This window comes from Echiichthys vipera (genome assembly GCF_963691815.1).
Source record: "Echiichthys vipera genome assembly, chromosome: 9".
NCBI lineage: Eukaryota > Metazoa > Chordata > Actinopteri > Perciformes > Trachinidae > Echiichthys > Echiichthys vipera.
Window position 1 is genome coordinate 7,263,176 of NC_139834.1, and position 288,358 is coordinate 7,551,533.

Sequence of the window (288,358 nt, forward strand, 5' to 3'; positions counted from 1 at the left end):
AATATATTGCTCCCTCTGACTTCTGCTGACACACACAAAAATGTGTTCATTGTTCTCCAGCCGCTCTTTTTTCAATAGTTGCGTATAACAATGCTTTCTGGGCCAGTGTGCGTCACATGATGAACGCGGAAGTTGCAAAACCCCTTAACATACCAAGACTTAAGACATTCTTCAAGTTTAAATGGTCCAACCCGATTTAGTAAATCATTAGCTTTAAAATGAGCTAGTTAGCTAATTACAACTTAGGAAGGGTGATACACAAAAACTTAGTAATGTATAGTATAGTATAGTAATGGATTTATTCACAGCTAGTGCAACCCGATCCTGAGGACTTGCTCTTAGAATCAGAGAGAAAAGAGTTCTGTCACGCTCACAGCTCATTTACCGCAAGTGCCTAACAAAGGTTTAAAGTTGGCAGAAAATGTAGATTTGTTCACTGCAGTTTAAACAGTGTGGGTAACGATTGTTGCTTTTTCTTAAATATACATGTACAGCAGGCAGGTAAACCTACCCTTCTTTCTTTTTGAATATGTGTGTGGCCTATATAGGCATCTTTCTGTATTGATTTCCCTCTTTCTTATTCCATCAGTGTTGCTTTACTCAGGTATTTATTCTTTTTTTTTTCACTCAGGCTGAGTTGCATAAATCCTTCTGCATGAACACAGGTGTTTATGTTACGCTGTTTAATGACTGAATTGCCACATTGGAGCCAGTAGTGCAGTATTTTGCTCTCTAAAATGACAAATAGAGTAAATGTCATATAGTCATATTTTTGTGCTGTAATTGCAGTAGTAAGTGCAGCTGTAATTGGTATAAATTGTATTTTTTATGTACTGGGTCAGTTGTATAGTGCAGTATCTTTCAACTTGCTGTGTGTGCCTTTATAAATGATTGTTGACTGTTTGAGACTGTTGAAAGCTTCTGTAGTGTCTTTATAACTGTTGATGTTATGATCAGCTCTGCAGGTGCATGAAATAAAATATGTCCACCACCAAAGTTACAGGTTCTGTAGCTATTATTGTCCAACGTCTATCAACAAGGGGAGTAACTCAAGGTTCAATGCTTGGACCCTTCTGTTCTTAATATACCCCATCTTTTGGTGCCATTATCTGCCCACATGGTTTTTGCTACTGTTGCTATGCTGATGATACACAGCTCTACCTTTGCGCCAGATGACCCCACCGTCTCGAAGATGATCTCACCCTGCCTTACCGGGATCTCAAAATTGATGATGAAGCACCACCATCACACCAGCATTAAAAACAGCATAATCAACTTATTTCAGTTGAAATTAAATGAAAAGTGCATCAAATTCGGTGAACTTCAACACTTGAATTGACCAACAGCAAGCTGGATTTGACAATGTAACCCTGTCTCCTAAAAAATGGGGAAAAGTTAGGCTTTAGGACTTCCTGTCATAAAGCTCTTTCTGACTGCATTGTGAATAAAAAAAAACTACTACAATCCAAAGTTACCCTGACTTCTTTCCTACTCAGACTTTCACAGACCTTGGTTAGAGATGTATTTGATACATCAAAGACAAACTTAATCCGGGACAAAATATATTTCCCAACCTCAGAACATAATTTTTAGGAGACACGGTGTGATGAGATGAGATGGGATGTCAAGATGACATGCACGTGTTACATGGTTGTGACTCGGAACATATCTCATTGACAACAAAAGCTGCCATACTATGGCTCCTGGAAATCAAAGACATATCATTTACACCATCCAGCCTATTACAAGGTAAAACAGAAATGGTGTGAGAGGAAGAGAGCAGAGGGGGGGTGACAGAAAAGAGAAAGAAATGAAGGGCCCATTACTGTGGTGCTAATAGCCACATTCACCCCTGCTACATAGATCAAACAAGACTCAGTCTAACATACAGTGCTTTGAAGAGCACACATACAGATACAGTTCATCTGTAAATCTATTGAAGTGCATTGTGTTGTAGTCCCAGCCTGGTCAGTTGCATACATGAACTGATGAAGCCTCTTGGATGAGAGGTGAAGCGTCTTCCTAGACAAATAACCAAGTCCAGTTGCTTTTGACTGAAATAGCTTTGGGGATAACGATGACCTGGACAAATGAGAACATTCACAGGCTTAATTCGGAAAAGGAGTGCCCGATAATTTTCTCAATACACAGAGGTAGGAAAATCCCCTTATAAGAACTTTAAACCACGTACTGTTGCTAGGCTACTGACTATAAGACAAAGCATGAGAAAATGTATTTTCTGAAGTAATATAATTTCAATATTCAGTCGAATACCATATACTTTGAATAAGTGAGAAGATGCACCAGAGTGTTTAGTTCTAGATATTTCAAACCTCTTATTTAGTGCCACTCACACAATCGCCATCATGCTTTTATATTTTTTCCACACTGCTCTGTTTAACGGTGACTTTTCAGTGACAATTATTCTCTTACACTTACAGCTACTTAAACTCCCTCCGGCTGCAGAATGGAGGCTCATGTCTGATTTAATCCAGGCCTCTATATCAGAGCAGTTTAATTTGCACATAAATAGCCCAAAGAACAAACATAAGTAATTACACTGTCTGGTTGAAAGCTGGGTTGTGGGATAGAATAAATGATTCTTGTCTTAACTTTGGGTGATGGTTACCAGTTCCCATGGAAACCATGTGTTTCTTCAACATGTACTGCAAGGAAAATGATCTCAATGATGTTTAGTTTGCTTTGGTCCAAAGTGTCTCCAAATACTTACTTATTTACTGCATCTATTGGTTTATACCATACATGTTAGTTCCCCTTGAGTATACAATTAAGTCTATATCAGCCACATGCCACAAGCAATTATGGTATGGTGCCTGCAAGCAATATTTAATTAAGCAATGAGCAATTAGCCTGTAATTATCTAACCACCCAAATACTGTAAGTTAACTTTGTTTGACTGTTTTAAATGGAAATGACAGTGTAATAACCATGATTGGCTGATTTAATGATTGCCTATCTGTATGTCACAATGTCAAGGCAATCAGGGTGATTATCAGTGAGACTAAAGACTTAGACTTCTCTTTACATCACAACAAAAGTTATCCCAGAACACTTTACAGAGTAGGATAAGACCAAACTCTATGACTTATTTATGATTTACACAGACCCAACAATTCCCCCGTAGAGTACGGTGACAACGAATACCTTCTCTATAACAGACAGGAGCGTGGGACAGACCCAGCTCTGTGGAGGACGGACATCTGTCTGCACCGTTTGGGGAGGAAGAAAAGGAGAGAGAAAGTAAGAAGAGACGGACAGATGGACAGAGAGAGACACAGACACAAAGACAGACAGACAGACACACTTCCAGAGATGCAAGCAACCACAAAGTAACAGTGACTATAGTGATAGCTAAAGCAATGTGAATATGACTTATATGTTATGGCAGTTAATACAGCAGAACAGCAAGAAACAGGCACAGCGAGAGTGACACAACATGGCAATGATAATAATTACGGCGGCAAACATGGAGTTGCATTAGTTACATGCATTGATGAGACATGAGTGATTCAGATAGACAGGATAAAAGCTCAGATTACCAGCTTCCTCCCAAAGACATGCAGGTGTTAGGTTAATTGACTCTAAAGTGCCCGTAGGTGTGAGTATGAGTGTGAATGGTTGTCTGTCTCTGTTCGCCTCTATGTGCCCTGTGATAGACTGGCGTCCTGTCCGTCCAAGGTGTTCCCCGCCTCACGCCCGATGTCAGCTGGGATCGGATTTTTTTACACTGTCGGATTGCAATTTTTAAGTATTTTTTATTTATTTAATTTGAATACCTCTTCCACCACTGCATACAGTACATGTCTTCAAAACTGAAACCTAGAGTCTGATGCTTAGAGTCAAGGTCCCAGGAGCTTCAGCTTCATCTTGAAATCTATGAAACAGGATAGGACTCCACTCAACTTCCCAGGGACTGATTAGAAAATCCGTCTGAAGTGGTGTGGCTTTTAAACTAGCATTTTATTCACAAAAACACAGTTGTACTGAGAGCATGGATGAATGCAAACACTTCATTTCAACAAGGTTCACAAAGTTGCTGCCACGACTGGAGCCTAATTGAATTGAAAAATCAATCCCCCGGCTTGACAATGAACAGCTCCTTTCAGATGAAAGAAGAGTAAAAGTGTTGTGATAAGGCAGCCTTGATAGTGCCATATTAACTTTTATGAGCTTTGAGTGCAGTGAAAACGACAATACAATATGAATGAATTAGTCAGGATTAAGGATTAGTTTGATCCGTATAAGACCTCTGATGCTGATGATTTTATGTCAATTAATTAAATAACAGTGCTAAAGGGTGGTGAATTATGCATTTAAATCGGTGCATTTTAACCAACACTGTGTACATTCTTCGATTTACAATAATTGAAGATTTAGCAGCCAGTCTCTACGGTTTAACGGATTAGTTTACACAGTAATCCCATGTGCTATTTAGATTCATGTCTTGTCTCAGGTGTTATTTGCTCATTTACATTTACTGTTTCATCTTTGTTTGAAATATCATTACGTTGGGTGTCAGATCAGACTGCTGTGAGGATATGAATCAGGGTTTAAAGGTGCATGTACAGGACAATGTCGTCTTTTTGTATACTGTAAATGGAGATAATCTGAAAATAAATGCTGTAAACATCTCCTTCATTGAGCCCGTGGAGCCTCTAATAGTGCCGTTCTTGCACGGCCCTCGTGTGGCATTGAAATTCAAAACTCTCAAGTGGGAAATAATAGAGGGAATGTCTTTGATGGTGTGCTCACTGGCGGTGCAGTGGCGGCTCCTGCTACTAAAAGCTCTGCAGGACTTGATTGAAGGGTTTCCATGGTGTTAGAACCAGAGCTGCTGCTTTCATGTTTGTAGTACAATGAAAATGAGTATTTTAGGACTAGTGGCTCAACAAGTGATGTTTTCTCAAGTGAGATTTTCTGGTAACGTTGCTAAACCTTAAAGCCAGAGTGTATAGGTTAAGAGTAGACTTAAAACCTTCCTCTTTGATAAAGCTTCTAGTTAGGGATAGCTCAGGTTTGCCTGGGACCAGCCCCTTAGTTCTGCTGTTATAGGACTGGTCTGCTGGGGGGACTTCCATGACATTCTGAGCTTCTCTCTCCATCTGCATCAGTCATGGTCAATTAAAGCATGTTACTTACTTAACTTTTCCCCCAGAGACTGTGCGCTTTCTTGTCTTGCAGGTTTGGATTGTGGTTAACAGGTTAAAAGGAAGGCTTGGGTGTGCGGTCTAGACCTACTCCATATCAGAATCAGAATCAGAAATACTTTAATAATCCCAGGGGGAAATTAGTTATTTATATGGGAAGTTTCTTGAGATAACTTTTGTTATGTGCACTATAAATAGAATTTAATCAAATGACAGTAAAAACCTGGCGACAAAGATTTTAAAGCTGATGCTACAGTGCATTCATAAATATACATCTGACAGAAAATGTTAATGAGTGTACAGCCATGCTAGCAGCTCTGTGTGGATGTACTTGCTACATTAACATCATAATAGGATTGGATGAGATGGAAAGATTCTCATTTTAATGACTAGCAGGCAAGTGTTCTCGTCATCAAGATGGTTGTTTGGTTAATGGGGTTGGTTGTGCGAGAATTAAAATATTGGGCATTGACAATATAATTCCATATCTAATCTCTGGTGTCAGAAGCATTCTGCTTTCAGTTTGCAGTCTGAGTAGTATTGACCAAGCACAATGCATACAGTAGAATCACATCGGCTTAAATGCAATCTTGCAACCCGTCTGCTATCGTCTGACAATGATGTGGCTTCTTATCACATCTGTTTATAGAGACTGTGAAACAAGCCGGGTGTCTCTCAACTCAAACTCCATTCTCGCATCTCAAGTTGATTAGTCTGTAAACAAAGACCAGTGCACGGAAGAGGAAGTCTTGGTCCGGCTACAGGGGGAATCCCTCAACTCAACTCAAACTTTATTTATACATTTTAAACGACTAACGGTCGAGCAAAGTGCTGTTCAGTTCAGTAAACAGTACAATACAATTCCCTGAAATACTGCCCGTTGCCCCCAAGAGGCTACATCTACGTCAGGGTTGTGAGATAGTGCTTTATACATCTCATCTAATCTTTTTTTCAAAAAATATGTTTTTTGGCTGTTTTTACAAACATAATTTCCTATAAACATCACATTCTTTTAGCTGACACTGTCATCTAAAGTGACTTACAATAAGTGGATTCTGTGTTTTTTGTCTACATTTAAAAAAAAAAGTTTTTGTCCTGGATGTAGGGTGGGCCTGAGCCATTTACAGCATGGTATGCAAGTCCCAGTGCCTTTGAATGGGATTTGAGCCACCACTGGGAGCCAGTACTGGGTGCAGAGAAGTGGTGTAGTGAAGGAAAACTGCATTCTGTATGAGCTGCAGAGGTCGGATGGCACATACAACTCAGGGATCCTCAAAGGCTGGATGTCACTGCTCAACAGGTCAAAGACAACTGAACAGTCTTTACTGTTTGAGATAACAGAGATTACATGTAGAAAGTTGACAATACAAGAGGACAGTGATTAATCTGTTCAGAAAAAGCAGTGACAGAAAGGCTGAGAGATGGCATTGTGCTACAGAAGCTAGTGGTATGGAGGTTATTCTGGGCGTGTTATCTGGACTTCTGCTCTCTATTAAGCTACTGCAGAAGAAGAAGATACAACAAGACGTAATTAAAAGAGTCACAGCTCAAGCAGTGGGAAAAGATGTAGATGTAAGACGCTTGAGGAAGATCACAGGCTCCTCATCAGCCCACACAGATCAAATGTTTTCTTCTCCCTAGCAGGAAGCTTCAGTGGACATTTAGGTCGCATGCCTCATGTACGTCATTTATTTGACTATTTACACAAGCAAAAATTGAAAAATGTGCATTACAAACAGGTTTATGGAGTTCCACTCATTACCATCCCCGCGGAGGAAAAGCACACTATCAAGGCAAGAACAGAAATAATTTAGAAGAAAGCAAGAAAATGATCAGCATGAATATTTCTAGTAGCTCAGGGTCGGTTATGGTCCTGATGGTAAAGTGGGCATGATGAGGCTTTTAGTGTCATCAATACAGTACTTCCAACAGGAGGGAGTGCATAACGCTCTTCCTGCTTGATTACACTGCATATCTGACATTTAGCTCAGGTTCCTTCAGAGACCAGCCGGCATCAGCTCACTCCTGGATAATCTGTGGGCAAGCTGCTGAATACTAATAAACGCCAATGTCCCAATGTAATGCTAAGTAATACATGTGAGAATTCTCGGCATGATGTGGCATGATAAAATGGGATTTCTGTGAATGATACAGAGTCATTTGAAAGTACAAATGGCATTCTTCTGCGCCAACGCTGCCTTAAGAAGACCTCCTCTTGAGCTCCATATGCATCACTGCTCGACTGGATTTGAATCGTGCTGAAGCATATTCCTCTGTCTGTCTACGTCCTTTTTTCTCACTAAAAGTGGGCTTGAACAATTTTCTAAATAATAAAGAGTAGATTTGTTTACATTTTTATTTGCCCACTGACTTAAAATTAATAAATGTGGCTGTATCACAGTGAAACAGCAACTTTCAATTATTAATTGATTCAATTAATGCCTACAAAACAAAGCCAAACTGAAAATTTCATACAGGACCCAACACTTATACATTGCTTTTTTGATAAATGTAAAAAACAAAACAACAACAACTGCTTGCATTTTTGTGTCTATTCATACTCTCTGATTCTGAATCCCTGTTTTTGCTCACAGGCAGACATCCCCCTCTCCTGGCAGAAATATCCATCTTCTTCAAAAAAGCTTTCACCATGTGTCTTTATTTTACACAATGATTAATTAACAACAGCTATTTGGTTTACATTGCATTTGTCTTTAATAAGGTGTGAGCTGCAAAATAGACAATGAGGTTTTTTGCCAATGTTCAAGAAAAGTCCAACAATCAAGGGGCTGTGATGGTACAGAGGTCACCTTTGTACAGTACCGTTTAACAACTTTTACTGTACATGTGCTGCCACTAGCTCAGTGCTATCTGAGCTCAATGTCTGTAGAGTGTGTGCAGCTGCTGCATGTCTTTATAAGAGCAAAATAAATAAATAGGAACAGGGTAAGGGCCTGCGCCCATTGTCCTGAGTACCAAAGCAACCATACAGAAACATGTACAATTATCGCCCCTATCAGTACGCAAAACAGTGCAACTAAATTAACTGATTACCTTTTTACAAATCTGAACAGACATCTTTTGAATGACATGATTTCAGTATTATGAGTGTAAAATGCTGAGTAGACACATTACACGTCCGTGTATTTCCACATTAGCTGTTGAAAAGAGGCACCACCCTGTCTATTGTCGCCCTGCAGATGGGGCATTTCTTTGGCTCTGGCAGGACGCTGTAGCACTGGGTACATGCACACACATGACCACACTCTAGAAACACACAGGAACGTTCCCGGGTCAGGCAGACAGTACAGCTGGTGGGCGACACACTGCTTTCCTCAATGTTGAGTTCATGCATACGTTTCTTCTGCTGCTCCTTGAACTCCTCGAGCATTCTCCTCTCCTTCTTGCTCTCTCTGTGGTGTACGTATCGCTTCCACAGGATGAACAGGAGCGTGGAACAAGCGGTGATGCCAAACACAACGGTTAGAATCCTCCACAGTCGGACGCTGTTCCCCTTCTTCCTGAGAAATGACTCGTAGTCCAGCCGAGTGAGGAAATATTGGAAGCCCTGTCTGGGAGGCTGGAGCTTAATTAGGTTGTTATCCAGGACCAGCTCTCCTACACCTGTGACGCTTTCTCCCAGCCGCAGCATCTCCTCAGTTTCGTGGATGCCCTTGGGTCGTTCCCCGCTGATGAAGTGGCCAATAACGTTGGAAAAGGACTGGACCGTAGGGTGGAAGTTCTCGTATGTGATCTCCAGGTCCAAATCTGCAGCGTCTAATGGACGTATGACCCGTATCATGGCAGAGATATCGTCATCATGAGAACCGAGGGCAAATGGAACCGTGTTGGTGCGCTGGTGGATGACTTTCTTCGTGTTGTTCCTGTTCACAAATATCACAGTTATTAATGTGTTGTTTAGGACTGCAACTAATAAGAATTTTCAATCAATATGATGATTATTTATTCGATTAATTGAGTAGTCGCTTGGTCTAAAAATGTTAGAAAACGGCAAAAAATGCCCAACACAGTTTTCCCAAAGTCCAAGATATTCAAATGTTTTGTTTTTGACTTAGACTTCTCTTTATTGATCCCTTTGGGATGAACTCCCACAAGGAAATGGAGTTTCCAGCAGCTTACAAAAACACAAGGGAGGTATAAAAAAATACAGTATAGGATAACCAATAAACTCTTAGCTAAATAAATACAGAAAGTATACAGTAAACAATAAACTCTTAGTCAAATATATATGAGGTAGATGTAAGAATACAAGTCACATAAAATTCACAGAAAGTTAAATCAGATAAGTTAAAGGAAGGAAATGTACATGATATAATATGTTTAACTGTATATGAAAGAAATGAGCAGTCAGATTAAATGATTGCACTTAAGTGGTGGATAAAGTTATTGCACAAAGAAAAGATAAGTGTCCAGGTATGCAAGTCTGTAGATTATTAACTGCACAGTGAGTGGCTCCCATTCCTTCCCTTCTGTCCTCTTTTTGTCTAAATCCCAAAGATAGTCACTTAGTCATGATCTAAAACTGAGAAACAAAAAAAGGGAAACACATCTTGAAAGGGAGCAGGAACATTGTTTGATTTTTGTTTGTTTAAAAACAACTCATCTCAAAAGGATTAAAAGATTATCAAAGTGGTTGCAGATCAATTTTCTGTCGATCGACTGGTCGTTTTGGCTCCACAGTAGTTTTTGTTATATTATAAAAGTAACTTTTAAGTCCAACTGAAACTTTATTATTTAGTCATCTCATCAAAAAAACATTGACATGTTTTTAAATGTATTGTTAATTGTTTTAATAGCAATCATCAGTAATGTGCGTGTCAGTGTCTTGGTTCAGAGAGAGGACGTAACCAACATTTAAATGGGCCAAAGTGACATTTGCAGGTGGGTTAACATGCTGTTCATTTGATGCAGCTGAGCAGCTAATTAGCTATCCATCTTGCCTGCAGACTGATGTAAGCAGTGAACTTTTCCACCGTGAATGTTTGTTTGGCGGCTCGTTCAGGAAACTACGACAGTCCAGTTGGTTTCAAAGGATCGAGAAAATAGCGCTCTCAATGTTGTTGTTGAAATTGGTTAAAGAAATAATGGCTATTTAAGTATTAGGTGGGTTTCTTTTTATTGCATTTAACTGGGTATTAAGCTCACTCATTTGCAGTGTTTGACCGTTGTATATTTCTGTTGTATTGTTTATATTTATTGTAACCATGTTAATGTAGGAAGGTCACTCCTAAAAAGGAGATTCTAATCTCAATGAAACCTGGTTAAATAAAGGATATATATATAATATGTGTGTTCATGTCTGTAAGTTAGATGAGAACGTACAGAACAGATATGTATGCTGTATTGACGATGGTTCAAAAATGTTATTTCATTTCCCTCCCTTAAAAAAACTGCCGTATAAGCTTCATCATGCCTTCTCACAGTGTTCACTTTACTCAGAATACTTTTAACAATATTTCAATCTTCTCACTGACTTACCAGAGATGAGTGGTGCGATTCCATACCATCTTCTCCTCCTTCAAGGTCAGTCTTTCAATAACACCTTTGCAGTTATCAACAAACTGGCTGTTTAGAGTTTCCTTCACAGATCTCACTACACCTGCAGTGTGAAAGAAACATGGCACAGTGTAAAACTATTGCAACAATCATACATGCTAATTTAAATCTACATGAATAAGAACAAGTTAGTATTTTACAAAATACAAAACACAACACAGTAGCTTCATTTAGGCTTTCATGGTGACCGAACACACCTTCTATGACAGCATATGGGACACATCGTCCAGGAGTTTCAGACAGGAAGTTTTGCAGATTCTGGTCTATGGAGACTTTCTTGGCTTCCTGTGGAGACAAATGTTTAAGATTGACAAATGGAACGTAACAGGCAATAAATTAACTAAATTACACCGCTGACATTCACGTGACAGAGACAGAGCGTGTTGAAATGTGGCTGACCTTTAATCTGGCAACTGTTGTAGCTCGGCTCTTGTAAATGGAATAGAAGACGGCAGTCAGGGCTGAGCTGGTGGCTAAAACCACAATCTGTGCAGTCGAAGGTTTCCCACTGGACTCCATCCTGTGATTCGCAGCATTCAGTGCTGCTGGGAAAGAGATGACGAGCAGAGATTAAAAAGTTAGTCTTTCACTTAAAAAATACATGTTTGTTGTTGCACAAAAAACAGCGGTGGAAAATAAGTACAATTTGCAGCTTTTCTCTTCTACTCCAGGGCTGCAACAAATAATTATTTTCATTATTTTCTTTCCACAGCCCAAGATAACATCTTCAGATGCTTTATTTCTTCAACACAAAGTTTAAAACACAATACAAAACAGAGAAAAGCAGCAAAAACTCTCACATTTGAGATGCTGGAACCAGAAATGTTTGATTTTTCCCCCCAGTTTTTGCTTGAAAAATGGCCACAAAGATTTGAGTATTATCTCTGCTGTTTTCTCTGCTACATTAATTTGAAAGCATGTTATTTTAAAATTGAAGATTTTACATAAGATCAGCTCATTGTTATGTATTTTTCCTTAAAAATGTATTTTCATTTCAATGTCGAGAAAATGTTACAGCAACATTAACATAATTTGGACAGGGTTTTACATTTCGATCTCTAAATTCACACAGGGTATACAAAACTAGGCCATGTGATTATTAATTCCTAATCACATTTACGTACTGAATTACCAGAACACATGCTATATCATGTTATATATCATCAAGATATGACATTACCTACATCAGGATAGAAGGTTCTGGTCATATTGCCAAGCCCTAAAGATAAGTACTTAAAATGACCTAATTATCCATCAGCTACTATATAAAATGCTCCAATAAATAATAATCCTATTATAACATATACATAATATGGTGCTTCCAAAGTGTAATTTCGGCATTGGGAACTTTTACTTATGATGCTATATGTCTATTTTGCTGAAACTTCTCTACTTTTACCAATGTAAGTATTTGATTCCCGGAGTCTTGATGTTTATGAATTGTAATGTTAGCACTTTGATTTAAGTAAAGGGTGTGAGTAAGCTGACTGACTTGTGACGGTGTCTGAATATGGCCTGCGTCTCACTATGCTTGCATGGGTTGCACGTATTTTATGCCTCTACATGCGGACGATTTTAATGTTTTATCACAAAGTGTTGAATGAATGAATGAATACGTTTTCTCAACCCTTCTTGTGTGTTTGATTTTTAGGGAGCCTTTGGTAACGTTTGGCCACGTTTGATGAAAATTAGCCTTCTGGATAAATATGGCATATTTACAGAATAAAAGTAATGATAAACATAAATAGAGATAATAGTAGAAAGCGACCACACTTAAAAAAACACTGACACAATGCTACAATAACCATCATTATGCTGGCCAAAGCTTCTTTCCTGTCAGCCATGATTTACTTGATTTGTACACCTTCGGTCACTGGAGTAACAGTTTACTATGAAGTGACACGAGCTAAAGCTAAAGTTAACACTAGATAACGTAATGCTATCGCTAACTAAATCACGACCTTGGTAAATGATACTGCCCTCTGTTTAATAATAAGTGTCTGAAGCCTCTAAACCCCTTTAACACCTTAAAAATAGCACACATTTCTAAACACTTCCTGAACTGAGCTCACTAGCTAACTAGCTACATTAGCATTAGTGTGCTACCTAGCGACGCTCTCCGGCAACATTACCGTCATTTAACCGCCCGTATAAATAGATGGTGTAGCTGTCACGTTACAAACAACACATTTTAATCAGTACAAGCTCTGTGAAAAATAGTTTGTCTCACCTTGTATTCATTCACAGTCGCCCCAACTGTCAACAGAGGTTCGACAACAGCTGCAGGTCTCAACACTTCAAAATAAAAGCTCCTGGAGTGTAATACGCAACCCGGCCAGCAGGCGGCAGTGTCGAATCATTCATTGTTAAAGAAAGGAACAAAAGACAGGTGTAAATGATCAAATCCATGATGTTATGGCTTACTGGGACACTTGAATTTAGTGGCAACTTTGCTTTTCCCAGTGGTGGTTTAAAAGTAGAAATAACCTGCCATAAAAACACCCCGAGTGGGAGAAGTACTCAGAGCATGCACCTAAGTAATGGAGCCTTCACGTCTCATGGCAAATATGGAAAATACCAAAAGTTATGTAAAAAATAGCACATGAATACCCCCTCACGTGCTAATTTCCACTGGGGAAGCTGGTAGATAACCTTTGACCTTTTCAACATGGCGGAGCGCAAAGCAAGAGTCGTGAGTGGTAAGGATTTCACGCTATCAATTTTTCTGCTGCTGTTAGCCGATAGTTTTTGTAGCCTATACAATGTTGTGGCATAGACAATTTCGATATCATGTGTTAAGACTTGTGTCATTTAAAAAAAAATACAGTTATTGTTCGGTTTACCTACCCAGAGCAGACGCTAGCAGTCAAGAAGGATCTGTGGGTACGCCATGTTTCATTTTACAAAAGCACTTGAACACAACGCACTTAACCACCATAACCAGTTCACAGTTGGAAAGGACCATCTTTTCCATAGCACGTGAAAGCAGCATAAGTAGCTCTACCCCAGTACATAATCATAGACTTCATATAAATATATACTACATTGTTAATGATATCTTTATATACAGTCTATGGTAGAAATACTCTGTTATTAGTGATAATTCAGTTCAGTTCAATTCAATTTTATTTAAAGTGCCGAATCATAACAAAAGTTAACTCAGGACACTTTACAGAGTAGGTAAAGACCACACTCTATGACTTATTTATGATTTACATAGACCCAACAATTCCCCCGTAGAGTACGGTGGCAACGAAAAGACTTCCCTTTAACAGGCAGGAACGTCAGACAGACCCAGCTCTGTGGAGGACGGACATCTGTCTGCACCGGTTGGGGAGGAAGAAAAGGAGAGAGAAAGAGAGATAAGAGGGACAGCTGGACAGACAGAGACAGAGAACTTCCAGAGATGCAAGCAACCAAAGAGTAACAGTAACTATAATAATATCTATAGTAATGTGAATATGACTTATATGTTATGGCAGTTAATACAGCAGAATAAGAAACAAGCACAGCTAAGGTGATAGAATATGAAAATGATAATAATTATGGTGGCAAACATGATCAGTGAGGAGTACCACTAATAACAGCTAAGAGTGTATTTGACACCATAGCTGGAGGGAAATTGTGGGACTGGATTGTGCAAAATGTTGTTGTAATGATGAGCACACAAATTTATTGCAGGTTGTCCAACAGCTGAGAATGATGGTGGCCTATATACTTGATCTGTGTGGCGATAGTCTGATTATTTTATTCATAAAGAATTAAGTAACTTGCAAAAGGTTTATTTCAACTTCATTATTATGTCTATACACTAATGACGAAGGTGATTTAGAGAGTTTCCGTCCCACATTTCCTTTAATTTCTCCTGCACCATTTACTAATTCTCCCTGTGTCACTGCAGAGGACATAAAGTCAGTAGTACACGGAAATTAATACATATTTCAACCCATAAAAATAGGAGGGGGCACCAGCACCAACAGGCTATCTGGAAGGTATGAACATTCCTTGACCCTCTCAGTTAGTGTTCACCTGTTCAGGCTGCATACAGATGATCCTTTCTTCACTGGTATTAATGGCAGACTCCAACCTTTTCCATGACTTTGGGTCCACTTAAAATCCCCACACACGTGCACACAGTTTCATTTGGATAAAAAAAGAAAGACAAACCAACACGGGTAGATTGTATGCTGTCAGACAACATAAAGCAGAGTGTGAGTCAGTAGATTTATAACAGTGAGTGCAGTAAGCCTTTTGTTTTGATGAATTTCATCCCATCACCATATTTCAACTGGAATAACTGAATTTGCCTTTTCATATATTGCTTCTTTGCACATTTCCATTGCATCATGCGCATGGTGTATTTCTTCAGAGTTTTTAAGGATCTCAACTCTGAACAATGCTTTTATCTTGAAAAAATCATGCACTTCTTAGTCTGAAACTGTCCACGTCATGTGAAGAAAACATCTCCATTAAAACATGGCTCATAACTTTGGAATGCACCGATTTGTGGAGTTTTAATTAAGTGCAATTGATCCATATATGGAGAAACTATATGCTTTTGCAGCAGTTTTATTATTTATGATCAATTAATAGATTTGAATTGACTACATAGAAAACTAGGGACATCCAAATGATGGATCATATTTTCTATCAGCCCATACTGTATGTCCCCAAATCACTTCTGATGCTTTACCTGCTCCAGTTTCTCCACCTGTCCAAAAAAGCTCTATTGCAATCCATTAAAACACTGGTAGTGCACACAGTGTTCTGAGCCAATTACCCCGAAAGTGAACTGTGGAGCAAATCAGCAGCCTGTTTCAGTCAGTGAGCAAGCAGAACTGCTCTGGGTTAAAAACATAATGTCTCTGTATTAGTGGCATTTGGCAGGGGCACAACACAAATCTGGATTTCGGCTGCTGGTTGAATTTCTAGACTGTCGGAATCCTGTCCTACTTAATTCATTACCATTCTTCAGTCTGACACAACCTTCACCGTGCAGCTCTGGTGAGGATTTCAATCCATGCGTCGAACATCAATGATCACAACCAACAATTTGATGTTTATCAGGGCAACAGGACAACACCTCAAAGGCATGTATTACAGTTTAAATTTGACATTTCAACCCAATAAAGACCGGATTAACATCACAGGGAGAGATGGGAAATACACGACACCCTCCTCTGTAATTTAACTCGGTGTCATTTTAACACATTTAACCATCACAAAATTACAGGATCCATCCATCCATCTTCAACCGCTTGTCCCTGTCGGGGTCGCGGGGGGGCTGGAACCGATCCCAGCTGACATCGGGCGTAAGGCGGGGAACACCCTGGACAGGATGCCAGTCTATCACAGGGCAATTTAGAGTCATCAATTAACCTAACACGTGCGTGTCTGTCATGTTGTTGTGTTTACTCTGATTTTCCACGCACAATTTGAAAATGTGCATATAAAAGGCCAAAAACCTACTTAGAGGCCTGTCCAGAATAAGAAGTAAGTAAGGCTGACACTGAACCAATCGAAAGCTTGACTGCATCCCCTTTATGGAGGACTATGTCTGCTGTCTCTACACAATTTAAAGTAACTACATGGAACTTAGATTTTGCGGCCCCTGTGGACAGAAGTGGTGGGGCTTTAATGCCTCCTGTCGTAAAGATCTGCAGCTGGAAAACCTCTCACTCACTGCACCAGGGTCTGACAGTCTGTCCTGCTCAGTCCTGGTTCTGGAGACGGTGAGTGCGTGAGTCGTAGCTGAAGGAGTTTCTGAACCTGCATGTTGTAAATCGTTTTAATTCTCCCTCATAGTCTCGTTTGTAGCTCATATAGAGGCATCAGTATTAAACTGCGACTGTTTCACGACCAGTTAAAAACTCCTTGTAGTCACTTCAATTTTAACTTTAAGTTCAAAGGCCTCTTCTCTGAACTACCCTTTAAAAACTTTCAGTGATAACAGGAATTGCTGCCACACAAAAGTCCTCTGGCTGAATCAGTCTGACATAATCAACCTGACATGTGAATGATTAGCCTACGAGAATTTTGTGCCTTGCTTTGGACCGGAAAAAGGTGCAACCTTGTTTTCAACCTCAGCGAAAGAACACAAATGTCCTCTGGGCTTCTGTTCTACATTAGTCACCTTGTGCTGCTGCGGACAGTCTACCTTGCAGATGCACTGCTCCCTCTGCCCACATAAAATAAACAAAAAACATGCTTCCGGAGTGTAGGTGTCACATAATGATTATTGTTCAAATGCCAGTGTGACACACATTCACGTGGATTACAGACAGACAGAAATAGCGACAGCAGATGGATGCAACAGCTTTCCGGGAGGAGTACAAGAAGCGAGAAGAACATCACATGTGTCCTCTTGATGCTGAATATACTGAAAGGACGGCAGTTGGAATTTGCTGCAACTGGTTCAGACAAGCCTGGCACCTTCTGCGACATCCGGACACACACCCCTCGCTGTACAGTCTATCCAATTATACTCTAAGAACCAAATCACATAGCAGTCACTTATTTCAGGTGTTGGACACAAATGTGACAAATGACAAAACCTTTTTTTTTTTTTTTAAATGCCAGAATAATTTGGTGAAGCTGTTGAACTTCTGAAATGTCAGACTTTAACACGCAACAGCTAAGCAGTGTAGGTTGGCATTAACAGTCTCATCGTTTCAGCACACTCTTCACTTTGATGTCATTCTGACTTGAAAAATATCATTGTGCACATAAAGATATAGCATCAACTGCAAGTCTTTTAGAACCTTATTGATGTGCCTTTAATGGACTCAAATGTTCAATATCGAGGATGCGATCAAAAGTTTTGGGGGCACTAGGACGAAAACTTCAAAGGCAGAGTCTCTTTTGTAAAAACCCATCTACCCTGGCACACAATCTGCTCATTCTCCCACTTAAAAGCACACTATTTGGAAACATCTCAGTTCCTGGAGATATTGAAATCAGCTGGCGTTCTGAGCCCGGAGGACTGCCTCTGAGGATTACTCAAAAAAAGAGCAGTGGTTGTATAATGAAGCTTTTTGGCAAAGACTTTATTGTGGCTCGCCTCATATTCTGTACTTCAAACCTTCAAAAAGTGGAACACATTTACCTGCAGTACATGACGAAAGCCTATTGATGAAAATGATGCTAAATAATAGAGATATCAGTTCGGTCCAATTAGCAAAGGGATGAATGCTGTAAAATGCTGTGTTTCTATTGATAGAGAGACATCATCTTACTCTGCATTTCCAAATATATCAAAGTAATCCTTTAAAATGTTCTATAGCTGACTAAATCAAAAAGTAGCAAAAGAAAATCCAAAACTCAGTAATGCTAACTAATTACACACTATATCTTATTTATATAATCTGCACAAATATTTTTTCAGATTTTAATCCAGCAGGCAGAATTAAGACATCCGGGATGAATGAAAAAGCCAGCCTTGAACTAGTCTGGTCTGGTCATCCTGGCTTAATCGGTTGCACTTACGCTAAGCCAGGATGAGAAGCGGCGGCTATGTCAAGCCAGCTGTAAGTAATTCTGTTGAGTGCGCGCTCACGGATTCCAAAGGAAGACCGCGAGGTCAAGCATAGATTTACTGATGCAGACACGGAAAAGAAGCGTGCAGCGTTCTTCTCTGCGTCCAAACAGCAAAAACTAATGCAAATTTATGAGGAAGTGAAGCATGTCATTGGTAAAAAAGGAAATTCTGCCGCTACTGAATCAATGAGAAAAGGGGTGACGGGATATATCAGGCTGACTGAATGCGCAGTTTTTAAAAAATATACACCTGTCATTTGTGTCACGTAATTTTTATAAATGAACAGATGAACACGTTACCCTTAAAAATGAGCAGTGGAATTTAATGTTATTCTGGAAAGTAAAACTCTCAATTCAATTCAAACGGGCTTTATTGGCATCTACGTTTTAGAGACAAACAATATTGCCAAAGCAAAGCTTTAAAATACAATGGCCCTCATTTATCAAACAAACGTACGGCAGAAAAACGTGCGTAAGACCATTTCCAGGCAAACTTCGGCATTTATCAATTTGGACGTGAGCAGGAGCTACAGTCAAAACCCACGTCTGGTCTGAGATTGTGTACGCACATTTGAGCCTGTGGATTTGCGGTGCAGCACAGCAAAATCTGACTGAAAATAATGAACAAACCTCAGCTGTCATTAAGCATAAGCAGTCACATATTAAGAACAGATCAAAACGGATTCTTAAAACGAATAAAACAAATAAAAATTGTGGTTGGAGCAATTGATTGTACTCATGTGCGTCTGAGGCACCATCCATGAATGATTACGCTTCATCAATCGCCAAAACTACCACTCGATAAATGTACAGGTGATTTGTGATGCCAAGCTATCGCTTTTAAACGTGGTGGCCAGGTGGCCAGGGGACACACACGATTCTTTTATATGTCTAAACAGCTCGGCTCCAGCCCCCCGCGACCCCGACAGGGACAAGCGGTTGAAGATGAATAAATGAAAAGGAAAGCGCACTGCAGAGCCAAAGTCATCTCCTCGGTAAGTGGCTACCCTCGATAAATTGCATTAAATCAAACAAGGTATCAGATGATCTGATGAACATCTTGGTATGGTTCTTCTAGGGGACAAAGGTTATCCTCTTACGGAATACCTAATAACCCCACTGGCAAACCCCGCTACAGAGCAGGAGCGCAGGTTCAGCAGTGTGCACACACGCACAGGCGCACGCGGGTCACAGTGGAGCGCTGCTTCGGGTTGACTGCCTCCGTTATACTTTTCCATACAGCGTTTTTACGGGCCCCTTTTATTCCACTCTTAAGACTGCCATAAAACACATCTTTATTTTGCTCCATCTCGGATGTCAGGATGCCGATCTGTGTATCGGAAAAGTTTCTTTTCTTATCAGTGTTTCATGTTTGACCTCAGTGGGCCAGGCCTCCGAACCAGGAATATTTAAGGGTGTAACATGTTAATGACGATTGAATTCAGCCGCCGCATTTATCAAGGCCCACTCATTCCTACGCTGAGATTGGTCCGATACGAATGTTTCATAAATCACAGGTGGGTCCTGTCCTACAACCAATTCTGCGCTCAGATCTGCGCCCGTTTTCGCGCAAGATTGATAAATGAGGGCCAATAAGTCCAACATAATGTTTCCCTGGTGCTTTCATGGCTGATAAAAATTCAATTAGGCTAAATGATCATGGAATAATTGTGAAACATGTTAGATTTGTGATCGCAGTGACAGCTGAGTGAACAGATAAAGCAGCAGGATTAATCAAGCCTGGATATTAGCATGGTCTGGATCTGGCTAACAGCCAGAATAAATCTCCATGGTAACTTAGGTGCCTGTACTCTCATGCAATCGGATCATGGATAAAGTAAACCAGGATAACCAGAATATCCCGGCTTAATCCCTTATCTAGGTTTCGTTTAAAAGCCCCCATGTCTGTGTCCGGACTCCTGGCAATGTGGGCATTGTGCTCAGGTGAACAGTGTTTGGTCTGCCTCAGATCTGCGTTCTGCGTGACAGCCACAGAGACAGTCCAAACACTGTTCATATGAACACGAGGCCCACAGTGCCAATACCCGGAGGAGTTATTTATGTAACACAAATGTCCGAATCCGCTGAATCGGTCAACAGACCTTATCCTTCCAGCTCCAGAACAGGAAGAAAACAAATACCCATGGGTGAAGCAGAAGGCTCATTTACATGACCTCCTGCATGCTTTACCCCTGCGCCACCCCTCGCTAAACCAAACAGAGTATTTACAGTGATTGAGACATGGACTTGAACAAACGCCTGTTTCTGCACCAGACAATGTCTGCACCTTATTTGTTGGATGTTGTGTGGGGTTCATATGAGACAGCAGTTTTAGAGCTGCTGGTGCAGAAGGATTTGTTACCTTTTGACAGAGCCAGGTTAGCTGTTTCTACCCGTTTCTGTATTTATGCTAAGCTAAGTTAGCTGGCTGCAGGCTGTACTGTAGCTATCCATTGACTGTCATCAGTCTTCTCTACGTCTAACTCTCAGCAGTACATGAAAAAAAACTATTTTCAAACATGGTGAACTAACACTTCAAAGTGCTTCCAATTCCGATCCTCATCTAACACTGAAGCTATGTATAATTGAGATTAACATGCACTAATTGGCACTCATTTCTCATTTCTCTTAGTTTGTAGCTCTTGACCTTACATGCAAACTAATAAATCACTTCATCACTCATTACTGTAGTGCACCACTTCCCGTGTGGTAAATGTAAAAGAGGGGGAGTCGACCAGGGCCGTTCTTCTGTGACTGTATTGTTCTCCTGATTAAAGGCCGGAATGAGCCTCCTGTATCTAGTGCCTTGCACTCTCCCTGTTCATTAAATCATGATTCACCTCAAGCGCAATATATTCAGGCCAGGCCGATGGGAATCTATAGTGTGGGAATGAGATGATATTGATTTCCATCCCTTGAGGTTTATGCTTCCCCTTTATGTAAACAAAGAAATCCCCTCAGCTTTGGTGTTAATGACACTCTCTCATCATTGTTGTGGGACTTGAATCTTTTTTTTTCTATTTGGATTAGATGTAGGCGTATTATCTATGGCAGGCGTCTGATATATGAAATAGCCCTCTGTCTTGTTATTCACTGTGTCCTGGCCTCACGTACAGCCATAAATCAGCCATCTGAGAGCCTGAACCCTCTCTGCCAGACCCCTCTAATTGATTACACCACATCAGGTAACTGTAGCGTGATGAAGAGAGAGCCCAATTCAATTAGGCAGCCTTTCTAGACAGAAATATGTAGCTGCATACGCTGCTGCCCTCGATAAAAAGGGTGTCTTCCAGAGCAACGAAAAGGAACTGAGTGTTAGGAAGGACGATTTGGGAGGTGAGGGAGGGGTGTCACTCTGATAAAGGTAATTGGATTGCTGTGATAACATTCTGCACCCTGGGTTGCTTGTGTGAGTGGATAACAGATGTGTATGCTCAACTGAAGGAGATCAAACGGGAAAGAGGAAGCTAGTGTTACAGGAAATGAGAACGTCTCAGGAGGCAGGGTTGAGCTGAAGATCAGTTTGAGGCCATTTTCTTTTTTAAATGTGAAGCTCAACTGTGAAATAAACTGTCTTTTAGTCAGAAATAGTTCGACTACCGTTGGATGGATTCATATTCATTTTTGAACAAACATTCACGGTCCCCAGAGGATGAAGCCGCATAATTTAGCCTTTTAGCATTGTTTTACATGTGTGTGGTTTTATTGAAATTTCACCACAACTATTGGATTTATTGGAATTCACATTCAGTGCAGATATTCATGTTGCCCAGAGAATGGATCCCTTGATTTTTCATCTATTACCACCAGCAAAAGTTTTCACTCAACCAGTAAAATATCTCAAAAAGCTCTCAATGGACTGGCACAAAATTTTGTATTGAAATTCTTGGTTCCTGGATGATGTGCTTATGATGACGTTGGTGATCCCATTAGTGGTTTTGAGTGAAAAGTCTCAAAAACTATTGGATGGATTTCAATGAAATGTTGTAAAGACATTAATGTTGTACTATAATTTAACTATGTTGTAACTACTCCCCAACTGACTATCGCTCTAGCATCATCATCAGGTTATAATTGGAGTTTGTCCTGTACTTTGGTTCATGACCAAATCATCTAAGTCTAAAGTAACTCATTTGCCAGAATAAAATGTTGGCATTGTACGTTTCTGCAAATCCCAAATAGGTAAAATTGTTATGTTTCTGAATCGCTGCAACCTGTTCTCATTCCTTCTCATCAAATACCAAAGCTTGGAGGAGTAGTAGTGGCGCTCCACAGTCGCATACATGGTTAACGTTGTGAATTCAAACAAATCAACACATCTCTCTCTTGTTAAATTGAGGCAGCAAAGCTACTTGGTGAGGTGTAAGAAAAGTGGTCTCCTGGGTGAAAGTCAGGTGTGTGTAGGGCCAACCCATCCTCCCTGACTGCCTCTCTATAAAGTTTTACGCCTGTTAGAAAGCCTGGTGCGTCTCATACGCTTAAGCCTTTGAGGATGCCAAAACGTATCGACTGGCCAAAATAAAGACAATCCCATCAGCCTTAGCTGTCCTCTGTTTTTAGTGCTAATTAGCCAATATTAGCATGCTAACATGATAAACTAATATGGTGAACATGGACAAACTATGAACACATCAGCATGCACATTGTCATTGTGAGCGTGTTAGCATGCTGACCTTAGCAATTAGCTCAAAGCATGGCTGTGCTTACTGTAAGTAATAGTGAAGCACTGATGCATTCTCTGTGTTTTAAATTAACATTAGTTCCAGTGGAAAAGGCTAATGAACAAGAGCCAGAAATAATTCACCACATTGGACTGTATAATGAGTTTTTTAACCATGCCAAAGGAACTGCTAGTCTTCCAACAAGAAGAAATATGATACATTCAGTGTCAAGTGCAAGACTACATAAGAAAGTGGCTTGCTCTTTCAAAACATTCACCTTGAATTCGAACAGTTGTATTTAAATGCAGCACTGAGAGAACAAATGCACTCACTGCTTACAGAGTGCACAGCCAGATCATTATATGCTTTTAACCACAGTTACAACATTTCTCACCCTCTCACAGGCAAAGACACACTGGACATGTAAGAGCGGAGAGGCGGGACATTTCCCAATTCCAATCGAACACATCTCTTCTACAGGAAGGTAACTCGGATGGCAGATTAGTCAATACTGAATATGTGCGTCCATTTCTTTAAAGGCCAAACCATGATGGATTTTTTCAATTTAGCATATCAGGGTCTGTGTTAATCTTCTGTGATTAGAGATGAGCTATCTCACATCACAGAGGTGATTTATGGGAGCACAGCTGTTTGCATACTGCTTCTTAATATCACTGTAGTTTGGAGACTCAAGAAGCTACCAGCTGACTCTTCATTCACTGAACATCCACCTTAAATCCAGAGCAACAGCCTAATCATCTCGACAGAATAGTGTCTCCTTAATGGTGACTGTCCAAACCATTAAATCTGTTTACACTATTTCCAAACTAGTCTTAAGTTTGGCCACATACCCTGAGGCTATGCGTGTGGTTTACAAAGAAGCTCTTTTCAGTGTGCATCCCGAGCCACTGAGAATAACAAGGACTTTTTTTTAAAGAGAAGTGAATAGATGGAAACAGACATTACATTCTAGGGAGCTCTGCACTAAAATGTGCTCTCTAAATTGCATCTACATATGAGATAGTGCCTCTAAAGCCATTCAATTTATTTTCCTATTAATGGTTTTCTTTTTTTTCAGCGGTAGAGAAAGAGAATTTTTTTTGTGTGTTGCCACAGTAACCTCTTAGCAGAGAACTTCATCTACCATCTACATTTGACAGTTCAGTCTGTGCTGCCTGGCACAGCTCGGTGGCAGACACAGATGATACTTTTTTTGATTCATTGCACCAGAGTCCTCCACTAAGAGAGCAGCCGCCTTTTTATCTGCCCTCATATGGAAAGATACCCTCGCTGCACAGAGTCAGCCAGACGCACAAATATTTGGGGACACAACATTAATGTTGGGCTGATGTTTAACCATGTTCTGTATCACATGTTTATTCAAATCTTCATAGAAATGACATATTTATACTACTAATTTGCAACAACAGGGAAACAAAATGCCATTAGGATTTTTTATGAGCAGATTAAGGAAATATTTTGAATGAATGTATCAGCAAAATGTCCACTCACAACATATTTTATTTATTTATATACTGTAGCTGCTCATAATTTAAGCATGAGTTCCCTTTTTTATGGTTATTTTTAAACACTCACAGCACTTGGTTATGTTTTGAGAAAGACGGGCAGTTTGCATACTTACACTTGTTACACTTGAATGCATAGTGCATTCAAACTGAGAATCATGGAAAAATGCAGTGAATACCCAGATGGTGCACTTATAACGGTCACCGTTTTTGACTTGAGACTTGACTCGGACCTCCCCTCAAAGACTTGAGACTTGACTCGGACTTCCCCTCAGAGACTTGAGACTTGACTCGGACTTCCCCTCAGAGACTTGAGACTTGACTCGGACCTCCCCTCAAAGACTTGAGACTTGACTCGGACTTCCCCTCAGAGACTTGAGACTTGACTCGGACTTCCTCTCAAAGACTTGAGACTTGACTCGGACTTCCCCTCAGAGACTTGAGACTTGACTCGGACCTCCCCTCAAAGACTTGAGACTTGACTCTGACTTCCCCTCAGAGACTTGAGACTTGACTCGGACTTCCCCTCAAAGACTTGAGACTTGACTCGGACTTCCCCTCAAAGAATTGAGACTTGACTTGGACTTGCAAAAAGTGACTTGTGACCATCTCTGCTAAGTACCACGATATTGTAGTCCGATAGTGAGAAAACAAGTAGTCTGATATTTTGGCACGCGACAACAGGTGGCGGTAATGCTCCTTCCATTTTCAATTCACCATTAAAAAGAAGAAGTAATCGAATGTATGCGATTTGAGACAAAACTACCCTGTTGAAATGTCTAGGCAAATCAGTAGCCTGCATAGTGTACACCGTGAACTACATGGAAGTGTATCAACAGAAGTATTCAAATTAAGACACAGCACAGCCCTTTGACCACCATTCATTCAAAACGTAATCAGCAAAACTAATTAGTATAAACCGTTTATAGCAGACAGAGTTGACAATTTAATATTTTGCTTTATCGCCACATTTCTACAGGTGACATGCAATTAGTAATACATTGCACCTTGTAGAATATAAATCACATTTTCAGACACAAATACACTGGGACTCCTTATTTTAAATGCATCATTTATGTTCCATCCCCTGAATCTTTAGATGCAAGTGCTTGCAAACTATTTTTTAATTCCAGAAACTTACTCTTCCTTCGAGGCACTCTTAAATTAATTAGTAATTCCTCTCTAATGGGTGTCCAACTCATAATATTTTTATACAGTATTCATGTACATATTCATAGGGTTTGTATTAAAGATGGAAATTGTGTTTCTCAAGTAAGCAACGTTACTTTCAAGCAAGTAGAGGACGGTACAGACTTCAATGCAGCTGTAATACGACATGTTTGTCTCACTCTAGTCATTTTGTGTTTCTTTGTAGTCACCTTGTGTCACTCTGTAGTGTCATGGTCATGCCAAAAGCCTCTTTGCATTGAATTGAACTGATTATTATTATGGCTGTGATTAATATAGCGCCTTTCTCAGTGCTTAAGGCGCTTTGCAGAGTCCAGGTTCCATTCATTCACACAGACATGCATGGTGGTGGTAAACTACGTGGTAGTCACAGCTGCCATGGGGCAGACTGAAGGAAGCGTGGCAGCTAATCAGCGCCACGGCCCCTCCGACCACCTCCTCAAACATACAGCAGTCATACACATTCACACGAGGCAAGGTGGGTGAAGTGTCTTGCCCAAGGACACAACGACCATGACACAAGTAGGGCAGGGCTGGGATTGAACCGACGACCCTTCGGACATTGGCCTACTCGCTCTACCAACTGATTGGATGGATGGATTTTATGAGGAATGATTTTGTGTTGGGATTTTATGAGGAATGATTTTGTGTTAGGGTTCCAAACTTATTTTATCCTCATGCTGGACAGGATCAATCGGTTTACCTTCTCATTTAAACATTATACCAAACATGAAGAATTCATTACATTCTGTGGACTTAAATGACTTTTACAGCAGAATTAACCAGTCACAAAAGTCCTCTGAGAGAGAGTGACTAGGCGGTGTACCGTCTTCCTCAGGTCTACATAAACATAAATAAAGTGATACCTCAGTGCAAGATTGGACGGATAAGTGATGCTTTGGTAGGGAGCCATTTGGAAGCAAAACAACGAAGCAGGGAGGGGGTAGAGGGTGGCTGAGCGCCGGGCTGAGGCTCCTGCACTGATCAGCGCTGCATGATGCAGACAACAGAGGAGGAGAGGAAGGAGGAGCGAGCGACGGAGCAGACTGGCTGAGGCTCGCAGCTCTCAGTCTCTCCTCTGTGCTTCGTGAAGCAGCCTCTCTTTGCTTTTGCTCTCTCTCTCGCACACACAGGCTTTCCTGCTCTTTCGGCTGAGCGGACAGAGCAAACGCAGCGACAGAGGGGCTCACTCGCTCCTCAACTCCTCCCGCGCCATGCTGCCCTGGAGAAGGAATAAGTTTGTTCTGGTGGAAGATGAAGCCAAGAGTAAGCCCAAGAGCCTGGGGACCGGGCTGACCTACCACTCCATCCTCTCCTCTCTTCTGCGCTCCTGTCCGGACTTGCTGCCCGAATGCCCCTTCGATTGGGTGGGCAACATCTTCCATACCAAACGACAAAAGGTGGAACTGAACAAAGAGGAGCCTGTTTACAATGTGCGTTACCTGGGGAGTGTGGTCACCATCACGGGAAAAGGAGACGGCTGCACCCAGGAGGCAGTGGCCAAAATCTGGGCGAGGAGCAACTACGGGGAGCAAAGTGTCAAGATGAGGTTAACAGTGGGACCGCAAGGGATCCGGATGAGTGCTGACAAATCTGGGAAAAAGAAACCCATCCATCTTTACTCTCTGAACAGAATCACCTACTGCAGTGCTGACCCGTGCCGGCCCAAGATCCTGGCTTGGATCTACAGGCACCAGGTCAAGAACATGGCCGTGGTGCTCCGGTGTCACGCCGTCCTGGTTAGCAAGTCGGAGAAAGCCCAGGCGATCGCCCACAGCCTCTACCAGAACGTCACCTCCGCCTTCAGCGAGTTCAAGCGGCTGAAGCGTCAGAGCGATTTCCGGCACTGCCAGCAGCAGTTGCTGGGTGAGGAAGCGGTGCCCCTGATGCCACTGAGGAGGCTGCTGAACGGGCAGTGCCACTACAGACCGCCTGCCGACAACCCCGGGAGCGCCACCCGCCTCTGCTCCATCACAGAGGAAGAAGAGGAGGAGGAGGAGGAGGACGATGAGAAAAAGGAGCTGGAGGAACCAGGGGAGGATGCAGAGGAGCAGCGGGAGAAGCAGGTTTTCACCACAAACACAGACCCAACTCAGTTATTATCAGAGCTTGACATTGGGGATATTGCCAGACTGGAGCAGTGCCAAATCAACTTTGTCAGTGACAGCAACAACAACACGTTTACATTTATAACCTCTCTGGTGTGACGGTAACGCAGTTTTAAAGAATCTGCAACACCACAGTAACACATTCCTCTCTTTGCCCTTCACTGGTACCCCACTCAGGCTCCCTCCTGCCCCGTCCATTTAATGCAAAGTGTTTACCAGAAACTTCTCCTACTACCGGGCGGTGGAGAAAAGTGGGAAGGATCGTTCCGTGGGAGGAATTTTCAATGCTGGCCAGATGGCTCAGATGCTGGTTTGACTATAGCAGTTTGTGAAACTGCGTGTTTACAAAGAGGGCTGGCGTTGCACAGACTAACGATAGCACAATGACGAATGAGGACTGGTGGTTTGAGAAAAACAGGAGAGCGCCGACGCTGAGATCACTGGGTCACAAATTGATCACAGCACCAAGCAGGATGCGTTTATTAGTCCTCTGTCTTCTTATTTTTGTGAGTATAATTAACGCCCGTGTTTGCCAGCGTTTTTCGGATCGACTTGTAATATTTTTTCAGGGAGGTTCTTTGTAAATTGTTGTAATTTTTCTAATATGACAATCCTCACTGAAATTGTTCTGACCTTTCTGAGTGCTTCAATCACGAGAAGAAGTTTATTACGGTTTTATTAATGACCACGGCAGATTAATGAATAAGGCTGTAATTTAGGAAGCAAGCCATTGAGCTGACGTATTTATTGCTGTCATTCGTTATAGTCCGTTATCATTTATGCATGACATGTCAGCAGTAACCTTTTCAGTGTTTTTTTATGTGACATCTTTGATCTTTCAGCTTTTTCAAATGAACACTGTGATAAATGTGTGGCCTGGGATAAAATACACAACAGTTCATGCAGCAGTTTTCATACGCCTATTGTAGTGTCACCTGGTTTGCCAAAACAATAACAAGAACCGATCACAATTTTTCCATCGTTTTGATCTTTTTAACCAAGTTTTGCTAACGCAGTTTTTCCACATGAGCCCTTGCAAAAATGCAGATGGACCCTTAGAAATCTAACACAAACTGTTTTGAATATGACTTTAGCTAATTTTCCTGTTGATGATATCTGTACTACCTTCTAAAGATGCATTGTGATTATTACGAGATGAAGCTATTTATTTTCCACATATGATGAATAAAAATTACCCTCACTTGGGGTTTCCTTCTTGAATCACGCAGGGAGGATATTTCTAGACGTTTCCAGAGAGATTATTCAAATGAATCCAACAACTTGCATTCCACTCGTGTGCATTTGCATATTTCTGACCGACTCCTCAAAGAGGAAAAAAACAATGTATTAACTGCACACTAATTTGCCTCCTGAGCTTTAAAACTGTATGGAAAAAAAGAGTATTTTGCAAATAGTAAAGATACAACTTTAAACGGTCGGCCTCATTAGATGTTAATGTGGTTTGATACATTTCTGCAGGCCTTACTGGCTTCTCAGCCTCTTTTACTCTGAGGGGAGCAATTAATCAGCGGATTGAATTGTCCAGGAAATGAACATAAAGCACCTGGCTCGGCAGGACGGCTGTCAGGCTCTGACAGAGGCGAGCAATCCAAACGGGGGGGCCGGGAAGTTGACTCCCCCATCAACCATTTTACTGCAAACATCAGCCATTTTGGTGATGACAGAGTCTTTAAAATCTTTTACTGGAATCACACACTCACATCATCGAATGATGACAATGAAATAAATATAAGGGCATGTTTGAGTTCAACAGCATCTGCGTGTTTGAACAACAATGCATTCATTTAATACATCCATATTTTATCATAACATTGCAGCGCGATAAATATATCAAGGCAAAACTGTTTGTCTTACATAACAACACTAAAAGCAGTTTGATTTGACAGTGGGGAGTGATCATCAAGAATTGTGCTCTTAATAGGGCCGCTCTGTTAATGTATCAGAAAAAAGAATAATTTTGAGTTGGTTTATATCACTGAGATGGATTGCTCTGAAAGGGAATCTTTCAGCTAGAAGCAAGATCAATATTTTTCTTTTCCAGGGATATGCTACCTCTGAACAACAACAGGATCTAATGTCAGAAGATAGATAATAAAGGATCTCCCTCGCCCTTGCCACAAACCTTCTCATAGCAAGGATAACTCCACATTGTGAATACAAAGAGAAACCATCTTTTTATTGCTTTATCATATTCTCCCTGCATTTTAATCTGAAGCCAGTTAGAGAGGCTTCTGTTCTGCATATGTAAAGTCTCTCTCATACACACACACACACACACACACACACACACACACACACACACACACACACACAGTGTACAAGGTGATAAAGTCACTGTTTGCTCAGTGACATTCATGCAGAAATGCCTTGTGTCCGACATGGAGTGGTTAACAGAGGAACCACAGTGCTTTTATGTAAACATAACTCTTGTCAGCCAAGAAAAACAGAGGGAGCAGATGGCTGCAGCAAGGTGCACGCTGGGCTTTATCACAGTCATCTTCCAGTAACCAAGGTCTTTAGCCCAGATCCAAAAGCTTGTTGTGTTTTTTTGTCACACCGTCGGCCACAAAAGAGGCTCTTTAAGAATACGAGATCTAATCAAACGTGGCACACACACGCTAGCGTGTCAAGTATCACATATAACCAGGCTGTACCATTTCACAACAGGGTGTCTTTGGAGACCCAAAAAGCTGCTTCTGCCTGCACACAGCTGTTCAAAGGCTTCCTCATCACCCAACAGAGGGAGATGAGTGACGGCGCCGTGGGCAGGCTCGTCTCCATCACGACGAGGAGGAGCGGAGGAACAAAATGTTGTGGCCGAGAGCAGCTGGCAGCAGGTGGCAGTTTGTTTTGTTCCAGTGATAATTGTACAAAAACAAAGTGTTAAGCAGCTTCTGTGTGTGGATTGCAGAGGAGGACACAAAGGATCAGTACAGAGAGAGATGAACAGTCATGACTGAGACTTTGGGACAAAAAAGTGGTTGTGCGTGCGTCTGAGTGTTTTTAGACTCTTATGGCTGACTGCACATTTTATTCCACACATCATTAACCTCCTTCCTCTCAAAATGTCAAAATAAACAGCAAAATATGTTTTTCCCGTCCTCTAGAATGACAAATACCAGTGACTTCTGTTGTGATGTCCCTATTGACAGGAAAATATCATTTGTCTGAGCTGCCGAAATCACCGTTAAAAAATAAATAAATTATAATGTAAGCCACATGACTGGTTAAGGTGTGGTTAGGTTTACGAACATGACTCGGTTAGGGAAAGATTATGGTTTGGTTACTAAGTTGAAGGTCCCATATCATGCTCATTTTCAGGTTCACTGTTATTTTGGGTTTCTACTAGAACATATTTACATGCTTTAATGTTCCAAAAACACATTATTTCTCTCTCACTGTCTATCTGAATATATCTGTAGTCTACTTCTCTCTGAAATGCCCTGTCTCTTTAAAACTCCCCTGAAAACCCAGTCTTGATTATTAGCCATTATATCTTAACTATTAATGGTAGACTGACCACAAGCTACGAGACTGTGAAACTATTATCTTGTAGAAGACACAAGTCTGCATGATATTAAACTTGCTTTAAGAAAAACATGTTTTATCCACAATGTCATAGAGAAGTACTACATCACCCACAGTCCATACAACATTTCTGACTGGTGGAGCCAGCTGTTACCATGGAAATTTGGACTGCACCTGCGAATGGCTAGTGAGTTGCTACCACTGAACTCTTGCACCATTACCTTTACCGTACCTTTTGATTTTTCATCCATGTTGTACATGTAACTACAAAAAATAATGCATAACGTAATTGTGTATTCCATGGGTATTCCATGTATTAAAAGCAGAGGACGTAGTATAAGACCGCTGAGTTCATATAAGGAGATAGGTTGGGGTGGTGGATGGGTCCTGAAACAGAGGACTTTCACCCGGGCGACCGGGGTTCATCTCCTGTAGGGGTTAGTTCCCCGAAGTACTAAGCCAAACCACGTCCTTTTATCTAATTATCTTATTTTCTCTTTATCTAATATCATTTTTGTCTAAATTTTACCGGCCACTTAATGGTAGTTGTGGTGCCTAACCTAACCGACACCTATGTTAACCATTGCAGCCCACTTCTGGTCGCCGTTTCGTAAGATATGTGAATTTTTGTGGCAAAATCTTTTTTCGTAACATTTCATACAAACCTGTGGATGAGAATACAAGTATCACAAGTGTACAGAAGTCTTGGCGGCTCATTTAAAGGCTCAGTGTCTGTAATTCGGGCTGTGCGCATATCTGTTCAGCATTTACGTAGCACCTTTACCTGCTTTATAATCACAAAAGACATGGTAATTTTTAAGGTTTTGGGACCTGCGATCTCATGGTTACAGTAGTAAATACTTTAAGGGTTAGGATGAACCTTTGCAAATGGGAAACCATCAGCTCAACAGAGCCACGTCCCAGAGGCAGTCTCTCAAAGTGGATGAGACAATCTTGAACAGGGCTATATAATACCATCTCCTGACATGACATATTCTATTTCGAGGAAGAATTTAAGTTAGAGTTACAAGTTCAAATGATCAGACTATCAAAGCTAACAAGATTTGCAATTTGCAAATGAGATTTCCTATGTCAACAGAGGATACTCTCTTGTGTTGTTTCTTGGTACAAACAACAAAACTGTGCGCTCTCAATGCACATTCATGATTTTTTTCAGTTTGACTGAAAAACTGCACGGAAGAAAATATGCGGAGAATGAAAACTCATTAGACTAAGTTTTTAAATAATCTCCTGAAGCCACAACTGTTCCTGTTGAGTGCAAAGACTCCTGCATAAAAAATAAAAATAAAATCTTGAGTGCCAGTGAGCGTAACTACACAGCTAACTAATTCATGAGAATCAGGGATTAGTTACCGCCATAAAATATTGATGGTTTTATCCCATAAAAACATAATAAGTAACGGCTAAATTGTCAGGGAAGAAGTCTGAGATGAAAAATCATGCCTCAGGAAATGTGCGATTGCCTTTTGCTTAATAATGATGTCCAGAAAAGTGAATAATATCTCCGTCCTCTGTTTTTTGGAACAGTGCGTGATGTTTCTAGCAAGGAAAAAGCTGCAGATAAATGTATGGTGGTGAAACGACTACAGCCTTGTGTTTCAGTCAGCTTCACTGCTCTTCCATGCTGAGTTTACTGAAAATGTGCCAGCCTTTTCTACTGCAATTCCAATATTACACTTATTTAAATGATTCTTTGCCAAATGAAAAAAAAAGCTTCTTTCAAGATTTTTTTGAATAATGTTACGCAAATCTGGGCAGGTGGTTTAATAAAACTTACAAGAGGAAATGTAATAACCCTGTCACACGCCATCTGATGTCTTTCTCCCCCAGGCTACAGAACAGGAGGATTGCAGGAAGGTTACACACGTATCTCTTGTCCCCTGACGTCACCGGAGAGCCATTAAACAGACTAATTATGAAATCAATAACCTGAGAGCACAGTAGTGTTATTTTTATGGCACCCAATTGGAGACGGTGCTGCTCATGTCCTTGCGGGGTCTGCTTAAATTGTTATGGGTTTGTTGTGCGTCAGCCGCTTCACCCGTCTAAATGGTGAGATCTGGTTACATGCTGCATCGACCTTATATGACACCTGCGATATACGCTGACTGCTGTGATTGCATACCGACTACAGCAGTGCTCACAGAAAAACACAGATTTGGATTGATCAGTTGAGTAAAATATAATGAGATTTTGTCGTTTCTTTGTATGATTACATGTGAATACTTTGATATATTGGGAAGAATGCTCATCCGCTTTCCTGCCAAGAGTTAGACGAGAAGATCAATACTTGTAACAAGCTCAACAAGTGGACCAAGCAGCAGACGAGAGTGATTCAGATGAGCAGTCTTTACTTGCGTCCGGTGGTGAGTCAGGGCAAACTACACAACTACAGCCCTGTTTAGTCTGCTTTAAAATGAGTTTTGGTGAGCCGAACACAAATGGACAGCCAAGACGTTCAGTCGTTCATGCCTGTTTTGTCATCTACCTTCAACGGAGTACTTGTGGTCAGATTTCGGTGCTGCTTATATAATTTCTGCTAAAAGGGCCCCGTGTTGGTACAGCTGGAGACAAAACAATTGAGGGTCATAAAATGAACAAGTTACAGGGCGTTTGCATGACGTTACCAAAACAACCACATCCTGCATTGATGATGTGCATTGATCGGACCATAATGCATTGTTTACCTTTATATTTAGCGCTGTCCAGTTGTGAGCTGATTACCCAGAATGTGTAAACAGGGTCTAAGAGATCAGCTTCAAAGGTCCAAAAACAAGCTAGGGGTCACAAAGGTAGACGAGTAGATTAGTCTTAAAAGCCACAAAGGCGGATTAGACAGACTGATTAAGGGAATGAGCGACAGGTGTGCCGGCAAATGAAGATCAGGTGGTGACTGTGTCCAAATTTGAAAGACTTGGTCCAGTCTGGCACTCATGTTACTTTAGTGAGTAGATTGACATTTTGGGAAATAAGTGTACTCATTTACATGCCAAGAATATTAATAATATGAAGTTTGATACCACTCTTGCTGCAGCCAGAAAACAGTCATCTCAGGGTTAGAAAATACGCCTACCCGTAACTCTAGACCTAACTTACCCTTTCCCCTAGATCAAATGTTCAGTGTGCGTTTCCCTGCATCAGTTCTATTGAAGTTGTAGCTTACAGGCTACTGATGTTATGATGTTAAGTTTAGGAAAATATTGTGGTTTGGGTTACAATATGTTGTGGTGATAGTTAAGAAAGTTGACTTATGTAGCCTACGTAATTTAAAAAAAAAAGTCAATGGTTACTTTGAGTTTCGCACGGGACACAAACTCCCTGATGTTTGTTTTTACCCATCCACCACCCCAGCGTTCTCTGTTGTCACTCTTCATACTATCTGTCTCTTCATACACTGTCGAGCAGCTGAATGACGTGAATGGATGGACCAATAGATGACAACGGCTTACTGAGCCAACTAGGAGGTAGAGTAGCGCTACATCGCCTCATATCTAGTAGTGATAAATTGATGAAATCATATTATTGCCCCTCTTCATCTTCAATGGTTTGATGGCACCCCACTGGAGAATTATCTCTAACTCCTAATATTCACGTCAAAGTAGTGGATGGAAACACATTAGTTTGCATTATCTTAAGCTGATTTTAGTTTGATGTGGCAAGGGTTTTCTCTACACATGCCTTACCTTTGACTTGCCTCTTTGTAACACAGCTTTCTCAGATTAATAACACCCACTGGGTTGCAATGAAGACAATGTACCCTTTAGATGTCTTCTTTGTCTTTAAGCCACTGCTGCGGATGGAGAGAGGACTAACATTACAGCCATGTGATTCACCTCCTTTGCTCAAGGCGCCATATATTTAGCTCTTACAAAACAGTGGGGGGGGGGGGGCAGCAGGAAAGTAATTGGCTGCAATTATCATCCCATGTGCTGCTATTTGCAACAACAGTGGAGGTGTTCTTGTCATTATACCTGTGGGGCTCGGGGTTCAGTCTGATGCAGCCTTAGCTCTCTGATGGCTTAAAGGCATGACTAATATCATGAGGAGACTGAGCCACTTTGCAGAAAGTTTTGTGAAGTAGAAGAAAACTCCATCACAAAGAGAAAAATATCCCGATCTACCCCTGAAGCCTTTATTGGACAGCATAGAGGCAATCAGTCGAGCATCTGCTTGTCTCCAAGTTTCCTATTACCTGGGGAACAGCGAAACAAGGTACAAGAGAGCAATCACTTAAGCACACACATACACACACACACACACACACACACACACACACACACACACACATACAAACAAGTCATAAAAGAAACTGGGCCAGGACACACACAAACATGCACGTGCAAAGCTGGGGGCATTTCATTTAGGTAGATAGTGTTCGAGGAAAAGATAAGGCTTTTTTTAAGGCCTTTGATGAACTACAGAGAATGGCGGGTGGATAAAGAGGCCAGTGGAGTGGGTGGACTTGGCCGGCATGTGAGTGTGTTGGCACATGCCACGGAGGAGGCCGTGTGTGTGTGGATGTGAGCCATGGTCACAGTACCTGAATAAACAAAGGATTCACAAAAACAAACAGGCTGGACCTCTGCAGCCTATTAGAGGGGACACGCCAGTGTGCATTTCGAGCTGCGGCAGCTTTATTTTAGACATCACTTCATGCACTGCTGACCATCGGTGTCTGTAAATTATGGCTTATTTAAAGTCCCCTCCATTCTAAAATATCTCTTTCTGTTCCTCCAGTTGGATGTTTGAGCTTTACTATGCAGAAAGATGTCCATGCAGAGTTTGACACGAGAAGGATCTTTTCACATTCATCTGCTGAAAGTGGAAAGCTCCTGTGTGCTCACTGAAATGAAGATGTGGGTCTATGAGTGTGATTTGTGAAATCACAACTACTTAAATCCTGGTCCAATTTGCGATTCATACAAATGTGATTTATAGCTTAACCAATGCACTACAGCAAGAAGTGTGCAAGAAATGTTCGGGGGAGATCATGTAGCGCTTTCTCGTCCGCAAATTATATAATAATAATAATAATATATATATTGATTTATGTATATATATATATATATATATACACCGTATGTTATTCACGGTAGTTTGACTGACTTTTTCCTCGTGAAATGAAGCTTCATGAAGCATTTTATTTATTTTATGAAGCCACTAGATGGAGCTCTTGGTTTAGAGCAGTGCTTGTCAATTATTTTCTGTTGGGGTATAATGTCTTTAAGTGACACCTCAATTTATTTGGCTTCATGCTGTCCTCTGCCAACATTATTAGACACAGTGAACACATCGGCCTTTCCTCGTCTCCCACCGTAGTCACAGTGAAGGCAAGCGCTACATACGCTCCATCATAGTTCCTCGTCTTAGCTTTCGGGTGACTTTCGACCGTCTCATCATCTCCGTCTCTCCACCTTTCTTTCCCCGGGGTCACAACAGTGAGCACCATCTAGTGGGCTCCAAAAAATAATACTTCATATAGCTTCATGAAGCTTTGTTTGGACATCACTTCTTTTCCCCCTACTAAATTCACGAAGACCCGCCTCTGATTGGGTAGCAATAATTGCCCTTTTCACAGAATGTGACGCAGGTGGGGGGATAATAATGTTCCCAGAGCGGGCTCCATCGACATTGATATGGCACACTGATTTACAAGAAGCTGTAAAAATGGCACTTCATATCAAAAAGGTTGCCGACCCCTGGGTTAACCCTTCTGATAATTTCATTAGGTACGTTTTGATTTTTTTCCCCAGCTAAATTCAATTAAAACTGTTAAAAAAAGAATACAAACATTTAATAAACAGCTTCTCATGAGAGGATTAAGGAACTGTCTATTTTCTTGGGTCATTTCATTAGTCTAATGTTTCCCTATCCAGAGGTATTGTGTTCCACTTAGATAACCCCATTTGGCGATTTCCATGCATGACAAATCCCTCATGCTCTCTCTCAGACAGTACCCGCATTCATTCGGGATCAGGGGGCAGTCATTATAAAACCTGCCAATCTCAACAGGATGCAACCTCACAACTGGGATTAACTGCAAGACGTTTCATCACATGGAGGTTTTTGTCAGACATACAACATTTAGCCTTGTTTATTTTCAACAGCAGTGTATGACACATAACTGCTGGAACGTTCAAGCATCTATAAATGTAGCTGCTCTCTTGGCTCACACGCTCATTTATTCACAGCCAAGTTTTCTTCATCCTTTCAGTTTAGGTGAGTGTCCTTGTATCCATTTTGACAGTTATCTCACCACCACTGCATGACACGCCAATTCTGAAAATGTCGACAAGAGCCTGAGGGGAATATTGATGCAGTCTCACAAGCACACACACACACACACTGACACACACACACACACTGTAATGCTTATTAATTTTAAAACTTCTCTTGTGTCTGAATTAGTAAAACAGACAGCCGTCGCTACAGATCACTCAAAGAATGCTCCCTAGATACCCTGCCTCCTGTTCACGCTGTGCCTGATTTCTTTCATCAAGAGTCTTCATTACCGTTCACAGGTAGAGACCGAACATGTGATGTTGCCTTGATGAGCTACCTAAAGTTGAACTGAAATCTCCTCACTTTGTGCGACGGGAAACACTGTATGATGCAGCATGTTTGTTGACCGTATCTTTCCCATTTTTCAGAAGAGGCTAAAACGGTTATTGGACTTATTTGTGTCTAACTGTGCGCTCAGACAGAACGCTGCAAACAAAAGTCAATGGAAAGAGGCGATTAGACGTGAATTCGCCTGGGGCGGCAATTGTTGTGAATATGTGTCCTTTCGAGTTTAAAATGTTTCAACTTTTTTTCTAAACTCGTCCCGGGGCTCAAAGGATCTATAAATGTACAAAGATGGGAGGAAAATGGAGAGACTGGAGGGAGGGATGAAGAACTTGCGTTTCAGAGTTCAGTCAGAGTCTGAGCTGCCACACACACACACACACACACAAAGGCACATACCAGGCTGTGCTCATGAATTTTCCATACAATGAAAAGTAATGCACAGTAATTTGCAATTTGCAAATGTGTATTTTCACACATTTATTTTGTGAGTATTAAACATATTAAAATCAGGGGATTTAGCACAAGACAGCAAATCTCCATTGACGGAAGCAGGTTGGGGTGGTTGATGGGACCTAAAACACAAAACTTTCACCCGGCTGGGTGGGGTTTGCCTCTTGTTGCCGTTCATGACCTGTATGCTCTAAGCCAACATTTTTTCGAATCCTTACCAAGTCATTTTTATGCCTAACCCTAACCATTACCTGTCCGTCATAGGTTTGGTGCCTAAACCTAACCGACACCAAAAGCAGCCACTGCGGTCCAAGTCTAGCCGCCTACTCACAACCTCTTTTCACCACTTTGTAACATATCATACAAATGTTTGTGCAGAACTTTCCGTACGATATCATACAAGCCTGTATGTTCATAAGAATACGTAGCACAAACACGCGGTCGTTACGTGCATTAGTAACTAGCTTAAAGCTAATACCTGTACAGTTTGTATATTAGCATAGTCACTGCAACAACCATAATGTTGGTTTTAATGTATACAGCAATTCAAGAGGTCTGTATTCTATCATTTATATTTTTTGCCGCTATTTTCAAGTCTTCTTCTATAAAGCATGTGTAAATTATGGTCCCATTTAGCATAAATACAGATACATTCAGTCATGAATTAGTTCAAAGTTCAGTTCACATATTTTAAAATGAACTAGTTCAGTTCAAAGTTCACAGTTCCAGCAATAAACTAATTCATAGTTGTTGTTTTTTCCAATATGTTGCTGCAAGCTATTCTCTCTCTTTTTTTTTTATTATTGCCACAGCCCATGTAGAATCACAGACAGCAATTATTTAAACAATTTTAACTATTTAACTGATGGCACCTTTTTGGATGGCTGCAACCTCTTAATGAAGTTTATGAAAACTGGGCTTTCCACTTTACTCAAAGGCTGCAGGTCTCTGTCAGTATACTGCACCGCCAGGTCGTCCAGCTGTGGCTGGGAGATGACAGCGGAGCCGCTACTGTATGCAGTTAATGGGATCTGGGTCGAGGATCTGTCTTGACTGTCTTTTGATTTTTTATTTGCTTGCACATACCTTGAAATGCCGGGTGCTTCAGTTCAATGTGCCCTTTCAGGTTTGCTGTTGATGTGACTGAAGTACAGATTTTCTATTTGAATGTCGGCGGGCAAAGTTTGCACAGATGTGTAAGGTTTTTCCTATCTTCACCGAACGTGTCATAAAACCTGTTTAAATTATCATACGACGCGTCCTCTGCTCGTGTTGCCAGATGGGGTGTTTTTTTAAGCCTGTTTACAATATGTTTTAGCCTGGGTTTCACCTAGAAGGCTCTATAGAATTCTGGCACCCTACTGAATGAAGTTAAACTGAGGGAGCACGTCGTTGACAGACTCTAGAATGAACGCGTTCACAGAAACGTTCATCAGGCAGAATACAGTACGTTCAGCTCACGTTCGCCCAAAATATGAACGAGTTCATGAACTATCGTTCAATGAACGCAAAAATGAATTTTAACGTCAGTTCAACTGGAACTTCTTCTGTCGAACTTTAACATCAGACAGCATTAGTATTGCAGAAAGCTGTAATCCCTGCAGAGGTGGAATTCTTGAGATGTATGAATAAATGGAGGCTGCCATTTTGTGAGAAGACTGCCTAAGTGGAGCCTCCAGGTGACCCCGGTAACGATGTTTCATCTTCTTCACAGGTAAAGGAGGATGCATCAACTCAAAAGGCTGGGCTCGACGTTTGCTTTGAAACATTATAAATAGGGGAATGGCAACTGAGAGAGCTGCTGCTAACATTTCAAACAGTTAGGGGTAAAAAAATATTTCTTGGTTATTTAGCAGGGAGGAAAAGTATTAAAACTCTACTGAAATGAACACCACAAGATAGAACTGTGGCTTTTGTGGTACACCTACAGTATACTGTAAGTGCAAAGGATATCAGGGAACAGCTTAGAGGGATAGCCATCTTGTCTATAGCAGTGCTAACACAGGTTTTTCTGATTTTTTAAAACAAGTTTTCCCTTTATCCCCCTTCTTAATTTTACTTTGCTATTCTCCCTTTCTCTGAGCATGGTCATTACAGTTAATGGCTGCAGCTCATCTGAGCAAACATTCAATTTCGTATCATTTAAATCACATTTCTGTTTAATTCAAAGCCCACATACTTCTCCCCAGTTATCAGAGTCTGTCCTCAGGCTCTGCTTTCTCTCTAGCAGACTGGTTCTGGCCTTTGATCTGAAAGTGCTGAACTACCGTACATGCACACTCTTCCCGGCTGCAACAGCCCTGTCCTTGCACACAAGCTGTATGGTAAACAGACTGATGAAAGGGATTTTATGGTGATTTATCACGGCTAATCAAATCAAAAGAAATAGCCAGGTCACTTACATAACATTCATCACGGGCAAGCGTGTGCGTGTGCGTGTGCGTGTGCGTGTGCGTGTGCGTGTGTGTGTGTGTGCGTGCGTGTACCATGAACAACACGTCTCCTCATGATGGATTTATTTGTGTTTTAATTCTGCTTCGCAAGAAAATAAATCATATATATGGAATATCTGGTAGAGATAGAGTGCTTTGCACACATAATAACGTTTAGCTGAAAAAGAAGTCTGTACTTTAGGGTGTGGGAAAGTTTTGCAGGTTCAGACCTCTCTCTGTTTCAGTCTTCGTCAGTTTCAATAATTATACAAGGTCCATGATGCAGGTCAATGATATAAACATCCATGGCAATCTTGGTTTCTGTATATCTCCCACGTGTCGTAGATCTTGATTATGTCTTGATTCTCTCATTCTGGCCCAGTCCTTTTTGCTCCCAGTGGATCCAGATAAAAGTATATATGAGGTCAGCATGAAACGTTGTAGATCAGGCAGATTTGTTAGGAAGTGTAGCATGGCCAGGGATCATCTCCATGCAGCCATGAAGCAGGCTTTGCTCCGCAGGATCCTTTTAGCTTCCCAGGGACTCTCCAACACCTGCAGAGCTCACAGCCTGTACCACGTACATATACAGTATCATTCTCGAAAGACAAAAAGACACATTTAGACTCTCATTTAAAGGGAAAACTTGATTTTTAGAAATAAAAAAACTGTTCTAATTAACTAAACTACTCACCCATGCAGAAAAGGCTCTTACTGACTCGTACTTAATGTGGACACAGTGGTGCTACGAGATAATGCTGATATTCAGAATGCTAACATGTTGAAATTTAAGACCGTCTTCACACAAAAAAGGCTCTATAGGTCAATTGTGCAAGCTTTCAACGACCCATATTTACTTATATTGTTAGGCGACCTTTAGTGGGTGTACTAATTATCGTCGGAGCAAACGAGGCAGTAATGTGACACCATTATAAGAGCTCCAAACTCTGGCTATGGAGGAAGTTTGGGGTTGTGGTTGGGTCAAACAAACCCAGGAGACAGTTGTTCGTGTCCCGTGTGAAACCAAAAGTAAACGATTCAAGTTAATCAACTGCAATTTGTGACGTCGTTCCATCCATGATGCATTGTTGTTGTCAAAACTTAACAAAGTATCCCAAGTTGCATAGTTCTCTTTTTTAAGACTGCTACTGTGTGTCTGTTTTACAACATTAAATAGAACAGTATTATGTTGTTTTTGGAGTCATTGGCAGCCTGTCATTCTGTCATTTAGGTATGAAGAAGTGTTGGATGTTCAGCAGGTTGAAGGGCTGGGTCACACGAGGAAGTAAGTGTCACACTCGAAGGCAGGGAGAACTTGCTATGCGTTTGAGAGAATGTTCTGCTTGATCCCACAGACATCCATTTTAGCACGATTCAATCAATTTAAATCTCACCTGACTATGAATATGTAGAAAATAGGGTAAAATGGCTAAAATACTTAAAGCATAGAGTTGTTATGCAGAGTTTTTTGGAAAGGTTATGGAAACTTGTAATGAGAAAAACCTTAATCTGCAACTGAAAACTTAATGCCAAAAAAACATCTGTTCATGCCGTATTCAATAGCAGCTCTTGCCTGGAGGAAAATCTGAATTGCTGCCCACATCTCACCGCCATCCTCCTTCCACTGATAACGAGGTTGGAAAGTCAGCCACACGCACCATACAGTGAGTGAAAACACTCGCGATAAAATGTCTTCACAATGTATACAGAACGAGAAAAAAAAAACAACCCCGCTAATTGTTAGAGCAACAAATCTGGCAGAGAGAGATGAGACTGAGACGCTGTTGTCTGCTGCAGTTTTTTCCGGCGGTTTATTGCTTTCTGGGAGTATTTCAATGATGCGTACCGAAGACAATTGCCTCCAATCATGCTAGGGAGAGAGAGAGTAGCTGGATGTGCCACTAACAAGGCATTTAACAGCAGGGAATGAATGTTGTAGTGAACACACAAAGCCACCTCGAGTTTTTATTACTCATTCATGTACAGTGTTTGCCAAAAAATGGAGGAAATAGTAGGTTACGGTGCATTCTCTGTAATGACCTGAGAATAACAACTCATTTGGACCACTGTGGATAAGTGTGAGCTGTACTCATTAAATAGGTACATATATTAACATATGAATTTCGCATTGGTTTCGAACACAGGCTCAATGTTTTTAAATCTTATTTGAATGGAGACCAACGAGCCGAAGCCTCCATCTGTGAACTCATCAAGAGACCAAACTTGGAGCTGTTCCACTTATAATTGATGGTGAGAAGGAGTTTTGGGGGACTTGAGCTGAGTACATCCAAATTTAATTATTTTTTTTTTTTTAGTGCCAGAGGCTTTGAACTCAATGAAAAACATTGTTATCTCCACCAGATTTGCATTCCTTGTCAGTGAAGCAGCTGTAGGATTTGAGTGTTTGCTTCTTTTTTTTCACCAGGGCAGTCTGGGCTCCCTTGTCTCTTGCTTGGAAGAACTTTTCATGTTAAAAAAACACAAATCCTTACCCTTAGGACGAGTCCAAGAATCTGAAATAATAAAACACACTCTACCTAAATTATATAGATTTTTTTTTTCAGTTTAATTTCAATTTTTCTACTAAAAAACACATTAACATTACTCATCAGGCAGACGACATGGCTCTGGGCACCATATGTTGAGCTCTCTGTGCACATGGTGTGACGTTTTAGGGGCTTCTAGGGTGAGATTAGTTTCTAATCTGAGTTAGAGGTTAGACTCTTCCCACAAGGAAACAGCAAAGAAGGCAGTCTCTCTCTCTCTCTCTCCTTGAACTTGATTGGCTTTGAAATATGTGAGGAGAAGTCGGAGAGAGCCGCAGGTATCAAATCAAGAAACTGCTCCAGCTTTTCCATTAGTGCCAACACTAATGTCAGCTGAGAGATAGAAACAAAAAGAGCCAAACGCAGGAATACTGTAGATGTGAACCCATAACACTGATCATTTAACACTGATCACCTTTTTATAGACAATGACAAATCAGAGGATCAATCAATCAATCAATCAATCAATTTATCAATCAATTAATTAATTTACCAACCAACCAGTCAATCTGTGTAGCACCTTTCATACAGGCTAGTGCAGGTTTAAGTGACAAACCAATAATGTGACAGATACGATGCAGACGTTTAAAAAAAAATAAAAAAAACAATTGTATGACAATAATTAAATTGATTTAAAAGCTTTAATACGAGTAATAGTAAAACGGCGTGCAATAAGAACTAGATAAAAAGACAATGTAAGGATGACAAGTTGTTATAATAATAAAAAAAAACTGATACAAGCTAGATTAATTCAAAACTAAATAAAAAGAGAATGATAAAAAGAAAAAAGAGTAACCAACAAATACAATAAAATACATGAATAAAATAATGTAAATAATGTCTATAAACCATTCCTAATCAAATACCTGGCTGAATAGGTAGGTTTTAAGTTTGAATATAAAATAGAAATCGCAGCAGAAGATGTGACTTGGTGCTTTAGTGGAGATGTGATGAATTAATTTGCCCTTGTCAGCTGTTCTAATCAGTGGATTAGCCCTGTGTGTACTAGTCTAGAGGATGGAAGTCCTGGAAAGCTATTAGTTGGTGTGGAGGCTCCGTGTCAGACCACTCCGGAATAAATTGGATCCGAAGGATTTACAGCATACCACATTGCAGCGACTTGGGGGTAATGAGAACCTTTTAAAAATGAGATTGCCTTTGGGTGGGGGCATTGCCCCAGGGCCCTAACCTCTGCCCCAATACCTCACACAGCTCTAACAACACTGCAGATGTTTTCAGTCTCTGCCACCTTCTCCTACTCTTCAACTGGAATTAGCACACCCGCCTGTCAGGGCCACCCACAGAGTCTACCCCAGACCCAACTTCCATTCAGCAGGCCTGCTGTAAATTCGGCAGCAGTCATATCAGTGCCTGGCAGTCGCTGTGGCTCAGCTAATCTCCTGAAGCTCTAAACAATGTGGTTGTCAGAGGCGATGCCCACCAAGCCCCTCAGCTAAGCTCAGAGTCTCAGAGTGGCAAATGATCCCCAACAACACTTGCTGTGCTTCTGCTGCAGCCATATGTGGAGTGCAGAAATGTGCATGAATGCATCTGAGTGCTAGAAGCAAGTCGACTGCTGCAAAGGAACCCCATTCCTTCAGTTTTCAGCCAGAGCTGCGTGCCTCAAGGGATGGCCTGACGGTCAGTCCACCACTGTGGTGTGAGATATCTCAACAGCTGTTGGATGGATTGGCCTGAGTCATGGTTCCCAGAGGATGTGTCCTAATGAGTTTTCCTTTAACAGCATAACTTTGAGTGAAACTATTGAGTGATAGCCATTACATTTAGTACAGTTGTCCATGCTCCCCAATGGATGGATCCTGATGACTTAGGGGATCCGTTGACTGTTCATTTAGTACCATCATCAAAGTTCTCACTTATTTAGTGAAACATCCAAATGGTTGCCAGAAAGATTGGCACAACATTCATGGGTCCAAGATGATGTCTCCTGATCATTTTAATACCCCCCTGACCTTTCCTCTATTTCCACCAGCAGGTTGATATTTGGGTTTTGAGTGAAGTATCTGAACAACTCTTGGATGGATACATGCATTGTGGTACAGACAGGTATGTTTCCCTCAGGATTATTTGTTAGAACTTTGGTGATCGCTTAACCTTTCGTCTAGTGTCATCACTATATCACAAAAATCTGCATCACCCTCAGCAGTACTTTGTATTTTGGGTTTTTTAGCAAAAAACACTGAACTAAGGCCTAGTGCACATGTGCATAGGTTCAAGCATAGACAAAGAAGATGTTTGCCAATCAGAAGCCTGAAGAAAAGCTATTAACAGAGGACTACCTGGCTGCATCGGTGCATCGACTGCTCCGTTGTGCATTTGGACACCTCTGTTCCTCAATATAATGGAAGAGTGACTGTAAATATATGTGTAAACATGTAAAAATGTCTAATAGCAAGGGTAGAACCAGCACTATACACTACAAAATGTTGCCTCATTTGTGACGCCTCACAAAGGAGAGAACATCCCCCACTCTGATGCTACGAAAATTCAGCTTCTAAAAGGTTTTCCAAAAAAGATCCATTTTCAGTTATCTAAAACACAGTTTGCCTGCGGACAAGGGGCTAAAATGCACATAAAAAGCTACGTTTATGAAAAAAAATATTCTTATACGTGTGGACTAGGCCTAAGAAAGGGAACATGTTAAACAGTATAACTAAGCATTGACACTGTGAGCTTGTAGCATCACTGTGCTTCAGTACAGCCTCACAGAACTGCTACCATGGCTATGGTTGTGTGTCAAAATGTATGCATGTGTCAATCAGGCCACATTGTAATTCATGTGCTTCTCCCTCCTTAAACATGGAGCATATGTTTCTCTTCCTCCTTCTCCCTCTGCAGCGGAGGGCATCTGGGAGGCAGGCTGCAGATGAGATACCAAAACCATTAGATAAATCAGGATCAGTGGAGATGAAGGATACAGTGTAAATTTTCCAGAGTGTGAAAGCATTGCCTCCCACACTTGACACAGTTAATCAGGAAGCTCTCACTGACGGCCATAAATAGCCCCACATTAGTCAGTTCACACCGCCACAGTGTTCTGCGTGAGATGCATGGATGACACCACTGTGACTCCGTGATAAAATGTAGGAGTGGTAATGTCCACACGCTGAGGCCATGCACTGGCAAAGTCTATTTCACTGAAGTCATTAGACTTGTGCTATTTATGAATGCTGTTATCGAGGGCTGCCTCCCATTCTCATCCTCTGTGAAGGAAAAGAAATCTGGCTGATGGGATGAAAAGTAAGGCTCTGGCTGAAGTCCTCGGGGAGATTATTTGGAGGTGACACTGTTTTCATTCAACAATATCTGTTCACTCACCCAGCCTACAGCTGAACGTAACACATTTAAAGGGGAACTTTACCTATTTTACAAATCAAAGCCTGTTTACAAGTTACAAGTTTGAAAATTAAATAAATCGGAGGAGTTCCCGGACCTTTGAAGCGGGCTCGTCATCTCTGCTTGCGGCTAAAAGCTCATGGCTAAGTTAGCTGCTACTAGCAAAACACACCTGAATCCTTGTTGGTGGTTGTGGGCAATGTAGGTGCCACATTTTGATGAATAAGGACAATTAACAGAATAAAAAATAAATCTTGATCTTGATAATCCAATAGCCTTAGAGTCATGAGAGTACTTTTTTTTTTTAAACTAAGTGTCAAATCTTTATCAAAGATTACCTTTATTATTTTAGAAAAAAAAGTAGAGTGACACACACACACACACACACACACATACTGTATATATGCATATATTCTTTGCATGTGATCTTCTTGGGGTCATCCTTGTTCTTTTCAAAGTGATCCCATATTTTAGACATCCTGGCTGCCATGTTAAACAAGAAAAGTGTCACAACTTCCTGTATCCGGCCCTTCAAATTAAAAGACCTCCAGCCTTTGAGACCATTCATTCATCATCAACCGCTTGTCCCTGTCGGGGTCACAGGGGGCTGGAGCCGATCCCAGCAGACATCGGGCGTGAGGCGGGGAACCCCCTAGAAAGGACGCTAGGCTATCACAGGGCACATAGAGACAAACAGCCATTCACACTCACACCTAGGGGCAATTTAGAGTCATCAATGACCGGAAACCGGAGAACCTGGAGAAAACCCAGGCAGACACGGGGAGAACATGCAAACTCCACACAGAAGGGCCCCAGCCGGGATTTGAACCAGGAACCCTCTTGCTGTGAGGCAACAGTGCTAACCACCAGACCACCATGTCGCCCCCTTTTAGACCAGCCAACACATACATAGATCTTCACTTATTTTGCCAAGACATGGCTCTAAATGTTTGTTTTTTTCCTGTGACCAATAGACTAAGGAAATTTTGGTCGGCTAATGATCTTTTGGTTGACCAGTGCTTGGTCGACAATTTGGTGGCAGCCCCTCTATATTTTCACTGTATGGGAATCCAGAAACAACCTCAGATACGACTGATGAAGGCACGACGGTCTTAATTGTTTCATGACTCAACATAGGATGTACTGGAAAAGAGTTGTGCGATGTGCTCTAATTTTGATAGATTTTAATTCACACATATTCCACAGATTTATGTTTATTGTTTGATCACAAGTGCTCTCTTCAAAAACAGATATTGAACCCTCTGTAAGCAGCATCATTTGATGCAGCAAGACCTTGGTCTTTCCCCTGTATCTGTTTGAAACACGTGCTTTATTACTGTTTTCTGATTTCAGAGTTTTAATCGGTTGTGAGGTCCTTCAGTTTCCTCTGGGCATTATGGTGATTCACATCTCGGTGCTGATGTACAATAATCACCTGAGAGAGGACGGACTGCGGTTGTGCAAATGTCAAGTGGATATTGCCTGTCAGAGCTGCAGCTGAACATCCTCCTCACAGTTGAGTCCTCATGGGGCAGTGTGGACTGGAAAATAATAAGTAACAAAGCTCTAATTGTTTCATACACAGTCAGGTTTTTATGAACCCTTCCTACCTCAGAGACGCTCAAACCCCAATGCGTGCTGTTCATTAAAAATCCGCCTCAACAAAACGCATCTCAGAATGACTCGAGCTCAGATACACAGCTTCAGCAGGCAGTGTTTTTCATCCACTGAGAGTACCAAGGCTTTGAATAATATATGGCAGAATGTTTCTTGACTTCATATATTACAATAAAGCTCTGTACACTTCACTTTAACCTCAAGATTTACACACAGCCTCTGCAGTACTTTAAGGTCCGGAAAACCTACTCTCTCAATTGGCTTCTTGGTGTGAGCATTAAGAGTCTATAAACTTAGAGCACTTTTGGTTATTACGATTGAGCCAGTTCCGTCTCTGAACTCTTTTCACTGATTTGAGGGAGTAACACTTTGGAAATAGGTGATTTAATCCTTGTTTTAATTGAGGAGAAAGTTCTCAGGTTTTAATTTTAAAAGGTTTGTTATCCATTAAAATATGATTATATTTTAATGGATTAGAAACTGATTGGAAAATGGGGATTTCAAGGGGGAACCATCAGTCTATCCAACTCTCGCTAAAGTCAAGGAAACATCTTTTCCATCAAGAAAGGCCTTGTTCTTTTCTCAATGAAGAAATACCCTCCAGTTCTGATAAAACCGATGCTATTGCAGCATCTAAACTAACCCCTTTATGAGCCACCGTTGTTGTTTTGAACGTACAGTCGCCTCTCGTGTCATCGTCACCACCCTCTTCCCCCTCAACTGCCAGTAAATGACTTCACAATGCAATACTTGGAACCTTACAAAATGGATTTTCGTGAGACATGAACACAATTCTTGTGTGACAACATGTTATTGCGATATTTCGGCCGCTGTGCAAAGTAAGGTCATGTGATCAGCTCCTCTATCACCTGCAGAGTCAGCCTGCAAACTAAAACTCTGCAGATAATGTAAATGTCTTGCTCCACTGCGCTTCAAGTTTTTTCTGTTATAAGTGTGTTTCCTGTTTGTATAGTCACCTTGTCTCTCATTTCAGCCAAAACTCCTGTCCTTGTGTGATTGTCTGCCCGGTCCTGATGTGTTTCACCTGCTCCTCCTCAGCCCTCATGTTAGCTGTCCCTCATTATCAGCTTCCTTTCACTGTGGATTCAGTCTTTGGCCGAGTCCACACGAACACTGGTATTTTTCAAACCAAACTTTTATGGCCCCCGGTAAAAAAAAAAAAGACACCACCTGTGCGGTTAAAAAATATCTCCATCCACATGAATTGCAAATCCGCCTCTGTCAGCTGGTCACATCTAGAGTGATCCAGAAGTCTCCATGGTCTCTATGGATACGACTTACTGTTTACCGTGACATCAAACAATGTCAACAAGAAATTGAGGTTTTCATTAGTTTTCCTGTTCACACATGACTGCTGAAACCAGACTTTTCGAAAAAAGTTCACCCTGGACTCCGGTTACAAAAAACTCCAGTTTCAGGCCAGACCGTGCAGACAAACACACAGTTTCAAACATACCCGTTCGTGAGGACGGCCCCTGAGTTTCCTCTTCTGTTGTCTTCTTTCTCTCAGGGATTTTTAGTGTCTTAGCTATAGTTCCTGAGGTTTTCCAGTGTTCATTATTCCCAGTGGGTTTTTTTTTGTTTTCCTTCTGCCTGTATTTAGATGTTATAAGTTTATATTTTTTACATTGGATTTCACCTGCTGCCATCAGGGGTGGCCGGTGGCTGAGTGGTTAGAGCAGTCGCCCCATGTAAAGAGGCCGAAGGTCCTCAAGGCAGCGGCTGCAAGTCAAAGTCAAACCCGTGGTCCTTTGCTGCATGCCTCCTCCTCTCTCTCTCACCCCATTTCCTGTCTATCCTATAAAATAAAGGCTTGCCAAAACTGCCAAAAAAAATTATCTTTAGAAAAAAAAAAATTGCCCATCAAGTCAGTTAGCTCAACACACCTGGGTCTAGTTTCACAAAGACAGACTTTGACCATGTCTTAGATCTAACTGCTAGTCAGACTTTAGGTAGATGTCTAAATTAATGTAGTAACAAAGCCCTTAGTCAGTTAGTCTGGGGTCAGGGTCGATAATTGTTTAGGCTCGAATAGTCTAAAATGTCTTGTCTAATCTGGCAGCAAAATGAATGTAAGACTGGTTTAACACTAAAGACCAGTCAAATATGGTTTTGAAACCAGTCTGGCCTTCTCTATTCCTTCCTCTTTGGTAAAAATGTACAAGTTGAAATTGACGCGGATCCTGGACGAACAGTTTTTTTTATTACAATGACTGAACGTTCTTAAATTCTGTGTTTTGAGCAGAGAAATGTAACCACCGACAAACTTGAATTCTTGTGAGTCCTGACAGCTCAAGTGGAAAAGAGAGAGAACTTTATAGCCTGAATATTGTGGGTTTGAATCCCACCTGGACTGATGTTTTTTTTCCTTATGTAAACCCTCACAGGGCTGTTTTATAAAAGGTGTCTCTTATTGTGAAAAGCCTGTCTTGACTGAGCGTAACAAACTCAACCAGGATCAGTCCATTTCATAAAGAAAATGAACATTTTTGGTTCTTCTTTTAGGACAAAAGCTGAAATAATTGTATCAATTTACCTAACTTGTGAAGTGACTCATATCTCAGCGGGATTGTATCAGGAGTGCAGAGGAGTTTTACACAGTAATGGTTTAGGAATGCTCAATATTAACATTATACTTATTCAAAGATCTTTTGAACAAAAAGCAGAATAATTATGTCTTTTTGTCCCGAAATACAACGTTCTTCAAGACTCCTGATAACTCAGCAGGTCGGGAAAGAGCTTTATGTATAATCTGCAGGTAGTGGGTTCAAGTTCCACCTGGATTGATAATGTTTTCAATTAATTTAATAAAGATCTCTTTAAGTCATTGTTACCCCTTGAAAAGCATCATATGTTAAGAAAATAAATATAATAGGAAAGGTAGGTTTATCTCAAATTAAAAGCCAGAAAAAAACTAAATATAAAAATGAAAAACAGAGAAGTAAACCAATTAAAAAGCCTTTTGTATATTGTAATCCATTTATTTATCCATTAATTAACCTGCAATCTGGAGTGCCTCGTGTAAATGCTTAGCAACATCCTGAATTTGCACCATAAATTAAGAATGTAGGTCCCTTTTATAGTACAAATTAAGGCTGACAGTTTAACATAACTTTCCCGACCATCATGACTCTGTGACTCATTACTATTAAAAAGAAGAAGAATTTCAATATTCTTTTTATTTCGTGGGGGGAAATGTTTTATCGTTGCTTTGTAATAACAGTGCAACTCATGTTGAAAGCATCTCTGTGGGAAACTCAGCTGACTTATTAACATTTCATCCAGCAAATATTTATACAACTACTGCGATGCATGAAGCCCAGATCCCTGCAGAGACGCTCCCCTGATGGAAGAGCAAATAATGAAAGAATAAGCATTTGGGGATAAGCTTCCTTTCCTCTCCTCTATTTGACTGAATGGGGTCTCAATCTCACTGATGGTATGAAAGAAAACAATAATAGCACTCATCTGCAGAATAATGCCAACGGTGGAGAGGACGGGAAGAGACAAGAGAGCAGATTTGGAAAAGGGGCTTAAACAGCAATATAAAAAAGGAAATAGGTCGGGAATCAGTAGTGGGAATCTCTCCCCACAGCATTCAAATATCAAAAAGAAGATTCCCAGAGCAGAATTATGAATTCATGAACCCCATGTATGTTTTGACAAAGCAGAACAAACCAACTGACTAAAATATTCTGCGATAACTGCACCACATCCACAGATAATAACTGTGGGCATTGCAAGAACAAAGCCAGAAGCACGGAGCAGACCTTTAATTACATTAAATATTCAAATGTAGTCGCATCCGTCTTCTTCAGCCAAACTAAGGCAGAAAGATCTGCTTTTTTTCACTGGGTAATTGCATGCTGATAAACCTTGTTTATCTTCAGTGTTGTATGAGCTGATGAATGCGGGCATCTTATTATATTGCTATGATTTAAAGTATTGCTTTGTATTCTGCATCTCATTGTGGCTGTGCTCCCAATGTGACATTACACCCATGAAGTTGGTTTGAGAAAGCGTTTCTCTTAATTTTTTGCTTGCACTGCAAACTGTTGAAGTGCTGTGCCTCAGTAGGAAGAAGAGCAAATTTACATTTCAATTTAACAGCTGGTAATTAAGTTACGCAGCAAAGATCCTCTGTAAAGTCTGACTCAAGTTAATTGTAGATTAAAAATATAAGCGCTCACATTAATGGACCACAAAACTCCCACCCCCATATTGAGTCATGCCAAAAAGTGGGGAAAGATGATGTTCTAATAATAATGCCGGATTGTGTGTTCAGAAAGCATCATCCTCCTCCTCCTGGTGTTGTTGTTTTGACAGTTCAGTAAGCTGTGACCCTGAAGTCATAAGGGACATCAGCTGCATGATGAAGGCCAGTCTAAGAAAGTGAATACCAGCAGCTTGTTGGTGAATCTAGTGTGGATCCAATCATTTCTCTCCAACACTGCGCTTCATGCTGGTTAACGATGGTTATGTATATATGCGTATAGTGTGAAAATGATGGCTTATTAATCTAATTTTCATAAACTTTAGTCCTCTAAACACTGTGTGGAATGCACGTAGAAAGTTTTCTAGCATGGCAGGGGCGGATTAAGGTGATCATAGGCCCCTACGCTACTGCTTGTTTGGGCCCCCCACATTATTAATCATGCTTTATCAGAAGAAAACCACGCTAGAACAGAAGAGGAGTCTGCAACCTTGAAAAATCCTGTTAATTTAGTAATTTTCTTTAGTAGATCTTGGTCCTGCTGTTCTTTCAGTCCTTGTGCTTCACTTTTTCATGCTCCACTATCAGTTTTCCTTTCTGACATTTTCCGCTGTACTGTCTAGTAACAGTGAGTGACGTATCATGTGACAACAAAACTGACCTTATGAACCCGGACACATGATGGCAGCTCATTGGGTAAACGTGTCCCATATTGATCCAATCAGTGACTTAATGCTTCCAAGGGCCTTTAAACGGAGGCATTTTTTTCCCAGTGAGGTAAATAAAATAAAAATTAGTCTGGCCAATCCAGAGCCCCTGCACACCTGGGGCCTAGACCAGCCTGTGCATTAATCCACCTCTGCATGTAGGGCAGCACATATGACACTATATCAATCGTTCTCATGTGGTGTGAAAAGGTTATGTCTGCCCCGAATACCATTTTTTGAGCTTCCAATCTTCAGTACTAATCAACAGTGAATATTCAAATATTTGTTGTCAGGGGTGGGATCGGGGGTGGTGCTTTGGCATTTTGCACATGACTTCAAACTATGTTTATCTTCAAATCTATCCATCTATGAAATCATTAATAATATCCTGCACAGCTTTGGGCCCGAATGTATGGAGATTAGGATTGATTTGCATGAAAAATAGACCATGAATAAACCATAATCTTACATAGATGTGTCAAATATTCATTTGTTGGGACAGTAAACAAACTTTAAAGCCATTTTTTATTGTTTGAATACTTTTGTAGTTTCTGTACTTTACACGTGCTTCTGACTTAATTAAAGGCATTATTTTTAAAGGATTCTGTTATTTTACAGTTTTTGAAATAAAAAACAAATAGCCGAATCCCAAAACTGAAAAACCAATACCTACACAAAGAACGAACATATGTATAGCCCTATAAAAGTGTTTTTGATTTATATACTTTCCCGCTGGGTGACAGCTTGTACTGGTCGTGTGTGTCATTGTTTCAATGATGCTTTGTGTGTCAGCAGGATGTAGGACACTCACCTGTAACTAGGTTAAAGAGATGAGGTGTCTCATACAAGTCTTGTTCCAGCGGGATGACTTGCATCTTACACAAGCATGATGTAGCTTAGCATATGGCATATGTAACTATGTCATATGTAACTATGTCACATGTAACGATAACCTCTGGCCACTAAAAACTGGAACTCGGAGAGACAGTATTTTATCTTTACTGGCCAATGTGCATTATATTTCTCAATAATATCATTGCTCCAAACTCAAATGTTTTGTTGTTGATGTATTTATAGATATGTTTCCACGAGGAAGGGCATGCTGGAAGGCACTTTCTCATATTTTATCTATATCCAGCAAGGCACTTTAGCGGCATTGGGGCAGAGATAATGTAAAGTAATAAAAAAAGAGCTCAAAATGCCCATCAAGCTAGTTGGTCCAGTGCTGATCACCACAACGAACCAGAGAGAAAAAAAAGCTCAGACTGAAGCTGCAGAAACCTCACCTTCATCTCCACCTGCAGAGAAACAAAGTTTACAGATTTCACATTGCATCGTACACAGAGAAGAACCAGACTTTGTTGGTGTGAATGTGTTTTAGTTCACGGGCAGACTCAGAGGGGGCAGATGTTGAATCATGTTTATAGTATCACTAACAGGAGGCTGTGCAGTGTTCTGGTGTCTCATAAGCCTTCAAACTGGCCGTCCTGGGCCCTTTTTCATCGTCTTAGGCCAGGTATTTGTTTTGACAGTGATTTTGGTGACGGCTTCTCAGATGGTTCTGTGTAATAAATCACCTGTCGAGCCAGTTTAACTAAATCACGCGTTAGGGTGAAAATGGCAGTTCTCCAGTCATTTGAAGTGTTATTGCTTAAAGAAAAAAGCAGCAAACCTGCGATGAAAGGTTGAAACAGACTCAACTTTCGGAGAAACACAACCTGACACCTCACAAAGGGAAACACAGTGGAGACACAAATGGGCCTTTTATTTGACTCTTACACCGCTGCACAACCCTGCGTAAATCCCCGCAATGCCTGATTTGTTGTAAATACAACCTTTATCTTTGTCTCATCCTTTTCCAGGTTTGATTTTGGCACAGTTGTCACATGTCAACAAATTCTAATCAACAGGTTTGTACGATCACAATTCATATGATATCTTACGAAATATGTCATTAAATTTAACACTGTGAAACGGCGACCAGTATGTGTCCATTACGGTTAAGTTTAGGCCCCAAATCAACAAACACCCGTCATCAGGGTCAGTGTTTTAGGACCTATCGACCAACCCGACCCTCCTCCCTACGCAGATTTTGGCGCTCACATACTGATTTCCTTATTCGCTCCATAATTTCTACACTAAAAAGACGTACATGAGATTTATACTGCATTACTTTTTATATGTATATGTACGAACAGTGAATGAGGACAGCATTAAAACACTGGAAGAATTTTATTTGATATTATCTTTATATGATATAGATGGTTTAATAACACAACAGTGTGTAAAAAAAGCGTTACTTTCTGTATGCCACACTTGTTCACTTTCATGATGTACAAGCCCAAATGAAGCAATGATCCTTTTGTTAAATGACCCTCTGTGGATTTCCACCAATTGTCCAGTTTCACAGGATAGACTTCCTATTAAAAAGCAGCAGCTGGAAAATGAGCAATCTGAGTGAGGGAGCCCAAGTGAGACATTAATGTGGAGGGTGGGGAAGAGAAATGGCTTGCAATTTACCTCTCCCACCTAAGACATGCACACATGCACATACACAAGCAAACACACACACCACAATCTCTCTGTACGCCCATAACCTGGGTTTCAATCTTCAGCAGTTGAACCATAGAGACGGCACATAAATACAAAACAACTATTAAACCAGAGGGTGCAAGAAACAGCTCCTTCACAAACTTTCTAACGTGTGTTTTATTCCGCTGATGATAAAATGATCAGAACATAGGGCTTATCTGGGATGAACAAGATGGAGTTGTTGTATTGGCTAATGCTGACAGTGAAGCGATTACAAACAACAATGCCAGATACCCCTCAGACTTTCCCTCCTTTCCCTATCACCTGACTCATCCACACACCTGTTCCTCCTTTCCTCGTCAGTGCTGCAGTTACCTGATATTCTGCTCACCTGCATCTCATTCCCTCATCAGCCTCTCGGTTCATGTTAATTCCCTGCCAGACCATCAAAGTTGCCATGTGCTTTGCTCTTTTCCTTTCCAATTAAGGCACAGTATCTGAACCCGCCTGTCTGCAAACTCGTCAAAGCTGCAACCCATTCACATACTGCTGGTCTGTCAGGATCCTTTGGCGCCACTTGTCAACGCCCTGGGTAGCTGTGTGCATCAAACACATGGCGCTCGACTACGATCGCTGTTTTAAACACAGGGAACATGTGGTTAACGTTGAGAATACACCTGAAACTATATGCATAGGTGTAGGCAACAAAATCTCTTGGTCAGAAAAAGATCATGGGTGGGATGCACATGGGCCGTGATTGACCCATCTACCGTACGCTGAGTTTGGTGCTCTTAATCTTGGTGCACTCGCTCTGAGTGTCTAATGTCACCATGGACGGGTTTACAGTTGAAAGACTGATGCATTTGGCATTGACAGAACGGCGGTATTTGACACCATGGGAATGAGCCAGTGGCGATTGCTCTAAGACTGCAAGGGAAACTCAGCTTCCCCTAAAATGTCACCAAAAAAAAGGTGGTGAAATATGCAGGACCTGAATGTGTGTACATTTCAGTGACTAAATACGTGCTAGAAAGCCTTCATCTTTTGTTCAGAATCAGCTCCTTATCACAGGTAACAGGCACAACTTCCTTCTCATTCATCCCCACAGCGCTTCACAGTCGGACGCTCAGCTTCTACTGACTTCAATGGGAAAGCGTAGAGTGGGTTGTTCCACTGCAGAGAAACTAGATGGTCATTGTATAAATGCTGGGCTTTGTCCCGCCCATCGGAATCTCAGCGTCTCTGCGGGTCTATGGGGCAGTGGGCTGGCCCGGACACTTGGCTTCTGCATGATGATTGGATGAGCTGTCTGAGGTGGAATCCTTTTTGATTGACAGCTAAATGAGGGAATCAGCGATCTTGAAGAATAAACAGCCAACAGAGCATTTTCCAAGTTTTTCATTCCGTTGTTCTGAACTGATCCGGAGACTTTACTGATCCCCAGAGACTTTGTCTTTGTTAAACACGACTAGCGTTGTGTTTGGCGACTCTCTTCTGTCACTCTGCGGTTTCTTTCCCCAACAAGCAGCGGCAGCGGAAGCGGTCACACTTCACAGCAGCCTGGCGCAGCAGCTCCAGCTGGGCCAAGGCTGTTTAAGCAGCCTAGCTGTGCTGCCATTGAGAGGACACTGGCCAAGTCCCTGGAAAAGACGCCTAGTTGGTACGACAAGGTCACAGATCATTTTCTTGAAAAGGAACGAAGGGTAGAATTTACATATAAATAAACAAACATTTATGATGTAGGCCGGGTGCTTACCCTCCTTAAAAGACCAGCAGCAGCCACTGGAATGAGCACAAAACACACTTTAGCATCTGTATGAGACACACCGGGCTTTAACCTTGGCGCTGTGGGATGACGTAGTATAGAGAGTGACGTCCATGGGGATAAAGAGTGACAAATTCATACATACTAATGTCACATAAGTTACATGAAAAATATACTTATTTTAACCAAAACCATGTTCTTTTTCTAAACCTAGCCTTACCCTGCACGTTGTAAATGATGCCAAAGAGGAGTATTTACACTGTGCTGCTAAGGGGTCCTGAACAAACCTATATGATGCACTGGGAGTGACAATGTATTGCCTGTACCTTCACCTGTACCTCTAAGCCCATCCATACTCTTGCTTCAACAATAAACCGCTGAAATCATCCGGCTGCGTCTGCATATGGCTCCTTCCTAGAAAAAAAATCTAATAGTTACATCAAAGAGACGTGTGTGTGTGTGTGTGTGTGTGTGTGTGTGTGTGTGTGTGTGTGTGTGTGTGTGTGTGTGTGTGTGTGTGTGTGTGTGTGTGTGTGTGTGTGTGTGTGTGTGTGTGTGTGTGTGTGTGTGTGTGTGTGTGTGTGTGTGTCACAGTTCATAAAGGTGAATCAGCAATCTTGAAAAAGAGGTAGATCTTTTGTTAAGAGTTGAAAGCGATTTCTCAAGAGAACGGATCATTTTTTATCAGCCTACAGCAGCCTTTCACTTTCTCATTCTGCATCATAACAAAGCAGCAGTGAGCTTCCTCTGTCTTGTTCGCACACTGGACTTCACTTTGACAGTGTTTTGATGTTTAATGCTGTGCTCTTTAGCAACAGCTGTCTTGAGAAAATGTCTCCAACATGCCAAATTGGTTTGATTGTTGAAGCCCATCAGATATCTGATCTCATATCAGGCAATATCATATCAACAAAAATGACTTAAATAAAATAGATTATACATAAATACAAAAATAGTAAGTATGTTTAGCATACATACACTTTGTAAATTAAAGTAAATCAGCGCTGAGTTTTGGTTTCACACGCAGGGTGACAGTCCTGTGTTTGACCCATCCATCCACCCACGCAGACTTTGTCACTCTTTCTACACCACTTGACTTCCTCTTTCAATCCCGTCATAGTTATTCTGCCCACTGACGGTCGCTGTTTAACAAAAACTTAAACGTTAATATAAGTCATAAGGCTGCTTGCATAGACCAATAAAGGTTGAGGACGGTGTGAATTTAAGTAATAACTATTCTAATTATTTGGAATCTGGTGATGGAGGGGCTTAAGTCCATCAGCACCCAATAAAAAAAAGGAGAAAAACAGTTTTTTCATTGCGCCTTTGTAATGGACTTAAAGTTGCTGTGATGATGTCTCGTCTCCCTGACCCAAATGATTAAAGGATAATCATAATGTAGAAAAGGAACATGGGCAGGCGAGACTGCTGCCTTTATATTTCCAAGGCTTATATTTCTGTGGATTTGTCTGAAAAGAGGTCACGCACACAAAAAAAAGAAAAACTTTTAAAAGAATTGGAAAGAGAAAGAAAGAGACAACGATCTTCATTGAGTGTTAAGGACATGAACTGCCAGAAAACATCCAATTTATGAAATGAAACATCGATCTGGGAGTTTTGGACAATACGACTCGAGCTCTTTTTGAGCTGGCACAACAGACGGTTCATTAATAGAACTCAGTGTATATGTCCAGGTTGTTTCTGTGTGGGACATCTGCTGCCAAAAGGAATCACTGTCCCATTTCACTATATATAGACAATACATTCTGAACAGTAAGCATTTTATTTAATATACACTCAATCCATACCCTTTGTCCTGTTTCAGCACATTTACACTACAGCAGATTAAGAAAGTATCAAGGCTTTCGAGCTTATTCACCGGGGACTTTAAGCTGAACCAGCAATATTCAACCAACTAACTTCAGATAGCTGTGCAGTGTGCAGCATTTAAAAAAGACTACTGTAGCTCTGGCCTATCAAGACAGCTTTTCAAATGAAAAAGACTGAGACCAGCACGAGTGGGTATGCTTCAAGCTTGGATAAATTAAGTTGTCAGTGGTTGCTCCGTGTGATTCATAGGTTTACAGGCCATTTGTTTGTAGTAACAGATGCTGCCTTTCTCACGGAGCACAGGACATGTGAAGAAAGACATTATAGTACACACAGCATCTTCACAGCTACCACAGAGTATGATGAAAGGATATGATGGATTCGTGGATGCTTCCCGAGGGGGCCACAGTTTTCCACTTAATGATGGTATTATAGCAGCTGGTGGTAAAGCCTCAGCAGGAATCACAGCATCCACAGCAGATAAAACGGAGGCTATATTGTACCCAGAGACGCACTGAGCTTGTGTGGCACCAGTCCCTATAAACATATGGATTCAAAATCTATAGGCAACGGGGAAATATTTTGGTATTGGAAGCTTTCTGGTTTCTGTTTATAGTGCATTTGTAGTCCGAGGAGTGGTGGTACAAATCAGGTTTGCTCTCTGATTGCATGCAGGAAAACAGTCTGTGTTGAGTGCAAAGATAAGTTAAGATAAACTTTATTGATCCCACACTCGGGACATTCACATTAAAGCAGCTCAAGTTTGGAAAAAGCAAAGGAAAATGACTGTACGAGATAAAAATACAAATAAGATCAAATAAGTTAAAAATAAAATACAATACAGCTTCATGCATATGTAAAGTAGAATAAGAGATATATACACCTTTGACCTACGTATATTTTAAATTAAAAAAACATCAACTTTGGTCTGATGCCGATTTCTCTTTTTATTAGCTTTTTTAAAAAAGGTTTGTGCATCCATGGATGGATTACTGAACGGGCCTACCAGGCACAGGCCCAGGGTCCCATAAAGTCAGTTCTGTTACTGGAAATAAAAACAAAATTATCTAAATTACCACAAGTATACCCAAAACTATATGGTATACCAAAAATGACCACAAAGAGACGAAAATGAGATGCAAAACAACCAAGAAGAGATGCTAAATGACTGAAACCGGACACAAAACGACCACAGAGAGTAAAAAATTGCCGACATAGAAATGTAAGATGTCTACACATAGATGCAAAACCACCACAAAAAGATTGAAACCAATCACAGAGATGCAAAACTATTACAAAGACAGAGAATCAATATGACTTGTAGAAGAACAATGCACAATGAGGACAGAGAGACGTAAAATCTGTACAAAACGACTAAGAGTAGACCCCTTGAATTTTGGGTGTCTTTTTCCTGGACAAAGGTGGTGTGGTGGTTAGTACTGTCCACTGTTGCTGGTTCGAATCCCAGCTAGGGCCCTTCTGTGTGGAATTTGCATGTTCTCCTCGTGTCTGCTTGGGTTTTCTCCGGGTTCTCCGGCTTCCTCTCACAGTCCTAAGACATACACGTGTTAGGTTAATTAATTAAAATTACTCTAAATTGCCGTAGGTGCGAATGCGAGTGTGAATGGTTGTTTGTCTCTATGTGCCCTGCGTCCGGTCCAGGGTGTACCCCGCCTCACGCCCAATATCAGCTGGTCCAGCCCTCCGCGACCCCGTTTGGCACAAATGGTTGAAGATGGATGGTGTCTTGTTTCTACGTAGACAGAGTGTGTGTGTGTGTGTGTGTGTGTGTGTGTGTGTGTGTGTGTGTGTGTGTGTGTGTGTGTGTGTGTGTGTGTGTGTGTGTGTGTGTGTGTGTGTGTGTGTGTGTGTGTGTGTGTGTGTGTGTCTGTGTCTGTGTCTGTGTCTGTGTGTGTGTGTGTGTGTGTGTGTGTGTGTAAGGGGGGGACTCTTACATGCCATCCTCCCACGAGGCCTGAGGTAGATATTTCGTCTTACTTTGCAAGAAAGCAAATTAGTATATTTCCCAAAAGATCTAACTGTTCCTTTTGTGAATAAACAGACTAACCTTCATTAAGCAGTCTGTAAGTGATTTCACTTCCAACTCGTCACAAATGAGAATGTATTCCAGTCATACGCACCAGCCTTTATCAAGGGCACCACATGAAGTCCACTTCACGGAACAAATCCAGAGAACATGCTGAAAGCTGACACACACGGGGGTTTAAGTGCAGGGATGTCGACTTGTTGTGGCGAAGGCTCGTTAATCCTAATTAGTGCCCTTTCGCTAATGAAGCCATTAGCGCAACTGTTGTGTAGCCAGAGGGCCATGCTCCTCCTGCTGCTGCTACAGATGCACTTGTTCTCATCTTCTTCTGTTTTACCTTCACGAGTATAAGTTTACCTTATTCGACAATAAATCTCACTACCATGATGCACTTTAATCCGACAAAAAAGGCTTGTTTATTAAACAGCTGTTATGGATTCTATTTACATTCAGATGTATATCAGTCACAAGTGTTTAGCCTTATTACACTACAACACTTCAATGGATCAGATTTCACATACATCTGCAGTTTGAAAGTTGCATACCAAAGTCACTGATTGAGTATTGAATTACATTAATTGCAACCTTTGTAGCTGCGGTTTGCAAAGACATTTGTTTTGTACTAGTGGGGATGGGCGACAGTTGGCCGGAAGGCTGAATATTATTCTATGGGGAGCTGAAAATGCTAATGAATAACAGACTTATCTTGGCAGTGAATCTGCCCATACTGCATGTAGCCGGTAAGTCACTGAATTAATCATTTGTTAATCAGGCGTCATCATGAAGTGCCAGAGAGTGCTGCTGAATTAAACAGATGCCACAGCACAACAACAAAGTCAAATAATTCATCTGTGTACATTATTAAATAATCTTTATATAAGCTTCTTTTATGGTGTTCCAACTGCTCTTCAATAAATCATTTAAAATACTTGTGTGTAGCAAAAGAAGGATCTCTGTTATAAATGTTCCTTACTGCATTTGCGCTGTACAAACTTTCAGGGAAGTTTTCAGGACTGTATTTTCTAACAGCACTGACAGATGTCGACAGGGCTGTAGTTCCTACACTTTTTACACTTGAACGCTTTCGTGAATTGGTCAACTTGTTCCTGGTTACTTGTTTGGGATCACTTGGACAGAACGTTGCCTAAATTGTCTGCACCAAATAGTTTGATGTTATAGGAGACAGATGGATCCATCCTAAATCACTATATGAGCATTGGAAAGACACTATTGCCTATTAAGGGGCGATTATACTCCAATGTCAACTTCCAAAAACGTAGTCTGCAAACCTGGTTGACTCACAAACTATTCCATTGTAATTAATTGAGGTCCACTAGGGTAAGGGTAGAGTAGATACTGTGGCCTTTGTATTCCCTAATATGTGCTGTGCTCAAACTGTCTTTTGAACTTTGTAAAGTTGTGCCTGTACTCTCCTTATGCCCCTTTTTTTCTTTCCTCTTCCTTCTTTTTGGTAGTCCTTCTTCTTCTCCTATTTGGCAAACCAGTTAGAGGTGCATACCAGTGCACTGACAGTCTGCCCAGACCCTCGCAGGCATTGGCTGATGAGGACAAGATGATGATATTTACGTCACGCAGATCCTCACGGACACACAGAAGCGGTTAGTATGAATTCCGCTTTGTGGTGTGGTATTCATTGCGTATATTCACGGCCCGGGCACCGCTGACAGCGTCGGCCAGGCAAAGGCCCAATTGGATTTGCTCCATTTCTTCTTCTTCTTCCTTTTCTTCTTGCCTTTTGGGGGGCTTTGTCATATTCAAGAACACACCAGACAAATAATTCAGGAGTGGTGAAAATGAACTTATTTCATTGGTTTCAGAATTGGGGTTTGGAAAATTGGATCGCTAGCACTCCCAAGAATACAGCCCCTACTCCAAGACTGACGTAAATTATTCAATTCATAAGAGTCCTCCCTACTGGCAACAGGAAGTCACATGTTTTTATACTTTAACGAACTCCTCCAATTTCACCTGATCTACTTCAAAATCCGTAATTGGCTGTTGGCTGCATTTTTATGGAACATTAAGGCTGGACAGGAAGTTGTTGTAACTTGACCATAGATTGTCCAATGTGCACGAAATTTTTAATGCATATCAAGAGGCCTGAACCATAGACTGTATAAAGAACAGACCACCCGTCGTGGTCTGTTCTCTCAACTTGATCCAATCGTACTCGCCTACGGGAGTCGCCATCTTGTCAGACTTTGACTCCGCCTCATTTCCTCTTACCAAAAAAGGGCATTGATGTGACGTTGGGGGGAGGGACATACGTCCATCTGGCTGATGTTTACCTCCAAGGAGAAGTGAGGGATAGCGGCTAGCTGTCACTCAAGAAGCCACGCCCCTGATTATTAATAAACTTTAACCTCCAATAAAATAAAAACTAGCCTGGTACAAACAAATTCACTCCCCTCAGTGTTGTCATGGAGATATGACCTAAACATACAGACTAGAATGTTTTTTGTACCAGGTCTTAAACAGGTTTAATTATTGTGTGAAAATGGTCTGTTTAACATGGGGGTCAATGAGAAACTGCTCTATTGTGCAAACTGCTCCTAGTGGAAACTCGGAGAACTGCAGTTTTGGGCACTTCCTTATAGGATCAACCAGGAAGTCGCTATGATGGGGGCTTGGCCTGAAAACACCTACAGCTCAATATTGACTCACAGTTAAAGTGCCCCCTGCTGGCATCCCCTTAATTTGCACCCCCTACTCCAAGATTGAGATTCTATTTTCTGCAGTTTTTAGTCTGATACAAAATATATCTCCTCTCTGAAACTCATGGATGATTTCCTATTATCAAGTGTTTAATTTTGCACATATTTCAGATCATAACTAGTTACTTTGGTAAATATGGAGAAGTTTCTTCTTTTCTAGCAAAAGTTTTAGGAGGATACAAATTATTTCAGACTGTTTTTTCTGTGATTTTCAGTCTGTAACAAAAATGTATCCCCTCTCTAAAACACACAGATGATGTCCTACCAGCAAGTGTTTAAACTTGCACTTATTTCAGATTATACCTAGTTACTTTGGTAAATATGTAAAAAACAACGCCTGTGGTCCAGGGTCTGACCAGCTCCCCTGACACGTACCAGGTGCGCAGGCCCATTCATTACTGATTTCAGCGTTAATTATGTTTGGTTCTGTATTTTCAGCAGGTTTAACTATACAGCATGCAGTATTATCATATTTGTGAAAATGCTTTCTTCAGTTGCTTTAGTTTTTCAACTAAAAATGATGATCCCATACCGATAAACTGCTCCTCAGTTACGTTTCAAGGAAATCTTGACAAAAAATAATATTTAAAAAAAAAAAAAGAACAAATGTTGTGCCGTTTAGTTGTATGGAAATGTAATTTTTAGGAGACAGGGCTGCTTTTAAGCTTAATTTGAGAGCACTCATAGGTCACCATAGACACCGTTCACTCATCAAATCAGATCATCCCAAATCCAGTTTGACAACTCCTTTCAATTATTTTGATGCTCAGGTCTCAGCCTGACTTCAGTTGCTGTCTTGAAGAAATATATATCTTCCTGCCCCCGGTGCTCATAAAGACTCCATCAAATAAGAGCTTCTGCATCGGATGGGCCTCATAACACCTGTCTCGGTTTGGAAATTGGCCAGGTAGTAACGTGGATCTCTTTAGATCAGGCCTGTGTCCTCTGATACCCCATCAGTGTCTCTTTCTCCGTATTGATCGTCACCCCTCCTTCTTCTCTGGGAGTAATCGGTGGCCGGCAGCGAAGGTGGAATGACAGCCGTTCGTGCATTCTGCATACGGATGAGATGTTATCTGTCTGCCAACTCCAGCTGGAAGTGCTATCTGGAGACTGCGGTGCACAGGAGCGGAAATGACTCTGTTCTGTTCAATCATCGTTCTCTCTTGAACTGGATGTGTTGGACATAGCTGAGAGCTAAAAGATTTAGCTTTCACACACACACCCGCACACACACACACACACGCACACACACAAACACACTCTCACACACGGAGGGGGCTGTCCCTTTGATGAGCGGTATCCACTTAGAGCGTATAGTTTCCAGGAGACAGTCTGCGAGTGCTGACCTTTTGGTGTGCGTCTCTCGTCCTGCTTTATTTTCTCAAACGACAGAGATAATTTTTTAAGTTGCTGGATCACCCCTGACATTGCAGTTCTGCAGAGAGTGAGCTTGACGTCCTTACTCAGATTGGTATTCTGCAGAGAGTCGCATGATGAAAGCAGCTCAGACTCAGACGTGACACCGCGTGTGCACGGGACACGGGATCCAATGTGTCTCTTCCTAAAGAAGCTTGTTAAAGTAGCTTTTTCCAAGGGGGGATCCATTGAAGATTCAGGCTGTATGCCAAGTACATTTAAGATTCTGTCTGAGTGGTTCAACTTCAAAAAGAAATTCAGAACCAGTCCACAGCAGCACACCCACCAATCACCGCCAAAGCCTCTCTTGCTTTTCTTTGCACGACAGCTTTGGAGATCTCTCTCCTGCTCGATTTGGATAGAAGTTTGATTATGGTCTCTTCTGATTGGCAGCATCAATTCTGCACAGTTAAGCTACGCAGCACATGAAAATTAATATCTCCACTTGGCCCTTTTGCTATCTTTTGCCTTAGACAATTTCAACTTTGTCTTGTTTCATATATGTCAAAACAAGAGTCTCTGGGCACTGTTAGCACAGGACATTTCTCTCTTCTGTCTCTCCACAGCGTCGCCGCTGGTTTAAAAAATTGTTATGTGATCAAAACATTTCCATAGCTGTCTGAACATTTAACTGTGGTGCATTATTCAGTGCGGACGGGTGTTCTTGTTTTCCGTACTATGTGGCGTGTACACTGGAGGCACGCAGAGTACACGCTGAGAGCACCATGTACATCCATGATGTTGCCTCTGTAGTTTGTTGTTGCATAAAACGGCATCTTATTACAAGATTAGACAGGAGACAGTGAGTGTGCATTATAAAAGTAAAGGGAGTGACAGTTATTCATAAACAAACACAATGCGCCTCATGGCTTGAAACATTCTGTCAACTCTGATGGGATCACATATTTTGTTCCACCCACTCACATCGCCCCCTCTGTCACTAACTTGCGTATTCTTCCTCACAAATCCTCCATTTGCACCCCAAATGTTCTCTTTCCCACCATCTGGCAATGACACAAGCCAGACATGAGCGCCAGTTCTGCTTCGTCAAGTTTTAAATTAGCACAGTTGCTTACTTATACGGTCTTCCACTGTCGGGACCAACAATCAGGTAAACTGCACATTAGTTATCAGATCCCTAAAGTAAAAGAATCAATGCCACAGCCCTGCATAAGGATTATCAGCAAAATGTTCTTAAATGATCAAAAAATCAAAGTACTCATTATGCAAAAATGGGCCCATTCACAGTGTTTTACTGTAACAACAAAAATGACATCTCTGGATTATTGTTACACATGCACTGACATCTACGCAGCATCTTACTGAATTCAAATTTCCAATTCAGAGCTGGCATCAAAGTTTACCCTCCCAGCTCCCTACTCGAAAGATCGTTTAAGAGTGTAGAGAAAACGGGTGATTTACACAAAGACGGCAACAAAAATGTCTAACTGGAGAGATGACGGGATTCAGGAGCTTCTGTCAGTAAGGACGGACACCAAAACCATCAGACAAATTCAAAGGACAGCGAGAGACTATTGCTTTTTGACCAAATTAAGAACTGGCTCCGTTGGTGAGGTATAATCCACGTCATGTCCTCCCTCCTGCTGCTCTACCCTCTTTGGCTGTGTTTTCTGTATTTGTAGCTCATATTTGTATTTGGTTGTATTTTCTGTTATACCACGTGTCTGTTTATACATTAGAAGTGCAATCTTGCATAAACTGAGGTCAAGCACAAGTATACTTACAATACTGCAGTAGGCTAAATGTACTTCATTACTTTCCTCCAGAAGATGCTTTAGAAAACATTTACAATCAAAGCGGCCGTGAAGACACGGTTAGTTGTTTTTCACATCCCGTCTGTCTTGTTATTAGCTGGTAAAGGGTTGGGAGAATAATGTCAGGGGGCTCTGATCTGAGGCTTCGAGGGGGTTATCAGCAATATCTTTGCAACAGAACAAAGCACTGCCTCCCTTTGATGGCAGCCCTAAGTTAGGAAACATGATTAAAGTGCTCTACTTTCTGCTAATCCTCTGAGGGGAAACTTGATAAATCTACCGTACAGAGAAGAGGACATGGAAAGCAGCTGAGGCAAAAACGGGGGGAGGGAAGCAGCATTTCAAAACGTGTCCTGTCATTCGGTCTTTACGAGTTAAATACCAAAACTAAAGATGCCTTTCACGCCTGCATTTAGCAATTAATGAACAAATAAGTTCAGTGAAATGTTTTCAACTGTGCCTCAAAAGAATTTTCTTTCTGTGTAGAGAGATGAAAAGAGAGATGAGACATTTCCTCTTCTGTACTCAATGTCTTTTATGGAAACTGAAGTGCTGTTGTTTGCAATTATCATCTCCCATCCTGTTTCTCAATACTAATCACTCTCTATTTCAGGATGTCTCAGTCTGACATGTTTTACATTGTACCAAAGCCTCACACTCTTTTTCTACTTGTTCTTGTCACTTCTTTTGCGGAATCAAAAAAATCATCAAATCATTATGAATCAGATCCAGTATCAGATTACAGTGTGAACTGGTCACGGCACTGACCTGACTAATCAGTTACCTGACCATTATGACTGTAAAACATAGATGTGTCTCACACGCAGCACGCAAAAATGGACGCCAATGAAGTCAGCAGCTGTGTTTCTTTTCAACTGTCAAGCTAATTTTAAGTGAAAAAAGAAATTAGGTGAGTTTCCTCCCACTGGTTTGGAGCGAAAAAACTTGACAGCGTAATTAGTGAGACGTTGGTGCTGTAGGCTACGCATGGATGTAATCCATCTGCTAGAGAGAAATGCAGAGAGGTCTTTCTTCCTCTAAGATGTTGCCAACTTTTACGCACCGCATATCTAAAATGGAAAAACAAAAGCGTATTAACGGAAAACACAAATGCGAAAGCCACAACACAAATTTGTGTTTTCTGTTTATGCGCTTTTGTTTTTCCACTTTGCAAAGCATTTTGGATATGCAGTTTGGATATGCAGTTTGGATATGCAGTTTGGATATGCAGTTTGGATATGCAGTTTGTTTGACATTGCTGTATATTGAGGATAAGGACAGACAACTTTTTAATGGTTTAACTTTCTTGGCTTTTTGTGGAGCAACGGCTGCTACTTCTGTACGGAGTAGTGTGGATGCAGAGTCAAGGCCAGGAGTGATGGGATCGGGATGTGAGTCACCCCCCGACAGCGCAGAATTTTGACGGTTATAAACAGTAACATAGTGACGTAAATTTCACAGGAATTTCTTAATGTTCAAACTGAGGTCGCAATGCGAACAAAATCACGCCTGTATCTGATTTGGGATCACATGTGAAAGTTTCCCAAATCAGAACTGAAAAGATCAAACTCCATATGTTACGAGATGTCACATATGAATGAAAAATCTGATTTAGGCCACCGTTAACTGCAGCCTGAACGTAGCGTAAGTGAACTCATCATTTGTGTTGCTGAGCAGATGTCTTTTCTGTTATGTAACAAAGTTAATCTCCCACATCTGGGCGATGGGCAACGTGATTAGATACACCTGCAGTGCTTCTTCCAAATCACAAATGTGCCCAGTACTGAAGTGATTCAACACGCTCGCTCACACGCTCGTCCAATTCTGTGTAGCAGGAATGTATTGCACCATTTTGGGGACAGAGGATGTATTCCCTGCTTTTGTCGTCCAGATCAATTCCATCCTGCTGACTCCAGAAACGTTTTTAATATTCAGCGGTGCTCTCCCAGGTCTGTTCCGCCAAAACTGTCAGGACGTAACTTGAACCATTCATCTCCATTTAAACCCTTCTCAGTGAAGAGAGGAAACAAATGGCTCTATTTTAGACATAATGGAGTCGAGGGCTGACTGGCTGTTAAACCTCACAGTGTCGGCCAAATTATGAGATAACGATTAAACTCAGGCTCCTGTCATCTACAAATAGCATCAATGACTTATTTCTGTATTAGCTAATGGCTCGTTCTGTCTCAGGTTTGAAGCTCGCCATGACAAGTGACTCTCTTGCTGTATTTAGTGGGATGGAAGTAGTCTGAACTCGAGTGGCTGATTCAGTCACTCAGACGGCTCATTATCCATGGGTCGAAACCAGCATCTATTTTTGGGTGTCTAATACAGCCATCAAGAAGGCTTTTACCATTAAAATAAAGCTTGGCTGCATAGTTACAGTGCAACACTAGACGTTTCTTTCAGCCCCTCTCCTCTTTTAAATTAAATCAATTGCAGGATGTAGTAAAGATTAATCTTTTTTTTTAAATTCAGCCTTTGCCTCTCAGCCAATTATTCCATCTTCTGCATATTTAACACATGCCTGTTGTCCCAGATTTCATGAAAAAAGCCTCCTGGCTCGAGCCACGTTAAAGAATTAAGAAGAAGAAGAAGAAGAAAAGAAAAAGATAAAGTGCGTCTGCAGGGTCAGAAGAGAAAGAAATGAAAGGAGGGGAGAAAAAGCGACAAAGACGCCGTCTGTGAAGTCGAATGGCTCTTTGGTTTCGAAGCGAGGACGGCACAATAATCCGGTCACGTTTTCATCTCAGCTTCGGTCATGCCTCGGAGCTTCCTGGCAGTGGCGTCCCACTGAACTCCAACACTTTGTCTGGCCTCCAAAACTATAACAAGTGCAGAGGAGGACGAGGGCACATTGAGTCTTCTCATAATTCCCTCTTTCCCACTTTGCCTCTAATGAAGCCTCTCCAGCTGGTTAAAAACTCTCTCAGGACTGTTATTTTTTCACAGTCATAATTGTAATCCTAAAGCATGATGTAATGTTCTCATGTGCAGCCACAACACTTCTGAAGAAGGGCTTACAACAATCAAAGAGGAGGCGAAGAGGAGGAAGTGCCAGTAGGGCTGCACCTCTTCTGTTGTTTTCCTCTTCCTGCTGCTTTAATGACCAAATGCCCCCTGGTGGTTCAAATAAGTCATGCATTTATATCCTCTTTTATCTGCCACTACTTTTTGTTGTGACATCCTTGGAACTTTTTTTTTTTTCTTTGTATCTGTTAACAAATCCTTCATCTTCAAAAAGTTGCCTGAACATTGAAACAGGTGATTCAGAGCAGTGCAGTGGTGGAAAGTAACTAAGTACTTTTTCTCAAGCACTTGGACTTACCCCAACTAGATTTCTAAGGTAAATATTTGATGTAATTTTTACTATACTTTATCTCACCTCTGTAGACCCTTTTTATGTCAAGATTTGACATAAAACACACAAGATAAGCCTCTAAAATAAAATAAAATGTATTGTTATTAAACCATATTAAACTTGTAGTTACCAACCTTTTTTGTTGTTGACCTCGTCGTGTTTAAGATGTCTGAGGGCGCACTCACACTGTCTGTCTGTACCGTGCCCCGGGCTTTAGGGTCCTTGTCCCCCCTCCAGGCCCGTTTGTACTCACACTACCTGGGCCTCGCCGAATTCTTCTTGCTGTCTATACGTCATCACGCCGTAACACGTCACACGCCACACGCATTGATTGACGTCATCGTGATGCGTCGCTTTGTTTACAAATCTTTCCATAGACCTCAGAGTTTTTGTGCGTCTTGTCGACTGTTTTTGAATATTTTCATCGACCAAATCTGCAGTAAACACTCCACCGCATCACACCAACGTACGAACCTTTCACTGCCATTGTTTTAAATGTGCGCGCATGGTCCCTCCTTTTTTCTATGTCCCAACAGGCGCACATAAATGACGCCAGAACAGCCGTAGACCTCGTGCTCGTGCTCGTACATGTGCGCACGCTTGTGTTTGTACATGTGGAAACGTGCTTTACAAAAGCACACCTCTCCCAAACGGGCCGTGAGCGGCAAGCATCCCGCTCCTAGGCGTGGTATGGTTGCACTCACACTGGTCAAACGAACTAGACTTTAGCCGTTGGGCACGGTACGGATGGACAGTGTGTGTGCGCCCTAAGTTCATTTGATGAGACATTTCCCCTTTAAACTTTTAAAATGGTTTTATTTTGATAACTGTTCGCGGCAGCGTTCAAATTATATAGACTTTATGTCACATCTGATATATAATAATCAGTTAACGACCACATCAAACCTCCACATGGGTAAGTTTGATACAACACAGCCAACTGAAGCAGGCAGTACAGTATACGCCGCAGTGATGTGCTACATTTTATGGTTTATTGGCACAAAGAAGACACAGATGGGTCAGTCCCCATAAATGCAGTGGAGTAAAAAATACATCATATATATCCCAGGGAACAGACACTGACTGTTTACAATCACTATCATCTGCACTATAAGTTACATTTCAATGCACCTTTGTATTTATTTATGTACATATAAAAACAGATGTTATAACTGCACCTTAGCATATCCCTTTGATTCTCAACAGTATTACCTTTACATAGAGCCACTATGACCCTGCAACTTGCAATATCCAAAGTGTAATATTTCCATTTATCTACTGTTGTAGCCACAGTAAATGCATACGTTCTTAGCTTTAACATATATTTATTTTTCATACAGTTTTTATACTCTTATTTTAGACTTTTTATTCTTCTCTATTTCTAATTTCTGTTGTGTAAATATATGTGTATGCACCATCAGGATTGCTTCTCTAGTTTATTGCTATGAGAATAAAGGTATTCTGTTATGTAATGCTAAAACTGCCTATGAACACTTACATGTACGAGCATAAAATCTAAAACAGAGCACTCCAGGCTGCCTACAAGAGATCGAGTCCTCATCAACAACTGTTCCTGTTACCCATCAAATATGGATGAACACAAAAATTACAGTCTGGTGGCACAGAGGTTAGAGCAGTCGCCCCATGTAAAGAGGTTGAAGGTCCTCGAGGCAGCGACCGCGGGTTCGACTCCTCGACACCTGCGCACCTTTGCTGCGTGTCTTCCCCTCTCTCTCTCTCACCCCATTTCCTATCTGTCCTATATAATAAAGACTTGCCAAAGCTGCCAAAAAAATAATTCTTCAAAAAAAAAAAATACAACCGGAATGCATGAATCATACATTCATTATATATTCAAAATCATGATGATGAAGATACAGAAAAAAATAAATGCATATTGTCAATATTTTAGAGACCCCGCCCTAATTTCTCAAATCATGTTTTCAGGGGAGCACATGTCTAATTAAGAGGAGCAAAGTATTACTTTTATCTAATATCTCACAAAAACAACAGTTTGAGAAAGGTTTAATAATGGAATACATGATTGTACTTGTTTGTCCTCTTTCCTCTCATATTAATCATTCAACAACCCCTCAGATTTGGATCTTCATATGAATACCACATGTTGGAAAAATAATAGGTGTTTTTTATTAACGTTTTTGGTCAGACATTGAAATAACAGTTACATTATTACAATTACATGAACATGTACTACATAATATATTTTCCTTCATGGTCTGTCCAGTCTTTCCTGTATCTTTTTAAACCACTGGAGGCGGCCTAGTTCGGGGAACAGCAGCCATTATGACTGTAAAGCATGTTTTGTTCTCCCAGCAGCCACAAAGCAGAGTCCGCTGGGAGAAGCTGGTCCCAATCTGTACGCCTCAATCGATACTTTTTCCACATGAAACATGCAAACCCAGAGAGGGAAAACTTCCCATTGTGAGCCAGCGAGCATATAGGGAACTCTGGATCCACCATGTTAGGTGATATACTCTCTCAGTCCCTAGAGAGGCCTTTGCATGCAAAGAAGAAAAGGGAATCAGCCTTTATGTATCCAAGAAAAAAAAACAGAGGCATAAAAGCCCCGAAACCCATCAATCACACGGGGCAGTGACACACCCATCATCACAGAAGCAAACGGGGCCGTGCAGTGAAACCAGAGACACCTCTAAAGTAGGCCATCAACTATTCATTCTGTTGTGATACACAAACACCTATCGGGTGTGATGCAGTCTGTACTGATTTCACCTGGCTTTAGCCTCTGCTCGTCTTTACAGGAATCAGTGTTGTTGCCGAGGCGTCGCCATTACACAGATTGCTCAGAGGGAAGACTGGCTCCATGCATATTTCATGATGGTAGTCCACTTTTGGGATAATTCGTCAGCAGTTTTTAGAGAGGTTGGTGACAAGCAACCAAGACTTACACTCTATACCCAAAGGGATGGCTGTAGTTTTAAAAGATTAATCAGTGTAGTCACTTATTAAGTGTCCCCCTGTAATGGCTTTACTGAGCTGTAGGAGTGACACAGAACCAAGAGGACTTTTACGGGTTATCTATCCGTACAAGCTTGGGTAATCCGTTGTTAAAACACAAGCAAGGAGCTAAATACAAATACAGAAGTCAGCCAGGCAGTGGGAGGATCAGTCATTTAATAAAGTGTATAAAACAAGAAAACAATCCATGTCTTTTGTAACACACTCAAAATTTCAATCTCTCCTTCTTTTTTGTTTGTTTACCTAACTTCCGTGCATTTGCTCAACTCTCACACTTAAAGGTGCTTTACGCGTAGTGCCAGGTTTAATCACACCCTGTCTCCATAATGAAACCCAATGGAATTGGCAGAAATCACTGAGTTACTAAAGGCAGCTGCTTTGTCTTCCTCCACCAGACACAGACACGCACGCACGCACGCACGCACGCACGCACGCACGCACGAACCCACACACACACACACACACACACACACACACACACACACACACACACACACACACACACACACACACACACACACACACACACACACACACACACACACACACACACACACACACACACACACACACACACACACACACATTTATTCAGGTCACTTTGGGCACATAAAAACACACCAAACAGTGGTGAAGTACAATAATTAAGATGTGTTTGCTGATTGGCTGTAGGTATTCTCTGGCCGAACTCTCCCAAACTTTTTGCTTGGCTGCACTCCGCCACAGCTCCGAATGTCTGCTGCAGCTCTTCCCAGACATTGGCAGCTCGCCGCAGGCCGCACTTCACCGCTGCTTGCTGTGTTTTTGACGTTACATTCCTTTGCTGGAGACTTTCCCTAACCCTAACTCTTACCCTCAACCACTGAGCCAAAAATAATCTTTTTCTTAACGGGGGACACAGCTTTTGTCCCAATTTGGACCTGTCCCTGAAGGTAACTAAGTTAAGTCACACGCACACAAACACAAACACACACACACACACACACACATACAGTATGGATTCTTAATCGTTAAAACAGAGTTAGTTCAAATCCAGTTTGACAGAAAAGCTGTAGGCAGTAATGGTCTTACATTGATTTAGTGTGACTGTAAAGAGTTGTTCAAAAGCTTTAATTTCACCATTTGATTCGTTTGTTTCTGCAATCCAGTACAACAAACCAAAAAAACACAGGTGCAAAAATCGACCCTATAGTGTAATAAACAATTTCCTGCAACTAATTCCTGAATCAATTATGAATATTGAAAAATGCCGGCCACGATTTCCTCCAAAAAACAACTTCAAATTGCTTTTTTTGTGCCACCAACAGAAACCTAATGTAAGACAAGGAATCCTCTTATTTGAGAAGCTGTAACCATGAAATGTTTGGCAATTTTTCTTGAACAATTACACGGATGAATTGTTGAATTAAAGGGGGGGGGGGGTTGCAGGGCTCCTGTATTGGATTGCATTATATTGTACAGCTGTCAATCACCAAAGTGATCACTGATATTGATCCATATAAGCATTGATATGGCACCTCACTCGAAATGTGTTCAGTATGTCCATTTTTCTTTTTAACTAGAGGGGTTTTGGTGGATTACCCTTTGATTTTTTTTTAAACAGATCAACAACAAACATGATAAATAATCAAGCTTGAAAACTTAATGGAATACTTTGACATTTTGAGAAATGAACATATTCACTTTTATTCAGCGAGATCTTCTGTTCCCGCAGTGAAGAAAACAAATAAGTGTAAAATGTCAAACTATTCTTTTAACACGAATAACTAAAGGTGCACAAATGGTAAAAAGAACATATCATTCATCAAATAACTGAAATAAAAAAAATCTTTAAGTCTCCACTGAGGGTGTTTTTTTTGTTATATCTTGGTAACATTGTGTTTTAAACCTTGTGACACCTGCTGTAGTAGCTAAATATGGTGTTGTCTATCCACCTGCGGAACTTGGACACAGCAGCGTAGACTCCAGGAAACTGGGCTTCAGCACATCCTCTCCCCCAGGACACCACACCATAGACCCGGCCATCACATACAAGTGGACCCCCAGAGTCCCCCTGAAAGAGCAGGAAAGAAAGGGAACATCAGGGATGACATGATTTTCATCCAGGCTTCCTACTTTTTTACATTACATACATTTTTTTTTTTATAACTAAACAAGAAACTTAAAGGATAGGTCTGGTGATATTCTGTGTTGTTCCACATATCTGTGGAAAGACAGAAATGAACACTTTCCAGCTCACAAGTATTGTCTTTGTAGCAGCAGCCTGGAATACTTTATTCCTCATGGGAACATTGGCACTGTAGGTTATTTGGCACTTCTTTTCTGTAGCCGTTTTCAGTGATAGTGGAGCATTTCACTTGCTGCTTTTGTGTTGCCTTTTGCGCCCTGAATGCCCTGAGTTAAAAAAAAAAAGCGCCCCATGTCATTTAGCTTCACAGCAGAAGAACAGCTGAGGATGGGTGATTCTGTCGTTGTCTCCTTGCAGCAGTAACAAAAAGAAACAGCTGCTATTGTTCTGTCTAAACAGGGCAATGCATTCAAAATGTTACAAAAGTAAAAGTAGGCTTCATGCAGTATGTATTTGCAGTGAAATGTCCTTAAAGTATCTAACTAAAACGGAAGGAGCCTCTGTCTGTCTGTCTGTCTCTGTCTGTCTGATTTTCTGGACAAATGTTCATCAGATAGACTTCAGACTTGGCGGATGTATTACTGAAGAACCAAGGCAGTGCAGTGTCGAGTGTGAGCTCTTGTACAGTACATTCAAGAACAGATGAAGAAAGAGACACCAAAGATGTTACACTGCAGCAAACTCAGACATTTCAAGCATCACTGACGTAACTTTCAGAATGAAGGCTTTTGTTCCTGGAAATAGCCTGGTCCCAAACAAAATAGCTAGCTGTTTGCAAATGAAGCGTATTACTCTAGCATTGCCAGGGGATGCAGCTATGTCCTATATATTCCTCAGGACCCAAGGAAGTGCTGCGGAGAGTGTGGAGTGGTTTGGAGGAGTTTTGAGAAAGCAGCAGTACGGGAGGTCAGGCTAACAGCTCAGCATATTTTAGGACACTGCAAAAGTTAAAGTACTTATTATGCAGGAAAATGGCTGCTGTCAATGCTGTTTAATCAATTTATAACATTGCAGTTAGTGATTAGTAGTAGTGCATTAATGTAAAGCAGCATCTTATGTTGCAGCTGGTTAAGGTGGAAATAACGTATTATTAATATACTAAAGAGAAGATGCAATGAAGTAAACTGTAACCTCAAAACAATCCTATCTGCACATGAGAAACACTACAGAGGTCCTCTTACCTGACAGGCATCCTTTCCACCAGCACTGAACCCAGCGCAGAGCATGTTTTCTGTGATGCTGCCGTTGAAGGACTCACTGCTGTTGCATTTTTCTGTGGAGACGATGGGCAGCTTGACAGTGCGGAGGGTGGAGGGGATCTGGCCTCCACTGGGGCTGGTGTAACCCCACCCTGACACTCGACACATTCGGCCCTCTGCTATGGAGGCGCCATGCCGGGGCAGCAGAGCGATCGAGACGTAGATGTTCAGATAGACCGGGGCCAACAGCTGGAGAGATGGTGGACAGTGTAATCAGCAAACAGATCTCCTGAGAGTAACAGCTGCTGGAAAATCGACCAATAGTTTGCACCTTTATAAGCATGATGTCATTGTTGGTGGTAGTGCTGTTGTACTCGGGGTGGGGAACCAAAAATTGGGGCAGGATTTCTTGCTCCGTGCCCTCATAGATGGTCAGAGAGTAGTCCCCTGCTACTACCATCATGTTTTCAACCCTGCAGAGATAAAAAAAAAAACAGATTAGATTCACAATATTGTAATGCAGAAATACTACAGTATGTCAGACAGCCTGATGGTTCTCTTAATAAGATTGTGATCTATCTGTGACCCATATCAGCCAATTATGTCTGCCAGCTGATATATCTATTTGTCTCTAGTCAGGATAGCTCTTTAAGGGGACAGGACCTGAATGTACAAACATGGGTGCTGGGTCAATCCTAACGCTCGAATACTAAGCAGGGCATGTCTCGCAGAGAAAAGCAGTGGGGTTCATAATAACGCCTCTCTTTATAAGACTGTCCAGAACAAACTGAATTTCAAGCCCTAGTTACAAGCAAATTGAGACATACAGAGCAGAAAACAGTTGAATCAAATGATGTTTGCTGTTGCAAATTAGTAATATATGAACATATTTTTGGAGAGTTGAATTTCAGAGTTGAACTGTAGCATTTCACCTCTCTACAGCATAAACAGACAGCTTTTACTTCTACTTACTGAACAAACTTCCCGAACACCAGAGGTCTGTTCCATCTGTCAGCTCATTTAAATCAGCGATTATAACATTATTGTTTGCTGTGACTTTTAATTCAATTAGATCATACATAACTTCTTTGTTATCTGTAAATATTTGCTTCTATTGTCTTTTGAATGCAATTTCAATGTTTTCTTAACGTCTCAAGCAATTGTGTCTGAAGGTTTCTGTATAAATTAATTTGCCTTCTGATTGTTTTTGAGGATAGAAGCCGTTGTGTGTTGACTAATAGGAAACACTGACATTTGGGAACTTGACAGCACTGAAGATCCAGTTATCTGTCATTTAATATAAGGCCAATATGATTTTGCTGGTGTACCGTTGTAACCCTTGAATCTGTATTGAGCACCAAACATTGTCTAAAATAATTGTTTCCTTACAAGCCAAGCTGTTTGTAACCTAAAAGAAAGTGTGCAGTAGAGGGCTGTACAGTAAATATGATTCTTGTGTCACATTCCCACCCCACAGGGCCCCATTGTTAGTGGTGCACTCGTATCACTGTCATGTCTCCATATCTGGATATCTCTGATATGGCTCAAAATGACTTGATCCTTTAACCAATATACACACAAAGAAGTCAAGTTGAGGTCATGAGTTGTCAATAGGCCTTTTATTGTCATGTAGAACTTCTTTACAAAAAGCTAAATCAAAACACAAAGGTGTTTTATTTGTTATTATCCTGAGGTATTGTAGCTTTTATACTCCATGGAGGTAAATCAAAAAGAAGAGAAGTGAGCTCACCCAATGTTACAGTGTGCTGCTGAGAGTACCCAGTACTTATTTATCAAAGAGCCCCCGCAAATGTGCTGGCGCTGTGTTGTCTGTATGGACACGATGTACTTGATCGAATATGGAACTGGTGCGTATCCTCCCACTATACGTGGGATACCTATACCTGCGACATACACACAGAGAGGGAAATACAGACGGGCTGAGATCAGATTTAGAGAGAGAGACAACAAGGTTATTACTGCAATTGCAACATCAGCAAGAACAATAGCAGTCATAAAGAAAACAACAGTGCACAGATGCTTCTGTCTTAGAGGGTCAATGGAAAACAATCTCATCTCTGAGGTACATTGACTCACAGTGAGTCCGACCATCATCACAGTATCTGATGTTAACACAGAAGTGGGTTTGAATCTTAAATAGCAGTGCTACTTGACTTCTTAGTGACACATTAAAGGTCCCGTATCATGCCAATCTTTAGAGTCATACTTGTTTTTGGGGTTTCTGCTGGAACATGTTTAGCCTACATGTTTTAATGTTTAAAAAACAGTATTATAAATGACAGGTCGGGGTGGTGGATGGGTCAAACGAACACTGGACTTTCCCCGCAGGAGGCCGCGGTTCATGTCTCGTTCATGTCCCGTGCATCGCTGTTACGTTGTTTTAACAAAAAAGTATTTTTCCTAACCCTAACTGTTTTATTATTTGTTTTTTTGCCTTAATGGAACTCAATAGTTCTATGTGAGTTCACAACGTAAACAACATGTTCCCGTGTTTGAAACAGGGCATTGACAAGAAAGGTGAGACAAAATGGCTGTATGTGACAAGTTGGGATGAGGATGGGTTGCCCAGTCTGCTCTGAATGGTCAACATTTCCAGAGCTTCTCCGCATCTGCGCCCTCTGCATCTGTGCACCGTCAATGCAGCCGGGGACGGACTGTGACGGCACTGTAGAGGCACTTTCTACCTGAATGTAGGCACAGTTTCTGAAAACGGTAGTGTGTATTTCTTTGTGGATCGATATCGATACTACGTATTTCTAAAGCACCTCAACCTTCTTTGTAATCAAAAGAAGAAATTAAAATCACAGTTTTTACAATATGGGACCTTTAACAATCCAATAATATGATGTATAATTATCTTTACTGTTGCTAATAAGACCTACATGCATACCTTGAATGACATTTTCAATGCTATTTCTTTTATACTGAAGTACGGGTTCTGAATACTTCTTTAGAGATTCTCACGCTGAATACACACCGAGCACTTTATGTTCTACTATTTAAAATGTGTTTTATAGGCTGAGTCCAGTACTTTGAGACTCTGTTAGTTTAATTTTTAATTACTTTTAGGTCAAGAATTTAGTGTTAGCCCCATCAAAATATGACTTGGACGGCTTTTGGGCATTTTGACTCAGTATTTCTACACTGTAAATGTGTAAAAGTGTCTGTCTAAACCTCAACATCATCATCATCATCATCATCATCATCATCATCATCATCATCATCATCATCATCACTGAGAGCCTCTTCAGACATAGAAATGCCTGAAAACAATACCCTCTCATCACTGTCCTAGATTTTGACCTTGAGCTATAATTAGCAGCAGTGGGTGTCAAAAGCAAAATGGTAACTCTATCTATACAGTATACGTGGCATGGATTGGGTGTGTGTGAGAAAAAGGCACACATACAGGTACATTAGAAAGCGTTATGTAAGGACCTTGAAACTTGAACAATGCAGGCTGAATTGAATAGAATAAAACATAACAACGTGTTCTTTCTGGTTACTGCACACACTGCTAAACTGTGCATAGTGGCAAATCAATTCTATGTAATCCACTTAGCTGCCATTGATGCAGACAAATCTCCTTTTTTTCATGTTTTCAGAAGCTTAAACTGGCTAAAAAGTTTATCAGTCCCAGACCCTAGACCTGTCCGAGATGCTTATCGGACTCACCTTTCACGTTTTTATCTTTGTGATATAATTGCCAGACACAAAAGGGGGTGTTGGCCATAATGACTTATTGTTATTTTATTGTTCGTCTTCATCTGTTGTTCCTGAGGTTATAAATTCTATCCAGCACACTTTTACTGACCTTTCATTTCAAAAGCTCCTTATCTCAGTGAGATATATTTAAGTAACAATGTGCACATGATTATGATTAGGTTTTTAAATGAAACTTTAAAATGTGAAAAAGAATTCTGTATTTCAATTTCATGCAGATTCATACTTCTACTCCACTACATCTCAAAAGTAATTATTGTATTTCTTTTACTGCACTACATTTGTCTGACAGCTTTAGTTACTTTTCAGATGACAGTATTTATTATCCTCTTCCTGTCCAGTGAAAACCATAATCTCCAGATATGTGTATATGTTGAATGTCTGTGATAAAGGATGAAGTGTTACTTTATGTGTTGAGAAGATTCTCCTATGTTTTACTCTGAAAATGAACAGGAAACATGATGATCGTATAAAATGAATGGTATGATGTTTAGCTGTAGATTAAACTCCCCAACAGGATATCAAGTTAAAATGAGCACAACCTTAAACATCTGCAGCAGGTAAATGACACATACACGTTAACGCAGCAGGAATATTTATCCAGGAACATCGACTGTAAAAGCAAAACACTGCACTTTTACTGCAAAATCAATACATTTACTTTGAGTACTTCAAGTAAATTTTGCTGATACATACGTTTACTGAAGTAAGGTTTTGAATGCAGCCATTTTACTTGGAATGAGTACTTTCACAGTGTGGTATTTTACTTAAGAGAAGGATCTGGATACTTCTAACTTTTTATCACAATTGTGTCATTACAAAGTACTTTACATAGGTGAGCCGAATTAAATCTTACAAATTTCACCAAAAAGAATGATGCTGTAACCATTTAAATACTGAAACATTCTCATCTTTTCATTCTAAATACACTGCTAATATGATTTATGACTTATACCTGAGTCATGCATGTATCAGATGAAAATGGCTGAGTAACACTTTTCTTTGTCTAGACTGTCTCAAGCGAGCATCAGGACTGAAAGTGCCACAGCTAAAAGACTACTTTTAACACATTGATAGAAGGGATACACATACAGCACATGTAAAATCCATTTATGAACCAAAATTGTCAGTATGCAGGCTCTCAGGATGTCAGACAACATCATGAGAACAGTAGGATATGCATCCCAACTGTCCTGTAATTTTAAGCCAGAGGTTAAACTTCACTTCAAGCCCTTTGGTGCATAAACAATGTGTAAAATCAAGATAAAGACGCTTACTTACACTTTACAGCCAACACTTCTAACAGTATACAAAGCAATAGAGATGGCAGCTCCATAGTGAGACAATGGGAAAAGCAGTGTGCACGCAGAGTGAGGCTTCACCTGTACTTGTCTAATCTTAGCGGGAAGACATCGCACCTGTACTCTCAGGTTTCTTATCCTATTTCCGTTTCCATGGTCACCTCCTTGTCCTGAACAGATATATAATTGAAGCGTCCACACAACGCAGCCTCTTGTCTCACACCTTTGACATAAAGTTGTCCTATACCACTTCATCATTGTTTATATAATCACCCAGTTTCCCGAAGGGCCCTTTAACTGTCACACCAAAGGCGAAGCATATATCAGTTGTGTTGCCAGTTTCTGATGCTATAGTCCAGTCAGATATGTCCAGTCTTTGGCACATTACAGTTTGTGATTGATCAAATGCTGTTGTCCCAAATGAAAGGAGAAGATATCTCTGCAGTCCTTCATCTCTGCACCGTCACCCCTCACTGGTTTTCCCAGGAAAGGAATTAATGAGGGTTTTGAGTGATGACAAGCAGGGAAAGCATTTGTATCTGACCAGGTCGAGCCAGAGCTGCTGCTCCACTTCTATTCTAGTGGTGTAGGTGTCATTAAAAATGGAGCACAGCTCAAGCAGGTCTCATCACTGCTATAATAATCTCTCTTTGGAGTTCCTGACCTCAGCAGGCTAATGGCCCTCTCTGTTGCCCTCTCTTCTACTGATAGCCGTGCTCTCACATCCCCAGAGTGCTGACCACTGCCTTTCTTCCGTGCGACCCGCTCCTCAGTCCAAGTGCTGTCATCATGGCATATTGCTGCCAGCTCCCTGTTCTCACATTCATCTGTCTGGGCCGGGAATGAAAAAGTAATCTGCATGTCACCAATGATAATGCTCTGATCCCTTAAACTCTCCTCTTTGTATAATTCTCGTCTCATTATCAATGCAGGCTTTGCTTGAGTTTTTTAATGTCTATGAGAACAGGAAAACAAAACTAGAAGTGATTTAAAAGTGACTAATTCATGACTTTAACTAAATGTTTTCACTGGAGAGTAGATTTGTAGATCTAGAGATAATCTTGGTTTACCTTCTTTAGACTGGAATGACACTGATCAGGTGTTATCAGTGCCAGTATCACTGTCATCACATCTCAAACGGCACCAATGACTCAGCACTGGCTTCCTGATGTGTTTCCTACTTGGCGAAAAGTCATAAATTACAAATGTATTCATTTAGTCAAAGGGGAATTCCTAGATAAACAGATGATCTTACTCTCAAAATATTACAGTAGGTGTTATACATACAGCCTCCTGAGACTCCTGAGCAATTCATATTTACTAGCTGTGACATCGATGCACGTATTATTGTTTTCACCTTGTGAGTGTGTGTGTGTGTGTGTGCGTGTGTGTGTGTGTGTGTGTGTGTGTCATCTTGGCAAAATGTGGTCCTGGAGACATCCCAACTAGTGAGAATTACCACAGAGGCTGTTATTTTGCCAACAAACACATTTTATGGCAGTAAGAGAGGAGTACGTGATCAAATTTCTGAACATATAATTTGTCTGTTCTTCAAAGGGATGTTGTTGTTTTTATTAATGAGAGTCTTAAGATTTTAGAAGTGTATGTTGATTTTAAAGCCATCCCAAATTTTGAATCAGCTAAATTAGCTGATCAGATGATTATCATTTTTCTTATTGTGACACGGACATCACATTAGGCTTTCCCTGACTATTGTAGGAATAAAAACCAGAAAACAAATGACATATGATATTGACCTATTAGAGCTTTTCAAAGTTGTAAAAATAAACATTATACATGTGTCCAAGTTTATTTCCTGTTGCAGTGAATGTGAATCAGCTGACAGGAAGTTAACAAGGAACAAGGCTGTGGATGTCATTCACATTCAATGCAACAGGATATAAACTAGGGCACATTTAGGTTGTTTATGTTTACATCTTTGAATTTGTTCAACAAATGTGGTCAGATCAGGTTCAATGTTATGTGAGCTTTAGAATTATGAGATGACTTGACTCTTACCTTAGTAATAAAAACAAATAGCTTTTTTTTTTTAAATTAGCTAGTTCTGTCACATGCTGACCCGGCACACAGCAGTCTTGTAAATGTTGTCATGGAAACACAAATTCACAAACTGTCACATAACTGTACCAGTTCCATCAGTGTCACTCGGGGACTGTGACAATCAGAGATAAAACTGTATGAGGAACTTTCCAGAACATTTAAAGGGTGTGTGACACCTGCGTGTAGGTTAAATACGTCACGTAATCAACGTGGACCTTTGATTAGCCGCCTCCTGGGTGAAAATCCTGTGTTTGTTTGACGTATCCATAAATCTGCACTGATACAAAACCAGGGCGAGTAATACAGGAGAACCACACCTGTTCACCTATTGTTACGGAGACAACAGATTGTCTACGACCAGAGAGTAATCTGAGTTATGACGCAGAGATATTCTTCTACCTGGTTCTGACAAGTGCAATGTGGCATCATGGGAGGAAATATTAATGCTGAAGTTATGTGAACGGCCTTAGATTTCTTTCGTTCTTTGTGCATGCAAGTGAGGAAACTGGGTGTCTCAAGGTTAGGATGAGAACCTTGTCGATGTTCCAAACCGCTTGAACCAAGCATTGCATACAGCGTTGTTATGGCAACACGTAATACTGTTGTGGCGTGGGACACACTGTGTAAAGCTCCAATGACTTCAGGTTTTTGGGTTTAAATGTGTGAGTCTGTGTAAGCTGTACCAAGATCTTCCTCGGACAGATCTGTGTTGTGCTTCAAGTAAGAACGACTGAGGTTTGTCGAGTTATTATTCTATTCATCAAGTGAGGACCGTTCAGTGTTAAAGGCAGACACTATCATTATCACAGCCACATTTAAGGTGTTTTTCATTACACAGACATACGTGCAAATCAATCATGACAACAGTTCTCATCACATCACTAAGGTCATAAGTGTATTTTGTTGTTAACCTGGCGGTGGTGCTAAGTGGAGGCGTTCCCATTAAAAATACCTTTATATTTCCCAGGGTGCAAGCGGGAAAACTAGAGCTCAGAAAACAGAAATAATACACAAGAACTCTTTAGCTTTGTCAGATAGTAGGTCAGTTCCATTGTTGCAGCGTGAGATGGTCACGCCACAAAACAAGACGAAAAGATAATTTAAACAAAAGGTTTGAACAAGGATACGGTTACACTATAAAAGGCAACAGGAGAGCATCGGCCCCACCAGTTGGAGATACTCTGAAGTTTGCTGTTTTGGCGCGTTCACGTAAGTAGAAGGTAATTATAACTCTTTTTCGTTCAAAATGAATGGTTTCAGGGTAAGATGGTGTTTTAAACCAAACCAACCCCTCTATTACCAGTTTATTTTGTGATATATATTTATTAGAATATTACTAATACTCTCAGGAGATATGTAATGAGATTTAGCCAATGTTTTCAGAAGCAGGTTGAAATCTTTTTGTTATTAATTAGTGGCACTTCAGTAACATAGAGCTGAGTATTTAAACATTTCATCTACAAAATGCCTTTAGCTGTCATTGTGAGGGTTCAACTGAGAAGAAAATAGGCCTAAAAGTTAAGACTCTAACATAATTAACAATAATTTGGGATAAAGCGTTCATTTTCTTTTGTTTGACATAAAAAATGTATTTAATCAGGACATTTACTGTTTACAGAAGCTGCTAAAAGTCCTGCTTCTGCATTACAGATGATAAGTCGAAATATGGCGCTGCTTCAAAGCTCTGCTGTGCTGTTGCTTTGGGCGTTTTCAGTATCAGGTAAGTTCCTCAATCACAACATTTGTTTTTATTTAGTCAAGTTATTGAACACGTTAAATAATACAAATACAAAATATAACTTAAAAAACAAAGGGAAAACAAACAAACACATAAACAACTCAAATAGAAGAAGTTAAAGAAACTTTTCTGGTCCTAGCCCATCTTATTTTTTATACATTTTCATGGAAAATAAGAATTTAATGCACAGCCATAAGTGTTTATGCAATTTAACTTGATTGGCTAAAACAAATCAAACAAAGAACAAAATAAGAACTAATTAAATCTAATTAAATTCCTGGATGCATAATAAAAGGTGTGAAATCCTAGTCAAGACTTAGAACTATACTTCGGAAGGGACTTTCCCCGAGCACCGGCTGACATGAGGGTGAAAGCAAGCACATATAAACCAGTATATATATATATATATATATATATATATATATATATATATATATATATATATATATATCTTATGTCTTAGGACTTTAAGACTGCCTCCAACCTCTCTTTAAGATTATAAAGATCATAGAGCATTAAAACTTAAAACATTTTCTGTAAGCAAAAGAGCTGACATGGTTCCTATTCTCACTGTCTGTCTACAGGGGCGCTTCCACCAAGGATAATCGGAGGTCAGGAGGTCAAGCCGTACTCCATCAAATATCAGGCATCCCTGCAGTTAAAAAAAAATGGGCAACACTACTGCGGAGGAACCTTAGTGGACGCTCAGTGGGTGGTGTCTGCTGCCCACTGCTGGAGACCGTAAGACACTAGACACAGTTACCACAACAAACACTGATATGTAGACCGGATTACGATTACCAAGATGTGAAAAAAGGGTACATTTTGAAGCACTTTCTGTCTGTTTTTGGCCATCAGGAGCAGTGTAATGCAGGTGGTGTTATGTGAACACAGCCTGGCCAAGGAAGAAGGATTTGAACAGGTCTTTAATGTCTCAAAGATATTTGTCCACAGTTATAACTACAAGACGTTCAACAACGACATCATGCTCATCAAGGTAAGCGGAAAAGTCTGAAATAAAATAGATATGCTATAGGGAGCTCTTGAGACGTGCACACACACTCTTGTTCTTCATGGTCAAACTTGCCTTCACTTTGGGTTGTTACAGCTGAGTAGGCCTGCACAGCTGAATGCCAACGTGCAGCCAGCCACTCTGCCCAATGCAAACACTCCTCCGCTTTATAAAGACGACTGCACGGTGAGCGGCTGGGGTGTGACACAGATTTACAGTTACTACCTCTCTCCCGTGCTACGTTCTGTGGGCGTGAAGATAATGCCTTACTGCACTTATTACTACTGGGGGAGGATCACTTCAAACATGTTGTGTGCTGGATCTCCATTTGGTGGCAAAGATTCCTGCCAGGTACAGAAGTTTTTTTCTTTTATTTTATGCATGTGTTGAATTCTTTGATTCGTACCTGATAATGCTGCATAGTTCTGTCTTTTATATTACATATTATTATATCCTAATTAATATTTACATTTGTATTGCTATGCATGCTGTGTATTGTGTATTACTGTACTTAGGCACAGTTTTGGGGTATGTGTACTTTACTTGAGTAATTACATTTTGTGTAACTTTATACCTCTACTCTGTTACATTAATTACTTTGCAAATTTACATTATCAATACAAAACATAATCAATCTAATAATTATTTAGCCAATACATTATCATCCAAACAAGGCAAAGTGCTTTAATTAAGGTGAAATTCCACCATAAAATCATCCCAGGCTCTTTTTAGGCAAAAACATTGAGCCATTGAGACAATTTTTTCCATGTAACAACTATAAACGGAGAAATCCCGGACAGTCGCTAACAGTCGCTAACAGTAATTCATTTAATGTAATGTGGCTAGCAGTGATTAGCTCAGGGCAGCACGGTGAAGACATTAAAACAGCTTTTTTAACCACTAATACTACTAAGGATAACACCAAACCTCTGCAGTAGCATGATAAGAGTCCTTAGCACCAACAACGTAAACAATGTAGTTAGAGAACCCAGAGTTTATTAAAAGAGTGTTTTAAAGACTTACTTACTGGCCCCTGTACCAGCTCCTCTCATAGTAAAGTCCATTCAAGTTCATTCATTACCAAAAGTCAATCCAAAAGGAAGGAGCCCATTGGTGCTTCGGTTAAGGTGTAGGGACTCTTATCATGCTAATAAGTGTTAGCCGCATTCAGCTGTTAGCGACCCTATCTGATTTCTCCGTAAATAGCTGTTACATGAAAAAAATTGTCTTGGCTTTTTTGATGAGTGTATTTACCGAAAAAGACCGTGGGATGATTTTACTTTAACTGAACAAATGCAGCATCTATGAACTCTGTTAGTACTTGAAGGCACCTTTAAAGTTGGGTATAATAATTTAATCTGATTTCTTCTGTAAAATGCACTTTAAAAGCCAAAGTATCGTGTGAAGTTTTTTTATGTACTTTACTAGAAAAAAGAGAAATGAATGTTTGAAGAGTCCCTATATGATATCATATATTTCTTATAATTCAGTATAAATAATACTTAAAACTAGAGACCATCTTGCGATGGGATCACACTAGACATCATGCCAATTTGGGCCAAGGGTATAAAGTGCGGCGCCCACAGCCCTTCCTTACTTCCTCCACCCCTACTTTGAGAGCCACACTTGAACCACACCCATTTTCAAACTCAGCCTTCATTTTGATCTCAGCTCCACACCTGTAAAGATTCGTAACTCTATCTTGGATGGTTGCAGTGCTATCATGGTGACAAACCTGGCTGCAGACAGACATATAAACACCTGACAAAGTACTTAAAACCGTCTCTGTGGCAGTTCATCTTATATTCACCTTTTGCCATGATGACACACACACACACACACATGCACACACACTCCCAAGGTGAAAACAATACCAGGCTGGTTATCAGTCACACATTTACCAGCTGCAAGATTAAAGTGATGAACACATTAATGCAGAAGAGATCTTCAACAGGGGGTTTTACTTTTGTACTTTTATTATAATATCATTAAGTATTTCTACACTGTGTTATTATTGCTACGTTTAAGTAAAATAAGAGTTTTTCCTCCACCACTGCTGTGTAGTGCAACATTAACATCCCCATTATTTATTATTGCTCTCCATGTGTGTTTATCCTATTTCAGTAACCATTTTAATTTGGTCATCATCTCTAATTTTTCTTGATGATCCACAGGGTGACTCCGGTGGTCCCCTTATCTGCAATGGCAACTTTGAGGGCATTGTGTCCTGGGGTATCAGCTGTGCGAACCCGTACTTCCCTGGAGTCTACGCCAAAGTGAGGAACTACGTCAGCTGGATCAACTGGATCATCAGTAACAATACACCATGAGCAGCCTGCAGAGACACAAGCTTCTAGATTGATTCACTTTGACGACCAATAGCTGACGTTTTTTTAATGGTCCATTTCATTACTAAGGGCTTTCTTTGTGTTTTCATAGTACTAATTGTCAACGTCACACATTGAGTTTAACTGCAATTGATAATGTTTGGATAGACCCAGAATTATCAGTCATTTCTAGATATAAGATTTCCTGTAAATGTGTTGATATGCATACAATTCAGTGATTTTCATTTTTCATTGTTTTGATACAGGAATAAACCCATTATATGATCATTTTATTTTTATTATTATTAGAAGTATTGTTATTATTATTATTATTATTATTATTATTAGTAGTAGTAGTAGTAGTAGCAGCAAAGACGTTAAAGTTGCATTAATCAGTTGGGCAATATGGTTAAAATAATGACAATATTAAATCGTCACCCAGACATATTTATTGATATATATATATTTTAAGACATCAAGCCAAAGTATTGGGTCTATGTTTCTACAAGCAATGCATGAATGAATAAACCATCCACAGTGACATTAAAGATGAGTTGTTTCTCTTATGATGTGTGATTCTAGGAACCTCTTGCTTTATTATTCACAAGAATAAAGCAACAACTTTAACTCTGGAGCTGTAAAGCAGTCTCCCCGGTCTGTAGCAACATGTTCAACTGTCATATATGTGTTAAAAAAATTCTGTTTCCACATACTCTGACACATACAGTGTGTGTTGAAGGAAAGGCGGACGACAAACCCCTGGAATCAGCCATTGGTAGTAACCATAGATAGTATACAAAATGGATAAAGTCTCTACGTTGATGTCAATTATTCCAAGTTGATCCAAATGTCCTCGCCTATGGACGTCACCATCTTGTCAGACTTTGACTCCACCTCATTTGTTCTTACCAAAAAAGGGCATTGGTGTGACAATCTAGATAAACAGAAGTGGGCGGGAGTGGGAGTCAATTGTGTATTTTGTAACGGGAACAGGCAGGAGCAGGATTTATTAGAGACTAGAGACTGACACCGGAGTAAAAATCTAACCCGTGTCAGTTTCTAGTGGAGAACACACCGCCTCTGGGAGTCAAGTGCGGGCAGCCAGCGTTTAATATAAATGATTTAAAACTATATTCAGCACAGTAGCCTACCGCGCACATCAACTGTCAAACACCAATCCTCGCGGCCCAAATACGGTCCGAATCCTCCCGGTGCTCCAGATTAGCATCTAGTGTATGTGACATAGATAGCAGGCTATATTGCAAGTCAAGTGCCGCTATTAGCATAACAGAGGTAGTATGTTGTGACACCCGCGACACCAAGACCTTTTAATTTGTTCTATTAAAAAAATAATACTTGGTTGTTACCGACATCTTGACACAAATGACTGCAGTCGAGGTCAAGATGACGGAGTTAGCATGTTAATCCTGACAACATGACAGTGAGGGCCAGTGGCTAGCTGTCACTCAACAGGCCGCCCACCTAATTATCATAAACTTAAACCTCCAATCAAATAAAAACTAGCCTGGTACAAAAAAAATCATTCCCCTCAGTGTTGTCATGGAGATATGACCTAGACATACAGACTAGAATGTTTTCTTTGTACCATGGGGGTCAATGAGAAATTGCTTCATTATGAAACCTGCCCCTTGTGGCCACTCGGCAAACTAAAATTTTTGGCACTTCCTTATTGGATGAACTTAGAATTTGCTGAGGTTGGGGTTTGTTAATAACTTATTTAAAGGTCACATATTGTAAAAAAAAAAAAAAAAAAAGAAAAAAAAGAAGAAGAAGTGAGATTTACATATCTTATTGGATTATAAAGCAGGCGGAGGTGATATACTGTAAAAGATTCAAGATTCTTTATTGTAATTCAAACATTATGTTGAATCTGGCTCAAGGCGCTAAAAACTGAGTAAAAAAAATGTGTTCATATTAATCTATATACATATTTAAATAAAGGTTTGATAAATAAATAACATATTTTGAGTTGAAAAAGTAGCGAGTATGAGAGGAAATGTGCAAATATAAATAATACAATACATACTGAATATACGAAATACAATATAAAACAAAACACTGGAGATATGGCGTGGGAGGATGACTAATAAATAAAAAGAATATGTTATATAGAATATAGGTGTCATTGTTGTTTAATGAATTGTATTGTATTTAATTGATTACAGCCCATTGATCCTGTATTACATAAACCGGAGCGGTAGGTGGCGGTAAGCACCTAAAGTTGGTATTGCAAACCGCCCAAAACAAAACACACAAAGAAGAAGAGGGAGGTCGGTCGCATACATAGACATATAAAGAGTAGATGCCGCATCGAACGTTGGGCCGCGAGAAATGCGGCCGCCATCTTGGATCGGTCATTCTCCCAGATCAGTTCTATGAGTGACTCGTTGAGCCTCTGAGTTGAGCAGCAGAAGGAACAAGATGCCAGAGCCCTGTGCAGCGTATTCCTGCTCTAATCTAATATTACAATATTACAATTCATAATCAGTACGGTACAGTACAATTTTAAACAATTAGACATAAATCCATGCATTTTTGAATGTTATAGTGAGTCCCTCAGGCTGTGGCTGGTAGATAAATATTTAGCTGCCAGAGGAGCTGCTGTCCCTCATTATATTATTATTATCTCGTCACAGTAGAGGCGAGGAGATTAGCCTCTGTGGGAATCTTAGTTAATTTACCCCCGTCCAGATGTGTGTGTGTGTGCATGCCTGTGTAGATATGAAAGGAGAAGCAGGGAGGAGAGGGGTTGTCGTACATGTGGTCTAGTGTAAATGGATTGCACATTTCCAGCAGTAGGTCAGCGGAGGATGTGCTGGGGTTTCATGAGAGGAAGACACTTCAGAGACAGTTCATCTCAGGTCACCTCAGATATTCTCAGTTTTGTTTTTTTAAATATTGAACATGACATTGAGATGAATTATGAGATAATGTTTCATGTCATGTCACTTTTTTTTTTAAAGTTTAGACTATCAAAGGAGAAGTGACAGAATCTGACCAATATCCTTTGCTGTTAAACTGTTTCATCAAACAGGAGCAACATGATGTGGGGTTTATTATAAAGAATGAATTAGAGATTTACGAGGCAAGCGTGAACATGTATTTCCACTCTGTGCCCGATATTCTCACAGCTGAACAAAATGTTCCACACATTTTTACTTGGTTCTCCACATCTCCACTTAAAGCAGGACGAACGTCACATGTTTGTAAACCAGAGCTGATGAGTCCAGGCTTTTTTAGTTCAGTTGTACCACAGAAGTTGAAACAGTCTGAAAAGAAAAAATCATACATTTATTTAACTAAGGAAAAATCTTAAATGGTTTGTATAATTTAAAATGGATATTACTGAACTATGCCCCGTGTTTTTGTTTGCACATTAAATACAATTACTACATCATTAAAATATGTAATAAAGAAGACATTCACATAATTAGACCTTGCCTAAAAACAAAGGACACAGTCATTTTAGATACTATACAAAGTACTCCTCCAACATCACTGTCTTTTAGAATGAGAGCTACACTCTACACTTGGTAACTGTGCAAGAACAAAACAGTGTGAAAATGATCGATTTAACAAAATGTTATATATATTTGTATACCACACACACTCGCTCAAATGTGGACCCTCCCTCTCCTCTCCACTACCACGACTATGCGACTGGCAGAGCATGGATCATTTCTGAATATTTATTAACATATAGGGTTCGGCTCTTGTTTTTGTTTTTTAGTGCTTTAAATGAAAGTGTGTCTGTTTGACTTGTATTTAGATGTGTCCAAAATGTCATCTCTCTCTCTGACCTAATTGTATTGATACTCTTGATTTATATGTATTTTAATTTTCTCTGAGTGTGTGTGTGTGTGTGTGTGTGTGCGTGCGTGTGTTTGTGTGTGTGAGAGAGAGAGAGAGAAAGAGAGAGAGAGTGAGTGAGAGAGAGATTTATGTATTCATGTATGAAATATAGCCTATTAATACTCTATAAATGATTTATCTTGTTGTGTTTATATTTATAGTGTTTGCAAAACACCTATCATACATCACATATATCATATATCAGAATATTCTATTACTGTTAATCCCACTGTGAATATTAAAATACGCTGAACCGTGTCCTGTCCTTACACTGAGTGGAGCGGGCGACCGGGCCAAGATGGCGGCTCCACCGCTCGTCAGCGCCAATAGGCCCAACGTTCGATGAGGCGTCTACTCTTTATGTCTATGGTCGCATAGACATATAAAGAGTCGACGTCTGTCATTCCCGCGCATGCTCAGTAGCAACTGTTTTGTTTACATAACACTGTCCTTGCCTAGATACTAACGACAGAGGAGTGCAAGCGGCCTCAATAAACAGCTTAAGTTACCTTTTCAGGGTAAATTATGTCTGTGAAGCATGCCATCAGCCGGGGGCTCGAGTTGGGCCGGTCGGTCCTTCAGCTGGGTCTCCTTAAACCGGCTGGCCGAGTCGCAGCAAAGCTCCGAGCTGATCGTTTCCGTTTGGGCCCGTCGGTCCGCACCGTTCAGCCTCAGGCTTTCCTGCCGTCTCGGTACCGCTATTATCGCACCTCTCTGAAGGGCATGGCAGCCCAGCTTCAGTCCGCCGGCTTCAGGAGAAGGTTTGGCGGCGGCTCCCCTCGAAACAGGGCCGTGTTTTTGGCTTTTGGTCTCGGTGTGGGGCTCATCGAACAACAGCTGGAAGATGACAGAAAGAGTGCGGCGACATGTGAGGAGATCCAGGTACGATACCCCAGATACACCTGTTCCTAAGTATGGAGGACTAAACATGACTCAAGACTCAATAAATAAACAAATGCATAAATAAATACAGGAAAAAGTAAATACATGCTGAAATCAATTCTGAACTAAGTAAATAACTAAATGTACAAATAAATGGGACCTCCTACCTCATTGACATATTTACACATAAATAAATAAATGCAGGTGAAAATAAATGTAAAGCGTTTATTTATTTATTCAAACATGTATTTATGCATTTACATTTTTATTTTATTTATTTATTTATACATTTATTCACGCATTTATTTATTCATTCCTGTATTTATTTACGCATTTATTTAAATGTATTTATTTATGCATTTATTTATTTATTCCTGTATTCATGTATACACTTATTTATGATTTGTTTATTGAGAAACTTAGTACTTAGGTCCTCCATACCTAAGTACTGTCAGTTACTAAAGTACTTTTTGATTAGTGTACTTGTACTTTACTTTGGAATTTGCATGGTAAGCTTACTTCTATAACCTTGCATTTAACTAGCAGCCATAGTAGTTAGTTGCTGATTAGGATTTTACAGACAAAACATATAATACATTTATAAACAAAGGAGATAAAATTAACTTTTTTATAGTTTTACCAATTATAACATGTCATGTCAACACTTCAGTAATAATAATCCAACAATATAATGTATTCCGTTAAATAACATAACATTGTGCATACTTAAGTATATTTGGCTGGACATAGCTCTGTAATATTACATAAATCCAAATTAATATAATCCAAAACACTACATGTTTACTGTGTTGTATAACCAGTTTTACTTTACTTAAGGATTTGGGTCATTTTTCAACCATTAGTGGTTTTATTATTGTGTATTATCATGGATTTTATTGAGATGTAATACTAGATAAAGGTTGCCCACCTTTTTGTATTTTGAAAAACTATTATTATTGCAGAAAAGGATGATGCATTGCCACTTGATGTGGTTAAATAACATAAATATAATGACAGTACAGAAATGACAGCCAGAACTTTTGTCTTTTGGAACACTTGTTTTGCATTAAACTAAACATAGTTTAAAATATTATTTTTGCTTGTATTTAGCTTTAGAGCTTTAATCCACTGTGTGAATCCGCTGTCTTTTTTCTTGACTGAATCTGTTCGTACCCTGGCCTAAAGACGTGATCTTCAAAAATAATATTTATACCAATTTGCAGGCAGTGTTTAGAAAGAAAAGATTCCAGAGCCCACTCAAACCTTTTACCTCTGGATATAAACTGGAGGATTATATTATTGGGAACCAGATTGGGAAAGGCTCCAACGCTGCTGTATACGAGGCTGCAGCTCAATTCGCCCCTCCGAAGAAGAGTAACTGCTCCCTGGTGCAGCCGACTGAAGATGAAGATGAAGAGAAAGGGGCAACGGTTCGATCTCTGACATGTTGCTCCCTAAGATCCTTCCCCATGGCTATCAAAATGATGTGGAACTTTGGGGTGGGTACTCTGCACTACTACAAACCACACTTTTAGGTATTAGTCCTATTATCAGTACTGACAGATCTTTTTTGATGCCATTTGTCAGGAGGCAGGGTCGTCAAGTGAGGCGATACTAAAATCCATGTCGCAGGAGTTGGTGCCAGCAGGTCCCCTGGCCTTAAAGCAGGAAAAAGAAGAAATCACTCTGGATGGGTATGTATTTCACTTTCATTGCGTTAATATGTTATTATGAGTCCTGCAGCTCTGAACAGCGTGTAGGAAAGATGCTTATGTACTATGATCTCTCTACATGCAGACATTTTGGAATCCCACCCAAAAGGATGTCGGCACACCCTAATGTGATCAGAGTGTACCGGGCTTTCACAGCAGACGTCCCGTTGCTTCCAGGTGCCCAAGAAGAGTATCCAGATGTGTTGCCAGCCCGACTTAACCCTAATGGTCTGGGCAACAATCGCACTCTTTTCCTCGTCATGAAGAAGTAAGACCTGCCGTCTTCATCCTCAATGATTTAAAAACAAACATCACCAGCTTCATCTTAAAGTCATAGTCTTTAAATCCTGGCTGATTTAGTGACACCTGTGGTTAATTGTGGTAACAGCAAGTGCAGTTAAATGCTCCAGCAAATCATTAAGCAGCTTTTGTATCCATTTACAGCACAAGCTGTGGTGATTTAATTTCATGCTTCACATGGTGCGAGTAGTTTTCCAGACAATAGCATAGTACATTTTGTTACCATGCAACTCTTGATCTAATAACTCACTGTGGTTGCTGCTTCTTGTTCCACTTTAGTCCCTGCAGTATTTAAACCTGACCCACTCTAAACCGCTGACAAATACATTGTGTTTTTACGTGTGACTGCTTAACTATAAAAGCCATCTTGTGTTTTGCCAGTTGAATGCTTTTAATGTGAGATCGGAGCAGAAGGAAATGTAAGGGTTGACTTAACAGTTCTACTTATGATACAGCATTTGGAGGGTGAACAGTGAGGCTGAAACCTGTGACATTAAAATAACAGTAACCGGACTACATGCTGCGTCATGTCCTTCAAACCCCTCATGCCAGTGATTTGAATCCCAAACCGGAATGAAACCCACTATATAGAGAGGCAATGACAGAACGTAAAAAAGAATGACTTTTGCTGACAAAAATGCAGACCATAAATAATATGAAAAAGTGCCTTTGATTACATGAAACTTTAAGAGAAGAAGACAAACGTCCTGTCTTCTTCTGTCCATTAGTTACCCCGGCACGCTGCGACAGTACTTGGGAATGTCCACACCAGGCCATAGGCAGGGCTCTCTGATGGTGCTGCAGCTCCTCGAGGGGGTTGACCACCTCTGCAGACAGGGCGTGGCTCACAGGGATCTCAAATCAGACAACGTGCTGTTGGAGTTTGACTCAGGTCAGAGAAATATTCAGTCAAGTACGAAACAATTCAGGCGTTTGATCCCATCACTCATATGTATGTTGATTTTGCTTTTATGCAGATGGATGTCCTCGTTTAGTGATTACTGACTTTGGCTGCTGCCTGGCTCAGAGTGACTCTACTCTACAGCTGCCATTCAACAGCACGTGGGTCAACAGAGGAGGGAATGTCTCCCTAATGGCCCCAGAGGTAGGCTTAAGATGCTCTTTATTGTTATTTGGTAAAAGAAGAATGAACAGTTGCTGAGTTGCTCTTTTTCAGTGTGTTTAGATGCACATCCGTAACCCGAAAATAGTCTTTCCCCGGTTAAAGGAATTTTCGGATTATGGAAGTTTCCCACGTACTGTATATACATGAAAGGGGTTTGAACAGTAAATTGACGGAGTGACTCGACCCCCTGTAGAGTAGGTGGTGCTCCACCAACATACAGCTTGTTGGAATATGGCATTTTTTTCCGGTTCACCTTTGTAAAAATCACAAATGGCCGACTTTTGGACCGAATCAGTTTAAAGTTTTTCATGTTGTTTTCGGCGATGTTGCTTCCTGGTTTATTCTATTCCCGGATAAAAAGCCACTATCACAGTGTGGGGAGGGGGAGTTATAATCCACGGCGCATGTGCAGATGCAAAACAGGGAACAGTAATCAGGGAAGGCTGATTACATGCATGAATAATTGGGGTACTGAAGGAGTTCCCTAGTATGAGAACCAGGGGAATGGTGTTTACATGGTGTTTGAGAACCTGGAGTATGCCCTCAACCCAAATATAATCGGCCTTTTAAACTGCATGTAAAATTGCTGAGTGATCTCTATGTAATTTGAACTTGTTCAAATGGTATTAAAGAACCAGAGCATTATCAGACACACAAAAGACTGCTTCAATGGATTCGTGCAGTAATCGTTGTAATTAATACAGATTCACACAAATACACACAAATTTAGTTGTAAACAAATACTTGTACAATAATGTCATTACAGTTAACCCTAATTATCACTTTAAAATTGAAAAATGGGACAGCTTGTGGCACAGTGGTCAGAGCAGCTGCCACATGTAAAGAAGCTGAAGGTCCTCGAGGCAGCGACCACGGGTTCGACTCTGACCTGCGTCCGACCTCTCTCTCTCGCCCTATTTCCTGTCTGTCCTCTGTAATAAAACGTCTTGATAAACTGCCAAAAAAGGATCTTTAAAAAAAAACAAAAAAAACTGTTGATGTGTTTATCTAAAGGTGGCCACTGCAGTTCCAGGTTGTGGTGTGGTGATTGACTACAGCAAGGCGGATGCCTGGGCAGTGGGTGCCATCTCCTATGAGATATTCGGCCAGCGTAACCCGTTCTATCGAGCGGCTGGACTGGAGAGCAGGAGTTACCAGGAGAAGCAGCTTCCTCCTCTACCCTCCGGTGTTCCTGCTGATGTGCACTTAGTGATCCGTTTACTCCTGAGGAGGAACCCAAGCAAGGTATAGCAGGGGTTGTGGACATTAAGTAAATGCTCACTTGTTCTGTCTGGTAGAAGTCTACCTGATAATATGAACAGTTAACCAAGTATTTGATACTACAACACTCATATATGTTATTGTTACTCTGCAGCGCCCCAGTGCTCGTGTGGCAGCTAACATGCTACATCTTAGCCTCTGGGGTGGGAAGGCTCTGGCCAATCAGGACAGCATTGGCATGAGGAAACTGTCCGATTGGCTGCTATGCCAGTCTGCCGTGGTGCTCCTGAAGGGCTGTAGTGGACCCAGTAAGAACACGGTGGAGGCTGAGCTTCAGAGAAGCTTCCTGTCTAACCTGGACCTGGAGGACCTGCGCACCGCTGTGGGCTTCCTCCTGTATGGGCGAGAGCAGCGTCAGGCCTGCATTCTGTCTGCATAGATCCACTCTCACTCATTAAGACACATATCTTAAAGGTCATTGATATGGGTAGATTGGGAGCCTTGGGTGAGAACTTGCTTTGATTTTCAGTTAGACAACTTGTAATATTAAAAGTCTTGGCCTTTAACTCTAAAGCTATTAAGGCAAACTTTACTGACACTGTACTCTTATGTCATCTGTCAATGTATTCCAGCAGTTATTCCAAAATTTCAAATGTTGTAATTCACCCCTGAATTAGTGTTGTCTATTGCTGCTAAAATACCTGATAACGAAAATTAATCACAAAAAACACAAAAAATGAAACACAACATCGTCACCAGGAGTAAAATCAAAGTGCTACGAGTGCCCTTTTATGCAGAATACAACAGGTCTTCATCATGGACTATTGAGGATACTGTTGGTAACTCTGTGTTATCTATGATTAGGTTCTCCTTAAATAAGTGTTGTTTGTCAGTAACAAACAACTAAATTGGCCCAGAAACGCAAGGTACCAATGGCTGTTGGTATTTCTGTTAGAAGAGTGTGTATTTTCTTTTTACAAGCGCTGATGCACTTTAGGTATTTGCTAGGGAAGACCCCACACTACAGTTGTTGTTACGTGTGTAGAAGGTTTGTACTTGGAAGTTGAACACAGATGAAGATAACTTACATAAGAATTACTAACAGACTCTACTGTGTAGGGCGACATTAAGTGTTACATACTCGTCGGTAACATGCAACCCTTAAGCAGCTAGTTTTTTTTCTGGTTGGGTGTCTGTGTAAAGTTGTTAGCCAACTGATCACTTATTCACCCATTCTGCACTACCCAATGCATGAAAACACCTCCCCAACATGTTAGTCCTCAGTTATCATAACAATGATGATGGAAGATAGCATTGATCATGGACATTATAGTCCCACCTTAAAAAATAGAGTGCTAAACGTTTGTCTCCCCCCACTGGCAGTGAAAGTAATTACACAAACACTGTCAACGTGCTTAGGTAAAGCAGTGGGATATACGCCGTGGATATCACAGCTACTGAGAAATCCATAGAGCTTTCCCTGGCTGCAGCAGACATAATAAGCACTGTGTGAACTTGTTTAGCAAGGGCTTGAATGTAACTGACATTTATTTATACGTAAAAGCTAAGCACTAGCTTTAAGGATGTGATTTGGTTTTGTTTTTGTTCCTGTGGTTTGCACTTTATGTCCATGCTTGCACTTTCTCCAAGCCATTGCTGTGGCTTACTGTTGTTTGTTTGTTGCCAGCTTATATAGAATACTGATTATGTTGTGGTATTATCATAAAAGGAATCACGATCTGCATTGAGTGATTTTACCCTTCACACTTAGCCTACAAATATGCCGTCATACCAGGCATATTAAATATAATAATTTGGACAGTGAGGGATACAGGATATGTGAGAATGAGTGTGTAAGTTTTCATACTAAAGATGGTGAGAAATATTTTAGATATGTGTAGATTTTTCTGCTGTGTTTCAGAATAAAATATGAATGGATTGTGCGGATCGTTCCTCTTGTTTATTTAATCCTTTGTTTCTAAGTTTACACCTCTGCGAGTAAAGCGGTCAGAAAATTTAAGCCAGAGCTACAAATATTGATCATATTAAAGTAGAACTCAAACACTCTGCAAAACTATATATATTATAGCTACAATTTCTCATGTGATGACATGTGAAGGTGTAGGATTTCCTATTACAAGATTATGAAGGACACCTGCAAGTAAGTTTTTAAGTATTCACAAAAATATGAATTATAAAGAAGGTTGAATAAATTACAAACAACTACACATTACAAGAACTTTATTAAGGACAGAGCCAAAATGGCATTTTAATAACTTTTACTCTGAACATACAAGCTGGTGTTGAATAGAAACATTTCTGTTTGGACTGTGCTTTAAGAACAAGTGAAATCATTTGTTTCCTGTGCTTTAATGCCTCTTAATACTCCTCTCCCTCTTCCTCTCCCTCACCCTCAATGGAGTCGACTCCAACCTCCTCATAATCCTTCTCCAGAGCTGCCATGTCCTCTCTGGCCTCAGAGAACTCTCCCTCCTCCATACCCTCACCCACATACCAGTGAACAAAGGCACGCTTGGCGTACATCAGATCAAACTTGTGATCAAGCCGAGCCCAGGCCTCTGCAATAGCAGTGGTGTTGCTCAGCATGCAAACGGCCCTCTGGACCTTGGCCAGGTCTCCACCAGGAACTACAGTGGGGGGCTGGTAGTTGATGCCAACCTTGAAACCAGTGGGGCACCAATCCACAAACTGGATGGAGCGCTTGGTTTTAATGGTGGCAATGGCAGCATTCACATCTTTGGGCACCACATCACCACGGTACAAAAGGCAGCAAGCCATGTATTTGCCGTGGCGGGGGTCACATTTGACCATCTGATTGGCTGGTTCAAAGCAGGCGTTGGTGATTTCTGACACCGAGAGCTGCTCATGGTAAGCCTTCTCAGCAGAGATGACTGGGGCATAGGTGGCCAGAGGGAAGTGGATACGGGGATATGGCACCAAGTTGGTCTGGAACTCAGTCAGATCAACATTGAGGGCACCATCGAAACGAAGGGAGGCAGTGATGGAGGAAACAATCTGACTGATCAACCTGTTCAGATTTGTGTACGTGGGACGCTCGATGTCGAGATTCCTACGGCAGATGTCGTAGATGGCCTCGTTGTCCACCATGAAGGCACAGTCAGAGTGCTCCAGGGTGGTGTGGGTCGTCAGGATGGAGTTGTAGGGCTCCACCACAGCGGTGGACACCTGGGGAGCTGGGTAGATGGAGAACTCCAGCTTGGACTTCTTGCCGTAGTCGACAGACAGACGCTCCATCAGCAGGGAGGTGAAACCAGAGCCGGTGCCACCTCCGAAGCTGTGGAAAACCAGGAAGCCCTGAAGACCGGTGCACTGGTCGGCCTGAGAACAGAGAGGGGGAGACAGTGATCACATGTGAGATACAGTTATGTCGATTAATTAAAGAATGAATCCCTCCTGATGTCAAGTTACCCACCAGTTTGCGAAGCCTGTCCAGCACCAGGTCGATAATCTCTTTACCGATGGTGTGGTGTCCACGGGCGTAGTTGTTGGCAGCATCCTCTTTGCCAGTGATCAGCTGCTCAGGATGGAAGAGCTGGCGGTAGGTCCCTGTGCGCACCTCATCTGAAGAGACCGATTGAGTCAGACATGACCTGAGGGTTTGACTAAGACACAAGAATGGCATCTGTAGTCAACGAGAGTTTACCGATCACAGTGGGCTCCAGGTCTACAAAAACAGCTCTGGGGACGTGCTTTCCAGCTCCAGTCTCACTGAAGAAGGTGTTGAAGGAATCGTCTCCTCCTCCGATGGCTTTGTCGCTGGGCATCTGTCCGTCCGGCTGGATCCCATGTTCCAGGCAGTAAAGCTCCCAGCAGGCATTGCCAATCTGGACACCAGCCTGACCGACGTGGATGGAGATACACTCACGCTGGGATGGAGAGAAAGAAGATTGGGATTAAATAATCAGTGCTGTCAGTTTGACAAAGGAAACCACAACCACTGCTGCTAATTAAAATGGAGGATCTTTTTGTTGAGAGCGCCTTTAAATGGATGCTACATATCCTCACAAAGTGCTTTGAATAATTATTCCCTCCTCGGACCAAAAGCTTTTATTGTTACACCTTTTATCTGGGATATCCTATCTGACTGAGGCCATTTGTTTTACATGAGCCCATCCAATTTTTGCTGCGACACAAAACTGTCTAAAGCTCATAGGGCTACTGTAGGGAGAGGATTATCTAGGTCAGGCACGATACAGAGTCCTGTCTTTAGAAGAACACATTCTCACTGAGATTTGCTGCCATTTCTATTTTATTTTATTCTAGTATAAATATAGACTTTTATACAGTAGGTGGTTTTGTTTAATTGAATGCACACAGACAAAAGATCTTCAGAAGAAGGAGCCCTAAATTGATGAAATTCACATTTATATAAAAGCTGTGATATAAAATGGACAGAAGCTCGGGGTACAAACTGGTAAGTCAGCGTGAACACAGTGGTCAGGCAACGGGAGCTGATTTAGACGAGTTATCTGCATGGTAAGAGGATAAGCCGTGTGTTGTGCACGAATGCACACTGTAGTGAAAACCCCACGATGTTTTAAGTGTCTGGCAGCAATAATAATATTGACATAAAACCATGTATTGTCTCAATGGGCGGTGGAATATGACGAACCAAAGGGTAACGGTAGTCTCATACACGACCCGTTCTCCGCCCCATCCATTTTAATGTTAGACTGCAGTCAAAAATCCACATATCTTGGAATAAAGTGTTTAAATAAATAAAGTTAAACCGCACTTACCATGATGTCTTGTCGCTATTATGCAATGTAAAGAGAAAAGTGTGTGTGTTCGCGTCTGAGGTGCGCAGCGTCAAAAGCGGATCTGCTGATGCTGACACACACACACACACACACACACACACACACACACACACACACACACACACACACACACACACACACACACACACACACACACACACACACACACACACACACACACACACACACACACACACACACACACACACACACACACACACACACACACACACACACACACACTGTGCCTCTGGAGGAGGACAGGTGAAGTGAGCACGCACAGAACACCAATTAATAAACACCTCGGTCTACCGCAACGGTTCCACATCCACATGAATGAATGAACCAACATACTGTGGTTTACATACGACTCTGACTTAATTAACTCATAGCATGTTTATAATTATTATTATAAGCATAGACTGTATATTAAGACATGCAGTTTAATAATAACTTAAACTAAACGTAACTTTTTGCATATTACCTTTCATCCAAGAAATGCAGCACATACAACATGACTAGAATGCCATAATTATTGGTAAATAAGATGAAAAATAAAACACACTCAAAAATAGTAATAATGTAAATACATAGAATAACATAAAATATAAGGTAAAGCCACAGACTATAAAAACACACTGGATAATAATAATAAAAAGTATTTTGAATAATGATCAAAATAATAATTGTATTTTTAATAATTAATATTAATTTTATTTTTGAAATAACGATAATAATAATATTAATAATTATTATTATTATAAGACATCATGGTAAGTGCAGGTAATAATAATAATAATAATACTTATTATTATTATTATTATTTTTATATTTTTAATAATGATCATAATTTTCATTTTTTTAATATCATGGTAGCTTTGTAACTCAAAAAGCTGACTTACTATGTCATTATTGTGATTTACAACAAGTAGGTCTGTTTGCAAAGTCATGCTTCACAGCGAAACTATTGAAACTGAAACGTTGACTTGCTTATTTAAAAAAGTTTAATGTCTGTTTTTGTTTGAATCTTTAAATGTGACCTAGAGTTAAAGTCAAACTAGGTCAAGTGTTGTTTTGGTTTTTTACACGTTGCCCCTCCGACCTGCCCCGCTACTGATTAATGGACTCGTGCTGCCTTCACGCTCACAACCACTTCGTAATTTTGAAATCCGCAGTCACACGAATGAACGATACCAATAGTTACACCGTGATGTGACTGTGCGTTGCGTTTACATGATGCTCAAAGACGATGAAATCAACCCAGCAGCCCAGTTAGGTTATTTTGTTAATTATTATTATTATTTATGATTAGTTTTCATGTCCTGTGTGGCTAATACAAAAAGTTACGACCTTACTAAGGGGTACTTAAGGTATCATCAGAAGTCCTTGTCACCAACCCGACCACACAGCTCCATAACAAACTCCTAACTCTCAGCAAGTATGTTTTCAGTCTGGAAAACCCTGAAGATCCCTCTGAGTGTTGGTCACAGAGGGGCTGCAGCGGACGTCTTCTCCGTACGGCCCCGTCAAACTGTGTCTCTCTGCAGCGACAGACGAGGAGGTTTGTGCACAACAAACCCCACCAGAAAGTGCTCGGGGAAACGTTTCAATGTGCCGCCGAGCGCCGAGTTTGTTGCCCGAGTGTCGGGGATCCCCACCATGGCCAAGTTACCTTACCAGGAGACGGCGGACGGGCTCGACGCGGCGTTCATCGGGGTCCCAATAGATACTGGGACCTCCAACCGACCTGGAGCGAGGTGGGGCTGTTTTCTCTGCACCTGCCTGTTGATGCAACAAGAGGCCTGTATAACACATTATTGACACATTTGTAACAGGATGACAGCTATTATACATTTTTTTATTTCCAGGGTCCAGACAAAAGACTACAAGGAAACCTAAAACTAAAATGGATGGGGGAAAAGGATGAAAAATAACTATGAGGAGATGCAAAGGGTCACAAAATAAGAAAGTCTGAGTTTGGATTTTTTATTATATGTAGACAGACTGGGGGGCGTCTTAGAAGTCAGTGCCCAGGGGGCAATTATGTCATAATCCGTCCATGAAAATATATGCTTCTGGAGTATTTCCCTGTCAAATGTAGTGCCGGGGAAGTGTCATTAAATGGAAATACTCAAGAACAAATACCTAAAAGCTGCACTCTTGGTCTGCAGGTTTGGTCCCAGACAGATCCGAGTGGAATCCGCCATGTTGAGATCTTACAACAGTGGCACCAGAGCAGCACCGTATGAGTCCCTTATGGTGGCTGATATTGGGGACGTCAATGTGAACGTGTACGACCTGAAGGACACCTGCAAACGCATCAGGGAGGCCTACAGAAAGATCCTGACGACTGGCTGCATTCCTCTGACTATGGGTGAGTGACGAGGAGAAGAATGGATTTACATTATTTGTTCACCTGCTGAGCAAACAGTCAACATAACTCAGTGAATATTTAATTACAACCAAAGCAAAGCTGTGTAATGCCTGTACCTTTATTGGCCTTCTAAATAGCCTTGTAAACTGTAGCTCATATTTGATCAAAGGTCAGACTTTACTTTGTTGTTTGCAGGTGGCGATCACACAATTGCATATCCCATCCTGCAAGCTGTTGCAGAGAAGTGAGTAGGCCATGATTTATTGCCAGGGCCTCTACGTGATGAGAAGTTATCATCCGTTTGCATTGCCCTAGACAAATTAAGACATGACAACACAACAATTCAATGATTAGTCTATGAAAAGTCTAAAGAAAAGTGGAAAATGCCCCATCACAAAAGTTCTGAGATGTCCTTTTTTGTCTGATCAACAGTCCAAACCCCAAAGATATTCAATCAAAAGCAGTAAATCCTTACTTCTAAGAAGGTGGATCCAGTAAATGTTTCAGCTTTAATATATTTTGTTCTACATCAGTTCCAATCTTCCACTCCATGTAAAACGGTATACTCTTAACATGAACTGTCTCTTTAATGCACCGTGTTCTTGTCGCCTCACTCAGTCTGTCCTGTAATCCTTTGTCAGGCATGGCCCAGTGGGTCTGGTCCATGTGGATGCTCATGCAGACACCAGCGATGTGGTCTTGGGAGAGAAGATCGGACACGGGACTCCGTTCAGACGTTGTGTAGAGGAAGGGCTACTGGACTGCAAGAGAGTGGTCCAGATCGGCCTGCGTGGTTCAGGCTATTCTGCAGATTCCTATGAATGGAGCCGAGCACAGGTACGTGTTCTGTCTGGAGAGTAGGACTAATTACATTATAGGTCCCATATCGTGCATTTTCAGGTTCATACTTGTGGGTTTCTACTAGAATATGTTTACATGTTTTTATATTTGAAAAACTGTCTGTCCGACCCTCTCCCATAAAGGCCCAGTCTGCTCTGATTGGTCAATGTGTCCGGGTAATCTCTGCACCGTCATTGCAGTCAGGGAATGCATGTAACAGCACTGTAGCAGCACTTTTTACCTATATATAGTATAATTGTGACGTCACAACTGTACAGAAGTCCTGACGGCTTGTTTAAAGGCACAGTTTCACCTGTGTGTGCATTTCTCTGTGGATTATGCGTTTTTATACTTTCATATTATAAATGCAACACTTTGACCTGCTTTATACAGTTATTATAAAAATACATGTAAATCTCACTTTATACAATATAGGACCTTTAATGTAGGGCTGTAACAAAAGTAAACAAACATTATCATTTTTTCTGCTGAATATTATGTAAATTATTTGATTAATCATTTCATCAAGAGTCCAAGATAATGTCTTTTTTCATATTTTGTTTTGACTGACCACATTCAAAAACCACAGTAAATCATGACCAATCTTCACATGTGGGAACAAGCAAATATGGGTGTTTTTTTGCTTAAAAAATGACAACCAAAATAGTTAATTTTCTTTTAGTCAAATAATAAATTAAGTGACTATTGTTGTATGTCTTGATTCATGTGCTCTAGAAATCCGCAAATTTATGAGGAACTTTTGTTCTGCAACTGCTTTAATAAGAGAGTAAATCACTGTATTACCTCCTACATATTACCATATGAGCGCAAACGTATGTTGATCTAATTAATATCTAATTAACATTAGATTAAAGACCGACTTTATATGCACACCTGGTCATGTTTAATACATTATGGTGATGGGCCTTTTCCACAGCAGACATTTTGACTTGTCATAGATGTAAAAGCCCAGGCCTACTTTACTCTAGCTTTACTCTAGTCCCAAGTGTCCCATCCATGACAGTGAGTCAGAATGTAAAATATCACAGGGCAAAATGGAATTCAGCTTCATTCATTTCATTATTTACACCTGTGCATTTCCTATTGTGACATATCTGAATGTCTTCTTTGAGAAAGGCCTGGTATGTGCTGACATTCTGAGAAAAAACAGCTGTTGGGCAGTAAGAATGTTGTATATCGTCCCTTTTAGGAAAGAAAGAACGCTTGTCTTTGATCAAACAACCCTGATTTGTATATTATGCAGGGTTTCCGTGTGGTACAAGTGGAAGAGTGTTGGTTCAAATCCCTTGCACCTCTGATGGCTGAGGTCAGGGCTCAGATGGGCAGCGGTCCAGTCTACCTCAGCTTTGACATTGATGCTCTTGACCCGGGCTTCGCTCCTGGAACAGGCACACCGGAGATAGCAGGGCTTACTCCTATACAGGTAAATGTGGTGACAGACTTTATTTCATCTATCTTCTTTTTTAAATACAATTTGGAAACTGTTTACTAAAGTACTGTTTTTTTTAACAGAAATGCATGACTTGTTGTTATTTATCTTCTTGGCTGCATGCATACCAATATAGTTTCGTTATCTGTTTGTATATTAAGGGAGTTGAGATCATTCGGGGATGCCGTGGCCTAAACCTTGTCGGATGCGATTTAGTGGAGGTGTCACCGGCCTACGACACCACAGGTACTTAGTTTTCACACTTTATTTTTCATTCAGATTCTTTTTTTTTTTTTTTTTTGCAACCATCATTTATCCTTTTATTTTTCTCAACAGGAAACACTGCACTGACTGGTGCCAACCTCCTCTTTGAAATGCTGTGCGTCCTCCCAAAAATGAAATACTACTGATCAATCACAGACCACACAGAACCGAACAGGTGGTTTGTTAATAATGAACACAGACACCTGAACGGCAAATGAGAAAACAAGAAGTAATTCTGGATTAACTGGTTAGGAAGGCAAAATTCCCAGCAAATACAATTTAAAGTTGTAATCATTTAAAAAAAAAAAATACAACCATTGAGATGATGAATGCACTATTGACTGTAGCAGACATCATGTACACTAAAACAGTCCCCTTATCTTTGAAGTTACATACTCTTTCTCTCAGGTCCTATACATGACAGTACCAACAAAATTTTATTAATGGCATTTGTACAGTTGTACAATAAATGAATAAATCAAGCCCACATTAAAAGTTTGTCTACACTCGCATATGTCATGTCACATAAGACACCTCAAATGTGATCAAATATGTGCTCATCCATGCGCTTCTTTTATTTCTTTAGCCTGCAGAGAACAGACTTAACCATATAGAAAAATGAGTAAGGTTATGTTTTAATGAACTTGTGTACACGGATAAGAATAATTAGTTGAACCAAACCAAGGGAAAGGAACACACAACTACTCTCTTTCCTCACGCTTGTTGTTGTTGTGATATATCTATATATTTCAACTGGCTTTTCTATGTTCACTTTAAAGACCAGGGGGTCTCCAAAAGGCGCTGCTCCACACAGTCAAATAACAAGCCCTTTTTAAGCGGCTATGGAGATGTGTGCATTAGTAATGCAATCACTATGTAAATGGTACCTAAGATATATATAAATATGGGGAGTGTACCCATGTCCTATTTAAAGGTTCTATATTCCCTACTTTGTTTGTGACCGGGGAACAGCGGCCCTTTTTTTCCCACAATCAGTACCGAATTCCCCGACAAATAGGCCTATGTAGACCCTAACACTACCCCCTAACCATAAGCCCTTTCCCCAAAAAAATGCTGATTTAAATCTGCCAAAGCAGAGGCTTATGCGACTGGGGAACCTTTTTGGGGAGAAAGGGTTTGGGAACATCGGACCCAGGGAACTAGGGATGACTCCGCCTTGCACCGAGTCATCCTGGCGTTTCTAGGCCACCCCTTATATCTGATTGGCTGCCTAAGGTGCCACCCCAGTAACAGACCCACAAGGGCGCACACACATACTACATAAATCAGTGCACCACTTGGGCCACCCCTGTCAAAAAACTCTTTATACGCCACTGCTTCATGTAATGCACTGCCTCTGCGATGTTTATCAGCATTAGTGCTATGAAACCACACAGATATTTACCCACTCCATAAGTCTCTGAGGGAGAAGGGCTTCTGCAAACTGCCTGTTTGTTTCCCTTTGCTTCATTAAAATGGAAAAATGCTGTCATTGAGATGTCAGGTACCAACAGGGTTCCACAGCACCAAGATGAGGCTTCGCATCTCTCATATCCAAGACAAAATATCCACACATTGACTGACAAGGTCAGAGTTAATTATCTTTTGTTTGGGTAATGATAATGAACACTCTGATCAACAAACATGTATTATGCTGCAGTGTTACACACCTGTTATCGTATCAGTACTATTTTATGTGAATTATTAATGTCATAGTTGTCTTAAAGTTGGTATTTGTAAACAGTCTTTGGTTAGCCCCCATTAAATAAATACTAATTTGTTGCAAAGTAAACCCAACCAAAATATAATATAATAATAGCATAATAAGCAAACAAGTTAAACCACATCTGAAACTTTGACCTCATGGTTTTTTTTAACAAAACTTTTATCTTCACATTTCAGCAACTCAAACATAAAGTGTCAGCTTTACCAAACGGATTTTAATATAACTTCTGTGAGGTGATGTACTTTCCTATTGTTGTCATTCACAGTAAAAGTTGTTGCGTCACCTGGAGTGGTCCAAAGTCTACGACATCATCATCATTATCTGGGCTCGAGCTTGGAGGCTACAAACGTATAATAAGAAGTCTTCATTACAAAATGGGGTACAGGTAGTTTTGAAGGACATACATCAGGCAGGGAAGGATTTAGTGTTTTCATGTTTGGGGTATAAAGTCAGGTTATTTTTTTTTTCACATTTCTATTCTTTTGTCTCTGAGGTAAAAGGGACAATGTTTCAGGGTGTCTCTTGATGAGGTCACGCTATCTATTTCACCCACACAGGACAATTAATTGTCTTTCTATATTGGCTTGGTGCTTGAGTTGGTCCTTTTGTATCCGGTGCAAGGAGAAGGCATTGTATTCATCAGTGTAATGCCTCTTCTAACTCCAGTAGAGGGCACTTAATGCCCACGCTTGCTCTGTTTAGCAAGACACAAGGTCCACAGCTGGAATTGAGTTGAGCATTGCAGTTATGTGACAACAGTTCTGTTTTCTCCCAAAACGGAAATCTGAGTCTTTGAATGGCCATAAAACATTGAGTAGAATGGAGTTAAGTCAAGGGATGCCAGAAAGGACTTGGAAAGATATTTGGCTTCAGGGCCTGAAAAGTACACTACAAGCTCGTTTTTTGGCCGAATCAAATAAAAAAAAGACACATTTCTGATATAGTCTTGTTTGTTTACATCTGTTGTGTCGATTTGGACCATTCTTTGCACTTGGCAAGTCCCCTGTGCCCTTCCCCCTACGACATCACTGGAGCACCCCTTTTATTTAAATATCAATTTGTGTGTGCCGAGAGGCTAAAGTCGTAAAGTGTATTCCATCCACTGACACGTAATAAAATCCTACGAGAGCTCTCTCTCTCTGACCTTCTCAAGTTCAGATCCAGATGAGTTGTAAGACCTAATGTACTGCTCGTATATATGTTTATAGGTGAGATGTGTCACAGCCAGTTCCCTAGTGATGTGGAGGATGTGGATGAACAGCATGTCCCAGTTCAGCACATCACAATGGCGTTAGCAGGGCAAACCTGAATTACTAACGATGAACTTACTAACAGCTAATCCTTGTGACATTAAAATATTAGACATGCACTTAAACTGGTCTCATTTGGGAACATTCTTTTTTTTAAATATGTGTTGAGGTTTAGTACCCTTTCCACTGGTGGAGTAGGTGAATGTCCCTTCGAAGTCCTCCAGCAGCTACTGTCTGAGCATGTCCGATGAACTGGACGCCAGAGCCATGCTGCTCACCCCGAATAACATTGGGGCGTCAACTTTTCCCGGTGTGTCTGAATGTGTGTGTGTATGCTTGCATTCCATTCATGCATCTGTGTTTATTTTGGTGAATGACAGCACAGTCTTTTGGATGCAAGTCACAGCTATAGATAGACTTGAATATGCTATGTATGTCTTCCTAATGCCTCTTTGACCACGTGAACACAGGCAACTTGTCTCGGGAGACACCCAGTCGGGGTTCCTGATAGGTCGAGACACTGCATTATATATATGACGTGTATATTTGACGCCTCTGTCATTACTCCTGCACAATTAGCAGGGGCCTTATTAAAGCCTCTAGACCATATAGTGCCTTAGATAGACATATTTGTATCTAGCTTTTCATCATATGTCTTCCAATAAGCACTGATATAAAAACCTTTTTTATAGAACATATAATGATGAAAACAATTCTTGGTTGATTTAGAAATGGTGAAACAGCTATTTATTTTACACACAGTCTACATAGGCTCTACAAGAAAATGTGTGATTCCTTCAACTTCCTCTGCAACCGTTCAATTGTAAGCATAAGAGCAAAGATTCAGGTGACAATACTCAGTTTAACTTTCAGGAAATGAGTAGATTCTTAACGGCCAATCGGTCTAGGCTGTCACTTATACTTTTTTTTTCTCAGTGTTCATTTCTAAAATTGTTTGACAGAGTTAAATATTCTTTAATAAAGTTATTTGTTTAAGAAATCAGCCTTTGCATAGAAAAAGGGAAAGGTCTATTTTCATTTCATCTTAAAAATTCACTGTACTGTCTGCATATCAATCTGTATTTGTATCAGTCTTGGAAATCCTGCATCTGTCGGGCTCTAGTTTTTCTAAGTTCTGGTGTCTGACACCTAGTCGCTGTCAGTTTCAAGAGCAGCTAATCAACTAAATCTTCCATTTGTATTCTGCAAGTCGATTTAAGAGACACTATCCTTTGCTGACTCTTAGTTTAAGTATCTCTTAATAAACTGCTCTAGTTATTCGGTGAAAATGAGGGTGGATGGAAAGGAAAGATATGACCCATATAAAAGTTGAGTGAAGGGAAAAAGGAAATCTTCCAATAAAACTTAATGTGTATCAGAGTCCAAGGGCGTTGACCCGCACGCAGAGCGGAAACATTTTATATTCTTTGGCTGATTGGTCGCTCATTGTCAACAGCTGTTTTCTACAGCTGCAGTTGGCAACACACTGTGCAGCAGATACTGGAATGTAACACACAGAGCTGGTCAGTGTGACAGTGAGTCATGTGACATCTTCACCACCCTACCTCATGGCTGAATGGAATCAGATTTGGCCTGCACTCACAGTCTGCTCATTAATGTAACGTTGTGAAGGACGGTCCCAGCTGGAGAAAGTTGTCTCTCAGTAGTGACATAAAACTGTTTAATAAGCCTGACTCCATGTCTGTATTTGGTTGTTTGCTTCTATAATTCATTCAGCTTTCTGTACTCTACAATAAATCTCAGCTCATCAGCTGTGTTAAGCCTTTCTGAAAGCCAGACATGAAACTTTCTTTTATTACATTATTGTTTTTATTATTCATTAAGAATCTTTGTGTAATAGATAAGCATGCTAGTTAAACAGCAGTGTACTTTACTCTCTTGAAACACCAAATAGATGCTGTCTTTTGAGTCACAGAGGACTCGGCCAGAAGTCGAGGAAGTATCCTTAACATTTCTTTGAGTGGTACATTGGTTTTCGGGACCTATAATAATGGGTTGAGACAGTTTTGACTAAACATGTTCGACACAATTTTTCCAGTCGTTTTCTGCTGACGGGAGGCAAGGGAGGAGTACTCAAATCACACCACTGTGGTCAGTGAGATGCTTCGAGTATGCATTCACAGTCAAAGAAGAGAAATGATCTCTCGCTCGTGTATTCAAGGGAAGTCTAAAGACACAGGAACAAATGTCCGCTCTGAGGCCTGCAGTCTCTGAGATAAAGCGTGTCGTCTGTATCCAGTCATCTTGAATATCGCATCAACAAAGAAGCTCATCAGTGAAATACTAAATATTGCAAATGTTCATTATTGGACATACTGCAGCAGTGGTTTCCAATCTTTTTTGGCCTGTGATCCTTTAAAATAAAACAACATGCAATATCTTGTCGCCCCTTGCATATATCTTTTAGTTCTACCTCATTTATCATGTTACAGTGTCATGTTTCCTTTTTATTACACAGCTATCACAGTGAGAAGAGCCATTTAAAGCCCCCCTCCACTCAAAAATATCTTTTGTTATGGTTAACACAGTTACAAGGTGGTTTGAGCTTCACAGTGCAGAATGGTGTATGTTTGATACTGTTGTCACATTCATGTCCTGAAGTTTTTCTGTGTTTTTCACATCTTACATTTGAGATAAAGATGTGTGTGACATCACTAGTTTGGAATACACTCTTGGTCTAAAATGCATCCTAAACAAGTGTGATGTGAACGGATGTATTTCGGGCCTATGTGTGTAATATGTATAAAAAACAGATTAATGAAGTATGTCTACTTCTTCTTCTTCTTCCTCTTCTTCTTCTAGTACAAGTGAAGCAAAGTACAAGAATGAACCTGAAAATGAGCTTGTCCCCTTTTAATATTTAATATTTAGACTACAGCTTTTGTAATCTATTTTGATCGTAAAGATGCAAATCTCACACGTGCTACATTCATGACATACCAACCGACTTGCCCTTTCTATTCATCTCTCTTTTTAGCCTATTTTGGTGAGCAAATGAGTTCAGCTCCTCGCCAATTCTATTCAGGGTGCAGCTTTTAATTGGCAACAGCTGTCCCTGAGTGTTACAGTGGGCTCTTTACAGCAGCGGCATGAATGGACACAAACCTACAGTCCTCCACACAGACTTCCATCCTAACAAGTAGTTTACAATGTGTTTCACGGCTTATATTTAGGACTCGTACTGATGGGAAAGCAACAGAGGACAGTTAATTGTGTTTCTATTTTTACTTGATGCTTGAGATGGTCCTTTGTTATCCACTGTATAGAGTAATTGTAGTCTTGGGTGCAGAGCCCCTTCTACCTCCAGGAGAGGGCGCTTAATGCTTATCTTTACTGTGTTAAATGAATGAATGAGTTCTATTTTATATCAGACTAGGGGAATCTTAGTCTTTTAATGACAAGGATGTTTACGTAAAAAATGTTTTTACCATTCATTTATGAAGTAGAACATTAATTGGAGTTATACTACATTTGAGGAATGCCAGGAAGGTCTTTGAAAAATGTATGTCTTGAGGGCATGAAAAGTACACTATAGGCGTGGAGCAGGTTTGTTGCATTGCACTGAATTCCCTGAGGATTAAGTCTCTTCTTCTTTAGAAAGAAAATGTTAAATTACTTATGTTTGTGTCTTGCGTACAATAAATGATTGTATCTTATTGTTGTAATCTTGTAATGCTTTGCACATCTATAATAAAAGTCCCTGCAGGAAATGTTATTATAGGACTAATTATAAATATGACGTTTAGTCAAATACTATGTTTACAAAGAACTTCTACTTTAATTCAGTATTTCCATTCTAGTCTAATCGGGAAATATTACTCCACTACATTTAAATGACAAAGGTACAAGTTGTTGGTTCTTTTAATATGAAAAAAAAGCAATGATAAAGACTAAATAATATAATATTCTATAATAGTGAAAGGAGCCATTCGGCTTAATAAGTACTTTTGCACTTGAATGTTGCAGCTGGCAGGTGGGGCAAAGTTTAACTAGCCTACTTTATATACTGTTAGGTAGCTTGTGAATTTCACCAACGGGTTAATAAAGTCTTATCTTTTTCCACTATATTACATCATTATGTAGTTGTTGATTTACATTTTGTATTATTAATGTGAATCTGAAAAGTAGCAAGTGAAAATGATGCAGGGTATTACAGAATATTTGTGTCTGCGTAGTGGGGGAGTATAAAGTAGCAGAAAACAGTGAAGTAGGGGAGACCGGGGATGGTTGTCACAGTTTTTTATTTTTGCGTGCATTTGTCATCATCAACACATCTCACAATAGTCCGTCCTGTGTTAGATGGAAGATTAAGGTCTTGGTTTGAAATGGGTACACCTTTCATTTGTATTACGTGCTTTAACAGCTAGTTATTAACCACCACTCTGAGACTTTGTTGACCCAATAGTTTTCAATGGGGTTCCAGAAAACAAAAACAAAGATTTTAAAGAACATGTGTAACTTTAATGTAAAGTAAAAACGGATGTGAAATTCTTACTTTGGTCATCCTCCACTTGCACTGTTGTGCCACAGTGGACATAAGTGCTTTGTGCATTTGCATGTTGTGCATATTATTTGTGCAAAAATAGACATCATAAATAAACACTTTGAGTACTATAAATACATAAATAAATGAATAAATAAACAGAAAGAAGACAAAGAACAGAGAGAAGGAAATACCTAATGAGCAACACACCTTTACTATAAAAATAACAACATGTCATCTGATCCCAATGTTTTTGTTGTGTCTTCCACAACATGGCCAAGTAGAAATCAGGTAGGAATGACATCACAGCAAATGTTTGATATCAACAGGATGCAAACAGCGCCCTCTGGTCTGGCTGAAATAAGCACCCTACTGTGACAACCACCCCCGGTCACCCATGCCTCCAAATGACACAGTAGGCTGCTTAGTCACTTTGTACTAAGTGCTGCGGACAGACTTTGACAGACTTTAAATCCATGTGGGGGATATAATACGAATACTACCACAGCCCTTTCCTCAGGACCCGACACACGTGAGGAGTGTGTGGTCATGTACAGAGCCACCGTGGGGCTCCTAGGTGGCGTGTCCCCTCACTCGGATTAGCCGTCTTCGCTTTCAGCACTCCCTGAATTCCATTCCGCCTTTTACTTTTTCGGCAGCGCTCTCTCTCTCTCTCTCTCTCTCTCTCTCTCTCTCTCTCTCTCTCTCTCTCTCTCTCTCTCTCTCTCCCGCTTTCTCCCACTCTGCTATATCCCAGCACAGGACTTCCCAGTGACTTCGCAAGGCTTCATTCAGCCCCACTCCAAGTCCCAAGTTTCGGCGTGCACAGGAGCAAGTTTGGAGCCTTTTGCGCGCCCCCCCGCCTCTCCACTGAAGAGAAAAAAGCGCGCAAGAGGATCGCTTTTTACCTGTTGATGAAGTCCCACCGGGTGTGGGACGCAGCGGAGCAGTCGGGTTTCTTCACAGAGAAGAAAAGTCTGTAAAAAAGAAAAGGAAAGGTGCAGACAGCACACCGCTGCAGCGGCCAGGAGGAGTGAGGGACCTCGGCTTTTCCTTTTCCCCCAGCATTTGCAGCCTGCGCTGGGTTGGTGGAAAAATGGGCACTCCGACCACTTGGGTCTGTGGACTTATCCTCTCTTTGGTACTCACATGCCAGCTGGTTACTGTAAGTGAGCTCAAACTTTTATCTTTTTAAACAAACCACTGTGGATTATTTATGTTTCATCCATACACACACACACACACACACTCACACACTCACCTATAAAAGCATTTATTCCCCCCAGAGGTCAAGATTACAAATCCACTGCTTTTATGCCCTATTAAAGGCAAAACACAAAGTATCAGGCATGTGTTTATGTTACTATTTATGTTCAGTGAATGGTGTGATCTGCTGGTGGTGCAGGGCTGCTCACATGCAAGTGGGGCTGTATCACAGAGTCCCGTCCTCACAGTCATATCAGCACTCACTGTAAAGATGCTTATAAAAGTAATATGACAAACCAGAAGTTGCTGTTGACTGAAGCCGGGCTAAGTTTGTCCATAGAAACAAGCTATTCATAGTCTCCCCCCAACTCCTAAACCTTCTCAAACTTAGTAAGGCTACACGTTGCATTCCCTACACTGCATGTTTAATATTTCATGTGCATGGAGTTGGCTTTATTTTGGGATCTCGTGAGAAAAACATACATGCAATTGTGATTTATTTTGCTTGTTGGTCCTGTGTTGTCTTCACACATTTAGATTGACTTTATTTCTCTGTCTTCCTTATTTCTAAATTCCGTCCTGGCAAAAAGTTGGGCTCATGCAACAAAACAAAAAAAAAGGGGTTAGGCTGTAAAAAGAAAAGAACAACGTTGAATCCACCTGTTTGGTGCGATTCTGCTCCATCCAGGATCTACTGCAGTTGCTCCCATATTGGGAGTCGCATCCTGTTCAGTCTGCTTTCACTGTTATGCGGTATACTGTTGGGCTGGGACTAATTATTGTTTGCACTGGTGATGACTTTTTCAATTATTCTCTAAATTAGCCTCACTAAGATTGTGTCTTCTTATTGTTCGTAGCTCAACAAATCCTCACATTCGAGATGCTGGTTCATAATAAAATGAGAAAACACTTATTTTCTTATACAATACACAAGTTTTTAATTCACACAAAAATAGACTTTACCATGTGACTATTTCAAAAAGACTATTTATTGATTTGTTGAAATGATTAGAAAACATGCTTTGTAGCGACATATATTGTCATGGAGATATGGATTTACATGCTATATCAAGATAGAAGGGTTTGGCTCTATCGCCTAGCCCTACTTGAGTCCCAAGATTCTGTTTTCAGAACGTATTTTCTCCAACCAATAGCCCAAAACTTCATCATATTAAGTTTGCCATGATACCCAATAAAGGAAGCATCAAATCCTGAGAAGCATTTTTGCTTCATAAATGACTTGGATGATGAATCAGTTATTAAAATTGTTACAGCTCAACTTTTTTATTAGTTAATTATTCCAGCTTTAGTTTACTGCCCGTGCACTGTTGGGGATTTATTCTTGCGTTATTAATGATATTTCAGTCTGAGATGAAATGTTTTTTACTCCGCTATATCTGTGGTATGAATCATATAGACGACCACAGCCTTGCTGAGAATAGATGCCCCCCCCCCTAGAAATCCCGTCTCACCTTTATGCCCTCCAATAAACAGAGCTGTCATAGTTGAGATATCTGTGACTCCTCTGTGGTGATTTGATCTGAAGGAAAGCCTTTTTGAATGATGGGACATAGTTGCGGTGGCCAAGCCGACATAAATCTTTCACCTGCTGGATATAGAGTTTATGAGCAGTTATATTCCAGACGTTTTGAGAGCTATAGTGTCAAAGTATATTTAACATCCAGCGGTGACGTGCTATCGAGTGCCGTGCCTCTCCTGTGCATGGCATGATCCATCACTCAAAGCTGACACAGAAGGAGCATCACCTGCATCGTCAAAGGCAACATGCGTTATGTATCTTTAATATCATCGACCCACTAAAGCTATCCAATCTCCCAGATGGCTATCATCATCCATTGTGTCCTGACACTGGAAGGTAATAGGAGACGGCCTCAACACTTCTTCACAGCCTTGATTGACTACTAAACCAACAGTACCACCGTAATCGAATTATCTGGAACCACAAGCATCTGTTTTTAGCATTACTATGACTTTGAACTACAGCAGGCACACATTGCTTCTTGATTCAATTAAGCACACGTACTGGTTTTACCACGGGCCCGCCTACTTCCACACTGGAATGTCAGGGTCATGCGCATCAACTCAAACAATCAAAGTCAGTAAAAACTTTTGATGGGTTGGAGCTCCCCATCACAAATGAGTACCCGTATCTTGCTGTGATCCACCAGCACTACTGGTGTGAGAAATTATCTGAGTCAACTCTTTTTACAGCTCAATATTCTATAATAATAAAAAAAACTTGTAAAGACAGCTACTCCCAAATCTGCTTTTAAAGTTTTACAAGTGGATATTGATAAGGTCAGTTGGTCTTTGAGTCTGGTCTTACTCAAGCATATAAAAGAGGGTGAAGCCACCTTGTTTTCTGATGTATGACATCAGACCCACTGTGAGCACCACTGCGGACAATTTTGGCACAGAGATCTCTCCCAGTATAGACAGTCACAAGTGTCCCTTGACTTCATTGGGGGTTGGACTGTGGTTGGGGGAAGGGCGGCCTGGATTCCTGCGACTATATAGTCTGCAGAGCGTGTGTCTTTGGTGTAATCTGTTGTCTTTCACTCAACCCCTTTCATTCACTGGTTAATGTGACACAGCAACGGTTTGATCTGACGATTTATTTAGTCTATGCTGGGTAATGTATAGACAAGACGAGCTGGTTGGTCTCTCTGTGTGGCGCCTTGTCGTTTCAGACCCTGGCTACCCAGTGTTTAATTCCCATTCAGAGTAGATGAGGACTCTATGGAGTTACAGAGCACAGCAGTGCAAACACCAACTCCACTCCACAGTTTAAACAGTAGGGAAGGTCTGCCCCCCTCCAGACCCATTCACATAATTGCTTGAAGACTGGGTTCAGTAAACATTGCATTGTTGAATTATAGCCCCAGGGGAGAGGCCATCTTGGCTGAGGGGACAATGCTGTACTGAAGTGGCTCGCCCCTTCCTCAAGCACAGTGGCACATATGGAGTGCAGGCCGGCAGCCGGGCATTTGTTGACTCTGCAGTGAGGTGTGACTTGGGCCGGTATAGAGGTCAGAGAGGTGAGGACTCTGAACCTGACTCTGCTCCTCAGTTCAGCAGGGGGTTCCTCATGATTCTTTCACAGCCAAGATTAACTCTCACTGCACTGTGTCCCACACTCTTCACTTTTAATTTGTGTATGCAGTTGCACAAGTCACGCTGCTCCCGCCGATTCGATCAACTGAATAGGCTTCGTAAGGAGCTTATCACTCCCATAGATATGACACGGTATGGCCATATTATACCAACAAGTCGGCTCAATAGGCGGTTTATCATCTATTCTAGTAATTCTCCGCAAAATACTCACACACCACTCTTTCACTCTGGAGAGCTGAGTTAGCATCCCATGTGAAACCAAAAATCAACTTTAAGGGTTTTAACCCAAACCACAATCTTTTCCAAAACCTAACCAAGAAGTTTTGTTGCCTAAACCAAACCAAGTAACGTTTTTGTTTGAAATCACAACAGGACTCCCAGAGCTTTCAAAAACTGATGGCAAAGGGTTTTAAAGGCAACCTTTACCTTGTGAATAGATGATCAATTGAATCAGTGTGAACTTACTGGTAGTTCTAGCAGACCCTTTCAAACCCATAACTATGAGGCTGATGACCACTGATTTTGACCATCAAATAGTGTTATGGCAACGGATAACTTGACCAATAACTTCACATATTTGATGTTTTGCATGTCTTCGTGCAATGCGGTCATTCCAAGAAGTTTGCTACTCCAGAAAAATGTGATGTGGTACATAAACAAGACCAGCATTTGTTCAGCATTAGTTTGGGTTGACCATTTCCTTTGATCTTTCTGTCCGCGGGTATTCCTCTACTGGCACAATAGTTCCATTGGACACAGATGCTCTAAAAATATTCTTTTTTTAGTTTGTGCTTATTTGCCCCCATGCAGAGCAGTCAGCCTCCTGGTGGTTTTGATGCAGCCTGTATCTCTAGAAGAGCACACCCTCCTGTGCCAGACTTAAAGGAGCCCAGTTTCAGAGTACATTACCAATGATGCTGTAGTGCTTCATATTTTAACTACCTTCTCAGCAGGATTCCATTCATTGAACTAAAGTATAACTATATCTATCGAGAAGTGAACAGCATGTCTGCATTTATTGTTGTGGAAGTTACATTTCTGTACCATACTGATGCTGAGCAGGTTTTTCAAATTGCATTGACATGTTCATTACAAGGACCATGTTTTTCTTTAAAACTTATATTATGCTTTGGAAAATCACTAGCAGTAATTTGTGAAGTAAACATGATTTCTAATAAATGAGCTAATGATACACAGTGTGTTCACCCCAGGCCTTTTCTTTTCTTCATCTAATGATTCCATTTGTAGTTTGCGACCAGTTTGTATTATTGTATTATTTGAATATAATCAATGCAAGTACTTTCTTGAAAGAACCATATTTTCCTTTAAGCATTCCTGAGTGCATCAAAGCTTTAAAGACAGATAGAATATATGGGTTTTTTACCCCACCCTCGCCTTGGACACACCCTCGCACACACACACACACTCAGACACTCACACACACACACACACACACACACACACACACACACACACACACACTCAGACAAACACACACACACACACACACACACACTCAGACACACACACACACACACACACACACACACACACACACACACACACACACACACACACACACACACACATACACACACACACACACACATACATACACACACACACACACACACTGTGCTTTGTGGTTCCAGTAGTGTAGCACTTTTCATGCCCGCAGTCACATGCATCCGTGTTGGACAGAAGAGCCGACTCCAAACACAGCTGCACCTCAGCTGGTACAGAAGCAACGCTGTGCATGTGCCGACATGAGCGCACATACTCTTGAGTACCGCCTGTTGTAACTAGAGTCCCACTCTTTTTCCATTCACACCTCGTCACACATTTACTCCTGTCTCCGAAGCATGTATCCACAGATTGCTTTTGTTTCAACCCAGATATATGTATCATCCTCAGATCGGCCTGAAGCTTCTGTCAGGTCAAGAACCATTCTGTAATTCAGTCTTTAAAGCTTTATGTGGAAGAATGCAACTCCTTTGGAGGTAATACATTTTAAGCCATCAAACCTCTCTGATTGCCACGACTGTCTTTGATTATCATTTTGATAACAACACACCTCCAAACACAGATTGAAAGAAATTGGTTTTGTTCTTGCCGGTGGAACATGGATGACTTTTGGACAGAATTATTACAGAACTGGCCATTGCAAAGTCCTCAGTCGGTTTACAGGTAAAGCTGGTGTTGTTGCTGTTGCTTCCTAATCTATTCTATTTCCGGTATAAAAACCACTGCAGCAGAGTGAGGCGGGGCAGTTCTAACTTACAGAGCGTACGCTGACGCTTCACCCGATCTTACCCCGGTTAAAGTGTATATATGCAAACAGAGTTATCTACTTCTGTTTACCGGATATGAGAACTCCGCGTTTGAGAAACGGGGGTATTGCCTTAACACTAATATAATTGGGTTTTTAAACTGTTTTAAAGTGTGGTGTGAAAGCAGTGTACATCCTTCAACAAAACAGGCCCAATATGGGCCAACAACTGATTTTCTTTCTCAACAGTGAACCCTGTAATCTGACCTCTCTGCAGTACAGAAAGTACTCCCTGGCAAGAGTGTATTCACTTTTTTTTTTTAGTAAAACATGCTCGAAGTATCACTCTTCATCCCTGTGTTATGGAGCTACAGGTGCAATAAACCCAACAGAGTTCATGTTGAGGTCACAGGATGTCTTGAGGACACTGCAGTCTACACCACAAGTAATAAAAAACAGCTCAACGGTCAGAAACTATTTGTGGATGCAAATCACAAAAGTATTTTTTTTCTCCCTCGTCTTTTTCAGTCAGTGCTTGTATGATGAGTATTGGAATTAGAAAAGAGATTTTGTTCAGTTTGGGAAAAATTTGAATTCAAGGTTGAAATTCACTCATTTTTGCCAAGTGCTTTCTTGCAAATGGAAATAGCGAGCTTTAAATCTAACTAGCTTGCTAAGAAGAACAAAAGACTGTAATAGACTTTAATAGACTGTAACAGACTCTTGACTGATTTCCCCACCTTTAAAAAGACTTCTTCAATCTTTTCACATTGTCTTGCGGGCTTTTTCCCAGGCTGTACCCGGAGCTAGCACTGATTAGAGATTCATTGAAATGCTAAGTTAACTGTATTGCACTTTCCCTTTGAAGGTGCTCTATAGTTGTCTGTGCCCTATTGAATCTGCCATTGTCTTTGCTAGCGGCATTGATGTGAAGTCACTTTGGCATTCAGCTTTTTCCTCAAGGGAGCCGCTGCATTGTCTTGTATGGTGCCTTATACCGCTTTTACAGCTACACTGATGGGGGTTGCTGCCCTTTTCACCAAAGACGAGTGGATTTCCTTTCCAGGGGACTAGAGTTTGCTAAAGGAATGCTATCATTCTTCCATCCATTCCATCCATTGTCTTATAAAACCAGGTTTGACCCTGACATCCTGTGAAGTGTTTATAAAAAAAAATCCCACCCTGGTGTCTTATCAGAGCTGATGATGTCTTGCTCCCTGAGACGAGCAGCAGCCTGCTCCACTTCCTCTTACTGTACGACAAGTCTCTACCTGTGGAAACGTAAAAGCTGCCATCTTTCCCAGCTTTTATTGTAACCTTAAGAAGATGCAAATTCACCCTAAGCCGTTGTTAAACCCTTAATGTTCGCAGAGGGAGGTGGGCAAGTGGAATTTTGTCAGGCTTCGTGGTGTAATGGCTCAGTGAAAAGTAAATACAGGGAAATCACAGCTTCCTCTCTCTGCTCTCTTTTTAAAATTGAATTCAGGAGCTTGTTCGCCATTCACATCTGCTGCCCTTCAGGAGTCTAATTAGCCAGTGAGTTCACACATTTAAAGATTTTGTATGTTAGGAATACCAGAGCTGATACGATAGAGTTGACTGTTATTGTTACCGTCCTTTTAATGAGCTAAAGAAAATTGATTGTGAAGACTAAAAAATGTTGAAAATGAAAACATACTGTTTGAAAATACAAACAAGTATGTGAGCTAAGCAGTCAAGCAGCTATTTTAGAAGGAGCTGTCTTAATGTGCATTTTTCTTAATTATACTGCCACTGCAAAAACAACACTTTTTCTTTAGTTCCATTTCTTTAAAGGGATGGTTAAGACTTTTTGAGGTGGGGTTGTGTGATGTACTTTCTACTCATAGTCAGTGTGTTACATGCAGGAGATGGCAATCGGCATGCCTCCAGTTTGGCGAAGCAGGCAGGAGGACTGGCATGGAAGCTAAGCAATGTCCTCTTTATGTAAATAAAGATTTATTTCAACTATCCCAAAAAGAGAAGCAGTGTGGATATAGGTCTGGCTACGCAACTACGCATTCGCCATCTGCTATACGTAATACACTAACTATGGCACCTAATGGCACTTTTCCACTGCACAGTACAGCTCGACTAGACTGGCTCTTTATCGGTGTTAATCGGCTGTGTTCTTAATAGCAATAGCAAACATTGTGACCTAGAACGTCTGTAATATCCTACATATTTTTAAATTTGGGTACATTTTATGATATAAAATTAAGATTATTGTCCGATTCATGCGGACCTCTGTGACGACACAGCTACCTTTTGCCAGACAACAGCGGCACACCAAATTTCCGACAGCCGGTGATAAATGCTGGAACCACTGACATTAGGAAAGTTACATCAAAGATTCCCTCTTTTGTTTACCAAAGAGCGGGAAAATCCCGCCAGGGACACATCTTTAAGTGGGTTGCTGTGGTTGAGTCAAGCCAGTACCATGCAGTGGAAAAATTCCAACCCCACTTCAAAAAATCAGAACTATCCCTTTGACATTGATCATCACCTGATGAGGATGCTGACTTTTTTTTTTGGGTCTTGGAGCATTAGCTTCTGTCTTTTTAGCACAATATATTTGTAGTGCACATTCAAGACCTTTTTTACACAATTCTCATTTTAAAACAGGAAATATAAAAATGTCAGCCGGAGTCAGCGTTTTCAATCATAGCAACAGTAACTAAGGGGCACAGGGCTTAGTGAATGTCAATTTGGGGTATGAAAAGCTCTTGACCCCCTGTGACCTGAAGGTTACAGACTTAGACGATAGCTTTGCAACAGGTAAACTGCTCCAAAATGTCTCCAAAAATGCCTTTGGAAGCCACCGTTAAAATTAAAATTTATGGAAGAGTTCAGCTTTCTCTGTAGTGGCCCCTTGCTGAGCCTTCAGAGGCCCTCAGGAGAGACAGGAGGAAGAGCTTCACCAGTCTGCTCTGTGTTATCATGTCAGCCGTCGTCCCGCGAGACATAACAACTCCTTCCCTTTGTTATACACATCCACACACTTATGCACTTTGTGTTCTTAAAGGATTTGCGTTCACTCTGTCTTTGTAGCTTTTACAATCTGTGAATCTTTGCACATTGTAAATAGGCGGTTAACCAGTATTTATTTATATCGTAGTTGCTGTGGAGAACTCATTTCTACCCTGCTGACCACCTAGTTCTCCAGCAACAAGGAAAGCAGTTAGGACAAGTGATTCGCTCCATGATGAGATATCTTTAGCGCTGTTAAGCAAATGTGGTTAACAGGTTGCCGGCAGTCCATTGTTTTGGTTCAGTGGCTTGTGATGGTCTAAAACGTTTGTCTCTTGCTGAGTCACCATCCTGTTGGGGAAATGAAACCTGGAATAATCTACAGGACAAGAGGACCCCACTTCCCCCGAAGCAAAGTTTATTCAGGCTTTCCTGTGTGCAGTTCAGATGCACTGCTCTATATATGCTGAAAGAAATAACCCAGTGTATTTGTTGTTTTTAACCCCCATGCCCATTCTTTTCCCTACTTAAATCGTTTTTCTCTCTGAAGTATGTTTATATTTGAAAATCCCCATAATCTGGAGTCATTCTCATTTCTGCTGCATTCATGTCCCGACAAGCAAGTCTTATTTAAAAATCTCTGCTGTGTCTTCAGGCTTTTTTTTTTTCAAGCAGTAAAGATAAAGAAGCATTTATCACAGGTTTTTATGTTTTGCACAGCGATAACTATTGTATCTGTAGTGTCAGCTGGTTAGCTGGTGTTAAAGCTGTACAGAAGTTTTCGTAACTTGGCAAGTAATGAGCTCTAACTAAGGATTAATGAATTCCCCTGGATCTAATTATGCCAAAGTACAAACCTTTTATTTTTATTTTTCTCTCTCAGTTGCAAAGTGATATTTGAATTTCCTTCACAGTAGAGTTTCAGCTGAGCAGAGCTTCTTGCTTAGAAATATTTTCCATTCAGGTTTGCTGCTTCTGAAGATGCATGTTCCATGCCATGAGCCAAATTGTGGTGTAATGGAAAAGGTCTTTGATTCAGACACACACACATGCTCATTCACATACTGTAATTTTTAATTAAAAGTCAGTATTACTCACAACAAATCACAGTCTTTGACCTGATCACAGGCTATATAAATGAAGCAGAAAGTCCCCCCCCCCCCCCCCCTTAGTTACTGTTGCTATGCCCTGTCAAGCATTCCATTCCTTAATTCCAATAAAGAGCTTGCCTGATAACAGACAGAGTTGTAAACTCCTTACACTCTGTTTCCATTTTCAGTCTTACACTCAAACTAATTTCCATGGGGGAGAGGCATTCGATTTCCCTATCCAATCACTAAAGACCAATGTATCTGATTTGTAGCCACTGATGCGTAGCCATGCCAACACATTGGTTGTTGCTGCTGTTTTAAAGGGAAACTTTGTCAATTTTCAACCAGCTTTGTGTCACTGCGGTGTGAACAGATGAACATTGTGTCCCTTTGTGTTGCCAGCATCTGGAACTCTTCGCTCACTATCGGTCAGACAATGTTATCGGCCAGCGTATATGTAATGACGTATATGTTTTCCAATATCTAAACCTTTTTTACAAAACATATAATACAGAAAACAATGCTTGGGGTGATTCTAGAAATTGGGTCATAAAGCTTTTTTAATTTAAATTATAAGCAATTGACCAATACTGAACATGCAGTACTATTTAGCTTTTTTATTCTTTAATGTCTCAGTGTTGCATATCAGAAATGGTTGACAGTTGGTCGGATTCAAAGGTCTGAACTACACAGTTGATGCTCGTCAATGGGATTTCTTTTTTTTTTTTTTACATAACCTTTAACCCCACAAACTCATGTACTTGGTCAATGGTGAGCTCCTTGGCCCTGGAGTAATGTTTGCCTGCTAATATAGGCTAGTTAGCTGGACATGCTAACATTTGCAACTTATAGAGTTAATAAGCAGACAAACACGCAATCCATTTCTTACACATCAGTTCTTGTGTTTTTGGCTCTGGAAAGACAAAAAAAAGACACAACCCTCCAAAATCTTTATTTAGAGAGTATCACATTTACTTACTTCAGCCCCCAACACACCGCCTCAGCATGTTACAGTTGATGGGGTCTTCATGATAGGTCGTTACCAGGAGATCGACGTTTAACAGTATACTGTACTAGACAGTAACATCTGTGTGAAACTTTGTGGGAATGGAAGCCATTGAAAAGAAAGGAATGTGGACCTCTTTGGTGGTTGATCGTTTCACTAGATTAAAATCATAGCTTCTTGTATTCTGCTGGAAACCATGTCCATTGCGCCCTCTGATCATTTTCAAATAGACTTCTCTTCAAGCTCTCATTCTAGATAACCATCAAGCAGAAGCTGAGTGAAGGATTTCAGATTTTATCTTTATCCATGTAGAGTATTGCCAACTAAATAAAAATAAATCCAGTGACTCCTGAACCACCACACTGACTAAAGTAGCTTTTGCCATGATGTGCCCAGGGGCTAGTCAGTATGTACGTCTACCCAGTACCTGGCAGCACTAGTGAAGCTAAAGGTTGGCCTTGTAACGCAGTTGGTAAGGCATGGGGAATTTCTGTGGTTTTAGACTAAAGTGGCTGTATATAATTTTCTCTCCACCCAAACCATCTGTTGATCTGGTGGAATCAACAGTCATTTAAATACTCAGCTTAAAGGCTTGTTTATGTGCCTCTGAAAGTTGCAGTTTACAGTTTTATATTGGAGATGGCAAAAATGGAGATCTGTTGGGGAAAATACTCATTTGAATCCAAAGCTGAAGTTTATCAATGTGTGTCACACACAGTATTGGACAATAGCAGACATAGCAATATTGTACATCCGTGGAAGCATGAGTCAGTGTGTTTTCAGTAGAGACATACAGTTTACAGTAAGTAGCTGCTGACCACCAACAATGCCTTAACAACACCACATCACTCGAGAGAGTTATGGGAACAGCAGCTGTTTAGCATTGAAGATGGGTTTTTTTAATCAGTGAGCAGTTGCTGGTGTATTTGTCAAATTTAGATGCTCATAAGTCCACTTGAGATTTCTTTCCCTGATCTCTTTTTTATTAACCGTTTGAAGTATTTGATTTCTGAAATTACACATCTTGGCTGCCCTTGATGTTCATCCATGATCATCATGAGACAGTGAAAGCCTCACTTTTCCGTTCGTCTTCATGCAAGCAAGACCTCCAGCCAAGTCAGGCAATTATTTATTTTTAAAGGGGTAATTAAATGGTTCTTCCCCTGAACTGAGGGCCTGTGTGATTTATGTGGACTGTGAACACATAGAAGAGGCTTATTTCAGCTGTGCCAGGACCAAGAGGCCCTGTCTTCCTTACCAGGCTCCACCTGCTGAAGCTCTATTATGACCCTGTCATGGGTACATGGGGTGTAGATGGGGGGCACACCGGGGCAGAAATTTGGCCCAAACACGAGACTGCAGTCAGATTCTTTGGCACAGACATCATCCTTGCCTGTGGGCACATGGATAACCTCAGTCTGTTGTTTCACCAGGGCTTTCCTGGTGCAGGAATAATGGAAAACAAGATTTGAGGGAGATAATAGAAGAACGAGAGCAGAGTTGTTTTTTCATGCGTATTTGTTTTTAAGAACGGCCAGCCAGACAGGCAGAGATTAGGGTCTGATCAGCCCTGGGTGCTTTGTCTCTGAGGGCAAGTCAGCACTATCGCTGCAGCCCAGAGGTGGAGCTTGTCCTTCTCATGCCATATAACCACAACATAGGCTGGATCTAAATAAAAATGAACTATAACTGCAAAAATCCAGCTGTAGAGCTGCTCTATCTCTCTGATAGGTGTCGATTCAATCCCTGTAAATGCATAAAAATGTCTGTGGCACTTTCCTTTTGGATGTCAACCCTCTAAAGGACCTGTGCTCAATGTAAAATATGTGTGAGGAAGTTGGCACTTAAGGTCTGATTGACACTTTAAAATGTGTTCCAGGGATCAGGGAAGACAGATTTTTCCATTAAGTGGTGTAATTGGAAGCATGAGCCACTGTGTCTCTAAAACATTGGAAAGAACACCTTAACAATGAAACATAGTCAGTAACAATAACTGTTCTTTACATTCATTCAAACATTGTTTTCTAATGTAAACATGTATGATACTCTAAGGGATAGCATATTCTGTCAATGGCTCATCCTGCTCCCATCCAGCCCTCTGGGCAGGAATACTTGGAATTAAGTTGAGGAATGAGTGTTGGCTGACATGAATACCTTAAAGATCCTATGTTGTGTTCATTTTCAGGTTCATACTTGTAATTCGGTTTCCATTAGAACATAAACACATTGTTTTTCTCATACTGTCTGTCTGAATATACCCATATTCACCCTCTGTCTGAAACACTTTAAGCCCCCCTACTGAAAAAGCCCAGTCTGCTCTGATTCGTCAGCAATTCTGAGTCTTCCGCATTTACGCTCCTGGCGTCTCTGCACCATCATTGCAACCAGGAAATGACTGTAACAGCACGGCAACTATATACATTTTAATATAGGTATGATTGTAATTATAACAATCACTTAAATTCATGTAAAACTGCAGTTGTGGCATTGCTCATTGTCTGAGACAGCAAGGCTTTACTCTGTGGAATTGTCAGCAGAATGAGTGACGTAACCTCACTAGTGAAAGCTGAGTGTTCAATTATCCATTTTCTGCCCTTTTTTACCTTGAAAGGTCACGAACTGGCTTGTGCTGGCTTGTCCATTAGCACAGCGGTGATGAGTCACACCTCGAGCCGACTGCACTTAGTTTCACTGCTGTCTCTCGTATACCTGACTGGTTCACTTTGCTGATTATCCACCGGAGCTCTGTGTATTTTCTCACGAACACACGGGACCCCTTGCCTATAATTACCTCTTATTATAGTAGGAAATGGATGCCTCACATCTGCTTCCAATGAATGGCCAGTTTAGACCTCCTGCCTTCTTGTATTATTGCATAAACTCCTGGCAAACAGATGTCTTTGTAGGTGTGAGCGCACCTTCAAATTAAGGCCTGTTGTTGAATTATGAGGACAGGTGAGATTCGTCTGTCAATTGTTGAGAGGAAGATCCACCCAGACTTTGTTTATGGTTGTCAGATGTTGGGCCCCCGGGTTTGTTGTGTAGTTGGTACAAAGCCAAACACATTCTCTTGAGTCTCTGTATGACTTGAATCTAATCTGTTATTAAAATGAATTATCTAGTAAAGTTCCCCCCTGCAGCATTTGTTTAAACACAGGCCACTCTAGACAGAACACAAAAAAAAACCATGGTCCTGATAACAATTTTAATAAATAGGCATGCCTAGGGATAGGAATGCAGACACTGATGTTTGGGGCCTTTTTAAATAATGACAGTTTTAATAGTGATCCACAAACGTCAATATTAGTCAGTTATAATAAACTGCTCAAGAGCACAAAAGCCTCTATTATTATATGTTAGCGTTGGGACATGAATGTTGAAACATACCAAATGTGATAACTCTTAAATTCATGGAATAGGCGCTCCTGTTTAATTGACCCACCTTTTTCTGGTTAACTGCTGACTTTTACGTCCTGCCCCTGGCTGATTGTAATGGGAGCTTTTTTTTTTTTTTTAACAAAACGCAGGACTGGGATCATTAAAAAGCCTCTGCTTACAAGGTAAATGCCTGCAAGAAATGGCCTCAATAAAGGTTTGTGGTTCCAATTAGCAACCCAATGGTGGGGTTATTACTTATTAGTTTGGATGCAGACATAAAAGAATATTCCTGTGAATGGTCTCATTTGTCCAGGTCAATGTTATCCCCAAACCTAGACAAATAACCAAGTCCAGTTGCTTTTGACTGAAGTTGCATTGGGGAGAAAAGAATATAATGGGCTCTTTCCATTTCAGTCATTCTGAAAAAAGAACTCACACCCTGGGTCTTATTTCTGCATTGTTAGCCATCTTTTCTATTGATACAAGATTTACCCATCAGTGCAATTGAGGAGCTCTTTTCCAAAACGAGATAAAAGCCAAATTTAAAAAAAATGAGTTTGAGCCACTTTGCTGTATACAGAACCTTTTCACTGCTTCATCAATGTTTCATGCCAAATCGCTATATTTCCTTGTTTAAAATGGTCCGCAAGATGCAGTTCCTTTCCAAACCGCGACCAGCGCTAAACCTATTTTTAGCCTAAATGCGATACGTCCTCTCGACCAATCAGTGAGCGTTCTATGCGATCCAACATGGCGGCGCTCTGAAGCGGGAGAGTTTTTTGTTTTGTCCGTCCGTTCAACATGTTCAGACTGAGCCATAAACCATTTTGACAAGAAAAATTGAATATTAACCAAATGTGTGGGTCTAGGTAAAAAAATGTAATTTTCCTGAAAACTATTAAAATGGATTTATAGCGTTTTGGAAAAAAGAGCTCCTCAATTCTAACTGCATAATATATTCGAGAAGGTTAAATAAAAGTGAATGGTGCGACACAGCTAATAACTACGATAGCGTCTTCCTTTTTGTATTCTCTGTCTCTCTGTTCTCGCAAAGGTCAGCACTCAAGTCAAGGTGGCTTTCTAAGGGTCAACGGCATGAAATTTGCATGTAGAAGAAGTAGAGTGGGGGATTTCTGGCACAACATCACCCACTCCCAAGCTGCATGGAATGAAGGGAATGAAGTCTGAAAAGGTCAAAACTCACAGCACACTTGTAGTATAGAACAACGGCATTTTTACACTTGAAATTTGCATGTCAAAGTTGACAAAAAGAAAGCTGATGTAGAAAAAATTGCATGCATTTACTTTGTTCCCATGAGGCAAAGTTCTTGACATGAGCTACTGTTGCTGCAAAATGTCATCATTTAGATTCTGGTGTATGCTGTGTCTGTATCATATGGATATTTGACATTAAGTGCGCATCAGTTTTATAGTAACCCTGTAGTGACAATATGTATGAGTAAAATAATAGAGATGTGTCACATTTGCTGACAAACTGTAAACTCACAATCATTCTTTGTGATCCAGTCTGTTCTTGCTTGATTAGACTGCAGAGAATGCTGTCTTTGACTTTAGGTATTGTTATGTTATGTTATGTGCAGGCGGTTTATTTTTGGGACTTTCTTGCAGAGGAAGGGTAAGTGAAGTAAAGGAAGTGTTTAATTTAGCCCAGGGACTTTATCTGGCTCTCAAAGCGTATGATCCAGCAGGCGTGGTCCCGTCTGGGGGAATTCCTTCCCCAAAGTTCATCAAGGCTGCTGAAGTGCTCTTTTATCACACAGGTATACATGCAACCACACAAGCTTTGCATTTCAATATTTGTCGAAGGGGATCATCTATGAATCATGACAGAAACCACATAACAAACTGCTCTTCAGTCCGCATTTTAGACTGGTGAGTGATCCTTGTAGGGAAATAGTCTAGACAGGAAGATTCCCAGTCTATTTAATCTACTGTAGGTAGACTGAATTATTGAAGTGTTTTATCTTAAGTTAAACAACAAGTAGTGATGCGATAGAAAAAAAGACATTTAAAGCAATAAAAGGGTCCCATATTCACTCCTGCAGCCATTGTGGTTGTTGGGAAAATTCAAATATAGGCATATAGAAATTAAAAAATAACAATACAATTTTGTAGAATGCTTCACTCTTGTATGGTAAGATACTGCTCTCAAAGTCTGTAAATGATGCAGGAAAAAGTCAGAGATGTCTCAGGAGGCTCTTGTTGAGCCCCTTGTTGACCTTGGACAAAAGTAATGACGGGGACTTCAGTTTATCTCTCATCCAACAGCTTTTCCCCTGGCCCTAGTTCATAGCCATATCTTCATCCTGCACTCTCGGTTTGCTTATCCAAAGTCTGCTCTGAGACTGACTGAGGTTTTGGCTGGCTTAGATTTCCATACTTTTTTCTAAAGTTGGAGGCATTGAAACAGTAAAATGAACTACTTGTGCAAGTGTTTCAACTGTTAAAACAACAGCTGTCAAAACTTCTTTAAAAGTTTTTGCCAAGTGATTTTTCTCATAAAACCTTCCCGTTAACAAGGGAGTGACTGAGTGCTTCTGTCCTCACAAATAAGGATTCAATTAAGGCACACTTATGGGGTTACAAAAATGTAGAAAAGATGAAACATGACCCTAATAGGATGGCCAGTGGTTACCCTGAGTAACACAGGTAAACTAATCCTGTTTATACGGCCGGGGTTTTCTGACCCGCCAAAACAAAAGCGCTTTACACCTTGAGAAATCCAACCTTTACATCACCGGGATTCCCCAGATCCTTCCTCTTGAACCAACATCCAGAACATAATCCGATTCTTTGCAAGTGCCCTGCCCCTTGATCCTTTGTCGGGGGGTGATAGAGGGAGTCTGAATCAAGGGTTTAAAACTGTGAATGGACAAGGTGAGGGCCAATCACAATGAAGGCATTTCATGCAGACAAAGTGGGCACCTGATCCCCTCTCACATGCCGAACCCAATAATTGGCTTCAGGAATGTTCACATATATCTGCTTTAGGGTATCGTTAAAGAAGTAAAGCTTGCCGGCTTTTTTGGAGGGTGGTTAAGATTTGCCTTGATCCTTGGGTCGGAGGAAATAAATGACTTCCTTCACCAAACATAGAAGACAACCTGCAGGAAAGTCCCTTGTGAGGTTGAAGCTTAAGGTCACATCTCTGCTAGCCAGAGTGTGGGCGGATTTGCTTCAAAACATTCATGTCTATTTTTGGTCATTATAAATTGGACACTGTCAAAACAAAATTGCTAAATCACTCTGTTCTGGAAGAAGATGAAGAACAGTTATAAACAGAATAAACAGAAAACTGTGTTGTGTGTGTAATATCTTCTGACTGAATCACATAAACCCTGGCGTTCTCACTGTCAGGAGCTTACCAACTCGAGGAGATCTTGAGTCGTCTGTTAGTGGAGATGTGGGTGTGCCGGTATGCTGTGCAGCAGTTGGCTGTGCCCGCCACCACTCAGAGCGTTTTCTGAAACATAGCTTTCTTCAGTGTTTATTGGTGCTTGTCCAGGCCTAACCTCAAATGGGGAGTTGAGGGGGTTGCCAACCACAGCAGCAGACGGCCTACTGTACTGAACCTCTCTGACGATAGATCTGGAAAATGCATGTGTGGAGTTTTGCATCAGGGAGAGCCTTGTACAAAAGCTGCTACTGTTCTCAGTGACTAGAAATCCCTACAAGCATTTTAAACGTTGTTTGTGGCACAGTTTGTTTGCTACAAATTTGGATGTAAAACATTAGTAAACTTGACTTTTTTGGAGACCTCTCCTCACTGGACCTCTCCCCCCTTCTGTTCTGTGCTGCACCCACTCTGGCTGCAGGGCCTCTGCAGAGGGTGTAATAACACCTGCAGCTACGCCACTCCTGAGGTATTTTTATCTCCCCTGGAATTCCACCTCTGTTCTCCTAACATATCTCCTGACGAAATGCATGGGAGCTCTGGTCAGTGGTGGTCCTTGACATACATACATAGTTCACTCGGCTCAATACATTTCCTTAATTCCTGTTTCCACATTTAATCATTGTTGGACCCAGTGCACACTTCTGCCCATAAGATTGACTGTAACTTGTATTAACAAGCACACACACACACACACACACACACACACACACACACACACACACACACACACACACACACACACACACACACACACACACACACACACACACACACACTTTCCATGATCGAAATGAGAGCAGCGTTTTGTGTCAGGATGATGTAAGCAGCTGTTGAATTACTGAAGTAAAACTTCACCAGTTCTTCCCAGCCTTGGGAAGGTGGATGACAGAAATGGCAAATACATAAATGGCAACAGCTGAGGACATTAATGATAGAGTTATTTATAATGACCCATAGCTGTGACTACCTCAGATTAGGGTTCAGCCTTCGTACTTTCCCATGTCTATTACCTCAGTTGAGGCACAGATGGTCAGCCTATCCCTACTATAGTAGTGTAAGTCTTTGCAGTTAAGTTAACTGTTTTTACTTTCCCTTTGTGCTATCCCTGTCAAAGGACGTGAGATTGTTTTCTAGCAATCCACAGTTGTCCGTTTACATGTCTGATTGGGAGTGTAATTGCTGCCTCAGAAAGCAGGAGCACCCTCGAAAGCATTATACGGGGAAAAAAACCCATTAAACTACAGCAGCAGTGAATGCTGTTCTTTCTGCCTGAAGATAAAAAGAAGTCCATCATCTTTTTGTCTTACTGTAGTAAAGGATGACCCTCCAGTGAAAAGTATAACTCTGGGACCCAGCCCATGATCCTGGCATGGATATTTTTTGATTTAAGATGGATTGTAAAAGATTAAAGAATCCTTTTTATGCTTGTCTGTGTGGGCTGTGATGAAAGCTGACCTTTTCCTCTTGCCCATGGATATTTCGTGCTGTTCTGCAAGTGAGGCCAGACTAGATCAGATCTCTCCTACTCTTTTCTCTTGTCTACTCCCACTTTCAGGCACAGGTTAGCAAAAAACAGCTGTCAGGTAATTTCCAATGGGGAGTATGCAGGGCTCTTGAAAGACAAGGATAACCTCTGAATACCTTCTCTGCTTCCTCCCCTTTGATGATTTTGTCAACATCAGACTGCAGCGCCTTGTATGCTCTGCAGCGCAGAACATCTGGAGGGGAGCATAGCTATTATGTTTATATTAATGGCATAAACAGCTGAGAAAGAATATTTTTGTTGTATCTCACAGCCCATCACTTCTGTGGACTTATTTTTTTTACTCTTGGCAGAGCTAATATGGAATATTATTGAAGAAGTTGTGGGAAAAAAAGACTTTGATGTGCAGATGGCGCCCAACAAAGAGTTCTGTTCGGTTAACAGCAGGTTTTGTTCGGTTAACAGCAGGTTTTGTTGTGATGTTCATAAGCTCAAAGGGCGTTTTGGGTTACCAAACAAAAAACTCATGGTTTGAGTCGCTCCACACATTGGAAGTGCTTTGCGTTCCAAAAGCCTCACCATGGTACCCTGCCAAATCCCAGTTAATTATGAGATCGCCATCCCAAATAGCATGACCTTGGGAACTGGTGAAGAGTGGCTTTACCAACATAAAATTATTTCCTCCCGCCAAGATGCCTGGAGGGTACTCTTTCCCTGTCTAAAGGGCCTGGATGCTATTCTGTTCTCACACAGTCAGCTCATGAGTGAGCTATTATTATAAAGATGCAAATGATTCATTTCTGCAGCTCCATTGGAAAGCTTTGCATATGTTGCTAACCTCAGTGATCCAATTTGTTCCAGAAATGGTTGCATAAGCTGCATACTTAGAATGATTTTGTCTACTTAGCCTGTGTTTCCCACACAGGGTAACCATGAACTAATAGAGTATGATACGCAGGGGTGGGGGGCTAGCTCTGGCCTGTGATTAAGTGGGACAATGTGAGTGTGGCCAAGTCAACAGGTGGTGTCAGATTAGTTGGTCCTGAGGCGAGAATGAGCGAGGGAGGAAGAGAGGAGGGTAAATCTAACACTGCCGCTGCCATCAGTGTTGGGAAACCAGAGCTTAATCACAGAACCATCACACAGCTGCTGCCACTTCCTTTATAAAAGCTTTAAATCAACTCAGCACAATCTGTCGTTATATTGAAAAAAAAAAAGATTGGTAAAACATTACATTCCACGTACACATTTGTAGCCCTCCTAGCAGCATGGCTTTCAGTCAGTGGGTCCACCACTTTGGTCTCGACTAAAATATCTCAATAACTGTTGCATGGATTGCTGAAGGAATTTAACAGACATTCATGGTCCCCATAGGATATGGACACACCTTTGCTGAATAACTTCTGACGTAGCAAACATTTAAGACACCTGGCAGATCAGCTGTTTCTTCCCAGATATTCACATAACGTGTCTTCATCTCTGCACAGCGTGAAACATGGTCAGTAGTAGCTGACATGGAAGAACTATTAAAACTTGCCCAGTGAACGAAATTACCTGAAGGTCTTCTTTAGCTTCCGATGAGCAACCTCTTCCTCTTTTACTCTGTTTACTGGCAGATTACAGCCATGCGTAGCCTATAGTGCCAACTTCTGACAGAACTATGCTGTAGTTGTAGCGTATTCACTCCAAACCAGTTAATGGAAACTGGCCTAATTCTCATTTCTTTTTTTTGTAACATTTAAAAAAATTTGCTTGACAATTGAATTGAAACATGGCTATAGTGACCAGAGGATGGATGTCCTAATAACTCTGAGGACCCCCTGACTTAACGTCTAGAACCACTAGCAGGTCAAAATCTTTACTTCAACAGGGAGATATCTCAAGATTTAGAGGGATGGATTACTTGTTACATTGTTACATGTGACTAAAATGCACTTGCCATTTAGAAGATATTCATTTCAAATAAACTGTAGTTTGTGCAAAATAGTACAAACTTCAATATACTTATGTGATATGCTTTAATGTTTACAATGATTTCGATTGAACACAGTAATGAAGTATATGTGGGTTTCTCTACTACTATACTACTACTACTATATAAGAAAAAGTAAATGGCTCCTCGTGTACAAGTAAATCTTCAGTCAATTAATTAATTCATTTACTGCAGCTGACGCTCAAGTCGATCTTTGTGCTGAGGTGTTCCTGTATTGCAGTGTTAGCCTAACGTTGGGGCACCCCAGATGCCTGATCCCTCTGAGTTCTCCAGTGGGAAGAAAAGCAGGCATCTTAAGTGACACAGCGCTCTCAAAGGGTCTCTTTCTGTTATAAATAAACAGGCCAGGGCTGGTCAAGCCGGAGCTGCTCTTCCCCTCCGAGCTGCCACCCGTCTCAGCACCTCGCCTGTCAGCTGTCGTCTGGGGGAACCGGAGCTGGCCCCCTCGGTCACTCTCTCAGAAATGTTACCGGAAACACACATGCTATTTATAGACCCCCAAATTACTCCCACAGTGTTTATGTTTGATGTGACAAGCAGCTCAGGTGAGACAGGATTTGGCTGTACTTTTCCAGTTTTCAAGTTTTAATCATGCTGCTATCTGTCTCGTCCTCGGCTGTAAGTTATACATTAAGCCCAGCCTTGGATTTACCAATTAAAAGCACAAACATTAATCAGGATATTTTCTCACAATAGACGCACCAGTAGTTTTAAGAGCTAAACCTCAAATCTAATAAATTGGCCTTTCCCACAAACCACAGAGCCGTATTAAAACAGAATAGCTTCATTCCTGGCTGAAACAGTGGGCTGATAACTATGTGCCTGTTAACAAGGTGTGTACGTGTGTGTGTGTACATTTTTAATGCCTGCATGTGTAAATAAGGGGGGGGGGGGGTTTGGGGGCCTTCAGGTTCTACCTCCGGACAAGTCGTGGCTGGGATTCTAGGTGGTCTGTCGACGCAGGGGTCCCTGCTGAGGCCCCTGCTGGGGTGATAATTGAAAAGACGGGGCTTCTGAGGGTGTCAACTGGGTCTTCACGCCTACGGACGTTTGGGTGGAATGTGGTCACGCTCTATTATCCCACCCACAGTGAAAATGTAATACAGTATAGCTGTTAAAAACACTTTCAGCTACCTGTAAAGTAGCCCGAAGGATGTTGGTTCGAGAATATCCGTGGCCAGCTGGGGAAAAAAAGAACTTTCTTTCAAAACTTCGATGAAAATGAAGGGACTCAAGAGGCTCTGCTCTACTGCTCTTTACACAAAGTCTTGTGATTCTGCTACCATTGAGGCTGAAAAAAGCCCATCAGAGATCGCATTTCAGTTAGTGTTGGGCCGGGGCGTCTTGTTTCGCAGCCCCCTTACGATCTCTACTCTCTGTCTGGTCGTTGTGTCGCCAGGCTGTGACCTTTGGCCTGAAATACATTATGGTGACTCACCCTCAGTTGGCCAATTCTGCTGTTGGGGGCTGATTCAGACAAGGGCGGAGATGTCACACACACACACACACACACACACAGATAAAATGACAAAGACTTTGTTTTAATCTATATGGGTTAACAGGTTTTCTTGGGGTAACAGGAATGCAAATAACTTTCCATGACAATTTCAACTCGTGGGGAAAGTAATTGGACAGCAAACAACCAACATCTGATACACAAGGCATACAACAGTAAAAGCTGAGGGTTGTTTTAATAAGCTTCGTATTAGTTCACTGTTTTTTTCAAGTATGTACAGCTGTACATGTGTGTACACGTGTGTAGGGATTCATTAGTTCACCCTCTTGTTCCTTTGATCCCAGCAGCAGAACGAGAAAGAAAGAAAAAGGCTTGATGACAAATTGCGTTTCTTTAAAAAAAAAAAAAAAAAAATCTATTTTAATGTCACCCTGTAGACATCCATTCTCGCCCAGTGTAGCTGCACCACGTACACAAGTCCTCACAGGCTGGATGCTTATTTTCACATGCCTCTCTAAACAGTGAGTGTTGGTTTAAAGGGAGAGGAGTGTGTGAGGTTGTGTGGCAGAAGCTGACTAGCTGGAGGCACTGCTTGCTTTACCACAGAGACGTTTTTTAAGCTGGCTGTGTCTCAGAGGGGCAGGCAGACCAACACAAAAACAAAACATATCAAATCTTTTATCTTTTTGTTGAATTTGTTTGATCCCATCAAGGCGTGGTGGGTGTGATGATTAGGAAGTCTAAACTTTTCCCCATTAAAGGGGAACTTCACTGATTTCACACATTAAAGTCTGTTTACGGGTCCGTTTACAAAAGTTGTGTAAAGCATTTTGTGGCCGCACAACATAGGATTAATTGCCTCAAGTGATGTCACATTAGCTGCCAGCATTAACACCTTAGGGCGCACTCACACTGTCCATCCGTACCGTGCCCCGGGCTTTAGGGTACTTGTCCCCCCCTCCCTCTCCCCCCGTGGCCCAGGCCCGTTTGTACTCACACTGCCTGGGCCTTGCGCAAATGCTTCTTGCCTGTCCATACGTCATCATGCCGTAACACGTCACACGCATTGATTGACGTCATTGCGATGCATCTCTTTGTTTACGAATCTTTCCATAGACCTCAGAGTTTTTGTGCGTCTTGTCGACTGTTTTTAAATATTTTCATCCGACCAAATCTGCAGTAAACACTCCACCTCCGCATCACACCAACGTGAACCTTTCGCCGCCATTGTTGTTGTTGTTAAATGTCGTATGTATGGTCCGTCATTTTTTTTCTTTCTATGTCCGAACAGGCGCACATAAAATGACGTCAGAGCCGCCGTAGGCCTCGTGCTCGTACACGTGCGCCCGCTCGTGCTAGTACATGTGCAAACACGCTCTACAAAAGCCCACCTCTCTCAAACGGCCGCAGCTAGGCACGGTGCGGTTGCACTCACACTGGTCAAACGAACTAGGCTTTACCCGTAAAACCTGTTTGGGCACGGTACGGAAGGACAGTGTGAGTGCGCCCTTAATCTCCGACTGAAATGTCAATGGAGTTGCATTGTGGGCAATGTAGGCTCCAGGCACTGACAAGCAAGAATAATAAGTGGAATAACAAATAATATACCTCTGGTTTTTGTGCACTTAAATTTTGATCTTTTTATATGAGTGCAATGCTAAATAGCTTCTATCAAGATCTTCAACACCCTCTTTAATATATGCATCACAGAGAAAACAGTAGGTTGAAACTTAGTATATGACTGTTCTGTATGAGCAATGCTGTTGATTGTTTGTCCCAGTGATAGTCAGTGGAGGTTTCTATCATGTGAATTCCTGGATTATATGGATATTTTGTTCATCTGTAGCACTATTTGTTGTTGTGTACTGATGTAGCATATAACATGACATGTATAAGTTATGTGTAAGACAAATAATTGAGGTATGCTTTTATTTTATGAATTCAACAATGATGCTATCATGCTATTATTAAAATTATGAATGCTGCATGTAGCTAGCTAAAGACATTAGCTTAAAGGAAATCAAATGATTATTTTAGCTAATGTTAGCTGTGTTAGCAAGGTTAACATGCTAAACTGTCTTGTATAGCTAGCATACAACCATGTTGCAAATAATTAGTGCTTAGTCGTTAATTATTACTGTTTATTTATATTGTAACTGCCCCTCTTTGGCTTGCAGTTACCTATTCAATACATTTAATGGCATAGTCCTCAGTGCATTGCACTCTGCTGCATCACCTTGCAATATCACAATATATTTGAAAAGGCATCATGCATGTCAAGAATGTGCAGGTCCTACTGCCTATTTCCAGTGTGATACCAAGCTTATTGTAAAATGCATGGCATGACCCTTATGTGGAAGAGAGAATGAATGACCTGGGGGAAGATGGCCAACGAGGCACAAAAATGTGTATTTATTTATCCTTCACCTTTTACTCCCTGGCCCCCTTCACTCCTCTCCACAAGCCCTCTTTTCTGAGAAAATCTGACTTGTTTGTTGCACCCACAGTATTAGTCATGGAACACTTTGAGAAGACAATCCCTGCACGTTGTCAAAGAGTGTTTGTCTGTTGAATGAGGAGCCTCCTTCCACTTCCTCCCCCGTCCAATCACTTTGGATTAGACCTTGTAGAACTGCAGAGAGCAGAAGGGCCTCACTCATCGGGCCCTTTATGCATCAGGGGGCCCATGCTGAGGTTTAGTGTCAGAAGTGGCAGTTTGTCAATTCACCCACCACTCCAAACAAGGGTTAAACACATTGGAAACTCTGTCTCTGTCACACAAATATAGACAAAGCTTCCCTGTTGTTTCAAACTAGAAGACGTCTGTGTCTCCTGTCCCTTCAAGTGTGTGGAAGAGAAACATTTCTCCAGGGCTTATTCCTTTTCCTCCTTCTCTTTCATCACCCTTTCATAACAAAAAGCCAAGCACATCACAAAAAACATGTGCACATGTCATTTATTTTTACATTATCAAGGGGCTGTAATGGATCTGATTTAATGCAACCCTGATTTAATACTCCTGCCCCTACTTCACTGATAGCAGTGCATAAAGTAAAGGGAGTGCTTTGGTTTTGCAGCTCAGTCCTTGTTGGTGCCTGGTAGTGCTTGGCGGGCTCCTTCTTTTCAGCCTACTCTACCTTAAGAGAAGAGAGTATGTGTCAAGCTTTCATCCACTTAATGCTCTCTGCAGTTTACATTCCATTCCTGTTCAGTACAGGCTGCAACTTCAAGTCCAAGCAGATATTGTTAGAGAGTAAAAGAGAGTGGAGGGTCAAGGAGGTTGGGAATTCCTCTTGTAAAGGTTTTCTGTGAGTGGCTTGCTTGAAAGGTCAGAACTTTGAATCAATTGGTAGGAATGAGCAATACGCTGTGCTGCCTTTTTTGGCTTTCACCTTTCTATGTTCGCCTATCAGATGCTGATGGGAACAAAAGCAGATACATTGTGTGAGCTCAGGAGATGCTTTAAATGCTAAACTCTTGCTGCTGCTATCACAAAAAGAGCATTACATGTTTCCACGAGAGCGTCACTCCTGTCTGTGGGACTCTTATCTATTATGAGCAGCTTCTTGTTTTCTGTAACAAATGGGTTATGCATTTTAAGATGTTTCTCACAGATTGTCCTGCAGCTGCATGAGTGGGTTTATTAGCCGAGTGGGCGAATTTAGTCCTGTGAAGAATTTTTCTCACATTGCCTCTGACAGGCTTTGGCTGTCACAGAGATGTAACCAGGATGGGAATGCAGGAGTGTGGGTTTATAATAGTGTGTGCATGAGAGTGTGGGTGTGTGTTTGCATGTGCTACTACACGTTTGTGAACACTTTCATATATGTATTTGTACATTTGAAGGGGCATTCCAGTGGTTTTGGATGTTTTTCTGTAAATCCTATGTGCTTATAGTACTGCTGCGGACCATTTCTCCAAATGGTCACCATTTTTTGACCATCAGAGTCCTTAAACTCACTTTAAGTACACATGGTTCCAGTATCAGGCAAAACATTAGTATACATGCACTCACCTTTGTGTTGTCAAAGATACTGTGTTAATGTAGAGGCAAGACACACCCATTTTGAAAGGCCCATTTGGAAAAGTCTCCTTTGTTGATGCATTATAGGAAACTTCAAACTTTGAGATTCTGGTATTTTGAGATATCTGAGAAATGTTTGCTGTGAAATAGCAAGAATCTACCGGAGTCAAAGTGTCCCTTATATCCCTCACAAAACCCATGCATTCTTATTATATGTGTCAGGCTTAAAAGTCTTGTGCTGTTCTGTATTTTTATTATTATCAACAAATCCCAAGATAAGACCAAAACCAACAGCTAATAGCTCCGACTATGTTTGTTGCAGCCTGTACCAACTGGCTAATGAAGGGGTTTGAAGAACTCCTTAGTTGGACCAGGATGAGGATAAAACCGTCCAAGTCTGGGAGTCTGTCCATACGTAAAGGAGCCAGAAATGATCTCTTTCACAGTGCACAGTGAGAAGATCGCAACACTGGCAGAACAACCCGTCCGAAGCCTTGGGAAACTGTATAGAGCTGACTTGTCAGATAAGCATATGGCTAATACAGTGATGTCACAACTCACTGAAGTTCTAACGCGGATCGCATCTTCAGGGTAAATTCAAAATCTATTGCTACCGATTCACCCTATACAGGCAGCTAATGTGGCCTCTCAAGATGGGTGAGATCACCACCTCTACATATGTTTGACTCATTTTAAGTCTTATTATTATTATTATTATTATTTTATTGATTTTAAGTAGGAAAATACTGGCTTAGAGCTGATTGACGCAGACAGGACAGGGCGCTTGTAAAGTTTTGAGAGAGAGACTCTTTCACACCAATGACCAGGGTTATCTGACCTGTGTTCAAACCCCTCTTTTATCAATTCAAACCATGCCAGTCAACAGGGGTTTATCCCATGTCATGACATCATACACGGCCCGGGTCACAGCCCGAGAGCAATGCATACCAATTACTTGGTACTTAGAAAAGTCAGTGAAGTGGGTTTAACCTTTTTCACACACAATGTGGTTCAACATTTGATGAGCGCTCAGTGTGAAAGGGGTATGATGCATTGGGTGTATTGATAGTAGCACAAATATCGGTATAGCTCTATAGTTCATCTTACTATGCATTCATATTACAAGAGTCTATAAACTTGTCTGAAGGATCAGTTTATGCGTTGTGTTCAAATGGCCTCCCATAAATTTGTGGATGTTATCTCAACATATAGTTACTCAACACCGTTGGTAGCAAGCAAGCACCAGTTAGGAATTATTAAACTACAGCAGCTGTGTGTATTATGGAAAAGTAAATGCATCAGTTACCACAACATTATCGTAGTATTAGTGCTATGATACTTAAATCATTTAGCTTAGTTTTAAATAAAGGGATAATGGACCCAGCCATTCTCAGCAGTCAGTTATGAGACATTTGTTCTTGTGGTCTTGCAGATAAAAGCTGTGGAGAATTTCGAAGCTTTGAGCGTCTGTTATCAGTTTCTTATCCATTTCAGGAAACAAAGAAGCATGCAAAATCTGATTGGCTGTTAACGGCTAGTGACTGTGAAATGAAATAAACAGGCTTGCAGTACAAATATGCATGTTGAGCAGCCAGCATTTGTTTGGAAGTGGAGATGACAGCAGATCTCCAGCTGCAAGATTTAACAACAGCTGATGGTAGAACAGATCTTGGCGTTAATTTGACATTTACCAGTATTTTCCAGAATGTTCTGCTTCTGTTCCATTGCCTATCATTGCTGTGCACGGAACAACATTTTTTTTTTCCTGGTCCCATTAAACAACAGCTGGGCAAACTGAATGCCTGCTGTCCTCAGGCTTCTGTATGGCATCACCTGTCTTTCATTATCAACGAATTCTGTTATTCCACTTCCTTCTTTTCTAAAGCTACTACTACTTCATCCCACAATGCAAACATTGTGCATTGTGAGCAGAGTAATGCATAAGTAAACAGTGGAATTCCTTTTGGCTGGAATGTGAGTACTCGTCTGCGTGTCCATACGATGTGTACGATATTTGTGTGTACGTGCAAGTGATTGCCATGGGGTGGGGTGGAGTTCAAAGAATAACAGAGTCGGTCAAGACCTTTATCTCAAGGGAGAGATAACTTTCACACAACAGACGTGTCTCAACTCATAGACTGAGAGTAAAGGTCGCAGCAGCTTTTTGAAGTAGAATGCAGTAGCATAGTGAGAAAGCTAATTCATAGTCCCAAAGTTGAGGCCAGATTGACATTCTCAAACATGTGTAGCTGAACATGTTAGCTTTACGATCAGGTGCAAATATGAACTCAGCTCAGCAAAGGGTCTCCTGTAAGTTTGTGGTGGTTTTTCACCCAGATGGCATCCAGCGTGTCTAGATGGTACCCCATCTCAAGGGAGTGGGAAGCAAGAGATGATCACACCAATGTTTGGCTGGTCGGCACCACTGAAAAGAATTTGGTTAGTCAGCGGTTTTCTTTTGAAAATGGCCCGGGATTGTTGTTGTAAGGGTGTTCAGTCAGGGGAGAGAGGATTTGGGACGGATATATCTCATTATTTATTAGCTGGAGCCATTTAAATGGGTAAACCACCATGACAGAGATGGGTGGAAATAGGAACTGGCGGGCCATGCCAACTGGAAATGCCAGGGGTGGCATTCTGCCAGGGTCTTATCCAAACTTATAGCTGGAGTCTGGGCAGTCTGGATGCTGAGATGGTGAGACCATAGATAAATCCACGCTGTGCTCCACTTGGGCTGGCATAGTGAGCGTTATCAAGATGATCAGATTTGAGAGAGGCTTGCCAAGCTTTGTGTCTCCTCATTGAGTGTGCATTTGTCTATCAGGTTAACTGCAAGAGGAGGCAGCTTCATTTTTTTATTCATGAGCCTTGTAAAGAGAATGCTGTGATAGAAATATATGCTTATAAAATCGTTTTGATAATAATACTTACCATTACTAAAACAACACTTTTCTGCTTGTAGTAATACAATTGTGTTTTCCTAAACTTTCCACACGATAAGCTCTAGTTGTAATGCCTGGTCCTCACTTGAGTACCTCAACAACTACTGCATTGATTCAAATTAAAATTTGGACAGATATCCAGGGTGCCCAGAGGATTAACCCCAAACACTTTGGTGATCCCTGACCATTTCTTTAGTTACACCCTGAGGTTAATGAGGTTGACACTATGGGTTGACATCTGTGTCTCGGGCAACTTTTGGATGGTTGGTCGTGAAAGTTTGTACACACATTCACATCCCCATCGGGAGGAGTTGTAGTGACTTTGGCTATCCCTTTACTTTTCATCCAGCACTAGTATCAGATCCATTTTCTTCTCTTATACTTACTGCATCACTAAAGACATTACCAAAATCCTCGGCTGCACTTTGTGTCTAGTGTTAGTTAGCAAATGCTAGCGTGTTAACAACCTAAACTAGTCTTGACTTTGTCTTGTCTTGACTAGCCGTTTGTTTACTTTCCTCACTTCCATTTCACTGCTTGTGCACTGACCGAAGTGCCAATCAGAGTGATTTGTGTCAGTGGTGGGCTTCAACATGCTGAAACAGCCTTAAAACAGCCTAAGAAGGCTGACTTGTGCCGGGCACACCACAAAGACTATCGCGTCTGACGCTCACTGTCTGTCTGACCACTTGGTGTGTACTTTTGTGCAGCGTCACAGAGCTTCTAGCATTGGTTATAAACGTATATCTTGTAATAAAAGAAACCAAGCAGCAGTGTATTGAGGTTTGATTTCCTGCCCTAGTGCTGCGTATGCTCAGAGTTTTAGGTTGAATGAAATTCTAGTCTACTGTGGCTCGGGGCCCGGCTCTCCATTCACCGTTGCACTCCCATCCTTCAGTTACACCCCAGTCCTTCAGTTACACCCTTGCTATTGTTCCATTCATATAACATGCTTAATGACATGATGATCACAGATTTTGAAGCAGCTTGTCATCTTGAGGTGCTGCATTTATTTGAGATGTTTTTACTGCTCCTGAGGGTGACCTCATGTTTCCCTGATAAACTCCTTCCTAAATCCAGAGCGAAAAGCTGGTTGTTAGTTTTTTTTAACCCAAGGGGGTTGGAGTTTAAAGCATACTTTAACAGATTTATGTCATCCAGTCCAGTCCGTCTCAACCTCAGCTGCTTTTCACAGTTTTGTTCTGTGTGTGTGTGTGTGTGTGTGTGTGTGTGTGTGTGTGTGTGTGTGTGTGTGTGTGTGTGTGTGTGTGTGTGTGTGTGTGTGTGTGTGTGTGTGTGTGTGTGTGTGTGTGTGTGTGTGTGTGTGTGTGTGTGTGTGTGTGTGCGCGTATGCGTGTGCATGTGCATGTGTGTGTTACCATGTGTGAATATCTGTAGCCAACTCTCACCAAGATTAGAAATACATACAAATTATTTCTTTGGACATTTGTGCTGTGAAAAATACTTCAATGAGCTCTGTTGCATACCGATGTCATTAGCTTTTGTTTGCATGTGAACTCTTAAGAAGGCCTCTAAGAGATAATAAATGGTAAAAGTAAACACATCACAATGCCCTGTTTCCTGTCTCTGCTTTTGTTTTTCCTCCACCCTTCCAGGGTTTATGTATAGCACTGGGTGTAACCTTTCTTCACGGAGACTTCAACCCCTATAAATCTCTCTGTGTTTGCTGCAGGTGACTCAGGCCTCTAAGGTGTGGGGAGAGGTCCCTCTACCAGAAGACTTGGAGGGGGAGAAAGATGTCCAGGCGTCTCAGAGCTTACTGGACGATGACGAGGACTTCGCCGCTGATGAAGCTTCAGGAGGTGGGCTTGATAGAGGCTGGAAGACCACAAACCACAGCAACAGCTACCCATAATTCATTTTCTTTAGGCAGCCGCATATGTTTGCATATGCTCTCTACTCATGGGGAACAATTAAAAGAAGACGCTATGTGGTCACAGGCCCTCAGATTGTTGATCATCATCATCCGAGGACTGAAAATGAGGGAGTGTTGCTCAGAAACGTTATGAAATACTTTGCTGATTTCATCCTACATATGAACACTAACGTGCAGGATTCACGCTATTCACAAGGAATTTAGAGCAGATTTTTTTGTTCTAATAGGTGTTACATAAGTGAACTAAGCATGGTTTTTTTTTTTCTGTCCATGAATCTGCCCATTGACCCTATAAACTTCTGTTTCTGTCTCCACAGATCTGCCCAGTGGAGAGGATGATGGAAGCACACCGTGGCCTCCAGTCTCTGAGAGCACAAGTAAGGGACCAGAACATATAGTAAATCTAACAATTTTTCCTTGCGGCAGATTTTGTTGATGCGTGGTAGATCACTCAGCCATCTAAAGCCCCCCATCCGTGGCTCTAACTTCAGTGGCCAAATGCGGTGTGTGTGTGTGTGTGTGTTTGTACATGCCTGCCTGTGCCTGAATGATGGTGCCTTCACATCCTGCTACACCCTCTCCTCCCTCCTCAGCAGCTCGCCCGAGTCTGGTCATAACACACGCTTTGAGCTTTGTCTTTGAGACACAAACAGCTCCTCTCCTCTTTCATCTTCTTAACCAGCGGCAAAGGTGAAGGCACAATAAGATACATGAAAGCACCGTGAACAATAACAGCTGCGGCACAACACCTCTGTTTTGTCTTCCATTCACTCCTGCCCTTCTCCAGACCCCTGTTTTTTTGTCAATTTGAAAAGTTTTTATTTGTAGGTACCCCACTATACCACATCCCACAGCAGCAGAGAGAAAAAAATAGATTTTGTATTAACTGTTGCATGATGGGTCTTACTCTTTAATCATGCCTGGGGTTTGTTGCTGCTTGTTACGCCTCTGTTCTCTGTCCAGTTTTCTTGCCTCTAGAATTTTTGTATTAATGGAGACATCAAAGCAATTAAGACACAATTACCCTAAATATGTCTGAATGCTTCTTGGCCTTAGCCACCAATAAAGGGAGAGTATCAACTAGTGCTGATACTCAACTATAGCTGGATTTTAGCCACAGTTGCTCACTTGATAACATTCAACAAAGTACTGCTTTTATTTGGCGTATCTATCAATGGACTTTTGGGAGCCTAAACTAATGCAGTGTCTATTTTGGGGCGTGCCCATTCGCAACAGGCCAATTCCTTAGCTGCTGCTAGCTCCTGTCTGACTGTTTTAAATGCGTGCCCGTTCGGAGCAGGCAGATTGCTTGGCCCCCCCGAAAGCACTGAACGCAGCTCCGAACGGATGAACAGTTCTTGAGATATGTGAAGGACAGTCATAAAGACACAGACAGATTACTTCCTTCCTGTTAGATGATACGGCTACAGAGCCATCACATTTGTCATGGCCACTTAGAAATCTACACACCAAATGTGGTAACAATAGAGTTCAGGAGATATGATATATCTTGTAATATAAGCCCTGTCCAAACTTTGAGGGCCAGCTATAGAGAAACTGTATGGAAGATTCAACGTCTGTAAAAATGACTTTTTCCGGCTTGGTCCAGAGATGTTCTGTACCAAATTTTGTGATGAAAATTCAAAATTTGTAGGAGTGACAAATGAGTGTGGCTCATATTGATAGATTCATCTGGACCCACAGAATCCAGGGAAAAATTGGATTCTGTGACCAAAATGTAATGTTTTATTATTATAGCGCCACTTTATGGTCAAATGGCACCAAATTCAACACTGTGCTCCACTGGATCCCCAGTAGGACTGTGACTTTGGCCCATAAACCTTATTCCAAGTTGTTTGTTTATCAATATTATTATTTGAATATTTTTTAATAATATTTACCAGTAAATGCCGTCAACAACTATATTGTTACCAAATTAAGTCGTATATGTTCTTCTTTTCACGAGAGGGCGGTGTATCAATGGCAATAGACAGGAAATTATGTTTTCAGATGAGAAACATACTGTCACGACTGTTTTTAATTAAAAGTCCAGGCCCCTCAAGTACAGTCACACTTTTTCGGTCTTTGTTCACCCACTCCCGCCACATATTGTATTTCTCACACGGAAAAACAACGTATAATATGCTACAGCTCCCAAAAAGTCTCAGCACCACAGCAAAGCCACTCTCTTTGCTCTCACTGTGGAACCGGCAGGAATCAAGAGCTGCCACGTACCAGCAACCAGCAAATCAAAAAAAAAGTACGGGTTACACAACAGCCAATCAGAAAATAGCACTATTGTATCTGGGTAAGATTTAACACAACAACCAATGAAAAAAAAAGCATAGTTTGCCTGGTATTATTCACGAGATCTTGGAGCTCCATGCATCTCTTTTAGCACAGAGTACGTCATCTTCTGTTTATTATATGACATTACAAGAAATTCACAACTCGACTATTACTTAGAGAATGTTTCTCATAATAAGCATCGGTTTTTCAAAGCTGAGTGAAACAACCCCATTCCTGATCGTTCCTGACTGATGCTAATGTCGCTTACAGGAGCCTTAATGGCCAATAACAGCCTTGCTAATGAGCTCGCCATTCACAACTTCACCAGGCGTGAAAAAAGCCTCAGAATCTGAATTGAAAACAACGTTTACAAGCAAACAAATTTACAAAAAATAATGTCCATAACAGGTTAGAATATTAAGGGCTGCCTAATATTTGTTGAAATATCATTAAAAAAATGTAATATTCAAATTATATTCGAATTTCGAAGTTCAGAGTCAAAGCCCTAGTCCCCAGCAATAAACCCGCCAAGAGTGAAGTAGATCGGATGGACGGTTCTCAGGATATGTGACTCACAGAGAGTACTTGCGTTATAGTCTGATTATATCTATCATGACCCCACCCCCCTGCATGAAATTACTTTACCAAAGCAGATACATGTTAATATCCTGACAGGTCATACCATTTTATTATTAAAGACAAATGCTTATTAAAAGCTGCTGCTTCTTAGTGTGTCATTGATGCCAGGTGAATGACATACGGCAGGTTCGCAGAGCTGATGACATCATGGCAGAATAATTGTTTTGGTAGCAGTATTGCGAGCTTACATCATAACTATGACACATGGCATCATGCGCCTCGCTCACAGAAATAGCACGGCTGTGAGGCCTCTCTGAATTTGGGTAGTTAAAGGAGCCAGAGGAGCTATTGACACAGTTGACATTAATGTGTAAAGAGCATGTGAGTTGAGGTTTTTTTTTTCAGCATTGTTGAAGAAAATAAGATTGATTGATTAAAGTGTAGCTGTATGAAAGTGTATCGTTTTCTTTTAAACACATCTCTGCAGCACAATTTCAACCTCCTGCATTAAACTTCTGAGTTAGTTTGGTACATACAAAAAAATAATAATATGAAAGTCTTCAAACATAAATCTAGTTTGTGCTTTGTTGACAGCACAAGATGTGGAATATTTTCTGTTAATGTGCTCACATTTTGTGTTGCCACATGCGCCGACAAAACATTCCCCATTACTTTGGTTTATGGCTTCAGTTTCCATAAACTTCCTGGCTTTTGTTGCCACATAAAGGTCAGTGTTGCTTTAATGTGGCAATTAAATAGGAGGCTGAAATTATGCAGTTATATTCTTTAATATATTATCTTATCTCAAAGGTGGCGAGACATTTGCATTCTCCTCAGTATGATGATGGTGATATGATTTGTTGGAGGCCAGCTTTTTCCATATATAGATCTGAGCCTGACAGCAATGGGAAGGAAATTTGGTTTCCTGTGCTAAATGCTGAATACTTTTCTGAGTGTCTCTGTCCTGTTGGCTGTCCAGACTGTTCACACAAGCTTCTGCCTTCCTTCCCCCTCTACTGCTTGTAAAGTGGGAGATGTAGGTGCCGCAGATGCCCCCATTCTGCCCTATATCCTGTTGTGCTACTATTTGACGACGTTAAGGAATTCCCATTTCCTACTGTATTTGCCTCATGCATTGAAGCTGTGAAAAAACATCTGGAGCCTATTGCGATGAGGCTATTTTAAACCTCTTTTGTCCATTGTTATTCTTTATCTCCCCTAATCACAGTCTGCAATCTACTCCAGAGATATAGAGGTTGCGTCCCATGTCCTCCCAACCTCTCGTCCTGACCTACATGCTCAGATCCCCGAAGAGATTTCTGGGAGACAAAATACAACTTATCTAATCTGTGAGAGCCTTTCCTCCTTCCACAGGCTCCATGACAGACATTCCTATTGCACAAAAGATATTGGCCACTTTGTTTAGAAACCAAAGAATCAAAGGTTACCATGTCCACTTAGTAATGAGGATGGTGGTTGGTAAGGGTCCACTGGGGTTAAATTCTTCCCAGTGCTAATTTTGGAGGAAAAGCTTGAGAATTCATATCTGTACAGTAGTGGTTTCCAAAGTCTTGTCTGGCAAAAGGATGCAGCTAGATCTGTTTTTTAAAGGGGACATACACTTGTTTTCAGGTTCATATTTGTATTTAGGGTTTCTACCAGATCATGATTACATGCTTTAATGTTCAAAAAACGCATTAGAGGATGAATATACCTGTATTCATCCTCTGTCTGAAACGTTCCGTTTAGGTCCCCCTTCCGATAAAGAATATTCTGCACTGATTTGTCAGCATTTTTGACATTATCGTGTCTATAACAGCGCTGTAGTGGCACTTCCTTAGTATATATAGTATAGTTGTGACATTTTCTTCATTAAAGGCACAGTTTCTGAATAGGGTCTGTGTGCATTTCTCTGTGAATTGAGTGTTTTGATACTTTCACAGTATTTATATAGCACCTAAACTTTCTTTAGAATAATAAAAAACATGGCAATCTCACTTTTTGCAATATGGGACCTTTATTGTTTTATTGCGTTAAAAAAAACTTTTTCTCAAAGTTTTCTTACGTATGAAAACCAAAGAAATAAGGCATACATATCATATCACTATTTTTCAACCCATGTTATAAATAAACAGTTATTGGGCGGCCGGCGGAATCGTGGTTAGAGCAGTCGTCCCATGTAAAGAGGCAGAAGGTCCTCGAGGCAGTGACCGCAGGTTTGACTCCGACCTGCAGGCCCTTTGCTGCATGTCTCCCCCCCTCTCTCTCACCCCATTTCCTGTCTGTCCTATCTAATAAATGCTTGAAAACTCCCCAAAAAATAATCTTTAAAAAAAATATATATATACTGAAGTATACAGTTATACTCCATGTAACACCATGACACAACAGTTAAAGCTCTTTAGTTCAGTTTTCAACATGTCTCAGTTTTCCGAACCTGCTGGCAAAAAGAACTGAGGCTTTATAACGGTACATTTTCCATTTTACAGTAATTATTCATTATTATTAATTATTAATAAACACTGCATATTTGGTCATAACCTGAGGTAGACGAAACGTTTAAATTGTGATCATAAATTTCAGCGATAAGAATATAAACTATATGTATTTCTTATAGTCAAATACAGTATATTTCACTGTATTTTAATGTAAACTACCTCTGATTTACTAAGGGCTTTGTGACATGTTGGTTTGACATTAAACATGCAGCTTTGGGCTTGTCAGTTGATTCAAGGGAAGGGTGAGCAGAGAGATGTGTTCTGTGTTTAGTCTGCAGGGACCTTTTTGCGTAAACTTGAGGGCCAGGCTGTCCTTGATCCACTGACTCACAGACAGGTGTCTGCATTCTTTCGTAGTCTCAGCTGGTTTTACATCAATTGCTCGATGGTGCTTGCTGAAAAAACACAATCCAGGTTCATATTCTTCTGTTATCTCTAGCGGCTCTGGCAGCAGACAGGCTTACGACCGGGCCACCCATGGGTTTGTGAGATGTGTGTCTGTGTGTGTGTAACATACTGGGAGACTCCTTTTGGTAGTTACACAAGGGGACGAGTGCTGGCAGCTGCAGTTATTTTGGTGAGGTCTTTGTTGTCACACTGCCGGGGGCCCTCAAGGTGGTCACACACTGACCCAAGAGTACAGCCGAAACTTGTGTCACATTATAATCGAACAGCTCACTCCCTTTTGTGGATACGGCAGACAAAACACAAGGGCTGTACTGTTGAAGGACATGTTTGGTTTAACCTTTATCCAAATTGTCAGCCATTGATAAAAGCCTCCATTCACATGCAGTCAATTGTCAGTTTGACTGTGTATAATGCACAAAGACTACTGCTGATTGGACTTAAGCCTTATTGCTGCACCTTTCCCCATGATGCTACAATCTGTTCTGTTGTGCCACTAACAAACGCGTTGCCTTGGAGAACTTGCCTGCGCTGCTTTCTCTTTCCCTCTTTAGGAAAGAGACGTTGAGGGTTTTTCATTTAATGAGAGTGTGTGTGGCTGCTTTGAATGATCTCTTTTTTTTTTTCCCTCAAGGACAGGCTTGTAACTGATACATCTGTTTACTTTATTGACCTTCACTATAATCTGTGCTAAAGGGAATAGCTTAAATCAGGGAAAAGAAAATGGTTTGTTGTGTTACAAAACAAATACTGAATTAGAGCTTGTGGTTATTGGCAGGGTATTCCGTTGTCCTGTAGTTTTCCCAGATCTGAGAGTTTATTTGGATACAGCTCCACAGTTGATCAGCTGTTTCCTGCTTGAACACTAGAGAGTATCCATATTAAATAATACCTCTCCTGGGATTTGTTGAGCTATTTTTCTTCTGTAGGATGAGGATTTCAGGATATGTGCTTTCTTTCTTTCAAAAGATACCACTCTTAATCTCTCTCCCGATTTGGTAAGAAGGGCATCTTTGCAAAGTTCCTGTGTGCTCATGCTCTTATACAGTGGCAGCCTTGTTTCAGTCAGTTATCATCAGCACATAAAAGAGTGGAGAGTAATAATGAAGCTGTTACCCCCTTTTCTTTGGCTTCCACTCCCATTCGGACTCTGACAAGGATCCCAACATATCCTTTGCAGTAGATGATATTTCATTAGCTTTGATTAGTGTGGTCACTATTCTTGGAGGGAAAGTTTGGCAAGTTTTCTCTCAACTGTTTCCCGGGTGGACTTTGCAGTCTTTGTAGTTTTTTGTCGCATTCAGTTCACCTGACTGTAGCACCAGGCAGCAGGAGTTAAAGTCAATCTAATCTTCTAAATTTAAACCATAGTATTCCTCAATATCTTCTCTTCTGAAAGACATGCCACAGCTACAGTAATGATGTACCAAGAGCCATATGTTTTTTGTGTGCAGCTGTAAAACAGCTGGATCCAGCACACCCACTTGATTATGAAGGAGTGGTTGTTTACTGCCGTCTGTCGATGTTTAAGGAGTGGACTACAGAATATGAAGTTTGAAAATCTGTCTTGAGCACTAGTACAAATGATTCAAAAATAAACATTTTGCCAAATCTGTTTTCATCCACAAGATAACATAGTCCCTTTTTTGTTGAAAGACATTGAACCGCTACTCAGAAGACATTGCACGAGGTTCCCTCTGTTTATAACCCATCTTTGTTTCAGATCGTTCCAGAGGCCTCCTCGGCTGCCATTTCAGAGCATGCCCCACAGTGTAACTGCATCCAAAGCAGTGGAAGAATGAATGAGTCACCACAAAACAGAACATGGTCATTGTTGCCCTTGCCAGTGCAGAGGGCTAAACTTTTGGTTAAAAAAACGGTTATAATGGTGCTCAGTTCTTTCCATTTAGGAGGGAGAACAGGAAGCAGCTCCTCCCAGCGTCTCTACAAAGCCAGATTCTTAGGATATCCTCCGTCTGTTGAACCAAAGAGGAGTAATTTCGAAAGAGAGATGCCCTCTGATCTTTTCTCTTTGACGCAGTCATGCAAGCAGACTTCCTTGTGTGTTTCCAGACAGATGCTGGTTGAACTCATTAGTCAACAAAAACCACAGGAACCATTGTCCAACTGAGCATGACTATCCACGACATGTGGATGTTCATGATTAGCGGGACACTTGATGGCAAGAAATTGATGCTGACATTTCTCATTTTTTCGAATTTTGATCACAACTTTTTTTTCACTTCCTGCTGCTGTTTTACTGCGTTTATTTCACATAATTTCATGCAGATCAGTATATTCCGTTTGCTGACACATGGCAACTATTTCAACTCATCATCTTAGTGACTTTTTCCTGATTTCCTGTTTCTGTTAAGACCACTCCAATGGTGATTCACTTTCTGATTGTTACTTTCTGTTTTCTCTCCTTGCTTTCAATCATTTCCTTAACCTGAAATTTTAACCTCTCTCCACCCGCCTGGCTAACTCGATCCTTCTCCCTGGTCCTTGTGTTGCTTTTCTTGTTTGACCCTTGACCTTTTGGCTCCTGTTTTTGCCCCATCGACCTTGTGGGCTACGTCTCTCTTCCCCTCTGTCTCTTGCTCTTTGCTCCTCGCCACTCATTGCTTGCCATAGCACACTGGTTGGACTCTTCATATCTGGGGAACTTACAGAGCCCAGTCGAACCAGACTACAGTAAGTTCTTAAGCACTTCTTTCTTTCTCCCTTCTTGTCTTTGGCACACTGTCCAGTCACCTGCTCCACTCAGTTATGCACTCTCATTTCCAAGCACACTCTCAGATAACATTCCAAGGAAGTCTCAGCTTGGGCATGCAGTGTTTCAGTCGAGCGAGTCTGTTTTTCCAAGTGTCTTGCAGGCGTCTCCCAGTGTTTTCTGATGCCAGCGGAAAATGATTGGGTTGTTCCATTAGGTAATAGAGTTCACCTCACTCGAGTGACACTTCCAGCTGAAAACATCTTTTTAAAGATATGTTGGAATGTCACTACCGCTCATCCCTGTGGACAGCTAACACTTGCAAAAATGTGTTCCACAGTTTAATTTGAAAAATGGCTTTTTGTAATGTCAACCTCATGCAGATGGGTCGTCATAATGATACGAACCAGCTGCTTCACAGACAAAACCACTAAAACATGAGTATGAAAACATGCTTTGTTACACACAATGGTGGTTTCTGATGCTACATACATGGCAAGCCGTGGGAGAGCACAACGGGGCAAGCTTAAGAGTGAAGCCAGAAGTTATTCCCAAGAGCTCCCCAGAGGGCAATGAGTGGAATTGGAGACAGAGGGTTTTGGCTGGTCACCAGCAAAAGGGTTAAGTAGCAGGGGTCCTGTCTACAAGAGTTAAGCTGAGACAAAGGCAACTGGCATATGAATATATCACAAAAAGCAAGAGAGAAATATTTAAAAATGAAGGGAGACAAGAGAAAAAAACCCATGGAGGGGGAAAACATGTTTTATTAAAGATATTTGATCGGATAGATGTGGTTTTGGCCTTATAGATTCTCTCAAATGGGTCGGGTGGTGCTGGGCCCATGCCGTGGGCGCAGCATTTGGGGGTTGAAGGTCAAGCCCAATACGGCTGGGCTTTAAAGGACAGGCTCGGCTCACTGCTCAATCAAGTCTTTGTCTTCTGCATAGGCCTCTATGTGTTCTGAGGGGGCCCATTGCACAAAGCCGCCACAGTTCTACTGAACAGCTTTAATAGCTAAATAAGTTTGTGAATTAAGAGTTTGGAATGCTATTTTTCCACTCCTTTTTTTTTTCATCTCACCCGTCATGTCTGCACTCTGACAGTTTCATCACTCTTGATGGTGGTCGTGCTTGATGAGGGGATTTCCCCCCCTCCCCGCTGGAAACAGTGAGTGATGCACAAGAGAATGGGTCTCAGAGTAAAAAGAGCCGCTCGTTAGCAGCAGGGCACAACCCGGCAGTCTAATCAAAGGATCTCAGGCGGCGGCAGCCCCACACTCGCCAGTCTGTAACGTCAAAGCGGAAAGCTCAGAGAGAGTTGGGGCTACGAGCTGCTGTTGACCTGGCGGCGAATACCCACTCAAGTGATTAGATTATATTCGGGTCAAATGAGGCGCTTTGATGACTAACTTTGATGTTGCCTGTCTTCTGGGTCCACATTCAAGCCTAACAATTATTCCTACAAGCTTGACAGTAACAGCCTGTAAAGCAAGCACTCAGGCACCCTGCCAGGCTGTGCTAAAGCCTGCAGTTATGCTGTTACACGTCCATCTCACTGTGTGTTTTCATAGGCAGTGCTCAGTTTACTTTGTCGTGAATGTGACTTTTTTCTCACCAGGAATGGGATGCCTTGTTGTGCCAATGCTGTGTTTAAGGAAAAATGGTTTAGCAGTGTTTAGAGAGGACAGCTGTTAACCAGCCAAAGCTCAGGGACTGGTTGCACCAACAGGGCTTACACCTGGTCTTCAGCTAAATCAATGGTAACTTGGTTGCACCATCTAACTAAGACCGTGTGTTAATCTTATACCTTGTCAGGAGCCGGCTTAAAGTCAAAATTATTTCTATATGTCAGCTACCTGATGCCTACCTGGTTACACAAGAGCCACAAACTTTGAATAACCCACATTAGTTTTTCTGCTAAAGTCTCCTTTTTATCTAATTACTTACTGCTTACAAACATGAACACGCATCTAGTCTTTCACCTCAGCTTGTTGAATTAGCGACCAAACAAACTGAGTTTCAATCGAGCTATAGCTAGATAATTACCTGGTCTTGTCTAAACTTACCTGCAAATGTCACTTTGGCCCATTCAGACGCTGCTGCAGTCCTTACTCTTTAACAATGTTGCTGACGACACACTGTCAATGCGTTAGTTGTTAGTTACAGCCAAGTTTGTTTGCTTTTCCTCTCCTTTCACATTAACTCTGGAGCTCCACCTGCCAGTGGCTGTCAATCAAACACAGAAAAGCCTCTCCTGTAGAGCTCTAATAATTTTGTGATATTTTCCATGATCCATCATTATAGCGTTGCTACAAATTAGAAGCTACACATTAGCAAGTCAGCGGGATGTTAATGTTAATGTACCACAGGTATTCTGTGTGACTATGGCATGGCTAAGACTAGGCATAGTTAAGACTAGGTTTAAGTTTGGTTGGTGCAACTGACATAAAGATGTTAACAAAGACAAACTTAGCACTTAGGATAAGGCTTAGTAAAAAGGCCTTCGACACAGAAAACATTTAACTTTTAACTAAGTAGCTCCATGTAAGTGTGTGTGTGTGTGTGTGTGTGTGTGTGTGTGTGTGTGTGTGTGTGTGTGTGTGTGTGTGTGTGTGTGTGTGTGTGTGTGTGTGTGTGTGTGTGTGTGTGTGTGTGTGTGTGTGTGTGTGTGTGCGTGTGTGTGTGTGTGTGTGTGTGTCTATGTGTGTGCAGGTTTATTGTTTTGCACATATTTGTGGGCATGTATGTTTGCAACTAGAGGCCCAGGATAGGGGATGCCTACTTAGAACATGGCTCTTTGCTTTTGGCATGGCAAGTAGCGTCTGACTGCAAGAAACAGTACAAATATTGACTTCCTCCCTAAACCCACACTGCCAGTCTGAAATCAGAGGCTGGCAGGCCCGTCCTAACAAAGTGTTGGCAGGAGTGTGAGAACCGGGGCACCCCGCGGGGCAGGGCTATTTTAAGTTTCATGCCCTAAGCCTGCGACATTGGAAGAATTATAATACATCTGACATTTTTGTTGATAATGAGTTACTTATATAGCAAGTTGTTTGGCTAGTCACCATTATAGCTGTATAAAGTATAAGGATGCTTTATACAGGTAGTTACGAATTTGATCAAGTTTAAAAAGAATGGAAACATTGACTACACAAACCCGTTTTTTTTGTTTTTGGAACGTCATAACCACAATGCTCCACCATAGTGCCATAGAAAGTGATGTGTAAACCTTTCATTCATTTATTTTCTTATGTGTTGTTGTATAAAACTGGTTGCTTAACAATGTATTTAAATAACTATAATGACATTAGGGGAATTTGTATATCTGCCCATGATTCGGATCCAGTCCAAACTTTGATGGGTTCTTTCTTGGCCTATGATACACCCTTCCACCAAGTTTCATGAAAATCGGATCAGTGGTTTTTCTATAATCTTGCTGACGAACAAACAAACTAACAAACTGAACCCTTAGCAGAAGGATGACATCATGATTAGAGCTATAAATGTTAATTGATTAGTTGTCAATTATTAAATTAATCTCCAACTATTTGATGATAGATTAATCAGTTTGAGTAACTTTTAAGAACAAAAATATCTGATTCAAGATATTTTCTTTTTTCTTTCCTGCTCTATCTAGTAAACAGAAATATATTTGAATTGTGGACAAAGCGAGACATTTGAGGACGTTTTCTGACAGTTGCAGCCCTCGCTGCATTTCTTCAGAGTGATTAGAGGGCAGGGTCACACGCAACTTTTTTTTCTTCTTCCTCTGCAACCCGCTGGCACAGTACTGATGCTGACTTAAACTCCCACTTACCTTCCAACTATCTGATATCATCGGCATTCAATCGGGAAGTCTGGTGCAAACGTGGCCTTTCATTTTAAGCTGATATCCATGTACTGTGTGTTTGCATTGATTAGGTTTCAGACAGTGTACTCATTTCTGCCTTCTGCAAAAAAGGGCATTATCAGCATTTGTCTTTGCCAATATTTATGAGTTTGTCCATGAGCAACAGAAAGACATATAAAAAGAAGAAGACATAATACTTTCATTTGGTTATATTTAAGGATATGGGACAGAGTGTGCCTCTTGTTAGGGCCTATGTGTGGTGCAAACGCTGCAGTTGTCGGTTTTAGCGCCAACCCGACCACAACTGAGTTATGGAAATGGATGCCATTATTTGTATGTGGCTCTCATTGAAACCACAGTCATGCTCTTCAGTTTTGACTTTTTGAAACATTTAACCAAAGCCTTTCCTAAAGGGGAACTTTTTCCAAACAGTATCCCGTATAACATCATCTTTAATAAACCTAACCACTTAATCTGGGATCTGGCTCTGGATATCTAAACTCTGCAACAGACGGACGTTAATGCTGATCCTGTGGTTGTTGTGTATTATCCTGCGGTTTAGCTGACATATTCTCTTCCTCTATCTCTGTGTTTCTAGTTTATTACAGAGCTCTTGTCAACTTCACCGACTCCCTGGTCTATGGCCCCGAGCTCGAGGACATCTTCTCCGCGGCCTTTAATGAGATCTCTGAAGCAGTGGTGGACACGGTACGTCCTATCCTCACAGGATAAAATCGACTGAATAGCACGTACAGTACGCTTAGGCTACCTTATACGGTTCAGGCATTTATGACTTTGCTGATTTATTGCATGTGTGACCTTGCATCTGAAAACAAGGCCCAGACTTGTATATTTCAACTTAACCAAATCTGGTTTTCCCTCCACAGCTGGAGTCGGACTATAACAGAATTCCAGGTGTTCAGACAGTCAGCGTGGTCATCATTAAGTAAGAATCTTTTAAATCATGATTTGTGACATCCAAAGTAGATACCCTGCAGCTGGGCTGCTGCTGCTGTCTGGGTGTCTTACCCAGGTGATATTTCTTTTCCTTTTTCCAAACTGCACAAGGCTAACAATGTGGGCCAACAGCCAATAATTCATCAGCACTGTCACTCATTCCTCTAAGCCACGTCCAAAGGGAAACCTTACCTCCCAAAGAACTTTCCTTGTGTAACCATCTGCAGTGCACTCCACACAGTCTCACCTGGCCTTTTTTTCTGGCTCTTTGCAGGAAGATGATAAGAGACGATGGCGTGGATGTATTTGTGGAGTTGGATGTTGGTTCAGACTACAATGCCAACGACGAACAGATCCGCAGTGTGCTGTACAACGTGGTGAAGGAGGGAGCCATCGCCTCCTATGTCACATCAGTGCAGGGCTTTCAGTTCAGACGACTGGGGGAAGGTAAGACCTCAATAAAGAGGACCACCGCTTAACACGGGTATGAAGGGACTCTGTTACGCAAGAGTTTGCTGTATGTTTACAGCAAATGAAGGTCCACCGAAGCGATGGGCAGTGCCCTTAACATTTCCCTCTGGTTTCTAGCTCTACCTCTGCCTCCAGTGGAGCCTATAGCCGTGCCAGGTTTGTACTGTTCCATGCCCTCTGCATGGGGACTGAGCCAACTGTACTGTAGAAGCTGTAGGATGACTGCTGTGCCTTTTTTTTTTTAGAAAGAACAGTCGAGCATTTCCCTCCTTTACGATGTTGAAATTTTACAATGACCTTTACTTTGACATGTTCAAGCAATGGTCATTTGGTTTTGAGGAATGTTTTGCATGGAATCACCAATGTAAAGTAGTCTTCTGAATGTTCCAGTAGCGCACAGTGAATAAGAAGGACCTTTTGCATGGCATGAGTTTGATTAGGACTGCTGCTGTTCACCGCAATCTAAACCAGCTTTTGATTTACGCAAATTTCACCAACTCCATACACAGGCATGGCAACCGATAGAGGATAATGGTACCTGTATGTGTAGTGTCTTTACTCAGATGATAGCGTTCTTATCTATCTGTCTGGCCATCTTTCTGTCCATCTATCTGGGTGTTTGTCTGGTCTGGTCTGGTATAGTCTACGTTTTTTTATCTAGTTTGTGTGTGCGTCTGGTTTGTCTATCTAGTCTGTGTGTCCAGATTAGTCTGTATGGCTGGGTATCAATACTTTATACCTTTTCAAGGTATCAACCGAAATAATACACTCTCTAGAAAAAAGTATTCGTATGATTTTGCCCGCAGCCAATCAATCCAAGCACTCGATTGTATGCGACGTGTGATTGGCCCTCCACCGCAACAGCTACGACTCCTACAGTCTACGGTGTGGTGTATTTAACAGAGTTGGAAGTTCAGTTTGCGGAGATGCCACCGAAACGTTGGGTTGAGTTAGTTTGTCCATCTGCATTTCATATTTTCATATTTACAAAATATATTATAATATCCTTGGAAATCTCCTTGAGTATCTCAAAGCATTCCCTTAAGGATCGTCATTGCAACATGCCACTCACCGTAGTAATCTAATGGCTGAGGATGCTGTGTTTCGTGTCGTGTAATGGCTGGACTGTAGCCTTGGCATGCATGTATTTGATCCTTGAACACTGCCCCTCCTCCCCCCTCCCCTCTGCATCTTTCTTAGTAACCCCCGGCATCAGACCCTGCATGCCAGATGAGCACAGGTGTGGTGATGGGACATGTATCCTGATGGAATACCTGTGTGACAACAGACCAGACTGCAGAGACATGAGTGATGAGACCAATTGCGGTGAGTGGCTTCAGCTTGACTGGCATGCAAGTTGTAACACGGTCGGCTGTAGCATGGAAAAGTGGCAGGGGGTGTGAGACACATTCACTTTGGCACCAAGTTTTAACCGCTTCGTACCTCTGCTAAGTTGTAATCGCAGATTTATTTTTAGAAATAAGACGGCCGGTCTTTCCAGTCGTCACCACCACCCCTACCACCACAATCACCACCATCAAGAAGCCCCCGCGCCCCCCCAGCCCACCTGGACCCTGCAGAGTGGATCAAGCCACGTGCCAGAGTGGAGAGTGTATCCCTCGAGACTACATCTGTGATGGAGAGAGGGACTGCTCGGATGGAAGCGACGAGTTCAGATGCGGTAAGTTACACTGCCTCGTGCATGTGATCACTCTCAAACAATGGCGTGCGCTCCGATGGTGCATTCACGTCCTCCTCGGGGGAAGTTGTTCTACAAACTACGGTGTTAACTATGGTTTATGTTCAGTTAGGGATTTAGCCAGTAAGTAAAACATAAAAATTCCCTTCTCCAGAGTTTTTACTACTAATGTAGCTGTGTAACCATCCACACAATCACATGAATTAATAAAAAGTTTCTTACTTCAGATTTGTTCAGACACGACATGAATGCAGCATAATCATCCTTTATCTTCCACAGGTACTCCGTCTCCCTGTGAACCCAACGAGTTTAAATGTAAAAATGGCCGCTGCGCCCTCAAGCTTTGGCGTTGTGATGGAGACAACGACTGTGAGGATAACTCAGATGAAACAGACTGCCGTAAGTAAAAGGAACAGCTCAAACTTTTTGGCTTATTTGCTTTCTTGTCAACAGTTAGATGAGAAGATGGTCCATCTTCAATTGATCATACTGTTTACTCTTCCATTTTGTCATAACTACAGCCACCAAAGGTCCTGGTGACAGATGTGCTCCTGAGCAGTTTGAGTGCCTTAGCGACCGCACTTGCATCCCAGCTAGTTACCAGTGTGATGACGAGCCAGACTGCCCTGACCGCTCCGATGAGTACGGCTGCAGTAAGTCTGACACCAACTTTCTTTCTCTCTCATGCACAGTCCACTCTTTTCTTTCTTACTTTTTGCACTCTCTCTATGCTTCTTTGACTCTCCTCTATAGTCACCCTCTGAGTTCCTTTGTACGCTGTGACTAATTTGCTGTGAACCAGGCTCTTTTCACACATGTGTTGACTGAGACACAGAGCTTTTTGTGAACCATCTATTCCTGAGAACTGAAAGGGAATTGTCCATCCGTAGTGGAGAATTATCTTCCCTCTGACTTATAGGCATTTATGAGCTTCACTGGATCTCCCGAATTCCAGTCACATGCCTTGCTTTTTTTTGTACATGTGCATTTAGACGTGGTGGAAAAGAGTTCTCCTCTTCTTGACACTTTGCAGCCCCTCCATCTGTGACAAGCCCACCAGAAGAGGCTGTTCAGGCAGCGCGGGGGGCGACAGTGACGTTCACCTGTCAGGCTGTTGGAGTACCAACACCCATCATCACCTGGAGACTCAACTGGGGACACATTCCTCTCAGTGGCAGGTGGGTGTAATAAGAAAGTCTCCTTCTGTACTATTATTTTAAATATCTTTGGAATTGCTATGCTCTATGATAAAAACTGATTTGTATTGATGCTACTTTCCAACAAACATGTGTTGCACTGTTTTGGGCTGTGTGAAACAAAACATCTGCATCTGATGAAAGTCAATCGTACCTAATTGATCTGCGGCAGACCATGAAGATTTGAAAATAAGCATAACCAGTTTGCCTTCTCCACACATTTCCCACCTGGCGTATGATGACCGTCGACAGCCCTGTTAGATCAGTGTGTCTGCGCTGACTCATCCTTTTATTTAGACGTCTAATTACTGAGATATTTGTGGTGCACTCCAACTCCAAATGTTGCTGTAGCAAAAATGTTCATTCCTGGGCGTAGTCAGCTGTGTATATGTGGTTATGCAATTACGTTTGAATTTCATTGATTTTTGTGTAACAATATTTCTGCAGGCTGCATTCACAGCAAATCAGGCGTTGCCATGAAAACACAGTCCTCCCATGTGCTATAATAGACATGGACTCTCCATTCTCTCATTTTTGCTGTATTTCTGTGTTCCCAGGATCTCCATGACCAGCGAGAATGGCCGCGGTAGTTTGACCATTCGCGATGTGAAGGAGGCGGATCAGGGGGCGTACACCTGTGAGGCCATCAATGCTAAAGGCCTGGTGTTTGGTATCCCCGACGGAGTGCTAACCTTGACATCCGGTCCAAATCCAGGTACTGACACTTCCATTTTTACTGTGGGTTCACCATCAGAAACACTTCATTTTCTACAACAAACTGTGAATGAAATCTATTTACAATAAGAGTATAAATTTTGTTCATTGTAGGCAACTGTCCTGACGGTCACTTCAGTGTGGAGGGCCGCTGCGTGTCTTGCTTCTGCGCTGGAATCTCCAAGAACTGCAAAAGCACCGGTCGCTACCGCAACCAGATCAGCCTGCGTTTCACCGAGGAGGACGACTTCAAAGGCACTGAAGCCAATTTTTCCCATAGAGGGCTAATAGAGCGAACACACTGTCTACTATTAGATTGTGAAGTCTGAATATTTCGAACATAAAACAGGCTCTGAGTGAATCTGTTGTTCTTACTTCCAGGAGTGAATGTCACCTACCCGTCCAGGCCAGGCACTCCTCCTCTGTCCTCCACTCAGCTCCTCGTTAACCCAGAGATGGAAGAGTTCCAGCTTGTCGATCTGTCGCGCCGTTTCCTCAACCTTGACTCCTTCTGGACGCTGCCTCGCCAGTTCCTTGGCAACAAGGTAAAGAGTGAGAATATTTACAGACTTTATTGGATTCAATTATCCCATTTAAGCATTAAAATCATGTCATCTGCTTTTAGATCGACTCCTACGGAGGATCACTGAAGTTTAAGGTGCGGTACACATTGGCCCGCGGTCAGTCTGAGCCTGTGGAGAAGCCGGATGTGACGCTGGTTGGAAATGGACGCAGGCTTGTGTACCGCAGAGGCAGCCCCACCCCTGCCCGAGTGGTCAACCAGAGGGAGATCAAATTCACTGAAGTAGGTCTTCGGTTAACAAAGTGCACATTCTGCAAAATCCTGTGGTGAATTTGTAATGACAACATGTAGTTCTTTAAAAAAATATATATATAAAAATGTTTTACAGGCTGTCTACAAATTCAAAAATGAGGAATAAAAAACCACCAAATTTCACAATAAAAAACTTTTGACCAAATTTGACTTGACGTAAAAACCAAGCCCAAAACATCCCCTATCCAAAATAATGAAATAGTTTGAGAAACATACATTGGTTAAGCTGCTTGTCATTGTTTTAGGATAAATGGCAGCACTCCAACGGCCGCCCTGTGAGCCGGGAGGAGCTGATGATGACGCTGGCCAACCTGGACAGCATCAGCATCCGCACCATCTATGACAACCACATGGTCAGCGTGGCACTCAGTGACATTGTCATGGATACCACCACTGTGGAGTTCAGCATCATGGGTCATGCCAAGGATGTGGAAGAGTGCAGGTAAGAAAAAAAACATTAATAAATACAAATAATAATTATTTTGAGGGTTTCCATCTCTACTAAACTATCTTGCTCCCTTCAGTCATCTGTTTTTTTATTTACAACATGAGGAAAGTTTGCAATTTGCAGTGTTGTAATTGGACTCGTCATCGTTAAACTTGATGATCCTCATATTTATCATTCCCAGATGTCCTCCTGGATATTCCGGCCTCTCCTGTGAAATGTGCTCCTCTGGTTTCGAACGTGTCCCTGGTGGATCCTATCTTGGCACCTGCGCTGGTTGTAACTGTAATGGACATGCCAGCGCCTGTGATCCAATCAACGGACACTGTCTGGTAATAGCAATAGCTTACAGGCTGTCAGATATAAATATATTTCTGCCTTGAAACCGTAGAGTACCAATGACAGTCTCTAAATTCTGGATTCAAAGAGGGTCTCTTACATCACATGTCAAAGGAACCAGTCCCGTCAACTTGTGATGGGGGTATTCCATTGTGTCACTTATGGCAGCGGTGGTGGGCGGGGCAAGATGCCAGATCCTGAATTTCTCAATGAGGGAGTAGAGTTGATGTGCTTCCAGACCCATTTTTCCAGTCTTTTTTTAATACATGAATACTAGAGCAAGCAGGCAATCATCTTAGTTTAGAATAAAGACTGAAACATTTGGAAACTCTCCAAAGATTAAAAATAAATGTGACTACTGCGTCGGATGTTTTAAAGGCTAGCTGTCTCCCTCCTGTTTCCAGTCCTTACGCTAAGCTAAGACAGTCATCTCCTGCCTGTAGCTTTGTATTTACCAGTGTGTTTGCACCACCTTAAATCTTGTGTTTACCAGAGATGTGCTCATAACTTTCTTGGAAATAAGTCATTCACCATGAAGAAAGCGTGATTGACTAATCATTTTAGTCGACACAGGCTAAAACAACAGATTAGTCGACTAATTGACTTAGACAGTTGAATTCATCTTTTCATCTAATTCTCAGCCAGTGTATTTCCTAAAAAGTCTAAGCATTCCTTCCTATTTTGAATGGCATCCCTGCGAGATAATGACCAGCGTGTTCTCCCCGCCACAGAGCTGCCAGCACAACACAGAGGGCCCTCAGTGTGACAAGTGTCGCCCAGGCTACTTTGGTGACCCGAGCAGAGGTCGCCCCGATGACTGCAAGCCCTGCCCCTGCCCGTACTATGAGACCTCACGCCGGTAAGGTCACAGCCCCCCCAGACCACACACACACACACACACCTACTGTACATACGGGGCCAGACTTAAAACCTACGCACCACACACAAAGCATCACTTGGAATTGAATTTTGCCCTGCAGTTTTTTTATTTATTCCCAAAAGCTGAGGTCATTCATGAGCTTATTCTTTCAACATGCTACTTATGAACCGCTGTTGTAGATTTTAATCTCTGGCTTTTTCCGCTGGGCTTTGTAGGTTTTCTGACACCTGTTTCCTGGACGTTGACCAACAGCCAACATGTGACGCCTGCAGGCTCGGCTACACAGGAAGACGCTGTGAAAAGTGAGGAAACTGATATCATTGACTGTGCCTTTAAGTTGCAGTATAAATAGTTTGGAGGTGGCAGTAATGTGGTTTATAAGAAATCTTTAATGACTGGCAGTCATAATAAATGTCATCTTTGTACTAAATGATAGGATTATGATGATTATTAATTAGACGATCTGCCCTAGAATAAGGCTGGGCGATTCATCAAGTTTTATTACGATTATGAAAACAAGATAATGGAAATATAATGAATATTGAGCTGCATTCTGTTTCACAATGATGCTCTCATTTTGTCTTGTGTAATAACACAGCCTTTCCTTTACTGAGTTACTGACTTCAATATGTTGAATATAGTGTACCAAAATGTTAAAATCTTGGATATTTCTTTAGGTTGTGACAGTGCACTACAACATATTTATCTAATTTGTTTTTGGTCTAATTGGTGTGTATTATTATATTTATATATTGTTTTATAGATGTTACGTTGTGGAAGTGCACTTAAGTTATAATGTAGTTGACCTTATTTATTTTAATTGAGTTCATTAATTATTTTTATATATATATTTTCTAAATGTATATTTGTATATTTTAATTACATTTGATCAAATTTATTTTGGTCTCATTTTATGTATTTTTACATTAATTACTTAATTATTATTACTAATATTAGATATATGTTTCACTAGGTATATGTTTCACTAGGTGGAAGTGCACTAATGTCATAACATATTTGATCTTTAATTTTTTTATTGAATGTATTTTTGTTTCTATTATATATAATTTAATTTATTAACCTATTTTTTTTGGTTGTACTGTTAAAAAGACCTTTTTTTAAAGGTTATTAAATCCACAATGTTTCCAAAGTCAGTTAGCAATGATGATTATGAATTTTGCAACAATCGAGCAGCCCTTACTGGCCTAAAATATAGTTTATATCAGAACAAGCAGAAGGTGCAAAATAGGTACATTGTATCTTTTATATGTGTTTTTTTTTCAGGTGTGCTCCTGGTTACCAGGGTAACCCCCTTCTGCCTAATGGAAAATGTGTTCCTAACCGTGAGTATATGTTCAACAAATCTCACCAACATTTTCATGAATCTCATTTCAAAGCCTGAAATCGTCAGCAGCTAACCCTGGATTGTTTTACTGTTCAGCGATATGACCACAGGCAGGTCTGTGTGATGATTACCATCGGGGCTATTCCCCCTGGTGTTACAGTAGGCAGTAGTATGTGGTCATGACTCAGGTATGCAGAATGGCTGGAACACTCCCAGGTACACTTTCTACCCCATATGTCATCTTTGCATTGCCCTCTCCCTGCAGAAAGCTCCTCCAAGTGTGATAACAGAGGGACTATCAGCTCCACCAGCAGACCATGCAGCTGCAAGGTATTTATGTACCACAGCAAACTGCTAAGTGGAATATTAGGATTATTTTATGACCATTTATTGTAAAATCCGTTATGTATTTGAGGCCGACACATCCCACTGTTTTTTTTTTCCTGTCATCTTTTTTTAAAGAAATGAGCTGGATAGGCAGATGGCTAACATATGTGCGTGTGTGTGTGTGTGTGTGTGTGTGTGTTTCAGAACAACGTGGCAGGTACTGTGTGTGACGAGTGTAAGGCCGGGTTCTTCCACCTATCAGAGACCAACCCTGAGGGCTGTCTACGTTGCTTCTGTATGGGCGTCACCAAACAGTGCTCCAGCTCCACTTGGAATAGAGATCAGGTAGGTTGTCAAGCTACGAACGGTGAAGGGAGGGGTGAATATTTCTGGTATCAAGGTTTGACTCAAGTGTTTGCACAGTTGTGCTGTATCAGCAAATCCTGTCAGACTCTAAATGGTTGAGATGAAATGTGCAAACAGTGATTGTGCTGAATCGCATGTTCTGTAAATCTCATTCAGACAAAATGTTTGTGTCTCTCAGGTGCGAGGAGGTGTCAACGGGCAGCTCTTCTCCCTCTCCAACAGTGCCAACACTAAAACCATCTCTGAAGGCATTTCCCAGAGGGGCTCCTCTGAAGTTGTCTACCGCTCTTTCTCCAGTGTCCCCAATGACATCTACTTCTGGGTCCTGCCTGAGAGCTTCAGAGGAGATAAGGTGAGGGAAAAACAACAACGTAGAGAGCAGGCAGGGGGGGAAGAGGAAAAAACTGTCAAGTGTTAATCAAGCTAGATTTCTCTGCCCTTTCTGTCCCACTCAGTCATGCCTCAACATGTTGTGTGGGGAAAAAGCTGCACTTACCCGCACAGCAGGCCTCCTTTTGAACCTTTTGGCTTGAGTTCATAGCCAACATGGGTGTCTTGTGACTTCCTCCACAGTATCATAGGGGTGAAATACCTTTCCACCATTCAGTTTTGTTTAGATGAGCTTCTCTTTTCACCATGTTGCAATCAGGTGACGGCCTATGGTGGGGAGCTCCGCTACACAGTGCGCTTTGAACCGTTCCAGCGCTCACTGGTGATTGACGGTCAGCCAGATGTGGTTCTCCAGGGCAACGGCATCTTCCTAGAGCACTACGCTCAGAGAAAGCCTCTACCGCGTGTCCCACAAACTGTCACTGTGACCTTCAGAGAGGTGCGTTTCTTTCTTTCTTTTGTTCACTGGGGGAGTATTGTGTAGTGAAATCTGAATCTTAACACTATCTTGTAGACTAACTCCTCACATTTCTCCATTCTCCATCCATTCGCCTGATAGTCCGAATGGCGTCGCGCTGATGGGCAGCCGTGTACTCGCGAGCACTTGCTGATGGCCCTGGCTGACGTTACTGTCTTCATGATCAGGGCCACGTATGCAGACAAGATGACTGAGAGCAGGTGTGGTGGGAGCTTCCTCTGTCACATACCTCAAAATGAATCCTATGACATTGCACTCAATGGCAAATACTGTACAAAGTGCATTGTTAATTGTGTTTATTTTGTGTTAATTAGTATCTCAGACATCAAGATGGACGTTGCTGTTCCTCGCTCCACTGGGAACGAACGTGCTCTGGAGGTGGAGGAGTGCGCCTGCCCTCAGGGATACAAAGGGCCCTCTTGCCAGGTACACATGCAGATTTCAGAGAAGTAGTAGATTCATTTTAAGTTCCCATATTAAAAAAAAGTGAGATTTTCATGTACTTTTTGATTATGAAGCAGGTTAAGGGTGCCATATAAATAATGCAAAAGTGTGTGTGTGTGGGGGGCTTAAAGAGACAGGCGCTAAAAGGGAGCGTTCCAGACAGAGGGTGAATACTGACATATATTCAGACAGTATGAGAAAAGTAATGTGTTTTCTGAACATTAAAGACATGTTCAGACATGTAACATGTTCTAGTGGAAACCTAAAACACAAGAATGAACCTGAAAATGAGCAGAATACGGGACCTTTTAATAAAACAAAATGGTCCACTTACTAGCTTTTTTTGGAGCTTTTTTGGAGCTTTTATCTCACGGTCTTCATCAGCAGATGGAGTCTGCACAGCTGTCATGAAGAGGGCTTATTTGTAATCACGTGACTTAACTATGGTAGGATAACATGAGCAAACTCAATTCACTAAAGAAGAGTGTGAGATTTAGTTGAAAGCTCAGGGGGAAAAAAACAGTTTGCACTTTGAGTTAAGATTTCTAACTGCTATTTTCCCCGGTCAAGAATGGACTTCCATTCATAATATAAATTAGCTTATTTAAGTTTGAAAATAGAAAGGAAAGTCACACAGATATGCCCAAGCTTGTTAATAATAGCACAGGAAACTTGTTTTCCGTTACAGTCCTGGGTGATAATTGCAGACTGTCTCCTTGCTGCAGTGGAACAAAGACGTATTCCTCTTTGTCATCACTTGTCTCTCACCTGAGGTGTTTTTCCATGATGTTGCAGGAGTGTGATGAAGGTTACACTCGGACCACCTCTGGCCTTTACCTGGGCACTTGCGAGAGGTGCGATTGTAATGGTCACGCAAGCGGCTGTGACACAGAGACCGGCAGGTGTCTGGTAAGTTTTATGCTTCTCTTCACCCCAGTTCTTTTGCCAACATTGAACCAGCTTTGATCTGTGCAGTGGAATGCACTAATGGTTTCTTGGCGGATCCCAACATGTGGAAACACACCGTCGCTCGTAAATACTGTATATTCAACTCTTCCGTGGATCTCACCTCCTCTTCATCTGTGTGTGTCCTGACCAAAAGCAATGTCTTCATAACACCGCCGGGCCAAGGTGTGAGCGCTGCCAGCCTGGTTTCTATGGAAACCCGGTAACAGGCGGTGCCCAGGCCTGCCAGCCTTGCCCCTGTCCTGGAACCTCTTCCAGCAACCAGTGAGTTCATGTCTTTAAGTCTTTTGAGCTAGATTACTGTTAATGATTCTGATTAATGCTGGATTAGGAAAAGTAAACCAACCCAAGCCAATTAAATGCCCAATAATAAACAGAAGTCACACTGTACATGAAATAACTGCCAAAAAGAGCATCCTCATGGTATGCATCTTTTGGTACAGATTCTCCCCGACCTGTTATCTGGAGTCTGACGGTCAGCCGACCTGTGACAGCTGTCCCCCTGGATACACTGGCAGACGCTGTGAAAGGTACGCCCCTTCCTTCTCTTTCTGCTTTTCCTCTCTGTCTTCCTTTCCTGGTCGTCTCAACAGTGTTTGGTGTATCTGGGCTGGCCGGCAGCAAGGTTAGCAGGGGGCTGGCAGTAGCACCAAGTGGTTTTAATTCACAGGAAAGGGATATAAGCATGTCTGTGGTTCGCATCTCTCTTGTTTTGTTTTTTTCCCGGCGTTTGCGTTGATTGAGTGTTGTCAGTCCAGGGATGGGAGCAGCAAATCAGTGCCACCCATTCTGTAGATTTTGTACTGCGTGCTGTTTTTCCTAGATCTGCTGGTGGTTATTGTTTTCTTGGATTTATTGATTTGCAAAAATGTGAGGTCATTTCTGCTGTGGTAGAATAATATATCTTTGTTATAGGAAAAGGGACCTTTTGATGGTACTGCGTATGTCATCACTCAACTTTTATTGTTCGTGGAAACGAAATTTGCCAAAAGAGAAATAAAAGTGCTGTATGTCCTGAGGAAACCTTTTGGTCTAGTTGGCTTTAGATCTTTCTTTTGCTTTCTTCTGTCCTTTGCTTTACCTCCAAAAAGCCTTTTCAGAGGTTGCTTTCTGCTACAGCTTTGCGCTTTGCTGGTAGTGAAATTTGAAGGTGTTTGCTCATGTGATTTCTGTCTGTGCACAGACCAAATGTATTTTCTGGGTTTCTACAACATAAATGTAGGCATTTATGAGGACTCCTGTCTGGCTACTCAATCTTTGCTGCTCCAAGGGCAAAGATGACGAGGTGACTTTGGTGTAAGACACAACTTCTAAATATTTTTTTTTAACGTCTCTGCCTGCATCATGCCTGATTCTGCTGTTTTGACATTAAGAGAAGAGATGCCGTCTGCAGACAGTTGTGGGGACCCCTTCCTGGAGAAGCAGATAGACGGCCTCCTACCTGTGGGATGTGGAGCTGAAGCAGTATTTAATTTCAGCTGGGATAAAGTGATAGTGCCGTATGGAAGTGGAGATGATGATGATGATGAAGAAATAGACGACCAGTGGTCTACCACCATAGGAACAACTGTCATCCCAACTAGGACTTTATTGTCTGAGGAGGTGGAAATTGTCCCAGTCACCCCCAACAGATCAGCACCCAGGCTCCCACCACGCTTCACGCCCAGCCCAGAGAGCAGAGACTCTAGCTTCCAGCGCCTGCTCCGGTATCACCTGAACACCTTTAACCAGCGCCTGAGCATGCTGGAAATGAACACGCTTGACATGAAGGAAAGTATTAACGGTATGGGGGACCAGCAGAGTCATCTCAGCTCCCAGCTGAAGGAGCTTATCGCTATCCAGTCAGTTGGGGAGAAGAACAAGAAGGTTAGCGAGCTGGAGCAGAGCTACACAGACATGGACACCCGACTGAGCAGACTGGAGGGAAGGCTGGAGATCCTGATTGACGGCTTCACTGCCCTGGCTCAGGAGATGAACAAAATGAAACGTACTAGACACGTCTCCAGTTCGCAAGAAAAGAGGGCTCTGCCTTCGCTCGCTACAGTCCTGGCAATCCCATTGCACTCAACACCTTCGCCTCCAGTCAGACTTATACCCACAGAAACGCCATTCACCAGTAGAGCCACAGCACCCAAAAGCATACCTACCCCAGGCCTCCCTGCAAACAAACCCACGTCTGCTTCTCGGAGATCATCCAGAAATAAAGTCTCAAAAAGCTCAACGATCAAGTTGAGGACAACACTGAGTAAACCAAAATCTAAAGCTACAGTGAAGCCTATAATAAAAAGGCCTGAAGGTAGGAGGTCCGCCGAGGCAGCTAAACGTGTTTCAAAGCCAAGCCAAACAAAACCAAAACAAGTTACAGAAGCAATTACTACATTTCAACTGGAGCCACCAGCTCACAAACCAAAGCCTGCAAAGCCTGACCAGGCCAATAAAAAGGATTCATTACCTACCAATAACAATGGACGTAACAAGGCGTTTAGATCAGACGCGCCACTTCCAAAGAAGATTCAGAAAGGTGGGCAGTCTTCGGAAGGCAGTTCAAAGAAATCGTCAAAGTCACACAAGAGTAACTCTAACCACAAGGAGAAAAAGATAGAGGACAAATCATACAAGTTGGTTTCTCACAATACAAAGAAGAATTCGGCAAAGAACACCGCCTCAACCACAAAACCTACGAAGACTACTGCTGCAAAGAAGTCTAAAGCATCAGGAAAAAGGACGACTCCAGCTAAATCCGAGGCCTCAACTGCAAAAAAGTCTAAGACAACAGTAAAAAGGACGACTCCAGCTAAAACCAAGGAAACTACCATGAAGAAGAAGTCTAGCACAACAGTGAAAAGGAAACCAACTCCCCCTAAAGTCAAGAAACCCCAGCAGAAGAAAAAGAAGACAAACTCTCAATCCGGTGTTTTGGATTTACTGCGGCTCTTACAAGGAGATCACAAGTCTGCAAAGCAGAAAAATAATCAGGACGGTTCTCTTCATGTTGTGTTGGGAAGGCTGGCCATTCCTATCAGAATTATCCCTGACATATAGGGAATACTGTGTTTTGTTATTTTGTTATTCTGATATTTATACCTGTTACAGCAACCACGTCAACTGAACTTAATGAAGGGACTGATTTTATGTCACTGTTTTTTTAGGACTTTCCAGATATTTAATGGAATCTTAATGTGGAATTATATGATACTTATGGCTTTTAAACCGTATTTTATTCCGATCGGAACTATTGCACAAAATCCTGAATGAGAATCCATGAAGAGATGGCTTAGCATTAGTACCTCTTATGTGTATGCATTTGTCTATTGTCTTATGGCCAGACTACCTCAAGTTTGTGTTAGTGTACTGGAAAAGCCTCACACCTCCATGTCCCCCTGCAGTGTATGCGTTCTGTGCTGAATGTTTCTAATCAAAGAGCCCCAAGATGTTCTACATTTTTGTTTTTTTATTTGTTTTGATCGTTTTAGGAAGATAAAATGATTAGTTAAAATTGTACAAAAAAAGACAAACATTGGAAAAGAAAAACAACTTTCATTCATAAAGCTTTAACAGTAATGAGGCCCTTCCGACTGATTCCCATACATTTGTTTTCATTTATGCTCCCCAGAGGATGAATTCTAAGGTCTTTGGTTATTCTCTGGCTTTTCACTTAACTTGATGTGATGGTTTGTTACACAGAACCATCTGAGACGCCATCATTGGAAACAGTTTGGTAATGTGCAGGTGCTTTCAAAGAACAGTTGTAAGGTGATCGGATGAACTATCTGTCCATCAAACTTAAACTGACGCTGAAGTCAGAAGGGAAAGCGTGTAAACATCCTTTCTTTCTTTTTGGCTCTTCTTTTAATGAAGAAATACTCTCCAGCTATAACTGATGCTACTGCAGCATCTACACTTAAATTTTAGAGAGCCACAAGCATTGAACGAACAGTCGCCTGTAGATCAAAGGTCAAGGGTTCACCAAAAGCAGTAGGACTTGATCCTCTGGGGATAAAGAATGTCCACAGATGGCATGTAAATCAGGCCTTTTGTTTTGGAAATGTAAACAGTTATTCTACACACTGTAAGTCAAATATATCATATCATTTGGCATTATCATTATGTTACCACAGAACTCAAAGTGGGGGAGGGGAACATCCTCTGTGGAACATGACTTTTTACTGCAAATGCACATTTTTGTATTTTGTATGTACCTGTTGTTCAATGGTGGCACTAAAAACAAAGGAGGGATACACTTGAAGGAAAATGAATTCATCTTGTGGGGACCATGAATATCCATACTTCTTTTAAGGCCATCTGGCCAGTTTTCAAGACCAAAGCATTGAACGCTGACCACCCAATATTTCCACTAGCGGCACCAAGATTTGAGATCTGTCATATCATCAGCATGTAGAAAAAACATTATATATTTTTTGGGAGAGCTTAAAGTTTAAATTGTTTGTGAAATTGTTTATTTTCATTTTAATGTAGTGCATTGTTTTTCATGTTAAGTTTATAATTATTATTAATTTTATAGCTTTATGTTTTTTCTCAATAGCCTTTAGTTAGAAACACTTTTGCCTTATTTCCCAAGACCATATCTATTTTGATGAATTTTCTATTTGCCAATGTAAAGAGATCATTAACTTTAAACCTATAAACAACAACGACTGGAAGGACTTAAAAACTATTGTACGTCTCTGGAGTTAGTTTGGTTTCCCAAAGCAAGTTCATAGCATGGAAGTCCTCTTGTTGGCTGTTGACCGGCGGACCTGCCAGAGGACAGGTGAGGTAAGACTGACAGCGGCTGCCCCTCGGGGTGACATGTACAGATCTGTGGCTGGAGAAGCCTTTTTTCTGGTGGCAGTGGCGTTGTTTGCTTGGGTTGAAGGCGTATTGCTTTGCTATGTCACAATATCAAACTTTCCTTGTAAGCAGCTAAGCATCCTTTTCTACGGCTCTTTGTCTCAATGCTATCTGTACTCACCCTCTGCTTTTGTTCTGATATCAATTTGTGAAACTTCTATTTGATTATTTATAAATGTTTCTATTCCTGTGTGAAGGTGTTAGGCTGTATCACGCTCGTATGAGAGATGGAATCAACATCTGAGACATGTTGAATGTTCTAGCAGCGGCTGTGCTTCATCCATCTCAAAGCAATATTTCATGGGTTTTTTTTCTCTTGGAAAAGTATTTGAATTCAGTGCAAAAGCTGGGTGTGAATAGAAGACTAGTGTTACTGGATGGAATAACAGAATAGCCTGTTTGTACCTGCATCTGAATGACTCAGTCCTTTGTAAGTGGTTGAGGTCAAGAAGGACAATGATTCATCAAATGTATCCCTGTATCACCTCTTATAGACTTCCCAGCTATTGTTTTTTGGGTTGAAACTTGTATCTTCTTTCACTGGAAATATGTAATCAAACACATTTTTATTTCAGATGTGCTGCAGGGTACACAGGCAACCCACTGCTTGGACAGAGATGTGTTGTTGGCAACAATGAAGTCAATGGTACATGATGTGTTTTGATTAAGAACCTTGACATATATTGTTCCACATTCTGACTTTAGTTCTTTAGATTTCTTCATGTCATTAATCTGAAAGTGTTTTTAAATAGAGAGCTGGTACACACTGTAACTATTTGATCTACTCCCCTGTTTCAGGTAACTGCTATAACTGTGACCAAAAAGGAAGTGAAGGCTGCAATGGTGGTGTGTGCCGCTGCAAGGTGGTCAAACAAAGCAACTTTTTTTGATTGTTGTAGTCTTTTGTGTTCTTGTGCCCAATTCCAAGGCAGACTATTATGGACTGATTGCCTTGCATCTTATTTCCTAATAATACTGTGTTGCAGATGAACGTTGAAGGCCCATCTTGCTCAAGCTGCAAGTCTGGAACCTTCCATCTCAGCCCGCAAAACAAAGATGGCTGCTTGTCCTGTTTCTGCATGGGCGTCATTCAGCAGTGCTCCAGCTCTACTCACTACAGAGACCTGGTAAGGCCTTCAAGTGATACACGACATGGTTCATACCTCTGAAAAGCAGCTATGCCGCAGCAAAGAGCATATCAACAAGTGCGATACACATTTTTTTCAGGGCCAAAAGATGTGTGTTGTCTAAATTCAGGGAAATCTAAATTCACAGCACATCACCCTTAAGTGCTTTCCACTTCCATCAGTGATGTTGGCCAGAGATTGACTGATATCTCCCCACATAGGCAGTTATTTTCCCCTATTCCCCTATATTTTACCCTCTCCTGAATAAATGCAACTCTCCTAGAATTTCCCCTGGGCAAATGATGAAAAACGTGACATCTATAAAGTCACATATAGACTTCAGCTTTACAATAAGCCTTACACAGGCACATTGTTTTGAATGCTTGATTTCTTATATATACTGCAAAGATAGTCAACAGCAGCTGGTTAATCAGTTAAAAATATGTACATTCTTAGAGTCCCAGAAAAACTGACCAATCAGAGCAGTCTCGGCTTTTTCAGGAGTGGGTCTTAAAGTGACAAGCGCTAAAACGGAGCATTTCAGACAGGATGTTAATAATTAAGAAAATTAGCATAATACAGGACTCTTCACTTAATTTATCACTGGTGGTCAACATGAGTTCACTGTTTATTTTTGTCTATTCAATCAGCCGCCATTCTTATTTTTCTCATGAATATTATTCCCTACAATGTTTGTGCAGTTAACAAAGTGAGCCATGTGTCCAATTGTTTTTTCTTTCTTTTACTGTATCTGTATGTGCTCTTGCAGGTGTCCTCAGTTTTTTCTCCAGGAAACTTCCAGGGATTCGCTCTGGTGAACCGCCAGCGCACCAACCGCATCTCCACTGGTTTCACTGTGGAGATTTCCACTGAAGGCACTCAGCTGTCCTACACAAACTTCGACTACCTGGGACAAGAGCCTCATTACTGGCAGCTTCCAGAGATCTTCCAGGGAGACAAGGTCAGTATCAAAGAGCACAGAGAGAGGCTACATCAGTGGAAGTAGCCCAAGCAAGACCATGAACCACTTAATGCTGTGTATAAGGGGCTGAGCAGCACTCATCAGAAACTTGTAGACCACTCTCATTCTATTACTGTCTCCATTTTTCTGCTTGATCTTGCTTCAAACCTCAGCTAATCTTTCTTTTCAAGCAGATTGCTTTTTCGGTCTGTGTGCAGCTTATTTGCTTACATCGCTACATTTTGTTTCATCTATACATCTTAACTCTGTGTGTTCACAGGGTAAAATATTGTGCACAGATTGAATAGCCCTAGTGTCCACTTGCATAACATAGCTCTCTGTTTCTTTGTTTTTGCCACTGCCCTCTCTATAGAAAGAGACTTTCTTTGCTCGCACGAAACGAGCAGAGCAGGTACAGTAATGTCAGTTGTAATGGTGTGAGTGTAGTTCTTGTTTGAAGTACAGTGTTGTTTGGCTTGTTCGAAATAACCTCATGTGGCATTGTGCAATATACTGAATACCATACGTTGTGCTTTTTTGTGGTGCATATCCATAGATTATGGGTATAAATTGTTTGATGGTTTTAATAAGTTTTGTTATTTGAATTGTTTACTAGAAGCATTGTATTTTACAGCAGTGTGTGCACCTTGCAGCTGTGAAAGTGGCCACTAAGTGTCTCCTAGATTCAACACTCACAGTGCAGCCCATGTTGCAGACAGAAATGGCTTTCTGCTCCACATCACATGAGCCATGTAAACAGATTGATCATTAATGGTCCATTAAAGAACTTCACACCGTTTAACTTTGCTCGAATAACACTGCCATAACACTCCCGAATACCATCAGCTCAGTGATAAGGAAAGTGATCAGAGAGCATGCTTTATCTACATCAATAGAGTGACTCGTACTTGCCAGAGAAGCAGCTGAGGAAGGATGCTTCCATTTGGAACCTAATGGCCTCTGAACGTAAAGACATCCACAGATCCAAAAGGGCTAGCCAGGTATGTGGTATGAACTGCACTGTAGGTTGTGATAATGAAGGCAACGTTCACACGTCGGATGGGTGTAACTCACACACAGTGTTTCTGAGCCAACACGCTGAGAGTATCTATGAAAAATAAATCTGCTCGTTCATAGATGTAGCGGCATGGAGAATCACCTTGGTTTGATGAAGGGTCACCGAGCAGGAGGCATGTTGTCAGACTCTACGTGTGCATCGGCATGTGTGTGTGTGTGTGTAAACAAAGAGGTCTGAGTTGGTATGCAAAGTGTCAGGAATGTTTCCACAGTGCAAGAAGTTTGTGATTTGTGTGTTTTATGTGTGATTCAACTGTTTTGGAGTGAGAACAATTCAGCAGAGCCCGACACATTGTTGTGCAGCACATCTAAGCATCGTAGACTAAAAAGCATGACTCCGCATGTTCACTTTCTTACAGCGATGTACAGTGTACATTGTGGAAGAACTAAATTCTAAACCCCGTCTCTGTCATTTTGACTGCCCATAGTTACGTTTATTCCCCGGTGCCCCACTTTATGCTCCCCAGAGTGATGTCAGACAGCTGGATGATGAGGTCTGGGCGCTCTTCTCTAACTTCTCCAATGGACAAGCTCGATCCCATCCTTTCTTTCCGTCCTCCTCTCGATCTTCCTCTCGATCCTCCTCTCGATCCTCCTCCTCTTTCTCTTCTTCTTCTTCTTCCTCTCGGATCCCAACTTCCTCCTCCTCTAGATCTACCTCCTCTTTCTCTTCCTCTTCTTCCTCTCGGATCCCAACTTCCTCCTCCTCCTCTCGATGGTCTTTGCGTAACCGGAACCCCTCTGCTCCTCCGTCGGATATGTCCTCTTCAGTTAGACCAACCAGACCCCAGCCCTACTCCCCAGGCCATTCTCCCTATCTGCAGGTACAGTCTGTCAGAGATTTGAAAAGAAGGTTATGAGTACTTTTGTTTCTTGGTCATATTGGTTACTTCTGGCATTTCTCTTTGGGTGTCCCTGCTGTGGATCGACAGAGCAAGAACACACTGAGCAAGACTTCTGCTCATGCTTCTGGAGAAAGCAGCAAGGTAGACAGTGGCATGACAGACTGGCTGAAAGTAAAGCTTTAAAAGTTAATGAACAACCAGCTGTCCTCAGTTTGTCCAGGCATGTTAATGTGTAGTTCAGAAAATTGGAACAGCACCAAATAATGCAAAATATATTTAGTTTATAGTTGCCAAAAAACGGACCATTCACACAATTCCACTGCACGACTGGTTGGTATTTTCTATTGTTAAGCAAACAGCTCCCACTCAGTGCTGTCACTGTAATTGTCCACCTAAGAGTAACATTGGTTTTACAATGCTCTGTCATTATACTGTTGTCTGCTTTAAAACAGCCTCTTACCGAAGCTGTCATTTTCAAATTATTGACAGTGGAAGTTGTTGTTTTAGTTGTCACATAAGGCACAATGCAGCTCTGTTAGCGGAGCCTTTAATAGTGCTCATACTACAGAACATGTACTTAAGAGTTTCGCTGTATGTCACACATTTGTCCTGAGATTCTTGTCGGGCTTTTACTCTCCGGCACGCTTGCCTGTTTGTACCGCTTCCCTGCCTGCTTATCATTTAGTCTCGCTGCCTCTCTCTCCATCTGTGGCTTATTCTCTTATGCCTCTCCTTCCTCCTCTGCCTCTCAGTACGCTCTGGTCTACAAAGGTTTCAGCTTGCACCAGGATGATCTGCTCTACTGGCAGCTCCCAGCGCAGTTCACAGGGGATAAGGTAACTGTGAGAACTTTGGGGTCACATCCCCTCCTGACCCCAGCTCAACCCTTTTGCGGTCACAGAAAATACAGTTCCCCTAGTATCCTCACAGACTTCCCACTGCCCTTCAGCCCACATCTTGTACTCCCAGTTTATTCCACATCCACACTCCCTTTGCCCCTTAACTTTGATCTCAGCCATTCTCCAAAGTGCCCTCTAGACTTTCTGTTTGACATTCCTCCTCTGTTGTAAGAGGGTTGTGCCATGTTACCTTGATAAAGTACATGTAAGTTTTCTTTGTTTATAAACCACACACATTCACATCTGTTACAAAGAATCCATGGATCGATTACTGAACGGGCCTACCGGGCACAGGCCCAGGGGCCCATAAGGTCATGGGCCCATAAGGTGAGGGGCCCTGATTCATAAAATGTTGCTGGGAAAAAAAACAGCAACATTCAGATCATTCGGATCACGAGATGCTGTATGACCACAAATATACACAAAACTGACCACAACCGCAACGACCAAGAAGACATTTTAAATGATCAAGAATAGATGCAAACCCACCACAATAAGATGCAAAATTACTTAAAATAGATGCAAAACAATCACAGAGATGCAAAACAGTCAACAACATGCCCACATAGTAAACAATCTAAAAATAAGTGACCAATGACCATAAAAAGACCCAAAATGACTACAAAATGACTAAAAGTAGACTCTTTGTATTGGGGTTTCTTGCTCCTACGTAGACAGGGTGGGGGGCCTCTTATATGTCTGTGCCCAGGGGCCCATTATCCCATAGTTTATCTATGATACATTCAGAAATAGAAACTACAAGTATTCCTCACTACTACTGGGTTTCACCTGCTTGGCTGTCTATGGTTTAACATTTAATGGTTGAATAGTGGTTTAAATTACAAATGCTAGAAGTCATATATTTGCATTCAGAATCATTAAAGGCTCATGAGAGAACTATAAAAACAAATTGTTAAAATGGGAGCAGGAGGGGCTAAGTTTTCATCTCTAGAATGGGTCAAGCTCCAACAAAAAAACTTGGATCCTACAACTCCCACAATGCATTTGGATAGCATATTTTATTAAAGCCCACTTCTTTCAATCCCCACAACTCCAATTTGCAATGCAGGCTTTCTGTTAAACAGTTTAAGCCTCAACCCGAGCTCAGGTAATCCTGATGACATCACTATGACATAATCAGGGCTATTGTTTCAAATTTAAAAAAGCTCCCTCCAGAACCACAGACTACATTACACAACTGTTTTCACAGGCTGAGTAGTGCGCCCCATGACAAGTAAAGTAAATCCTTTTAACATGGTAACTCTCACATGTCTTACATCCTTCTAGTACACTGGATTTGATGTAAGCATACACTCTATGTTGCTCTAAGAAAGCCATCTGGCATTGATTTTTGATACATTTGAACTGGCAATTACAGCACTGTTTGACCTGGCAAAAGATCTAAAGCCTCCTCCTTGATAACCGTGTCTTAGGTGGGTTCTTATGGCGGCAAGCTTAAATACAGCATCTCCTATGTGGCTGGCTCAAGAGGAACACTACTTGATGACGGTGACGTCCAGATTATTGTAAGTATATACTGTATGTCTTCATGCTGATTCACAGTTTTCTCCCCATGGTTGCATACATTTGTAGCATTTACTGACGTGTGAGTGTTGTTCCTGCAGGGCAACGACATCACTTTGGTGGCTCGTCAGCCCTGGCAGAGGAGGCAGCAGGGCAGCAGAGAGACTCACCAGTTTGAGATCGTCTTCAGAGAGGTGAGAGGTTCATCTCAGCACTGTTAAATGGTGAACAGCAAGTGTATCAGCCAGCACCCGGTCTGTTCTAGTGATCTATGACTGAACCTTCATTGAGAAGTGACTTAGTGCATGAGAAAATACTTTCATTTTGTTTCACAGGAAAACTGGCGTCGTCCTGATGGCATGCCGGCCACCCGAGAGCACCTGATGATGGTCTTGGCCGATCTGGATGACATCCTGATTCGAGCATCCTACTCCACTGAGATGCGATCCTCCAGTATCTTTGATATCAGCATGGAAGTTGCTGTGCCCAACTACAGCGGCTTGGCTCAGGCCCTGGAGGTGGAGCAGTGCCGCTGCCCACCTGGATACCAGGGGCTGTCTTGCCAGGTGAAATATTCATTCTTTGACTTGAAACCACTGGAAGCAAAACAAGCTAACTGTGCTTCATTAAAATGCTAATTGGTGTATCATTGTCTAATCACATAACGTCTCTTTAAGGACTGTGCACCTGGGTATACTCGCACTGGTGGAGGTTTATACCTGGGCCACTGTGAGCTCTGTGAATGCAACGGCCACTCTGACTCCTGCCACCCTGAGACTGGCATCTGCATGGTAGGAAGCACTAGATGATAGTGTATGGCTAGTGTTGGTCTTATAGCACCCAGCTCTCTAAACAGGATATGTTTTTCCTTCCAGAGCTGCCTGCATAACACTCAGGGTGAGCTCTGTGAGCAGTGCGCTTCTGGCTTCTTCGGTGACCCCACTGTTGGCACTCCAGAGGACTGCCAGCCCTGCGCCTGCCCTCACACTGACCCGGACAACCAGTGAGTACTGGCACATGTACCGAGACTTCACATTCCACCTCCATTAATAGCTCAAGACAAGTGTGTACGGCTCACTTGCTCTTGTTTACACAGCAAATTCTACTGTCTTGTAAATTCTGCAGTTTGATTAATTTCTGTTATTAACCTGTTTCCTGCCAACTATGCTAAAATATTGTAGTTTCACTTTTCTGCTGAAATCAGCAACTCAGGAAGGGAAATCAGGATTTTCTTGCCCAGTGCTAAAAAGCTGCACTATATCGGAAAACCTTTTGGTAAAATGAAACAGTCTCTAGTGCAAATCCACTAGTTTTTCTGTCATTTTTTATAGTTTGTTTTTTTTTACTTACTCTTCCATGCTACAAAAGATTCATAGCTGAGTCTTGACATGAGACATGAAATCACTTGTTAGGATCAGTTGATATTGAGCCTTGTTTCTGCTCAACAACATAATCTTCTCACATTTATAACTCATGTAACAGGTTCTCCCCCACCTGTGAAAGCCTTGGAAATGGAGGCTACCAGTGTACTGCCTGTCAGCCTGGGTACACTGGCCAGTACTGTGAACGGTGAGATAACTCAACAAGGAATAGGACCAACTGCAATTTTCAATGACAAGAATTTCAATAGAAACTTGAGCTGGATAAAACATTGACTTAACTGTTGTTTAACTGTTGTTTCTATGTCTGTTTTTACCATCATCAGTTGTGCCCCTGGATACGTTGGCAACCCACAGGAGAGAGTCAAGTGTCGTCCGTACGATGGTATGGCTACATTTATTAGAAATATGACTGAACAGTGCTCATGTTCATGAAAATATGAAAAACTATCAGGATTGGGCCTTTTTTCCCAAGAGAAAATAGAATGATTGTGCTTGAAATATTTATTACAGCACAATGACAACAATTAAACAGAAGGGTTTTTGGTAAAGGAGGCTTAGAAAAGTGGCACTTTTCATTAATTGTGTATTCACACTTCCTTTTTAGATCAGTTGCATTAACTTGTGAGTTTCCCGCGGTGCAATTAATCAAGTTTGAACATCGAATGACACACATGGTCCTTCAGAATATAGGCAGGCTTATTACATGTACCAAGAATAGTGCAGCACACATAACATCCATAAAAACCACGACATATGAGTGTGACGGTCAGAAAACATGGCAGCATTGATAAAAGAAATTAATACTGTAAGCCATACAATTCTGCTTTATCCCTAATGGTGTACATTCAGTTCTACTTTTTGAGACAAACAAGAAGTCTGGCTCACTGCCTGAGATCTGTTCGTGAAAAATACCACTCTGATGTTTTTTGTTTACATATTCTCAGAAAGTATTCCTGATGAGTTTGTTATGACCCCTGCATTTTGCAGCTGCAGCCGCGCTGGTGGTGAAGGTTTATCCAGAGAGGGTCCTGTCATCCCAGGGTGGCAGTGTCACCCTTCGGTGTCAGGTGACTGGGTCTCCGCCACACTACTTCTATTGGTCCAGAGAGGATGGACGACCCATCTCCGGCAGTGCAGACAGACGCAGACAAGGTACGGCACACACCGCCTGATCATATCCTGTTGAAATGTCATTCAATTATGTATTATGTCTGTGTTTTCTTTTTAATCTGAATACACATTTTATGAAACCTGTTTCTCACCTGTGTGCAGGAGCCGAGCTGTTCTTCCCTAATATCCAGCCGAGTGATGCCGGCATCTACGTCTGCACCTGCAGAGACCAGCGCAGCACCAACAAGAGCCGTGCTGAAGTTATTGTCACAAGTGTGTATGGTCTCACTGCAAATAGATTCTACCACATGCTCCTGCTTATTGCAGCACACTAAATGAATACCATCCATGGTTCAACACATGGGTTTGCTTTCGCACAGATTGTGTAAGACCTCATTCTTCAGTTTAGTTGACGGTGGTGTGAGGCATCCTTGGGGTTTGGAGTTTTGAAGGTGCTGCACAACAGAGTTTGCATAAAAAGCTTTAATAGTGATTTTGACATAGTTTCTTGTGATGCCACTGGTATGCCAACATCTGATGTTCAGCAGAATGGGTTTGATTAGGAGCTTCGTTTATACATTTTGGCAGAGTTCCTGCGGTGTATCAGCTTTAATGTACATTCCACATCAGAACAGAAAGAGGATTTAATGGTGTTATGCCAACATAGCAACATTTTCCAGGCTCTACTATAGTCTTTAGTTTGCTTTGACTTTATGACCAATCAGAATAAACTATTTGTTTCTCTGCATTTCACCAGGTGTCCCATCCAAAGCCATCGAGGTGACAGTCGAGGAGCCCAAAGCCCAGACTGTCAGGGTGGGGTCTACTGTCAGCTTCATCTGTACTGCGAAGAGCAAGGTAACACCGGATCGATGATCAACATTTGACTTCTACTACTTGTACATTTAAAGGTGTAGTTAAACATTTTGGGGACAAAACTTCCATTCGATTACTTGCTGAGCGTTAGATGAGAAGATTGTTCCGCTTTCATACCTCTTCATTAAATATAAAGCTAGAGCCAGCACCTGGTTAGCTTAGCTTAGCATAAAGATTGGAAACAAGAGGAAACTTCTAGCTTGGCTCTGTCTCAAAGGTAAAACAAATCTCCACCTGTCAGCACCTCTAATTAAAACTCACTCAAGCCGTAACTAGCCCTGTGGAACCAAAATGAAAAAAATGGTGGCTTTTTTTACATTAACGCATGTAAACATGTTCTAGTAGAAACCCCAAAGTACAAGTATGAACCTGAAAATGATCATTATATGGGACCTTTAAATGTCTTCCACTGTGATGCACTCCACCGAAGTTGGTGAATATTAGAGAGCACATGCTGGTAGTGTTGTTGCATATTTCCATGCTGTAATCACATACAATGGAACATTTAACCTGTGTTAAATAGTTGCTCTGCAGCCAGACAACAAGAGCATTTTTCTCCCATGACTGAGATTGCATGCGTCTTGTAATTTGTGTGTGTTTATTTTCTCACCGCTCCACAGTCACCAGCCTACACCCTGGTGTGGACACGGATGGGTAACGGGAAGCTGCCCAACCGGGCCATGGACTTCAACGGCATCCTGACAATTCAGAACGTCCAGCCCGAGGATGCAGGCGTCTACGTTTGCACAGGCTCCAACATGTTTGCCATGGACGAGGGCAATGCCATCCTCTACGTGCCAGGTTCGTGATCCTCGGCACCGCATTCCATTACCCATCACCCCCTGCTACCCTACCAGCTCTGGCTTCCCTCCCTTTTAAACTCGAGTCCCCCTACAGCTTGCGATGGTGCATGCTTCTCTGTTTTACTGCATCTCTCATCATGCACTATAAAACACTCAGCTCTGCGTTAACAGCATAATAAGCTTGCAGTTCTAACTCCCAATGCTTCTGCTCTTAGATAGCAACATATAAGCTTCACCTTCTTATCAAACTGCCAATCCAACTCTTCTTGCTGCCTTTTTTTTAATTTGCTGTCTTGTATGTCTGGACTTTATATGAAGAAATACAGCTTGTGGGGTTGGTTAAAACTAAAACTGTCAAGTACAAAATTTCCAAATAACACGTGGGCTAAAATATGCGGTTTATGATTTAACTAACAGGCAAATTCATGACACCTCCACTACACTTGGGTCAAATGAGCGCGCTTTCAGATCAGTGAGATAATGCTTTCCGCCAAATCTACCAAAGCTACTGCAGATTTTTTTCTTTCCTCTTTATGTTTTTTTCACATGGGTCGAATTAATTCGGTGGTGGTTTTCGTTGCTCCTCGATCACTGGTAGAGTTGCGGGTTTTCTGCTGTTGGAGGTTTCACTAGCAGGGTGCTGGATTCTGGTGTCTTTAAACTTTGGGCTCCTGAGGCCCCTCTCTACCAGAGCTGTAGTGTATAATGATGAGGAGGAATGTGGATGCTAACGATTGGTGCTTATCGACTCTGTGGCTGAAATTCAAAGAGGACTTCAGTGTATCTGGAAGAAGAGAGGAGAAGTAGGAAGAGCCCCACCACCTCCACTGTCTTTGTGTTGTTCCACTCCATACAGTATTCCTTCCTGAAATTATTGCCAGCCGAATGAACAAAGCGGTGCTATTAGCCATGCAGTCGGTCAAATTCACTTTCTAAATGTGCTGTTAAATCACTCCTTCATTCCTTTAGTGTGGGCAAAAGTCGGTCCTGTTTGTATCGATTGTTACTTTGTCAGATTTAGCTGGTAAAATATTTAAGATCTGACTTGAAATGCAAAAGTAAAAGGGAAAAAATGTTGTTGTTTTTTAATCCTAATTTTGTCAATGATCATCTCTAATTGTATTTTATGGTCTTTTTATTTACAACCTGTCAATGTTGGCACACTTTTTTGTTGTTGTTTTGATTGACTGAAATATGTTATCCTGAAATGTTTCCATGAAATCAAATATATCAGAAATGTTAGAATTTCTTTTCTTTTTTTTGGTAATTTTGTTTTAAAGGGAATTGGCCAAGTAAATGCAATAACTTTGCATCCTTGCATGATGTGTGTTTACATTTAGGCTATTTTAAATCTTTGAATAGGAAAATATTTTTATATATCTCTGAGAACATCTTACACTTCCATTACAGGTCACATTTAAATCTTTTGTTTTCTTAATCATTTGATCATTACACTCTTACGTTGACTGCATTAGCTTTATTTGTTCACTCGTGACTCAAAGGTTCTATGATTGCAAATATACTCAAATGGTGCTTCTGTAAAGATTGAACTCTTACTCATTTTGTTTTACATTCCTTTTTTAAGAATACACATCTGATGTAATGCACACGTCACATTGTAATGTATTTATCTTAACTGTGAAAATATTTTGTGAAAAAGAGAAAAATTGATTAAAAATAATGACAATTGATCAAAGTGATCTACTCATTCATGGATGGGGCTCATTTACACATATTACTTTGATCAATTCAGGATAACCACAAGCTGTATGTCGGCTTTTTTAACAGCTGAAATGAAACTAGTGTTTCAATGTTTTAAATGGCTTCTTGCTTCTAACCTGCATGTCTCATGTGTGGCGACTCTGCATAACTCCATCTCGCTGTGTGCTGCTGCACAGTTCCCATTAGTAACTATGTGTGTTTGTGTGTGTTGATTTTGAATTCACATCATAAGAAACATTTGGGGGTGTTTTGTTTTTGGTTGGTTTGGCGTGTAGGATAAGCATGAACAGTTACAAACACATGGACATTCTAACCAACATACCTCAATTCACGGTGTTCTTCATTTTCTCAATGAATATAAATCAGGTAAGTGGGAAGATTCAATCGCATAACTATGAACTAAATGGTACCAGCCGTCATGAATCACAAGCTCAAAAGGTTAAGACACCTTGTTGTCAAGTTGGTGCCAGTGTAATCCAAGGTCCTGATTTTTTTTTTGGCATTTTTACATCGTGTGGGATGTGTTTTTTTGGAATCAATTGGACAAAACAACGATGGCCCACATTTTGGATATGGATGCGTCTCTGGGGAGATGGGAGGTAAACTGCTGTTACCTTGAAACCTGACCTGTCAGTTTACCTGTCCCCTCCCTCCCTTCCTCCCGCAACTCCAGAGGCCTCACAGACTCAGATGTTTTACACAGCCTATGAAATGTTTGAAGGACACGGAAAGCGTAAGTCAGCATGGGCATGGTTTCCTCTCTGCCGGGCTCCCTGGAGGGACCCGCCTCTCTCTTCCTCTCTGTGTCATGCATGCACTCATCCTCCTCAGCATGGATATACTGGTAGACTGATAGTGCCCATGTACAATCAACCAAGCAGCATCTGCAGAAACTCTATGCAAACATGACTGCCCAGAGCATCTGTGTTATCTTATGCTCGTGCCTCTTTAATTTAATTTAGATTGAAATATGGATATTTGTTTTCGGTAAATCTACTTTATCAAGTTCCTGTCCTTGTTAAAGAGTCGAAGCTTGGATTGTACATGAGCATTACCGGCTCCTACCTGGCTCTTTGGGGTTCATCGGGGGTCCATCACTGCAGGAAAATGTGCACGTTCATTCTAAGGGCAACTCCTCATGAATGTTGAGTCAACTTTCCATCATTTAAAAAAAAGATTCCAGTCAGTGTTGTACAGTATGTATAGGCCTGTTAAAAATTACGTTAGTCAAGAGAATTAATAATTAAAGAGAAAATAACTCTAAATTGGACCAAAAAAATCAGTACAACAAACAAAAGGGACATTTCATCACGTTTTGTCAAATGATTTTATCTGTGATTTCTTACATTGCCAGGAGCTAGATGCTTATACTTGCAGTATCTCCACATTCAGAGACAAGAGGTGTCCCTTCTTCTTTCTCTTTGCACTTTGTTCTCTCCTTTTTCCTCCTCAGGAAACATGCTATCCTGGGAAATAGCTGTCATCTGGGCTTCAAACATCATACTGTGCTTAATACATCCCATCACAAGCTCATTACTTCGTAGCTAAATGTGGGTAGCACACTTGTGTCCAGTGTGAGAGGCCTAATTTCAGTGCATCAAACCGATGGAAGTTTACTTTAAATAACAGTTAATGTGAATCAATGGAAGTCAAACTGCGTTGCGTGTGTCAGTAAGAAACAGTAAGGACTTGGTGACTTGGACTTGAGTCAGCTCCAGTTACTGTTTTAATGACATTCAACTTGAACTTGACAGAAAATAAATTACTTGAAATTTGACTGGGACTTGTAAGTTAAAGACTCCATAAATGACTTGACTTGAGACACGATGACTCGAACGACTTGCCTGTGTTCATTTTAAGTTTTCAGTTTAAATATTAAAATGATCAGTTTTGTCACTGTTGAGATTACAAGTGTCTGTGTAACATTTCCAGTGTGTGTGCGTGTGAGGGTTAATGTTACATTCTGTTCCCTCACAACTCACCTGATAACAACTGATATGAATCAGTTAATCTATATTATTGATAGGAAATTAAGAAATATTATGTGGTTTTAAAAATAATTTTTACTTTGTAGTCTGGCTGTCAACAAATCAATGTTTAAAAGCAATGGGGAGAGGACTTTTAAAAAATACATTTTTCTGATTTTGTTTTTCATTTGATTATTGATAATCAGTGATATAAATGTAATTATAATACAAATTGAGTGAGATGTCATACTTTTGACTTGCCTTAACTACAGACTCGACTTCACACAACCTGTGACTTGACTTGAAAAATTACTTGGGACTTACTTAAGACGTGGGCCAACTGACTTGAGTCACATTTCTGATCCAAAGTACGTATAAGAAAACATTTTCACTCCTTACCTCTAGTGGTCTTTAGCCTTGAAAATCACTGAGCAATGGTGTGTTTTCTTAACGTGGGTTAATAAACCCTTGTAGTTTCATCTCCTGATGCACTGATCTTACCGTAGAGCTTCACAAAACTGCCCCACAGAGGATACTGAGACTTCTCTCCGCCTTGGACTATTGGCATCTCTAAGGTCAGGGAGTCAAACGCGGCCCAGGCTAGAACAGTCCCAGAGGTTTACAGCCTGCTTAGATAGCCTCATTCTCCTCCCTCCCTACTGAAAGAGGCCTTTCTTTTGCTCTGTCACCCTGGGATCATACGGGATTGAATACAAAGTCTAGCAGCCAGCCAAACTGGCGCAGACAGCAATATGCCTTGAGGCCATGCCAATGCCTGCCTGCCACTTCTCATCTGTTTGGCCTGCTCTGAGGACCTAGACTGCCATGGGTGAGAATGGGGGCATGGACAGCAGGCCTCCCTCTCTCTCTCTCTCTCTCTCTCTCTCTCTCTCTCTCTCTCTCTGATCAATTCATTATAATAAAAAGCATTCTCACAGCTTTATGTAAGGCCCAAACAGTGGTTGTAGACCCCTGACAAGGTTTCATATTCAAACTCACCATAGCACCAATAGAGCAGTGTGCATTACTGCCCTTTATTTCTCCCCGTGCCTCTGGGGAGTTTCTCCATCCGGTTTGAGCTGTGTTTGACTGCTGTGTCTCCTCCTGTAGCTACAGAGGGGGCCCAGCCTGTGGCCACCGTCACTCCCTCAGTGCTGAATGTTCAGCAGGGCCAGCGGGCAGAGTTTCGCTGCACAGTGACCGGGAACCCAACCCCTGCCATTGAATGGATTGGTATGACCAGTTAGTTACCCCATTTTTGCAGTGTTTCTTGCAGACCTTGTTGAGCAATATTCAAAGTCAAATTCAGATCACAAATCTTAACCCTGCAGCCCTCAGTGACAAAGCAGACCTGTGTGATTGTTTTCAGGAGGTCCAGGGAACAGAATGAGTCCCAAAGCTGTGGTACGTGGTGGAGTACTGACCTTCACAGCTGTGGACCCAGCTGATGAGGGAGAGTACACCTGCAAGGCCCTGAACACTCATGGGGAGCACACAGTGCGGGTTTCCATCTTTGTTCAAAGTATGTTTTGTGTTTATTTGTGTGTGTGTGTGTGAATGTTTACTACATGTTGTGTTGTACACACATCTGTTTACACATGTACGTTGTGGGGACTCACCTCCTCAATTTAAGTCCCCACAATGTAAATATTGAAGATATTATTGTTTAGACATGTTTAATGGTTAAGGGTAAAGGCAACGTCTTAGGATAAGGCTTGTAGTGGTTATTGTTAAGGTTAATTAGGTTGTTTTAATTCTCCAGGGAGTTCTTGAAAGGCTATGCAATGTCCACTTAAAGGGATAGTTCAGATTTTTTGAAGTGGAGTTGTATGAGGTTCTTTTTCAGTGTACTACCTACAGTAGATGGTGGTCGGTACGCCCCAGTCTGTAGAAGCAGGGAGAAGGACAGGCATGGAAGCTGTGGACGGGGGAACAGCTAAACACATTTTAGCCATTAAAAAAAGCCCACCTAATACAAAAACAATATCAGTTTGTGTGTATGCTATGTTTAGAATATTTCCACCACTTTACTTTGCAGTCAGTACTCTGTTACAAGCTTATGCAAGTGGAATTGAAGCTGTTACTTACGCTCTGATCAAAGTCACCAAACTTCATTGACAAAAACAGTAATTTTACCTTGCAGAACACCAGAGCTGCCTCGATTGGTTAGTTTGTATGTGTTATTGTGTGACTTTGATGTTTTAAAGGGTTAGAAACTTTGGTTCCCCCTGCATAATAGACACACATGTATTTCGATCTCACATGTAATTTGAAATCACAGGAGCTAGAAAGGGAAATCATCCCAGTACAATAAGATTGGTCCATCTATTTTCATTTCATTTTCAATGGTTCAAGGATTTGACTGAAAAACAACGGAAGCAACTCATGTCACTACTTGTTAAACAGATATATGATTAGGTCAAATTCTGCTTTTAGCTCATCATCCTCTTGCTTTAAAGCAACTTTTGAACAGAGTTACAATCTAACTCCCATAAATTAAAAGTGTAGTTTATAAGCAATAACACACACCCTTGCTCAAGTCAATCCACTTGGTCTGGTTGTTTAGGTTGTGCTACTGTAACACTACATGTTAGCATGTTTCAATACATGATAAATAAGTAAAAGTGTTCGTACAATTAGTAAACATGCACTGATGAAAAATGACGAAAGTGTTTTGTTTTTTGGTCAGAGTCTAACCCAAGTGGCCTTGGTACCCAGCCCCAAGTCCAAGTCAGTCCCCAAAATATTGAAGCCCATGAAGGCGACAACTTGAGGTTGTACTGCCGAGCAACAGGAGTACCCACCCCGAAGCTCACCTGGCTGAAAAACGGAGGACAAATCCCTCCACAGGTGAGACACCCCCTGCTGTCTCCGTGCCTTGATGATGACTTTAACATGGATCGGTTACTGTATTTACATTCTGCTGTGCTGTATATCTTTATTGCACTTCAAAGGTGTGTCCGGTGACGATGGAATTTCATCATACTGTGTCAGTTTTCATGACTGTTTCCGCATTTTGACCTTTATTTTTCCCTCTGTTTGTCTCCTCCTCCCCCCTTTTTTTTATTTTTGATCCCACCCCGTTCTGACGTTTGCTCAGGCCATTCCCTCTCACGGTTTCCATCAGTTTAAAAGCAACAGTCTCGATGTGTTACAGAGACGTATTGAGGAGCTGCAGGTCTGTCCATCTGTCCGCTGTCTGTCTGTCCTGTCTCGTAGTTCACAACCATTGTCCTCTACTGACCTCGTCTTCACACGTTGTCGACTAAGTGCATGATCAAACTTGTCCTTGATTTACACCTTTTTAATGTACCACAGCTGCTCACTGAGTCCCTTAGAGCTGATGCAAAATACATTAAGATGAACTAGCTGGGTCTGGTTGACATCTTAGTGTATTTGCATGCAGTACATGTTTTTATGTTGCGTTTTATTAATAAAAGTGTACCATAGTCTTTTGTTTTTGTGCTGTCAACATCATATCATCCCTAACTTGTTTGGGCTCTAAGCACTCAGTTCACCCTCATCATTCCATTGAGTCTATTAACAGGACTAAGTATACAGGAGGTGCTGTAGGTATTTCAGACTCGTTTTTGCTTCGTGCCAGGCGCAGCCCGCTGCCCCCCTACCCAAGGGGGTATTGTGTTAGTCTGGTTCCTGCACAGCCCTCCTCGGCTCGACGAGGGCTCCAGGGCCTGTTTAGTTCTGCCTCAGAGAGCCACTGCGTTGTGTCAGCCTTTCCCAGGGGGAGCTGGGCTCTGCCGTGCGACCACGCAGAAATTCTGTATGCTCTAGCAAACGGCTTGCTTTGAAAACTCCTCAATGGGTTCAGACACACATTGAGCCAGGCCCGCCTCAGCCACTGCTCGGTTTAGCCTCCCTTACGGTTGAATGGGCCGGAGCTAAGCAGCTTTGTCCATGGATGCCCCAACACCCCCCGGATACAGTAATCCCTCCCCACACCCTCCCCTTCCCGAATCCCCTCCCCTCTGAGGTGTTTCCAAACTTTATGAAAGCTCATTTTCAGCCTTGCTGGGCCTTTGACTGCCATGTGGAGTAATGTACAAACAAGTCATGGTGTTGATCGCTCATGAGCCAGAAAGTCCTGAGAGTTCTTAAAGATAGGCGTGGAAATAATAGCAGGTTTTTTTTTGGTTCTTACTCAATATTTGATGGTGGATATTTCGATTTCCAGGGCACTGGCTAGTGATTACTCTCAAAAAAAACCTGCTCCGTAGTGTTTGTTGAGTTGTCTCAAATCAATTTTGTCACAAGCTGTTCATTCTAACTCTCCATAATTTTTCAAACCAATCATCATTAATCTTGTTTTAGAATAAAGACAGTAGTGTAGTAAATGTAGTCATCACTGATCATGATGCATTAACAAACTATAACCCCACCAATCATTGTAGAAATGTTGGCGCTACTTTGTGCACAGTCTCATGTTCAAAGTACAGTGTCAGATATCATGAATTAAAATCCATGTACAGAGAGACTGAACTGTAGCAATAACAGCTCTTGTCTTGCTTAAAAATCTATGCTGTAGTGCTTTTGTGTCGCTATTAGCTAGTGATGTCAGCAATGTCATATTTGTGTTGTTTCAAGGGACATGAGACAGGTAAGTGACGTGCTTTGTCTTCAGTTTGTGTGTTTAATGTGTAAATATTAGTAAAATGATATATTTGAAATAAAGTGCACAGTGCTGTATTTCATGGCAGCCATAATGAGACTGTAGTCGAGAGGAGGTGTCTAATGTCGTCACTTGATGGTGTGTCTTCTCCAGGCCCGCATGGACCGCACCGATATTGGTACTCTGCTCATCCCCAACATCCAGATGTCCGACTCAGGCACTTACATGTGTGTCGGCAGCAACAGCATTGGCTCAAATAGTGCTCCCATTAAAGTGTCTGTGCTCAAAGGTGAGTTCTCAAATATGATAACAAACCTATAAGTGTGGATATACGTATACACATGTATAAGTACCTCTTTACAACAGATAAATATATGAAGTGTTGTTCCCTTTCCAGGACATGTTCTGCATTCTGACAACAAGGGTTATATTAAAGTAACCCCTCCCCTCCACCCTTGCATCAACTCTCAATCACTGTGTAACACATCCAAAAAATACGAATCAGTGCTGTTTGTGTTTGTGCAGCGGACCGTATCTCCTCAGTGGTCACTATCCAACCATCTATAGCTGATGTCCAGGAGGGCCAGAGTCTGGAGCTCAACTGTTTTGCCCCTGGAAATCCTCCTCCCCAGGTCACCTGGACGAAAGCCAGTGGACGCCTCTCCTCTAACCACCAGGTAATCAAACAGAGATGCAAAATATGGAAAAATGCATTATTGTGTTCCCCCGTTTGATTACGTTCTATATATCTTTAGGCGTGTATCCATGAGGGTAAAATGTGGCCGCTCTGAAAGTTTCAGGGCACACCCTCTCAAATCTCTGTTCACTCGCCGTGTTTCCATTACAAAAAAAGGCCCCAGAGGGATTTACGTGACTCCAGAGGTGACTTACTACTCTGAATGGGTTTCGATCCGTGCACCGCTCTTCCTCAATAGAAATTGAATAGTTGTAGTCTGATTTAAAGTGGCTGTATGATTCAAGAGGTCGACTTATGAACAAGTAAAATGAAAGAAAACACTCCACCTTAAAAATTATTGGTGCTGTAAGTGTTTGTGAACAGACCGGCTTGCACCCTGCTTGCAGTACGGTGTGTGTGTATGCGTTTTAGTGTAAATGGGCCGCAAGCCCCGTGCAAAGATGCACGTGCACAGATAATTTTCTGCCCTGCGTTTTACTACACTGGATAAAAGTGTCTACTCTACTTGGCCATCTTGTTGTGGCGTCTGTACAACCACACATAACATCCTGCTGAGAGCTGCATCCAATCAGCAACCGGGCTTCTTTCAGGAGATAGACCCTCCTCATTCAGGGTATTCGACCACAGTGGAAACGCACCTTTTGAATGTGATACAGCAGAAACATACTTTTCCAAACCCCTCAAAATGTGGTTATTTAGGATAGAATCATCATACAGTCTGAAGCTTTTTTAAGTAAACACATGGATCTATATTCTTGCTGGATCCCAGATGCCACATTGTAAAAAAGTGTGATTTCAATGTCTTTTTTATCATAAAGCTGAGGTGCTGTGAAAAAATACTGTGAAAGTTTCAAAACACTCCAGAGAAATGCACACAGTTTGTTTGTGATGTCACAATTATACTATATATAGGTAGAAAGTGCAGCTACAGTGCTGTTACAGTCATTCCCCGGCTGCAATGATGCAGTAAGAACCAGAAAAACTGACCAATCAGAGCAGACTGGGCTTTTTCTGGAGGCTAAAATAGATAGGCGCTAAAACAGAGCGTTTACAGTATGAGAAAATAACTTTTTTTTTTTAACATTAAATTATGTAAACATGTTCAAGAAGAAACCGAAAAATACATGTATGAACCTGAAAATGAGGATACAGTAGTACAGGCCCTTCAAAAGCCTTTTTTATGCATTTTTTTCAATCAACTATTTAAATATAATTGTATAAATTTTATTGGGAATATACTTATTATGTAGTATTATTTGCCAGTAGTAATTAGTGGTGATAGAAGTATTAACTCTACTGACTCCATTTCTTATCTACCATGTGCAGGTTCTGGGCAGTCAGCTGCGTATCCTGTCAGTTACTCCCGAGGACTCGGGGGAGTATATCTGTCGGGTGAAGGGCAACCCTGGAAACCCAGGATCTCATGTCCACCAGGCGTCTGTCTCTGTGTCTGTCACTTCATCTTCTTCACGTAAGTCTGTCAACTCTTCAGGTCTCATGCAGGTAGTATGTTACCTGTGTTGCTATGCAGACGGGTACTACAAACAAAGAGCTTGATATTTGCTCTGTTTTCAAATTTCCCCACTGTACTTCACAGTCATTACTTTCTCACCAAGGAAATTACAGTCGGTGGCAGCATCAGTCAGAGGCTGGGGAGTAACACATTACAGGCAGGGCATTACATGGCAGGGTGTTGTTCTCACACTAACACTGCCTCACTTCACGAATGAACTTTCCAGCTGTACTTTCCAGTGTAGCCCAGGGTGACCTCAGATTAAAGGATTTTCCCCGCTACTGTCCCCATGATCTCATCCTCATTCACTCCGTCCTGGACTTCAGCGGTGTTTGAGGTCTTTTAGCTACTGCCAATGAAGAACTTAGCCACATTGAATAGTAATAAGTCAGTCGAATGAAGTGAGATTGTGAACAGTTAATGCTCAAATAGAGTCTGTCTGTATCCTTAAAACTCTGGTTTCTCTTGCAGGTCTTCAGAGTCCAATCATTGCCATTGAGCCCCACAGCGCTGCGGTGCGTGTCGGGGAGTCGGCCAGCTTCAGGTGCAGGGTGTACAGCGGAGCCCAGCCTGTCAGACTGGAGTGGAAACTGGCTAACAACCAGCCACTGCCAGGTACTTACAACACACACACACACACACACACACACACACACACACACACACACACACACACACACACACACACACACACACACACACACACACACACAGGAATAAACCCTCTTAATGAGTTCTGATTTTATGGTGTAATTATTTGTAAGCAATTACAGCAACAACCCACCCATGAATTACTACTCCTCTGTTACTTTATTTAATGACTTATTTAGAACTTGTCATGTTTTCTAGAGGCATGCATTGACTTTTTCATTACTAAAATAGTGCGTGTCGTTGGGCCCAGTAAGAGTTGATGACATGATAAACATATCAGTGCTTTGCGTTGTGTGTTCAATAAATGTCTATATTGTATCCAGTCCGTTTCTTCCCGTGTCTGATTTGCACCCTCACTCTTTAGCTTTCATTAGCTTGGTTTTACTTACACTGTACACCCCTAATTGTTTTTAATATTAAATCAGCGTCTTAGACCCAAGATTGAGAAATACTCATCATGTCTTAAAGGGCTACTCCAACGATTCAGCTTTGCTCCTCCTTAAAATTTCGGGACTAAAACACTGGATCATACACTTCCCATAATGCAACTAAATGGCATCTGTCATCAGACCCTTCCTGCCTCCGAAATGCCCACGTCTTTCAAACCTCATGCCTCCAGTTTGAAATGCAGGCTTTATGTTAAAACTTTCAAGCCAAGAACTCCCTTATGGCATCATTAGGGTTATTTTTTACACTTCTAAAGCTTCCTCCGGTGCTGCAGTGCACATTATACATATGTTTGTACTGAGTAAATGAAATATCACTGTCCCTTTTACATTGCAGCATCTGCAGCCTATCTAACATTTCATTTGCTCCTCTATACTGCAGATAATGCTGAAGTTGGCTCAGATGGTTCTGTTATTACCATTTCCAATGCACGCCCTTCGAACCACGGCGCCTACCGTTGTGTGGCGAGCAACCCATTCGGCATCACCCACACCATTGTGTCTTTGATTGTCAAAGGTAAGCAACATTTCAGTCATTGCACACCCACAGACCTCTAAGTGAAGGATTCCCTCTAGTGGCTCATCAGACACACTCAATTATAATACCAGTATTTTTGTGTTTGCATCTTCAGAGTCTCCTGTGGCCACTGTCACCCCTGTTGGACCTGTGCGTGTCAGGGTGGGTGAACCCATCAACCTGGAATGCCAGGCGTCAGGAGAGCCCCGCCCCTCAGTCTCATGGCACAGGCTGGACAGCAACCGCAAGACCATGCTGAGCAGCCCTGTGCCCATGGAGTCCAATGCAGTCATGCAGGTAATGATGCATCTGATAACACCGTTAACATCTGTCGAACAGTTGTACAGCTCTGACTGAGCTTCCAAGTCAATAATTGAAGTCTGAAATTGTGTATATTTGTGTAGTGTGATATATACATTTTTACATTTGTGCAGATACTGGTAGCACGTCGCGAAGACAGTGGCACGTACGTGTGCACAGCACGCAACAACGAGGGCACCACTGAGACCAAGGTTGAGGTGATAGTGGAGGGAGGCTCCCAAGTGCCCACAGTGCCCAGGGCCTCTGTTCCCGAGCCGCTGATGATTGTGGTGGAGGGTCAGACTGCGACACTGCGCTGTGAGGCCCACGGTAATGACGGCAGATCATCTTATCTATAAAGCTCAAATTCACTTGAAGCTTCCTCTTTATTTACGTCTGGACTTTCTTCACTTTTGATGTTGGATCACAGTACCAAACACCTGTACCAGCTTTTTTTTAAAGTTAAATATTCGCTGAGCATAGAACTTTTTTTCTCCAATTTGTTTTTCCAGGTTTCCCATCCCCGACAATCACCTGGTCCAAGCTGCGGTCTCCGCTGCCTTGGAGACACAAGGTGGTGAACAACAGCCTGGTGCTGCCCACAGTGGGCCGCCAAGACTCTGGAGAATACATCTGCACTGCAACCAACAATATGGGCACCACTGAAGTCACCATCATGCTCGATGTGGAGAGTGAGTGTTCATTTGAATGTATTCATTTTGTTTTACTCCTGTGACGAACATGTTCTTTTTGCAATGAAAGCCTCATGAGTAACCATAGAAACTGAGTTTAGCTTCTTTTCTCCTATCTCTAGCCCCTCCTTATGCCACCTCTGTGCCTGATGATGTGGCAGTGCGGGTCGGGGAGGTTATCAGGTTGCAGTGCCTGGCCCATGGCACTCCTCCTCTGACCTACACTTGGACCAAGTTGGATGGAAACCTGCCCCCGAGGGCCCAAATCAGTGGAGGGGATCTTCAGATCAACCTGGCTACCGCTGAGGATGCTGGGAGCTACAAGTGCGTGGCCAGCAACAAAGTGGCCAACAGTGAAGTGATTGCTAAAGTCACAGTCAGATGTAAGTTTGCTGATAGTGTAGTGATTTGACAGATTTTGACATGTTACAGATAATTAGTAGCTCAGCAAAGGACCTTCAAGATTTTTATGCACCAAATGTGAAAAAATACTTCTTCTCTCCTGCAGCAAAGGCTGATCTCAACTTTGTGTCAAGACCTAAATCATTTATCTATCCCTCCCCTCTGTAGCCCCCTTGGCAGTGCGTGTGTCACCCCAGGTGGAAGTAAAGGCCCAGGGCAGTGCTGTGGAGTTCACCTGTTCGGCAGCAGGAGGTATAGAAACCAAAATTGAGTGGCTGAAGGAAGGAGGAGCCCTGCCACCGAACCACCACGTCAAGGATGGGGTGCTCAGGTGACCCACACACTCGCAGCACTGGATGTATCAATATGATCAATTAATTTTTATTTACAGTGCCAAATCATAACAAAAGTTATCTCAAGACACTTTCCATATAGAGTGGGTCTATGATTTATTTATGTATTTTTACCCATTGACAATCAATTTCAAAAGTTAGTACAATATGTACTTTAAGTCTGTGGATCTAAGAACTAAGCCTGTTAGTTTCTTCTGAAGATATAAAACTTCTAAAACAACAAAAAAACCTGTAGAATTTAGCAAATTTAATTCAAACAGGTATAAATTATGCCTTCGTTGGTGACTAATTTTAGCTAGAGCTATGATTGTCTGCACAAACTTCACCCTATCTGATCCGTCAGGTCCAGACTGAGCTGTATTGGTCACAATCCCTCGGGCTAGAATTGGGTCCAGGTCACGCAAATTTCCTTTTGTTTTCTTTTTGTTTCTTGTTGGGGTTTTTCTTTCAGTTGCACAGGAACACTGTACTATAATTAATAACTGTTATGCATCATTTGAATATCAATATTTGACTGCTGCTGTTTGAAAATCATGTCACTGACAGCAGCTGCCGAGAACAGTCCCAAGACTCTTGCCTCTCATTCACGAGGAGAATCGCCATACGGACTGTTTAATATTTAATAAGTTGACAATAAATTTGTCCATGTTAAAAAAAAAAAAAAGTTACAGTGGAATTTTAGGTTCGGGCCCAAAACTGCTGCGGTGGTTCGGGTGTGGGTCAGGCTTGGACAGGCATGTGGGTTCATGTCGGGTCAGGTCTGATTTTTTTTTTGGTCTCTTATTTCCACCCACACATTTGGTGCTCTAGCAAGTATTTAAAGCGGCAGGAACAATTTCCAGTATGTGGGATTGAATCAAAATAAACCACTGCTCATGTTCATCTCAATAAAGAAACATGTGCAACAGAGTGGCTATATCAGGTCTTGGTTACACAGATTTTTATAGTCGGATGAATTTATCGTCACAGGTCTTTTGATTGGAATTGTTGAGGATAAGAAATCCTTTTATGGTCTAAGGGTTTCAAATCCACTGATGGGGTCACTTATACTTTGTGTAATATGTAAAGTGAAAACCTAACCAAATGGCTTGTTTTCATGCGTAATTCAATGTTTCTCTGTAGGATTGAGAACCTTGAGCAGAGCAACGAAGGAGTTTATATCTGCAGAGCCAGCAGTGTGTACGGTCAGGCCCAGGATACTGCCAGGTTGACCATCCAAGGTCTGTCACATTCACTGCATATATGCTAGTATATACCCTGCTTCATCAAAGACAAATATAACGTGTATATTTAATTTCCCACAGCCTTGCCAAAGGTGATGATCAACGTGCGTACGTCGGTCCAGACCGTCATGATCGGGAACTCTGTGGAGTTTGAGTGCCAGGCTGTTGGCGACCCAGAGCCCACGGTTCAGTGGAGTAAAGTCAGTGGATCTCTTCCTGCTCATATCATGGTGAAGGGCGGCATGCTTAGGATCGAGCGGGTGACGGAGGCTGATGCCGGGCAGTACCGCTGTACAGCCACCAACGAAGTAGGCTCGGTACAGTCCCAGGTGGTGCTTAACGTCCAGTGTAAGTGATTTTTATTACATTACACACACACACACACACACACACACAGACTTGCCTGCACTTGTACGCCACTAATTCAAACCCTTTTCCTGTTTGCACAGCCCTTCCTCAAATTGCTGCGCTGCCTGAAACTAAGGAGGTGACAATTGGGTCTGATGCGGTCTTGCCCTGCGTGGCTTCAGGATACCCTGTACCTGTGATCAAATGGTCCAAGGTAACCAAGATATTTCTGTAAATTCAGTGAACTTACATTTTATAGATGGAGTGTTTAGGAACTCTTTGATGTCAATAGTCTTAATACTTGCCAACCATCTGTCTAGGTGGAAGGAGAGCTTCCTCCTAAGTGTTTCCAGGAAGTCAATGTGCTTACAGTTCCTCGTGTCTCCCATGAGGATTCTGGGACATACGTCTGCACCGCCTCTAACAAACAGGGAAAAGTGGAAGCCTTTACTACACTTCAAGTTCACGGTTAGTCTGTGGAGCAGAGAGTACCATAGGAAGGAAAGTTAAAGGCCCCATATTGTAGAAAGTGACACTTCCATTATTATAAAGCAGGTCGAAGCAATGAGAGACACTTCTTAAATGTAATACTGTAATGTATTTTTTGAACATTAGAGCATGTAAACATATTAAGTAGAAACCCAAAATACAAGCATGACCCTGAAAATGTGAAATGAATGAAAATAAGTTTGAACTGCTCTGTTTTCTAACCATGGAATTATGCTTTTGATTTCAGAGAGAGTCATGCCATACTTTGCCCAGGAACCCTTGTCCTACGTCACCCTGCCCACCATCAAAAATGCCTACAAGGCTTTCAGCATTAAGATCAACTTTAGACCAGATAATGTTGATGGTAAGGAATTACATCCTCAAAACGTGCTCGCCAGTCAAATTGTATAATTTATTCTCCACATTTTTCTTGTTGAATCTTTGTTGTCTTTGTTATATTTCCTCATGTATAATTTCACGGCGTCTTCTGTCCCTCCCCTCTCTCCCTCACCTCTTCCTCTCACCCACGTGGTGGGGAAGGTCTCATATTGTACGCTGGTGAGTCTCAGTGCTTGAGAACCACAGGAGCTCCAGACTGATGTTGGCATTACTGCTTTTTTGGCTCCATCAACCTGTCATATAATGCATCCAGCTCAGAGCTGTTTAGGGGCTGTGAAAAGAGATGCAAGATGGTGCATGGCCTTTGTTTTCATACAGGCTTTTTTTAGTCATGATCACAAAAGCACATCAGCTTGGTTACAAATCTACTTTTACACCCCCAGTTTACTTCATCAGCTTCTACCTACTCAGCAGCACTGCTGCTTAAAATCATAGTCGTCATAGTGTATGCTACAGCTGTTCAACGCACTGCTACACACATGTTTCTGTAGGTGTCCTTTCATTTAAACATCACTCCTGTTTTAAAAATAGTGAGAGCCACAGTAAATCAAATCGTCTTTGCAAAAAAATATTTTTTTGGCTGTTATTCTGTATATTGACTGGTAACCTATGTTTTGCTGTTTGAGCACACCCCACGCATCGGGTAACAAACCGCAACAAACAAGCTACAAATTTATTGCAAAGGCCTTTTGAAACACTTGAGTTCTTAAAGGAAAACTTTATTTTTCATCCTGTTTTCCCATATTGTTGTGTCTAAGTGACTAATGGGGACAGTTTTTGAAATTGGTCCCGTACTGAATGAGAGCCCTTCAGCCGTCAATGAACATCCAGTAAAAGTGCTTGTTTTTGTCACTGACATGCTCAAATCTGTTATTATAAGTGTCTGACAACATTATTGAAAGGACAGAGGAGAAAAAGAAAAGATGATCTTTACCATTCGCTTGATCCTGTCTCACTCTGATATCTGAATATCCGGCAGCAACAGGTCTCACTCCTCACTACATTCTTCCTCTTCATCTGTATACTCAAATAAATACAATCAGCCATCACATTCATATTTAGTATGACATAGAGAATGACATTGAAATTCTTTTAGGTACCCCTAAGCTACACTTTTCTGAACTCCACACTGCTGTCTTCTGGCAACACCTCACAAGATTTCAGAGACTTTTAAGATTTCTCCAACCTTCCATAATATTGTCAGACACTAATAATCACAGTATGAGCCTGTCAGTGGCAAAAACAAGAACTTTTAGTGGACGTAAATTGACAGTGTGCAATTGCCCAGTTAAATTACATTGCAGCCCGCTTGTGGCTGCTGGTTACAGCGCTTTCACTTAAAACTGGATCAATATAAAAAAATACTTGTTGCCATTATTCACTCATACACATACATGCAAAAATGGCCCAGGTTGAAAAATACCAAAATTCTACAGTATATTATGTGTAAATGTCCACATTTATCTTTAAGAGGGCATGTTCCCACTTCCCCTGTGAGCCTCTGTGGCCCATATAAAGCATGTATTCCTGGCATGTGGAGACAGAAAAAGACGGATTGTCTGTGTGCTGCGACTGGTTGCACTTGGCAGCCCAGTGATGCCAGATAGAATGGCAGGCCATATAACTTGTCTTTGGTTGGCTTTAAACTTGCCTCACTATAGCATGCTGCTTTACCATCCAGCTTTGAAAGGCTTTACCTTATGTATGAATGATTCCATTGCAAACAATGTCCATCCTAACAAGTCACTTGACTGAAAAATCTGAAATGTTAAAGTGGCGTTATCTCGAGATAAAGCTGAGGAATGTAAGTTGTTCCACCATTGACTCTGGAATTGGAATATTCCACTTGTTTGATTAAAAACTCCAACATTGATTGACTTATTAAGATGGATATTAATGTAGGGTTTGCATTTAGGATTATGTGTGCACTAGTTCTCACTCATGGTGTATTTGTGGTGTAGGTATGATCCTCTACAATGGCCAGAGAAGAACCACAGGAGCAGACTTTGTCTCTCTGGGACTCGTGGGTGGCCGCTTAGAGTTCAGGTCTGTTTGTACTGATCTTAAAGGTTCTCCTAATGGACTGAAACACAGCATGATGACTATAATGATTATGATCGTTGTCTCAGGTTTGACGTGGGCTCCGGCATGGCCACGATACGCGACCCTAACCCCGTCAAACTGGGAGAGTTTCACACCGTTGAGCTGTATCGCAACCACACTTTGGGCTATATCATTGTAGACGGAGGAGAGCCCATCAACGGCAGCTCACAGGTAAGGCTGTCAACTCCTACTGTCACACATTTGATTGTTGATGTCAGTTCCACAAATGCACATTTTTGTGTCCTCAGGGCAAGTTCCAGGGCCTGGATCTGAACGAGGAGCTGCATGTGGGCGGTTACCCCAACTACACAGTCCTCACCAAAACTGCTGGAATAAAGACCGGTTTTGTTGGTAAGACATCACTCTGTGTACACCATGACAGGAAGCAGAGTATGGAGAAAAAGCTCTGCTGGCTTGACTTGCCCTCACTTAATACTGCTACTGTGCAGGCTGTATCCGTCAGCTGGTCATCCAAGGAGAGGAGGTCATCTTCAAAGACCTGGACCGCAGCTCTACTGGTGTCACAAATTGCCCTACCTGCAAAGACCACCCATGCCAGGTCAGTGACATCCATCCACTTGATGCATTTGTAGTATTTGATCTGTGTTTTTATCCCACATCATCCAGATAATTTCTTCCGTGTCGTTATTCAGAATGGAGGGAGGTGTGAGGACTCAGAGGCCAGCTTGTATAAGTGTGGCTGCCCCAGAGGATTCACAGGCAGCAACTGCCAGCACCACTCATCCCTGCACTGCCACTCAGGTACCTGTCTTTCTCCACCTGACCACACAGATAAATCAAAGTATATAACGACATATACAGATATTTAGTCTAGTTTTTCTTTCGTTTTGCTTCGCTGTTGTATTTATTTTGTGCTATTTTTCTGTTTTTCATGAATTTAACTTAATATATAAAGATAGAAAAATGTGCAATGGATTTGCAAGAGAGGTAAACAATTGTTTGAAAGATGATAAAAATAAATTGCAATACAGATTTAAAAAAAAAAAATGAATCAAAGTACCTAGATGTTGCTACCAGCTTTATCTGTATGCACAATTTACAGTGCAATATTATACTAGAAATAATAAAAAATGATTTCAAAAAAAGTGTTTTATGTCTCTTCCCACAGAGGCCTGCGGACCAGATGCCACTTGCATCAACCGCCAAAATGGCCTGGGCTATGACTGCCGCTGCCATCTTGGCAAGTTTGGAAACAAATGCATGGATGGTAAGACAGGAAGCTTCTCTTATCTCCTGCAAAATATATCCAAAATATTTTTAGGAAGATATACAGCACATCAAATTATATTTGTATAGCACTTTCCACAGACAAAAGTCACAGAGGGCAATACAAGGAGATAAAACAAGATCAGGGAAGCAAAACAATACATCATGAAACAAACACAATAGAGGAAAGAGGCCCAGAACATTACATGATCGTGGGGGCAACCCTTTTCAGCCCTGAACAATAATGGTGAGAATGCCTTTGCCTCCTTGTTCACATTCACTAGGGGAATTGGTGACCACTCCACTGTTTAATGGTGAGGAGTCGTACATAGCCTATCCTCCCCTGACCAACGTCCACGATGACCTGCGTGTTGAGCTGGAATTCAAGCCCCTGGAGAGAGACGGCCTGATGTTCTTCTGTGGAGGGAAGAAAATGAAGGTGGAGGACTTTGTAGCCATCTCCATGGTGGAGGGACATGTAGAGTTCAGATATGAACTGGGCACAGGTAACACAAATCTGTTGTAGTTTTATGAAGGTATTAATGTTCTTAGTGCACGAGACTCCACCCCAAGAGACAGAATGGGTAAAGAAAGTAAAGACAGTAAGATCTCTCTTGATTTTCAGGCCAGGCAATCCTCCTCAGTTCAGAGCCGGTCTCTCTGGGCCAGTGGCACAGAGTTGTGGCCGAGAGAAACAAGAAGGCGGGCTATCTGAAAGTCGACCAAGGGCCCGTGGAGAGAAAGACGTCTCCAGGAAAAGCCCAGGGCCTCAATATTCACACCGCCATGTACCTGGGAGGAGTCCCCAACATGGATATCCTGCCTAAGCCCGCCAATGTCAGCGAACTGTTTGAGGGATGTATAGGAGAGGTGAGTTCTTTCTGTTCTAAAAAAAGGAAATATAACTTAATTCATACTTTTCTGTATGTGGTAGCGAATATTTGTCTTCATTCTCTTAGGTTTCCATCAACAACAAGAAGGTGGATCTGTCCTACAGCTTCACAGAAAGCAGATCTATCCGCAAGTGTGTGGACAACAGCCCCTGCGACCGCCGCCCCTGCCTGAATGGTGGTCACTGTATGTCCAGTGTTGAATATGAGTACCAATGCCTCTGTAAGGATGGATTTGAAGGTTAGTGCTCATGCTCAACATTAACTTAACACTCGAAAAGACATGTGTCAAATCTACCAGGAGCTCTTGCTAACACCCGCAACTATGGACTTTTCTTAGTCAGACTCTATTGCTAGGTAACAGCCTGGGTCCTTGTTAACTTCCTGTCAGCAGGAAATAAACTGGGACATATTTAGAACTGTGAAATGGTCTGTAATATCATCTCATTATCCATCCATCCATCTTCAACCGCTTGTCCCAAAGGGGGTTGGGGGGGGGGGGGGTCGGTGGCCCACATTGGGCATGAGGCTTGGTACACCCTGGACAGGACGCCAGTCTATCACAGGGCACATAGAGACAGACAGAGACAGACAACCATTCACACCTACGGGAAATTTAGGGTCATCAACACGTGCATGTCTTTGGACTGTGGAAGGAGGAAGCCGGAGAACCTCCACACAGAAGGCCCCAGCCGGGATTCGAACCAGGAATGCTCCCGCTGTGAGGCGACAGTGCTAACCACCGCTCCACCGTGCTGCCCCATCTCATTATTATCTGCCCCACATTTCTGGTTTCCGTTAAACAGATCTGCTCCTTGCATTATGCGTGCGTTATCTCCAAGCCTCTGTGAACTCGCCCTGCCTTTGGTGTGAACTTGGCCAGTGACCTTTATTTAACCTCTGACCCAAAACTTGTGTGTGACCCTACAGGTGAGCGTTGCGAGGTGGTGAAAGACGTGTGCCAGAGCAACATTCAATGCCAGAATGGAGGCAGCTGTCTGTATGGCCAGTGTGTGTGTGCGCCCGGACACACAGGCCTGAACTGCGAGGAAAGTAAGTACTGACCAGCTGTTGTGTAAAATCATGTTGGCCAAATAGCAAAATCAAAGATAGAAATAGCAGAGCTCGCCGGTTTTGTAGTCTTAATTTCTAATTACATGATTTCAGAAACAGTCTGTTATGTTAAAAGCAGTTCTTCAAAACATGTGTCCCTCTACATACAGCACATGACCTCATACATCTGCATCCTATAGACAAAGACTAGACAATCAACCATAAATGAGCCCATATGACTCACATTCTCCACAGTATGAAGCCCCATTAACAACAGACAGCTCCCTCCCAGCACTGCACTGCATGCTGGGAGGGTTTAACCCTAAGTGATTGCGTATGTCTCACCCCTGCACTCTCATGGCTATATCCTGCACACACAGGCCAGGTCTCCAGCTTCCCCGAGGCCCTGCGGAATTTGGAAAGTAGCGAGGCAAATGGTACAGTATCTACAATATTCAGTCTGCCTGACACGACTGTGACTAACAGGGGCCCATCTGAGCTTGAGGGGCCCCCTTTTGAGCTCAACCCGAACTGTCTATTGCCTAACACATGTTCGCTCATACCAAACATGCGTCTGTACTCAACTGAGGCTCTTACCCCCATCGGAAAGTTGGGAGAGGGGAATTCTACATCTGTACTAAAAAGGTAAACAGGATGGTAGTCTGTAGTTGGGAGATCAACTGCTTTGTGCTGCCTGTTTTTGGACCCAGATGGAAAATGTGGAATTCCCCTTGTTTTTCTTTTCCCCCTATCATCATGTCAACGCCTGTAAGATGGCTACTCACAACATAAAAATCCCGTCTCTGTCTACTTCAAGAATGCCTGTCTATACAACAAGAAAATACAGAAAAATACTTGTCAGAACATTATATCTGCTCCACACATTTGCACCGTTACTAACAACTCAAAAACGTGTCTGTTGAAAGCACAGTGTGATGGCGTTTGGGTGAGATGAGATGTATTTCAGACACTTTCTGTACTTAATGTGGTATTTGTGCATGGACCCACGGGGAGTTCAGTTTGATGTCTGTGAAAGGTCAGAGATCATGCAGCGTATGAATGACAAATAAACTGCTCATGTGTTGGTGAGGACTGTGTTGAGAATGCATCATGGAGCCTGGTTTGGTCCAACTGAAGATTTGTGTTGTTTATTGGTTTTAACATTGCGGTATTTGCATATTAGGGCACATAAAGTGAGACGATGTAGCTTTTGAAGAAATAACATCAATTTAACTTTTCATTCATAAGAGGAATTATGAATGAAAAGTTAAATTCATAAGCAATAAAACACCCAATTCCTCACTTATATAGATAGATAGATAATATTTTTATTATTATACATGGGGAAATTGTCTTGATCTAGACCTATTCTATATGTAAAGTGTCTTGAGATGACTTTTATGATCTGGCACCGTAAATAAAATTGTAATGAATTTAATTGATATATATCGCAATATAGCAAGTTTTCTATGAAAAAGTGAAATGAAATAAAATAACCACAAGATAAATACTATTTACTTCTATGTGACTTAAATACTTGACAGATGAAAATTATTTCTTAATTTATCAAGAACTTTAGTGCAGTGTCATCCAAATGATAAATGAAGTCAACAAACTAATTCAGTAATATCAGCTACACAACTAATTGCTATCTAAAGTTTGCCATAATTAGCCACCACGGGTAAGTAAGTAAAGTTTATTTCTAGAGTACATTGAAACGCGGCCTCCGCTGACTTAAGTGCTGCACAAACAGCACAGGGTGTAAATGTAAATAGAAAAATAGAAAATACAAAGAGAACATAAAAAGCCAACAACAAAACAGAGTTCACAAATACCGAATTATAGATATGATAACAGATGAGGCAAGTGAATAAAAATGTGGCCTTAGCTTAGATTTATAAACAGAGATGGAAGAAGCACTTGTGATATCAAACAGCAACTGGTTCCACAGTTGTGGAGCAGCAACTGCAAAACCTCTGTCACCTCTTAGTTTTAGTCGTGATCCTGGGGCATACTAGAGAAGAGAAATGAATCTACTAGTCATAGAATACCAAATGTTATTGCTTACAAATTCAGCTTCTCATAAGAAGAATGTTGCGTTGTTTCCTTATTCAAAAGTCACGTACTGTAGTCTCGCTTTAACCACCAACAATTAAACTACTTTCAGTGAAAGAATACCTCTTTGTCCATAACTGTTGTATCTAACCAATCCTGCCTTACCAGGGTTTCTTTCATGCTTTGGCCACTGGTGGGCACCGTAACAGTGAGAATGAAAGTTCATAGGAACCCTACTATAATATATATATGATTTTAATGTGTGTTTACTGTATTCTTTCTAGATTCACCCTATCAGTATGCAGCTCATTTCCACGATGATGGATACATTGCCCTTCCAAAATCCATTTTCCCAAGAAGGTAACCATGCTTTGCTTGTCTACACTGTTATGAGGTGATGTAAAAATGCATTGCCGGTAAAAATGATGTCGTTTTTTTCTTTTTTAGTGCCCATGACTCGCCTGAAACCATCGAACTGGAGATCAACACAAGCTCTTCTGAGGGCCTGATCTTGTGGCAGGGAGTGGTGAGTCCTGGTTCCGTCTTGGTGACTTATTTAAAGGACAACGCCGTCCAAATCATAAACCTGATACTCACATCCTTCCTTTCCACCTTTCCAAGCCCCACCCTAACTTTGCTACTGCACTTCAGCACACTTAATAATCACCATGACCTCATCTGAAAAGAAGTGATGCTCATTAATGTTCTCAAAGCATTCAGTGATTACTTTGTTTAACTTCCCTGTCAACAGTAATACATCACTTACACAATACTGCATTTTCCTTTCAGCCCAGTGATCACTGTCTAATTCATACTCGTACCACAGAGGCTGTGACATTGTTGGGCATGTTGGCTGCGAGCCCGGCTCTACCTCACACCACTAAATAAATGCATGTTGCTTCTCTAACTCACCATCCATTTTCCTCAGGAGACCAATGGCGCACGCAATTTGCGAAAGGTGCATGCTAGTAAAAAGGTATCCACTCAAACACAAGACACTCCCTATTTATTTTGCATGTTTCATAGAACATACATTCAAATATGTATAGTAGAACAATTATAAGATCATTACATCATTTTGAAGTGAAAGTCTTTGTTTTGCACACTGTGTACGATGGCTTCTTTTGTCACTTATTTTGCATGGAAGGTTTTATGTCACACTTACACTTACACACAAATACTGTTGGGAGCAATCTGTCTGCATCGCCTCATGTTTGCTATTATAGTAGTTGGTGCAGAAAATGACTGCAGGGCAGCTGTTCAGTGGTTCACAGTATTCAATCTCACAGCGTCCTCTTCCTCTACTGACTCCATTTATTTACAATTATTTCCAGGAACTTGGAGAACACGGCAAAGGCAAAGACTTCATTAGCCTCGGCCTGCAGAATGGACACCTTGTTTTCAGGTGACTCAGCCCTGTCACCCTGTAGTTCCGGTGACAGCTAGATGAGTTGTATTATTTTCAGCTCATATTCATGTTGTAGTAATGCTGATGATTTGTATGATATCCAGTTACCAGTTGGGCAGCGGAGAGGCAGAGATCTTGTCCCGGAGGTCTATCAATGATGGGAAATGGCATAAGGTCACAGCAGTCAGGTGTGTTTTCATATAATATACACTGTATATACATGCAGCTTTTGGTGTTTCAAATTAAATTAGTTCTCTTTTCATCAAAGTTCTTGCACAAAGTTGTAATAATAGATTTACGATTGAACAGTATGTATTTACACTATGTGCCCAGATTAGGTTAATAAACTATCAGGTAAAATTCCAGACATTAATGAAGGTCTACCATATGTTTTAAAAAGCTTAAAGGTTGAATATGTAGAATCTTTATAAAAAGCTATATAGTTTTTTTAATAATACACCCACGGGGCGTTTTGAGGGGTACAGAATGAAAGTAAAGGAAAAAAATATATTTAGTCAGAATTAGTATTTTTTTTTTAAATGTCGACGGGTTTGAGAATGACTTTCTGTCACATGTGTTTCCATTGTAGCAGCCAATAGCGGCCCGCATTGCAGGGTTGCCAGGGTTGTCTGTTTTTCGGCGCAGCTACTATCGGCTGGCACTGGGTAAAATGTATTTGTCCCAGCAGCTGAGTGACCGGATACGGGCAAAAAGGAGTTTAACGGCATTAAAACGCACACTGAAATGGTTTCTCATTAATTTGTTAGCTATCTTTATGTTTACCTAGCGCTAACGGCTAACGTAACTTTAGACGGAATTTGCTGTTCCCCTGTATGATTCATCACTTGACATGGCGCAGGCTGATCGCTTGACACACTCTGCAACGAACCCGGCAACCCGACTGCTGGAATTATGTTTTTGTTGTTGCAACTATGATCTTGAGACACTACATGGAGGTGTTCTGCTCATTCTCCATATTCAACCTTTCATTGAGACATCTGTATTATGCTGCAAAAAAAATTTAAACTACAGCAACTGAAGCAGACATCATTTTCACAGGAACCCAGGCGAGTTTGTTCAGACTGATGTACCCGACAATAGTGAAAATAATGAAAACCAATGACTCATACATCAACACATCCAAACATTTAAACATAACATGCTTTGGAAATGTTCACCCATAATGCAATGGTTCTTTTTATATGTATAACCTGTGTTCCCTCGTCATGTAATGACCCCACTGATGTTTAGTTTTTAATCTGTATTGTTGTTGTGTTTTGTTTTTTTCAATGACACTAGCTGTCATGGATACATCAGCCGATCAGTCTGTGCATGTTCAGTGAGTGTATTGAGTTTCCCCCTCATGTTTCTCTCTCCTGCAGAACTGGAAAAGACGGATACATCCAGATTGATGGAGGAGCCGCGCTACATGGCCAGTCTAAAGGCAGAAGCCTCATGGTCAACACCAAAGGCAGTATATACCTTGGTGAGTGGTCTGAAAATATGGAGGCATGAAACTGACAGTGTTGTGAAAGGTTACTGTGCAAGATGCATTCACAAAACTTTTGAGGGCTCCATATGAAAGAGTTCTTCACTGCAAAAACGAAAAACTTTACTTTATTTACTTGAATTTCTGTAGTTCACTGCTATAACAGAGATTAAAGCTTCTCAGAACTGCTTTGTGGGTCCAAATGTCCATCTTGTGTCCTTTCTCACTGGTTTCTTACTACTGTATGTGTGTTGTCATGTGACAGGCGGAGCCCCGAACATGGCTGCTATGACGGGAGGGAAGTTTTTGTCTGGAATGACGGGCTGCGTGAGGAACCTGGCACTGATGAACGCCCGACCGGGACAGCAGCCAGCCCAGGCCATCGACCTGCAAACCCACGCAGGCCACGGCATCAACGTGCAGCCATGCTCTTCATAGATCGCAGCGCACACACGCACACATACACCAACACACACATACACAAACAGAGACTATGGAGTGATGTCATACACACAGCAGACTCACACAGAGAGACTTGGTGCTTTGCTGCTACCAAAAAAAAAAAGAAAATGACACAACAGGATATGTTTCTCTATGTGCAGTAAAAACCAAAAAAGAGAGAAAAAAATGATATTAACAAGTCTTCTCTTCCTCAGTGTTGTATTCTCAATGAAGGACTATTAACACAGGAGTACCCATACAGTTTACATACTTCCAGCAGTAGTTTTAGCCATGAGAAGAGTAAGAGTAAAACATATTAGGCCTTCTACGATGGGTCAGATCCTATGGAGTTGGAGATGTTTTTACAGCACTGAATTTTTATTTATATACATATGAATATATATATATTATATTTGTGGGGGGAAAACATGCAAACTAACCATAACTGCTCTTTAACTTTCCTAGAGTTTATTCTGGGTTCTAAAACTGTGTGTCCAGGGCTTTTATAGGCCTAACTGTATTGATACTTGAAGATGTTTAGGCCTTCTTTCTTCACTTCTGTAGAGGAACCCCTTTTTTTTGCGCGAGCATGCTTACAGTCTTTTGCAAATAGTTGTGAGAGGAGCGCCCACGGTCACGGTCACACGCAGCTTCAGTACACAACTCAGGTCGTGAAAATACAAAAAATCAGAAATGTTACATGTACCGCCGCTTTAACTCGGCTGATTTTTTGTTGTTGTTGATTGCTTCGGAAGTCATCCACAGCGTTGTTGTGTCTTTCGTGTCTGCATTTGTTCTTTTTTATGAAAAAGGCAGAAATCTTGGTGCTAACGTCAGACATGAAGATACAGCACATAGTCCCATGCTTGTCTGTCTGTCACTCTGGAGAGGTGGATTTTTTTTTTAGGTAATTTGGTTACTTAGATGAAGAAAACAGTATTCACTAGTGTCACCTTTTGATATGCATGGCATTTGAGGTTGATTTTATAAGAATACGGCATGACTTGTTGCCTTCACAGCCTTATTTGTTTGAGTAGATCTCATAAAAACGCTTTTAAAGAGCTAAGAAGGGTTTCATTTTTTATGTGTGGTTGTGGAAGACATTGTTTTATGTGTAAAACTATCTGCCAGACAGGTAGATATCGCTAGAGAATGAGTGTATGCTGGTAAATGCATTTGGTCATGTGTCTCAGCCCCTTCCATTTCTCACAGGTCACTCTACTTTAAGCCCAGGTATGAGGTCAGGTGTGTGTGTGCCTGTGTCATTATCCATATCCTCAGGAGGGTCAACTCAGAACTGCCTCAAGATGTGACTTCATTTTCAGGTTTGGTAGCTTTAGAGACAATTCAGTAAGCTATAAAACTCTGAAGGCTCTGTGGGTTTCTCTGCAGGAGATTCATGTGCAGCAGTAGGACACAGTTGGGATAGTGTTTGGTCACGTGGGGATGAAGCCTCCTGCAGGTGCTGTGACCAGTAGTGTAGCTCTGATAAAGCATGCTCGCCCACCTTTAGTCTACCACACCACAAAACCACAACGGCACGATCACTTCGGGGGTTCGCAAACCCTTTTTTTTTTCATTTTTGTAAGCTTAAACGATTTGTATTAATAGCCTTGAAAAAGAACACTATCCTTTCACTTAGAGTTGCTTCTTTTTTATTTATTTTATGTTTTTCTTCTCTTTTTCATCGATTTTGTTTCAAGGCTTGATTCTGCTGTTTTGGAGCATTCACAACTTGCTCTTTTCTTTCCTCTGGTTATTGTGTATTGCCTCCCACATCCCCTTGTTTTTACCCCTCATGTTTGAGTTTGAATACAGCCCCTCCCGGGAAGTTCTTCACAAATCACAATGACGCTCCATGAAAGGTTAATAACCTGCAACTGCCTGGTCAAATGGTTGGAAACTGGTCTTATTATTCACTCCCAAAAAAAAAAGTCTTAGGCTCCAAATGCAACGAATGCATTCTCATCTACACGGAAAGTTGCCATCGTGTTTGTTCGGAAATGAACGTGTGGATTTGAGAAGAGCCACTGCTGTGGTCCAGTTCTAGCACACTAAAGCAGAGAATGATGATGAATGTGCCCCTTGTTGGGTGCCTTTTGTGTATCTGCTCTTAAACTGGATTTTCACATACATACACTGTACACTCTCGAGAAACTTCCACTGCTTTTTGGTTGTTTATAGGCTATGGCAAAAATATGAACAGTGCACTTTTAGTTATAATGGAAATTTTTATTTTGAAAAGTGTTTCACTTCTGAATGATAGAAAAAGGCAGATTTACTCGCTTAAATGAATGAAATTGTACCAGATGAAATATTGTCCGTGTCAGGACGACCTGACTGCTCCATTTCCAATGTTGAAAAGACGCTCCCCTCGCCCTTGGTGTTTCTTAATTAAAAACAAAATTCATGTGCTATTTGTAATCCCGTGAGTTTTCTTTACTCGCCCTCTGTATTGCTGTGTTCTGCTTTATGCTGGGTGGCTTCTTTTCGATGCTTTAATCACTTATTGTTCCCAAATCTTCTATTGTACAGGTAAGTGTAAAGGTTAGCCGGTCTCTGAGGAGAGACCGGTTACAATAACAAACCACTTTTAGAGGTTACACCCAAATCAGGTTTCTAAAATACACCTGTTCCATGAGTACAGTGCTCTTACAAAGTCTACTGCATTTATCTGTTGGATTTTTGTTTGCGGCTGCTTATAATGCAGTGCAAAGGTTACTTAGAATAGAATTCTCATTATAGTTCATGAACTTGTTTGACACTTCCTCCTGAAGCAGGGTACAGTTATGTAAGCAGATTATTAGGACCCCTTCAGGGGTGGGGACATAAACATAGGAACTAATCCTCTGTCAGTCTGTCACAGGTTTTTTTGGGCCATAGGACGACAGGACAGAGGTGGGTTTGGGTTGGCTCAGTTTTCACTCTCACATTCTGTAGGTTATGTAAGAGAGTTACTTTAGGTCTATTGTTTATCCTCAATGTCATATGACATGTGGTCTCAAAGGTCTGCCATCCTTTTTAAAACTTCCTACTGTAATTGCTTTTGTATTCAAAATTCTCCATAGAGCCCAGAGTTTACATTACCAAACATGAAATCAGTGTCAAATGGAAGTGTCTTCAGAACGTGACAGCAACAGTATTACACATTACATCACTTTCACACTTTGCATTTCCGAGAAAATACAAAAGCATAAGCTACTTTTTACTTTATTATAGTATCTGTCAAAATGGTTGCATCAGTTTTGAACACAAAATGACCTACCTGAAAGGTATTATCTGTAAAAAGTTATTACGATATCAATCAGGACATTTTATTACATTATTGTGTTTTGTTACATTCCTGATCAAATGGTATTACATTTCCAGAAAGTTATTACATTATTGGATGCTTCAGCTACTCTCCAAGGTTATCACAACTCCAGCCAGCTCCTGGTATTTGATTCTGTTGTGTTTCCTGCCAGATCACTTCAGATCCAGCCACTCCCTCACGCCCTGCAGTAACTCGCCATTTCCACCATCTGACCTTCCACCTGCTCCCCTCCTTCCTTAATCAGCTCAGCAGTATCTGCTGCACCAGGCCAGCCCGTCTCCACTCATTCCCTGCCAGATTGTCTTGCTTTCCAGCCTTTGTCCTGCCTGCCTGTCTCTTGGATTGATGATTTGCTGCCTGGTTTTGACCCTTGGAACAATAAACACTTTCATTCTAACCTGCCTGTCTGTTGTGCCTTTGGCTTCCACTGTGTCTGTTTTCTGAGCTTTTACAAAGGTTTACACAGTCTTATAACATAATTAACTTTAAAGCCACTACTAGATAGAACCTTAAGTCAAAGACTTGCAGTTTGCTTTAGTAGAGCCACAATCATTAAATATAAACACAACGTGTGCTGTTGTCCTGTCATGTCATGGATTTGTAGGATTTTTTTTTCTGCACATAACGGATATTTTTACCTTATGATTTCAAGATAAGTAGACAAGATGCAAGTGGACTGCTGGAGTTTCCCCATTGGCTGCTGCTCTTTCAGCACAAACAGTCCTCAGTTATGTCATCAGGGGACTTTTTACCTGGTGTCCACCTACCCCCTCAAGAAATGTTAGTGAGACAGATCCATGTTATTCCCCTTCCTCTTCACTGTGAGTATACCCTCAGGCCACTGGGATCTGTAATATTTTATTCACAGTTGAAATTAAGGTACCACTTTACAATAAGGGCCGACAAATCAAAGCAGTTTCCAGGGAACAAAAGAGGAACTAATTATCAACTAACCATTAGTAAATCATTAGTTTATCATATTTTACAGAGTAGCTAATGATTAGTTATGATTAGTTAATTGAAAAACGAGCGAGGAACGCATCAGGAATGACATGATAATTGATCAAATGTTAACAAGTACTTCCCTCTTAATTCCTAATGGAGGACTATATTGTAGATAATGCTGAGTTATGAGAACAGACTGGGAGAACCTCTATTAATGAATCATTAGGTAATGCTTAGTTCATTATCTATGAATCGATCATCTTCATCATGAATCCTTCCTGATTAACTCTTAACTATGCTGCAAAAGACTTATAACAACGTATTAATTAATAATTATTTAAACATTTGGTGCTTTTTTTTCGTAAAGTGCATAATACTGAATAGCAACTCAGTAATATGGACTGTTTTTGTGTGTAATACTGAATTCAATACTGAAGAATTCAATGAAACACCCTAATATCGCTGTCACAGTGAAGCCTTGTGGCCATTTCCTGTCAGAAGTTTGTCACTTCCTTGTCTCTGGGTGTGTTTGTGTAACATGCAAACAGCAGTTATTCTACACCATACTGGTTATTTTATACTTTTCTTTCAGTGACATTTAGCAGCAGGGCCTTGGGCTTTGCCAACCTGGCCAACACCTCAATTGTTTACTATACAGACACTCAATAGTCACTTTCAACAGACAAGCTATCGTCCTCACTGTGAAGGACTCTGACACGCGGACCTCCTCGGATGAATGGCAGTGAGACACAGTCTTCAAGGCTGGTATCAGGAAACAAGTTCAACAAATCATTAATTTAAGTTTATATTTACTAACCTCCCCTTTCATTCACAGCTTCTAAATCAGTTTGTTCAGCACATGCAGGAGTGAGTCTATTAGGTGGCCTTTGGTCTTTTTGTTAGGAGTACAATAATAGTTGTCAAGCTCATGTAGGAAGTGTGCTATCAAGTTGCTCTCTCTTTCTTTCTGAGCCTCAAGGACTATAATTAAATCCTGCAGCCCTCAAACCATGAAGTGTTGACTGTCACCAGTGTATATCACATGTTCATTTGACTGCTGAACTGGAGGATTAAATATGTTGGTGAAACACTTAGCGTCCGTGACAAGTGAGAAGCTTCACGACAAAGACAGGATGACCCATTTTTAACTGACTGTAACACAGGTAGAGATGGACAAAGAAATGATCAATTTTCATTATTCAACATATCTACCTTCATATTACAGCAGCTTAAAGGATATGGTTCACAATACTCACAGGCCCATATGTACAACTAAACAGTTTTGGTCACTGTTATCATTTCTAACTTCCTAATGCGCTATCAACGTCCAATACAAATGTAAATGTAAAGTTCATCCACAGCCGAGGCTTCAGAAGTTGGAGTTATTCAAATTAAGTCTGTTTTAGCACAAATGTATATGAATGGCAGAAATGAACAGCAAGCATTAATTGTTCCAGTTTACCAACTCATCCTCACTCTGGACTCGTCGTATATGCTACGCTTAGTCAGGCCCATTTTACAGATGTGGTACAGTTTAGAAAGCAGAACTACTTGGTTTAGTTTAGGAAAAGGTGGGGTAAAAATTAGAATATTTGTTATTTAACTGACATAAGTGACTATATTCAAGTAGGCTAGTAAGTCAGTTAACTTACGTATGTATAAGTCATTGTAGAGTTTTGGTTTCAAACAGGACAAAAACAGTTGACTCTGGGGTTAAAGTGTTTTGGCGCTCTTCATCCCTGCAGATTTTGTCGTGTTTTATGTGTTTTACCACCTGACAGCGGCGCAGTGGAAGGGCCAACATGTGCCTTGGGCGTCGATATCAGACGCTAAGGGCCACTGAACAAGCTGCCGTATTTGACGAGTTCAGAGTGAGAATAGGTTGAATTTACATATTTAGTTTTTTAGACCGACATGGAAACAATACCCTTAATATCCTTTAACCCAGTAAAACTGACAGTCTGCCATGATTTGAATTAATAATGAATACATAAACAGATATACTTTATGGAAACAAAAACATTATACCGATAAACCACTTAACAGTACATTTAATACAGTGCCAGATATTTAAATACATTATTTAGTTCATTATATGTATTGTTGAATACAGATGATTTTTACGATACACCTCTTCTTTTCCTAATTCAGTTTTGGTAAATCCCATCCGTCAAACTCCACAGAGAGGTGGGAGAAAGAAGGGGCAGAGGAAGAAACATGAACTTCCTGAGAGGAACAGCGTGTTGGTGGTGCTGCTCACTGCTCCGTTACAAGCTACCGATTACTGAGGACCACTCTCAGGTTCAACCTCTGTGGGAGGAGCCGGAATATAAGGGATCCTTGGGGATGAGACACCTGTAGTACACATCCAAAGAACAGTCTTCACATGAGGCCAACTTCATTCCTACTTTAATGAAGAACTTGAGTGCACGTGGATTCTTAAATTTCTAAAATTTCTCTTTCAAGATCACAGGATAGAAAGTCATGCTAATCTTTCAGGTATTTAAATTTCAGTCAATTCAATTCTATTTTATTTTTATGCCTTTCCAGTTGATTCAAATTGTGCATTCCATCATGGTGTATACTAATTATTCCTTTGCTGTCTCTTGAACTTTAGAGCTTCGCAGTTTGGGGTCTTCTAGCATCAGGTGATACAGTTATTGACTGCTTCTTTTCTTATTGTGTCACTACAATATATCAGAAACAAAATATATAACTGATCAAAGACTTCTTCCTCCTCCAGACCTTCAGTTCTTTGCCACTGCACTGGAAAGTAAGTCCTGCGTTATTTTTGCCTGGATCTATCGATACATAAAGCATTCATTATCTCTTATAATTATCACTATGAATAAGAGCGCTGACACCTAACACCAACTTTGCTATTCTGCAGGCTGTAAGACAGCTTGGTTTGATGAACACAATGTATCGAGCAGCGGGGACACAGAGCTCTTGCGTGACTTGAGAAGGAAGCACCGGGCGAGGATCTGCTCCAACCCAGTGGACATGGAGGCTCAGACGGTTTCTGGAGTCAAGGCGCAGCACACCACGGACACCTTCCACACGTAAAGACTTCACTTCACATCAGGAACCTGTTGTTTATTCAAGATGGGATGCACAATGTGTTCCTCTTTTTAGGAATAACACACAGCATTTTTAAGATTTTAGGTTGTTGGGTTTTTTAATTAATGAAAAAACAAGATTTATCTTACAAAGGTTAACACTTGTATGTTCCTAACACAGTGTGAGATGCTGTAGTCCTAACAGCTAATAGTAGATATGTGATGTTGCTTCCACTGCTTTAAACCAACTCAACAGGGACAAGTGAAACATGCAACATGGCTCAGAAATACTTGTTTACAGAAATTAAAGTCAAGCTGTAATTTGAAAGCTTATCTGAGGAAATGTGTGGTCGAATAAACGGTTGCACAGTGGAAGTGTACTGTACAGTTGCACCAGTGTTACTATTCTGACCAATCAGAGCAGACCGGGCTTTTTCAGAAGGGAGGGGGTCCTATAGAGACAGGCGCTAAAACACAGCGTTTCAGACAGAGGGTGAATACAGGAATATTCAGACAGAAGGGATGAAAAAAATAATTTGTTTTTTGATCATTAAAGAATGTAAACATGTTCTAGTAGAAACCCAAAATACAAGTATGAATCTAAAAATAAGCAGAATATTTCCCTTTAAACCAAGTGTAACATTAGGATGGGTTGTGTTTTGCAGGTACAGTGCATCAGAGGGACTTCTATGCCTCAACTCAGAACAGAAAGGGAAACAGTGTGAAGACTACGAGGTCATGTTCACCTGCACAGGACAGTTCTGCTCAGGTACGTGGTGCGACAAAAACATACAATCTAAATTTCATTTCAAAGGGAAACATTGTGGGTTCAAATATGTGTCTGTGATACCTCCTTGTTTGCAGAGTGTAGGACGCGCTGGTTTGATAATGACGACCCGACACGGAACGGAGACTTCGAGGTCCTCAGTGACCTCCTGAACATATACCCGAGAGAAATCTGCCGTCAGCCAATAGCCATCGAGGTCCAGACCATCTCTGGGGAACCTGCCTCCAACACCTCTGATACTTTTTTAAAGTGAGATTATAAACATATAAGAAAACAACTCAATGACCTTGAGAGAGGGAGAGAGAGGCTACACTCATCACCCTGCTCCCCTCTTTGTTGCAGTTATGATGCCACCTTTGGGTTTTCCTGTGTAAATGCAGATCAGAGGAGTGGGAGTTGTGAAGATTACAAAGTCAGGTTTACATGTCCCAAAGAGTTCTGTCAAGGTATGTATAATAATAATAATACATTTATTTATATTGCACTTTACATTCAAAAACCTCAAAGTGCTACAGAGCAGAATAGAAACAATATAAAAATAAAAGGTAAAATGACAAATAAGTAACAAGTTAAAAGGAGAACAACTAAAAGACATTTAGCAAAATGCTTTGGTGAACAGGAATCTGTATCTTCTCTTACTTTTGACTGAACATACTGGTGTGGAAGCAATTAGTTTTCTGATCGCTTGATGAAATTATTTTATTATTTTATCTCCCATATATCCACAAAGACATGCAGGTTAACTGAAGTGGAAATTTGCTTATATTTGAATGTGAGTTCCCTGTAATAGACTAGCAGCCTTACCGGTGTTAGTGTGTGTGTGTGTGTGTGTGTGTGTGTGTGTGTGTGTGTGTGTGTGTGTGTGTGTGTGTGTGTGTGTGTGTGTGTGTGTGTGTGTTTGTGTGTGTGTGTGTGTGTGTGTGTGTATGTGTGTGTGTGTGTGTGTGTGTGTGTGTCCAGCCCAAATTAAAACCTAATTTACGTTACGTGATCTTCTCAGACACAGTCCCCCTCAGAGGAAAACCTCACAATCACCAGAATCAAAAGTTCCAAAAGATGTTAATGTGAAAACTATGCTTTTTCCTGTTTTAATTTGTAACTAAAAATGACGTTTTTTTTCTGTCTTTTTGAGTTCAAAAAGTTTGTGTTTTGTGGCATGGAGTGTGTTCCTCAACTTTTTTTTAATAACTTGTATTTTTCACGTTACGTTTAATTTAACTTTCAAGGGAAATATATTTTTATTTATTTTATTTTTTGTGAGATAATATTGTATTGTCGTCATAGCATTGTGTGCCCTCTCTCCTTATAATTATTACACAGTCCCTAACAAAAGACACTTGTTTTTACAGAAATCCACTTTTATCAAAAATCTATCCATTTGTCATTTCCACTAAGTGTCAGAGCAGTGTCGAACACAGTGGCTGAACAGTGATGACCCGTCAGAGGAGGGTGATGTGGAGTCCATACTTCAGCTCCTCAAAACTTTCCCAGGTCGAGTGTGTCGAAACCCAATCAGCATCGAGGCCGAGGCAACGAGTGGAATATCTGCCCAACACACTGGAGACACCTACCGCTCGTGAGCACCTTTTTAATTAAACATGCAGGTTTGATGTGACTTTTTTCATAATGAGTGTTTTATTCTGCTCTTTATTATGTTCCAGATATGATGTTCATTTTGGATTTGCATGCATCAATGAAAACCAGAGGAGTAAACAATGTGAGGATTATCAAGTGCTACTGACCTGTCCCTCAGACTTCTGCCAGGGTAAGTTGATTGATTGATGATTTTAACGTTTTTTTGAGAAAACATAAAAGAAAAATGTGGTCACAGCAATACCTAAATAAACTTATGGGAATCTAGTTTATGAATATAACTCTTTCACTGTTTGGCAGGTTGCAGGACGCGTTGGTTCGACGTGGACGATCCCACAAAGCGAGGGGACTATGAGACCCTCCGTCAGCTGCAGATGCTGTACCCCAGTGAGGTGTGCTCCGAGCCTGTGGCCATTGAAGCCATGGCGCTGTCTGGGGTCCCAGCACACAACACCGGTGACATCTTTCAAGTGTGAGTTGGACAGAAAAAGACACTACCAAGATAATCAGAGGAGACATAAGAGAGTGAGAGAGAGATAAACAAAACACTTACAGATCTGGCAAAAGCAATGGCGTAATAAATTCTAGCTTTTCTCTAGAATATTAATTGCGACATCAAACTACATGAACAGCAACTGGAAAAAGCACTGCATATATGATTTGCTGTATTGAAGATGTAGTTCTTTGGAAAGACACTAATGAACTTGTTTGTTCTCCTGTCTGTGTAAAGATCATACATTGTATATAAAGATGGGCGGCTTGACAGCTACTCAAAAGTGAAGCGAAAACATCCAGGCTGCATTAGGCCTATAAGGTCATCCTATGTCCTACGTTCACCACCATATAAGAGGACAAAATTTTCCCACAGATAGTTTCTGTCATTTAAGGTAGTTCTCATCTCGCTGATGTATGTCCAAGTGTTTTTCTGATTAGCTTAGTTTTAGTTATATGATGCTGTAAAAACGTGGTGAAACATCATGATTGACAGCTGTGGTTTACTCCATTGGTCAGACGGTCGTATGGGCAGGACTTCGATACCATGGCTCCATCGCTCGAACACTGCTGTTCAGACTCTGGCTCCAGATGAGCAAGATGTCAGCGCCTGTATCTGGAATATTTGGACTTCCTGTTTGTACAGCAGAAACGCGTTGTCCATCTTTATATACAGTCTACGGTAAAAAAGGAGGCTACCATCGATAGCTTAGTTAGCTTAGCTTTGCATTAAGACCGGAAGCAGGGGGAAACCTATAGCTTTGTCAGTCTATGTCTTGGACAGGAGCACTCTCCGCTGGTTGGCACATAACCCCCCTGAACCACACCACATTGTTTTTCCTTTTTTTGTTTTGAGTGTCTAGAAAAAACATGAAACATGTTAATTCATGAACTTTAGAAGCGCTGCTGATTTTGTTACCTTTAGACAGAACAAGTCTTTATGCTAAGCTAAGCTAGCTGGCTAGAGCTTCATATTTACGGTACAGACGTAGGACTGGTATTTCTCAAGATGTCAAACTACTCCTGTAAGTACTCCAGGGATTTAACATTACTGTACTCTTCCAGTGCTCCTTGTGAAGATTGAACTGTTTCAACAGTGTGTGAAATTGGTGGAGTACCCCTTTAAGGAGTCAACTACTGTAACAGTGTGTTTATGCAGTAGGTCTTCCTAAAAAAGTCCATCAGACAGCTGCAGTTCATTCAGGATGCTGCTGCTCGAGTCCTCACTTAGACCAGAAAAGTCAATCATATCACTGCAGTCCTCAGATCTTTACACTGGCTTCCTGTCCGTCAAAGAATACTTCTGTTGGTTTACAAATCACTGAATGGTTTAGGGCCAAAATACATTTCAGGTCTCCTGCTCAGCTACAAACCATCCAGACCTCTCAGATGGTCCGGGACAGGTCTGCTCTGTGTCCCCAGAGTCAGGACTAAACATGGGACAGGTCTGCTCTGTGTCCCCAGAGTCAGGACTAAACATGGGACAGGTCTGCTCTGTGTCCCCAGAGTCAGGACTAAACATGGGACAGGTCTGCTCTGTGTCCCCAGAGTCAGGACTAAACATGGGACAGGTCTGCTCTGTGTCCCCAGAGTCAGGACTAAACATGGGACAGGTCTGCTCTGTGTCCCCAGAGTCAGGACTAAACATGGGACAGGTCTGCTCTGTGTCCCCAGAGTCAGGACTAAACATTGGACAGGTCTGCTCTGTGTCCCAAGAGTCAGGACTAAACATGGGAGAGGTCTGCTCTGTGTCCCCACAGTCAGGACTAAACATGGAACAGGTCTGCTCCGTGTCCCCAGAGTCAGGACTAAACATGGGACAGGTCTGCTCCGTGTCCCCAGAGTCAGGACTAAACATGGGACAGGTCTGCTCTGTGTCCCCAGAGTCAGGACTAAACATTGGAAAGGTCTGCTCTGTGTCCCCAGAGTCAGGACTAAACATGGGAGAGGTCTGCTCCGTGTCCCCAGAGTCAGGACTAAACATGGGACAGGTCTGCTCTGTGTCCCCAGAGTCAGGACTAAACATGGGACAGGTCTGCTCTGTGTCCCCAGAGTCAGGACTAAACATGGGACAGGTCTGCTCTGTGTCCCCAGAGTTAGGACTAAACATGGGACAGGTCTGCTCTGTGTCCCCAGAGTCAGGACTAAACATGGGACAGGTCTGCTCTGTGTCCCCAGAGTCAGGACTAAACATGGGACAGGTCTGCTCTGTGTCCCCAGAGTCAGGACTAAACATGGGACAGGTCTGCTCTGTGTCCCCAGAGTCAGAACTAAACATGGGACAGGTCTGCTCTGTGTCCCCAGAGTCAGGACTAAACATGGGACAGGTCTGCTCTGTGTCCCCAGAGTCAGAACTAAACATGGGACAGGTCTGCTCTGTGTCCCCAGAGTCAGGACTAAACATGGGACAGGTCTGCTCTGTGTCCCCAGAGTCAGGACTAAACATTGGACAGGTCTGCTCTGTGTCCCCAGAGTCAGGACTAAACATGGGACAGGTCTGCTCTCTGTCCCCAGAGTCAGGACTAAACATGGGACAGGTCTGCTCTGTGTCCCCAGAGTCAGGACTAAACATGGGAGAGGTCTGCTCTGTGTCCCCAGAGTCAGAACTAAACATGGGACAGGTCTGCTTTGTGTCCCCAGAGTCAGGACTTAACATGGGACAGGTCTGCTCTGTGTCCCCAGAGTCAGGACTAAACATGGGACAGGTCTGCTCTGTGTCCCCAGAGTCAGGACTAAACATGGGACAGGTCTGCTCTGTGTCCCCAGAGTCAGAACTAAACATGGGACAGGTCTGCTTTGTGTCCCCAGAGTCAGGACTTAACATGGGACAGGTCTGCTCTGTGTCCCCAGAGTCAGGACTAAACATGGGACAGGTCTGCTCTGTGTCCCCAGAGTCAGGACTAAACATGGGACAGGTCTGCTCTGTGTCCCCAGAGTCAGGACTAAACATGGGACAGGTCTGCTCTGTGTCCCCAGAGTTAGGACTAAACATGGGACAGGTCTGCTCTGTGTCCCCAGAGTCAGGACTAAACATGGGACAGGTCTGCTCTGTGTCCCCAGAGTCAGGACTAAACATGGGACAGGTCTGCTCTGTGTCCCCAGAGTCAGGACTAAACATGGGACAGGTCTGCTCTGTGTCCCCAGAGTCAGGACTAAACATGGAGAGGCAGTGTTCAGTTTTTAGAGACTTTTCTGTTTGCTGCTGCCTTTCAGTAAATAACCCATTTACAACTGTTACTTCTATTCCTTTGATATTGTTGATTTTATTTAATTATTATTTTTTTAAATATTGAATTTGCTTGTTTTTAATTTTGTAATTATTTTATCTGAATGTCATTTTATAGCTAAATGTAATTTCATATATGTTTCTTTCCAGTGCTTTTAATGTTTTATGTAAAGCACTTTGAATTACCTTGTTGTTGAAAGGTGCTACACAAATAAACCTGCCCTGCCTTTAATAGTTTGCTAATTGTATTTTGCAGATACGACGCTTCTAGTGGCTTTGCCTGTGTGAATGCTGAGCAGCCTGGTGGGAAACGCTGTCAAGACTACAAGGTCCGCCTTACATGCCCACTGGAGTTCTGCTCAGTGTGACCGAACAGTGGTTCACTTTTTATTTATTTTTCTTTTTTTTTAGAGGATTTACTGTTGGTGCAGGATGTGTAGTTACCGCTCAGCCAACCTGTTGTGCCATCAGTCTATATCACATCAAATATCTGTTGAACCATGAGTATTCTTTATTTCGTAAGAAAATTTGTCTCATTTCAAATAATCTCCTCAGGACTTGAAGAAGAGAGCAAACAAACACATCTCCTTGTGGTCCCCTGCTATGGTTTTACAGTGTTTATACATGTAGGCCTATGACGTTTTTAAAATAAAAGAATGTCGAATAAGCTACTTAAGTGTGGTTTTGCCTTTTTCAACCTTTGGGTCAACACAAGGAATAAAATGATGAATATTGTTATTAAGCGTCCAGTTATAAGGCATCCACAGGAGAGTGTTAACTACTTGTGGACAAAACTCTGCAGTGTAAAATAAGAATAAAAAATATGCAACATGCAAATATACAATATTGAGAATATTGCAGGCTATCTCACATTAATGTTGCGTTATTGCCTTGTGTATCTAGTGCCCTTAACATTCAAATGATCATTTTTATTTATGAGATTTAATAATATATATATATATATAAATATATATATTATAGGACTACAAACTGACCTTCGACACTGATTCTGTCCCGCTGTCCGTCTCCACACATTTGTCCGTCTTTGACCGCATACTCCCTCCAGTATTGCGATAATCATTAAAGAGTCAACATCATAGAAATAACTAGACGCGAGGGGGGCGTCATTTCCGGTGGAATATTCCAGTGGACATCCTTGCTGTTTAAAAGGACGCGCTGAAAAAGCCGCTGCGTAGTTGACAGGTAAACGGCCGTATATTCTCTATATCCTGTTCATGGGGACTTTAAATTAGAGGCTACGCACGTTAACAGATACAGAGATAAATCCGCGAGAAAAGGGGAGGGGGAAAAAGACAATACGGTGTACGTGCGCATTTAGACGTCTCCATTATTGGATTTGACATTGTAATCTTTGGAGGTCCCTTCTGGTAAGATGATACGCACTTCATGTATGTTTGGTTCCTGCATCCTCAGCATCAATAGTGGCTACTAATTCTGTGGCTAACGGAAATATAGACCTGTTTTTCATGAATGGGGTCGCGGTGGTGGTTGTGACGCAGTTGTTTCACATTCTTCCATTTTTTTTTAATTGTAGGAAGTTAGACAAATATTAACCATCCTTAGACGGGTGGTTGTTATTTCATGCATGTTTCTGTACTGCGCTCCGTGAGCCGTTTTTCGCTCCTCAGTGATCCAACCACCCTATATTTATAGTGCACCTGTATTCTGACATGTATGGTAAATGCATTGTATGCGGGGTGCAACTCTTTGCTCTGGCATTTATTTATTTGTTTGTTCTTACTGCGGAAAAAATGATTCCATGAAGAGAGGGAATGAACACTGTTGCAGGTCTACTGCTATTTTTTTATTTCTTTATTACAGGAGCGTACTTATGACGCACGCGCATGTATGCGAGCTCGTTTGTGCACGCGCATTATTAAAATGTTACACCTTTTCTAAGGTTGTGTAAACTACTGTGACGAGTCTACATAGCCCCAGTGCTGTGGTGCTATTTTTTTTAATGGCTGCGCATAGGCCTACCTATGATGCATGCACGCGCATGTGAGCACGCGCATGTGTGCACACTAATAAAAGGTGTAGATGTAGGTGTACATGTGTAGTGCGCACTTAATATCTCTAAGTGAGAAAAACAGAATAGTTTCAGTTTGAATAATCTGGTTGGCATTGATACACTTATTTCTTACACTTCAAGATCTGACCACTATTTAAGTGCATGTCATTGAAGAAAGGCGAGGAAAAACAAATAGTTTATTTAACTTTTTTTTTAATTTTAAGGTGGACTTGATTGGTTCACGTCATCAACTAATGCACTAAATAAAACACTCAACCTTAAAATGTCCAGTAGCTGTAATAAAAGCCTAACAGGTTAAGCAGTTCAATGAAATGTTCAGCCCAGAGTCCAGATCTAAACCCCATAGAGAATCTCTGGAAAATCCTTGGCAACAAAGTAATGTCGTTGAAACCCACTACAGTTACTGAACTGTGGAAGAGACTGAAGAAGAAAAGACCAAGATCAAACCAGAGCAGTGTGAGAAAGTGATGTCCTGTTCGCGTAGATGTGCTGAAGTCATTCAAAGAAAAGACCTCTACACTTCCTGTTCATTTTTGAATACTATGTCCCTTAGGATTGTAACAATACTAGTGGTACACTCGATACCATTTTCGATACCAAGGGGAGATCCATGAAGGAGATTATACCTTGGATTCAGCTGGTGAATAAGTCGTTGTTAGTCAGGTTTCTCCACAGTGTAAACAGGGATCTGGTCCATGCTAATGGACACTGTTTCTGTCTTGATGATGGTTGACTTTTCAAACACATTTTGTGTCATCCTGTTAAATTAACGTGTCTTAATGATAGACGGGCAGTTAGTTGCTTAGCTCCGCCGTTTACATTACTGTTTATTATTAAGGCTCATTTATGCTCTATGTTAGATGCGCATACAGATATGGATGGAGCCTAATTTCCATACACTGCGTACATTTCGTAAACCGCAAGATGGATGAAATGTACGCAGTGTCAGGCATTGTACACAAAATAGTGCGGTGAGTAACATACAGAACTCAAGAAAAGCAAATGGGTACCACTAGTTGTTGACCGGCGCAGTGTGCGAAATCCCATGCTTAATGTGGGGAGCCACCCGGTCAAGCAAGTCATCAAAAGCCCCGACGGATATCCTGAACAGTGACGGCTGGCCCATAGAGGGCGCTAGGACATCGCAATTAATTATTTTTTTCATAATTACATTTAGTAATTATTCATATGTATATGTGTGTAAAAAAGGGAGTTTGTTCAGTTATGTTCATTTCAGCACCAATGTGTCAATCATTATCAACTATGTTACGGGAGGTTATTGATAGGAACCAAATAGGGACAATTTGAACTGTGTCTGTGTACATTATACTGACACACAATCTTCTCACTGTTTCTTGCCAGGACAGGTTGTATTTTTTTAGGAGAGAGTTTGTTTTATTTATGACAAAGCTCCCGCTGAAATAAATTCCACCAGTCTCCACTGAGAAAGTGACGTTGGTAGTCAATTTCTCTCATCTGTAAAAGCAATGACTGGAATTCTCCACACTCTACCACCGTCTACATGTCTGTGTTCTGATTTTGCCTCCTCCAGGATCGTTATCTCCTCCATCATCGCCATGTTCGTTGTTGTCAAACTTTATTGAAGTAACTTTTGAATCTGAGAGACGCCCTCTAGAGGATGTTTTGCTCAACGTCTATTTCAACGTAAAGGACGTATGGAAGTATGAGAGCAGTAACGATTAGAACATTGATAACATACGTCTCTATTTACGCAGGAAATGGGAGCATAAATGAGCCTTTAGACGCTAGACGCTAGTGGTTTGTAAACATCATCAGCCATTCCCTGGCCGTTAGCCTCGTATGCTAAATACTTCCAAATTGCACTTTTGCATTGATCATTTTCTACTAAAACATGTAGTGAAGGTCCTCCAGCAGCAGCACTACCTATTTTCAGTCAGCTCAGTGTTGTTAACAGGATCTCAGAGAGACAAGCTGTAGCTGCTGTCTGCAGAGCTGCTGGTTGACATTACGCATCAACTGGAGGAGGTGGAGATTGCACGGTTGACGTCAGAAGTATCGATACTTTTGGAATTTAGAATCTAATCCGATACTTATTTTTAAGTATATCAAGTATCGACTTTTTTTGACAACCCTAATAGACCTAAGAAAAACATGGTTTAAATCTTCTCGTCCGAAACAATGGTTACTGTTCTAATTAAGCTCAATGTTATTTTTTTCACAATATAAAGGTTAGGGTTAGGGGTCTTATTTTTATTTTTCACATCGTCAAAATGTGCTTATCATGCTACAAATGTGTTGTAGCCTATTACACAGTTCCATGTCCTGCGTGTGATGCATAAATAACTAAGCATTTGTATTTTTTCAGGTGATTTGTTGTGAGCCAGAGAAAATCATGATCCTCCTGACATCCCCCTCTGGTAGGTACTTGTTTCCCAATTAAACCTGATAATCTGGATTACTGTACATGGGTGTCAGCCCCACTTATCACAGCCTACTGTACTTGTAGGTCTGTTGGATTCATATGGTTAAAGCTAAGATGCTTCAACTGAATATAATTTAATAAGTTATCAATTTAGTAATATGAACAACAAAATACATCTATAATGTATAGAATATAGTGTGTATAATATGCAAGTTTTTAAAATTCTGCACAGGTTTACATCATAACCTCAAGGCCATCACTTGATGAAGAAAGAAATAACTAATTAGTACAGTACATGTACATTAATGTACACTGTACATAGTTCGTACAGTTTAAGCATAGTTTAGTGTCATAGAATGTTTTATTGTTGATATTCAATCATGTTAGTATATACTACAAATTGACAACCGCAACTAATCAATATATTGTATACTGTATGCCTGGTGTATATTACTTGTCCTTTATTTTTACTTTAAATCATTATCATAAACTGTTAATAGTTGATGTAGTTTCATTATTATCTCTGTGATTAATTGTTTTGATTGTGTTCTTAGTCTTTTTAGTTGTTACCAGGTAACATAGCAGGGTATTACATAACAATGGCCTTCCCATCATGCTTTGCACTAATTTAGGCAGCAATCCAGAAATAGAGACATGCTTGAAACTCTGTTTGTCTCTCTCTGGGTTTATTTGCTTTTTATAAGTGACCAAGACATTTTATTACGTGGTTAGAGTAAAACATAAGATCTGCAACCTCACTGACTTTTATGCAGGTGGAGCTGCACATGTGGCTCTCTAAAGATATTGACTGTGACTAAAGTTAATGAAAATGATTATTCATTTAGAAAACTTGCCAATAACATGAAGGAAAATGCAGATGTGCTGTGTTGGCCCATGGAACATTGTCAGATAACAATTCAAATGCCAGCTTGGGATTTGTTTTAAAATCCAAAATGACAAGAAGAAAGTATGGAAGCAATGAGACGCAAGTCCTGATTTTTTCTTTTTTTTTCTGGTGATCCATTTTCTGTCTGATCTAACACGTTTTCTCTCCTGTGTGGGAAAAAAACTGGTGAAAAGGTTTTTCCAGGATTTTTCCCCTATTTATTGATTTATTTTTAATCTTTGAAAATCAGTGAAAAAGTTTTGTTTGGATTTCTTTTTTGTCAGGATTACTTTTAAACCTGGAGTAGGCAGTTTTAGAGAATGAGGGCATTCCAATTAGCTCAAGACAAAGACGGGAGTTGTTTGTTGTTTTTTTTGCTTTTTACCTACTGCAGCTTTAAGTTGTAATACTATTTTTGACCCAAACAAAAAAAAATGCAATGGAATGGATTCAACAAAAAAACAAGAAAAACTTATTTTGACAAAAAAAATATTCAGCTGCCAAAATGTTTTTCACCTGTTTTCACAAACAAAATAGACCGTAGACGAATTATCCCGGCAAAACACATTATCACCTGATCTTTAGTCATAAACATCGGAGAGAAAAACGATTTATTTCAGACTTAGAAAGTGGATGACCAGAAAAATAATTTATCACTTGCCTGTCAGGGCTTCCATAAGAAAGCATGCTGTCAAAGTGAAAGTTATTGTTGGCTTTTTGCTGTGTCTCATACGCTGTTTTCTTTCAGATGAAGAGTCTCTTGAACTCGCCTGGCTTTGGAATCACAGGAAGTTCAGGGTGAAAAACACTTTAAGGGTTGCTACTGCAACATTTAGAAAAATTTAAATTTTGCAGGTCATTTATCTTTGCATTTTGACAATACTTGAGAGAAAGTAATACAGAAAGTAATACATCCGGAAGAGAGGAGATAGACAGAAAAAAGGATTTCTTTCTTTGTATTTATTAAAAAAAAACATTACACGTTTGTTGGGGCCTAGGCAGTTTTTGGCTGGGGAGAGGCAGTGTCAGCAGTCATTCCATCTTGCTGACTACAATGTAGGCTTTAATATCACTCATACTTCATATTTTGTCTTCAAAACAGCTAAAGATATCAGGTTATTACAAACATTACTACCTGCACTTTAAACAAACTAAATTATTATAATTGGTGATATTACCCCATGTAGTTTAGGGGTAAACAGGAAGAGGTTGTAGATCTATCTTTATACCATGATTGCCATTAAAGGCTATAGGTTACATTGGTATGAATAGATTTAAACAATGAGCTATGTGAGTGCTGCTGCCATGTCTTTGTCTCAGGTCACTTTGGTCAGGCTAATTGATCCCACATCTGTGTCAATGCAGTAGGTCCAGTTCACTCTCACTGTGGTAGTCCCCTTACTGTTCCACACACCAGTATTTGTGTGTATTTAACCCCTAAGCCAACAATTGAGCACTTCAATTTTTGATGTTTTTCCTATGCAAATATTATCTGTTGATATTGAAGTTTACTGCATGCTGTTTTAGTTAAATATATAATAATGGTTGTTGCTAGATATAACTGATACTGTAATGAGCTAGCCATTTTGCATGCAGTAAGCTGTGAATGAACGAATGTACAGTAACAAATACATTTTAGTGATCTGAAAGTGGATGAATGTATCGTAAAGGCGGTCTCTACCCAATAAACATACGTCTTGGTAAGTGATGCTTTTTTTTACATAAGCGGAGGAATCCATTTTAAAATAATATTTTGAATTTAAACACAGTAAAAAAAAAGAAAAGAAACACATGTGCTACAGTTTCCTATAATATAACATTCAGTTATGACTGATAAAGCGTTAAGTTTACTTTCAGACATTTTTACACATTTTTCTTTCCACTTCAACTGAAGTTTGACTCAACTATTCCCATTCTGACACCTTCATCAAAACGTCAGCTGGTATGGTCACCCGATCACAGTAGGGATTTAGCTTTTAGCTTTAGCAGAGCAGAGGTTATTGACCTAACACAGACAGCTACTCACTACTGTTGTTCTGTGGTCTCAGGTCTCTTCCAGTGTACCAACAAGCTCTTCCTGAGTGATGAAACCACAGGACTCCAGATCAAGGAGTTTGCACGTAAAAATGCAGCTAATGCTCTGTCAGTTGCTAACATGGTGATGGGCATTACCTCCATCCTCAGCAGTCTAAACGGGTGAGTGAACGCAGCGTTATTGGATTGTACTGATCTGAAACATCAGTCAGGCTCAGCTGCAGGATGGGCAAAATCTATCCGGCTGACGTAACACACTTTCAAAATACGATTTCCGGCTCAAAACGCTCCGTTGAAACGAAACAGACTACAACGGTCGGACATGTGAACAATTCCCGATCACCTCTTTCATCAGTTAGACACCTTTTTCATTGATAAGAAAGAGTTACGTTGTTTTTTAAAAACTCAGATCTGTTCAAACAACGGGGAACATGGCACTGCGGCGTTGTAGAAATACAGGCTCAGACCGGCTTGGACCCGGAAATCATATTTTGAGAGGGTGTTACGACTTAACAGCAGGATAGCTTGGCCATAATCATTGTAGTGTTTGTTTGTTCTTTCAGTTATAAAAAACAAAACAATATGACAAAATGAAGGATTTGACTAGGGTTTTTTCTGGTAATAACGGTAATATACAGTAAACACAACAGCCTTTCACAATGCATATTAATTCATAAAACAGAAAACCCAGCAATGTGTCACAACACACAAATTTAGAAATAATGAAACAAAATTGACAAAACGCATTGGCCCTCATTTATCAATCTTGCGTGAACACGGGCGCAGATCTGAGCGCAGAATTGGTCGTATGACAGGACTCATGTGTGATTTATGAAACATTCGTATCGGACCAATCTCAGTGTACGAATGAGCGGGCCTTGATAAATGCGGCGGCTGAATTCGATCGTCTTTAACATGTTACGCCCTTGAATATTCCTGGTTCGGAGGCCTGGCCCACTGAGGTCAAACATGGAGAGAAGGAACACAGGTTAGAAAAGAAACTTTTCCGACACAGAGATCGGCATCCTGACATCCGAGATGGAGCAAAAACGCTGTATGGAAAAGAAGAACGGAGGCAGTCAACCCGACTGCTGGACCTGCGCTCCTGCTCTGTAGCGGGGTTTGCCAGTGGGGTTATTAGGTATTCCGTTAGAGGATAACCTTTGTCCCCTAAAAGAACCATACCAAGATGTTAATCATCTGATCCCTTGTTTGATTTAATGCAATTTATCGAGGGTAGCCATTAACCGAAGAGATGACTTTGGCTCTGCAGTGCTCCTTGCTGCAGCCGCGCGCCAACATATTCATTAATTCATTCATCTTCAACCGTTTGTCCCTGTCGGTGTCACGGGGGGCTGAAGCCAAGCTGTTTAGACATATAAAAGAATCGTGTGTGTCCCCCTGGCTCCCTGGCCCCCACGTTTAAAAGCGACATTTATCAAGTGGTAGTTTTTGTGATTGATGAATGCGTAATCATTCATGGATGGTGCCTTCAGGCGCACATGAGTACAATCAATTGCTCCAACCACAATTTTTATTTTTTTTATTCGTTTTAAGAATCCGTTTTGATCTGTTCTTAATATGTGACTGCTTATGCTTAATGACAGCTGATGTTTGTTCATTATTTTCAGCCAGATTTTGCTGTGCTGCACCGCAGGCTGAAATGTGCGTACACGATCTCAGACCAGACGTGAGATTTGATCGTAGCTCCCGCTCATGTCCAAATTGATAAATGCCGAAGTTTGCCAGGAAATGGCCGTACGCACGTTTTTCTGCAGTACGTTAGTTTGATAAATGAGGGCCATTAACTTTGGGAAATGTTGTTGGTATTGTTTATATTTGTTCCTCTCAGGGCCACTGTACAGAAAGTAATGCTCCTAATCGTGATAATGAACTTTACTAATCTTAGTGTAAAGAGGCACATAAAAAATCCAAAGCAAATGATGATCCTTTTTCTAAAGAAAAAAGGGTTACTTTCAGCCCTTGAGCACTGTTGAGAAACTTCAAATACGTCCCCCTTTGAAATGGTTTGCCATCTTAAAACAGCTAAACCTCTCACTTGTTTTGTTTAGACACCATCATGCTGCATGTTGGCTGGTTCTGATTGGCTACCTGCTGGATTTGGCAGATGGAGCAGTTGCCAGGCGACTCGGTGCCTGCTCTGCACTGGGTAAGTGGGGTTCTGTGGTCAGTAGCTCTTACCAAAGATAAACTTTAATGGGATTGTTGGCAGGGCTCGCTGCACAGTCCTTTGTCTGTCTCTTTCTAATTTGGCTGCACAAAGTCATAAACAAAGGGAACCAGTTAAAGTAAACTATGCCACTGGAATACTTTGGGTACTCTGACAAAGTATCTAATGGATGACTCGTACCTATTCAATGTATTGTAACTAATTACAATTTTTATCAAATCAATTTAGTTTTTCTATGTTTCTAAAAACTCTGCAAGTTAAACACGTTCCAGGGTTGAGGTTTGAGTGTGAATGGCGTGACATCCCCTTTCTTGTCCCACCAAATGCAGAAACGAAGCACGTAAAACGTCGCAATGTGCCTTGTTTTCAAAAGGTCACAGCACTGTTTGTAGTGAACCAAGAGGCACACATAGCTGTTTAAAAGCTTCCAGTGTGAAAGTTGACATTTTCTCTGAAGCCTAAAATAGCTCCCAGGTGCATCACAATACATCATTGGCTGCACATTTCAGGGGGCTTTGTATCCCGACAGAGTTTTTCTGCATGACTTTGCAGGTGGATGTTGTTGTGCCCCCCCACATATTTTGTCACATGAACAATCACTTTCTGATTAAGCAGCCTAATTCCACAGGATCACGCTCCAATTGTCTTTTTTATCCTGTTGCTTTGGGTGCTCTGCATATCTGAAATTGCTAAAATTGTTGACCCTGGGCTGTGGAATTCCACTTCGGTCATTTGAGCTGTGGCCTGAATCACCTCATCCTCAACTGTTGAAAACATGCTCCGTGCTCCTGAGAGATAAAGAGACGAGGCAGTGGAGAATGTTGTTTACAGAATGGCCGCCTGTTGGGCTGACACTGAAATTTCCACTCAGAGATTTTACACATGGACACGACCCACACACTCATGTGTCAGTAATATTGGCGGTGTCTGTACTCGAGTGATAGTAAAGTATTTACACTGATTTTGACAGAATGTAAAGTCATGACTAAGCAGTGTCAGATTGTAAGATGTGTAATAATAAAACAGTTGGTGCTCAGTAGTAGCTTTTAAAGCCTATTACTCAGACTACAATATTTCAGTATGGATAGTGTCTGTGAGTAAGGCCAGTACAATTAGAATCTCCTTGTGAACTCCACAGAGCTACATTTAGTATTCACATTTTTCTTTTCCATGTTCAGGTGCCAAGCTTGATGATTTTGCTGACTTCACGACCTTCGGGATTGCCACTTCATTGCTCCTAAGGACATCTGACCTGCTGGACAACATGCTGTGTGTGTGTTACATCTTGTCTGTGTTTGTCCGCCTCTGTTTCTTCTCAAGCGGTAAGTTCCAAAATGAAGTGTTATCATATGCTGTTGTTTTTCATTTAAAAGACTTAGTGATGATTTATTCTTTTTTGGTTCCTAGGGATCCCATTTGTCTACCGTGGCTTGCCCTGCATCTACTCTTCAGGCATACTGGCCAGTGCTTCTCTGCTGTCAGGAGGAAACCTGGTCATGCTGCGGGTCATTGCAGTGGCCATGATCCTCTTTATGATCAGCCACAACTTCTACCCCCATGACAGAGTGCTGGAGTCCCAGGCCTGGAAGAAAGTAGTCTACGCTGGAGGTAAAGCCATTTAAAATTGAGATGGGAATTATGGGTCTTTGAACGGAGATAGATCTCATGGCCAAAAGTGACCGTATATGGACAAGAGAGTGGAGTTGGTGTGAAGCACTAAAGCCAGTTTTAATGACAGCCCTCAGCTATCCACTAAAGAAGGAAACCGATGATTTTCAACTGGCTGACCCCTGTCATACAGAACACTTTTTCTGTCAGTTGAGCAGGGAGCTCCGGTCGCTGCAGTAACAAAAAGCCGGTGGAAATGTGGTTAGGGAGACTGAACAAGCTATTTTTAGGCGACCTTTTATGAAGTTCACATGCTGAATCTGTTGACAGAGGTTATATTGAGGAAGACTTGAAACTATCATAAAGAGAAGTACGGTCATTATTCATTGACTTCTATACAATCTGGAGTCGCCTCCTGCTGGCCATTAGAAAGAATGCCGGTTTAAGCTTAAAGTGCAATTCCGGCATAAAATCATCCCATGGTCTTTTTCAGCATTACACACATCAAATAAGCCATCGAGACACTTTCTTCATGTATAAACTATTAAAGGAGAAATCCAGGACAGTCGCTAACAGTCGCTAACAGCCGGACATGGCTAACACTGATTAGCTCGGGGCAGTACAGTGAAGGCATTAAAACGGCTTTTTAAGCACTAGTATTGCTCAAAATAACACCACACCTTTACAGTAGCGTGATAAGTATTCCTACAAGACAAATTCAAGTCTATTACCAAATGCAATCCAAATGGAAGGATCCCATTGATGATTTACTCCAGCAAAACACAGAAACGTTGTGGTTTGTGGCAGTTTGGTGACATATAAGTTAATAAAGTGCAGAAAAAGACCATGGGATGAATTTACGCCGGAAGTACACTTTTAACTTCTGCTTTGACTTCACTTTTCAGACCTGAAAGTTATGTCCATTTCACTCATACAGTCTATGGTGGCATTTAGCCATGTGGATAGTTTCAGTAATACTTTCTTCTGCCAGTACATGCTGCTATTGAGTTTTTCAAATGTCATTCTTCAGTGCTTTTCCTCTTAACTTCTCACTCAACGCCTATATTTTTTTTCTTTCCCAGGAGTCGTCATGGTGTTCTGCTCTTCCTTCCCCCCTGCATGTGTCTACTACCTGCTGTGGTCCGTCTCTTACATTTTGTTCCCAACAGCCCTTTGGAGCATTAAAGTGTAAAGTGGGTGCTGGCTTTGTCCGAAAAAAAAATCCTATATACTGTAGGTTTTCCTCTGGCCCATTCGGGTGAACTGAGGCTTCCAGACTGCTGCTGCTCCCTACTGAGATGGAGGATCCAAGCTGAACATGCTCCACAGATGAACACTCAATTTGACCCTTTGAAGTGACACCTCCAAAACAGAACCCAGATTGAAAGGAGTTAGAGTGAGGGATGAGAATGGCATTGTAATTTTACTGGTAAGGATTTACCTTCATGCTGTCGTGGCTTTGAAGCCAGGGGGTGAATGGCTTGTTCCCTGAATTTCCATCAGGCTTATCTCCCTACTTCAGTATTCATCCAATCTTTCATCAGCAGCAGGGCTCACCATTTTCTCACTATGAAAAGAAATTATTTCAAACAAAATGATCACACAAATCCTTTTGGTTTTGGAAATGTTTAATTGTGTAATCTCACAGGATCACAAGTCGTATTATGATGCCCGCAGAGCATAGTAAGTAATTGTTTGCGTACTACGGTATGTATGTCAGGCCTTTAAAGCAATGAATCTATACAACATGATTTCTCAGCAGCATTTTTCGAGATTTAAAATGTCTTTTCTGGTTTATCTATAACACATACTGTATAACGGACATAAATACAGTACTATGACTGTAATAATACTACTACAGAAATCCACTTTTTCCATTTTGTTGGACACAAATCCAGTTACGTACAGTAAGAAACTTTCAAACATGACGGAGCAGTCATTCCTGTTATTGCATTTTGTGTTTGAATGTGTGTTTTAAACACGTTGAATTAAAAGTCAACTGACTCCAATTCCGGCTTCTGTGATTTTGGGACTTTTGTCAGATTTGCATATTTATTCTTCAGTATGTGTCATTTTATTTGCTCATTGTATGTGTTATCCTCTGTTTGAAAAGGCACTGCAGTTTAAATAGTAAATCCACAGTAAAACATGTCTCTTAGTGCTGCTCTGACCACAGCTGAATGCAACACGTGGGCATGATTCAGGTTGAATTTGCCCGTGAAGAGCAACAACACAAAGTTTGCAAATCCTGAAAACGGTTGGTGAAGTCAGAGGTGTCCAAATAAAAGGTATGACATCACTCACAAAGTCAAAGGATTTTGATGGTTTGAACCCTCTTATTAAGCAATATCAGAACCTGAAAACATGAACTTTTGTATTGATTTATGATATTCATGGTGAAAATTTTAGGGAAATCCATTAGGATAACTAAAAACGAGCTAGCACTATGAGATATCTAAATTAATATAGATAATAATAGAGTTTTATGATGGAAACTAAAGCAGAATTTCATGAATCAACACAAAAGGCTGTCTTCTTGTGCCGATATCGATCCAAACCCACTATGGTTCTTGAGATGGTTACAACAACCACTGTTGTGAAGAAAATATGGTGTAAAGTGCACACACAGACTATACAAGTAAATTAAACTTTTCTGTGTGGGTGTTTGTTTTTCAAACTGTGAGGTCACAGTAATGTATGCATGCCAAGTTCATTCCAGATACAAAAACTGTACTTGATGAAATAAAGATCTGAATGAATAATAAAATCTGTGCTTTTTACTTTTACTCTCTGTACATGTTGACAATAAAGACATGAAAGGACTTGCTTTTAGTGTCAATACTTCACCATTTCCTTAATGTCTGTTGTTTGTTGGGGTTGTATGAGATACTTCTCCATAGTCAATGTATTACAGACAGTAGATGATGAGCAGCACTCTCCCAATTTTGAGAAATGGAGGACTGACACAGGAGCTAAGTAATGTACTCATGTTGACGGGGGTTCCAGATAAATGTATTTAAGCTACTTGATAAAAGGCCTGCCTAAAAGGAAATATCAGTTTAGGTGTATGGTTTATTTCACAATTTCACCTTGCTGTCAGACTGCCCTGTTTAAGTTTATGCAGGCAATTGAAGCTGTTACCTGTGCTCTTGTCAAAGCCACCAGTCTCCACCGACAAAAACGGTGGTAATACCTAACAAAACACGGGTTGCTGATCTACCACTGACTCGATCTGTAAGTTAGATCATTAGTTCTGTTAGTTCCTTACCCTTTAAAACATCACAGTCAAAGAATAACACAAACAAACAATCAAGGCAAAGGTAGACCAGCAACCAACCACTGTGTTCTGCAAGGTAAAATGATTGTTTCTGTCAATGGAGTCTGGTGGCTTTGAGGAGCAAACAAAACAGGGCTACACAGAATTGTCTAACGGCAAGGTGAAGTGGTGAAAATAGCCTATTCTAAATACAGCGTACACTTAAACGGACACATTTAGCCTGTTCTCCTGCCTGCTTCTCAAAACTGGGAGCGCGCAGACCACCATCAACTGTGAGTAACACACTGACTTTGGACAAGTACCTCTTACAACCCCACTTTGAAAAAAATCTGAACTACAGTATAAAACACCAATTCAATGGTAGACATTCAACAGTACTCAGTGGATGTTAAATTGCAGTCATAACGTTTCCTATGCTATGTTTGGTAGGATATTGAGCCTATGGGAGCAGTCCTGCCTTTCTGTTATACTCAAATACGTCAATGACCTCAGGAACACAAATGTCTTTAGTAGCCGCCATATGCTGCGAAGACTCCAACAACTTAATGATGGCAGAGAATGCAGGTCGGTCTTTGAAACTCCACATCCAACAATACTTCATCAGATCATACCTAAAAGCATACAAATGAAACAGAATTAAGCTAAAGTCATAGTTCTACATTTTGTAATTGCCTTTAGTCACTTTCTTGCCAAAAGTCAAAAGACAAGATACTAGTCTTACATATGTCTGTTACAGCCATAAGTTAGTTAGCTTAATACAAATACTGGCAGATTGGTTTTTGGAAAAAAACATGATCTACAGTGTTTTAATTAGTTGTTTTTCTTAAACATTTGGATAGAGAAAGGCTAGCTGGTCCCCCTGCATTTAAATTGACTGAATTGCTTACACCAAGTGACAGTATAGTCCATGTTAAGAGGGTCTATTTTTTACAAGTTCACTTACAAAGGTCCTCCACAATTCTCTGGTCTCTTCATTCGATAAGACCTCTGTATCTTTGGAAGCACAGAAAGAGGCTCCAGCTCAGGGTATGGAGGAGAGCCTGAGATTTAAAAAACAAAAACAAAACAAGAGTAAATAACTCTTGAAAAACTAAATCTGGTCATATGTGATGCTGAAGATGGTGTGTCATGATGTAACATTACAAATTGTAGAAATGAGTGCATTTAAAAGATGCTAAGATGTGAAAAGGATTTGCTCACACATAATAGAACATGCAACGTTACCTAAAGTAATCAGCTCATACAGTAAAATTCCAAATGACCACCTAGGGAAAAGAAAATGTCAGCAAATGTTTTGACTCATTAGATATTTTGTGTGTGTGTGTGTGTGTGTGTGTGTGTGTGTGTGTGTGTGTGTGTGTGTGTGTGTGTGTGTGTGTGTGTGTGTGTATGTGTGTGTGTGTGTGTATGTGTCTTTCTTTTGGTAGCCATAACTCTGTCCTTACACGTCGCTCCTGTCGATGCTGAGCTGCATCATGATCCTCTCAGGAGACTGCCATTTGATAGGCACCTCTGCTGCCCTCTGCCTAATTGATGGATCCATTTTGCGTCCTTCAAATGCCACGCCCAGCCCAGACACCCGGGCTGAGAGGCCTGGACCAATTAAGATGTTCCTGGCAGCAACATCACCATGTACCAGCCTGTGCTCTGACATCAGGTAATCCTAAGGGAGCCACACGGACCAGTCTTTAATTTGGTTAAAATACTCATTCAAAATTCAAGAGAAACATGGGGGAAATTTGTATCATGACCTGCTGCGGTACAGACGATGTGGTCAACTGGACAAGACTACTAAATATAGCTAATTTTGTTCTAGTTGTTTGCTGGGAATAATTTGTCAACAAAAAGTGACTCACCAGGCCAGCTGCAACCTGCATCGCCACCAGAAACACTGACCTCTCAGAGAAGTTCTGGGATGGGTCCGCAATGTTTGAATTCTTCTAGAGAGAAGAAAAAGTCCTCAGCCTTGCACTCCATTTAGGGGTTGGAGATATATCATCAAGTATAAGTGCACGGTTAAAGTTGTACTTCGTAAGAATTGCGACACGTTATTTCTAGTGGCCTCTTTGGTGGTAAGATGTAATTGCAGGCAAGCCCAGCCCGTTCTTTCACAGCCTCCATCTTGTCACAGTCAACTTTATTGACACACAATCACCTCTCACCTACTTCCAGTCCGTCCCCTATATGTTACCCTCTTAAATACACACACACACACACACACACACACACACACACACACACACACACACACACACACACACACACACACACACACACACACACACACACACACACACACACACACACACACACACACACACACACACACACACAAACACACACACACAAACACACACACACGTTCCTATTACACTTCTACCCTTACTACAAGCCTGACTCAAATGTTGGAAGTTCCAGATTTCCAATTACAAGTGAACACAGCATGACCGTTTGTGACGACTTTCAGCAGTGTCACTAATATTGCGGCCTATTTACATCAAGACTAGTACAAAGTGGCTTAGTCACCAATCAAAGATGGCGGGGCTTTGGGGGTATGACACATGCGTCTGCAATTGCCATGATGCTCAATAGGTGGCACACTATCATAGAGAGATCATGTGTCACAGATTATTGGTCATACCCCCAAAGCACCGCCATCTTTGATTGGTGTCCTTGCCTCATTCCATAGCCTTGATTTACATCTAGGGAGGTAATGTCAACACAGACACGGATATTGGAATACTCAGCAAAAAGGCCAGCAGAAGTGCTTTCATTAGTGGGTCATAAGATCAATCACCATTGTTTTAACTCACTCTTTGATAGGTAGAAACTTAAAAGACAACTAAATCGATGAAAATTTTACGGAGTACAACTTTAAACCAAAGCTGTGTTACATTTCTGAGAGTCCAGAGGAAGTGAAGGAGGTTCCCCGGGCTGTAGGCATGTAAGACCAGATACATGGGCAGATGCTTAGTCCGGCTGTACAACATCCGCACCACGTTCTTATGTTTGCACACTGTAGCGTGGAAGAGGACCCACTTCACAAACTCCTTAGCTTCAGGCTGGTTGTGGCCATCTGGGGTTAATAATGAAGGGTTAGTGAGCAACCTTATTATATATATTTTTATTATTATTATTTTATTATACTGTATCCTAAAGGTCCCATATTACAAAAGCTGAGATTCTTGTCTTTTTCTTTATAAACGTAAGACAGGTCTAGGTGCTATATATATATTCTGTATTGAAACACTCAACCCACAGAGAAATGCACACAGCCTGTATTAAGAAACAGCGCCTTTAAATGAGAAGCCAGGGCTCCGGGACATCTGTGATGTCACAATTATACCATATATAAGTGTAAAGCACAGCTAAAGTGCCGTTACAGTCATTCCCCGACTGCAACGATGGCACAGAGATGCAGAGAGCCCAAAAATGCTGACAAATCAGAGCAGACTGGCTTTTTAGGGAGGGGCCTTGAGGAGACAGGCGCTACATGGAGCGTTTCAGACAGAGGGTGAATACAGGTATATTCAGACAGACAGTATGAAAAAATAATGAGTTTTCTAAACATTAAAGCATCTAAAAATGTTCTAGTAGAAATCCAAAGTATGAACCCACACATAACATAATATGGGACCTTTAATGCCCCTCTCCCTGTGAAAATACCAATGAGCTCCTCACAGAATTTTACTGTTGTTGTACACAAAAGACTCATGCTGTACCTCGGAGAGACTTAACCACCACAGCAGAGGAGGCTCCGTCTCTCTTCTTCAGCAGACCTTTAGAAATGGGGCCATGGCGCCCTGTCTGCCAAAACTCTAGTCCCTCAAGAACACACTCTTCAGGGATTTCCCAGGGATACAAAGCTGCCGGGAGCTTTGGAGTGTTTATAGAAGCTGCTGCGGTCATGGATACACTCTGTCCGCCTGTTAAAAAACACAACAGTAGAATACAGGTGTATTGTGAGTCAGAGATATAATAGCACCCAGTGGTGCTCTGAGGCTCAAATGAAAAATAACATTGTTTTTCAGTTGTTTTTATATAGAATATGCAGTTATTGCAATTCATACCATTTGCAAAATGAGCCGAGGTGGTCTGCTCTCTTGGTTTGTTCTTATGGAGTCTGTAGAAAATCAGAGCCACCACTAAAACTGTGCTCAGACCCAACAGACAAGGGATAATAATTACAGCAAGTGTACCTGCTGACGCCTCATCTGGTGTAGAAGTGAAAGAAGAACCAGGTTCAGGATAAGAAAAAGGATAGGAGTAGGCAATAACACAAGTTTGCAATGCGATAAGTGCCATGTGTAAGACTTACAGCACATGGGGAGTGAGGTATCGTTGCCACATCCATGAGGAGCAGCTGGCATTTCTCACATGTGAGAGGAATGGCAGATCATATCAACGGATGAAATTCAAAAAGTCAAAAGTGTATCCCCTGTGTAGAAAGTAAAACTATGAACTGAAAAATCAAACAAAGGATTAAGTCTAATTACTAAAAATGACTCTCAAGTTTTCCTACCTGACACCTGATGCCACAGTGTTCAAGCCAACACATATTTGTGAACTAATAATATAAATATGAGCAGCAGCAGCAAATTGAGGAACAACTCTGCTTTTAGAAAATGAACTTGGCTTGGTCTGCCTGCGAGGGCGTTGACCGACAAGGTGAGTCTGAAAGTTGACTGAGTGTTAATCATTAACAAATCACTTTTGAAATTATGACATGAACAGGTGTTGTACTACCTACTGCTGCCTTCAGAGGTGACTGACTAAACTGTGATTGGTATGCACACAGAAGTATTACGTTCAGTTTGTGTTTTGTGTTTCACGTGGGTAACGTGGCTTTGTTTCATCAGACAAGGAACACAATAACTTGCTTTTAGAGGTACAAATAAAACCAAAAATAGATAGAGAGACAGACAGGTAGATATATATATATATAAATAGATAGATAGATGGATAGATAGATAGATGGATGGACTTTACTGATCCAAATTTGGGAATTGTTTTCTGTTGCAGCAGCAGGTTGTATAGGCATTGTACAAGAACAATAGTAGGCAGAGCAGGTCATCCACTAATTTGAAAATTGGCATTTCGATTCCCACACACTGAATCCCAGTGCTGCTCCTGTGTGTAAATGTGCATCTGAATGGTTAAATTATCTCCTGATAAGCAGGTGGTACATTTCCAGTGTATGCACAAGTCCATTTACCAGGAGAGAAATATACACCAACAGAAAATAAACACAACACATAAAATAGCTCAATACAAAAAAACCCAACCTAGAAATACAGTACATCTACAGAATAATAACAGAACACACAATATAAAGATGATACTAGAATACAAAACAGTATATACTAGCCTACTACTAATATATGAATATATTAAAAAGCACCATACCTATGCATTTTAGAACATCATATATTATAATACAGTAGCACCACTGTTGCTTATAGGTGCATGGCTATTACAACCACAAGAGGGCAGACTTGTGCAAGAAATCGCCTACAACAGGCAGCAGCGTTGCCGGGGAGGTTTGCATTTCATGGAGCTAAAGAAAATGGCATAACGAGGCCAGAGAATCACATAGAAGTTGCAGTCCATTTCATAAAGAAACTATTGGACAAAAGTGCACACAAACTGAAGTTCAAACTGTAACATTCCCCACGTAAACAGATGTGTCCCCGGAGCTCCGCCTTGTTGAAACACCATGGAAACAAAATCCAGCGCATCCCGAGCACAGAAGCCCCGCCTCTTTCCTTTCCCTATTGGTTCAACAGAGAGGCTTTAAGGCCCGTCCCCTTAATCTCTGATTGGACGGAAGCCCCTGCAATCAGGAAAGCAACACGGAAAAAGATCCCCAAAAAAGTTATAGAGAGAAGCCTAATCGGATCACGACTGTTGCATGCTGCTGCGGGGTAGTTTTTACAGGAGAGAAAAACCCAACACGGTGCCTCTGGAGAAGCAAGGAGAGGAGCACGGGAGCGGGTAACGGAGAACAAGAAGCAGGGGCTCCGGTGCGGAGAGGATCAGAATAACCGGCCGGTTCAGAGGAGGTTCCAGGTATGTTTTTCCGTTTCCAAGGACTGCCTTTGCTGATGTCACCGCGGAGGAGGGCAGGAGAGGAGGACAGGTGCGCGCAGTGAAGTTGACTCGGATGAAGAGCTGTCACTGAGCCGAGAATTACTCTTTTTTGGGAGTTAGTTTTTTCGATGTTCCTGTATCTTTCTGTTTGGAGAAGTTTTCTTTTCAGGGCAGTCGGTGTGGCAATTTTGAGGTCTTAAGTGGAATATAGGCTTGTGGAAGTGACTGGCTCTTTGGTGCGTAAAAGAAACTGCGGGGCTCACAGGATCCGCCCGGCTCTGTAACCTGATATCGGTGTTTAACGGCGTGGAGGAGGCTGCTCTTGTTTTGTGTTTTGTTTTTTCAAGTGCACGTTGCTGTGAACTGGGGGGTGTGGGATCGAGACGCCCCAGCATCATCAGAACCAGCACTTCTCCGCTTCAATGCGACACTGACGCAGCTGATCACGCATCCCAGTCCCAAGACAGGTGATGCACGGGTAATTCAATGGGAGGATCGATCATCAACGGAGGGAGTTAAAGTCTAAAAAAAAAAAAAAAGAAGATTCGTTTCCCAGGAATGGAATACAACACAAGAAACCAGCCTCAACTTCTCTAATCTGCGATGATTTCTCCATGCGTCATTGCATCCTAGGATCACAAGCGGGTCTCGCTGTTGAAGGATAATCGTTATTGGACTCCGGGTTTACAACATCGACCGACCACAATGTCCAAGACGCTGAAAAAGAAGAAGCACTGGTCCACAAAAGTACAGGAGTGCACCCTGTCGTGGGGGGGATCCGGGGAGTTGGTCACGGTAGTTGAGGTGCGCGGCGGCGCTGAGCTGGGAGAGTTCCCCCACCTCGGACACATAGTTTCGGAGGCGATGGTTTGTCACGTCGGGAGGTTTCCCTGCAGCGGGGACGTGCTGCTGGAGGTGAACGGCACCCCGGTGAGCGGACTCACCAACCGAGACACGCTGGCCGTCATCCGCCACTTTCGGGAGCCCATCCGCCTGAAATCTGTGAAACCAGGTGTGTATCCTGTCAATCACAAAGATCACCCCCCTCTTACACACCCAACACACACAACCAAATGCGCACTGTTGTGTAAAGTGCTCTGAAATGGTTTACAGCACTGTGAGTGAAAAGATGAATGAGAGACAGGTGAGACCATCATTGATAAATCCTGGAAATCAATAAGAGGGACCTGGAGGTACAGCCTCACAGCTGAGCCCCTGTCTGCCTGTAGGGCTATGTTCTGGATCAGGTGTGTGTCTGCAGTCTTTGTGTATATTTGGAAGCCAGTCTACATGTTTATTTTTCCAGCTGGCTTAAGCATATCTAAATTGTCTATCTGCATGCCTCCTATTCATTCATGTGGAGTCATAGTTTCTACAGTGCTGATTTTCCTGCCAAACAACATAAGTGGGGAACAATCGTGCTTGTTCATAGTGCCCAGATCTGCAGGCACTACAACATTAGTCATTAAGCCTGCACATCTTTTTTTCTGAACATTGCCTGTAATCGTCTTTGTATCCGCACAAGTGTTGCCTTTCCTACTCCTGTGACTGTTTACGTGATCGCTGACACAAAGACACGCATGAAGGCACAACGCACTGCTTTAATGTCATTGTAATTCTCCATCTGTGAGCTCAGCTAAAAGCTTATTGATTGGATTTATGTGTCTGTTATTACCTGATATAGTAGTTTAATTAGTTTGTGCTTCTTTATGGCTCACAGATATGCTTAATGAGTGTGTGAAATGTGCCAAAGCATACTGACGAGTGGAACTCTACCAGCCATGTGGAACAGAAGGAAGGAGGGAGTCTCTGAGGAAGTGTGTGTGCGTGTGTGTGTTTGTGTGTGTGTGTATGGATTTGATTGAGGCACTGCTGAGTGTGATACTTTGCAAACACTTAGCCGGGATTTGTTAATGCCTTTGCCAGCTTAGGACAGCGTTGGTATGCTTGTGTTGAGGTGGGTCCAAGTCTAATTGAATCAATTAGGGCCCATATCCTTAAATCCCCAGGATGCTGTGTTAGCTTGGTGACACAGCTTGACACCACGGCTGATGGTTTTCTGTGAAGCAGATTGATCCTTCTGCTATATGATTTACCTGATGAGGGTGAATGCATGTGGTTGAAGTCAATATCGCAGTGTTCTTAAAGGTTCCACATTCTGCTCATTTTCAGATTCATACTTGTGTTTTGGGTTTCTACTAGAGCATGTATCCATGCTTTAATGGTTAAAAAACACAATTTTTCTCATACTGTCTGTCTGAACATACCTCTATTTGACCTCTTGCTAAAACACTCCGTTTAAGCGCCTGTCTCTTTAAGACCCCCTCCTGAAAAAAAGACCAGTCTGCTCTGATTGGTCAGAGTTTCGGGTCTTCCACATCTGCACATTCTGTGTGTCTGCACCCTCATTGCAGCTGGGGAATGACTGTAAGTCCTGGCGGCTTGTTTAAAGGCACATATTCTGAATACAGGCTGTGTGCATTTATCTGTGGTTTTTAAAATGTTGGCAGTATTTACACAGCAAATCGAGCTGATTTATGATCAAAAAAGACAATACAGGAACTTTAATTTCCTTTCCCCATCAGGGTCCAGTGCAGTGCTGTTCACTTATTGTAGCACTTCAAACACATCTGACTGTTTAATCTTTAGTTTCCTTGTGTTTGTTTTTCTCATTTCCACAACTTTAACTCTGGTACATGTGTTTTAGCATTTTCTTTGCGTTATCTAATGTTAGTATATGTAAAAGTGATGCTTGAGCCACATAGAGATGTGCAGTTTGCTTACCATAGGCTCCTCTGTTCCCCTCGGGGCCCCACTGTGTGTTTATATCCCTGTCCCCTTCCTCATGATTAATTTAAGCTTCATCCATCATTGATGGCTGCTCTGTGCCAAGATGAGGTGGCTGATGGGCGGATCCGATGTTGGCCGACCAGTGTGGATGTAAACAGGTACTCTCATGAAATTGCAAAGTTTGGGAGTGAGAACAGATGCTAAGAGTGAGCAGTGGAGTCAATTCTAGGTGAAATTTGAGTTTCCCAATAGACGGTGTTGAATGTGTGCCTTGTGTTTGCGTAGCACTGCAAAAAAAAAGAAAAGACATCAGTGTGAAAGGGAGCATTTACTGTACATTGTTTTAGTGTGTCTCCCTGTTGGATTTTTCTGCCTCTCCCTCCTTGCTGCCTAGTTTTTTTTTACTATATCGTCTCCCCTCAACCTTCTATGCCTTATCTTCACATTTTGCAATTCTCGCTGGTTTCTGATATTTTCTTCCCTTTGCTGCATTATTCTTTATTTCTCACTTTTGCTTTGGTACGATTCCTTCCTACCTAATTCCATCGCCAGTTATACTACACATTTTCTCCGTTTCACTAGCCCCCTAATCCTCGATGTAAATCAAACACATCTTTAAACATTTGCACAACCTTTTCTTCTCCCTTTACTGAAGGGAGTTATTTTTCCTGCCATGCCAATTACACCCGCAGCTTCTAAATCAAACATCAATTTGCACCTTAAACTACAGCTGAGACTGCTCAACACTTGCAGTGTCAGGACAGAAAACAGAAGTTAGCCTGGAGTGGTCCTCTGGCTCCAGACCAGCCGATGCACTCAGTATGCAGCTCCCATCCAGAGAAAGGAGCAAGGCAATAGGCAGTAACCTTGAGGGGGCGAGAGTAGAGGCGTAGTGATACAGATACCTATTGCAGCTTAGAGACATGTGAGTGGGCAGCTCATTGATTAATGCTGTAAACAGACTTAGATCTGCTTGTTTTTGCCTCCTGGAGCTTAATGGACAGATCATTTAGCTCTCAGGTCCTGAAAGAACCTTGATATACAAAGCACGTCTAAAATAGAGGGAGGAGGGGGGGGGGTCTTAAAGATAAATAATGATAATGATATACTGAGGTGACAATGGCTCACAGTTTGCATTGCTACTCCAGGGATAATATCTGAACATGAATACATTTCTGAAGGCCAGGTCCAGATGGAAAAACACTTATCATAGGTCAAAGTGTTTACAGTGTGTGTTCTTCCCTGGAAAGCCACAAACGCGTTAACATTTCTTAAGATATCTTTGGTGATAAATGCACTCTAATTGTGAACAGTACAAGCTATGGTGGCATTGTGGTCGTCCCTCACTATAGCTCAATGTAACAGTCCTATTCATTTCCACGTGAAACATAATACATTGTCATTAATACAAACGCTCAGTGATGCCAGTATACATTAAAGTAGGGCAGTGAAGCTGTCTTTCTTTATAACGTTGAATGGATTGTCTACTAAAGAAAAATAGGTGTTTATAGATGTTTTTTATTTTCTGTGAAATATATCTTTATTCAAAAGATGGATTAGGTCCTTTCGCCACAGAGGAGCATTTTTATTTAGAGTGTATATCAGGAGCATGGCACATAATAGCTGTGCCTACAGTATCTAGTGAGAAATGAATTGCAGAAATGTGTAATATTATACAATTACACTTAATACCCAAGAAGAGGTAATACAGATGCGGCTTCAATTTTTTGCTTACCAATTTCATTTTCATTATGAATAATTCAGTATTTAGTTATTGTTTTTGACTCTTTTCAAGCATGCAGTCCTTCTTTTACTAAAGAGACTAGAAAAGCACCCTGAGGACAAAAGATGCCATAAGGAAAAAAAGCCTGAATAATTGAGTGAGGGATAATTACAGTGGGGTTTTAATCCCACCTGTTACACTTCCTTAATGGAGACTAAAGGATGGATCCTCTTACACTGTCCTACATCAACAACCTGTTGTTTAGTTCATCCCAGGAGTTGCTTTTTGATGAAGTGTTTGAATTTTCCTCCTCGATGTACCAGCTTTCCCTCCAATATAACATCACAATCTCCTGTAATGCCTTTCAATAACCACCTGAGAATTTGTCCAGACTTGCACGTAGTTGTGGTTTACACATTTGGCTGGACAGAGCAGTTCAGGAAAGCCAATCACACCATGGACTCAAACTAAATATGACTGCCTGTTCTATTCCTAATTAATTAATTTATTGTTTTGGCTATAAAATGTCAGAAAAAAGTGAAAACATGTTAACATTTCCATAGTGACATCATCAATATCTTTTTTTCCCTGAACAACAGTCTAAAACCCAAAGAAATTTGGTGTACTTAAATACATGCGTGCATATCCTGGGATTATGCCCCTCGGCCCATGCAGGTCTTATGTAATCCAGCAGAATGATAAAACGTAACCAGTTTCTATTACTCTTCGACTGAACACTTTTTTTAAACACCATGTGGTAATTTGTTACAGTTTCCCCGCCGAAGTAGACAATCTCAGTGTTCGTTTGTCTCGCTGGTGTTGTCAAAATCAGGTTAACACTTCATACGTTTGCCTTCAGCAGTGCAGCGGAGCAGTAAGCGCACAGGCTGTGTTAAATAATGTGATTCTCCCCACGGTGCAGTCGTTGCTCTATGACTAAGCTGCTCTAAACCAGCGGAGAGGAGCTGTCAGGATCTCTCAGGTTCTGTGGCTCCCTCTCCCCACAGTGAATGTAACTTCTGTTTCAGTCACTGCTTTTGCCAGCGCAGCCAAGGTTTGTCTCAGTATTTATCATGTAAAGAAATAAATTTACTGTAACGGCAAAATTAAGTACAGTCCTTTCCAAGGACAATGAACAATATTTGACAATTTGTCAAAAGTCCTTGTATGAAAATTAATCTTGTATCCACTTCCTCCTCTCACATCACGCGTCCCCTGCAGCTCTAAACATGGAGGTTATTCAGTATTCCACGTACAAATAGAGCCTTGCTGGCACCCTTCTCTGTGCTTCCTCTGCTGTATCCTATTATATGTGCGAGTGTGTGTGTGTCGCAGCTGTACACCTGATGTGACATTCACCCATCATCCCCTCCCACTGGCTGCTCTCCCGGCTCATTCCCCAAACCTGTCACACTTCTCCACCCTCTGCCCTGGCAGCACGTTAGTGGCGAGGAACGTTGGTGCGAACGGATGGGCATGCTGAAGTCCCTGTACGGCAGCGGCTGCTGTGAATACCAAAGCATCCCTCTGACACTGTTTTTCATTCCTCTGTGGAGTAGCCCTCTCCTTCTGCAATTCACAGCCTTGCACCGCCTCACCATCTTAGTCCACTCCCCCCCTGTCTGACAGCGGTTTACACCTCAGTCCTCCTCCTGTCCTGCATTTATTTACTACTTCTCCTGCAGTGCTAGATAGGCAAAGTCAGTCAGCATGATGGAACAAGGATAATAGAGCTTTGTCCGACATGATCATCAGTGCGTCTTGCATTAGAAATGCAAAGCTACCCAAATGTATCTCAGATGTTTAGTGACATGCGCATCCCTTTTCGTTCTACCTTGCTGATACTGTCCATAGAGTCGCATTGCAGCAACAAAGATAACTTTTTCAAAAGAGTCATGCCTGTCACTGGCAGGCACCATGACTTGGCATAAAGGCAGTGGAGATGAGTGCGTGCTGATTCACCAAGACTGACTCTTTCTACTCGCTGACTGGTCGTGCTGCGATGTCAGCAGAAGCAGCAGCAGCAGCAGCAGCAGCAGCAGCCGTGTCTCCAGGTTGCAGCTGGTGGAAATGGACAGTGTATTTTAGAGATACACACGCATGCACGCACACACACACACACACTTACTCAGAGACTCCCTCCCTCCTTTCCTCAGCTTGACTCCTAATAGGTCTCCCTCTAACAGCAAGTTGTCCCTACAGCTGTTCAGCCATTTTGAGATAAGATGAGGTCAACTTTTAAACAAGAGCACCCCACGGCAGCTCCTATATCATGAGAAACAATAATCTCCTCTACTGCGTAGACGAATGCATTTCATCCTGTTTTTGTTTTCTACCACGTTTACCAGCTACGACAGCGGTCCTGGAATTTATTTCCCCTTGTGAGTCATCACGGCAAAACATTTGTCACCACGACGGTGTTGCAATCCGGCAAGATGCAGTCACAAAACTTTACAGGTGTGTAGTTCAGATCAATATAAAGGTGTGTTCGAAGATCGGTCATGTGGTGAAAGCAAGGGTGTCAGAAGTAAGGTTGCAGGAAACAGGGAAGGGGCCCCCTCATTGTACACCCCTGGCTGGTTTCTACATTGTTTAAAGGGAAATTCCACTGCAAAATCAAATTCGTTCATCAAATTAGCCATCAAGACAATTTATTTTGTGTAACAACTATTAACGGAGATTTTCCGGAGAGGCGATAACAGTCTGCCACAGCTAACACGGATTAGCTCAGAATGAAAGTTGAAAGCATTAAAACCTCTTTTTTAACCACTAACACTGCTCCAAATCACACCAAACCTCTGCAGTAACATGAGAAGAGTCCCTACACATAAAACAAAGCACCAACAACGTAGTTAGTGAACCCGGAGTTTATTAAATGCGCACTCACACTGTCTGTCCGTACCGTGCCCCGTGCTTTAGGCTTTTAGGCTTGCCCCGCCCCCCCGTTTGTACTTACACTGCCTGGGCATCGCGCGAATGCCTCTTGTCTGTCTATACAACCTCACGCTGTAACACGTCACATGCATTGATTGACGTCATTGCGATGCGTCGCTTTGTTTACAAATCTTTCCATAGACCTCAGAGTTTTTGTGCGTCTTGTCCGACTGTTTTGGAATATTTTCATCGACCAAATCTGCAGTAAACACTCCACCTCTGCATCACACCAACGTGAACCTTTCGCCGCCATTGTTTTAAATGTCCGCACATAAAATTACGTCAGAGCCGTAGGCCTCGTGCTCGTACACGTGCGCACGCTCGTGCTCGTACATGTGCAGACGTGCTTTACAAAAGCCCACCTCTCCCAAGCGGTCCATGGCCGGCAAGCTGGCCGCAGCTAGGCGCGGTGCGGTTGCACTCAAACTGATCAAACGAACTAGGCTTTACCCGTAAAACCTGTTTTGGCACGGTACGGATGGACAGTGTGAGTGCGACCTAAAAGAGTGTTTTAAAGACTTACCTACTGGCCCCGGTACCAGCTCCTCTCATTGTAAAGTCTATTCAAGTAAGGAAGGAGCCAATTGATGATGTATATCAGCAAAACACATAAAAGTTTTGGTTTGATAGTTTGTTGAAATATAAGTGAATAATATATGGTAAAAGGTTTGTAAAAGTCCCACACAGCTTTCCCTGCAGCCCCGAAACATTACGCAGATCTCAGGGGGCAGGGGGACTTGTGTTGTGACGCACAGTGAGTGCAGGCACAGGTAAAGCCGACTAGCCTGCAGCTTTAGGTGAAGAGAGACAGAATGGTTTGTGTTTGTATCTTTCCCGGCTGTGAAACAAAAATGAAAACTTACAACCCAGAAACTTTTCACAGGCTGCCATTGAGGCTTTGTGACGAAAAGAACCACTAATCTGACCTTGATGTGTTTAAGGACATATTGTCCACAGGCTGATTAACAAAGAAATTGTCTCTATCGTGTAGCCGTGAGCAGCAGACCGGAACTTTGTTCAAAAAAATGAGACGGAAATGGACTTTTATGAATCAATATGCAGGTGCAGATGTGGATAGAGGGATACAGGCGATAGGTTATCTGGTAGTAGATTGAACTGAGTTTCCTCCAGATGCACACTCGCTGCCCTCAGCGGAGAGCTTATTTGAGGACTTTGTTTCTGGCTGGTTCGGTATGAAACATCCCTGTGGTGTTGCAGCAGAGGTAATAACCGGGACAGAGACAAGGAGGCAGCTGGCACATCACTGCTTCAGAAATTTTCCTGAGAAGGATTCTCTTTTGAAGGATGTGTTGGATTTAAACTATGAGGATAAAAAAAGAAACGACAAACAGGTTTTGAGGAAAAAAATGTGGTAAAAGAGGGAGAGGTGCAGACAAAAGAGTGAGAAGGTGAGGAAGAAGAAGATACAAGGCCTAGAGGCGGGAGTGGGACAAAGAAGACAAGAAAGAGCAATAATAATAATCTCAGTGCTGAAAACGATTACATTCCCATTTATCACGTATAGTATTATATACTATTGATTCTCTGTTGTGACTGTCTGAAATGATTCTACCCGCTGTTCATCAAGCTAACATTTACTATTTCAGACTTGCCACAACAGTATTTCCATCATGTCTGAAGGTAACCAGTCACTGTGTGAGCTGCCTGCATATATGTTAGTATGTGCAAGCATGCATGATAATGAGAAATTAAGGCACATCTGAATTGGTTCCCACTGCTGGTTGCTTTTTGAGGCCAAACATAATTATGAACAGCGTGCTTCCCTCGCCATGCTTTTGAACGCTGCCATAGTATCTTCTCTTCAGTTTTGCTCATAACCCTAAAAACTATTTCTCTTTTCCGTGACCCTGAAGGACTATGTAGAGGTCAGGGCAGTTTTGGCTTCTGTGGATTCTTTCTCCCATTGATCTCAGGCGTTTATTTTGGAGGGTAATGATAAGACTTAGACGGATCGCCTGTCTGTGTCTTGGAGACTTACGCATCCCTCTGCTGCTCCGGTTGGGATCTTTCTTTACACTCTGGGTAATAAATCAGCTGAGAAGGCTCAATCTCAGAGTTCAATCTCTTGGTCGGCTTGTGGAACTTCAAACTTGGCCCTGTTCCCGCACTGATGGGCCTTCGTCGATACTCATTCTGCAAGCGCAGCCCACTCAGCTGTTTAGTCGTGGTACTCCACCTCAAAGAATTGATTTTGCCCCATTCCGCTCTTGCCCATGACAACATCTTGTATCAAACAGAAGTAAAGCCCACCGCCCTCCTAAACCACCTTCACAGTAACCGGCTACTCAGACAGCTGCTGCTGTGGCCCCTTCTGCTCACAGAGCCGCAGGACTGCCGTTGCTTCTGCCAAAACTCTGCATGACGCATGGCGAGGGGAATGAGAGTATTTCATGTCTGAACACGGACACCTCCTCATTCCTGTTTTAATGTCATTTTCATCCATTTTATAGAATAAAATTAACATTCTCAGCACAGGTTTGATTGATGATCAGGCTAAGGTAGAGATGGTATCACTGGCTAAATTAAAGTCATTCTGAAGACGCATTTGTCCTGATGTGAACATGGGAGGCAGCCATTTTCTCACTATGTCATTAATGCATCGTCTGTCCTCCCTCGTCCCTCTATGGTGAGATGTCATGCTCTGTGGAGATGAGGTTCCCTGAGTGTCCTCATTAGAATTCATGGGGATCTGTTAGCTTCTCTAACAGGTTATTGATCTGCTCCAATCTCATCCCTGTTAAGACAACCGGCGCGTCCGGAGGAGCTGCTGCGTGTGCTCAACAGTCTGATCTTTATGGAAAGTTGAAGACACCAGGGGATGACGTCTTGCTTACAGTGTATTTGACTCACAGCTTTTATTCATGATGTTTTGCCTCTGCGGCGGGTGCAAGCGATCTCACAGCATCCAGTGATTGTATCCGTTTTGACAGCCTGCCTTCTCAGAATTCAGCTCATGAAGACGTTTTCCTATTTTCTGCTAATAAACCAATCCCAGGACACAAATTACAGAATATCTCTGCCCATCAAATGAGAAGAAGACCTGCACCCACTGCACTTGTGAGCGTGTGTTTGGTTGTCCGGTGTTGAGCTGTTTTTTTTTTAATGGCCAAAACCACACAGTGACAAATTTGCCCCCAGGCTTTGGCAGCAGCCTCCCCGTTGCCGGCACTCTGAGTTCTTTGAGCAAATTGACTCAAGAGATCACATGCACATTACTCACTGTTGGAAGTAAGCAGAGGGACGTGTCTCTCTGCAATCCTGACGTTGTAGTGATGTAATCGTTGGGGTATTCACTAGTATCAGTCATTCAAGCTCGACATACCATAGCAACGCAGATTATTTAAACAGCTTTCAGATGTGTTGCTACAAACACAATCGGCCGTGAAGAAAAAAACACTGCTTTCTAAGTGTTCTGTCTGTTTTAACTTTTTACTGTATCTTTAGGGCGTAACTTATTATTTCTTATATTTAGAAATTCGCTTAATGATTCCTGATCGGTTTCCTGAGAAAAAAAGTAGGAATACACAAGTTTTCAGTCGGAACACAGTGTAGATTAATTGAGAGAGTATTTGTGCGGCTTTCTTTTTTGTTCTGGTTTTCTTAGAGAATCGGTTCTCTGTTTCATTGCGCCCAAATTCCACTGCCTGCTCTTGATCTGCAGCGCCAGGTTCATGCTCGCTCAAGCTCCTCGTGGCACTTGCATCTCCCCCTGTGGCTGTGGCAGTGACAACAGCAGCAGTAACAGCGGGCTGCAGGATGCACAGACGGCTGATAAACTGAAAACTAGGGGTGGGCAGAAAAAATTGATTCCTGTCTTCTAAGATTCATAATCGATTCATAACTTCCTTCTTTTAAAAACTCCATTTCCATCTCATGGTGAGCACTTCGTGGCTTCCATAGAACACTGTTGTAGGAAGCTACCAACTGTCAGTCACTGCCAACCCGCCCGTCGATGTTGCAGTTTTACTTTTGTACAATTTTTGAGGGGAAATGGCCGGGATTCTAAGAAATAAGGCAGCTACTAACCTATGTGCATAAATGTATCAATGTTAATAGCATTTTTATTTTTGAAGTCACTGAGAATTGAGATTTATACAAAAAACTGTGGAAGTTAAGCATGAATAAATTACATTTGGTCATACGTAGATTTGCCTTTGTGTGTTATTTCAATCAGTTGATACCTTTCTCAAAAACAAGATATAATCTTATGCTTTCATGTCATAATTAGGACTGAAGTAGATCCTGAAACATGTACTAATTCCAAAATCGAATTTGAACCGAGAATAGTTTTGAATTGAGAATTGTTTCGATTCGAAAATCAATTCTAACTTGAACCGTGGCACCAAGAATTGGAATCGAATCATGAGACACCCAAAGATTCCCACCCCTACTGAAATCGCACCAAACACGCTTTTATTTATTTATTCATCCAACCCGCATGACAGATAGGCGTGAATGCGCAATGCCTGATTGATTTTTGCCGATAAAAAACCCCAGATCGAATCATGAGCAGCTTTTTTGAACGGCTATTGGAAACGGAGCCATGAGATCCGGCTCCCATCAAAGAGTCGTAATTCCACTCGCTAAACGGGTCCCTCTGTAACTGGCTTGTTGTTCCGTTCGGAAGCAGTGGCACTCGTTCATTCAGTGGCAAATACATGGCATTCCTGGAAATTATGGCCATGCTCCCTAGAAAAGTGTCTCAGTAGCGGGCGTTTTCACCCTTACTTGATGATTTGACAGACAGCTGCAGCATTGTTGTCACCCAACATGACTCTTTCTTGTTGCACGTTTCCAGAAGCATATATGTTTGACGGCATTGTTTTGCAATGCACTTTCAGAAAAACACGCCAAGCATCGATGCAAGCACTGTATAAGCTCAGAGGCATACGATTCAGATGGATGAGACAATTTGGAACCGCTCCTCGACTGGCACTGGTTCTCAATTCCCATTTGTGGGTTCACAAGAGTGGGTGAATAATCTCTGCAAGCTCCCTGTCCCCATGATGACCTTGAGCTGTGTGCTGTTGTTACAGTATTTTCTGATGCTTGCTGAACAGAAGCTTGTCATTGGTTTTGGCTCCGTCAGCTGTTATTTTTCCAGGGTTCACTCAGTGAGAACAGTTTGTTCAGTCATACATTCAATCACTAGAAAGTATTTTACTCCAGCAGAACATGTTCCGAAGGCTTGGATGACGTGTCACTACAGTTTTATTGCACAGTGAATTGAAACCGGTTAAAGATGTCAATGAATGATATGATTCCTTGATATCTGATATGGTGTTTTGAGAAATGACTTCATTGTTGTCAGTGCATGTGCTACAGATAAACAGACTGTTTATCTGGCTCTGGTGATCATGTGTGGAATGCAGTTATTTTGGTTTTGTCGAGCACAGTGAGAACTGCTATGAAGTTTCACCAGTGTATTGTTACCAACAGGTGCTTGTTCTGGCAGACATTTCACATTGTTTCCATGCCGCCTCTCCCTGCTTAGAGATCACAGTGAAAACTTCTACTTGAAGAAGACAGTTGTTTCTGTCATTAAGGCATTTTTTTCAATTCCAGGCAGTCAGCTTTTAGAAAAGGCACTAGACTATGCTTCATTCCCACATTTGAGCAATTAGAATGGTGGGAGAAGGATCGAGTGTAGTCTCAAAATACATTTTGTAGTCCTCAGAAAGTAGCTGTTCTTATTTTGAAGATCTTGTAAAGCTGTCTTTTGTCCTTTGTCCTTTGTCTCTATTCAAGGCCCTTACGCTTTGAGACTCATGCATCTCTTGTAAATGGTTGGTTTCAAGGTGGCGCGGTCTGGAATCTTTTACCCTATTAGAATTCCAGTCAAACTGAAACATGAAAATCTCCCAAGAATATATTCTCAAGTGGCCATGCTCATGGGATGCACCGACTCCCGAGGATTCATTCACGGAGGAGGAATGCGGTCCAACTGGTGTTACTGTAATGTAGATGAGCAACCTGTTTTCTCCATCTTGTGTGTAAAAAAATGTCTAGAGACTGTCCTGAATGACCTGTTGTTAACATGCCTTTTGGACCGAAACTTAAGTGTCTTTACACCATAACAGGCTAATTACAGAGCTGACTGAAGAATCAGAGAGTCGCTAACGGAGCAAAACGGCTCGCTCTGGCCGAGGAAAGAGTGAAAACTTGAGCAAAAGAACTGCCTTAAATGTGTTGACTTGAAAGGTCCAAAAGCTTGGCTTTGGAAAACGGAGATGCCTCAAGCCAGTCCAGGGAGGGCCAGGCTCACTCTGCTTTCATGATATCAGACTTCCTCTTGACTGGTCCAGGGGCTTAGCTGGGCTGTTATGGGACATCTGTGTGCCCAGGCTGCCTAAGAGCCTGTGTGTCAGAGGCAGAGAACCACAGCACACACTGATTCAACTATTCTGTTGACAGGCGCCACGGCTTTGTTGAGAAGTAGACACACATGCACACACAGACATGGGTGCTCAACACATGCACCTATATATACACACACATGCACACACGCACAAATGATGGATAAAGTTCAGATTCTTCTTGACAGTCACCCTCCCACCCCTTGACCTACATGACCCCTCGCATCGGTTTAGCACGAGACGGCCTCAGACTGGACATATGGGAGTGAGAAGAAATAGATCCTCTTGTCATGAAACGTGCAGACTGGTTTTGTTTCCAGCACTGTGATCATAATGAGCCGTGTCACGTGAGGTGTGCGTGTGTGCGTGTGTGCGTGTGTGCGTGTGTGCGTGTGTGTGTGCGCGCGTGCGTGTGTGTTATGCTAATGCCAGGGCTCTGTGCTCGCTTTGCAAATATTATTAGTGTGAAATTAAGGTTTTGCCTCTCCTAGGAGTGAAATGGCAACTGCTACAGCGAATAGTCAACTAATCCATTAGCTCATTTAAAAAAAAAAATTTGCATCCATTTTGACATTTGATGAAGCGTTGAAGTAATTCTTCATGCAAAAATGGCAGAAAGTGCTGTTTTCAGCCCCTCAAATATGAAGATTTTCTGCTTTTTTCCTGTTTTACATCATATTAAGCTGAATATCTTTGGGTTTTGGACAAAACAAGACATTTTGAGACATGCCCTTGGATTATAAACCACCTGGGATGGTATTTTTCACAATTCTCTGACATTTTATCGACCAAACGATTAATTGATTAATCTAGAAAATAAGATCAGATATTGTTGTTTGCATCTCTGTGATTGTTTTGCATCTTTTCTAGTAGTTTTACGGGCTTGTGGTTGTTGTTTGTTTTGTTGTGTGTGTGTGTGTGTGTGTGTGTGTGTGTGTGTGTGTGTGCGTGTGTGTGCGTGTTAATCCATCCATGGGAACAACTCTAGCCATAGACAGAGGATCATTCTTACTGTCTATTGCTATACATTTAAGTATGATGTCTTGTCACTAGCATCAGCGTTGTTGATTCATCATACCACTCTTCTGAATATTCTTCTGTCCTCCATATCTCAAGGACACCCACTGCCTCCACCGCACACTAGATAATTAATACATGCAGCAGTAATTTTTGCTAAATTAAAGTGTCAGAAATCAAACTCTCAAACATCAGAAAAGCACTCAACACAGATTTATGGCAGTATATGAAATTGAAACTAATGATTTGCTCTCTCCCTGCCACCTGCTGTTGAAATGAGATAAGACTGAGCCCCCCACACACACAAACACACAGCTAAAGGACAGTACAATTGTTTTTCATCTTTTGGTTCATTATTGTAGAATGTAATGTTACTACATTCCAGTCAGTCATATGTTTTTAATTCATTTAACTTTTTGACCTCTTTGAAAGCTCCCTCTGTTCAACTCCAACATCTGAGATTGGAGTCAGCTACCAACAAAGTTAAACATTGACAAGCTACAATATAAGCAGTAACCCCCTTTTTCAAAAGTGGGAAGGGTGGGAGATGTTATATTCAGGGGAGAGAGCACTTTTGATGAAGTGATAAAGATAAATTGTGAAAGTATAAAAGAACATGTCGTGATTTTATGATTGAAGTTGTTGCAGCAGCAATTTTTGAGTCGATACTATTGTTGTATGTTACATAGATTTGATGCTACGTTACCACTCAAGAATTAATAAAAATGGTTGAAAATCCCTCAAGAATATCACATTAAGACACCCAGACCCTGAGGAACATCATAGAAAAATCTATGCTATTATTTGGTCTGAAAAACCTTTGACATTTGGAGATTTCTGTAAGAGTTACATTTGTCGGTGATTGGATGGCGAGCACTTTTGTTCTGGAAACTGCTCAGAAGCCCCCTTATTGTCAATATAATTATGAAATCAATCAAGCTCATTGAATCCATAAAAGTCTCAGCTTTCCAGTCAGACCGAATTTATGCAAGTAAAAGACAGTTTAGGGACCACAGTATGCAGAAATATTCAAATACTGATGAGAAAAATGGCATATTTTCCCCTAAACTTCTCCCTAAATGGCTGCATAAAGTAGAAAATCAGTGATTCTACAGAGATACAGTAGGCTGCTTTTTGCAAAACAGCTGTCCGAAATGTAAAATACATGTGACTTGTTAAAATGAATGATCTAAAAACATTGAAAACCAGACGAGAGTTAAAACGGCGTGAGCAGCAGCAGCCTGCGCAGGTCCTTGATACCTGTTTTTGTCTTCCATCGCAGCCCTTCTGTTCTTTCGGTGCTCTGTTTGTTCTGGCCATCTGTTTGTTTACCCTGATTTATTGTCTAGGTTTTTATCTCCATGCTACAGTGAGCGCCGCCTCTACGATATGCAAATATACAACCAGTTTTGTCTCCAGAAAAATAACAGAGTGATATCAGGGTTGCATGAAAAACTGACGATCAAGGGTTGTAACAAGGCAGAGAAAAGGGCGCAACGGTGACGGTTGTCTTCGTTGTGGACGAAGCAAGCTGTTAAAGGGTCGATTTGAAGTCTGTGATTTGCTGTTTTCACTCTAATCCTCAGGCCTTCACACTACCTTAGAAATAGAAACACATCTGACACCTGTTCCCTGTAGGTTTGCTGCTTAGCAGAATGAAAAATGAGGCCACACTTAGATTACTAAGATATAGTTATAAATTTAACACACCATAAATATGCGTAGAAGCACAAATATTTCCCTAAAATCCGTGTTTTGGGGCTGGCCAAATATCCATATATAAGTCATTTCATATCTAGATAACGATACACAGGTACACCACAATATATCATGTTTTCTGGTTATTTCATAAATAGTTTATATGAAATAACTAGAGTGGAACAGTTGCTAGAGTAACTTGAATTACTTGATTACCAAAACGCATCAAGGCAAAACCTCTGCCTCGGTGATTCGCTTAATTCCTATCTCTCACGTCATGCGGCCTGTTCAGAGCAGGAATCCTTGTTCCAAGCGTCTCACTCTACCTGATAATATCCATCTCTAAGTCATTTTATGAATAAATCTATTTGTCTTTAAACCTGCTTGAGTAAACAATTCATTTTTTTAATTGTTTTAATAGAAATTCATGGTAAATTGTGAGTTTTTTGCCTTCAACACACACCTCGTCTGTCTCTCTCTATCCCCCTCACACACGCTCACACTCAAACACCCACACGCACACACACACACGCCAAATAGGCCCACCCCTGACATAATATCGTTTTTTTTTCAAAATTATATATTTTTTTATCCGATTACTCGATTCATTGATGGAATTATCAGTAGAATACTTGATTACAAAAAGATTTGATAGCTGCAGCCCTAGAAATAACCAAACGATAAAATCTATTGTTGTATCCTGTGTGAATTAGATACTTGACGGATGAAAAGTATTTACTCATTTTATTAACAATTTTAGTGAAAAATCCACATAACTTCCAAGGATTAGAATGTAAAGCGTTGTCCAAATAACGTAAATATTGGCATAACGTATCCCCAAAAGCCTGCTGTCACTCAGCTAATGATGTGTTGTTTCATGTTGTTTCTATTATTGGGATGTGCTCCTATTCATCCATCATTGGCAACTTGGTGATGCAGGGTGGCAGGGCGCATAAGTGGCTCCACATTTCCCTCCTCTCAACCCTTTGTCAACCCCCCCCCTCCTTTTTTCCCCTCTTTTTATCTCCTCTGTCCTTCTGTTTCTCTCTTGCTCATCTATGGTTGGTTTTATGTGGGAGACTGGCTAAAGTAGAGCAGCCTTTATACTCTTGGTCTGTGCGGCTGATAGGGTTTGCCTTAAAGGAAAGAGGGTCCGTTGATGGGAAGGGGAACAAAGCCCCTTAATGCACTACATATAAACATCATCAAAAGATGTCATGTTCACTGAACTGCGGTGGTGCCTCAAATGTTGTTTTGATGTGTAAATAACAAATATTTCCCCTCTCCAATTAAGGACATCCTTTGCCTAATAGGGAGCAGGTGCAGATAAAGAATCCTGGTACACATCAGTCTATGTCCTCGCTCTCATGTAAAACTCATCAGTGCCTCCCTTTTGTCTCCAGAGGAAAGCTTGCCCTATTAGCCCTGTTTGTAAAACTAGCCACACTTGTTTGTTGGTTTCGGGGGAGTTTCTAAGCAGTGTTGTATTTCCACCTGGAGCCTGTTATTCCAGATTGAAGAATGATGACGTTTTGTCTTTGCATGCGAGTTGCTCTGCCGCTCTAGCAGAATCACAGGTGGAGGTGGTCGAGTGCATTCTGCATGTGTTGCTGTCCTTGACAACCAGTATAGCTGATGACAGTTTCGAGGATGAAAGTATCGTGCCACGGTGCCTAACTACCAAACTGTATCAATTACACCTGCTGACATCCAAGCCCTGGGAATGGGGTATATAGTACATTGTCTTTCTCCCTTTAAAGATTTAAAGAGAGAGGCTCACGGTGCAGGGTTTAGAATGACACAGAGGCTTGCATTCACTTTAACCCAGCTCACCTGAGGACAGGTAAACTGAAACCTTAGACCATCGTGCGTTCACAGGGTAAGACGGCGAATGTACGAAGGGCTTTTTTGGAGGGGAACACAGAAGAAAGAATAGTGCCGTTAGATGTGTATGAAAGTGTGCAGTGCACGTGTGTGTGTGCACATTTGTGTTTCGGAACAGGAGGAAGACAGTGCAGTGAGACCAATTAGCTTGATCCCAGCCCTACTGGGGATCTCTCTGGGAGCAAGGTCTAACTTCCTCTCTAGCAATGCAGCACTGCGGCTGTACACATGCACACACAGACACGTTTGCTGCAGTGTTAAATAATATTCTGTGAAACCACACAATCCCAAAAACTCTCTGCTTTGTGCATTTTCTATTTCCGATTAGATGTCAAGCTTTTTTTCCTGCATCTCTTTGATCTGCTTCACATCCAGTACTATTTTCTCCTTTATAAACCCTGCTCTAAGGTGCCTCGCATAGTCTATTTTGAGGCTTCTTTGCTAGTCCTTTGGCATCAAAAGCTATTTGATGATACATTAATAATATATTTCCTTTAGTAATAACACTGTTGGTTGCTGTACTTGAGCTATGACGAGTTATCTGCACTCTGAACAAAACTGGGAGAGCAATAAGTCTGTAAAAAGAACTAAAAGGTGAGTTCATAATAATAACTCTGCTCTATGGCGGTAATGTTTGCCTTTGTGTTTGTTGGTAGCGACGGGGTCGAACACTCTTGGAAGTGCATGAGAAATGAATGCCTTTGGTGGAAAAGGGCGCCTTGGGAATCTCTGTAATGAGGACGAGAAGGCTTTTGACATTCTCCGTCGCAGGCTACAGGCTGTTTCAAATCAGTGCGGAAGTAGAATAACGGAGAGAGAGAAGAGGAAAACTAGGAGGCGGAGAGTGAGAGGGAGGGAGGACAACGGGAGAGAAGAAGAGGAGGATTAGGAGGGGAAGAGGTCTGAGCTACAGTAAGCCCTACGCCCCATCTGTGGAGGATGAGCCACTGTGTGTGTTAGTTATGGGAAGGGATAAATTTAGCCATCAACAGCACCACTGAATTACAGCCAATTGTAGATAATTGCTGGTCGGAAGTGTCACAACAATCATGTGTTGATTGGCGCCAATCCAGACACTCGGCGGTGTCTGTCTCTAGCTGGGTCATTAAGCTGCAGAGCAATAGTCACTGGACTCTGAACTTACTGGTGATTTCCTGTACAGACAGATACACAAAGCCATGCGCTGTTAGCAGTATGTTTACTGTTTCCACTCTACAGCCTAATTGAAAAAATTGAAAAAAAGTTTCCTGTAGTGGGGTAGAATTTAATGAATTGCCAGAAAGTAAGTGTGTGTGTGTGTGTGTGTGTGTGTGTGTGTGTGTGTGTGTGTGTGTGTGTGTGTGTGTGTGTGTGTGTGTGTGTGTGTGTGTGTGTGTGTGTGTGTGTGTGTGTGTGTGTGTGTGTGTGTGTGTGTGTGTGTGTGTGTGTGTGTGTGTGTGTGTGTGTGTGTGTGTGTGTGTGTGTGTGTGTGTGTGTGTGTGTGTGTGTGTGTGTGTGTGTGTGTGTGTGTGTGTGTGTGTGTGTGTGTGTGTGTGTGTGTGTGTGTGTGTGTGTGTGTGTGTGTGTGTGTGTGTGTGTGTGTGTGTGTGTGTGTGTGTGTGTGTGTGTGTGTGTGTGTGTGTGTGTGTGTGTGTGTGTGTGTGTGTGTGTGTGTGTGTGTGTGTGTGTGTGTGTGCGTGCGTGCGTGCGTGCGTGCGTGCGTGCGTGCGTGCGTGCGTGCGTGCGTGCGTGCGTGTGTGTGGGTTTCTGGGCGGATGCATTCCTGTTTTTGTGTTGTCACTTATCAAAGTCCAAGTGTGAATCCAAGTCCTGGGTGTAGATTGCAGCGTTCTGACCTTCTTTCTTCTCTGCCGTTCATTCCCTGATATATTTAGTATTTAGCATACCATTGGCACAAAATATTAAATTAAACGCTTAATTGCTTTGGATAGGAAAAAGTTGCCTGCAGCACTCAAGTGCTTGACATGCATTTACCCTCAGATTACCCTCAAAAATCGACTGAAACATACTCAGGTTGCTTTGCTCCTTTAGGAGTGAGATAACACGGTCTGTGTAAATATTCCAGTACAAACCAAGTGTTTGCTTACTGGTGACAGCCTGCAGCTGTAGCACTATTTCAACATCTCAGCCTTCCTATTCACATTCAACACTTTGGTTTGCAACTTCTTTTTTAAAATATAAAAAGACACATCTTTTAATCACCTGTTTTTTGTATCTTGCTCCTACGGATTATTCCAAGGTTTTCTCTTTACTGATTGTTTGCCCTTGAGTCTGGACTTTGCCTTATTTGACGCACAGCCAGCAAAACGTTTGATATAAAGATCAATGATTTAGGATTGGCCCACGCCAGCACAGCATGAGGGCAACATGTGATTGAAAGCACACAGTTTAAAGTGTCTGCCTGTCATGACAGATTACTCTCTTACTGGTCGAGCATAAATAAAGCATGTGATGGTTTAAGTTGTCCGTCCGATGTCGGTCTAGCAGTCACATGCAGGGCATTGGGGTTTTAACCTCGGCCCACGTGGATCAAACACAGTGGCGATATTCCCAAACATCACTGCACTGTGGTTGAAAACTGTCCAAGTTATACACAAAATCCCATCCGTGCAATGAACCTGTTTATTTGAAGTGGTTGCTCTTTGAAATGCTTTGTAAGAGAGTTTGACTCCAGAGCTGCTCCTGTCAGAAATGCTGAGGTGAAGAGTTGAAAGGAAGTGGGACTTTTTTTGATGGTCTCCAGCAGTATGATGGGAGTCCTGCTTATCTCGCTGGCAGGGGCTTTTGATGCACACTTACGGGCAGAGAGCACTGTTCTTGATGAATAACTATATGAAATTTCTCTGTATGATGTGTATATTCATGCTGTGCATATCTTTAAAAATATGCTTGTATGGGTTTAACAGTGTGAACTGACCGCATGGTTACTTCTTTAATGATTCATGATTCATCCAATGTGCAAAACAACAAAGTGAAACGAGGTTCTTGCACTGCTGTGTTCTGTGTTCTGTGTTCTGCTCGCTCGCTGTGCAAGCCAAGAGGAGTGGCTCACACTACGGTGGCAGCCAAAGAGTCACTATCGCTGCCTCAGGGCCAAGATCTCTTCTCTTAGACAAGGTTACACAGTTTTTAAATGCTCAGGGGTGTTATTACTCATTCAATATAATTACACAGCTATAGGAAATATATCTCTCTCGAGAAAGGGAGGGAACAGAGGGTGGGCTAATGGAGCCTATTGTCCTCCTGATCCATGTTCAGACTGCAGGGAGGGAGGAAGCACTTTGGAAGTGTGTGTGTGTGTGTGTGTGTGTGTGTGTGTGTGTGTGTGTGTGTGTGTGTGTGTGTGTGTGTGTGTGTGTGTGTGTGTGTGTGTGTGTGTGTGTGTGTGTGTGTGTGTGTGTGTGTGTGTGTGTGTGTGTGTGTGTGTGTGTGTGTGTGTGTGTGTGTGTGTGTGTGTGTGTGTGTGTGTGTGTGTGTGTGTGTGTGTGTGTGTGTGTGTGTGTGTGTGTGTGTGTGTGTGTGTGTGTGTGTGTGTGAAGGAGTTTAGGGTTGTGTGAGGTGCTGTGCGTGCCTGGCCGATCCTCTTCTTGGGGGTCAAGAACAACAGATATGTGTTATGCTGCACTCTGCTGGAACCCAGCTGGGGCGTTACTTAACCCACACGCACACACAGACATACGTACTTTGTTGTAGCTCAGTGAGCAAAGCGCAAAGTCATTGTTAAGTGAACTATGGATTAGCGTGCGTGTATGTGTAGAGGAAAGGGCGTAGACGTTTTGTGTGTCAGGAGCAGCCTCTACTGTGAGCAGCTGTGTGTTTGCGTGTTTCAAGTATGAACCGAGTTGGAATTGAAGTATTGATGTTGTGTTCGTTATCTGTGTTTGTGTCTCTCTCATCTTGCTGCTTTATTTGGCCTCCTGGATTTTACCCTAATAAATCCCAAAGAGAGTCCACTGATGCAGAACGATGTAATGAAAGAGCTGGGTTTATTGGCAATGTAATTGTACAATAACAGGTGCGTGCACGGGTGTTTGATCAGATCTGTCTGTGTTGGAGTTTTGCATGGTTATCTGTCATATTGTATGTGTGCTGCTCGGTAGAGGCAGCTGCAGCGTGTCTCTAGATTCCATGGGATTTTCATTTTCTCCATCCAGATTTTCTCTTTCCTAACAGACCTCTCAGGCCATTCTCGTTCCAAGGCTCGCCAATTTCAAGGTCTTTTTCCACGCATGCCTCAGTGCTGTCTCTCTCTCTCTGTTCCCCGACTAGTGTCTCTCTGGAGATAGGGTAAAAGTGAATGTGGGGGTTTTGAGTTTTGAAAATTGTATTCTCGCAGAAACTTGTGCAGGAACAGTTTGATTCGTTGTATTGAAGCTTTCCTGTTAAGTGCCTTTGTGTGGTACGCCCGTCTTCACTGAGCAGTAAGGTTGGCAAAATGATTAATACTTCAATTCTTTTCAATAACACATTTAAAAACAATATGATATCCACATTTTATCATATCGAAAGTACTGAAGCTATAAAAAAAAAAACAGGTCTACAATCACATTTCAACACAGGGCTTTGTGGGTTTGTGTTCTCTGACTCTTTCTGTACTGCGTGCAGGATGTTACTTTAAAAAATGAGGACTCTCTCTTATTGCTGTGGTATTGAAATAGGTATCAAGTATCATTTTTTTAATACTAGTATTGTATGGAGGTTTAAAATTCTGGTATCTTGATGACAGCCTCACTGAGCAGAAACCATTTAATCGTAAACATTCGAGGTTAATGCCTAACCTCAATCATCATACAAGACTTTCGAAAATCTTTTGTTACCATCTAGACACAACCGAGAGGGAGGTGTTTAATTTTGTGTGATCAATAAATAACAAAATGTTTTAAGTAAACAGGATAAACACATTTAGAATTTTTTACACAGAGAATAAAGTACCCTTGGGTACCGGTACCGACTTACCAGTGCTAGTATGAGTTGTGAAATGTGAACGTTGCCCAACGTGTAGGGGTGCTCTTATGTACTGACCAGCGTTGCAGTTACTGATCCTCTGGTAAATACTGCATCACATTGTGGCTCTCTAGAATCCTTACTGCTGCTGAAGGACAGAGTAGTAGTTGCAGTTCTCTGTTGCATTTTAAAACAACTTCACTCAAAAAGGCACAACCCAGCGCTGACCTCTGTGCAAACCGTGCCACAACATAGCGTAACACAGCTGAAGACACACACCTGATTTCTCGTTCCATTTTATCCCAAAGACATTGTCTTCTCTTGGCCCGCTGTCTGTTTCTGACCTCTGCATCCTCCCTCACCTCTTACCGTAGACATTCAGAAACACTGTGCGTTTAGATTCATAAGAAGCTCACATCCAGCTTCTGTCAGTGTGTATGCAGCCACTCTGATACCTTTATCTACCAATGCCCAGAGCTTCTGAGAGCTGTCAGCCCTTTTGTCCTCCTGCTGCACAGCAAGATAGGAGTAATCACATCTGAAGCCTTCATTCCTTCTCTTTTCAAACTTTTGATACTAACTTTATGACATTTTGGTCACTTTGAGCCTTGTGGAAGCTGAGCACTGAGGGAAACAATCAGCGGGAGGGGCACTGAGCATTCTTGTAAGTTCATTCCTGTGAACAATAGACCTTTTATGTTTGTCCACGCTCATTGTGCAGTCCAAGTGTCAAGAGACAAACACGGCCTGCTGCTAGAAAACATTAAAATCAATCGGAGGCCTTGAGGCATGACATCTCTTGTTATTCCAAGTAGCATTGATCAGATGTTTTTGCATTGGTCGATGCTCCTGTAGTTGCTAAGTGACCGCGGAAAGACTATTTGAAGCACGGCCCATAGTTGAAAGTTGAAATATTTCTATAATTCTTCACACTGAGCACAGAAATTATGCAAAGCTTCAAGTGCTGTAAGGAATGTGCAGCAGTTTTCTGAGAGGCGATTGCTTTCTTGCTGCCAGTTTGTTATAATGCATGCAAATGTGGCGGAGGGTAGACGCAGCTGAATTCATTTAAACTATTTCATTTTTCATGAAATAGAGTTTATTTACAGTGTAGTGCTGATGTAATTTGAGATAAAGTGGATATGTGCATGATGATAAAAAGTATGGCGTTGTGATATAGTACAGTGTTTGGATTCTCAAAAATTCGGGAAAACAATATTAAAAGCCCCATATTGTAAAAATTGAGATACAATTTTTTTATTTTTATTATAAAGCAGGTTGAGGTGCTTTAATAAATATTGTAAAAGTATCAACAAGTATCACACACTAAAAAATGCATACTTCACAAAAAATTATGGACTTGAAAAGTGTGATGCATGTTCAGAATGTGAGTAACAAAGCCGGTATTGATTTTTTTTCAACTTAATTTGCAAGCTGCACTTTGATGTCAGTAAACTCAGGATTTTCAGACAGATATTGCCTGATTGGAAACCTCTGACCGGACAGCGTTTCAGATGCCTGAACCTCGGCTGAGCTAAATTGGTCCCCAGATGTAGTGATCAGACCAAATCGATAAGCCGCAACCACAGGCTTGTTTTGTGTCATTCTTTCCTACCAACTTGGTGTGAGGTGGAAATGCAGTTTACATTGCTCACGTCAAGAGCTGCGTGCATCGTATTGATTCTTTAAAAAGTGATTGTGCGAGATAAAGGAAAATAGGTTTTAGTACTTCACTCCTGTAATCTTATCTACTGTGTATACAGTACAGACCAAAAGTTTGGACACACCTTCTCATTCAAAGAGTTTTCTTTATTTTCATGACTATGAAAATTATAGATCCACACTGAAGGATTTAAAACTATCAATTAACACATGTGGAAATATGTACTTAACAAAAAAGTGTGAAACAACTGAAAATACAGGTATGTCCTATATTCTAGTTTCTTCAAAGGAGCCACCTTAAGTTCTGATTACTGCTTCACACACACTCTGCTTTCTCTTGATGAGATTCAAGAGGTGGTCGACTGAAATGGTCTTCCGACAGTCTTAAAGGAGTTCCCAGAGACGCTTAGCACTTGTCGGCCCTTTTGCCTTCACTCTGCGGTCCAGCTCAACCCAAACCATCTCGATTGGGTTCAGGTCCGGTGACTGTGGAGGCCAGGTCATCTGGCGCAGCACCCCATCACTCTCCTTCTTGGTCAAATAGTCCTTACACAGCCTGGAGGTGTGTTTGGGGTCATTGTTGTGTTTAAAAATAAATGATGGTCCAACTAAACGCAAACCGGATGGAGAAGCATGCTGCTGCAAGATGCTGTGGTAGCCATGCTGGTTCAGTATGCCTTCAATTTTGAATAAATCACCAACAGTGTCACCACTAAAGCACCCCCAAACCATCACACCTCCTCCTCAATGCTTCATGGTGAGAACCAGGCACGTAGAGTCCATCCCTTCATCTTTTCTACGTTGCACAAAGACACGGTGGTTGGAACCAAAGATCTCAAATTTGGACTCATCAGACCAAAGCACAGATTTCCACTGGGCTAATGTCCATTCCTTGTGTTCTTTAGCCCAAACAAGTCTCTTCTGCTTGTTGCCTGTCCTTAGCAGTGGTTTCCTAGCAGCTATTCTACCATGAAGGCCTGATTCACACAACCTCCTCTTAACAGTTGTTCTAGAGATGTGTCTGCTGCTAGAACTCTGTGTGGCATTGACCTGCTCTCTAATCTGAGCTGCTGTTAACCTGCGATTTCTGAGGCTGGTGACTCGGATGAACTTATCCTCCGCAGCAGAGGTGACTGTTGGTCTTCCTCTCCTGGGGCGTTCCTCTTTTGAGACAGTTTCTTTGTAGCGCTTGATGGTTTTTGCGACTGCACTTGGGGACACTTTCAAAGTTTTCCCAATTTTTCGGACTGACTGACCTTCATTTCTTAAAGTAATGATGGCCACTCGTTTTGTTTTTCCTTAGCTGCTTTTTTCTTGACATAATACAAATTCTAACAGTCTATCAGCTGTGTATCCACCTGACTTCTGCACAACACAACTGAGGGTCCCAACCCCATTTATAAGGCCAGAAATCCCACTTACTGAACCTGACAGGGCACACCTGTGAAGTGAAGACCATTTCAGGTGACGACCTCTTGAAGCTCATCAAGAGAATGCAGAGTGTGTGAAGCAGTGATCAGAGCCAAAGGTGGCTCCTTTGAAGAAACTAGAATATAAGGCGTATTTTCAGTTGTTTGTTAAGTACATATTTCCACATGTGTTAATTCATAGTTTTGATGCCTTCAGTGTGAATCTACAATGTCAATAGTCATGAAAAGAAAGGAAACTCATTGAATGAGAAGGTGTGTCCAAACTTTTGGTCTGTACTGTATATACTGGCCTCTTTGCTCAGATTTCACTCAAAACAAAAAAACACCAAGGAGAGACTTTCTGTATGTGATGAAAATCATTTTCTCACTCAAGTGCAACCAGCTAAACCAGATGATACTGTAACCTTCATATGCTGAGCCTTAGGCACGGGTACGCTTATCTTACCTTCTGGTGAACTTGCCCTCTTCAGCTCTCCTCCTTGCCTGTCATTCTCCTAATCCAGCCCCCCCCCCCCCCCCACCCACACTCCCTCTTATCCAGTCAGGTAGCTGCAGTGCCCTCATGGGTTGTTCATGACCGTGAGAGCAGTGACCTCGACTGCTCGCAAAATTTCACCTGGGAATTGTGTGCTTGCAGATGAAAATAAATCTTAACGACCCCATGGCCTATAGATTTGTTGCCACGAGAGCCCTCGTGTGATCAAGAAAACTGTACTCTCCGCTTAAACTTGGAGTACTTAAAGAACTTAAACTTAAAGAGTGAAGAGTTGGAGAAGATTGTTTGGATGCAAGCAAAGAATATTCAAGACAACAATAAGCCTTCGGGTCTTTTTTTTTTTAGCCTTTTAGGAACCCTGAGAATTCAGTTAAATCAATAACACCAGCAGTGTAGTCTAATAGAGTTTATCAAGAGTGAAACACAATGACCATTAGGTAGACCTCCGTCATCACCACGCCCCCCCACCCCACCCCCTCTAATGAGACAGAGAATAAGATATCAGTCTGAACACATGAAGGTCATCGTGCTCCAACCTCCAGACCTAAAGGTGGCACGTCACAAACAGCAATCTGTGGGGCAATCACCGCTCGCTGCGCTCTCCCCCGATGCAATATGGCTTAGAGACAGCTTTTATTACTGCAAAAGGCAGCTTCTGTTCGCTAAAGCTTGCCGCATGAGCAGAGAGCGGTGAAGTGATTGAAGAGAAGATAACAGAGCAGAGGGGAGGAGAAGATGCAAAAAGAAGGAAGAGGAGATTCAACGAACAACTGTGTGACACGGCAGAGAGGAGAGTGTAGGACAGTCAAACCCAAGATTCAGTGCGTTAACATGCAGTTTAAAAACCTGATTATAATGGGGTTAAGAGCATACTCCGGTTTCTTAAACACCATGTACACACAATACCCTGGGTAAAATCCGAGTTCTCATACCCCGGTTAACAGAACGAGAGAACTCCTTCAGTTTCCCGATTATTCATACACACAGCGTTCCCCGATTACTGTCCAGTTTTGAGTCTGCACATGCGCCGGGGGTTATAACTCCCCCTCCCTACACCGTGGTGGTGGCTTTTGACCCGTAAATAGAATAAAGCAGAAAGCAACGGTGGCGAAAACAATGTGAAAATAACAACAGTAGAGCTTTACTTTTAAACTGAGGGAGGACTTCGCCATGGCAAGTAACATCACTACCAAGAAGACCCGTTTCTGTCCTAATTCTGTCCAAAAGTCGTCCATTATCCCCCACGATTGCGATTTTGACAAAGGTGAACCGGAAGATAAAGCCGTATTCCGACCAGCTATATGTTGGTCGTGTTACTCCGTCATTTTCCCAACACTCAACCCCCTTTCATGTATCCAAGGGGAACTTCATTAATCTGATTATTCATTTAACGGGGATGAGGCCATTTTCGGGTCACTGAGTGAGAACAGGTATGGATTTGGGACGCAGCTGACTGATAAAGGTCCTGGTGTCTCTGTGGTTCTGTGGTGTTGTTGGGTCTGGTCTAATGAAGCAGGACTCTCTGCCCTCTTCTTCTATCTATCCTCTCCCTTTCTAATAACCCAGGCAACACAGGAACAATGCACCAAGACATGCAGCACACTATACGCAGGTGAAATCAGAGCTCTGCTGATGATTCAGATGGGAATGATCTGAGATGCTCTGTGGCTGTACCCCCCCACCCCCACCCCCACCAACAGCCACAGCCATGTTACTCATGCAGCCCCTTCCATGGCAACACCTTTGATACTCGGACTTCCCTCTTGTCTTGAATGGCGTAATCTGCTGCTCGTCCTAAAATGACTGAATAAATCCATCGCCTCGGGTGGGGGGCAGTGTACTGTAAATTCCCAAGCTAAAAACTCTCAATCATGCTAATTATTGATCTATTTTGAGACCTACAGGTGCTGCTGCACTGTCTCATCCATGCAATCCCTTCACTTTTTCTTCTTTTTTTCCTGTGTATTTTATGTTTTCCTCTCTGTTGCCTCCCATAGGTTTCTTAAGAGCCAAAAATGTGGGTGGCTCCGGCCTTTGCTGTCTTTGCAGTGCTTGATGCCGCCTAACTCCAGCTAATCCGGGGACTACAGATGAATATATTTTAAGAAATGCTATTAATATCCACTGTCCCTGTCAAATAAAGTAATAAACTACTTTTATCCAAAATGGGCAAAGAGGTGGAGCATGGATGGAGCTGAGACAGGCCTATTAAAGCGTTAATTATGCAGAACGTTTAAGCCTTGATATGAGTTAAGCGTGTGAGTAGAATAAAAGTTCATCACTCGTACAGTTGTCATGAACAATGACCTTCACTATACAGACCAATTATTTTTTTTGTACCAGGCTGTAAACATTTATTTCTGCTGTAAAGTTTGGCAGTTCAAAATGGGGGTCTGCGGGGATTGGCTCACTTTTGGAGCCAGTCTCAAGTGGCCATTTGAGGAACTGCAGTTTTGGCTGCAGAGGCGTGGGGTTTGCACCAGAGTCAGGAGACAAAGGGGCATATGTCCTGCTCAGTGGTGGCTGCTGGTCTTTCAAGGAGGGGGAGCTAATTTTTCCGGCCTGCATCACAAATGTGTTTGTTTATTTATATGTAAATTCTACCCTTCGTTCCTTTCCAAGAAAATGGTCTGACATTGTCGTACCAACTAGGCGTCTTTTGGGACTTGACCAGTGACCAGAGCTAGAGAGCTGCTTAAACGGCCTTGGCCCAGCTGGTGAGTGTGAGTGTGAGTGACGGGGGGAGAAGCTCCACAGCTGCCGCTGCTCGTTGGGTAAAGAAACCGCAGAGTGACAGAACAGAGACGCCAAACACAACGCTAGTCGTTTTTAACAAAGACAAAGTCTCTGGGGATCGGTAAAGTCTCCGGATCAGTTCAGAACAAAGGAATGAAAAACTCGGAAAATGCCTCACTGGATGTTTATTCTTCAAAATCGCTGATTCCCTCATTTAGCTGTCACTCAAAAAAGGATTCCGCCTCAGACAGCTCATCCAATCATCCTGCAGAAGCCGAGCGTCCAGGCCAGCCCACTGCCCCATAGACCCCCATAGACGCTGAGCGTCCGATGGGCGGGACAAAGCCCAGCATTTATCCAATGACGGTCTAGTTTGGCTGCAGTGGAACAACCCGCTCTACGCTTCCCCATTAAAGTCAGTAGAAGCTGAGCGTCCGACTCTGTAAAGTGCTGTGGAGCTGTGGGGATGAATGAGAGGGAAGTTTAGCCGGTTACCTGTGATAAGTAGCTGATTTTGAACAAAAGATGAAGGCTTTCTAGTGCGTATTTAGTCAATGAAATGTACACACAGCAGTACATATTTCAACACTTTTTTTTTTTTTTGGTGACATTTTAGGGGAAGCTGAGCGTCTAAGAGCAATCGCCACTGGTCCTGCTCCAGATCACTTTATATAAGAGGTTTTTCAAGAGAGGGAGCCCTTGGTTAGGGTTGGGGCATAAGCTGAGGCTAATTGGCAGCAGGCGACCGGTATCCCATGGGGACAAACGAGAGGCCAAGGGGCCACACTACTCTCAGGGAGGGCTCTGAGAAAACATATGGCTACACTAGATCTGGTCTTGTTGATTCCAATTTTGAAGGAGGAGGAGGGAGTTTGGGTGCAGGACTGGAGTGGAGCAAGGATGAGAGGAGTGTGGAGAGAGGTGGGGGAAGCAGGGTCACAGATGCAGTGTAATTAACAAACGCTGCCAAGACACAGTGGTTGTCACCACCAGCCTGTTGCTCTGTGAGCGTGTGGGTGTGGGTGTGGGTGTGCAGACCAATACATCATTAATGAATAACACATTGTTACTCCGAAGACTAAAATATCATTCTTACAGGTAAACTGCAGCTTAGGAATTAACCATGTTAACCATGGTTATGGATGATGCCCTTTAAAATGTCAGTCTATAAATTAGTGTAAATCGCTTGTTTAACTGATGAATGCTATCCCAACCGAATTCACCTTTGAAGCAATTTATCATTAATATTCAAGGGACTACTTATTTGGCATCTGTAATGCAGCTCTCTGGTAATCAAGTCGAGTCCCGGTTGGCTAATAACGTCTGTTAGAATGATGTCTCGAGGCCGCAGCTGGTGAAGCACGAGAACAAAAGATCTGTCAAATGTGTGGTTAAGGACAACCACCACAATCAATGAATTACGAGAACATATCCCACAGGATTTGTTGTGGATTAGGCCAATTTCCTACAAGACGTCAGTAATCCCCGGAGGACGCCGGTTTTAAGTCTTTTCAAGGCTGCAGAGACACAATCTGGTCAACAACATCCCTCATGTTTTGCTCTGCATCATCCATGGTCTGTTTGACGCAGAAACTACCAGGAGAGCAGATGCAAGCTGGGTAGAATTCACAACAGATACAACCTGCTCGTTCCTGTACTTATTTTGTAATTTCCATTCCTTCAAGAGCATATTAACCAAATACATCTTTACAATATGTATATGTAACGGCATATAATTCCCCCGCTGCTCTTCGGAGTTATTATGACGGGAAGAGGGATTAAATGAGCAGGCCTAGTGATGCTCTCTCCACACATTGGCCAGATTACGACCGGGCATGGTTCCAAGCACACTGTTACTTGGTAATTGCAATTGACTGTTATATAATCCCATTTGTAGAGTTGGGTTAATATAAAGTCACATCCGCGGTATTAAGATTGGCATTCACATGATGTACATTCTGAAGCATGTGTGAGACTAGTTTTTTTTTCGTTTTTTTTTTTCATTTTTGAGTGAGCCAGCTGAATTATCTGTCCAATCTGTCTTAATATCTTCCACTGTCTAACCATCCATGCATTCTCCTATCCATTCTTTCCTCCATGCGTACATCCATAATCCCGTGCTTTGTCTGGCACCATGGATCGGATCGATTGAGCATCCGTTCCCCTGCAGATTTCTGCATTTTGGGCTTGTTTTTTCCACTTGCATCGATACTTCCTTTTAAAAGTCCCTTTTTCTTTCTCTGTCTCCATGACGCAGCAGCAACACCTCCTTCCATACATTTCCGTCCTTTTTTTCCACCACAGAGCACACAAATAAGTCCTGTTGGATAAAGGGTGCGTCGATTTCTCCTGAGCCATTGATCCAGGCGGTTTTTGAAATAGTGTTCCTTATTGAGATGTGTTAAATAGGGTTGTCCATAATGTGTCAGCTAGACATACAATAGGACAGTGTAGTGTTAAATGCTGTACTGGGGAGGCACACCAGGGAGACGGTGTGTTGCCAGCAGTTCTGCAGGAAAAGCTTACTCTGACATATCAGTCTGAATAATTGATGGCACATAAAGGGTGCAAACAAAGCTCAATTCTCTGTGGTGAGTCCAAAACGTTTGTACATGTAGATTCAACGCTGTAAGTTCAAAGAGTGCATCAAATCTATTGCCTTTTTCTTCATCCAGTACATCTGTGTGTTCATTGGGATGTGCAGCTGTATGCCCCACCGTATGGACTGTCTTTGCACACATTAAGTGTCCTGTAGTCCAACTAGGGACCATCCGGTTGATGATGGGGGTCAGAGAAGACAAAGCCCTGCACTCACACCTTCTACTCTCTCCCATGAGGGCTGCAGCGAAAGGAAGGGACAGGAACATGCTACAGCGGGTAATTGCTTTAGTTTTGCTGCTTCTCCCCTTTTCTCCCGTCTTCCCGATCAATCTCTTACTCATTTCTGCTTTTCTTCTATCGCTCACCCTCCTCTTTGGCCTTTGACTCACTCTGCTCTCCCGCTGTTCCCTCGCGTTCTCTGGCAGCAGCTGTTCTCGTCTCTGACATTACTTTCATTACCTTTTTTTTTTTTTTTAACCTGTTTCGGGCACACCCCTCCACCCCTCCTAACCTACTCGTCAACCCCCCGCCTCCTCACTGACTCCTGCGCTCATGGCTGTTCTGTTTTTCAAGAGCTGTTGGATGAAAATGCCAGATGAGGAGTTAATTGTCTCATTACGAAAGTGGTGTTTGGACCACCCTTATTAATTTAAGAGCTGATGAGGTAGTATTGAGCCAAGAGTGTGTGTGTGTGTGTGCGTGTGTGCGCGTGTGCGCATGTGTGCGTGTGCGTGTGCGTGCGTGCGTGCGTGCGTGCGTGCGTGTGCGTGTGCGTGTGTGTGTGTGTGCGTGTGCGTGTGAGAGATCTCTGTTCTTTTCTGCCCTCCTTTCTCTTTGTGTATGTGTGTGAAGGATGAATCATCACAACCACTGCATCATTGCGATGATCAACAGCTCTAGCTCTTGTTCGTACAACAGCTCCATCCAGGCACCTCTAAACTACTCCAATACCAAATCCCTCCCAGGAGAACACTGTCTGAATACTTGCCACGTATTCACAATCATTTAATTGGGGATTGCGTTCTTCTCAGTGCTTTAATGTTTGTGGGCAATTTGCAGAGTAATACCAACTAATAAACAAAAATCAAAGTATAAGACATTTTCAGAGAGAAAATATCAAGAAATTAAAAAAATTAAATAAAACATGGGATATATATCCCTCGTGTCATTTGCGCTTCATTGTGTGGGTGATAAATATTTGATGAAGTTTCATATCGTGGGGCTAAGATCTCATATTCAGGTTACAGCTTAGAACATCAAGAACCATTCAGAGCTGAAGTAGTTCTGCCTTTGGTGTCCAACAGACACTTTTTAGGATGCAGTCTGGATCCAAAGTCACATTACAGTCGTTTAGTTGAGAGGATATAGGGTGTTGTATAGAGCCAATCACAGTGTTTGTTTACAATAACGTCTGTGTAGAAAACCCCTGCATCCCGTGACACGCAATTCAACGGCGCTGAGCAAACGGGGATGAGGGACAAGCGGATGCATACTCTCATCTCATGTTTGCATGTTTGATGCTTTCATACCTCATTAATAGCAACCTTTTCATTAAAGTTAGCTAGTTTTCGTAACGCTAGATTTGGTTTCTCAAAGATGCAAGTAAATCAACACAGTACATAAAGTAAGCACAGCAGAAAGGTCAGATCAGTCGGATCACCATGATAATAATACATACGTTTTACATAGCGCCTTTCCAGATGCTCAAAGGCGCTATCACAACAGCAACTAAATCAAACAAAACAATACAAGAAGAGAAAAAGAAGTTTATAGGTAGGTGTATACAGGTATATTCAAATGGAAATCAGGGGTGGGCCATTCTGGTCCTGGAGGGCCACTGGCCTGCATGTTTTAGGCTTCTCCCTACCCTAACACACCTGAGACTAACAATAATCAAACTGTGACGAGCATCAGCTGCTTGATAACGAGCACATCAGTAGAATCAGGTGTGTTAGAGCAGAGAAAAACCTAAAACATGCAGGACAGTGGCTCTCCAGGACAGAAAATTGCCCACCCCTGGTCTCGATGAATTAAGGTGTACAACCAGTACTTCTGAACATCCTATTTTCACTTATGAGAAATGCTTTGAAATCATATGTATTTACTTTTTACAGCTTGAAGTATTGTGCAGAAACTCACTGGTTTATATGAACTGATTGTCTGAAACTCTATCCAGTCACTCAGATTTAGAGTCATTTACCTCATCACCTCAAAGTAGATTAACAAAGGACATATGATGTAATCTCATTAACGTTTGTACAGCTATTGTTTTCAATTAGTCACATGGCCTAGATCCAGGTGCCTCATAGCTGCTCCGTTCAGTCTTTTCCTTCCTGGCTTTGTGAGGAGCTGTTTTGCTGCAGCACGACTTCTCTCTGAGGAACACGACTGGTTCCTGGGAAGGAGGGGCCGATGATTTCATGCTCGCTTTGAGGCTGTCAACAACTTGTGTCAGAAAAGGACGTTGTTTCGTAGATATGTCAAGGCCTTCATTACATCACTACATAAGGTGGAATGAACATGCCTGCTTACACACACACACGCACACACACACACACACACACACACACACACACACACACACACACACACACACACACACACACACACACATAGACACACAATTCCATTCAATTCAACTCCATTTTATTTAAAGTGCCAAATCATAACAAAAGTTATCTCAGGCCACTTTACAGAGTAGGTAAAGACCACACTCTATGACTTATTTATGATTTACATAGACCCCACACACACACACACACACACACACACACACACACACACACACACACACACACACACACACACACACACACGCATTGTTTGACGCAACATCGTATGTAAAAATGGGGAACACAGGAGTGGTCATAGATTAAGTAATGGATGCCATTTACTGTGTTGACCTCTCAAAAATGCAGGTTTGTGCAAAAAATATTCACAAAAAAATTCTCTATATAAACTAGAATTACCACTTTGTGTTTGTATGCCTCAGCCAACCAGTCAAGTTGCAATTTATATCCAAACTGTCCAGACTTATATAATATATGCAGTGAAGGAATTTAATATATGGTATTTATGTATTTTTGGACATGAATGCTTCAATCACCCAGCAGCAAAGAAGATCTATACAATCCCCGCAGTTCCACGATTAGTGTCATGATTAGTGTCACAGATTCAGTGTCCAACCAAATGTCTCCCCTTCGTCGTTGAATAATGAACAGAAAAGCATTATGATGTCACAGTGAAGTTCACTTTTCACCTTTATGGTATAAAATCTCACTATTCATGCAAAGCATGAATTCTTGTGTTATGGCTAAAACTGCGTTATCTGAAGTCACGGTGACTTGGAAGTTTGAAGAAATTCCCTCAAGGCGTTCCTGAGAATTCACGAGAATAGGACAGACAGACAGCCAGAAAACATCGTGCCTCCAGCCGCAACTGTCGCCTGCATGGAAGCATATAAACCATTTACAACAGTTCTGCAATCACTTAAACGCTCAAGTGTAAATCAGTAGATGTTACCCTTTCTGAAACCCAACCGTGGCCGACTCCTCCATCCTTGAAGAGGTTCTTTACAAATCTGAAGCCCCTCCCATCAGGCAATTCAATTCTGTCATCACTGGAGTTTTCAATTGTTCCCTAAATAAATAACACATCTTTCCGAAACAACAGACTTTCTAATCAGCTGTAAAATATAGTTTTACACACAAATACATGATTTTAATCACAAGACCGTTACGCCACCTTAATGCAGCCTGGTTACAATAATATTAAGCATCAGACTGGACAACGGGTAATAATTCAGAACAGCACACCTGGGATAAGAGTAAGGCAGAACAACCAAGTGTGCGCCCTGGAATGAAGGACGAGTTTTTAGTGTGTGTGTGTGTGTGTGTGTGTGTGTGTGTGTGTGTGTGTGTGTGTGTGTGTGTGTGTGTGTGTGTGTGTGTGTGTGTGTGTGTGTGTGTGTGTGTGTGTGTGTGTGTGTGTGTGTGTGTGTGTGTGTGTGTGTGTGTGTGTGTGTGTGTGTGTGTGTGTGTGTGTGTGTGTGTGTGTGTGTGTGTGTGTGTGTGTGTGTGTGTGTGTGTGTGTGTGTGTGTGTGTGTGTGTGTGTGTGTGTGTGTGTGTGTGTGTGTGTGTGTGTGTGTGTGTGTGTGTGTGTGTGTGTGTGTGTGTGTGTGTGTGTGTGTGTGTGTGTGTGTGTGTGTGTGTGTGTGTGTGTGTGTGTGTGTGTGTGTGTGTGTGTGTGTGTGTCAGGTCCGCTCCAGCACAGTGATTTCAAATTAACTTGCAATGCAACAATGAAATGAAACGTGTTAGAGCCAACAATGCGGACTAACAGTGTAGAGTGTAAGTAAGGCCATAGAGGCTCACCTCTCCTCCACCTCAGACGCTCACACAATAGAGTCTGATTCTGCTGCCTGTCTCCCTCTGTTTGCTCTGCCTTCCACAGGCCACTGCACACAACTAATCACTTTAGAACTGCTCAGCTGAGCCGTTTAGATCATGGGGAGGACACAGGATCAGGGAATTCTTAACCTTTTCTTCCAGTGTCACACAGAAAACATGTCGAAACTTCTCCAAATAATTTTTAAACATATCTAACAAACATTTCTTGCTCTTAATACATTTACATTCATAGTTTCTTGCATGCAGTCTTCATCTTCCCTGCCTTTGTTTGGTGCACTGCTGCATGTATTGGTGTCAGATGTTACCAGCACCTGTAGATCATCAAGGGCAGGAAATTGTTGATAGGAGTGTGTTCCGCATCTCTCGCATGCAACAGGACGCACATGCACATAGACGAGACAAACCAAATAGGAACCCTCTAAGCTGTAACCTCCTGTGGCAGTTCCACTCGGAAAAACAGCCCCACAGCTCTACTACAGGTTGAAAACTCCACAGGGAACCTTAAATTGTATCCCCCCCCAGTAACTGTATTTATTTTACTAGATATGTGTAACTGAACATGAGAAGACTCCAGAGGTCTCTCTTCAAATTCCTTAATGTTGTCTTGTCTTCACTAACAACAACTCCTGCAGGCATCAGAAACGTGTACAAGAAAACACAAGTAGCTCAAATTGACTTGTAGTTTCTGCATGGCATCTCTGTAGCCGTTGTAGCCCCTACATGTAGTCACATTTTTTAAGTAGGTGCACATCAACTATGGTGTAACTAGCTGGGTTTTTTTGATACAGGGCTATATAAGAAAATGCAAATTCCTTGTATGTGAAAACCAGCTTGGTAATGGGCCTGTTTCTGATGTTGGTCTGAATGTGGACTCAATCCAGAAAGTGCCAGTGATCAATATCTTCCCACCCTACCGCATGTCAAATCATTTGGCAAAACAGTCAACCATTTATTATGATGGATGAGCTCTCCCACACTGCACATTCCCATTCATGCCTCATCTTTACGACAGTATCAACATAATAGGGCCTGTTAGAATGCAAGACATTTGCTAGTGCTTACCTCCCCCACTAACCACTCATGCCCTTTGTAGTTTCACCCCACACCCAACCCAGCCAGAGTATAATTACCAGTTGGGGGCACATTGTTGTATCTTATCTCGCTCCTGCACAAGGACTCGTCAGACAGTCGTGACATTTTTGGGAAGGTCATTTCTCAAAGAGCAAAAACAAATGAGAGTGACATCCTGTGAAAGGCCATGATATAACATGAGATCTACAGCTCACTCTTTGACAAAAGTGATTGTATCCCAATTACATAAAGCTCTTTGGTGCTTTGTGCGACACATGCTTCTCTCAAGCGGGTCGCAGTGATCTTACGCAGAGCGCACAGAGGCACCGCGGCTCCGTATGCTTGACCTTGACTCCTGCTGTCGATACGTGTCTGAGTGAGGGAGCAGAACACCAACAGCATCCATCATGAACACACCCTACACTTCACACATCTCAGCACTTAAATGTGCATTAACATTAAAACGATGTGTGAGAGCAGGATGAATGTTTGCTGTCAAACTGATTAGATTAAAAGTGTGTCTGCATTTTGAGGGAAGGATATATTTATCTACATATGTGTGGGTATGTGTGTGTGTGTAGGTGAAGAATCTTCAGACTCATGTGTTTAATGAGAGAATAGCCTTGGTTACAAAGTGGGCGATGTTAAACAGGAGAGAGCGGTTCGCATAGAGACCTTGAATGTGTAACAGTGAGTAATCGTGCAGGCAGCAGGTGCAGGAAAATATGCAGGTTCTTATGTGTCCTGCGTCCTCTTTTGCAGTCATCCATCGCCCGGCTAAGACCCTTCCTTACCCAGCTTCCTCATTTAAACCACAGCTTCAAATTCACACCATGGCCTGGGATTGTTTTTAAATTACTCTCATGTCCCTGTTGGCAATCACATCTCCAGTCTTTGCGTTGAATATAGATTGCAAACCAGAGAAGGCGGACAAGTGACACGCTGCAAAATCAGGTGTGTGCGCTTGCAGCAGTAGCTCTTGTCACAGCTGACGTCAGTGAAAGCACACACATTTTTTTTTTAGCTCTTATTCTGTTTATTCCTTCTATTTAAAACATCCCACCGTTTTTTTTTCTTTGAGCATTTCCTATAGGCTATGTGAGTAGGGTGAACATTTATTATATTTGCCCTTTTTGTTCCTAAACAGTATCCGTAAAAAGAAAGAAGCAATGGCCTTGGCGTGAAGAACACGGATGCTTTACAGTGGCGTCACTCCTCTCATTGAATGTTTCATAGAAAAGTCAGGATGTGATCACAGATCACAGGGTGTGTACAGGTACAGTATATTCAAACAGACGTTATGAGAAAAAGTTAGCATGATATGGGACCTTTACTTTTCACTTTTTTACACCTTCTTATATAAAAACCTCTTCACCAACATTCTCAGCCTTTACTGTATGCACTCAGGAAACCTCCCTTTTGCTATCAAGGAAGGTAAAAGACTTTGCAGGACCTGAATCTTATCAGGCAGTTTTGGGGTTAGCTTTTCCCTCCCCTATTCGTGTTTGTTTTCAGCAGGGTGAATAGAGGATGTTAGTCAAGTAGACCCACGGGGGAACAATGAGAACATTGTGCAGTAGTGGAGTTGCTGTAGCTCCTTGACCACCTCTTGTTTGCTTGATTCTGTATACAGCCGAGATTGCTAATACATCTCGTTGTGAGTGCCTTGTTACAGGAAGTGGAGATAAAGAGGGAGAACTCAAGTGTAAATGCACTGGCATGCATCCATATCTCCTCTCATTGGTGGGTTTTTGTTTTACCTTTGCCCTGAAAGTTTGACTCATACTCATAACACTCATGGAGGGGGATCGCCTCGACAGCATGTTTTTCCACCTCAGAGAATAAGTCGATTTAATTTAGGCTTTGTAACCTTGAAAACGGCATTCATTTCTCCTGTATGGATTTTTTTTTTTTGGACGTGACTGCTTACCACCCCTCTTCCCCCATACTGTTGTTTGCCTCTCATTTTTATCCATAACACCGGCAACGCTGGTGGCAGGCAAGCAAGGTGAAATACAGACTGCAATTGGATGAAGTGCAAGGCTCCCAGACAGACGTGAGCAGGGTGAAAGGATTGGGAGCCCCATGCCAGGCAATCTCCCCGATAATGGAATGTGGCCGCCTAACAACATTCATAAATATTCAGA

General features: G+C 41.6%; 11 protein-coding genes across 25 annotated transcripts in view; 7 read left to right on the forward strand and 4 right to left on the reverse strand.

Moving 5' to 3' along the window:
• Positions 1–7,895: 7,895 nt before the first annotated feature.
• mul1 (mitochondrial E3 ubiquitin protein ligase 1) lies at positions 7,896–13,053 on the reverse strand. Of its 2 annotated transcripts, none has more exons than XM_083919523.1 (5): positions 12,976–13,053; positions 11,145–11,290; positions 10,943–11,030; positions 10,668–10,788; positions 7,896–9,052 (listed from the first exon to the last, which is right to left on the reverse strand). In XM_083919523.1, exons 2-5 carry the CDS (start codon positions 11,262–11,264, stop codon positions 8,323–8,325), a joined length of 1,059 nt encoding a protein of 352 aa, XP_083775649.1. In that variant the 5' UTR covers positions 11,265–11,290; positions 12,976–13,053; the 3' UTR covers positions 7,896–8,322. The 2 variants fall into 2 exon arrangements, with proteins under 2 accessions (XP_083775649.1, XP_083775650.1); XM_083919524.1 differs by having other exon boundaries at positions 11,145–11,287; positions 12,976–13,007.
• Positions 13,054–26,855: 13,802 nt separating this feature from the next.
• fam43b (family with sequence similarity 43 member B) lies at positions 26,856–27,863 on the forward strand (the record flags this gene model as incomplete). The annotated part of the gene is made up of 1 exon (XM_083920680.1): positions 26,856–27,863. Exon 1 carries the CDS (start codon positions 26,871–26,873, stop codon positions 27,861–27,863), a length of 993 nt encoding a protein of 330 aa, XP_083776806.1. The 5' UTR covers positions 26,856–26,870.
• A 47,727-nt stretch (positions 27,864–75,590) lies between these two features.
• LOC310951984 (trypsin-3) lies at positions 75,591–82,115 on the reverse strand (the record flags this gene model as incomplete). The annotated part of the gene is made up of 5 exons (XM_083920471.1): positions 75,591–75,761; positions 77,018–77,284; positions 77,367–77,508; positions 78,786–78,939; positions 82,061–82,115. The coding sequence occupies 5 exons, from the start codon at positions 82,113–82,115 to the stop codon at positions 75,591–75,593; spliced, it is 789 nt and encodes a 262-aa protein (XP_083776597.1).
• A 3,691-nt stretch (positions 82,116–85,806) lies between these two features.
• Positions 85,807–89,221, forward strand: LOC310951985 (trypsin-3; the record flags this gene model as incomplete). The annotated part of the gene is made up of 5 exons (XM_083920472.1): positions 85,807–85,861; positions 86,464–86,620; positions 86,738–86,876; positions 86,988–87,242; positions 89,066–89,221. The coding sequence occupies 5 exons, from the start codon at positions 85,807–85,809 to the stop codon at positions 89,219–89,221; spliced, it is 762 nt and encodes a 253-aa protein (XP_083776598.1).
• Positions 89,222–93,525: 4,304 nt separating this feature from the next.
• On the forward strand, positions 93,526–100,275 carry pink1 (PTEN induced kinase 1). 2 transcript variants are annotated; one of them, XM_083919504.1, is made up of 8 exons: positions 93,526–93,973; positions 95,197–95,472; positions 95,561–95,667; positions 95,771–95,953; positions 96,714–96,877; positions 96,963–97,090; positions 98,126–98,356; positions 98,487–100,275. In XM_083919504.1, the coding sequence occupies exons 1-8, from the start codon at positions 93,617–93,619 to the stop codon at positions 98,769–98,771; spliced, it is 1,731 nt and encodes a 576-aa protein (XP_083775630.1). In that variant the 5' UTR covers positions 93,526–93,616; the 3' UTR covers positions 98,772–100,275. The 2 variants fall into 2 exon arrangements, with proteins under 2 accessions (XP_083775630.1, XP_083775631.1); XM_083919505.1 differs by having other exon boundaries at positions 95,564–95,667.
• A 436-nt stretch (positions 100,276–100,711) lies between these two features.
• Positions 100,712–102,160, reverse strand: LOC310951673 (tubulin alpha chain-like; the record flags this gene model as incomplete). The annotated part of the gene is made up of 3 exons (XM_083920010.1): positions 102,018–102,160; positions 101,787–101,935; positions 100,712–101,692 (listed from the first exon to the last, which is right to left on the reverse strand). Exons 1-3 carry the CDS (start codon positions 102,136–102,138, stop codon positions 100,712–100,714), a joined length of 1,251 nt encoding a protein of 416 aa, XP_083776136.1. The 5' UTR covers positions 102,139–102,160.
• A 2,411-nt stretch (positions 102,161–104,571) lies between these two features.
• agmat (agmatinase (putative)) lies at positions 104,572–110,955 on the forward strand. 2 transcript variants are annotated; one of them, XM_083919416.1, is made up of 8 exons: positions 104,572–104,891; positions 105,306–105,508; positions 105,704–105,752; positions 106,150–106,345; positions 107,613–107,792; positions 107,960–108,044; positions 108,135–108,237; positions 110,054–110,955. In XM_083919416.1, the coding sequence occupies exons 1-7, from the start codon at positions 104,575–104,577 to the stop codon at positions 108,206–108,208; spliced, it is 1,104 nt and encodes a 367-aa protein (XP_083775542.1). In that variant the 5' UTR covers positions 104,572–104,574; the 3' UTR covers positions 108,209–108,237; positions 110,054–110,955. The 2 variants fall into 2 exon arrangements, with proteins under 2 accessions (XP_083775542.1, XP_083775541.1); XM_083919415.1 differs by lacking the exon at positions 110,054–110,955 and having other exon boundaries at positions 108,135–108,591.
• A 5,327-nt stretch (positions 110,956–116,282) lies between these two features.
• hspg2 (heparan sulfate proteoglycan 2) lies at positions 116,283–216,895 on the forward strand. Of its 8 annotated transcripts, XM_083920755.1 has the most exons (88): positions 116,283–116,707; positions 147,625–147,754; positions 148,146–148,205; positions 156,234–156,293; positions 160,760–160,869; positions 161,049–161,107; positions 161,393–161,565; positions 161,707–161,745; positions 162,790–162,915; positions 163,067–163,270; positions 163,568–163,687; positions 163,810–163,941; positions 164,322–164,466; positions 165,042–165,199; positions 165,313–165,453; positions 165,580–165,743; positions 165,824–166,003; positions 166,279–166,475; positions 166,663–166,810; positions 167,549–167,676; positions 167,913–167,999; positions 168,982–169,040; positions 169,308–169,372; positions 169,574–169,714; positions 169,914–170,087; positions 170,385–170,564; positions 170,685–170,803; positions 170,918–171,029; positions 171,843–171,956; positions 172,150–172,277; positions 172,457–172,543; positions 177,440–177,510; positions 177,663–177,727; positions 177,851–177,991; positions 178,761–178,952; positions 179,326–179,364; positions 180,497–180,853; positions 180,962–181,015; positions 181,627–181,710; positions 183,207–183,299; positions 183,399–183,491; positions 183,633–183,863; positions 183,975–184,088; positions 184,173–184,300; positions 184,780–184,866; positions 185,003–185,061; positions 185,667–185,831; positions 185,952–186,062; positions 186,547–186,647; positions 187,286–187,466; positions 189,864–189,923; positions 192,268–192,390; positions 192,527–192,679; positions 193,847–194,007; positions 194,258–194,335; positions 195,938–196,073; positions 196,310–196,461; positions 197,808–197,952; positions 198,466–198,609; positions 199,474–199,608; positions 199,724–199,905; positions 200,043–200,238; positions 200,421–200,600; positions 200,723–200,983; positions 201,171–201,333; positions 202,478–202,575; positions 202,660–202,926; positions 203,028–203,140; positions 203,247–203,394; positions 203,663–203,779; positions 203,956–203,973; positions 205,776–205,860; positions 205,944–206,088; positions 206,166–206,268; positions 206,367–206,476; positions 206,571–206,679; positions 207,047–207,145; positions 207,429–207,650; positions 207,770–208,014; positions 208,104–208,275; positions 208,965–209,087; positions 209,468–209,524; positions 211,427–211,502; positions 211,590–211,668; positions 212,477–212,547; positions 212,655–212,738; positions 213,933–214,036; positions 214,305–216,895. In XM_083920755.1, the coding sequence occupies exons 1-88, from the start codon at positions 116,639–116,641 to the stop codon at positions 214,475–214,477; spliced, it is 11,262 nt and encodes a 3,753-aa protein (XP_083776881.1). In that variant the 5' UTR covers positions 116,283–116,638; the 3' UTR covers positions 214,478–216,895. The 8 variants fall into 8 exon arrangements, with proteins under 8 accessions (XP_083776881.1, XP_083776882.1, XP_083776886.1 ...); XM_083920756.1 differs by lacking the exon at positions 203,956–203,973; XM_083920760.1 differs by lacking the exon at positions 162,790–162,915.
• Positions 216,896–229,035: 12,140 nt separating this feature from the next.
• On the forward strand, positions 229,036–241,080 carry tmem269 (transmembrane protein 269). 2 transcript variants are annotated; one of them, XM_083920199.1, is made up of 7 exons: positions 229,036–229,098; positions 232,296–232,347; positions 235,287–235,434; positions 237,345–237,442; positions 238,642–238,785; positions 238,871–239,071; positions 240,154–241,080. In XM_083920199.1, exons 2-7 carry the CDS (start codon positions 232,323–232,325, stop codon positions 240,261–240,263), a joined length of 726 nt encoding a protein of 241 aa, XP_083776325.1. In that variant the 5' UTR covers positions 229,036–229,098; positions 232,296–232,322; the 3' UTR covers positions 240,264–241,080. The 2 variants fall into 2 exon arrangements, with proteins under 2 accessions (XP_083776325.1, XP_083776324.1); XM_083920198.1 differs by lacking the exon at positions 229,036–229,098 and adding an exon at positions 229,134–229,283.
• A 1,707-nt stretch (positions 241,081–242,787) lies between these two features.
• LOC310951986 (tyrosine-protein kinase STYK1) lies at positions 242,788–246,718 on the reverse strand (the record flags this gene model as incomplete). Its single annotated transcript, XM_083920473.1, has 9 exons — positions 242,788–242,959; positions 243,292–243,388; positions 243,573–243,613; positions 243,794–244,011; positions 244,205–244,288; positions 245,243–245,424; positions 246,071–246,274; positions 246,419–246,562; positions 246,667–246,718. The coding sequence occupies 9 exons, from the start codon at positions 246,716–246,718 to the stop codon at positions 242,788–242,790; spliced, it is 1,194 nt and encodes a 397-aa protein (XP_083776599.1).
• Positions 246,719–248,355: 1,637 nt separating this feature from the next.
• Positions 248,356–288,358, forward strand: part of magi3a (membrane associated guanylate kinase, WW and PDZ domain containing 3a) — a 133,438-nt gene continuing 93,435 nt past the window's right edge. For all 4 annotated transcript variants that reach the window (XM_083920149.1, XM_083920151.1, XM_083920150.1 and 1 more), the window contains exon 1: positions 248,356–249,450. In XM_083920149.1, the coding sequence (XP_083776275.1) occupies positions 249,144–249,450 (307 nt within the window). In that variant the 5' untranslated portion in view covers positions 248,356–249,143. The remainder of the gene's footprint in view (positions 249,451–288,358) is intronic.

What these genes read in the sequence shown, in the direction of transcription:
- mul1 (XM_083919523.1), bottom strand. Translation starts at nt 11,264, where the DNA reads ATGGAGTCCAGTGGGAAACCTTCGACTGCACAGATTGTGGTTTTAGCC. An exon ending in CAACAGTTGCCAGATTAAAG is followed by an intron (nt 11,031 to 11,144) that starts GTCAGCCACATT and finishes TTGTCTCCACAG; the next exon opens with GAAGCCAAGAAAGTCTCCAT. An exon ending in AATCGCACCACTCATCTCTG is followed by an intron (nt 9,053 to 10,667) that starts GTAAGTCAGTGA and finishes ATTTGTGAACAG; the next exon opens with GAACAACACGAAGAAAGTCA.
- agmat (XM_083919416.1), top strand. Translation starts at nt 104,575, where the DNA reads ATGTTTTCAGTCTGGAAAACCCTGAAGATCCCTCTGAGTGTTGGTCAC. An exon ending in CTGCATTCCTCTGACTATGG is followed by an intron (nt 105,509 to 105,703) that starts GTGAGTGACGAG and finishes TGTTGTTTGCAG; the next exon opens with GTGGCGATCACACAATTGCA. An exon ending in CTGCAAGCTGTTGCAGAGAA is followed by an intron (nt 105,753 to 106,149) that starts GTGAGTAGGCCA and finishes ATCCTTTGTCAG; the next exon opens with GCATGGCCCAGTGGGTCTGG.
- tmem269 (XM_083920199.1), top strand. Translation starts at nt 232,323, where the DNA reads ATGATCCTCCTGACATCCCCCTCTG. An exon ending in CCTCCTGACATCCCCCTCTG is followed by an intron (nt 232,348 to 235,286) that starts GTAGGTACTTGT and finishes CTGTGGTCTCAG; the next exon opens with GTCTCTTCCAGTGTACCAAC. An exon ending in ATCCTCAGCAGTCTAAACGG is followed by an intron (nt 235,435 to 237,344) that starts GTGAGTGAACGC and finishes TGTTTTGTTTAG; the next exon opens with ACACCATCATGCTGCATGTT.
- pink1 (XM_083919504.1), top strand. Translation starts at nt 93,617, where the DNA reads ATGTCTGTGAAGCATGCCATCAGCCGGGGGCTCGAGTTGGGCCGGTCG. An exon ending in CTTTTCCTCGTCATGAAGAA is followed by an intron (nt 95,954 to 96,713) that starts GTAAGACCTGCC and finishes TCTGTCCATTAG; the next exon opens with TTACCCCGGCACGCTGCGAC. An exon ending in TCTCCCTAATGGCCCCAGAG is followed by an intron (nt 97,091 to 98,125) that starts GTAGGCTTAAGA and finishes GTTTATCTAAAG; the next exon opens with GTGGCCACTGCAGTTCCAGG.
- hspg2 (XM_083920755.1), top strand. Translation starts at nt 116,639, where the DNA reads ATGGGCACTCCGACCACTTGGGTCTGTGGACTTATCCTCTCTTTGGTA. An exon ending in TCACTGTGACCTTCAGAGAG is followed by an intron (nt 170,565 to 170,684) that starts GTGCGTTTCTTT and finishes TTCGCCTGATAG; the next exon opens with TCCGAATGGCGTCGCGCTGA. An exon ending in CCATCAACGGCAGCTCACAG is followed by an intron (nt 206,089 to 206,165) that starts GTAAGGCTGTCA and finishes TTGTGTCCTCAG; the next exon opens with GGCAAGTTCCAGGGCCTGGA.